At 44.8% G+C, this 259406-nt stretch overlaps 30 protein-coding genes and 3 long non-coding RNA genes across 46 annotated transcripts; 15 read left to right on the forward strand and 18 right to left on the reverse strand.

Moving 5' to 3' along the window:
* The first annotated feature begins 11419 nt into the window (after positions 1-11419).
* On the forward strand, positions 11420-61767 carry LOC108024828 (lachesin). 2 transcript variants are annotated; one of them, XM_017094959.3, is made up of 12 exons: positions 11420-11658; positions 12189-12526; positions 58588-59020; positions 59109-59227; positions 59332-59432; positions 59495-59601; positions 59660-59833; positions 59903-60031; positions 60386-60584; positions 60701-60849; positions 60957-61016; positions 61138-61767. In XM_017094959.3, exons 3-12 carry the CDS (start codon positions 58933-58935, stop codon positions 61254-61256), a joined length of 1245 nt encoding a protein of 414 aa, XP_016950448.1. In that variant the 5' UTR covers positions 11420-11658; positions 12189-12526; positions 58588-58932; the 3' UTR covers positions 61257-61767. The 2 variants fall into 2 exon arrangements, with proteins under 2 accessions (XP_016950448.1, XP_050745374.1); XM_050889417.1 differs by having other exon boundaries at positions 12198-12526.
* Positions 61659-63687, reverse strand: LOC108024300 (prolyl 4-hydroxylase subunit alpha-2). Its single transcript, XM_017094201.3, has 8 exons — positions 63527-63687; positions 63322-63470; positions 63111-63261; positions 62862-63055; positions 62296-62804; positions 62189-62242; positions 61917-62082; positions 61659-61844 (listed from the first exon to the last, which is right to left on the reverse strand). Exons 1-8 carry the CDS (start codon positions 63616-63618, stop codon positions 61786-61788), a joined length of 1374 nt encoding a protein of 457 aa, XP_016949690.1. The 5' UTR covers positions 63619-63687; the 3' UTR covers positions 61659-61785.
* Positions 63688-63900: 213 nt separating this feature from the next.
* On the reverse strand, positions 63901-99830 carry LOC108024492 (serine/threonine-protein kinase Doa). 9 transcript variants are annotated; one of them, XM_017094425.3, is made up of 13 exons: positions 99402-99830; positions 97905-98023; positions 97653-97748; positions 86307-86505; positions 67223-67298; positions 66459-66525; positions 66284-66397; positions 66123-66213; positions 65893-66063; positions 65663-65832; positions 65484-65597; positions 65204-65394; positions 63901-65140 (listed from the first exon to the last, which is right to left on the reverse strand). In XM_017094425.3, the coding sequence occupies exons 1-13, from the start codon at positions 99606-99608 to the stop codon at positions 65013-65015; spliced, it is 1743 nt and encodes a 580-aa protein (XP_016949914.1). In that variant the 5' UTR covers positions 99609-99830; the 3' UTR covers positions 63901-65012. The 9 variants fall into 9 exon arrangements, with proteins under 9 accessions (XP_016949914.1, XP_016949910.1, XP_016949909.1 ...); XM_017094421.3 differs by lacking the exons at positions 97653-97748; positions 97905-98023; positions 99402-99830 and adding exons at positions 92507-94391; positions 95575-95668 and having other exon boundaries at positions 65204-65412; XM_017094420.3 differs by lacking the exons at positions 86307-86505; positions 97653-97748; positions 97905-98023; positions 99402-99830 and adding exons at positions 68666-70486; positions 71541-72036; positions 73888-75834 and having other exon boundaries at positions 65204-65412.
* A 663-nt stretch (positions 99831-100493) lies between these two features.
* Positions 100494-123286, forward strand: LOC108024557 (progestin and adipoQ receptor family member 4). Of its 2 annotated transcripts, XM_017094540.3 has the most exons (7): positions 100494-100824; positions 101162-101939; positions 115696-115911; positions 118188-118291; positions 118350-118487; positions 118701-118841; positions 121768-123286. In XM_017094540.3, the coding sequence occupies exons 2-7, from the start codon at positions 101267-101269 to the stop codon at positions 121858-121860; spliced, it is 1365 nt and encodes a 454-aa protein (XP_016950029.1). In that variant the 5' UTR covers positions 100494-100824; positions 101162-101266; the 3' UTR covers positions 121861-123286. The 2 variants fall into 2 exon arrangements, 1 of the variants encoding a protein (XP_016950029.1); XR_007764748.1 differs by lacking the exons at positions 100494-100824; positions 101162-101939; positions 115696-115911; ... (1 more) ...; positions 118350-118487; positions 118701-118841 and adding an exon at positions 121585-121706.
* On the reverse strand, positions 102224-104708 carry LOC108024277 (neprilysin-4; the record flags this gene model as incomplete). Its single annotated transcript, XM_017094175.3, has 1 exon — positions 102224-104708. A coding segment is annotated over one exon (2208 nt), but the record flags the coding sequence as incomplete, so codon positions are not given.
* On the reverse strand, positions 105280-107523 carry LOC108024552 (neprilysin-4-like). Its single transcript, XM_017094533.3, has one exon. It carries the CDS (start codon positions 107521-107523, stop codon positions 105328-105330), a length of 2196 nt encoding a protein of 731 aa, XP_016950022.1. The 3' UTR covers positions 105280-105327.
* Positions 107573-109660, reverse strand: LOC108024553 (neprilysin-4-like). Its single transcript, XM_017094534.3, has one exon. It carries the CDS (start codon positions 109643-109645, stop codon positions 107573-107575), a length of 2073 nt encoding a protein of 690 aa, XP_016950023.1. The 5' UTR covers positions 109646-109660.
* On the forward strand, positions 110329-112692 carry LOC108024556 (endothelin-converting enzyme homolog). Its single transcript, XM_017094538.3, has one exon. It carries the CDS (start codon positions 110442-110444, stop codon positions 112458-112460), a length of 2019 nt encoding a protein of 672 aa, XP_016950027.1. The 5' UTR covers positions 110329-110441; the 3' UTR covers positions 112461-112692.
* On the reverse strand, positions 112815-114985 carry LOC108024554 (endothelin-converting enzyme 2). The gene has a single exon (XM_017094535.3). It carries the CDS (start codon positions 114983-114985, stop codon positions 112934-112936), a length of 2052 nt encoding a protein of 683 aa, XP_016950024.1. The 3' UTR covers positions 112815-112933.
* On the reverse strand, positions 115975-118364 carry LOC108024555 (neprilysin-1). Its single transcript, XM_017094537.3, has one exon. It carries the CDS (start codon positions 118079-118081, stop codon positions 116048-116050), a length of 2034 nt encoding a protein of 677 aa, XP_016950026.1. The 5' UTR covers positions 118082-118364; the 3' UTR covers positions 115975-116047.
* Positions 119262-121351, reverse strand: LOC108024278 (neprilysin-21-like). The gene has a single exon (XM_017094176.3). It carries the CDS (start codon positions 121349-121351, stop codon positions 119276-119278), a length of 2076 nt encoding a protein of 691 aa, XP_016949665.1. The 3' UTR covers positions 119262-119275.
* A 174-nt stretch (positions 123287-123460) lies between the features above and the next one.
* On the reverse strand, positions 123461-124737 carry LOC127011612 (uncharacterized). The gene has a single exon (XM_050889420.1). The coding sequence runs from the start codon at positions 124735-124737 to the stop codon at positions 124324-124326; it is 414 nt and encodes a 137-aa protein (XP_050745377.1). The 3' UTR covers positions 123461-124323.
* On the reverse strand, positions 123680-150998 carry LOC108024550 (dedicator of cytokinesis protein 3). Of its 2 annotated transcripts, XM_017094529.3 has the most exons (13): positions 150216-150998; positions 141243-141484; positions 141031-141179; positions 131090-131210; positions 130789-131026; positions 128953-130686; positions 128073-128893; positions 127901-128010; positions 127768-127785; positions 127415-127621; positions 127179-127353; positions 126901-127122; positions 123680-126834 (listed from the first exon to the last, which is right to left on the reverse strand). In XM_017094529.3, the coding sequence occupies exons 1-13, from the start codon at positions 150247-150249 to the stop codon at positions 124876-124878; spliced, it is 6030 nt and encodes a 2009-aa protein (XP_016950018.1). In that variant the 5' UTR covers positions 150250-150998; the 3' UTR covers positions 123680-124875. The 2 variants fall into 2 exon arrangements, with proteins under 2 accessions (XP_016950018.1, XP_016950019.1); XM_017094530.3 differs by lacking the exon at positions 127768-127785 and having other exon boundaries at positions 150216-150997.
* LOC127011614 (uncharacterized) lies at positions 131489-134147 on the forward strand. Its single transcript, XR_007764750.1, has 2 exons — positions 131489-132808; positions 132863-134147. It is a non-coding gene; the product is annotated as an uncharacterized LOC127011614 (long non-coding RNA).
* On the forward strand, positions 134750-140756 carry LOC108024551 (innexin inx3). Its single transcript, XM_017094531.3, has 6 exons — positions 134750-134845; positions 136900-137096; positions 138370-138578; positions 138906-139366; positions 139427-139580; positions 139645-140756. Exons 2-6 carry the CDS (start codon positions 136934-136936, stop codon positions 139843-139845), a joined length of 1188 nt encoding a protein of 395 aa, XP_016950020.1. The 5' UTR covers positions 134750-134845; positions 136900-136933; the 3' UTR covers positions 139846-140756.
* Positions 150999-151648: 650 nt separating the features above from the next.
* On the forward strand, positions 151649-164174 carry LOC108024636 (adenomatous polyposis coli protein). Its single transcript, XM_017094681.3, has 4 exons — positions 151649-151827; positions 155625-159539; positions 159815-159953; positions 160015-164174. The coding sequence occupies exons 2-4, from the start codon at positions 155677-155679 to the stop codon at positions 163291-163293; spliced, it is 7281 nt and encodes a 2426-aa protein (XP_016950170.1). The 5' UTR covers positions 151649-151827; positions 155625-155676; the 3' UTR covers positions 163294-164174.
* A 228-nt stretch (positions 164175-164402) lies between these two features.
* Positions 164403-173016, forward strand: LOC108024660 (actin nucleation-promoting factor WASL). 2 transcript variants are annotated; one of them, XM_017094722.3, is made up of 7 exons: positions 164403-164604; positions 165978-166153; positions 169909-170136; positions 170199-170825; positions 170893-171057; positions 171118-171321; positions 171687-173016. In XM_017094722.3, the coding sequence occupies exons 2-7, from the start codon at positions 166037-166039 to the stop codon at positions 171936-171938; spliced, it is 1593 nt and encodes a 530-aa protein (XP_016950211.1). In that variant the 5' UTR covers positions 164403-164604; positions 165978-166036; the 3' UTR covers positions 171939-173016. The 2 variants fall into 2 exon arrangements, with proteins under 2 accessions (XP_016950211.1, XP_016950213.1); XM_017094724.3 differs by lacking the exons at positions 164403-164604; positions 165978-166153 and adding an exon at positions 169779-169811.
* Positions 165825-167052, reverse strand: LOC127011613 (uncharacterized). The gene is made up of 2 exons (XR_007764749.1): positions 166895-167052; positions 165825-166453 (listed from the first exon to the last, which is right to left on the reverse strand). It is a non-coding gene; the product is annotated as an uncharacterized LOC127011613 (long non-coding RNA).
* LOC108024659 (uncharacterized) lies at positions 172925-177290 on the reverse strand. Its single transcript, XM_017094720.3, has 4 exons — positions 177001-177290; positions 176795-176941; positions 176523-176737; positions 172925-176460 (listed from the first exon to the last, which is right to left on the reverse strand). The coding sequence occupies exons 1-4, from the start codon at positions 177178-177180 to the stop codon at positions 173196-173198; spliced, it is 3807 nt and encodes a 1268-aa protein (XP_016950209.1). The 5' UTR covers positions 177181-177290; the 3' UTR covers positions 172925-173195.
* Positions 177291-178097: 807 nt separating this feature from the next.
* Positions 178098-180498, forward strand: LOC108024655 (DDB1- and CUL4-associated factor 10 homolog). The gene is made up of 3 exons (XM_017094714.3): positions 178098-178677; positions 178730-179099; positions 179162-180498. Exons 1-3 carry the CDS (start codon positions 178385-178387, stop codon positions 180365-180367), a joined length of 1869 nt encoding a protein of 622 aa, XP_016950203.1. The 5' UTR covers positions 178098-178384; the 3' UTR covers positions 180368-180498.
* LOC108024654 (pre-mRNA-processing factor 39) lies at positions 180481-185963 on the reverse strand. Its single transcript, XM_017094713.3, has 8 exons — positions 185902-185963; positions 185570-185661; positions 184479-185343; positions 184215-184417; positions 184027-184152; positions 182424-182698; positions 181065-182369; positions 180481-181006 (listed from the first exon to the last, which is right to left on the reverse strand). Exons 1-8 carry the CDS (start codon positions 185936-185938, stop codon positions 180703-180705), a joined length of 3207 nt encoding a protein of 1068 aa, XP_016950202.1. The 5' UTR covers positions 185939-185963; the 3' UTR covers positions 180481-180702.
* Positions 185964-186593: 630 nt separating this feature from the next.
* On the forward strand, positions 186594-190066 carry LOC108024780 (serendipity locus protein H-1). Its single transcript, XM_017094896.3, has 3 exons — positions 186594-187866; positions 187928-189141; positions 189350-190066. The coding sequence occupies exons 1-3, from the start codon at positions 186845-186847 to the stop codon at positions 189736-189738; spliced, it is 2625 nt and encodes an 874-aa protein (XP_016950385.1). The 5' UTR covers positions 186594-186844; the 3' UTR covers positions 189739-190066.
* A 9-nt stretch (positions 190067-190075) lies between these two features.
* On the reverse strand, positions 190076-190864 carry LOC108024481 (uncharacterized). Its single transcript, XM_017094401.2, has 3 exons — positions 190630-190864; positions 190406-190573; positions 190076-190328 (listed from the first exon to the last, which is right to left on the reverse strand). The coding sequence occupies exons 1-3, from the start codon at positions 190846-190848 to the stop codon at positions 190113-190115; spliced, it is 603 nt and encodes a 200-aa protein (XP_016949890.1). The 5' UTR covers positions 190849-190864; the 3' UTR covers positions 190076-190112.
* A 1432-nt stretch (positions 190865-192296) lies between these two features.
* LOC108024462 (uncharacterized) lies at positions 192297-193142 on the reverse strand. The gene is made up of 3 exons (XM_017094380.3): positions 192893-193142; positions 192672-192842; positions 192297-192603 (listed from the first exon to the last, which is right to left on the reverse strand). Exons 1-3 carry the CDS (start codon positions 193136-193138, stop codon positions 192427-192429), a joined length of 594 nt encoding a protein of 197 aa, XP_016949869.1. The 5' UTR covers positions 193139-193142; the 3' UTR covers positions 192297-192426.
* Positions 193143-193807: 665 nt separating this feature from the next.
* LOC108024301 (uncharacterized) lies at positions 193808-198728 on the reverse strand. Of its 2 annotated transcripts, XM_050889418.1 has the most exons (4): positions 198643-198728; positions 194435-194628; positions 194208-194378; positions 193808-194142 (listed from the first exon to the last, which is right to left on the reverse strand). In XM_050889418.1, the coding sequence occupies exons 2-4, from the start codon at positions 194507-194509 to the stop codon at positions 193966-193968; spliced, it is 423 nt and encodes a 140-aa protein (XP_050745375.1). In that variant the 5' UTR covers positions 194510-194628; positions 198643-198728; the 3' UTR covers positions 193808-193965. The 2 variants fall into 2 exon arrangements, with proteins under 2 accessions (XP_050745375.1, XP_016949691.1); XM_017094202.2 differs by lacking the exon at positions 198643-198728 and having other exon boundaries at positions 193809-194142; positions 194435-194682.
* A 7362-nt stretch (positions 198729-206090) lies between these two features.
* Positions 206091-207137, reverse strand: LOC108024447 (seminase). The gene has a single exon (XM_017094364.3). It carries the CDS (start codon positions 207071-207073, stop codon positions 206174-206176), a length of 900 nt encoding a protein of 299 aa, XP_016949853.1. The 5' UTR covers positions 207074-207137; the 3' UTR covers positions 206091-206173.
* On the reverse strand, positions 207132-208008 carry LOC108024448 (uncharacterized). Its single transcript, XM_017094365.3, has one exon. The coding sequence runs from the start codon at positions 207993-207995 to the stop codon at positions 207144-207146; it is 852 nt and encodes a 283-aa protein (XP_016949854.1). The 5' UTR covers positions 207996-208008; the 3' UTR covers positions 207132-207143.
* Positions 208009-208160: 152 nt separating this feature from the next.
* LOC127011615 (uncharacterized) lies at positions 208161-208534 on the forward strand. The gene is made up of 2 exons (XR_007764751.1): positions 208161-208231; positions 208496-208534. It is a non-coding gene; the product is annotated as an uncharacterized LOC127011615 (long non-coding RNA).
* A 21021-nt stretch (positions 208535-229555) lies between these two features.
* LOC108024424 (uncharacterized) lies at positions 229556-230806 on the forward strand. Its single transcript, XM_017094341.3, has one exon. The coding sequence runs from the start codon at positions 229575-229577 to the stop codon at positions 230673-230675; it is 1101 nt and encodes a 366-aa protein (XP_016949830.1). The 5' UTR covers positions 229556-229574; the 3' UTR covers positions 230676-230806.
* A 114-nt stretch (positions 230807-230920) lies between these two features.
* LOC108024383 (seminase) lies at positions 230921-233100 on the forward strand. The gene has a single exon (XM_017094287.3). It carries the CDS (start codon positions 230941-230943, stop codon positions 231856-231858), a length of 918 nt encoding a protein of 305 aa, XP_016949776.1. The 5' UTR covers positions 230921-230940; the 3' UTR covers positions 231859-233100.
* On the forward strand, positions 232366-233010 carry LOC108024302 (uncharacterized). Its single transcript, XM_017094204.1, has one exon. It carries the CDS (start codon positions 232366-232368, stop codon positions 233008-233010), a length of 645 nt encoding a protein of 214 aa, XP_016949693.1.
* A 3952-nt stretch (positions 233101-237052) lies between the features above and the next one.
* On the forward strand, positions 237053-240537 carry LOC108024844 (putative polypeptide N-acetylgalactosaminyltransferase 13). The gene is made up of 6 exons (XM_017094982.3): positions 237053-237184; positions 237246-237403; positions 237584-238091; positions 238220-238395; positions 238558-238737; positions 239277-240537. Exons 1-6 carry the CDS (start codon positions 237053-237055, stop codon positions 239689-239691), a joined length of 1569 nt encoding a protein of 522 aa, XP_016950471.3. The 3' UTR covers positions 239692-240537.
* A 4575-nt stretch (positions 240538-245112) lies between these two features.
* LOC108024851 (allatostatin-A receptor) lies at positions 245113-254028 on the forward strand. Its single transcript, XM_017094992.3, has 4 exons — positions 245113-246396; positions 249114-249392; positions 250033-250191; positions 253420-254028. Exons 1-4 carry the CDS (start codon positions 245848-245850, stop codon positions 253513-253515), a joined length of 1083 nt encoding a protein of 360 aa, XP_016950481.1. The 5' UTR covers positions 245113-245847; the 3' UTR covers positions 253516-254028.
* The last annotated feature ends 5378 nt before the right edge of the window (positions 254029-259406 follow it).

Genomic DNA, 259406 nt, shown 5'->3' on the forward strand with positions numbered 1-259406 from the left:
CCTGGTCGGCCCACTAATGAACACTCAATTACAATGATGTACTGCCCAACCAGCCGCGCCCCCTTTTCCAGCCAGCCAGCCAGCCGGGCAGGCAGACCGATAGATTCATTAACATTTGACCATGAAATGGCGGGGGCTTGGGCCTCCTCCTCCGGCGGCTGCTCCTGCATCTGGCCTTGTTTAATGAATCTCTATCGCGTTTTCGATGATGCGGCTGCTTTTGATGCGCTCTCTATACCCATTTCCCCTGCTTTCACCCACGTTGACAGCGTGTGCCAAAACATTTTTCATCATCGCTCCAGACTCGAGCGTAATTAGACTTAATTCGCTGACATTCGACAGAAACAGCCAGCAGTCAACAGTTTCAATGTTTCAGTGCTTCGGAGCTTCGATTTTGTTCCTGTTTATTGGGGGAGGATTTCAATTAGGGCCGAGCTTAATAGGAATTGTATTCGTTATTAGCTCATGGCTCGTTATGAACCGAATGATTTTATTCAATCTCGGCCCACACATTAGATTGTATTAATAAAGTGATTATCTCGCCTGGCGCTTGAGCATGGAAAAATCATTTGAATAAGTTTTCCCGCTCTGGCTGGGGAAAAGTTTGTTGGGTCAAACTATGCTAAGAGTTAAGAGCTTCGAGTGGGTAGGCAATTAATTAACCCCTTGTTAACAGGGGCTTGAAAATTTACATGTGTTTGATAGATTAGGCAGGGATAATTGGGCATTAGGCCTGAAGTAGCAAGGCGTGAATTTGATTATTCTCATGGAGATGTGACCTAATTGGATTGGATAAGCATCAGAGAACTTAAACGGGGTTAATCGCCATTTAATTAATATACTTAACCTTTGATTTGTGTGCATAGCAGTGGGTTAGCCGGCAAACCAGGGATTAAAGATTACTTAAGGCGAACATATGGATAAGATATTTAAGAACTTTCAAAAAATATATACATAGAATAACTATATATTTTTAAGAATATTAGATAAGAGACAATTATTACCAAGAAAAAAGTATATTTCATGTTTTTATCCTACTTTTATCATAAGAAAAATTATGAAATTGATAGAGTATATAGATATAAACGGATATAAATATTACCATAACACCAACCTTTTTTATTTTTATCCTCATTTCAACTTTAATTTCATATTTCTCAGCTAATTGAAACCTTTAAGCCACCTTCTTCAGTAAAAGCCAAGCTCCTAATATAAAAGCTCGGCGACCCTAACTGCCAGAAATTCATCTTGCCAATTTCCAGCTACGCCATCAAGTTTTCATTACCTCGTCACAGGTTATAACCCTCATATGCGTAATGGCGGCTCCATTTCACTCTGCACCGATTTTCCCCCTTTACGAGTATGATTTTCCTTCGCTGAATGACTGCAAACAAATTGTTTTTGTAATTTGACGTTTAATTCGCGTAATTAGTGCTCCGACATTTTTCTGCCCGTTTTCCTTCTTTTTTTTTTCTGTTAGCTGTTTTGTTTTGTGTGTTTCGCCGACCGTTTTCAACTTTCTTTTTTGCTGTTGTTGCTGTGGCTTTTGCTGTTGTATTGTTGTTGGCCTTAATTAAATTCATTGCCATATTTATGAAACTTTTTTCATTAAATTTTGCGTTTTCTTGAGAGCCGAATCGGCGGCGTAGGAGCCGTGGAAAAATATTTTGACCCCGCAGGCCACCCTTTGGCAGAGCCATTAACTCTCGAGCCCTCGGAGGCTGTCCATTGAGGACGGCTCTAAATATTTTTGCGGGTTTTTACGCATTTCGCTGACCTTTTCGCGCGAGAGGGGAGCGAGTGGTGTAACGGCGGCCATGGCGATGGACATTTCCTTTTTCGGCCAGGGAAAATGTTATAAAAATAAAAAATAAAATTTCTGACACCTAAATTGCTGTGACATATTTGATTTATGAGGCCACCTATTTGGCCCCCAGAAGTGCGCGGCGCCCGAACAACATAAAAGCATGGGCGCCGGAGGATGGACGATGGATAACCGAACCGAACTGAACCGAAAAGGGAGCTGCTGGGAAAAAATCCTGGTCGAGAAGGGACCAAAACCCTGAAAAAGGACAGGAAGTTGGGCGGGAGAGCAGGAAAGAAAGCACATAAAAAACACGAAAGGAAGTGGCACTAAAACAATTACAAAATAAAAACGATTACACGCCACTTCCGGCGACATAAAAATGGTGCAGGCGAAACGAACACGAAGACGAAGATGCTCGGCCAAAAAGGGTTTTTCGGCTAACACATATACGCCACACACACACACACACACACACTCTCCGTCGCATACGCACACAGCCATTTCATAGAAGAGGCCACTAAAAGACGTCGGCAATACAGGACCATAATCTTGGGTTAAAGACCATTAAGAATTTTTATTTTCAATTAAACCCGATTTGCCTTAATGCCCCACAAGGCCGAGAACGATGTCGCCAGCACAACAACAACTGGAGGACAAGGCATGGGCGGGACACCCCCTCCCCCCTTTTGACCCACCCAGCCCCTTTCAGCTGAAATTTATATGCGCCGCATAGTCTAAAAGGGTCGGCTGACTTTACGCGCTGCCCGAAGTGAGACCCCGCAAATCCCCCTTCTCAAACCCAACCCCCAATCCCCGCCAGCAATGCTCCCCCTGAAGGAGCTGAACAGTGGCCGGCAATAGGCAGCAATGGCAACAAGGCAGGACAATACAGCGAACCAGGGTGGGGGCACAATCGGGCGACTAAATTCAAATGCGATTTTGATGCCATTGCTGCTTTTCAATACGTAGCCTTTGGGATGGATGCCACTGATGGAAGGGATTGGGCTTGAGACCGGGATGGGGCTGGTGATTGGGAGAGGAATGGTGGTCGAAGCCGAGGCCGGCACTTGGATTCGAACTGGATTGGACTGGGTCAAAGGATGAGGGGCGGCAAAGCTCCATAAATGCGTCAAAGGAGAGCGAGAGGCTGAGGAGAGATGACCAAGCAGCTGGATTTCAGCCAGATTGTTAGAAATGTACATAGATACCAGAGAAAAAATACGTAAAATGTATCTAAAAGATAACGTTTAAAACAATTGGGAATATTTTTAGAATTACTTGTTAAGTAAAATCAATTTGATTTTTTTTATAATGCTAAGATATAGCATGGATATTTGTACTGACAGATCCAAAGATGTATACACTTTTAAAAGGCTTATGAAATTGTTTATCTTTGCATATTTAGTTAATAAAAAAATCTATAGTACTTCCTTTAAAAATGAGCAATGAAGTGAACTACCAACTTGGCAACTTCATAAGTTGATACTGTCATCTTTTGTGAACTGCATCTGCAGCATCTGCAGATGGCGGACTGCCGGACTGCGATTATCCCTCATCTGGCTTTCCGGTAATCGATTGCCGCCAACACTGGCGGGGCAGCCTATGCTGGCCTATAGGTGGGCTGCAAAGAAATCTCTGGCTGAGCCGAAAACCAAAGGACCAAATGGTTTTTGGAGAGGGCGGGGATAGGGGGGCAAGGATCTAGGAGCAGGGAGCAGCAGAGAAACACAAACTGAAAAACTGCAAAAGAAAAACACAAACAACTCGCAGCGCAACAAAAGTTTGCCGATATAAAAAGTGTGGACTTCTCGAGTGGCCGCCACCCGCCCATAGATGGTGGAATAAAATAGAATATACTTTTGGCTTAGCCGCTGGAGGATGACGAGGGGGCGTGGCAGCAGGGGGCGGCAGAAGGAACAGGAGCAGGAGCAGTTGTCCTGCCCTGGGCTCCGTTTCTCTGCTCAACTCAACTCGGTTCTGGTTTGGTGGTGGGGCAAAGTATATTTAAGTGCTTAAAGTAAAATGATGTCGTACGAACTCGAAACTAAAAACAAGTTAGTATGGTAACTTTTGGCCTAAGGCTAGGCACACACAAATATATCTGTATATATCTCTGTGTGTGCGTGTGTGTGTGTGGCGGAGTGTGTCTGCAATCCGCACAAAAAATCGTTGTAGCGTATCTATGCGCTCGCATCTTTGAGATAGTTTAGCGTGAAAATAAAGTAAAGTACGGTAAAATTGTTGGCAGTTGATTATTGAATCGCTTTAGGTCAAAGCTCAACGGCAGGCCCAGACCATGCCAGGCCAAAACCAATCCCGGGCAGACAACAAGGGCTCGAGGATTGGACGGACTGGAAATCGAGGGGTTCGGCGGGGCTCGGAGGGGTTTCGCAGGGGTTTGCAGGAGGGCAAACAAGTCAGCAACAGCAGAAACGGCAGCAACATGGCAGGCAGAGCAGAGATTAAAGCGTTTATTGATGCGCAGATTGCGCGCATTTTAGCCAGGAGGAACAGGATGTGGAGGAGCAGGGGCAGTAGCAGCGGGTGGAGTCCTGCCAGGATGCCCGAGTGGAGCTCCTTTATCCCTGTGTGCGTGTGGGTGGTTGTGTGCTGGGTGTGTGCTGGGTGTCTGCTGCTGAAATTGTCGGTGGCTCTGGCTGTCGCTTGTTGTTGCCGCTGCTTACGCTCAAATTGAAATAATTAAATTGATAAAATGTGGCAAAGATTAAGCGCCGCACTTTATTTGGCTTAAAGGCAGCCGAAAAAAGGAAGCACCCACTAAGCCAACTGTGGAGTGTTGATTAAATAAATAAACCGATAGCGCCGCAGGCAGTGCGTGGCCCCCCAGAATCCTCCTCCTCGGATACCTCCTCGGATAGCCTCCTCTCTGTGTGTGTGTGTGTGTAACAGGTAATATTATTTGTCTTTGGCATTATTTTCAAATCGCTTTTGTTTGCCACCTTCTGGCGGCCTCTTGGCCTCTTGGCCTCCAGCGAGATGGCAAACACTCGGCCTGGCCCAAAGTTTGAATTGTGCGGAGTAAATATTATTTGGAATTCAGCATGCAATATGGAAAGCAATTTCAATTATTTGCCCGGCCAATTCAGTTAATCCTTTTCGGCTGAAGGACCCTTCGGCGACTTCCGATTTCCGAGCACCCTCGACGCCCGGGCCCGGGACCGGGCCGCCTTTGAGCACATTTTAATCCATTTAATAAGTCCGAGTCGAGCCGTCTGGATTTAAATGCCTCATGCTGCCGCCGGGCATGTGGCTCCTGTTGCGGCTGCTCATTTTGTTGATTTGATTTGAATAAGTAAGTGGCGAACCCTTTCAGTTGTGTGTGCGCGCCTCTGTGCGTGTGTGTGCCCATCGGGGGTGTTAAATTTCATTTACCATTCGCATGCATTATGTGGCTTGATTAAGTTCTGTGACCACCGTGCACACTGAATAGTAATCGTTAATGAGGGAATAATTCTGCATTGGCAAACAGACAAATTAGTAAAGCCATCTCCCTGGTATCGATATCAATTTGCCCGTCATTCCCTTCAAGCCAAACCACATTGCGCATACGCCCTGTAATCAGCGCACATAAAACCAGTCTGGCTCTAAGGTTACTTGTTTGGGTGCGGTATAAACTCTAAACTGTAAGCCCTAATGACCAGAATCCATCACGATAATCAAGTTGCACAAAACAAAGCCAAGTGAATGTGGTTCGAAAAAGAAACGTTGCCTACATTTCAGCGTCAGCAATTGAAATAGTTAATCAATTCAATGCCGGGGGTGACAGGGCGGAGAGTCTGTGGGTGTGGGCCTTAAATTTGTTACGCCGACTTATCGAAATGCCAAAATCGTCATGTGTGGGGGGCGGGGCACATAAGCCATTTGATGACTTTTCACCAGGAGAGCGAATTAGGACGCGGGTGGCTGGGTAGCAGAAGGAGGATATAGCCGGTTCGACTGGCTTTCGACTGGGGAATCGACTGGGCCAGGTCCTAATGGCCTTAGCCATTTCCGGCACCCTAAAACGTTGCCCGCAAATTAGTTTTGGCCCACGCCGCCGCCGCCGCCACCGTCGCCGTGCGAACAATTGAAAAGCCCCAAAATCGAAAATCTTTTCAGCCCCGGAATTCGTAGCTTGGAGCCTGCAACGCATCGCACATCCTTCAGCGGCGCCGACTTGTCGGACCTGGTCCCGGCCAGCATCCTGCTCACACTTTAGAATTCATTAAACGGCCGCCTCATTAATGGAAATGGCCGATAACATTTGTGCCACGCTTCGATAAGCGGCGCAACCCAAAAATCCCATGGCCGTTGCCATTGTTCGAGGATCTCGGCCCAATATCTAGAAAGCGGTTCTCTCCTGCAGCTCCGTCTCCATAATTCAAAAAGCACAAGAACAAAAAACACGGCAACACGAGACCAGGCGGCCGACAATAACTTCAAAGACCGCAAGTAAATTAATGTTAATTTTATGCTAAGGCCGCCAGCGTCGATGGACCAAGCCGAGGGAAAATGCCAGGGAAAAAGCCGGGGAAAAAGGCTGGCAAAAATGAGGCCAGCACCGCAGCGGCCGCGCCAATCAACATCATCATCATCATCGAGGGCGGGAAAAATTGGGAAGACGGAAGCGGATTCTCGATTGGCATTTTGACACGAACGGCGAGCTGAGCTGAGCCCTCGACGGCGGATTAAGAGCATCAGGCATCTTGAAGCGGTGGCCGGCGAAAAAATTTTAAATTTATGCCAACTGCGGCACATAATTTAAAAATATCAATCAACTCGATAACGCAGATTTTCGTTGTGGCCCGAAGTGGCAGCAGGAAAGGAGCAGTCGTTGGCAAGCGACAAACAAACAAACAAGCTCGGCAAAAGAGCACAAAAGTCGTGAAAACTTGGTAAACAACGAGCACAAAATGGCAGTGGCATAAGGCCCAAAAAACGTTGCAGGAGCCTTTTAGCCATGGCTCGCAATCGAAGCTCTTGCTGCAGGAACTCCGGCTGGAGCGTGGATGTGCCAGCTGCAAAGTTGAGACATCCAGTGCCGGTTCAATTGCCACTATCCTTTGGCGTGGCCAAGTCTCGGCTTTTTTGTCTGCGGGAAGTGGAGAGGAATGGGGCATGGGAATGGGCCTGGGATTGGGACTGGGACTGGGGTATCGCCCCCCTGTTAATCCGGGAAGAGACGCCTCGCTTCGCCTCGCCTCGGCTGAAAGCCTGCCCGCCGCAGTTTAACCCTTCTCGAGCGGGCCATTCGATAATTTGGATACTTCGGCAAACTTCGATTGACCTTTTCACTTCATTCTCACAGGTCCAGATAAAGTTTGATTCGAGTTTTGAGATTGTAAGGCGGAAATATAATAAAGTTAAGAGCTTCGTGAAAATGAGAGTGTTTCGGTTTTTGGAGTATGGAATAAAAAGGAAAAGATGGAATTTTATTACTTTGTGGTAGACACTTAAAAATAAATAGTAAAACAGTAAGACAGATTTAATTATAAAATTAAAAAATATAAATACAAAAGTTAAGGTTTTTTAAATAAATGAAAAACAAATATTAATTTTGAGAACCTTTTAGTAATCAAAATTTAAAATTATAATTTATTTATAAATAGGATAAGATAAGATAAGAAAATAAATAATATTACAGTTCTGTTATTTTAAATGATATACGAGCAAAATGTATAACTTCAGAGATAAGTTTTTGGTATTTTCTTAGCAAGAAGATTAAAAAAGAAATTTGAAATCCCCACTTAAAAGTAAATTATTACCTAGGGATATTCTAAAATTATCCCCAACAGATCCTTGCCTATCCATGAAAAGGGCTTTTCTAAAACAATCAGCTGAGGGAAATCTCCGAGCGGATTCCCCTGAGCCAAGCCGAGGGTTAAGTGTATTACAGTTGTCTCTTTCGCTTTATATCTCCCCCTCACTTTTCCCGCACTTCCCTATTTTCCCCGTGTGTCCTAGCACTCATATAGCCATAATGCCAGAAATACTTATTCCCTGATATGCAACAAACGGGCAACAAACGACCGGCAACAATGGCAGAAAGCTAAGCCAAGGCCGGGGAAAAAGTGGTAAACAAGTGGAAAGCGCTGCCAGGTGCAGTTGCAGTTGCAATTGCAGTTGCAGTAGCAGTTGGAGCCACAACAGCAGTCAAAGGGCTCAAAGGGCGGGCGAAAAATAGCACTGGGAAAATGGTTGGAGAAAAAACAAGGAGCAAGAGCCTAAACACAGAAGTAGTCTTGAAACATTTCCCCGGCCTGCGGAAAGGCTGAAGGGATTCCTTTGCGGTGTCATTTGCAATTATGTGGCCAGGCCATGCATGCCAGTTTGATGAGCCCGATCCCTCCCAGCTGCGGCATTGGCCGTCTTTAACTGCATCCATTGTGCATTAACTGGGAGATAAAAGCCTTTCTATGTTGCATCCCTCGAGCCTCAAGCCAACAGCCGCCGGACGGGCTAATGGAAAATGGGAAAACTCCATTGGCGATCGACTACTGGATTCATTAGCCGATTACTGGCAACCGGACTCAAATATTTATTAAAGCCAGCAGCAGCCCCGAGTGTGACTGCAAAATTAACTCAATTTCCTTCTTCCTTTGTTCTAACGAAACTGAGAGATGATTTTCACTTCTTCCAAACGAAAGCAAAGCCCCAGAATTTTTCCATTTGGCCAAGACAAACACGAAAAACTGAGGGAAAACAGCCAGAAATATGAGAAATATGAAAATTGAGAATGCAAACACAATTTAAATGCTCGAAGCGAGAAGCGAATTGAGCTGAAAATTGATGAATTTTCATCTACAATGCTAGGATTTAGAAAGCAGCACTCTCTCTATAAAGAGCGGAGACTGGTAAATTTAATTAGTCCAAGGATGGGCATAAACAAAAATTCAATTCCCCGGATATAGACGAGAAATCGGTGCTCGACAGCAAATTAATTATACGCCACTTGTATTTAATTAGTTTATTGAATGGCCAGCACTTTGCAATCAATTGGAATATTTTCATGTGGCCTGCAGATGCAGCTGCGATAAATGTGGCAGTCAACACTTCAGCAACGGCTTAGGTCGGCACTCGCTTCCTTCTCGTCCTTTTGGCCAGCTCCTGATTTTGATTCCGATTCCGATTCGGGTTCTGCTGCTGCTGCTGCTTCTGCTTCTGCTCCTGGTCCTGGCCATTCAAACGTGCAATCTGAAATCGAAAAATCAAAACCCAAAACAAATTCAATGTCCCGAACGTGTGTCTGTCGTCCGTGGGTCTGTGTGTGTGGGTTTCTGCTGTCTGGCATGGGCTGGCACATCCTTGGGATGGGGCCACTCAGCAGGATAACGAATGGTGCCCGGCACAATGGGTAGAAAAGTGCAGTTTGCGGTTGAAAACCGGATATTTTCTTTTCGCCCTCGCCTTCGCAGGTAAACGCAGCAGCCGCAGCTGCAGGCTGACACAAACAGCAGGACCTGGACTGCAGATGCAGACGAAGATGTGGCTCTCAGGATCAAACGGAAGCCGTTTGAGGTGAGGAAATGGCTCCTCTTTGCCCCCGCCTAAGCAGCATAAACATCACTATCCGAGAGATACACCAGATCTACCAGATAGACCAGCAACAAACACAAACATTATTAATTAACATTCAGCCATAACAGGCTGTCCCCTGCAGAATCCGCCTAGATCTGTGTCCTGGAAAAGTTAATTGAATATCAAGCCAAAAGCGGCTGAGGAAGAGCAGGAAAATCACTGAAACCAGCTGAATGTGAAAAGATTATTAAACATCCAATCCGCTTTTCCCTCGCTTTTACTAACGAAGAGCTAACGACATAAACATCAACCGGCAGCCAATTAATGACAGCGAGCTACACAGCGTTTATCGTTTCACTTACAAGCCAATACAGCGGAAAACCCCCTGCATTTTCCACACCCTCGCTCGCTTTTCCCCCACCCACCCATTTTAGCCACCTGTGAGTGTGGCCCAAAGGGCAGACAATGAAAATCAACTAAGCAATTGGCAACTAAACGAGGCACACCAGCAGTCAGCTCTGCAAGCCAAAATGCCCAAGAAAGCGCAGTTGGCTCGTGTTTCCAATTAGCTGGCCATGACTGTGGCACAAATGTTAGCGGGGTGTTTAGGGGGGGAGGGGTGGGGTGGAAAGGCACACATGCACTGGCTGCAAAATGAAAATGAGAAACTGAGGAAAACAGAGAAATGAAAACTGAATTATTGCCCAGGGCGAAGCGAAGGGGGAAAATAAGGGGCTACAGCGCTTGGCTCTAACATAAATGTAATGCTTTTATTAGTTATCGATACCAACACATACACACCCATGGGTGCAGGTTTGAAGCACTGAAAGAAAAAATATAAACATAAAAATGTAATAAAAAAGTTTCTGATCGGGCTTAAATTGATATTATATTTGAACCCAAATTAAATTAAATTATTAATTTAATAAAAATAATATTTTCCTTTTAACATATTTTAATCAATTTGTATGCTTTAGCTTTTAAAAAAAATTAATTAAAGTTGATAAAGCCATCACATTTTCCTATTTAAAAAAAATCTTAGGAATTGTTTTATGATAACTACCCTAATTTCTTATACTTTAGATGTTTTTGTCAAGCGTATTCTTAAGATAAGAAATAAAAATGAAAAAAGTAACAATTTGAAAAAGTAAAATATGGTAAACAATAATTTATTTATATATCAAAACTTGTAACAATATGAATAATTCCGTTTAACATATAAAAGCAAAAAACTAGACGGTTTTCCTAAATAAACTCATTTTATTCATCTCTTTCTTAAGTAGAGATGGGTTGATTGGTTGGTTTTCCCAGTGTAAGACCAAGAAGACATGGGAAGCGTCTAACGTGTCTCGCGAGGGGAGGCGATCTAAGGAGGCGGTTCTCCGGCAGGAGCGCTGGTATCCGGCGCCAAAGATTTACCAAACATCCGTTGGAAAATAACCCACCTCCCCCCCCCCCCCACGATTTCAACTCCGGCAGCTGTTGTTGTTAGCCAAGTTTGTTGTTGGCAAACGCGATTGCAGCAAATCAGAAAATACTCGCACAAGTGCGAATGTGAATATTGATGCCACGGCATAAGTATGTATGGGCTACAATATATATATATGTTTGTATTTATATGGGTGTATTTAGACGTGTGTGGAGCTGTGTGTATAGTTGGCATTGCAAAACACAAACACAAAACTTCCATTCTGGTCGTGCTCCGCGAGTCGACTTTAGCCAGCCACTTGGCGCTACTTCGCCCACTTCAGCGCCACTCCACCCACTCAGCCCGCCCACTGGCACGCACACAGATACAAGGCTCACCGACACACACACACACAGAGCGCTCCTTGCTCGCTTACTTGCTACTTCCGCTTCCGAATCCGTTTTGTGTGCTGTCGCCGCAGAAATTTAACGAAGTCACACGTCGCCAATGCCAGTTCCTCTCGCTCTCTCGCCGGGCAAAAGCTCTCCGAGCCAGCATCCGAAGGATACGATGTGTCCTCGTCGTCAGCAGCCTCGTCGGCATCCTGTGTTCGGCATCCTGTCGTCTCGGCTCCAGATGGCAGCATCCTTTTTGTCGTCCTGTCCTCAGTTGCGAATTCAGTTTCGGAGCGTTCGGTAGTGCAAAAGCAGCTGAATTTCCCAAGCCATCTGACTAACATTCGTGTTCTAAACGTTGTTGTTTTGTTTTGGTTTTTAGTCGCCAAAATTTCGCGCGATTTTTCTGCTGCCAGTGTGTGTGTGTGTGCGTGCATTTATTTCGCACACTTTCGGCGACTCTGGGGCAACCCCAGGATCTGTCGTGACTCAGAATCAGACTCAGGCTTTTCCTCGGCATCCTGCGGAGCGTACGTATCTGTGGCTTCAACTCCGCCAGTGTGTGAATGGTGTGTCTCTGTGTTTGGCAAGCCGGCATATCCTTCTAAGCCCCCCCTTCCGCCACACACACACAGACACACACCATTGTTGTTGGCCACCATTGTAATTGCAGTCGGTGTGTGGCAGCGGCAACGCGGCGCATACTTGACATCTTCGCCGCCAAATTGTGCGATTTCTTCAACTCGTTCAGCTTCCCTTTTTCGGCTGCTTGAGCATCCGCTTCCTACTGGATTTTGTGGATGCTCTGGCTGCTCTGGCGGCTCCACTCCTTGTGACATTGGCGTGAAGACGTGAAGAGCCCTCGAAAAATGCGCTATTTCCACAATATATATATATATATTATTCGCAATCCATTTGCCTGCTGCCCTGGACGGGCAAACAAATTTTTGCAATTCAATTTCTATTGTGCATCGGCGATGCGAAATGTGCGCATCGTTTGCTGTCAATGCCAAAGTATTCCGCATAAAAATTGAAAATTGCATGCAAATTAAATAAATAGACATCCCAGGACCAAGGAGGAACAGCTGAGATAGACACTCAAGAAGGGCGCCGAACATATATATGTCATATCAGGAGCTGGAGCCCAGTACAAATATCGTGGCGAAAATGACAGTTGTGAGTTGTGGCTCAGATTTGGCTTCGCATGCGGGGCGCAATCAAAGCAAACGTCATTAGCACTCGCGACATCGCCTTCGATTGACAGCGCGAGGAAGCGGGTGGGGAAGGAGCAGGAGCTGGAGCACCAGGAGCAGCAGATCCTGCCGCAGGATTCAGCACGAACAACTTTACATTTGCATAACTTCGGTGCAGCGCCAGCGTTCAGATTCCGATTCACAGGTACGAGAAAAACTCCTTACCAAAGTCGATTTCCGTTTCAGCAGACCCTCCTCTGCAGACCCCCCACCCCCGAATCCCCTTCGCAACTTTGCTATCATTTCTATTTTCCTGTTTCTGTTTTTCATACCCGATATCTCTATCCCCGCCGCCCTGGAAAACCCCCTGCAAAAGGGTAAAATCGGAGAGTATTCAGCTCGTGCCCGTGGAGTTGGCCGTGGCAGAATCCATTGTGGTGCATTCGGAGGTGGTTGGGTTGGGTTTCGCGGGCTCAGGGGCCCAGCTTTGCCTTTCGGTCGGTCCTTGGGCGCCTCTGTATGCGATTAAAGAACAAACTGAGCTCGCTTAGCAGCGTTTAAGCGGCCTCAGCTTTTTAGGTCAGCTCCTCTTGATTTAATGATCCAATAAGGAGCTTGCGCGATGTACAAATTGAAACCTGTTGGAGTGACTCAAGTTCTTCCATAGCACCAATTAGAGAGATAATCTAATATCATTCGGTTTTGTTGGGGAGATCCTTTTATTTTTACTTAATGGGCATTGGCTTGATTATTCGTTATTAATAATATAATACCAGCATTAGCAAAAAATAATATCAACGTTTCTTATATGACTAGTGCTCGGATATATACTATAGTGTTTATATTTTAAATAGGACAACTTATTTGCGATGTAATAATAATTAAATGTTTTTTACGAGTTCACTTAAATTTCCAAAAATAAAATATTTTCTTTGGAAATTAAAATAAAAACTTTAGTTTGGCAATTAAACTCTTTTAACAGGTCACTTTATTAGGCAACCAAGTGCAATGATTCCCTTGGTGCCAGCAAATGCAAAAATCCTTGACCCAAATATATTTTGTCCCAAAATAACAAAGGCAAAAATATCTTTCTGATTTCAAATTGTCCACCTACAAACAAATATTTGAATTTTTAACAACTATAATTGATATTGAGTTTTTAAAAATAGTTTTATATAGTCTGCCAACCATCGTTTTGTAGAGATTGCTGGGTACTTGTTGGTCTAGCACTCTTGACAATAGCATCTCCGATTTGTTTTAGCTTTGCTCGTCTGCTCTTTGCTTTAGTATCAACTTTACGGCTGCTTCTGCTCCGGATTTCTCGGGGAGTCACCACCACTCCCACTCCACGCGGGCTCCATCATGGCCACGTTATCCAACTTTTAGTTATGGCTTTCGCTTTTCGCATAATGTCAGTTTTATTTGGTTTTGGTTTTCACTGACGGGGCACGATGGGCGGCGGCCAAGGTGGCTAAGGGATATTGAGGATGGGGGGGAACGTCCCGGCTCAAATCCATGCCAATGCCCCAGCTCCTAAGGCCCGAAGCCTCAAGCCCCTCGCCCGGTCATTCGGCACCCTTGCAAGATTTATTGTGCCTCATACACTCGTACACACGTACACATAACACCTTCTGCCAGGACCTTCGTCTACCCCGTACTATCCGTGCTCCCGTCACCCTTATGGGCCCCCGAGAGCCGCGCCTTGGGCTTCAGTTCTAGCCACCATATCCAGCTCCATTCCATCTCGGTCTCGTTCTTCATACATCTGCAGTCCCATAATCTCTACTATTTGCATCGCAGACTTTGCTTTGGATTTTCCTATGGCAATGGATTTAGTTATGGTTTTTCTTATTCTCCGGCTTTCCGCCTCCAGTCCCTGCTGTCCATCCGTCTCCTCTCCAGTTGCGCTTTTCCACTTCACACACACACACACAGAGTCGGACGTTTGTTTTTCCTGCTCCGCTCGGCACACAGACACTGAGCAAAAAAGGTTTGCCTAGTTATGGCCGAGAAAGAGATGGTAATAGAGAGGTGTGTGGTGAAGAGTGGGGAAGGGAAAGGGAAAGGGGTTGGTCGAAAGTCCTGCGGCTAACCGCAGCAAGCGTCCTAGATGTTGGCCCAGGGCGTCCAGGAATGCGGCTAATGAATAACCATAGTAATCCAAGCTGAAGCTGAAGCTGAGGCGATATGCAAATATGTAAGACAGATTAGCTGATTGTAAGTCCGCGGTGGCCAAAGTTATCGGGTGTAAAATAATATGCTTCGTAAAGAACTCCAAAGAGTTTTTATAATTTATTAAAATAAATATTTTTGCTGAACGGTCTTTATAGAAGTTTATTTTTGAGTTTTAAAAATAACTTACATTAATTTACATAAAAATAAATATAAGATATGATAATAAGCTTCATATAGGTTTAAGTTTTTAGAAGTTATACGAAGAACCATTTTTTTAGATATATTTTTAATGTATGTAATTGTTTTGGCTAATGTTTGAATATTTAATTTAGAATAGCTTTTATTGTGAACAAATTTCTGTCGAGTTAATGTTTAAAATTAGATTTTTGATTTTTATTTGTTGTTTGAATATTTATTTAAGAATAGTTTTTATGATTCTTAAAATAAACTTGCATGAGGTTATTTTTTCTTTCGGGTGGGTAAAAAAAATATTTTATATTCCTTCTTTATATAAGCTTGCCATATAATTTCTAAGCATAAGCTTTAGAATGGCCAAGAGCTCACACACTTATCGAAGATTTATTATGGAGTTAATAATTTAATGTGAGCCAAAGGTCGGAATCTTTCACCTAACCTTGCCAGACTCCGAATGCCAGTAATTTTCCAATCCCATCTTTTGTTATCGAATCTCTGCACTCTAAATTCCCAATGACTCCCACTTCCCAGGCTAATGAAATTTGCGGAATTTATTTCTCAGTTCTGACTTCATTATTATGTGAGTGCGGAGTGCGCATATAGAATGCCGGGCAATCCATAAAATTTGATCCCTGATCCATTCATTCCCGACTCGCACGCATGGCAGTGGCACCATTGCCGCCTTTACGCGCTGCGAGTCCTATATCCCATCGCAACCCATCACTGGCATGGCGACCGCAATAGCTCTTTCGCCGGGTTTATTCTTTTTGGCCCGGTGTAGTCGTAACTCGTTCGTTCGCTCAGATTTGGGGCTCCTTGAGGAAGCCGCACATGCGAGCGCTCACAGCTCACACTCACACACACACACACACGTGGAGAAAGGACTAACAGGATTTCCCATAAAACGGAAATGGCATTATCCTCGCACATATTGTTGTGCGGATTTTAGTTTTTATTACACCGAGCAGTGCGCGGCTGCTGTCCATAAGAAGCCTCACGGGCTCCGCCGCCCAAGGAGCAGCACAAGGATCTGGAGCAGCAGCAACTGCGGCAGCATAAATATCATTTGTGTCTGTTTGTGTGATACATCAAGGAGTGACCCATTAGCCTCCTCGCACCCTCTCCCTCCCCCATCCAGAACCCACTTACCGCTCACCTGGCGGTTGCAATTTATGGCCGTACCCCTGAAAACTTCACACACGCCGCTGAGGAAGGAGGATGCCGAGCAGGATTGCTCTACGCTAATAGGGTTCCGAGCCATTGTCTTTGGCCAGGCGGAGGTGTTGGGGCCAGGGTCGGGACCCGGGATCCGATCGCTTCCTACATTGCGGAAAAGATTTATAATACTGCTGGCCAAAACAACAAAGGCGTCAAATGGCCGCAGAGCCCCCACCATCCTACACTATAATAAAGAACATTTTCTTAAAGCCGAACAGTGTTTATAAATTAATTGATGAATGTTTCTATTCAAAATTAGCTTTCTTTAATTTTTTAAAGATTTTTTTCAACTTGCAAAATAAAAGAAATAAAGTTAGATTTTTGTTCCATATTAAATCATTTAATTTGGCAGAGTTTTTATAACTTCTAAGATAATTTAATCAATATTTTTTCTAAATTTTATAAAAAAATAAACAATGTTTCCTTTATAATAATTATATTTACATTTAAGATTTCAAGTAAACTCAACAATAAATTTACATTTCTTAAGAGAATTAGGGGAACACCACAGATTACATAAAGGGATTTAATCAATAACTTTATTATAAAACATTTACATTTAATATTAATAACTTATTTGTAAAAGCCTTTAATCTTTAATTTACTTTGCCCATTTAATGCTCTTAAATTAATTTAAAAATCTGAATGCATATTTTAGATTGTTTTGCGGTCTCCTTTGTGGGCTTTGCAAATGCTCTTCGAAGTTTTTCGGGCTTTCAAAACTACTTTTGACCACTGAGAAATGGTTTTTCCCTCAACTTGAACGAGTTGCACTAATCCTTTATACTTTTTTCTTTTTGGTAATTTTTCCTAAGTGTTTTTCCCCCGGCTACGGCAATCGCTCAAACAAAAACCAAAAACCCCAAGCAAAGCAAAGCAACCTAAACAAACACTTGAGGTGTGTAAAGTTAGCCAAGGCTGCGTTTTTGCTTGGCTTCGTTTTTGGCCCACATTATGTGTGTGCGGTGCGGTTGGAGATTTTGGCTTTCGGGGACTTTGGCTTCAGTTTCCAGCTTCCAGCTCCCAGCTTCGGACAAGAAAACTCCGCCCGCCGTCCGTCTGTCTGACCAGCCGTCTTTGTATCTGGCTTACTTTGCTTTTGTGCTTAATCACAACACGCACATTTACATATTGGTTTTGGCCAACTTGAGCAATCCTTTAAGATGCCCGTCCAACCCTTTTTTCCCCGTCGCTGCTTTATCTGCTCGCCTTTGTTGTTTCTGTGTGGTTCAAGTTCAGCACACCGCCGGGGGAGGGTGGTTGGCTTGGCGGTGGGTCAGGGGGGCTGGAAGGTCGGTGGGTCAGGCTTACGGTTAAGTAAACACTCAGCAAGAAGCATCCGCACACACTCGGCAGGCGGTCGCCTCCCTGGACAGCCGTTTGCGGCCAGGCATTGTTTTCACTTTCCACCGAAGACCACCTAGCACCACCCAGCCTCCCAGCCGCCCAGTGCCACCTCACAGCCCGCCCCTCAAACCACCCGCCCAATCGCCGACTGTCTCTGAGCCTGTCTGTTTGTCTGTCCAAGTGTCTGGTTGACGGGCGGCTGTCCTGTGCCTTGACTGCTTCATAAAACATACAACAAAATCTGAAATTGATGATGGCCAGTGATTGTGGAAAGTTGGCAGTCAGTTAAATTGGGTTCCTGCCTTTCCTTTTCGGCCTAAGAGGACAAATGTGATGGGCTGCTCGCCGGGATGGGCCTGGGTCGGTGGCGTTAATTGCTTTGTGAATGGTGTCCGCCTTGGCCGGAAAGTTAACATTTAACTTTAGTCTATTCGGGACTTTAATCTATTTATAATTGAGGAATGCATAAAGCATGTTAAAAACGAACTTACACAAATTCTACTTTGTTATGCGTCCTAATCGGGCTGGTCTTCAGAGTGGGAAGGACTTACTTCTGGGAGCGTTTTTCCGGGGCAGCCAAGGGTCGCCCAGCCATTGTTTTAAATGCCGGATCACAGTGGGGGGTTTATTTTCGGTGGGATGGCAGAGATGGGGGATGGCGTCCCGGTGAGGTGAAGGCGACTCACATAATTTGCATAACTAATTTGTGGAAACTTTGGGCATAGGAAGTTGTTGAAAGTTCCTGAAGGAGGAGCTGCCAGGAAGCCCGGGCCCATGGACCATGGGCCAGGAGCTGCTGCAGCAATTTCTTCATCTCCTCGGCTGCGGTTGCGCTGCAGAAAAGTGCTTAATTCTTTTAAATGAAAGTGGGTGGAGCCTCCAAAGAGCCCGGCCGGCGGGCAGGGCATTCGAAAAGCTGTCCTAATTGAATACATGAGAGCATAAGTTAGCAGTGTGGTACTTTGATATCAACTTTGATTGCTTTATGGCACTTGAGCGTACAATTTGGCTTAGTTGGCAGTTGGCTTGTTGTCCTGCTCGGGGCTCTAGATGCTCACAGGCTCCTGGCTCCTGGCTGCCGGCTGCTGGCTCCTCTTTTTGGCCATTTGGGGCCACCGAGCTGCGAGCTTGGCATTTTTGGCTGCCAGCTTGAATTTCAATTCGAGTTTGAATTCGAGCAGCTTGCTCGGCAATAAATGATGTTGATTAATGGGGGACTTTTGGCCCGGAAAGCATGCATAATTAAGCGCTGATTAGAGTCACATGGAGGCGAGATTGGCCAAGGAGTTTTCGGGCGGAGTATATTGCCTTCGGGCTGCAGCCGTTTAAGTGGAGTTCGTCATCAACTTTCTCGGTTTATTTTAAGTATTTTAAGTAGACAACCCAAGGGTTGGCATACCCTTGGCTCAGTTTATGAATTGAATTTGCCTTGTGGGTTAACCTTTTTCTTTGTTCTCCTTTTGGCAGACAAGAAATCCCACATATACGTACTGCCAGCCAACTCCATTCATCAAATTCGGTTTTAATAATTTATTTGACTCAATTTTTTTGGCCCTGTCTGGCGAAATTCTTTTGCGGTCATAACTCATTTGCAAATATGTGGCAGATGAAACATTCATGTACGACTGGGGAATTTAATTTTTCTTCAAATTCTCTGGCAAGACGGCTGGAATTCTTCGATCTCCGGGCCTGCCGCCTTTATTGCGAATCCAATTAGCATGGAAATCTAGGTCTCTGGGTCTCCGTCTAATGATGCCCTGCGAAATGAAATTTACCGCAGGCGCCCGAGCAAAACCATCGAGGAAAGGCAACCAGCAGCAGCAGCAGCAGCAGCATCAACGTGACCAAAGTCCAGTAAAGTGGGTTTTGGGATTGGGATTGGGCATGGGGTAGGGATCGGGGCTGGAGCCGGGGGCTTGAGGGTGAGGAGTGCCAAATGTTGGCACACTTTATGGCCGGACGCGCCACATGGCGTATACGTAAACGTAAACGAACGTAAGCACATATCCGTATGGGTAGCATTTTAACAAAGTGTTAAACTGAGAATTTTATCTGCTGTTCGGTAATTCACAGCTCTGGCCTCCAAGGAATACCCCCACGCCCACACAAAAAACACCGGCAACGAGCTAAACTAGCAAAAAAAAAAAAATTAGTAGTAGGAGTAGGAGTAAGGGAAAAAAGTGTTAATTTCAACGCTGCTCTCGGTGAGCTTAGTTAACATTACGTATACGTACGGTTGGCGAGTGCAGCACTCCACGCCGCTGCTTGCCGAGCTGCCCACTGACCTCAGCAATTACTCCACGCCTTTATTTTAATTACACGGCAAACAAAGGCAATGAAAAGTAAAAATGGCAATGGCAAGACAGACAGCCCAGGGAAATGGGGTTGGCAAGGGGTTTGGGGCCTGGGGGGTGGAAAATAAGACATCAGCAAGTAAGGCGAAGGACGCGAAGCCAGCAAAGCAGAACAGCGCCAAAAATTAGGATATAATCCCGGGGGCATAGTTTTAATTCCCAATACAAATATCACTACACGAAAGTACAACGTGCATAAATTTCAATGACGCTGCTGGTTGCTTGTGGATTGCGGGTAGTTGAATCTGCTCCGGCGTCCTTCGTCCTTGGTCCTCCAGCCTCCGTGCTCATCCTCTGACTCTGCTGCTGGCTCAGCGCTCCTGGCTGCTCTTTGCTCCTTGGCTGATGCTCCCTGTTCCCAGTTCCCTGCTGCCTGTTCCACTCCCCTGAACCTGCACATCCACCTACACCAACTGCCGCCGCCAGCAGGTTGCCCTCACAATTATACGCACAGTCACACACCCAGTCAGACGGTCGTGCACTGGCAGAAAAAGGGGGAGATACTGAATGGGCATTTTGACGCGTTTAAGAGCCATATAATTAAAGATTTCCCTTTGAATTGCAAAGATGGAGGTAACTCGATCAAGTTTTCTAGGATTGTATAATTTATATTTGCAATAATATATATAAATGCAATATTATGAAAAAAACATACATTCAAATTTTATTTAATTGACAATTCAAGCAGTAAAATGTAGGAAATACATTTTTGGATCATTATTTAAAAAAAATCAAGGCATTAGTTCAATGTATCGAGTTATATGTAGAACTTATGGGATAAATATAAAATTATGAGTTTTATTATTGATGTAAGAAATAAATCTTTCGAAACCTGCTTATATCACATATTTATTTTTTAAATAAGTTTCTTTGAGTTACATTTCCATTGGAATTTTATAAATATCCCAGAACCGTGATTGCCATTTTCCTACCACAGCTATTCCTGTTCCGAGACCCCTGTTTAATATTTTTAGCTGCTCTTTCCTGGCCGGACTCAGTCGCTGTCGAGCAATTATAATTGATTAGGCTTCATTAGCATGTCCACTTGATTTCGTGCCGTGTAGAGGGGCACAGAGGCAGACAGACAGTCGCCGAGGGAGCGGCGGAGGCCGATAACAACGCTCATTTAGTTGTATGCTCACCCAGTCAGCGAGCCAGTCAGTCAGTTAGTCAGTCAGTCAGTTAGTCAGCGAGTCAGTCAATTGAAGATGCTGGTTGGCTGGCCACCACCACAGATGCACAGACAGGGGGCCAGACACAGATACGAAACGCAGACAGGCAGCAGCACGGGCCTGACTTTGTGGCATTCCCGCTGGCTGCTCATTTAAATAAATAAAGAAATCTGGAGTAACTTCTTGAAATTCCAACACATTCCATATCATTACTGGAGGAGGCCACAAAAATTTCCTCAATGCTTAAATGTGGCAGGACCTCTCACCCCCTCCTCCCCTCACCAATACCCCACAACCACTCACACACACACACAGGGAGAAAGCAGTAACATCAACGTCAGCGCCGCAGTCGTAAAAAATTGTAACGGATGTTGCGGCCATGTATACACAGACACACACTCACTCGCACACACATGCAAGCGGAACAAAGTGGAAACGGGCAGGCGAGAGAGAGAAAGTTAGGAAAAGCTTTCTCTCGTAACTCTGGCAACTGCATTGTGTGCCTGCAACAACAGAAAAAGTGAATCGAATCCTCGGCTCTCGGTTGCCGCCGCCGCTGCAGTTGCTCCTGCTGCGGTTGTCCTGGTCGCTCCAGCTGCTCCTTGGACGCTGTTCTTGGAGGAGGAGGTCCTACGAAATGGGCTCTCGACATAGGGATAACCTAACCACGGCCACGAAAATGGGAACAGTGGCTGTAACTTGCCAGGATCCCTGGACCTTGGGGCGCATAGAGGGCTATTTTATTAGAAAGTTTACCCGAAAGTTAGTTTGCGAGTGAAACAGACCAGAATTGCGGCTGCCAAAATGCTTGAGGGCGGGGGCCTAATGACCCCCCTTTACAGAAGGGGGCGGGGCATTTTTTCCAAGGGGGGTTTCGGGCCAAATTGCTGAAGTTTGCTGCTGCAACTAACTGAATGATTGATTGTCATTGCTGGTTTATTCACATTTTCACATCGTTTGCATTTTCCACTAGCACTCTTACTTTTATTTTTATTCTATTTGCCCTTCACCCACTCCGGCACCACTTGATGATTCTACGCTTTCGCCCCGTGCGGTGTGGATAAGACTTGATAAGAAAACTTCACCTAATGATCGGAGTTTTCAAATGCTGTAAACTTCAACCTCTGCTGGGATTCAATTATTCACTAGCTTACTTGCTCATGTCTGAAACAAGTTTTTTTGAAACAAGTAAACCTATTGGGTTACCAAAGGAAGAAAGTATTCTAAGATAAATTATTTAAGTATTGGCTAGAAACTAAAACTAAACTACCTTAAATTTATTATCAAACCGTAAACATAATTCTCTTTGGATTTGTAATGTAAACATTTTTGAAGTACATTTACTCTGACAACTGGCTTATCGCCTAAGTCTTTTTTAAATAAGCTTCTTATGCCAACGTTAAAAGTATGAGCTTGTTTGCCTGACATTTTTAAGCCGACAGCTTTCGGTTTAAATTGCACGTTTCTCGCTTTAAGCCAAATCATCTATCAATTGAGGTCTCAATTATAAATTGGCCTTAATTAAATAGTGCAGGCTGTCAGCGCTTTCAAAAATTACCGCATAAATCTCGCCCACAATTATTATAATTTAATTTGAAGTGAGTGCAAAAGACATAAACTGTTTGGGTATGAAAATAAAACTCATATATATACTCTTATATGGCCATTACAAACCTTTCTGTGCCCCCAAAAAAGTAGTTGTGCTAAAAAGAAAAGCACGTTCTCCTCGTGCACATTTGAAATTCCCATAAGGGTTCTTTAGTGTTAAGATTTCCGTCATAGTTTCCCGGCATTTTCCGGAGTCCGGAGATTTCCAGGGCCGCCCCCCCGTCGTCAAGCTGGCTCCTCTAGCTCTCAGAAATGAATTACCCACTCGGATTAGGGCAACTTTTTATAATCGTAATAATAATAATAATAAGGCAGGCAGCGCCAATCTTCTTAGGTCTCGTAAAAAAAAGCCAAGCATGGCAAATCCTGACGGCTCCAGGCCTGGCCTGTGCCTGCCCTGGCCCAAATACCTCGATTAGCCGAACTAACCAATTCGGGGGTTAGTCCCGGCGTCTCCCTATATGGAAATAAGTCCCCCAATCGCACATATGTATGAACTCGAGTCCCCGAACTGCGGCCGCATTCAGCTCGTAAAGTGGAGTGGCGGCTGGCAAAGCGGCAAAAACGCAAGAAAAATGAAATCAAAAACAATAACTTGTCTCCTGACAGCATTCCACAAGAGCCAGGACACGCCACGCACATTTCTTTATTCCTTCGATTTTCCTCCTCCATTTTTTTGGCTGCGGCAAGCGAGACCCGCATTTTTCGCTTCTTTTCGCCGCCCCAACTGCGGCGGCTCCTTCGCCTGACATCTTCGTTTGCCACGCTGTGTGATGGCATTTTGTTGTCCTCGCGGGACACTGAGACAAAAAGTTATTCGATTTATTGGAGTTCGGTATTTATCGAATTTTTCCTAATTCGATTTGGGAGGTTATTCTTGTTTTTACTTACCCAGTGTGCAATAAAATATGATAACCATTTCAATTCGAATGTTATATTTTAATAGTTATACATTTTTTTATGGTTGTAATAGGTAAATATAAACTGTAAATTATTTGTCTTTCATACGTTTAAAAATTGCATTTTAGATGGAGTTTTTACAGTTTTTAACTCAAATTAAATTAACAAAAAAAAAAAGTGTTTTTCCTATCCTAACTTTGTGACTTTTAATAAAACTTTTATATTTATATATAAAAATATAATATAATGTATAAAACATTTTGCATTCTAAGCATAAAAACGAATGTAAGGCATTGCAATTCTTAAATAATATAAAAAAGTTACATTGTCATATTATTCAGTTAGGGTTTTTTACCTTTCTTATGTTTTTATAAATAAAATAAAGTAAAATTATCATATATTTTTTTAATTCTGAATACAAAGATTGGTTATACTTAGTGGCATATAAATAATTATCTTAAATTCTAGCTTGAAATATATTTAAATGTTGGAAGTATAATTTGTTTTGCTGAGTGTAGTTGTTGCTGCTCTTGTTGCTGCTGCCGCTTTCTTTAGAAAAATGTTATTACGTGCCGCTTGCGCCTGGCGCTGGCAACTTATGCAGTGCTGCTGCCTATGCCCAGACACGCTCGCCTCCCTCCGCCTCCCTCCGCCGCCCAGAAACCACCCGAAAGCCACCCAGAAATCACCCAGTAACCACCCACAAAGCCGCCAAGCTCCTCGCTTGATTGTGTTGTTATTCAGCTTTTGTGTTCTTGCCGTCGCCTCAGACGGTGAGTGTGTGCGGGGTGTGTGTGTGTGCGGAACTACACATTTTTTCGATACTCCGTCTTAATGTTATCGTTGTGCCAGGACTGCTCCTTCAGCTGCTCCTTCGCCTTTGTCGCAACAATTTTATTTGAAGCTGCCACTTTTTGTTGCTCTCGGCTGCTGCTTCATTTTTATACACAATTCCACTTTTTTATGGGCGTGGACGTGGGTGCACTTCCTCCTCCAAGTCCTCCTCCGAATCCGGCGAATCCTCCTTCGACTCCCTCTCGTCCTTCACGCTCCAGTCTCAATGGTATTAGGGGCTAATATTTGTAGACTTTTTCAGAGTTGATTGAGTGGCACGCACTGGCAAGCACATATGTCTGATGGGGAAAGTGGTTGTGGGCAGCGGGTTTTTCGGGTCCTTCATGGGTCCTTGTGTGCATAGCCTGCCTGCGGCTGGGACACCACCACCGCCAGCACCACCACCACTTGTCCCATGTCCACAGCGTTGTTTTCACAGCATTTGCTGTTTTTAGTTTTGCCAGATTTTTGAATTGATTACGATATCAATTATGTTTGCTTTTGGCCACCGACATTGTTTGCTTTGTTTGTGCGTGAAATTTCTGCGTCCACTGGGCCAGTGGACCAACCGGCTTCCCTTCGCCTCTCCCTCTCCCCCTCCCCTCTCCACCCCTCGTGCTGTGATTTGTGTTTATCCTAATAGAATAGAACCAGCTCGCGCTACGCTTCCTTTTTCGGTGCTGGCGTGGCGCGTTTGCGCTGCAAAGGACGCTCAATTTTGGTTTCCGTTCGCAGCGCCGGTTATTTGCGCCCGAAAGTATGCTTTGTCTTATGCCTGTACGGCTGTATTGCATTGTGCCAGCTCCTGTGGCAGCTCCTGTGCCTGCTCCTGATCCTGCTGCTGCCACTCCCCACTGCCGTTCGCCCCGCAATCCCGCCCATCGCCACTGCGTAACTCCGTTGATTTGGCTGCCACTGCCGCCGCCGTGCCCCGTCGCATTCCATTGCCGTATTGTTTTGTAAAATCGAGCGCACAGTTGGCGGAAACCCACGGACTACGTACTGGCGCCAGGCGGAAGGGATTCCGCTGTTGCACTCGCTATGCAGATACACTGGGCGAAAATCTAGGCTTTTTCATTGGTCAGAATTTGTAGGCCGACCTGTTGACCCCAGAGGCTGTATTAATAGATTTTAGATCCCTGTTTATGAATGTCAAGTTATCTGTCTGAGAAAATTAACCTGGAGTTTAATTTTGACGATTTGACAGATTAGTTTTCTGAATGGGATGTTAATTCTCAAACGATAAATCATTGGGTAAAGCGGACTAGCAACCAATTTCAACTTCTAGATAATAGTTTTCAGTCAGACAAAACTTAAACTAAGCCTTATGACAAAAGTTAACATGACATTGAGAAATCGACCTTTAGTTAAATCTATTGTCAACATTTATTTGCTTATAGTCTTAATTATATATAATTTATTTTTATTTCACTCAATTACTAGGAATAGCTGCCATTACGTTTAAATATCTACTTTCCAAATGACTTTATGTCTCGTGGAAAAAACCGAGTTTAGAGACTTAGCAAGAATAACTTTTTCCAGACAGCATAAGCATACTTATCTCACATAAGCTTTTTATGGTATTTCATAATCCCGTGCACTTAAATAAAAGTAGCTGCTAAACATACAAAAAATGTGTGTGTTTATTTGCATTTAAAGGAAAATTATAATTTTACAGGCAATACATTTTGAAAATTAATCGCAGTTAAAAGTTTAAGAATCTGTAAGATTTATATGTTTAATAATCTTGAGAAACAGTCCAATGTATTTGAATACCATATGTTTTTTATTTTTGTTTTATTTTAATGCATAATAAGTATTAATATAATAGGCATATATTTGTTTCAGTGCACTTGGATCTGATCGGTACTAAAGTTGTGGGGCTTTTTGGCGGCATGGTGAGTGGGGAGTGGGGAGGGGGCAATTACGCAGCACGGCCAGGCAATATTAAAGTTGTTGCTGTTGTTGGCGCTTTGTTGTTGCCGCCACCGCAGCGAAAATTTCAACTTTATTTTGAGCTATCTGCTGTCTGCAGTTATGCAAATATGAGAAATTGCATTTCACGCAGCCACCAGGCAAACAGCCGCGCGAGCGAAAGAGAGGGCTATGCCGTGGCAGAGCGAGACGGCGTCACAATAGAGGCAAAGAAACAAAAGTATATTGGAGTCGGTGCTGCTTTCATAGGATTCTGGTTCTGTTTCGGGCTCTGTGTCCTGGAATGGTTCAGTTCAGTTCGGTTCAGTTCTCTTCGGCACGGCTTGGGAATGGGGATGGGGTTGGGGATGGGGATGGGGATGGTTATCCCCCGGCAGTCGCGACCCAGACCCCAGCTCATCTGCTGCTGCTTGCTCACTCGTGTTCTTCTGCGGGAAAACATAGGCGGAAAAGTTTTCGCATTATTTGAAAATACAGCGCGTGCGATGCGATTTTCACTGCAAATTGCAGAAGAGTTTTGCCCCATGTTTTTGCATTGGCCTGCCAGCCGAATACCCCAGAAACCCAACCCTATATATATGGCCTGTCTCATTTTGTCCCATCCAATCCCAATCGTCTTTCTGGCTTGCTGTGTGGCTATTTCTTTCTTTTTTCTATATTTCTCTTTTTTTTTTTGCCCCCATTGCAGCCAGGAAGGGTTCCTCCGGCTGCTCCGGCTGCTCCGGCTGCTCTGGCTGTCCTGGCTCCTTCGTGCTCGGTCTTGTTAGGTATCATTGTGTAATGTCTGCTGGCTGCCGAGCATTTGCACATATTTTTCACAATTTAAAATAAACGAGAAGTAATTTAACTGCTCGCCAGCAGACTACTCGGCATGGACAGCATGCAATAGTTGCCACTCCTCAGGACCTCACCATCCCACCATCTCAGTATCCCCAAAAAGTAGAGCTCTGCTCTATAAAAGTTCAGGGGGGTGTAGCAGCCACCCACTCTGCTGGCAGTTGTGATGATTGCCGGAGGCAAGTTTTTGGGCAAGTTAACAAAAGAAAATGTGGTCCTGATGTGAGGACTTTGCAATTAGCCATTCTAATTTGATGCTTTCTACATATGCACGAGTGTGCCGGGCTGTTCATATGTCTATCTCCGTGTTCGGGGTAATTGAGGGAGTAAACGGCTCGAAGGATGCAGACTTTGGTCGCCGGCTAACCCCTGAAGTCAGTTATGTGCTTCCAAATTGGTTTCTTGCTGCAGAAGGCTTAGATTTAGGCGACTAGAAGTGTGGTTTTTTGCTCTGCCAGTCTGGGTTTTCGGGATTATTTAAGCTTCGGCCTCCTGAGCTTATGATATTTAAAGTGCTGGACGTCAGTTAAATGCAATTTGGAGTGCAAAATGCACAATAAGCCTCGAATGCATGTATAGGCAATTTCATTTCAATTGGCAGGCTGAGCATCTTAATTGCAATTCAATAAGTTTGATAAGCTTAATTTTTGTTTTAATTATTTCGTACATAAACAAGGCATCTTTCATTTGAAAGGTAGCCAAGCGAATTAAGTATAATTGGCTTGTACATTTATTTGCGGAATGGCATTATTTAACCTGCTTAATTTTCTTAAGAAATTTTCAGCAAATGATTTTGGGAATTAGCCAATTAATGTTGATTTAAAGCTATTGGTTTTGGCCTTCCTAAGATTTGTTTTACACAGAAAAAATGTTTTGGGTAAAATTTAACAAAGTAAAGAAAAGCTATTTTTTTATGGTAATTTTTTATGTATTTTATTGGTGCTAAAATCATTAGTTTGTTAGTCAAAAAGGCAATTCAATGGTAAATTGTGTCTTCAATATATTTGTGTGTACTTCAAGTAAGTTATATAATTTGTGTAAGAACCCCTGTACCTCATGATTGATCAAGTTATTTTTACCCCAGCTACCACCGAAATTTCCCCAAAAATGACTAAATTTAGTTTGGAGCTCAGTCCGTAAGTGCATAACTAGAAAATAATTGAAAGACCTTCATTAAAGCAACCCAGACGCTGGGAGTGGGAGCCAGTGGCTCCAGAAGATGCCGACGAGCATTTGTAATAAATTAGCTCGGCACGGAAGCAGTTTCTGTCATTGCCAGCTCGCCGTTTCCAGATCCTTTGCGGCAGGGACTCGGTCTCGAGCGGTTTCCAGTTGGCCCATTCAGATTGTCATTGTACTAATCACTCCTGGCTGCAAGGATACCCAGCGAGAGGAACTTAATTTCTAATTACGCGTGCTATTTGTCAGCGTTTTTTCGGTGTTTTTCCGCTGCGAATCGGAGATTCTCTACGGCTGAGTGGCGGAAATCTTGTGCCCGTTCGCATCAAACAGTCGGGGCATGCCTCATTTCCAATTAACAATAAATCCGTCGCAGTCGCAGTAGAGACGGCCAGAAAGATAGACAGAGAGAGGGAGAAATAATATAGAGCCCTGGCCAACTGAGCGTATGAGTAATTTAATTTTGCCACAGCTTGGCCTTTGCTGCTACAACTGGCCAGGAATACCAGAGAAAGCTAGAGATTGCAACCAGCCAGCTGGTGAAAGAGATGGATAGTGATAGATAGAGGGAGATGGGAGGATGGAGGAGGGAGAGCGAGCGAGACGGCGCAAGAAACTGCACAGTTTACGCAATTAAAATTGTTGCCAGCGAATTTTCCAGCATCGTTGCAGCTAGCACAAAAAAACAAAAAAAAAAAAAAGAAAGATGGAAGGGAAAGGCTCTAGCTGGAAAATAAAAAGGGGGAGGCCGCAGCCATGCCAGGGCAGGCTCTTCTGCCGCTGCCTCTTCTTCTGGCCCCTTATCCTGGGCGTTCGTGTCTTGGCCGCAGCCACTTCCTGAGACAGGATGCGGACGTCCTCGTCGTCGTCTTGGCAGCCCTTTTACTTTTCATTTGCAGGTAACTTGCGTTATAATTAAAAAATAGCAAAGCGCATTAGGCAACAAAAGGAAGGCAGACATGGGCGGGGTCGGTTAGGGGGGTTGGAGGGTCTCAAGGGTTCCGAAGGGGTCGCCAGGATGCCAAGGAGCATGCAGGCCAAGCGGGCGTGTCCCAAGTAAAAGGAGCCACATAAAATGCTTTGGCTAATAGCCATTTTTACTTACTTCACTGCCGCTTCTCACCTGGCCCGAAAATAGCAAAAAAAAAAAAAGGAGGAGAAAGGCCAAAAAGCCAAGTTTGTGTGTCCGACCGTCCAAACGTTTTCCCATCCGCTGGCAGGCGGAAAAGTTACGCTCGTCCACTCTGGGGAGGATGTGGGCGTGGCATGCGGCCGAGTGCCGGAGTGGAATTCATTCCGTGCGTGCAATTAAATGCGCCGTTACATTAACTTTTACAGGGTGTCTGCCCCAATGTCTCTGGGCCCCCCATTTCCCCTACTTTCACCCCCAGCCCCACTTTCTCCTACTTTCCCTGCTCGCATCCCAACTGTTTGCTCGTTGGCCTGTGATTCTGTGTGTTTGTGCGTTCCGTTGATTGTTGACTTGATTTGTTTTTGCTGCCTTTGACGGGGATCCCCAGCCCCGTGTTCCCTTCCATCACCCCGCAGCTAGGAAAACCCATCCCCCTGGCCATTGCTCCCCTGCTGCCCCATCGACCCCACTCAAAACAAATTGCCGCACTGGCCAAGGAAAACAAAAAATCAAGTCCGTGTGCTGCAAATGAAAGCGATTCGACTAAGCGATGCCATTTAGCTGGCCAGAATGAACATTCCATGGGAAAAATAGCAGTTCTGGGAGAGAAAAGTGACCTCCAAACAGTCGCATGTTTCATCTTTGTAACATTTTAAGCCTTAAATAAATTATTCATAACAATATGTACGTGCATTTTATAAAAAGGCAGTGTTGGTGGATTTTTACATAGCTGCACGCAGGTGTAAAAATCTCTGGAATTTACCTCCAAAAGAAATTCATTCCACATTTTTTTACTGCCAAAGCACAGCTAATTAACTTGTAAAATTAAGCTTGCAGCTAATTAAATACCTATAGTATCGTAAATTCGTATATTGTAAAATATATTTTTATTTTTTTAATAAACAGCTTACCTAAAAAACCTGGGAAGAATCAATTAAAATAAAATCTACTTTGTTTCTAGGCTTCTCTTTTCTTTCTCTTCAATTTAATTTAAACTTGAATGTTGGCCAACAGTAAAAGGAATGCAAAAATTTCCAGGAACTTGGCCAACTCGCCTCGTTTTACCCCTTTTCTGTTGCCCACCTACAGGGATAAAATCCAGCCGAATATACCCCACTCGTTTAATGGATGGCAAGTGTAAAAACAACAAATTGTTTTACTTACTTTTTGTTTTGCGCCAAGTTGCTCATTTGCTCCTGCTGCTCCCATTCCGACCCACTCCTAGTCACTCTAGGCAGGGAACTTTTGCCGGGCCAATAAATGACTGGGAAACTTGCGGGGCCACCAGGTAGGATAGGTACAGCTCCGGAATCCACGTCCAAGACGTCCGCAATCGTCCAACCACGTAAACAAATGTTAACTTTCCCGTTTGCTTCGCTTCACTCACTCCCTGTCTCCCCAGAGCTGCCTTTGTGTTTTTGGGAATTTTTTGATTTAGTGACTTTAATTTATGCTCTGCCCAGGTGCGCCAACTGTTGCCTCCTTGCCCCCAGCCCCCAGCTTCCAGCCACCACCTCCAAGGCACCCATTCCCAGCTGCGACTTTTACTAGCCAACCCCTCTACGGTGGCAGCCACTTCTTGGCCGCCGCCCCACTCGATAGAAGCGTCAACTTCAGCTCCGCTCGTTCGTTTTTCGTTTTCATTTTTAGTGGTGCGGAAAATTGATTTATTACTTGGAAAATAAAATGTGCTACGTGTCGCAGGCACACACACACACCCACAAACAGGGGGAAAGACAGCCAGGATATAGCCACACCTACGCAACGCCTCCGCTTCCATCTCGTTCGCCACTTCACTTCGCTCCAATCCAGCTCAGTTCACTCCATCTTTCCCGCTCTGGCTTTGCGGACTGGCCTCTGGAATTACGCGCATACATAAACGCCGACAGGCGGCGAACCCCTGACCCCCAAAACCCCACTTGGAGCGCCCTGAAAACCCCCCAAAAACCCTACTAACCCCCGCCTCTTGTCGCTGTGCACGTCTTGCTGTCAGTTTGTCTGTCAAATCACAAACGCGCCACAGTCGCAGACAAAGATATGGACAGGGCCATGCCGCAGCTGGCAGCAACCCCCTCTGGAAAAAGCCCTGCCCCGCCCCTGCACACCTTGCCATTGCCATGGCAGACATTTGATAAATCAATCAATCAATTCGCGTTTTTTTCTCCTCTTTACTTTGCTTTTTTTTGTGGCCCTTCGCTGGGCTATGTGTTATTTTTATTATTATATTTATTTTCCTTTTTTTATAATCTTAATTTGTCTTTCGCTCAACCGCGAATGCCATTCATTTTGTTTGTCCTGGCTGCCTGTTTGTTTACGTTGCCTGCTGTTTACGCATTTTGGATTTTGCATTCGGCGGCCTAACCCATCGGCCGTTCACATCTGTTGCCTACTTTCGGGGGCTTGGGATGTGTTTATGATCGGACTGTATGAACAAAGTTTCGAAATGGTAGCCAAAAGTTGGTCCTTCGCGCTCTCGATTCATAAGGCATCTACTTTGGAGAAACTTTGGCGACGAGTCTGTGATTTGTTTTGAAACCGATCGTCTTTGAGGTTGCCAAAAGTTTTGTTAATTGAAAGCTGAGGTTCCTTAAATTAAGGGTGTGAATATATTGGGGAGATGTTTTAGAGCAGTTTACTATTATAAATAACGATTGCTTGAACATATTTACAGGGGTTGTTTAATTACACTTTATTAAAATACATTAGATTTGTAAATATTGTGTTAACAGAAAATCCTGGCTGTTAACTGAAAGATGTGTTTGCTTGGTTAAGGATGTACAAATATTAAAAGGATATTTTAAAACAGTTTATTAATATAATTTACGTTTGTTTTAAAAAATTTAATTACAGTTTTTTTATAATATTTTAAGGCAATAAATATTGCAGGACAGCAAAAAACTTATTTCTGATTTTTTTAAAAACCGATCGTCGTTTTTACATAAATTAGCAGTATAATGATTTTAAGGATATATTTTTATTTGGCTATTGAAGGGGATAAAGCCCTTTAAAAGGATTTAAGGAAGATTTTTATATTATTTTTTTTTACAGATTATAATAGTATATTATTGATCCTAAAAGTTCTCATACCTAGCATCCTCATTAGTAATTAAAATATACCACCGACTACCCTTATCAAAGATAATGTCCCCGGTACAACCCCTAGAAATCTCGGTAGCTCTCCGCCAATATTTACTCAATATCACCATTAGAAACTTGCAGATAAACCACCCTGGCTCCGTTCCAGAGAACCCATTTTGGGGACAGCGAAAACTAATTTGTTGCCTTTGGAGATTTCATTAGAAAGCCCCTGGCAAAAATGTGAAATTCCGCCAAAGCCTCGGCAATCCTATTGTAAAGTGTAAACACAAAACCGCCGCAACCGAATTCTGTCAGTGCTTGTTACTGCTCTGCCACCGCCCACCGCCCCCTCGTAACCTTCGACCTCGAACCCAGGAATCGCCCCCGCCCCCGCCACCGCCCATCTCCGCCCAACTGTGTTATTGTTATTGAAGCTGGCATTTGAGTTTGGTTTGTTTTTGTGCGTTATAATATATTTGATTTGTTGTTGCCATTTGGCCACTTTTTTCGCTGCTTGCCGTTTCGGGTTTGACTTTTTGCCGGCTGGGTTTCGATCACCGGGCGCCCGTCCTTGTCATCCCTCTTGGGGCTGCTTGGCCCCCTCCCCCTGCCTGCACCCCCTTGCAAATCCCCCAATTCAGCCCGCCCACTGCCATTGTAATTGATGCCCTGTTGTTGTTCCTATATCGGGGCTGCTTTAGGCCGAACAAATTTCCTTTTTTTTTTTCGTTTTTCGATTTTGGCGGCACTCGGTTATGTTTGTTGTTCGGCTTTATGTTTTGGCATTTTCGCAATTATTTCTCGCACAAAATGTGGTTTTAGCAGTTTAATTGCTTTTGGCCCAAGTATGTGTCGATTCGCGTGCGTGTGTGCGTCTGTAGTTATTTTAGCAAATTTTCACAGCCTCAACATCAGCATCGATTTATATGCAGAGCACAAACGGCGGCCCTCGTCCTCGGCCCATCCGCAGCGCTGACCGCCAAGCAGCAGCTGGCGATTTTGCCACTGCCCTAGCTGTCCCACGGCAGCGCGGTAGCACTCGGGTCAGAAGTCATTTGGCACTTGTGGTTTCACAAGGGTACACTTTGATTCTATACTATCTACAACTAAAAATAGCTGATTTAAGACAGTGATTTTATACAGAAATATTTAGTTAAAATACTGAATCTGTAGATTAGATATTTAGGGGAAATTTAAAACTATAAAGGTAGAGGCGAGGATAGTTTAAAAATATATTCACATTTTGCAAGATTTCTTAAACTAAATTAAAAATGGAGTAGAAATAAGTTATAGCCAAGTGAACAGGTGAAGTGAGACCAACTCAATGCGGTGACTCTTAACTTAAAGCATATATTTTCAGTCAAACTTTCTTATGGATAAAGACCCACTCCTATATATTTATATTTATAATTTCATTGGACAAACAAAATTGGTTGATACCACGTTTTAATTTTTTTAATTTGAAATTAATTTACCTAATTCCATTGATAAATGCAGCATACATTTTCAACAAAAGCCACTTGCTATGCTCGAGGAGCATGCTTTGGTACATTTGGGCTTCCAAATTAAATTAGTTAAATTACAGGGTATCCCTGCTCCCTCAACCTGGCTGCTCCTGTAACCGCTGCCAGTTGGCAACACGCACTAATTGTGAGCGCAGTCGTTGTTGTCGCCGCTGTTGCTATTGCTGTTGTCCTGTTTCTGTTTCTGTTTGTGTGTTGTGTAGTGTTGCTGTTCCTGCCGCTGTCGCAATGGCCGTGTTGTTATTGTTTGCGGCTGAGCAATAAAACCTGAGCTATGTGGCCCGTTGTTCCTGTTCCGCTGCCGCTCGTCCTTCCCGCCCACCCGCTGACCTTCCCCTCCCGCCGCCGTTCCTTTCCCTTCCGCTGAATAGACGGCAGAAAGCCTGCGAATGTGAGTGTGAATATGTGTTTGCCATACGCGGCGTATGCGTGACATTAATTTAATTGCAATTTCACATGGGAATTGCCCAACAGTCGGCGGCGCTCGCCTGTGTGTGTGAGTGTGTGTTTGGTTTGCCTTGGTGTGGTGCAAGAAAAGTTATAAAAATCAGATTTATAAAATGTTAACTTTGATTTCATTTCTTATTTACGAGCCTGCGGTTAGACAGGCCAAATGGCGGTGGGAGGTGGGAGGTGGGCGGTGGTCGGTGGTCGGTGGGCGTAACGCGAGAAGCATGTTTGCCTTCGTCTGGCTTTGGTTTAGGTTTGGGTCTGGACTTGGATGGCTTGGTTTGGCTCTGTTGGGGTTAGCGGTTGATTCCCGGGATATAATACCCACATATAGTACATACAGATATGTGTGTGCTGAGTGGTTCGGATTACACGGGAGAGAACATGTGTGCACTTTGATGGCTGAGCAGCGCATTTAGCGAGCACATCCTGCGGCTGCCGTTTCACTTTAATGAGTTAATTATAACCAAAAGGCGTCGATTATGCTCAGTTATGCGCACACAAACTGTCGCCATTTCGCATGCTTCACTGGAGCAGAATGGGAATGTCTCATTCTAGCCCCCGACCACTATTTCCTCCCATCCGCCCCCAGAAACCCATCCCCATCCCCATCCCCTCCAGGAATGCCAAATCCTCCTGCTGTGTGTGACACAATGTCCTGAGACTGAGACGCTACAACGAGGTCTCCTTTTGGCATTATGATAATGACATGTTTGTTTGTGTGTTTGTCTGCCTGACAGGTGTAGAAGTGGGTGTGTTAGTGGGTGTTCCATATGGCTGGTTGGTGCTTGAGCGGCTCCTGGGCTTTCTTTAAGTCGCGCATTAACCAGTCCAAAACGTTTCCGTTTATTGAGTGCCTTAAACAACCGGCATCAGTGTCAATGTCTTCGGTTTCCACACTCTACACTCCGCACTCCGCCCTCCGCACTCCTGTAATTGGCAACTCTTCGGCGGGCTCAATTTTTAATTGGCAATTGGGCTTGGGCGCCAGGCGTACGTGTCGTATGCGTAATTTGGGGGCTTTCGGCGGCTTAGGCCAACTGGGGCGAGTGTCATTTGTGGCATGATTAATTGATGCTCATCAATGTGCTTAAACTCGATTTAGGTGGCATCAATCGCGAGGCCTGGGCCCTTGGCGGCTCCAAAAAGCAATTTTGTAGTGCAAATTTTAATTAATTTTGGACTAATCCTTTTGTAATATTCACAAATGAATACAAATTGTTATTAATTCTCAAGACCGGCATTAAGGGAAATCGGAATATCGCGAAATCCATCGCTGTGAAGATAGCCTTCCGCCTGCCATTGTTCCGCCCGCGCACTCGTAATTATTGAATTATGCAAATCACGGGAATCCGGAAAACTTTTCCGAAAGCTTTATTAAACAAACAAAGCAACAGCAACAGCAGCAAAAAAAATAATTGTATAAACGAGAAGCGTATAAATCAATATATCATAAATCACGATAACTGCTTGAATAACTAATAAATCACGGACGTGTGTGTTTCCTCTTTGCATTTAACCGAAACGAAACCCAAAACCAAAGCCAAAACCAAACCTAACCAGACCGAAACGAAGTCACTTATTAAATCAGAGGTATTTCCCAGATTTATAGTCATACCTCCTTTGCCTGGCCTGTTAAAATGCACTTAATTCATATAAATCTGCTTAGGCACCTCAATTAGTTTGGGAACCTTTTCGTGCGACGTAAATTCAATTTAAAATTCACCGCCCGAACAAGGAATCCTTGCAGGTTTTTAATTCATTTAAGCTAAAATGCATTTAATCTTCTTATTGCTACTGGCAAAGTAAGGCCAGGAAACGGCGAAAACGGAAAGGAGCCGAGGGTATTTATGCACTCAACCGGCCTGTCAAAATTTCCGACGAGTAATGAAGGCAAAATATTCTGGCGAATTAACCGAAATGAAATCAACTAATGAAAGTCATCTGAAATGCCATATCTCCGTGCCAGTACCGCCCTCTCAATATATATTTTGTCTCTGGTGGAATGTAAATTTAATAACCATTTGCCGTTGATTGCACACAGCTATCTGTGCATTTTGCATTTTCGTGTGTGTTTGCATGTCCATCGGACGACTAATGCAATTCACAATTTATGCTGGCCAACATTTACAGTCTAAGTGCAATTTACCAAAATTTATGATTGATAATGATGCTCGATTGTGTGTTAAAATTACCCAAACCATCCAGCTATCTATCATTCCGGCTTTATCCCCTGCCATCCATCTATTTGGGGAATCTCGGCATGTGTGGGCGGCAAAAGAAGCGTTATTTCGATATTACAAAATGCATTAAATACACCAAATTCCCACACAGCAACGTTTCGAGCTCAAATTATTCTTAGTTTGGTCATTATATGCCCCAATACACAGGCCGAAAGTTGATTGACTTGCATTGATTTGTGCTTACTGGGAATTGGGAATATTAAGTGTTTGTCAAGTGATTTTTTCAGGGGAGGAGTCGAAGGGCTTATGGTCGGTTTGCTGGCAAATTGAAATATAAATTACGCCTGTGGAATGCAAGCCACTTGGAATCCCTAAATCTTCTTTCTTATTTTTCTTTTTTTACATATTATAAACTTGTGGTTGAGTTCTCTAATAATCTGCATTAAAATATTTTCGTTTAGCAGGGGTCAGATTTTTGACCCATTTTCATGTTCCATTTTTTGGTAATTCCAAGAGACTTCAGAAGGGGACCTCAAAATCTACACTTCCAAGATCCGTAACTTGAGTTTTAGGGTCCCGATTTAGACGTGGGATACCTTTATGAACTCGTGGTTAAATTCTCTAATAGTCTGCATTAAAATATTTTCGTTTAGCAGAAATCAGATTTTTGACCCATTTTCATGTTCCATTTTTTGGTAATTCCAAGAGACTCCAGGATGGGACCTCAAAATCTACACTTCCAAGTTCCGTAACTTGAGTTTTAGGATCCGGATTTGCTCGTGGGATATCTCTTTAAATTTGTGGTTGAATTCTCTAATAATCTGCATTAAAATATTTTCGTTTAGCAGAGGTCAGATTTTTGACCCATTTTCATGTTCCATTTTTTGGTAATTCCAAGAGACTTCAGAAGGGGACCTCAAAATCTACACTTCCAAGATCCGTAACTTGAGTTTTAGGATCCCGATTTAGACGTGGGATACCTTTATGAACTCGTGGTTAAATTCTCTAATAATCTGTATTAAAATATTTTCGTTTAGCAGAAATCAGATTTTTGACCCATTTTCATGTTCCATTTTTTGGTAATTCCAAGAGACTCCAGGATGGGACCTCAAAATCTACACTTCCAAGTTCCGTAACTTGAGTTTTAGGATCCCGATTTGGACGTGGGATACCTCTATGAATTTGTGACTGAATTCTCTAATAATCTACATTTAAATTTTTGCGTTTGGGAGAGTTCAGGTTTTTAACCCATCTTCATCTTGCATTTTTCCGTAATTCCAAAGGACTTGAGAATGGGACCCCAAATCTGCAAATCTTCATTTACTGAATTTCAAATGGCTTTCGGAACTTAAACCCAAAGCTTCACTTCTGGATTCTATATATTGCAAATTCAAATTAAAAAGAAAAACTTTAATTTGCCTTGGCTTTCTTTAATTGTGCCAACGATTTTTCTCTCTTGCAATTCTTAAATTTTTGAGAATTATTTCAGACAAATGCCGGACAGTTTTAGATTGTCGCCTACGAATTTAAGTTTCGGCTGAATTTATGTTGCAGTTTCCTGCCATAAACTTGCTGGGACAAACAGCTCCGTTGTCGTTCGTTGCTGGCCCGTTTGTTCTTGGCTCAGTGGTGTGTTTTGTCTTTGGCTAGCTTTGAAATCCTTCTGCAATTCAACAAGGACGCACAGGCGCACGCACACAAGGACGTGGCGGTGGAAGGAGTGCACACATAAATGGCTGGCAACATTCTCGTAACATTATCAATGACAAATTTGATGAAATAATAATGATTTATTTGCCAAATTGCTCAAGTGTACAAATGTGTATAAATATGCGCATATATAGATACGCCTGAATAGATGTACGTGTGTTCGTGTATCTGTGTGGGCATATGCAAAGAATGAAGAGCCTGGATTTATCGCCATTGTTGTTATCCTGACTGCTATTATTGCCGTTGTTGTTGCTACATGGCATAATTGCTGTTTGACATGACATTAATATTTGAAGCCAAGTTTTTCGAGGCAAGCCCAAGGGACGTGGGGTGATTGCTTTGGCATCTGCTGCTGGGCTCATTACAAAAACATAATGCGATTCATTAATTGATTCAATTTATGCAAATATATATATGTGGGGCTCGAAACCATTACCAATACCATCGGTACTACCCCCTCGTGCCGCGGTAAACTTAAATGAAAGTCAGCGGGAGATGCGGCCAAAGTTGGCGAATTTTTAATTCATGTACCACGAGCTCATTAGAGCGTAAAGTTCATTTAACAATTGTCATGGATAATGGATAAGTCCGCCGCTCCTCGGAGCTCTCCTCCGCCTGCTTGCCAGTTCCCAGTTCCCAGATCCTGCGAATCCTGTCTGCCTGGGAACGAGGTGATGCGGTGCGGTGCGGTGCGAGGGAATTAAAAACTTTAATTGGCTGCGGCGCATGCTGCGTATGCTTGATATGCGATAGCTCTCGGCATATGCAAAAGGATTTGTTGCAGGGGCAGTGGCGGGGGGACAGGGATGGAAGGGCGGCAAATGGCGGCCCTGTTCGCAAAGTGGCAGCTGTCTGCTTTCCAGCCCAAACAGAACCAGTCCGAGAGCAGCAACCCACTTCAGCCCGACACAACCAACCGGCGAACCGAACCCAAACTGAAAGTGCCGCTAATGCGCTTAACTATTTGAAATATTTAACGTTGTGGAGGCGTGGCAGTGTGGCTTTGTTTGTTGGCTTGACTGTTGCACACACACTCAGTTACAGTGGGAATATTTCACTGCTTGCCACAGCATCAGATGGCGGCATACGTTGCGTATGAGTGACACTTTGATCACTTTATTTGACTGCTAATAAATGCGACGCTTATTAATTTCTCTGGGCCGCAAAGGGCACCGTCGCCCTCTGGGAATGTCAAACTTTTTGTCACATGTGCGAGGTGGGATTTGCTCACCCAACTCCCCCTTTCAATCACTTATATTCCGTCTCTTTTTTTTATGCAACATTATGCCACGTGGTTTGGGGCCTGAAATAATAAACTCTTGGCCAGTCGCCGGCTGTGTTTATTATCGCTAAAATGCACAATTAGTTGATGTTTTTGCGGTGCTAATGCCTTAATGCCACGCCCCCCCACACACACACACACACTCACATACCTGCAAAAGCAGCGATAAGTGACCAACTATAAGTACACACATATAGTGTATATAGTCCGTTTAGTATCCGGACATTATGCGAGCCCACTCTTCCACTCGGCTAGTTCATTGCTGTCGCTGCCTCTGTGCGGTCAGACAATGAGCGATAATTATGTAGTGTATTTATTATTTTAACCGCTAATTACATAAAATGCATATTAGTATGGAAATTATTTATAAATATGTTAGCCGAACGACATAAGTACATAGTTGCGAGGCCTCACACCACTCTCGCACTATGCCATGGCTTATAATCATTTTGCCCAATTCAGCAGGGCAGCTCTCATTATCGATTGCCGTGAACCACCCACTTTTTCACGCGATTATCATGCAAATTGTCCTGCTGATGAATGGCTGTAGGCCCCCAATTTAGATGTTTAGTTTTGTGTATGGACATTGTTCGCGGTGACTTTGGTCTGGTTAATCCTAGCTTTTGACAGCCGAAAAGGGGCGAATTGGTCGGTCGAAAACAAAGCTATTAATTGATGCACAATCAGAAAAAAAAGTTGGTTGCCAAAGCATTTCCACAGCTTAAATGTTTTGCTATACAAAGAATACAGCAAAATTCCCAGCTAATCCTAGGTAAAATAGAAGAGAGACATAGGCATTTATTTTATTTTCTATACCTATATATATGCTCTAAATGGGTAAAACCTTCTGTAGTTTAAATATATTGGTGCTTTGCTTTTTAAAAGTAGGAAAATACAATATACATTTTAGCTGATTCTGGTTAAATTTTCGTCACTAATCAAAATGATGAACTTATATTTTTGTTCATATTAATTTACCGAAAAATGCTTGAATAATATGATCAGAAATCCTGTAATTTTGCAATTATAATTAAAATCCAACGCTTATCTTGGTAAATAAAAACACATTTTTTGTTAGGTGTAGAATTTATTACAAGTTCACAACAACAAGGCTCATATATTGAAGCACTATTTTAATTAATGCAAAGTCCAACCACCACTTTTGATTGTTTTTAGACCAAATAGCAGCTAAATCCTTGGAGATCAGGAATGCGCATTTAATCCGGATAACAGACCGAATCCCTTGCCTCAATTCAAAAAGGCCACGGCTCTGACCACAGGTACGCGTATTAACCGGCCCAAGGTATTTCAAATCCCTCAAAGTTCTGCGGCGAATCCTTCAACTCACACAAAGGCAGACAAACAAACAAACAGACAGGCAAGCCCACACACAGATACACTCTAAAACGGGGAAGGGGAAAGGGATGAGGATGCGGATGGAGCTTGGGATAGGACAGTCAGCAGATTTTTGTTTACTTTCCGAAAACTAACGAGCAACGAAACTAAGACGCTCCATTTTCTTTACAGTTTATTATGAGCTTAACTTTCCATTAAAAAATATAAATCCCCATGAAGCGGAATGCAAGCCGTAGAAGCCGAAGACGCAGTTGAGCAAGAAGAAGGGCCGGGGAAAAAAGTAGAGAATCCCACGGCCCGGAAAACAAAGAACAAATAGAGGCAGAACGAATGCCGAATTTTGTGCCGAACCATTTGCTTGTAGTTTTTTAACGGCCAGGCGCAAAAAATGGGGCAAAAACGAACAGAAAAAGCATCGAAATAAAAAAAATAAAAATAGAAAATAAAACCATACACGAAACAAAAGTGAGCTCTAAGCTGGAAAGGGGGGGCGAAAAGAGCGTTCGGAGAAGAAAGCAAATGTGTATAAATTTCAACAAAATATCTTCCAACTTAATAAAAGTTTTGGGGTTTTTCTCTTGTTTTTCTTTCGCTCATCTGCTCGCTGCTGCTGTCTATGTATGTGTGTGTGTGTTCTTTGTTTTTTAGTTTGTTCGAAATACCTTTCAACTTTTGGCTAAATAATCTGCAAATTCATACATACAGAAGCTGATGTGCATTCAGCAGTATTATAGATACAGCCACATGGCAGATAAGCACTCACATACGTATGCAAATAGCAACAGTTTCCCCCCACCCCATGGAAAAACCCAGGAACCCCCGCCCCTGTCACACGCATCCCCTTATGAGCATGTGTACATTATCAATTCATGACGAAAGGATGGGAAAAAACTTCATTTTTACCGAAAAAAAAGAAGCCCCACCCGTAGGTCCTCGCCCGCCCCAAGTCCCTGGATGTCCCGAATGTCCTGCTAGGGCAGCAACAATGGACTCAGCTCGATGATGACGCCTCAGTTGCCACACTGAGCACCGAAATGGGCCACAGGATGTGCGGGAGACAGGGTCGAACCAGGATCGGTGTAAGCATGGGGATGCGGAGTACAGGACACTCACAACTCCCCAGATGAATGCTCCTGATGGGGCTGACATCCGAACCGAACTTAACCGAACTGAACTGAACTCAACCGAACCGAAGATGAGATGAGCGTGGCTGACTCGAGTTGAGTTGAAGTTGCCTTGACTTGGCAAACTTTACTCCCAACTTTGGCCATATTCCCTTTTCACCCGCCTCTCCCCACATTTTTTATTTTTTGGTTATTTTGCTTCTTGCCAGGATAATAAAAATTTGACATTAAATATGCAGGAGTCGAGCAAATGAGCCTGGCAGGAGGGCCCCCGGCTGACGGGCGGGCTTTAGTTTAATCAAATATCAAATTGAATTACCAAAGCCGCCAAACAAAATGTGTCAACAATGCGGCCGATTGCGGCAAATTTGTACAGGGCAAATACTTGGCCATATTGTTTGTTTGCCAGCCTGTTTGCCACGTGTGTTGTTCGCCGTTTTTCTCCCGGCCTTTTCATTGTTGTTTGCCGCTTCGCATCGGTTTGGTTTGGCTTGGACTCGCTTCGGTTTTCGAAAAAGACCTCGCATTGAATGGCGATGATTAAAATTGAATGGCTTTATTAACGGCAAATGTCCCGCGGCAATCGTTTGATTCAATTCCAATTTGGCTAAAGCGAATGTGAATGCAAATGCCGACAACGACAACCAAATTACAAATGAACAAACACCAAATGTTTGTCGAGAGCACACACATATCCACACCCAGGACTACCTATGCCATATCTGCACGTGTGAATACCAGTGGGTGGCGGTGGAGACTTGTTAATTTCAGTGGCAAAAGTTGCCACAGTAAGGCACAGGGAAAAGGAATAAAAATCTCACAAAATATGATGACCCTCGAGCCCCCGGAATCCGCCCAATCCGCCCCACTCCACTTCGCAGTAAGCGCCATAAAAATATGAGAAATATTAAAAGCCCGAACCGTGCGGATGACCAGAGTGCCAGGTGGAAGTGTCTATGTGCCGCCGAGGAGCATGCGAGTGGGTGGCGCCGGAGCGGAGCTGCCACAGTGGTCCTGCAGCCTGTTCCCCGTGCGGGCTCCCAGGGGATGCGGCACGTAAATCGTAAAAAAAGGTTCCCTGCGAATTGGTAATGGCCAACGGCACACAGCTCGGGGCCATACGTGTCTATGAGATTTCCCCGAAAATAAGTTTCCTTCGACGTGAGCGGGCGGTGTGTCGGTGTGTTTGGATTATGAAAATGGTTCTTAAAGCGATTGAAACGATCAAACATTGATGGCCGAAAATGATTCCGAATGATGAATGATTCGAAAATGTCTTGGCCGAGTTTTACTTTGCCAAGGGGAATGGGAAAATTAAATTGATCTAAAGTAAGTGGGGGTCAAAGGCTTATAAGAGGATTAAGGAATATAGTACTTGGGCCTAAGCCAATTTAAATGTTATGTTTGGGTAAATATTCATTTAAGGTGTATTTACATATTTATTAGACTTTCTGCTCATGAGTCGGGCGATAAATGTAAGTCGGAAATCCAGGGATGAAAAGATTACAGGTAATTGAATTACATTTTCTAGTTACTAAAAATCCTTAATAGTGAAGAATTGTACAAGTTACATTTAACTGGCTTCATAGTACACTAAGTAAAATAATATTTGCTACCTGGATTATCAAAAATAAAGAAAATATCTATAAATATCTATGTATCTATATTTTTTCTGTACACATGTATCTATCTATCTTTTTAACTACCTTTGTACCTAGCTATCTAACTATGTATCGATATATGTATGTATATATCTATCTATCTTTCTATCTTTCTATCTATCTATCTATCCATCTATCTATCTACCATTATTCCTGCCTAAATGTCTATCTATCTATCTACCTTTATACCTGCCTTACTATCTATCTATGTGTATACATATATTTATTTATCTACAATCTACCTATATTTCTATCTATATATATATCTATCTATCTATCCAGATATCTATATTTCTATCCAAGTATCTAACTATGTATCTATATTTTCATTTAAGTGAATTAGCTTATAATAACCTATAAATAACAGTCCAATATCTGGGCACTTTATATAAGTGTTCAGAGATTATCAGTCGAACTTCAGTTTCCCAAATGCAGGTAGGATACCTGGGGGATTATCGCATCTGGCCCATTAGACCTGTCCCGATTCTGCCGTCGCTGCATGAAGGCGAATCGACATCTGAATTGATAACAATCCGCTTTCACACGATTTGGAATCCGAGTCCTGCTGCTCTGGTCCTTCTATTTTCCGCTCTTCCGTCCACCTGCTGACTGATTTGGGTGTTTTGCATGGTTTTGGAGGGAATTTAGGTCCTATGTTTGACTGTGTGTGTGTGTGTGTGTTTGCGATGATGGACTGACCGACTGGTTGATTGCTGGATTGACAGACTGACAGAATGACGGACTGCAGCCCGCTCGCTTGTTAGGATGATAGCTCAAGCTTTTTGCTACGGCTTATGCACGTAAGTCGCTTATGGTCGCCCTCAGCTCATGCATATGTATGCATTGTTAACAGTGAAACAAACCAATTGTAACTGTGTCTGTCTGTGTGTAAAACGTATCTCCGGCTGCTTGTATCTGTGTGTGCTACTGTTGTTGATATGACCATAAATTTGTAGCGCTGCTTCATTGCCAACTTCTCTGGCTCGTGTATGGCAGAGTGTAGGTTGTTTATTTTTGTGCAAAACTTTCGAAGGGAAAACTCGCAATGGCCAGATGACAGATACGACGGGGGTGGTGTAAGGGGGGGCAACCAGAGTCAGGGGGCCAAAGGATATGGCCAGAGTCTGCAGCAGCAACTCACAAAAATATCAAGTGTTGTTTTTGACGGCTGCATATTGACTTAACTGTAAAAATAACAGCAAGACGGAGTCTCCAGGACACACAGCAGACAGATGAGCAAGATGAAAAAGATGAGTTTGGGGCCGGGTGGGCGGTCCAGGGCCATGTCCTTGTCCGTGGCGCGTGCTGCAAGTGTTTGGATTGAGTTGTTAGGCAACTGATTTGATTTACTGAATAATAAAAAAACCAACCAAAACATTCACACACACTGACTGACAGGACGGCCAGCACACACACACACACACTCACGAGGATGTTCGGGGCTCGCAGGATACTGGTGGCAGGACTGACAGACTGGGCCATAAACAGTCATAGACACTTGGACATGGCCCGAGCACGAATGGCAAGTTTATCAACTACAATAAGAAAATGTGACAGCCAAAGGAGAGTGAAATAAAACTTTTCCTCTTGCCTTTCTTCTTCTCCCCTCTTTCACTCCAACACACAGACAAATTTGCTGTTGTTGTATTGGCATTGCAAGTTCCATAAAAAATGCAAAATACATTTGAGCAATGAGCAACAACAAAACCAGAAAAGTGGCAACACAAAAGGAATGAGGGGAAAACCAATTGCAGGCAAGAAAACGATGAAAAAATTCTGATACAATTTGCAGGAAAAATAAAGAAATAAATAAGAAAAATCGCTTTCTTCTCATGAAATACTGAGCGCTCCACACAGACGCACACACACACACTGACATACAAACGCCATACAAATCACATAGATACATATACATACGTACATTGATTCCAGCGAATTCGCATTGCGAATTCTCAGTTCAATTGCGGCAAAAGTTAAAGCGGATATCCTTTGGCAGCCAGGACATCATCGAGCACTACTCCAGACTGATTTGAGTGCGATTTATGGACAAGTTTCGGCTCTTTTCTGGGGAACGGAAATTTTACGAACAGGAACTGAAACTCCAATCTATCAAAGTCTTAAGTGGCGAAGAATTTGACGATTTCAAGTTCTCAAGTTTGAATCATTTTCTATGAAATCCAGGGAAGACCAATCTTTAAAACAGATTTAACGAAAAACAACCAAATGAAATATTTTGCTCTGTGATTTAAACACGTTTCACACATATCTGAAATACTTCACTGCCAGTTCATTGAATACTAAAAATTCTCGTTAAATTTGCATCGAAATAAACAAAAACGAAACAATCAACATGGTGAGTGAAACGAATATTCCATTTAAACTTCTCACAGCAACACACAGCCGAAGATATATAAGCCAATATTTACATAGATAAATTATCTCGAGTGAAAGTTTCCTTTTCACGCAGCAGAGGCCATAAAAATTGTTTGCATAAGTCCGATTTCCTGATCGGTAAATTTATTATTTATGATTATTATTTGGGCCAGGGCAAAAAGCATACATCTTTCACCATTCATTGATCACCTTCCTGGGGCGCCTGACAAATCCTGCAGGCCGAGTTTTGTAAATTGGAGTGGTGAAACACAAAAAGGAGAACAATGCAAATAATAATCATAAATATAAGGAGAAATATTTCACATTGTGGTGCAGCAGCACTCTCGCAATCACTCTGCTGAATATGTAGGGGCCATAAAATATGGCCAAAAATGACGTATGCGTAGCATAAACCAAAGGCAAATGAACAATTGGATATAAATAAGCGACATATCCCACCCAGACATGTGCATGTACACTCGCAAAAAAAAAAAAGAAGGTTGATGCAAAGCGACGCGGATGTAAGTGAAGCTGATAAAAATGCAACAGCAGCGCCGAAAAATTAACAGTAACAGCAGCGCAGGACAATGGCCAAAATGAAACAGAAAGCGGAGAAAGCTGCCAGCCAGGGGCTTCCCAAAAAAAGAGAGAGTGGAGGCGAGGGCCATGTAAAAGCCTTTCAATGCACGCTGCATACTTTTAGGCGATGCGTGTTATGCGACGCCCGCGGCCTCAATGTGTGTGTGTGTGAGCCTAGAAAACGCGATAAAAGCAATGCATAAAATACAGCGGCGAAAAAAACAACACACAGATACACACACCCACAGGCGCAAAAAGTGAACGAGCGAAGAAAATTGGGTGAAACAGCGGCGGGATGACAGCGGAAACGACAATAGACATGGGGGGAATTTTGGAATTTTAAATACCTGGTATTTAGAAAGGGTTTCCGCTTCCCTAGGCGAGGGATTTTGAAACATCATATCGTAACTCCAAAAAAATCTTTACCTAAAAGTTGATAGCTTGTACAGGTGTACAAAAAATGTACTGAATTCGCCACTTAATTTGGTTCTCAATCATAATTCTCAAAAGCTGGCCAAAAAATACATCTCCCAGATTGCTTCGCTGCTGGCATATTTACTTTAAAGCGGGCCTCAGTTGTTTTCCAAATTGTTGGTCATTTTAAGTTGCCTCGACTGCAAATGCATAATTCATTCGAAACGAAAAAAGTTAAGCACCAAATGGCTTGAATGCCTGCGAGATGCTTTTAAAATATATCACTCATACGCACTGTTGCCGCAGCTTACATTTTCAGGCAATTTGTTTATTTACACCACATTTTACCCTAGTGATTGTGGGCTTTTCTTTTATATTAACTAATAAAACATATAAACTATATTTCTCTTTATAGATAGATATATTGAGATACAATAAACCAATATAAGTTACTGCCAGATTTCTAGTTCCCTTGACCTTAAGAGGACCGAAAACCTGTTGAGACTCTCAGAAAACTCGGAATATATCCCTTATGATGCCATTCTGTAGTTAAAATAACATTATTCTAATGGATTGACTTAGCAGATTCACTTTGACCGCCGGATATACCCCTTAAGCCCGCGAATAATGGGTGCAAAAAAAGAAATGGCAACTATGAAATGAGTGGCAAAGGAGGCAGCACGTCCGAGCGATGGGCTTGAGAGCCCGGCTCTGGCTGTGTGGGTAAATGCGTGTACATATACGACTGCGTTGGTCTGGGTGTTCGTGTGCCTGTATAGAAAGCGCGCTGGCGACGTGCATATGCTTGAATGCGCGTATTCGCACTTGCCGGCGAGCGAATGAAAAAAATATAAAATGCCAACCAAATGCACAGCAAACCCAAACACACACATGGGTCCGGTCCGTGTATGCAGCTGCATATGTATGTGTGTGCGGATGCATGGTGAAAAACGAGTGCAAGTGGAAAAATAAAACATTTTTGCAATTAATTGCGCTCAATTTAAAATGTTGCAAAATTAATTCAAGAGTCATGCCAAATACACAGGCGCAGTCATTTATGCAAACAGAGACAGCCGCAGGGGGTGGGAAGGGGGAGGGGGTGCAGTGGGAAAATGGAAAATCCAAAGGGGGTGGCAAAAGTGGGGTGAGGGGGCTGATCACAGCTGAAAGGCTGCTCAAGCGACCAGACAAATGCACAGTTGAAACGGACACACACGGAAGGACATGGCTTCGCCTCCTCGCATGTGGAGAAGGCTGTGAGAAAGGAGAGAGAGCAGTGAAAGCGGATCAGGATGCAGAGGAAGGCTCGCCAGCAGGACCAGGAAAAGGAACCCGAACGGGAGCAGGAGCAGGAGCACACAAATGTGGCGTTGATGAGCAGACGCCAGAAGGGGCTAGGTGCCGGACAAACGATTCCAAGACACAGGACACAGACTCCCACACACACACCCCCACACACACACCCCCACACACACACACTAGCCCACACACGCAGGGGAGCTCAGGAGCCAAGCAAACAGCAAAAGGAAAACGACAAGGAGGCGAACGAGAGCCACTGCAATAAAAATAACAAAGCGACCGGGAAAGTGGGGGAGATGGGAAAGTGGGGGCGGGGAGCTAGGAAAAGCGAGTTGCAGACGGATAGAAAGCCAAAACCAAATGAGCAGCAGCACATGCACTACGAAAAAGGACCTATGGGATTTCAAACGACAAAGTGCAAGCTATCTGCAAGATGATTCGCTATTTCAGCCAAGAAAGTGGCGGGGAAATTTAAAAATAACCTTCGTTTATGGCTAAACAGCATGTTGGATGAAAAGGATTTGCTATAAATAACCATAGATAGAAGGATTTCATAAAAGTAAAGAAGTCCATATTAATTTTCCTTAAGCTCTGACTAACTGAACTTCAATTTTTTTTATTCACGGAATATACATTTTTCGGTTCTACTTATAAATACATAAAAAATAAAGCTGTGGGTTTTTTTTAAATAAATAAATTAGTTACAATTGTAATTTATGTTTTTATTTTTTTCCAAATCTTGATACATTTTTTCGAGTGTACCAAGGCCAACACACACGCACACTGCTGCATGTGTGCGGTGCAACATGGCAAGATTGTGGACTCAAATGGATTTCCATGTTGTCATTGTCGCCGGCGAAGGAGTTGCAGGGGCAGGGGCAGGAGCAGGGGCAGCCGCAGCAGCAGACGAAGAAGCAATTCAAGTTGCCGTCACGGAAGTTGCCTGTTGAAATTAAGCCAACAGCAATTATGGCAACAAATGCGGCTAGCAGCGCCGATTATGCGTCCCCTTCCGCTTCTTCTGCAATTCTAGAAATTTTTCTAAAGACGTTCAGCCTTGCCTTGGTGGCTCAGCCAATTATACATACGATTCCGCAGAGGTTTTAACGGGGAGAACTTAAAGACGAAAACTAGAACTGCAGCACTTAACATTTAAACATATAATTTAAATAAAAAAATGTATATATTTAGCATGGGTATATATATGTTTTAATAAAAATAACAATTTAAAGCTGTCAGTCCATTAAAATCGAAAGAAAGCAACAACCAAAAGCCATTCAAAAATCACTTCTCCAAAGTCGGAATTAAATTCAGCCATTTACCATTCGATGCGATGCGATGCGATCGCAACCTGTCCGTCGTGTCAATCCCGTAGCTCAGCTTTTCAATTACAATCAAATTTGTCAAATGATTGAGCAATCACGACTATTAGATAAGAGATAACACCCAGCAGAGAGCGAGCAAACACAGCGGCAGTCGGGAAAACTGCCAGCGAGCAAAAGGGAAAACAAAACCCAGGGACAACCGGCGAACCAGAACGAGGGTGTAACAATCATATGCATGTGTGTATGTGCGCTATCTTATCGCTTCCGCTTCCGGTTTTCAGCTTCGAGCTACCAACTCTGGACACATGCAAAAAAAAAGGAGAAAAATCAAGGGGAGGTACAGAAAGAGCAACACTTGTGCCCAGTTCAATGGAGTTATCGTCGAGCGCAGTGCGTTTTACAAAGCTGCCCCCGAGCGATTCCCCAAATATACTATATATACACGCGACTTTTTTCCTCGATTCCCTTTTTTCCTTCTTGGGGTAACGAAGTTTTCCCAGCTTGGATGCGAGTGTCTCACTGTGGGCAAATAAATGCCAAGCGCTACGTAAACCAAATAAAGTCGAAGGCACGCACAGCCCCACACACCCACACCACCCACACCCACACAATCGCACTCAACCGCACACACATGCCGGCACGCACACACATTTAACAGTAACAGACGTTGGCAATGAACGCAGCAGCGCCAGGAAGTAGGCAACAGCCTTTTAGTCCTTTAGTTGCTCAATTTCAGTTTCACACTTCCGACGAGCAGGAAGACCCCAGGACACCCGAGCACTCACAATCGCACAGCGCCTGTCACGAAAATAACGCACCAGGCAAATTCGCTTCCTGTGGTTGTCAAAATTCAGAGCTGCTAGTCCCTAAAATCATTGTAAAGAGAAAGGGCTTAAACCTAAAATACCTAGTAATTCAATTTGTGCTAACACATTGAAAACTCTTTCATTTTTAACTTAATAATTATTATAAAGCAGTTAATTGTTTCACTAAGGAACTTCATTTGTATATATATATATTTATGTCATTCTTATGAAGACTCTTTCTAAACTTACGCGTATAAAAAAAACTTGCACACATAAAAAAACATTTAAAAACCTTGGGTATTTTAATTTTTCTTTTCAATTTAAAAAAAAATCTGTAGAATATATGTTTTATATATATGTTTAATGTATAGTAAAATCTCCATTAATTTAAACTTTTTGTATACAGATCACTTTCTATCTTAGCATGTAATCTTGATAATAAAATTGTAATATATTTTGAATTTATACCTAGAAATTTCTTATAATGTGAATGGTTTCAACCTTATAATTCACTTTTAAAACCAATGGCTTTATTCCCCCGAGAACTATTACCATGTCCACCGCTGTTGCGTCTGAGACAGACACATATGCACATGGGTAAGACAGCGGAGTCCCCGTCTTGTCAGCGTCTCTTCGCCGGGTCCTTCATTTGGTCCTGGCCTGGGCCACTGCCACTGCCTCTTCTACTCCGTTGTCCTGCTCATCTTCTCCGCCATTCCTGAGCCGCTGCAGGCGTAAAAACGTGCGGCGTACAATTTACACAACGAAGCGAGTAGCAGGAGGAGCAGCTGGAGGGGCAGAAGGAGCACCAGCAGGACATGGGCGGCGGCACCAGGACGCGGGCGAAGGAGGCGTCGCAAAAAGACATGCAACAACAATTAAACTTTCAAAGACGTCTCTGCTGCCGCCGCCGCCCGACACGGGAAAAGTAAACCGAGCAAAAGTTGTTAACGGGGCATAAAAAATGAACAAGGAGGGAGAGCGAGTAAGGCAGCAGGGAAAAAAAACGTGCAAACAGATGGGAGGATGAGTGGTAAGAGCTCGGGAAGATGGCCAAAAGGAGGGGCCAAGTGGCAGTGGCAGCAGCAGCAGCAGCAGCAGCAGCCTGCAGTCGTGCGGGAAAAAGGAAAAGGCACGCGCAGCCAAGATGGAAAATTGGGGGCCGGGAAAATGGGGGGCGTTCCAGCAGACAGCGGCAAATTCGCATGCAAATTGTGCGCGAAAAAAGAAGTCCAAAAATAAAAAAAAAGAAGCGGGAGCCACCAAAATGAAAGGGGGAAACGAGCGAACATGAGCTGGCAAAACCCCGAGTTTAGAGTTGGAAATAACGAAAGACCAGGCCAAGAAAAACTTTTGGCCCCCCCAAAAGACGGGGTACATGCTACTCATGTGTGAGTTTCAACATAAATGTAAACAATAAAATTGTAGAAAATTGTTGAATAAATAGGGTTGGCTAGGGGGGGAGGGGCACCAGGCAAACTGCCGGCGGAAAAGCTTTTTCTTGTCATCATTTCACGACTCTGCAGCCGCACACACATTTCCACCGCTTTTCCCCCCTTTTTCAGCCAGATTTTCCAGCTACGTAGGTGTGAGACAACGGCAATTATCGCAATTGTCCCCAGCACTCATTCACTTACTCAAAACAGAAACAGAAGCAGCAGGCCAAGTCGGAGCAGCCTAAGCCATCAGCATTTGCTCATTCATTCCGGGTGGGGGAGTGGGCACGTCCTGGGAGGAGGACTCCGGGGGTACTGCCAGTGCCCCATTCATTCGACTTACGCATTGTTCCTGCTCTGACGCCTTGCTGGCTTTTGTTGCTGAGCTGTGTTTACATTTACACTGCTGGCAGAAGGCAGCAGGCAGCAGGAGGCAGGCGGCAGGCAGAGGCATCATTTCCATTTTCCCTGCCACTTGGCAGTTGGCAGTCGGTAGTCCTTCTGGCTTAGAGGGCCACCCATTTATGGCCGAGCGCCATCCCCTCGCAGGCCATAAAAACCCGCTGTTGCCTACTTTGCGGCGCATTTAGTTAAATTGTTTATTTGTCTGCTGCAAGCTTTTCAGTTTGTTCACAATCAATTAAAAGTCAAGCGGCAATGTTTAATTAAGCTAAAAGAAGCGCCGACAACTGCAGCCATTTTCCATTTGCAGTGGTTTTAATTAGTGTCGCGCCCTCTTAGCCAAAACCCCCCCACCACCCCCCTATCCATTGGAAAGCCACCCACTTATCCTTGACTTGGCCCAAATTGAGTTATTAGATGCTCATTATCGGCCATTCCCGCTTCTTCTACCACTTTCCCCGCTCTTTTTTCTGTTTTTTTGCCCAGCTGCAGTCGAAAGCCGCTGACATGGAATATAAATTTGCAATGCCCTATCGCTTGCCACCCGAAATCCCCTTAGAAGTCGCCAATAATTGGCTACTAATGGTGGCACATAAAAACTTTTACCGACTGCAATAAAAAATCCCATTGACAAAACTTTTCAGCCAACTACAACAAATAAAAAAGCTGCAAAGAAACAACAGCAACTGCAGGGTGCAAACGTAAAAAAAAAAAAATGTGGGGAGGTGGCATAAAAACAGAATCAATTAACATTTTCATTTTGCGATTTTCCGCTTCAACTTTGCAGCACAAATTATTGCATTTTGTCATCTTTGTTGCTGTTGCTGCAGCAGCGGCCAATACAAATGGCTCGAAAGTGCATAATAGATGTTTGTTTGCGGCCAAATGAGTGCGCCCGGAATGCTAATTGTAATTTGATTGCATGCTGTTTGCCAAAACGGGGGGATTTCACGCTTTAATGTCACCTCAAGGAGGATTAATTACGCAAGTGCTTGTCAAATGTATTACAACTCTGATAAAATGCAATGGCTTGCATATACTTTAATCTACACTTAAATGTGGTGAAATAACAGCGATTTACAGGGAAATCAGAAGGGGTCTGAAATCACTTATAAAGGTGGCTAAAAGTATGCAGCGAAATAAAGATACTTAGGTCGTAGAAACAAATCCATGGAGCTCCTTGGATTAAAATATATTGCAGTACGAGTATACTCTTTAATATGTTTCATTATAGGAGCTAAATACCTTATAAAGATGTCTTATAGAGTATTAATATAAGTTTTAAAATCAGCGATAAAGGTGTCTAAAATTATGCAACAAAATAAAGTTGCAAAGACATCCAGAACAAATCCATCAGCCTGGCGGTTTTGAAATATATTGTTGGATACTGAAATTTAATTATCTATAAAGAAGATATGTATTCTAAGTGTTAAAGGTATACAGTAAAAAAAATGAATATTCTTTCGTACATAAAAAATACTGTTGCATACTTCAAGTTACCTTATACCTATACCCTACAATAGTTTTTATGCTTTTATAATACCTTACAGCCGGGATTAATTGCTGCCTTAACAGAATTAAATGATTTTTATATTAAGTTTCGTCACAATTGGCTGCTTTACAGTATTGCTGCGCCGCTTTTTGCACCTGTTAATTATAATCTCTTTGAGCGTAGCAGTGCAATGCGGCAGGTGAGCTGAGGTAAACTGGGTAAACCGACTGGCGTGTAAGGCCAATTCGCAGCCTTTGTTCTTGTTTTTTGTGCCGGCTGTGCCGGCGTTGTTATTGTTATTCGATGGCACTTACAAATGCGAGTGAAATTCATTGGCCCCCCCGCAATGCAAACCAGGCCCACCTGGCACTCGCACCTGGCAGTCGCACCTGCAAAGTGGCAGAGTGGCAGAATGGAGGATGCTGAATGGAGAATGCCGCACTCCACCTGCCACGCGCATTATTGCAAACAATTTGCCCTGTTTGTGCCACCGGACAAATGACAAAAAGGACAAATGGCACAAAATATTTTGCCAGCGACCTGGTGCAGGCAATCGGAAATGTTGCCAAAGTTGTGCAGCCAGCGCACAGTCACACAGATACTCATGTGCCCCGCAGGCCGGCACTCACACTCACATATAGAGAGAGAGTCAGAAAAGGACGCCGGATATGCACAATGTATGCACTGAGGCGAAGCTTTGGCGGCTTAGCCCCCAAATCCTCCCCGAAAGGCCCCGCATCCGCCAGCCTCCACCACTTGAGTGTCCTGCGCTGCCTTTGCGCCTGCAGTGTTTGTTTTAATTTAAATAAATGAGCTTAAGCGCACTCACAGCTCGTGATCCTTTAAGGCTCTACGCCCGCTCCTTATTTTATTTGTCCTTCGGAATCGCGTTGTCCTTGTCGACGCCGCTGTCTCCCCCTCGCTCCGCTCCTTTTCTTGTCCTTATTTAGCTGAGCTGGCTCTCCGGACGACGGGCTATTGCCAGGATATGCAAGTGCTAAGCATTTTTAAGTCAAATTGCTTTGCCGAACATTCTGCCATTTGCCTGCACGACTGACCCGGCCAGCAGTAGTTCACCCGGCCCACTGTCCTCGCTCCCCCACTGGCATTTTCCCCCGGCTTTTCCGCTTTTCCACTGCTTTCGCGACGCGTTGCTGACGTCGTCATCGCTCTCCAGTTCAAGTGTTTGCTGTTGTTCTTGTTGCACTGACTTTTGTTTGGCAGAAGGTCCTCTTAATTTGGCCAGCAGTTTGGCATCATTATGCACGAGTGCAAGGCATCGCATTAAATTAATTTATTGCATTTTTTATACTTTTATTTATTTTTAAACTCTTTCTTTTGTTTGTTCAAAACTCTTTGTGTTTAGCCTGCGACCACGCAAAAAATGGCAACCTAATTTATAAATACACACATAATATTTGCTTTATTTTAATATTTTTATAGGCAAACAATTATTGGCAAGCTCAACAAACTCGTGGTCATGACACCTTAATTTAAGCGCCATTTTCTACTTTTTTTGTGAAGCGGAATTATGAAGCCAATTATAAATATTTATTTATTTTGGAGCAAATAGCTTCTGCCTTTCAATGGTATTTTTTTTAGATAAATATGTTAAGCCTTTGAAAATAAAGCACTAAGAGTTTATGAATAAATGAATAAACAATATGTTTAATTTGGATTTAAAAAATGCTAAACTAAAAAAAGTTAAGAAATTGCTAGCGATAAATATTATAAAATCGATTATAAGGCTTTTCGAATGTAAATACAATCAAAAATAAATGAAAAAATTATAAAAATTTGAAATATTATTGTAGTATGGTCAACAAATAAGAAATATAACTAAAAACTATAAATAAAATTGTGGTTTTAGAACACTTGTAAAATGTTGTTGACTTTCTCTAAAAATGTATGCTATGTTGTTGAGATGTAGAGTATTGAGTCCTTCGAATTTTGCTAAACTAAACATCCTTTGGCGCTGCAGCCGTTGTTGTTGCAATGGCTCTTGTTTTTGTTATTCACGCTGCTGCTGTTTTAGTTGTTGTTGCTGGCAGAGGAGAACTTCAAAAGGCTTTTCCGCTGTGTTAGTTCGCTTTGCTGTCGCCTTTTGCTCCTTTCACTTGCTCCGCCGACCTCGCGCTGCCACTTGTCGAGTTTCTCTTTCTTCGCTGCCCCGCCCACTTACACACTTTTCCGCCCACCCGCCCCCCTTTCCCCTCGTGGCAAACCCCCTTCCCTTTGGCCAGGCCTGAAGTTTACCTTTGCTGCAACTGCGCTGATTTGCAGTTTCTTCTTTTCATTTGATGGGCGCAGCTTTTTGTCATGCCTTTCTAGCCCATTCATTCTTCTTCGCCCCGCTCAGTTTTCCCAACTTGCGCTCTTTGGCGCCCGCCCCTGTTTACACAGCAAATTTATTTATTTTCGCACTGTGGGACGCTCTTAAATATTCCGTCTTTTGAGTGCCAATGCAAATGTTGTCTGCAGGGCGGGCAATCAGCGGAATGGGTGGTGGGAAAAAAGGAGTAAGGGCTTCTTGGCCAAGAGCAGCGGAAATCACTTGAAATAACGCCCGAAGATTAACTGGGAATTTGCCGGGAATCAAGGTAAACATATGATACGGGGGCTGGGGCAGCCGTAAAAGAAGCCATTCAGTCGGAAGAGGCTCCTTTGAACACCTCTAATTAACTGTGAAGCCTAGGCAGCACATTCCAAAGTATGAATATCAAAGAAATTAGGCTTTCTTATTAAACAAATAAACACGATATGTAGGCAAAAGATGTTAGGGCAATACATACAGATGAAGTCAAAAGTATCTATGATATATAATTTAAAAAGATAAAAAGCTTATAAGCTTGTGAATCATTCCTAATAGCCTGTTATTTCAGTATGTAAAACTCTTTGATTTGTTGACTGCTTTTAAATTGATTTTTCCATTAAAATTTAAATAAAATAAATGCCTACTATTCCCCTTAATATACCAATAAATTATTGTGAAATACTTTTAAAGGTACCAATTTATGCCCAATTTAAAAAGTATATACATGCATTTGAATGCATATGAATTACTTTCATAATAATCCTTTTTGACCATTTTATTGACTTTAAAAAGGAAAAGGAAGTGCTGACATGTGCTTTTATTTATTCAAAATAAAATTAAGCAGAAAAGGAAGTTAATAAAACAAGATATGCATCCTGCTGTGTATATGTATAAATACCATTTAGATAACAAGTGTCGATAAGAAATAGCTGTGGTTCCATTACAATACCATTAATACAATTGGCTGGGGAAACAATTAAATTTAATAACCGTAAGTTAATCCACTTAGCAGGCAAGCAGATTGATTCCCCACACTTTGCATCCCCCAACGACACTCACCAGCCGGCGAAGTTTCGCCTCCCCGCTGCAAGCTCGAGTGCATCCCACGCCAAGTAAACTTCCCGCCCAGCAACATTCTGAAACTCTAATTTAATAAGTAAATCACATTTCCGCCTTTTGAATGTCACCGTCACCATGCCACAGCTCCGAGGGAGTTGGGGAGCTGGGAGGCGGAACCCGGAACTGCTGGTTCTCCCGGGGCATCGCATTGACACCTCGTCAGAAGTTGGCAAGACATCGCCCCGGCGACTTGCTAACTGGTTTAGTGCAAATTCACTATTAGGAGAGCGCTCAATTTCACACTGGAATTAAATTACAGCGCATGCCGATGCGCCAGGTGGGCGTTGAACGCCCCCGACCGACTTGGTGGGGGCGTGGGAGATCAGAGCTTGTGGCTAGGGGGTCTCAACGCTACGGCAAATGAGCGAACACCTCGTTAGTTTGTGCGCCTCGAAACTTTTTTAATATTTACATTCATATTTTGCACCTTTCGCCTTTTTAACCGCCTTTTCACGCCCTTTCCAAAATCGCGGGGCCTTCTTTTATTGCAACTTCTGCAGCCTGCAGCCTGCATCCTGCAGCATCGCGACTGCTGGATGGTCCAAGGATGCTGCCGAGCCATAAATTTTTGTTTGTGTTGAAAATTGCATTTGCCTTTTACTTTGTGTCGGGGCTGAGCCAGGGATTCCGAATTGGTGGCCAAGGGGGTGGTGCACTGAAAAAAACAGCTCCTTATGCATGGGCATCATCTTTTGTATTTATTAAAAACCATCAAAACCACCATTCATGATTCAAAAAAAGAATAGAAACGTAAAAATTACTACTACTATATAACAATAAGTCGATTTTTTAATGAATAAATCATTAATAAGGATGTTTTTACAATGAAGACTAGGCAATTAGAAACTATACTAAGTGGAAAGTAGCATACAGATTTTAAAATATAAATATTAGGAACATAAATTTTGCTTTTTGTAAAATAAAGATTCAATACAGATAGTTATTTTAAAATATTTAAGTTAATAGTTCGTGTAAAATTAATATTTTAAAAAATTGTCTTTTTAAGTTAATTATAACTTTAACTCGTTTTAAATTTTCTAAAACCTCTTTTAACAAAACACTATTTTTTTGTTAGATTCACTTCCGTTTCGCCCAGTGTACTGCAAAGCTGTGTTGGTGAGATTGAGCTGGCCCGGCAGCCATATTGGATGCCCCTAAAAGCAGGCAACGTCAAATTTGTTGCAACGCTTGATAATCAAGTTAGCGCTGCGCCCATCATAGCATCCAACCCACCCCCCTTTTGGCCCTCTACCACCCAAACTCCCGCCCCCCCCTCGTTGCAGACCAACCCCCCTTTTAGTGCACTCAAATTGAACAGCCTTTTGTGCCCGATTCCTCGCCTTTTTTTGCGCTCCATCGCGATATAAATTTAAACCGATGATTCCGCTTCGGACGGGGATTGTGATTCTGATTCAGATTCTGATGTTTTGCTCGCATTTCTTGTTTACTTGCAGATGTCAATGGGCGTGGCAGTGGGACGCGAGGCGAGCCAGCTGAAAATCAAAGCCCAATTGGCACAAACACGCGGTAAATAGAATTCGCAATCGGAATCGGAATTGAAATAGGAATTCGCATTCAAATTCAAATGCAAATAGAAAATAGAAATTGCCACGAGACCCCCACAGAAATATACAGAACAAAAAAAATCGAAAAAAAGCCAGCAACTAAAATACCCATAAAATAATAGGAAAACAACGAGTGCCAGGAAAAACAGCTGCTGCAGCAAATAAAAGAACCGCAACAGCGGCAACAACAGCAATAACAACTCCACCGGCAGCAGCAACAACATCGACAACAAAATGGAGAAGCTGCTGCAATCGACGCTGTTTGTCATCCTGATAATGGCCACAAAATGCGGCAGTGGCTCGACCCAGAACCAGCATCACGGTAAGTGGGCGGCCGGAGGGGGCTTTAATTGCGAGCGGGGGCTACGGCTGCAACATCACTACATATCCGATGGCCATTCCTTTCGCAGAGAGCAACTCCCAGCTGGATCCCGATCCGGAGTTCATCGGGTTCATCAACAATGTCACATATCCGGCAGGACGCGAGGCCATCTTGGCCTGCTCGGTGCGGAATCTGGGCAAGAATAAGGTGAGCTCTGGGAATTCCGACAGGAAGAGAGGTTCAAGAACTTTTAAGCTTTAAAAAGGGATGGTTTTATAAATACCATATATTATATAATTCGGTTTTTGCAGGTTGGCTGGCTAAGAGCCTCCGATCAGACGGTACTGGCTCTACAAGGTAGAGTGGTCACCCACAATGCGAGAATCAGTGTGATGCACCAGGATATGCACACGTAGGTTAAAGAAAGGAGTTAATAGGAATTTTCAAACTTAAGTATATACTACCCCTCCTTAGCTGGAAACTGAAGATCAGCAAACTGCGAGAAAGTGATCGAGGCTGCTATATGTGCCAAATAAACACGAGTCCCATGAAGAAACAAGTGGGCTGCATCGATGTGCAGGGTATTTTACCATAATATGTGACAAAAACCTTAAATAATAATAATCATTTCCTGAATAGTTCCCCCCGATATCATAAATGAAGAGTCATCCGCTGACCTGGCCGTTCAGGAGGGCGAGGACGCCACGCTCACCTGCAAGGCCACGGGGAATCCCCAGCCCAGAGTCATCTGGCGCAGGGAAGACGGCGAAATGATTCTCATTCGCAAGCCAGGCAGTCGAGAGCTCATGAAAGGTAAGTAAGCTAAATATTTAACTGGATTTAAATATAATATAATTATATTTTTTAATTATCTTTCCAAAGTGGAATCCTACAATGGATCCTCACTGAGGCTACTTCGCCTGGAGAGGCGTCAGATGGGCGCCTACTTATGTATAGCCTCAAACGATGTTCCACCTGCTGTCAGCAAACGAGTTTCGCTGAGTGTACAATGTGAGTTACATGATATATTTAATAAGTTTGGTTAATACATCTAGCTTTTATAACATTTGATTAAGACAACAGAAAACAAAAACTTGTTCCAAATTTCAATACAATTAGTATTTTTACAAAGCAATATTGCTGTTTCCTAACTATTAAAACTCTTTTAACTGTTCAGAAATTTCAACCCCCAAGTTCTGTTTAAATATTCGCCAAGAAATCAATTTAAAAGTCAGTGCCCTGCACAATTGCACAATTCCATGAGAATAAGAATAATAAATGTATTTATTTGTGATTTCCCCCGCCATGAAATCGATGAAATCCGACCACTCACTCACTCGACTCACTAACGATTCCACTCCGCAGTTGCTCCCATGGTAAGGGCCCCCAGCCAGCTGCTGGGCACACCCCTGGGATCCGATGTGCAGCTGGAATGCCAGGTGGAGGCCTCCCCCTCGCCCGTCTCCTACTGGCTGAAGGGGGCGCGGACGTCCAACGGATTCGCCAGCGTCTCCACGGCCAGCCTGGAGTCCGGCTCGCCGGGTCCCGAAATGCTGCTCGACGGGTAAGTTCGGGGAATTCCGTACGCCAGACATCAGTGATACATATCCATCTCGAAACCATTCCATTCCATGTCCTTCGTTGGCTGGCCTTTCCGCTCTGGACCCATATCCAATGCAGGCCCAAGTACGGGATAACGGAGCGGCGCGATGGCTATCGGGGCGTCATGCTGCTGGTGGTGCGTTCCTTCTCGCCCTCCGACGTGGGCACCTATCACTGCGTCAGCACAAACTCGCTGGGCCGTGCCGAGGGCACATTGCGGTTATACGGTGCGTATACGCAATCTCAGCTCCGCCATCTCTCGTTCACTGGCTTTAATTTGTTTTGTTTGCCTGTGTTTCTTTTTTCTTCCCGGGCGTGTGGTTTTGTATTGCAGAAATCAAGCTTCATCCGGGAGCCTCCGCCAGCAACGATGATCATCTGAACTACATCGGAGGTGAGTTTTGAGGGGACGAAGTCTTTTCCCACAAAGAAATTTAATATTTAAATATTAAATACAGCATTTTGGATCAATAGATTTATAACTTTAACGTTAATTTGTTGAATTATAAATGCAGGTCTCGAGGAGGCGGCTCGGAATGGGGCCAGTAGCAATCATCAGACGACGTGGCAGCCCCTGCTCGCCTTGCTGATGCTGCTGTGGATGAGGCATACACTGAGAGAAGGGGGAGCGTGATATCAAAACTGAGAGAAGAAGAGCCGGCAATCAAGTATTCCTACAGATTCCCTCGGACACCGACATCGACATCTCTCTCACTCCTTCGCCTGCGTTCTTGTTGTTCGTTTCCGTTTCCGGTTCCGTCTGCCCCCCCCATCTTCACATCATCAACTTATCGGTCCCCGGCCGCCCACGCACACATATACATATTGCCGGAGGCGCCTCCCGCTGCCTCAGATATCATTTGCATACGTATCAGGAAAGGCGTTGTTCTCACCCGCTGAAAACCCCAAAACCTTTCCCTCATCCCCATCCCAAGCTCCCGCTCCCTAATGAAACTAAAGAGGATATCAAAAGTGGACAATTGGCTGCCAAAACCCTACCATTTCCCCCCAGCCCCAAATAATGTTACATTGCATATAAATTAAATATGAATACTATAAAATAGTGCATAAAATTTATTATCATAATATAAATAACGACAAAATTATTGAATAAATTATCGCAAAAGTGGACAAAAAAAAACGAATGGAACAGTGCTTTTTCTTTACTTCCGACAGGGTTTCCTACGCCACTGGCCTGACCCACTGATCCATTTTCTGGCCACTATTTTCCGGATGGCAAAAGTAAGTGGTAAATGGAGGAAAAGTGAATCGATGAGCGTCCTTAATGACTTACCCCACTGCGTTCCAAGGAGCACGGGACAAGTGGCCTGCAAACTTCGAATGTCACAGTTCCCGGCGTTGTCAGTGTTGTGCCAAACCAAGGCCGATCCACGACTGGGTTTCAAGCCAAAGCCCAGGTCCGGAAAAGAGGCGCGGCCACCCATCTGAACGTCACCTAGCTGGTTAAGGGAATAACAAACATTAATTATTTATGTTTTGTTAAAGAAGTCATTACTCTCTGTTTTTGGATATTAGTATATTTTTAAGATACACATAATAACTTACATAAAACTGCACGGTGGCTGTGCGATATCCTGGTATAAAGGGTTCAACGAATTCCTAGAAAATAACTATCTATAAATTATATACTGCTGATTAGGTTATAAACTCACATTCGGCTGCTTGCAGTCCCAGTGGATAAAATCCTGACCTCCAATGCCAAAGTTGGAGACTAATAGTGGCTTGCTTGCTGCCAAATCGAGTCCTGTCATATCCTCAATCCTTTGGTGAATTCGCGCTACATGAGCAGACGCATTCATCGGCACTTCAGCCTCAACGCTAGAGCTATCTGCCTGCCTATGCTCTAATCTGGATTTTGATAGGTTTATTAGATCTTGCTGCTCTTTCAGAGCTATAACATCATGGAAGAGGCCAACAAAAGGTTCAAAGTTGAGTTGCTCTAACTTGAAAGGAGCCAGGTGGAGAAATGGTGAACCTTCTGTAAAGTATCGACAACGGAGGGTAGAAGTTCTTGGTATAAGGTTTTTTCCCCGACAATTGTCCATATGGACAAACATGTGATGCAAATTATCGTTCAAATGTTTGGCCAGGCTGGTACTGTCATCCTTGGATGCCCACTCTATTGACTTCTTGAAGGCATCTTGACTGGCTGGCAAGTCATCTGCAAGAAACCAAAAGTATTATATATTAGCCTAGTTTAGCTTTTAACAAGACTTACGCATGGAAAGCAATGTTAGCCCTAGTTTCTCATAGATCTGAGAGCGACCCGTTTGGAGTAACCTATGTACAGGATCCAATCGATCTTCATACTGATCCAGGGAAATTCTCAGCCACTTGATGGCCTGTTTGCCTTTTTGCTGATCCTCTAGATGAGTGCCCAGAGCAAGGCAATCTGCAGCACTTAACCTGGAGCTTTTTTGAGATGGAAACTAATTTATTTGAGTGCTACATTTTTTGTAAAACTCACTTGTACTGTTTGTCTGACAATTTTCCATTGGCCATTTCGCTTTCATTCAGGCCGTAAACGCCCTGAAAGCGCAACAATCCGGTTGCAGCCATTTTCAGATCCAGTGCTGTAATACCTGTTAAATCTCGGTTTACAAACTTTTGAAGAGGATCTGTTAAAAAAAACATTTTACTTCTTAATTTTATTGTTAAGTTATTTCATTTCTAAAAACCTGTAACCTCCTGACGAGCAAACTCCAGCAACTTAGGAGCTTCGGAGTACATTCGTCGCATGAGTGGAAAACTTATGAGGGGATTGGCCACATACGTGGTAGGATCAGTCGATCCTAGAGCTCTCCTCGTCTTCCATTCTTTCTGGAAACTATAATAATGGCTCAAAATGTAATAAATCCAAAAGTCCATAAGCAAATCACCTACATCCTCATGGTGTTTATTTTAGCCTGCAGTTCTTTCGCATACTGGCGCATATATCCTATAAGTTCGTCCTCTATCTGCACCAGGGATGCCATTTCCCGCGTGGATGTGGCATAGTACTTAGTTTCCAAGGCGGTTGTCACTCCGATAAGAAAAACCGACCAGCAAAGATTCATCTTGAAAACTGAATGTGAATATCGCAGAGAGCTACCATAAAATTTAATTTGTTCAGGTTTTTTTAGCGGGGAATTGAAGTCAGTCTGGTGTGCAAATAAGATATCTTCAATAGTAACAAAAGTATACAACTTAACCTTCTATCCATATCCCACAAGTTGGCTTATGGATCCCCATTTTCTCTATTAAAAAGTCTCGAAACATATTTTTTATTTAAGATTTATTTCAATTTTTAATAACTTGACAATATTGTTTTTTTTTTATCTTATATGCTGGTTGATCGGGTTAAATTGCAAATAATGTAATTTATAATTAATATTTATGTAATATTAAACTAACTCACAATCATTTGAATTAAGTATGTATAGTATATTCATATATACTCTAGGGTTCATGTGGGTGGTGTGCAGCAATGTGTAAATGGGTTGATCTTTCGAAATTCGATAAAAAACGAAAAGCGAACAAAACATGCCGGCGATAGGATCTACACACTTGAAAACGTATGCTAAGAGAGATGACTCTGGGCTGCTACTGAATTTACACAAAATGCGCTGCTGCGATCGCTGAAGTGTACACAGGGCGGCATAACAATTGCTCTTTACATTTACAACCATCCGTACATTCGTGGGCGGCGTACATAATGGCTTGCATTAGCTTACAGTTCACGCTCTCGAAATGGTGTATTAATTACAAATTAGTCGGCTCCCATTGCGGTGACAGGTGTACGCCAGTGCGCATATGGGGATGCATTCCAACTAGCGCCCTAAGGCGACTTTCTTATTTTACAACTACGTTTGTATCTTCCAAATTAATCGGTTTTGCAGTCGGTTTAATTTGCCTCCTCTACCTCGGGGGAGGGGTGTTGGTGTGCACAACGCAAGACATTTACAATTAGGTTCCAGTGGTTCCGGGGAGGATGCCACGCACTATCAATATTATACACGATTTGGTTATCATTACAGAACAAAACACTGTTTGGCGGGTATGGTACAATGCACAAGCGCAAGCGTAGCGCTACACAGCTCTTAATGGATGCACAGCAACAGGTGCACGCAATAGTTAGGAAACAATAGATCAAAATATGGATCAATGGATTTTTGTATAATAAAACAACTATACAAGTCAAGTTCAAAAAATTTAGAATAAAAAGACTTTAGCACTTAAAGTAGGTGTGGTTTTCTTGGCCGTAGTAGTTGCTGGTCTACTCTACGAGGCTGGTGTAAGACGTTGCTGGACGACTGCTTTGAGTGTATGTTTGCATGAGTGAGTGCTTGATTAGCGCTGCCTGTCAACAATAACCAAATCGCTGTAATTCTCATCTGGAGAGGCTGTGTGATCGCTCGCGGCTGCTGCTGCCGGACGAGAGGGGCTGCTTGTTGCTCACTTCACCCACCCGATGGTGCGGTGGCAGCCTGTCGAAGAACGGATGACGCAGGGCTTCACCTGAAAAAGAAAATAAGAATAATTAGCACGGTTATCCATCTCAATTAAATGATGCCACCTTACCTAACGTGATGCGGGACGAGGGTTCGTACTCCAGCATCTTCTTGATCAGACTGAAGAGCTCACAGTGGTCCTCGCTGTCGCTCAGCTGGCACAGGAACAACGGCTTGCAGTGATCGCGGACGTAGCGACCCGCACTGGACTTCTCATCCCAATCCAACTTACCATGATAGAAGTACTTTGTTTTGGTTTTGCTATAAAGAGTATGATTGCTACACGTTAAACGATTTCGGTGAAGGGAACTGCGCCTTGGGAAATAAAAGCATGAGCTGCATTGTATTACCGTGCCATGCGATATGGTATTTGTCCCAAGATTCGCTCCATCATGGCCAGATGTTCGCGGTTGTCGTGCGTTTGGAAGAGCGTGATACCCAGATACAGTTCGAACAAGATGCACCTGTTGCGGGCGGAATTTCGTCAATTATTATGTGCATACGTGATATGGGCAATTGCAAAGCTTACCCAATGGACCAAACATCACACGGCTGTGACCAGCCCAGCTCCAGTATGACCTCGGGCGCGCGGTAGTGTCGCGTCGAGACAATTGTGCTGTGGTGCTCGTGGTCGAAGGTGGCCGACCCAAAGTCGATCAGGCGGACGTCCGTATTCTTGACGCGGCGCACCTCGCGGTTCTATAAATTGGAGATATATTAATATGGAATTCTTTGATCATAGACAGCTGCTGTACTCACAATCTTATGATTATAGTGAGATGTGTAATCTGAATCGACGAAGAGTATGTTCTCCGGCTTGAGATCTGTGTGCGTTAAACGATTGTCATGTAAAAATTTCACAGAGTAGCATAATTGATAGGCCATGTGGCGCACTTGGTCCAGCGGATAAGGCTCATAGTTGTTCTCACGCTGTAAATGATACATATTATTCTCTATAAAAATTTATTAATAAACAAACTGTAACTTACCAAAAAATCGAAAACACTAAGCCCCAACATTTCAAAAACTATACACATGTGTCCATGATAATCAAACCAGTCTATCATTTTCACGCACAAACTGCAAAGGTAAGGGACATTTTTCATTAATATTGAAATCGAAGAGGGAGTAAATATGTTTCCAAACTTACTGATCGCAATGCGGATCCTTTTGGGCAATCTTTTCCAAGGCATTTATCTCCAGCTTGGCAGCTTCGCGGTACTTCTCCACGTTCTTAATAATCTTCAAGGCCATGCAGTAATCACTAGAGTCAACAAAGAAACGTTTTAGAAAGATTCAAGTAATTGAAAAGCAGGGAAACTCACCGCTCCATGTCTTTGACCTTGACCACACGTCCGAAAGTTCCCTCGCCCAGTGTGGCCATGATCTTATCTGAAATTCGGGAAAAGGATCGAGAGTTGTAGTAGGGTTTCGGACAAGTCCTTGAGGAGTGTTAAACGTTAGCTGTCTGTTTTATTTTTCTTGTTCTAAAGCTAAACCTATGGCTGTAACTAAATATTTGATGAGGGCTGGGCGGAATACTAAATTTCGACTCTAAGCTGAGTGTGTTTTGTACGGAAAGAGTTTGTATTTTCAATATTATTTCGTTAATTATGCGACAAAGTTCGTGTTCGTTTTATATAGTAGGTGTGTGTGAAAACTTCCCAGTCGAATATTTCGTGGTAAAGGGAAATTTTGTTTTGCCGGTAAAAGTTAAACTTAGAGCCATCAAAGACAAATTTCGGAAGTTGAAAAGATTTTCGCGAAACTGACGAATATTGTGTGAAAATTTTCAATTGTTGTTTTGTCCTTCTTTTTTTTTGTAGTCGTTCAAAATTGTCTTAATTTCCCGATTGCACGCGACGCGATTTTGGTCTTGCTGTGAGATAATTAAGAAATAATAATGAAAACTTGGAAATATTTTAAACTAAAAGAGAGTTACAAGAAGAGGAGAGAGTAGTGTGACTGTGTGGCTTATGCCTCTCATTATTTTGTCTTTCTTTTTTTAAGTAATTTCTTTTTTGTAAGTTTTCTGATTGTTGTCTAAACATAAGTATGGAAAAATTAAAAACCAAAAATTGTCACGAACATCTGTGATGGAGAATGTCTCCGGTGTGGTAAATTAAGTGACCATCAGCATCATCTTGAATGACGGGCTTTGCTGTCTGTTCGAGCAATCGTTCGGATCGGGTCGGATCGGATCGGATCGGATTGGAGCGGAGCGGATTGGAGCGATCGACGACGTGGGGTGGTCGTTGCAGAGGTGGCCCATGTTGCAGGTCGTTTTGGAGGTGGCGTTGTTTGCGGCGGGTGGCGACGATTGCGATTGCGTGGCGGGTGGTGCATTCGATCCGTTGAAAGAAGGCAGTAGTGGAGTAGGTAGCAGATGGGTGGCGAGCGAAACGGCGAGCGGAGAATTTGGGGGGCGTGGTCGATTGCGATGGTTGTCGATGGCAGTTGTTGTTTACAGACGTACACATAAGGTGCGTGTGTGCGTGTGTGGTAAAGTATGTAATTTGAAAGAGAGAAAAAGAAACAAAAAAGAAAGAGAAAAAAGAAACAAAAATTTATATATATATTTCCCACGGGTTCGCAGGTTGCAGGGGGGCGCCATCATCATCATCGGGTGGCAGATCAGTGGGTCAAGCAAAAGCACATCATCCGAACGATCCGATCCCACGTTGGCACCAAGACGCAATCGCATTCCGTTTATAAGTCAGCCGCAGACATCCCGTAAACCAACCAACATCATCATCATTTCATCATCCCCATCAAGTTGTGTATGTACATCATCATCATCAACCCATCATCATCATCATCATCATTGTGATTTTCATCATCATATTCAGAAAAAACACGAGAAAAATACGTTTCGTTTGTTCGATAAGAAAATTAGTTCGGACAAATTTTTGAGATTTGTGTTTACAAAAATGGTTAATATCAAAACATGTACAAACAATATATCATATAAAATGGCAAATAGGTATATATCGAAAATGGTATATATAGCGATTTATATATATGTTCATATATATATATAGATAGGAAATGCACCAATAGCTGTGCTCTTGTTTCTTGGTCAATAAAAAAAAACAACAAACCATTAAACGCCTTTGCTTAGTATTAACATTAGTAGCTCTTTTTGTAATAAAAGTAAAATGGTAAAAGAACAAATAAAGTAGTTGTTCGTTGTATGAGTCAAAGGTCAGGTATATATCTTACATTTTCTCCTAGTTTTAGGGTCAAAATCGCATGCAAAAAGCGCAGGCAGGATCAACATTGTATCAGTTAGTCAACATGGAATACAATCCGCAGTGCTGTTAGCTTTTTCTGTAGTAGGTCGACTGTCTGGGGGAGAAGATTTGGAGGAAAGGGGTCTTGAGATATATGGGGGGTTAGGTTTTTGGGTGGGTGGGCAGCGGGTCCATGGACAGTTGCAGTTAGAAGAGGCGGCGCCAACAAAGCTCAAGCTGCTAACGAATCATCCATCCATCCCCCGGATGGATGGTCTGGGAGGTGGCTAATTGCTTACAAAGGTCGAGAGTGTCTTTGGAATGCGTGACCTGTTGAACAGGGCCGACGAGGTGGCGCTCTTGGCCAACTGGTAGTGATCGTGCTGCTGCAGGTACGAGGACGAAGACTGCTGATAGTGCTGCTGCTGGTAGCCATCCAGTCCAGATCGCGGGGGATACAAGGAGCTGCCGCCCAGGGCATTGGACCTCCTGCTACTGCTCCCGCTGTACGAGTCGTGGAGGTAGCTCGATCCCGAGCCTGTGCCCGTTCCCGATCCCGGCTTGTAGCGATCGAACTCGCTGAGCACGGCGGCGGTACGTGAACTGGCGCCCTGATACCGCTGCTGCTGACGCCGGGCATCAGCTGCCGCCAGACGCGCCCCGATCCCGCCAAAGGCCAGTGCCCCCGAGCTGGAGGAGTGCATCAGCTGGCTGCTGGGCTTGTACTTGGCGAGGTCATTGTTGTTGCGATCTGAGTGGGGCAGAAAGCGGCTCTTGGTGGCGGTGGTGTTGGTGCCGGAGGAGAGTGCCGTCGCTGCTGCCGTTGTGTGGTTGTTAGATAGAGCAGAAGTGCTAGTGGATGAGGTGGTGGCTGTGTTGGAGGAGGGGGAAGTAATTGTGTTGATAGTGGAGGTAGTGGTGCTGCCATTGACAGACGGGAGCTGTGTCTGTGGGGTTGTGTCGTCTGCCGTGTGGGTTAGTTGCACACCGGGCGCAGCCGAATCGGTCTCGGTTTCTGTCTCCGCCTCATCGGAGGAGCTGCTGCCCGAGGTGCTCTCGGAGGAGCCACTGCCTTCTCTAGTTACTTTTTTGCTGCGCGACTTCTTCTTGGGCGCCTCCTGCGGCGGTTCTACGGCGGCTACTGCTGCTGATGAAGATGCTGCTGCAGTTGCTGCTGCAGTGGCCGCTGCTGCGGCTGCCTCCTTGGCCAATTTGGCCTCCTGTTCGAGAGCAGCTGCCTCCGCTTCGGCCGCCGCCACTGCCGCTTCAGTCTTCTTGGCCTCCTCGGCCGCCTCCTCCATGCGCTTGACGCGATCCCTGAGCTCTCGACGTTTGCGCATGCGCTCCTCAAACTTTTTGGCCTCCAGGAACTGGTTGTCTTCCCGTAGGAGCATCAAAATGGCTGCATTGTCTTCCGAGGAGCGATCGTCGGCCAGAATTTCGCGCTCTTCGGCAGTCAGTTCCGGTGGTGGCTGCTCCTTGCGTCGATGGGCAAAGCGGTTTCTCGAGTTCAACGGGCGATCTTCGGCAGGTGCTGCTCCAGCATTCCTACTGCTGTCTTGGATCTCGGCGGCTAGCAGGCTTTCCACTGTCTTGGTCCTGCCATAAGCCCTTGTGGAGCGGGGAGAGAGAGCCTCTTCCTCGCCGGCTCTTCGGCCGTAGCGACTGGACGGATAACCCGATGCGCCCCCTAGACGCAGGGCATCATGGTAGTCATATCGATGGCCATAGTCCACTGGATAATTCTCGTCCAGCAATCGATTGTTGCTGGTCAGATAGCCACTGTCATTGGACTCGGCCATATAGCGTTGCCTCTGAGCTCGAGTTCGGTACGGAGTGCGCTCCTTGCGATCCGAAGCATTGAAGGAACTGGAGGACAACTTCGACTTGGCCAGCTGGTGGGAGGTGGCCGAGCGGAGCAGTCCGCCACTGCCGCTGGCGCCGTAGTCATCCGGCTCCAGCGTCTTGTCGCGATCCTCCTCATGCCGCCGCCTTCCGGCCGCTCGCTCCAAGATGTCCGAGTATTTGTTCTCCAGCCGGGAAATAGCCGACTGCTTGCCTCCCGCGGAAGTCGCCGAGGTGGTGGGCGTTCTGTCTTTGTCCAAGAGCAGATCTCTTCGCTGAAGAACCAGACGATTTGAAGGGAGTGGGGATTGAGGAGATTAAGATTCAGTTTCGGATTCACAGGTTTAATGGAGAAGGAAAGTGCTCCAAAGCGGCGCTCGTGTGAAACCAACGGTCACGGGCGTAAAACTTTTTACGCTCCACGAAAGAAGAAGGCCCAGAGACCGAGACTCAAGACCCAGACCTAGACTTAGACCCCATTTAAATGGCCTTTTCGGCAATGACTAATTATGGGGTGCTATTGGGCCTTTTCATTTCGCACAATTTCACTGCCATTAAAGGTGGCTTTCTCCAAGTATTTTCTGTTTCTGTTTTTTCAGAGAGAGGTTAGAGGTGGCTGCGGGGATACCCTTTATTTTTATTTAGAATGCCTAGCGAAATCTAAACAAAAAAGTCGACGGCGCGACGACCTTCAAAGTTTATATATATAGAGCGGCAGAAAATCGTGAAAATCATGAATAGCTCTATACACATCTGTGTGGCGTACTGAGAGATACAAATATAGCGGAATAGAGAAGGAAAGCGCCGAGATGTTGGAATCGAAAATAAATTCGAAAACGTAAACGCACACGGCAAGAATGAAGCTGAAGATATAGAATCGGGCGGACATATAGAAGCGCTATAAAACGCGCCCGTGTGGGCCCCCAATATAATATCTGCACATATATCTATCCATCTATCTATCTGTGTAGGAAGAAACTTTCTATAGGCGCGTAGTATGTGGCAATAGGGGTAGCCTTAGTGCAATACTGCTCCGCTCACATATATATGTGTCTATAAAGACCCCTTTAATTGCGCATATTTCCTCGTAAGACCGTCAGACATGTCACACATTTAGGGCAGTCACTCTTTCGCTGACTCATGGCCGACAGGTGAGGTGATTTCTTCTGCTGTTTTCCAAAATGAAATGCCCAGGCTGTGAGTCACGGCTCCCGGTTTTGGGATCTCGATCTGCGAAGGTCTGGAGGTCTGGGTGTCTGGGTCGCTTAAGTGGTTTGCACACCGCTCGCTTTTGGTTCACTTTCCCAACGATTTCGCGCAGATACTAACATCGTCTAGGTCGCGGTCACGCCTCCCGCCGCCCAAGCCTCGTATCAGTGGCTTGTAGTAACCACCCACGGGACTCAGGTGGGTGCGCAGCCTGTCCAGGGCGTTGGCCGTGGTGGAGCTCTTCTGGTAGCGACCCATCAGGGCTGCAGTGCTGGTGCTGCCGCTCCCGCTGCTGCTGGGATGGTAGCCCAATCCCGTAGTGCTACCGGCGAGTCCTCCGCTCGCATAGTATCGTCTATGGCGATCGGCCATCTCGCGTTCCTTGTCCCGTTCCCTGTCCCTATCCCGTTCCCGTTCCCGTTCTCGTTCCCTCTCCCTTTCTCCGTCCGGATGCCGCCGGCTGGTCGAAGATTTGTCCGAGCTGCGGCGACGTTTGCTCTGCAACTTCTGGGACTGACTACTGGAGCCACTCTTTCCCTTGCTATTGCTGTTGTTATTATTATTGCTGTCATTCGTTGGTGTGGAATCTTTGGGATCCTCGGCTATGGCCGCCGCACTTGAAAGAGATGCCCAACAAAACAATCAGTTCTGGTGAGGATTATAGAAGGCTTTCGCGTTTCTTTGTCGGTCTGGATGCGTTCTATCCACGCGGTTCGCGACGAACGACGGACGGGACGCGCTGCCACGACACGGACCAAACTTTAACTGAGGAAAATTGGGGAAAATTTTTCGGAAAATTCGTGCGACGACGAATGAAAGAGGCGGGCAGATGCGAAGACCGAAGTAGATGAAGGAAATAATGATGCGGCGGCCGCGGCGGCGGCGGCGGCAACGGCGGCGGTAGCCAGAAAATATTGAGGAATCGTTTTTATTTTTGTGAAAAGTGTGAAAATATTGCGCACTTGCCAGAGGGAGAGGTGGATAGAGAGAGGAGAACACCCCAACACCCCAATAACATACGTAGACGAGTGGGTGGTGTATAGAATGGATGGCTAGTAGATTGGATGCGATTCGGAATGCTTCTTTTGTCCGCCAGCTGGGCGATTTACAAGCGCGCACGCGAAGAACACGCTTCATCGCAATGCATTTCACTTTGTAACCCGTACAATTACACTTCCGTCAGGTTAGCAGCAAAACCGGGAAATGATCGAAAGTCTTCGCAGAAAAGCCTTGAACTCTTGCCGACAAAAAAATAAAAACAACAAAACAACCAGTCAACAAGAAGAACAATAAAATTGCTGCTGGTTGAGCGGGGAAAAGAAATAAAAAAGAACAAAGCGAAAAGCATTTTACGTTTTAATATAAACGTGCTCGCACATATAAATAATAAAGGAGCAATTGCATTTAAACAAAGAGCAGCGAAGAAGAGCGATCGCATACTCTATAGACTCATGCGTAATGAGGAAGAAGAATTCGGCAGACATTCTACATCAAGTTGAAGACTAGAGAATTTATTTGGTATTCCCCGAAGACAGCTGAAGAGCGGGATTTAAGGAATCTGCTGTTGGCTAAAGAGAATCACTTGTAGAATCGCTCGGAGAATGCAGAAGACCCAGCTGTGAAAGCTCTTTGGGGGCAGAACTCAAGCTTTTTTATGGCCAAAACCAAAGTTTTGGCCGAACATATTGAACTTTTGTTAGCCTTATAAAATACTTATATTTTCTGACAAACATTTCGGGGTTTTCTGGAACTGCTGGCAGACACAAATACTCAACGATTTCCAATCTTGACCAACTATCCTCCATTTCACTTTCAAGTTATTAATCAACCAGGCTATTATTGCCCCTTTAGCTTGACAATTAGAGGTATCCAAGGCAAATAAGACTGATTTGAGAGCCGATTTTAAGCTCTGTTTGATTTATGACTGGCAATCACAAGTGATAAATCACATTTCGACTGCGGGCACTCTCTTTTCTCCCTCCCCCTCTGGCAATTATTCACGATTTATGGCCACGAGATTTTCACACTTTTCGAGGGATCGTTGCACTACTCTGCTGGAAGTTCAGGTGCGAGTTCAACGCGATTAAAAACGCACTTGCACTCGAGCCCGTCCGTTTACATAATTGGCCCTCTTCTTCGCGATGGCCCAAAGAGATGCGAGTTCGGGGGGGAAATGCAATATATGCGAGACGAATAAAATGATCCGATCGCGAGATACTTTCGACCACGGAGTGACGACGCGCTGCAACTAAACTCGCAATTACGCGATGACCACTCTGCTTAAATCAACGCAGAGAATGAAAATCGCGAGGAAAAGCAGAGGAAAATAAGAGGGAAAACGGAAAGGCAGAGTGAGCGAGTTTTGACCGAGTTTTTCGTTTGACGAAAGGCGACGAAAGTAAGGGAAGGCACGCAAAATTAAAAATAAATTATAAAATCTTTTGCTTGATTTCTTTGCATCGATTACCGATTGCGTTGTTGCTGCTGCTGTTGATGTTGCTGCTGTTGCTGCTGATGTTGCTGCTGCTGCTGCTGATGTTGCTGCTGTTTATTATCAGGTCGTTCGCTCGGATTGCGTCGAAATCGCTGCAGCAGACTGTTGCAGCTTTCGGAGAGCAGCTGCGTGACGCTGGCGGCGGTGGCGCTCCTCATGTACCGCCTCTGAGGACGTGGTTGTTGCTGCTGCTGCTGTACCGCCTCCGCATCAGCTGCTTTTCCATTTTCACCAACTGCCGCCGCGGTGGGCAAAATCTTTTCGCTTTTTTCGCGATGAAAACGATTCAGAAACGTTGCCATTTCTTGGCTTTTTCGTATCTCGGAAATCCTCTTTCGCGTGGGTATCGCCCCCAGAGACGATGACGACAATCGTATCCAATACTTAACGCCTCAGAGGGGCTGGTTGCTGGCCGTCTGAATTTTCCGAGTTTTTGGCGGACACGGATCGTGCTCTTCCGACTTGGTCTATTTCATTAATTGTACTGATTTCTGGTATTTGTTGGGAGCATGGTTTTGTTGTAGACAAATAAAATAGAAATGTATTTATTGTACGTTCTCGGAGTGAAGATTCTAGTATAGACAGAGCGTATTTATGTGTAAAAATAATTGAAATTGTAAGAGATTCGGCAGCTTCGACGGAAATAGACACACACCATCGCCGCCCCCGTCGCTATGGCGACACTTTCGATTTGAAGTGCGATTGAAACTGCATTTCAGAACCCCATTTCACACGCACTTAGAGCCATCCAATTTGTTTGTCCTTCGATATGATTCGAATATTTCGTTTCCAATTTCCCAGGCGACTAGCCACCGAGCGTTCTTCCTTCACCGATCGCCAATTGCCCGAGCATTGGTCTCGAAGGAAAACAAAACCGAAATCAGCGCAACATGAACGAAAGCGCACGCCACAAATACTAATTATAAAGATTGAAAATATCGGCGATGTCGAGAACCCCGAGGAGCACACCCAGAGCACGGCCGTAAGATCCGCGGGAGAGCTGAACTGAGTGTGCGCTATTATTGTTTGCTGCCACCAAAGGAAGCCAAAGAACCCCAACAGCCAAAGATCAGGTACGAATGTATACCCTAACCCAGGGGGTCACTTCTTATAACAGCAGATATGAGGTCAAACATGATCGAAAATAACCCATCAATCATAATATTTGGTTTAAGGATGGGTTGTTGGGCAAGTTCTCTTGGGGATAAGGGCATTCGGTAGTCGGGTGGTTCAGTCGGTTCGGTCTTCTAGAGAGCGCGAGAGCAGGTCGTGAGTATTACAATATTTTTAGACTTTCGATGCTGCTGAACGCGCTCCGTGTTGTTTAGTGTTTTTTAATTATTAAAACAATTACATTGGGGTCGCAGTTTGGCAATAAATTAGTGTTAAACGGAATGCTTTGCCTGGAAGCAGTTAACGAAATAAATATCCAAAAAATTATTTGAGCGCTGAAATCAAGTAAACAAACATAAATTAAGTAGCAGCCAGAGGAGAGACTATTTTTAGAGACCTCTTCCGAGACTGAGGAAATTGACATTGAATTTCCCGCAGTCTTTGGTCGATTGTGCAATGTTGTCGATGTCGACAAGTGCAAGAGCCTGCCAAGAGGCCAAGAGATCGGTGTAGACGCCAAGGGGAGCGAGATTCTAAGGTTGGAGGTAAGCAATAAATGTGCTTCTGCTCTTGGGCACAACGCTTCACACTTGAAACGCCACCCAAAGTACAGGAAGTACAAACTTGGGGGCCAAAAAAAAAAAGAAGAAATTAGCAAGCAAAGGCCTTTTGGAGCCCAACGATGAGTCAGCCGGCTATTTTTGGGGAAAACTTTCTTTGGAAGCGGTAGCATGTTAGTGGGCATTTTTCTTTTCTTTCTTTTTTTTTTTTTTTTCAACAAACACATGTGCAGCACGAACACAAGACAGAAATAAGTTTGAGGAATAGAATCTACCTCGATGAAATGCAGTCCCAATGCGGACTTGGACATCTCATTCTGCTGCTGCTGCTGCTGTTGATGTGGTTGGTGTAGCTGCTGGCTTGAGTGATTGAATATGACAGAATTGCTTTGTTGCAGCTGCGATTGCTGCTGCTGTTGTGGTTGCTGCGGTTGCATGTTCGATGACGATGACGCCGGCGACGCGTAAAACAATTGCGTATTTGTATTTGGATCGTATTGAAGCCCGGCGGCACCGCCTCCGCCGCCGCCTCCTCCTCCTGCTCCACCACCTCCAGCGGAAGCATTCAGAAACTGCGTATGCGGATGCGGTTGCTGCTGTTGATGTTGTTGCTGCTGCTGCTGGTACTTGACCGGCTGCATCTGATTCGGCTTGGGATAGGCATACGGATCGAAGGTCTGCAGCGGCTTGCGCTCTGGCTGCTTGGGCACATTATAGTAATTCCTACTCATCATGCCCAGCCCAAAGCTGGAATGCTGCTGGGGGTGTAGCTGCTGCTGCTGCTGATGTTGCTGGTGGAACTGCAGGGCCGTCGGCCGTTGGGCGGAGCTGAAGGAGGCAGAGTGCGTCAGCGGGGCCCCAGCGGTGCGGGGATAGCCAATCTTGGACTGCTGCTGGGGCGCCTGGTAGCCATACATTTGGGGCATCATGCCAGGCGGCTGCTGCTGCATTGGCTGGCCAAACTTGTTCTCCTTGTTGGTGTTCTTCTGCAGGAACATGGCCAGTCCCGATTTGGGCGCCTGCTTTGGGACATGCGAGGAGGAGTACGACTGCTGCAGCTTGTGGGGCAGGTGTGCCTGCTGCTGCTGCTGCTGCTGCTGCTGATGGGCAGGCATGTGTTGCTGCTGCATGAAGGGATCACTGGCTCCATTCATGGCCGAGCAGGCAAAACTATTCCAGTTCAGGAAGGGTCGCTTGTGCTGGGGATACTGTTGCTGCTGCTGCTGCTGCTGCTCCTGATGTGATTGCTGCTGGTGATGTTGTTGCTGTTGCTGCAGCAATCGCTGGTAGCCACCCATGGGCAACTGTGAGGTAGAATTGGATTTCCCTATGGGATAGCAAATCCTTTGTTGCTGCTGCTGTTGTTGCTGCAGCAACGGCTTCTGCGTATCGTAAAGCTGAACTGGCACGGGGATCTGAGATTCACCCGCGTACTTGCTGGTGCTGCTGCTCGTGGGGCCTTCGACTGCCGCCTTCGGGTCTTTGTGCTCACCCGTCGTCAGCGACTGCGACATGATTGCATTATTATTGATGTTACTAGTGCTGCCGCTGTTGTTGTTGTTGCTGCTGCCGCTGGTCTTCAACTTTAGCATGTCGTTCAGGCATTTTTCTAGCTTGTTGTCAACATCTTTCTGGCGCTTTGTGGCCGCTGACGACGATGACGATGTTGGCACCTCCAAGTTGGCAGTCGCTCCTCCTGTGCCACTTTGTTGCTGCTGCTGCAGCTGATCGCTGGTTGTTGTGGTTGGCGATGTTCCTGTGGCCGCCGTGGTTGTTGCTGTGGTGGGTGCAATGTGGAACGATGAGGTAAACTTGGAGAGCTGCGGCAGATGGGTGGTGCAACAGTTGGTCACCGTAAAGCTGCTAGTGCTTATCGTGCTGTTGCTCTTCTCCGACTTGCGTTCCAGAGAAGCGGAATCCCCGGGACCGACTTCCTCGATGGGCGCCACTTGTTGGGGTTTTTGAAGTGGCTGTTGATGTTGCAGCTGCTGGGGATTGTTGTTTTCCTGCGGCCGACGGAAGAAGGCGGCGGCACAGCGTGGCGAGGGGACACAGGAACTACTGGAGCTCTTCAAAACGCCACTGGGTTTACTGGCCGTCGATGGAGGAGCAGCAGCAGCAGCCACTGGCAGTGCCACTTTAAGAGGCTCTTTGGGTGGAGGTTCCTTCCGTGGTTGTGTCATGAGTATCGCAGAGTTCGAGGTGCTCCTGCTCAAGGAGGGAAGATTCTTCATATAGCAGGGTATGTGAGTACGACTGGAGGTCCGGAGCAGAGGAGCTCCCATGGGTTGACCACCACCCGGCACATGGGTCATGGACATGCTCTTCGGTAGCACCTGTTGGCTGGGATTGGGCTGCTGTTTGACCGGCACTCTGCTCACAAAATTCGTTGCAGCTGACGGAGATTGCTCGTTGCAGATCAGCTTGTAGAGATCATCCTTGGTGACCGCCTGGCGCACCTTCAAATCCAGATGCGACAGTGAGGCATTCTTCTGCAGCTTGTGGGGATGATGCTGAGCCACCTGCGAAGATTGCTGAGGACGCTGTAACTCCTTCTGCGCTGCCTCCGCCACCGTGGGATCAAATATAGCCAGCTTCTTGGCCGTCTTGGCATCCACTTTAAACGGCTGCCCGGCATCACCCAACTGGGCGCCACAAATCTTCTCGTAGTTCCAAAAAGTTCGCTTTGGTGTCTGCCGCTTTTGGGAACTCGTAAGATTCTCGCTCCAGAATTCGTTCATCAACTGTTTGTTTAGGGACAGATTGGAGCCACTTTGCAATCCATTCTTAGAGGGCAGCGGACGCATTGGAGTTGGCGTACTTAATGGCATATTCGAGCTGGAAATGCTGCGCTGCAGTTTGGGTTCCCCTCCGGATTGTGAAAATATAGAGGGATAGGCCATACGTGGAGCAGGCCCCCGACTGCTGGGATTCTGGGCAAAGTTTATAGACGAGGACTTGGACAAGCCCGAGGATATGACCGGCATTCCTGCTCCTGGTGCAGTCTTCGTCACCGACTGCTGTGAATTTGACTTGGTCAGCGGCTGCTGCTGGCGCTTGATCCTGTCGTAGAGATCTTCGCACTCCTGGAACTCCTGGTGCAGCTTCCTGTCCAGCTCACTGTAGTCGGGCAGGCTCTTCAGATACTTGTTCATCATCTCGATCTCGGCATCGTAGAAATTCGCATCCAGCTTGGCGCTGTTCGTGGCTGCCGCTGACTTCTCCTCCAGCTCCTGTTGCTGTTGTAGTAACTTATCCAGGCTGATTTCATTGGCGGGTGGAGGAGCAGCGGAAGGCACAGCAGAAGCGGGTTTGCTGGCATTCTTTGGAGCACGACATGGTACTGGCGGTGGTGGAGACGACGAAGGTGAACTGCAGGAGGACAGCGATATACTCGATGCCGGACTCGAGGCAATGGTGGCCATTAAACGGGAGGGCAAGGCCGCTGCCGAGGCGCTGCTGATCGTTCCCGTGGCTGCATTGTAGGCCAGCGGATGATGCTTTCTTGGTAGCGGAGGCGTAGACTTTGGACTCGCCGGCAGCAGCGGTGGACGACTCTTCCGAATGGCCAGTGGTGAGGAGATCGGTGAGCGCACGGCGCACTTGCTCTCCGGTATGCTGGACGACAACACCGAGGCGAACTGCGGTGAGACCACCTGGAAGAACTGCTGGCCACTGCTGACCGGCGGAGGCGTCGGTTTCTGCATGGCTGGTTGGGATTCCTCTTTAGTTCTTAGATTCGATGACTGGGCGGCGACGGCGGAGGAGGAAACCGCTGGGGGCACTGTAATTGCTGGCTTGCCGGCATCTTCACTCATCTATAGGAAACAATCGCGCACTGTGGAACCGTTTGGGCTCTATGAATTAGATATCCGATTTCAGATGAATCCGTTGATTCAGCTTCAGCGTTTATCGCGGTTTTTGATATGATATGTGTGTGTGCGTTTATACATGTTTTTAATTGAATCTGTTATAGGAACTTTGCACTTCCTGTTTAAACTAAAACCTAGGAGCAACTCTAATGTGTAAGTGTGTTCCTAACCTATCGAGGTAAATTCTATAAAACAGATTTCGAACAGAACACAGAAGGAGGGAGACACCAAACACCAGACGAACTAAGGACACCACAGGGCGATCACCAACACGACGACGACCAACCTGCAGATACTGCTCCGGTATCTTACTGTTCTTCGGCACAACGATCTTCTTAATGATGATGATCTTGTCGCCCTCGATCTTGGTAATGGTGATGGGAACGCCGGGCATGGGACGTTGCGGCTTTACGGGCACAGGTTGCTTGGGCGCATTGCGGATCACTTGAGGTCCGGTGAGGATGCCACCAGGACTTGGCTTAGCAGCTGGAGGAGCAGGCTTGGGTTTCGGTTTCTGGGCAGGCACATGTTCCTTGTGGTCGCTGCGCACAATGGAAAAGTGGTACAGTGGCTTATCGTCGTCCAGAATGCTCTTCTGCGGCACTGTTTTCTTTTCCACTCTCCGGAGAACGACTCCCAGCATGGGTGACTCCTTGGGCTTGATGGTTATCGACCCACTGGGCGCTGTCACCCGCTTTAGGCTTACGCCCAGATTGGTGCCCACCGGGGGAGGTGTCTTGGTGCGGTGCACCATTTTTCCGCTGGGTATCTCACGATAACCATCATCCATTCTCCGCCGACGATGGTCCTCTTCTAGTTGCTCTTGAATCTTTGGATCGGGATTGGTATGTAGCGATGGCTCGGGCGCCACCAAAGGCGAGGGACCAGGAAACAGTGAGGTGAGGCTGCTCCGCCGTCGGTTCATCACATTGGGCGCCGAAACCGTCTTGGTGAGTGGAAATTTAGTTGCCTGAGGAGGAGCTGCTGCCACGGGCGGTGGTTCCACGCCGGTGGCACTCGAGGTACTGCCTCGTCGACTGGCTGCCTTACTGGGCTGCCTTGAAGCCGAGGCACTGACGCTGGCCGAGTCCAGGCTGCTCATGCTGGCTGAGCTCTGGAGGCGATCGGGAGCAGCGCTCCTTTCGTGATTTCGCTCGGGCGAAATGGATCTCTCGCGGGTGCGATTATGGGAACGGGCATCACGAGCAGCGCGCTGCATGCGCAGCAGCTCAATAGAGTCGGCTATGTGGGAGGTGCTCTTCTGGGGCGGCGAGTCGTCCCTGGACGAGGCCTTGGGCTGGGATACGCTGAGCAGGTGCATCTCCATGGCGTCGTCAATGTTGCTGGGCAGCGAGGCAATGCGTTCCCTAGGTCCTGAATTGGAGGGCAGAGAACCTTTGGCCAGATCCTCTTCCTCTTCCTCCTCCTCGTCTTCATCCTCATCCTCCTCATCCCGTGCTTGATCTCTGACTCGCTGCTCCTCCTCCTCTTGCTTTCGGCGCTTCTCACTCTCCATCACCCGCTGCAGCTGGGCCTGCACCTCGAGGGCAGCACGTGCTCTGGCCTTCGACTCGGCCTCGCGGGCCTGTCGCAACTGTTCCTGGGCAATGGCCCGAGCTTCCGCCTCCGCCTGCGACCGAGCTCGTGCCTCAGCTTCGGCGGCGGCTGCTGCCCGGAGAGAGGCCAAATCCGTGGCCGTCATTTGCTTTATGCTCAGGCGACGTTCCGTGTTGAGGATCAACTCCACCTGGGTGCTTCCGCCCGCTGGCTTCTGTGCCGTTAGATCCGGACAGCCGAGGGCGATCATTTCACTGAGTTCGTTGGACATTCCGTGGGCTGGGGGATGTGGTGATCTCTCTCCAAAACCTTGTCAGTTTTCTATCTTTCTGGATCCCAAGGGAAAAAAAAAGTACTCGATTATCTAATATTGCACTGGCGTTTCCCTCGAATTGCGTTGGGTTCGACTAGCTGGGCGAGACTCGCGAGGCTGTCAACGCTGGCCCCAAAGGAAACCTGCGCCAAATCGGATCAGTTCGTATTCAGTTCTATTCGGAACGTATCAGATCGGATCGGAACAATCGATCGCACGCTCAATGTCAATGTCTCATTGGCATTTTGGCAAATGCCCGACGACTTGACTTACTAATTACCAAGTACCAATGGTCGGTCGTCATTCGACCAAAGACTTTTTCTTTTGGCGCCCATATACATCCGACACAGCATATGTATATAGCACCCCCAATTTGTTTTGGTATATAGAGCACAGGGCACATACAAATTACAAATCGTAAACAGCAATGAGCTCATTGATCGCGGCGCCGCCTCACCGAATAGAAGAAGAAAACCCCTGTGCCCCTTTGCGATTCTAGCCAAAAGACCTGCACCTTGCCCCAGATATATTGCGATGTGAAAATATATATGAGAGTATCCCTGGAGAGATCGTTTTGGCCGATGTGTGATATCTCGGTGGGGTTCATTGGGCATCTCTGCGCCCCTGTCTTTCTGTGTTCCGTTCGAAATCTGTTTTTATTTTTAACGAATAGACGACGACGCACGTAAATTGGCGCAGCCGGGCGGTTATACCTAGTACACAGTACGTGTGACGCTAGTGCCGGCGGTACAGTGAAACCTCGGCCAGCCATGCTAATTAAAATCACGCGCCTAATGTATCCAAGATACATCTCTGATCTTCAATAATCCCACATTCGAGTTGATTGCTTTTTTAATTCACTTTTAGTTTTCCATTAGTTTTGTGATCTTTGATTGATCTCCGGCTTAGCTTTCACTGTACCGAAAGAAAACGCACACACAGACGTATACAAGATGGAAAAACCTAAGGGGGAAAAGTTTTCCACCCCAGTTGACTTTTATTTTGGTTCGCATCATATGGCCAAAAATTGTATCATGTACAAGTTTGTATCTTGGATTTTCGCTATAAGTTTGTTGTGGCAACTAAATATAAATGCAAGCCTTACGAAAATAGCTTTCGAAAATTATAGAAAACGCCAGCTAAGCGGAAAGTGGAGGATAGAGGATGGAGGGCAGCAGCGGCGCAGATCAACATGATGATGATGTGGCAGCCTGATGAATAATCCCCGCCGATCTGTGGCGCACAGATATATATGTACGAAACTGTATAGTTATAGTTTGTATCTATGTGGCACACACACGCACACTAACGGACACACACGTGTGTGCTCCATTTGTTAGTTTTGAGTTTTTGTTTTGATTTGCTTGGCCGCTGCGTTGTCTTCTTCTCCTTCAGCTCGGAGTACACAGAAAAAATATACCATCACTTTTGAATGGTAACCAAAAAGTATTCATAAAATATATTTTTTAACCTCCAGTTAGGGTTTGGTTAGCTTAACAGCTTCTATGCAATTAAGGCACTCTTTTATAAGAATGAGTTTCTATGATACGATATGCCAATTTCTTTCTGTGCACTCGAGTGTGTGACTGTTGCATTACCCTCCTCTATCCATCCGCTGCTTCTATTAAAAGTATCTTTCGCTCAGCTAATTGCAAACTTGATGGAAAAGTGCAAAGTTCACTATCAGCATTTTGGACGTTTCACAGCTGCTCATCTGATCCCATATTTTATATTATTCCAAATTATTTACTCGCCGCCGTTGGCGGGGGGTCAATAAAACAGTTTGGCTCTGGTATCTTGCATCGTGTTTTGTTTAAACAAAGTATGCCGAAGAATATCGCGCACTTTTTATTCAACACTTTTTGTGTTTTGTTTGATGTTTTTTTTTCGTTTTGGGACCGCTGCTACTGTTTTATTTTTAAAACACTTAAATGTTCTTTTAGGTTTTGGGTTGTTTTTTGTTTTTTTCGGCTGATTATGTCACGGTGCCCAGCAATTGTTTGTGGGATTGCGTTTCTTTCCACCTTCTCGGCACGGACCAAAATGCGTTTCTATATTACACATACGCCCAGTATGTACCTCTAAATATTGTGTTCTATTCGATTATTTGGTGTTCCTGAGACAAAAAAAAAAATACCAAAAACACAAAACGCACACACACTAGATATTATCGGGTAAACAAAGTGCGCGAAAGGAGACGACGACGGTCGATGTAAAGATCGGTGGAACTGTGGGGATTCGGGGTTTAAGGGAAGGCAGGGGGATCCCCGTACCGCTTACACGACGAAGACGAGGCGACGACAATATATAGTTTATATGGCAGCAGTGGCGGCGACACACAGCCAACAAACGAAGATTTCAATCTGTTTCGGTTTCCTCGATTTTGAAAATTCTCAGCCGAAAAGTGTTCGCGGCAGAGCAGAGCGCAGACTTTTCAGCGGCGCGTGTATTTATAATTTTCCAATGGTTTTTCGAGCAAATGGCAAACACAAACGGCCCAAGAACAAGATGTTTTCCCTCGGATGAAGCTGCGCGCGCATCTCCGAGAAGGCACCATCAGCTGTGCGCCGTGGTCTAGAGGAGGAACATGCGCACAGCATGGAGAGGAATCCCCAAGGCGTCGCTCTCGGGAACCGATGAATATATATACGAATGCATATATACAGGGGAGTACAGACAGGGAGCGTGAGCCCCGTGTAAATTCGGTGTATATAGCGGCGGTCAAAATAATAGCATTGCCAATAGATCATACCATAATTTCCAGATATAACTTTTTAATTGAGGGAAATTCTGGGAATACGGAAAGGAAAGGCATTTGATTTGAGTCAATCAGGAAAAACCGGCTGGCCAGTCTAAGCAAATAAATATTTCACAAAATAAAACAAAATGTAGTTCAAAACATTAAGCAAACCTAAAAAAAAAGCTATTAGTAACATAAGTTTACAAAGCAGTGCTATTATTTTGGTACAACATGTATGATTCTGTAGAGGATTAAAGAGCGGAAGGGCCAACCACACAAGATACTCGCCGACAATCTCAGAATCTGAATTACAGAGTGACTCACTAGATAGTCGTCATTGTGGTCCACAAAGTACTCCTCGACGATCCAATTGTCGCCGGCATACTTGTCCACGGGCATGTCGCAGAGGGCCACCAGATCGAAGTGGTTGCGCTGCCGCTTGAGCATCAGGCAGCGGGTTATGGCCACGCTCTCGCCATCGCCGGGGAATCCCTCCTCCTCCACCGGCTGCTCCTGCTGCCCGTCCAGCTGCTTTTCCAGGCCACAGCCATTGCGGATGATGAGCTGCTGCTCCAATTGCCTAAAATACTGAATCTTGGCGGCTCGAAACGATGACGCGCAGTGGAATTCTATGCGAGTTACTCAGCCCACTTAATTGGCGGCGACATGGGCAACTGGCAAAGCTGGCGAGGAGCAGCCGCAGCAGCAGCAGCAGCAGTATCTCATCTCATCAGATCGCAGAGCAGAAAGGAAAACTCTGGCCGCCGTCAACGAGTTAATGTCAAATGATCAATTGAACGAAAATAACTAGAACAGCGGGTTGTGTTGGGCACACGGGGGAACACTATAAAGAACCACCAACAGTGGATGGGAACTATAAAGATCTCGTTTAATTAAGAGTTGTTTTTCATACGCGAAGATTGCATAGAAATTGCTTAATTTTCACTTGTATATGGCCAAGGTTTCGCTTAACTGCTCTATATAAATTCCTTTTTACAGCTGATGAATAATATCTCTTTGTCTCTTTTAATTCTAGGCTTCCAGAATAATAAATATTCTTCCGCCACTTACTTTATAGCTTAATAATTCTATGTAATTACTGTGTCAAGTGTTTTTAATATTCCGAGTTCATGGGTGATTCATTAGGCGGGTTATCATGCCTAATTCAATTGTCAGTCTCTGAATTACAAACAAAATATTGATTTCTTAACGTAACAACTACATTTCCCCATGCTCTAATTAAGTTTTCCGTATTTCAACACTTTTCAAAGGCCTTGCTCAACCGAGTTACCTTATTATAAGCACTATCTTATCAGCGACAACATACAACTCATGCTGCCGAGTTCTCAAGTGCCCTGCCCCCTTGAAGCCCTGGGAGACAATCATTTCCATATTCAGTTGCACTCGCATTCCGGATTGCACTGATTACAGTGAATTCCCCATGTAATCACTGTACCACACAAGACCAAGAACCAGAGCAATGTGACACATCTAATGACAAATTTAGCTCAACGCCGCATAGATAAGAAAGGAGAGAGCAATCGAACGATGGTGATAGCGCGCTGATCACTTGACTGATCCACTTGAATTGTAATCAAGAATAGGGGGTACAACATGCACACACGATTGGGTTAGTGGGTGGGTGAGTTCCGTCGATAAGAAGGCAAGGGGACACGCTTACTAGATAATCGCTGTCGTGGTCGGCAAAGTACTCAACGACTATCCAGTCCTCGGTGTAGGGCATGAACCGCAGCGCACAGCTGGCCAGGATCAGGTCGCGACAGTGATCCACGACCGGTGGCGCTGGCAGGTCACGCATCTTGATGTAGCACGGCACTCGGGAGCTCTCGAAGTGCTCGGCCACCTGCTGCGACCTCTCGAGATACCGCTTGAAGAACAGCATGGTTTGGGGCACTGTTAGCACTAGCACTACTGATCAATCGAGCGGCACAGCTTTTGGCAATGCACAGGGTTGGAAACGCAGGCGGTGGTTGGTTAACTGAAAGCGGTCGTATATACAAAGTATCTGTATCTGCAGTATGTATCTGTTTCTGTCCGCACTAGTTTGTTCTTTTACCATTTTGTTTTGCTTATAGCTTTCGGTTTTTAGTTCTTAGTTTGCGATTTTCTTTTTTTTTTTTAGGTTTTCCTTTGCATTTCTTTTTTTTTTCGTTGCCCTGCCTACAATTTTCACTTGTTTGCTATGTGTGGTGTATTATAAAATGAAAAGTTTTTACCTTAGCCTGCGACTGGCGGTTGTTGCGTCCGCTGTCGCGCTCGTCCTTGGCGCGATCGCGATGCCGGCGACGGGAGCTCGAGTGGGAGGTCTCGTCCCTGTAGCGATACTTGTGCTGCCGCCGACTGGCGGCCGGGGATTTGCGATGCGAGCGCTTCGAGCGCTCCTTGCGTCGGCGGGATGAGATGCTGTCATCGAAACTGCAAAAAGAAAGGTGTTCTCGGTTAGTTGGTTCTCGGCGGAATATTACCTAATAACCAGATGAATGGCCGTCCTTGGAGCAACGCCCAGCGCGTATGGACAACATGGAAAGCTACTTAGGCTACCCCGATATTCAGATACTCAGCTACTTAGCAGTTAAGCCGCTCCACGCTTGCCTTGCCGCCGGATTCTTAAGCCAGGCGAGCGACCGGCAAGCCAGTGAGTGCGAGACGTGTGTTGGCGAATCGGTTTTGCGTTACCAATCAAGTTAATCAACTCGGCCGGATGGCTACCTCAGCCGCTGGCTATCTATTTGGCTGGCTGGCTGGCAGCGGCCCACCTTTACCCCAGGCCAAATGTCTTTGAGAGTACTTCATGGTGCGAGGAATGACACAATGTAAGACGGTGGCTGTCAGAGCTTTGAAGTGAACCCAGCAGTACAGCTAGAGCAGCACCCTAGACTCCGATCGAGGCCAGAAACTGTGTCAATAACATCGGTAGCTCATGTTCGTGCTCATGTTACATCCACTCACCACACCCACCCCGAGAAGCCAAGAAGTCGAGAGATCCCCCAGTGCGGGTGGGCAGAGATCTTGGCATGAATCAGCTGATTGCGCCAGAGATAACTGACCTATGCAGTGCTCAAGCTCAAGATACTACCCAGCAAAGCCAAATCCAACTCCCAAATCCAAGAAGTCAAACAGACACATATGCTAATAAGGCGAAACCAGCTCTCATTGAGCGATTACGAAAATTTTTGTCGGTTGCCTGTGCTCACACAACTCGCCCACGTGGCCCCCACCAAAAAGCCTCTAAATTTGGGCACAAATTATGAGAAACACAGAACCGAACTGAAGCTGAAAGTGACTTTGGCTACAAGTACACTCGTTCGTTAGTTCCGATCTGCATCTATGTGCTTATATACGCTATGTACATGACAAAAGCTCAACGCCTGCGCAGCCGCCAAGAAAACTACTTGAGCGCACATGCTCGGCTGCAGAGAGATCCGTAGGCTGGAAGACTCTTGGCCAAGAAACGAACTGAATTGAACCGATCCGTGATCTCTCCGACTGGCGTCTGTCGCGGAAAAGCCGCTTACGGCCTTGCGGCAGTTAATTAACAAAAAAAAAAAACGAAGGAATATGGTAGCCAGCAAGCTCTTTCGGCTTTTTGATTTATGATTAATGACGCGCTGCGTGCAAATTAGAACAGCTTTTATGGCCAACTGTAATTGGATATTAATGATTCGTCGATTCAGATACAGATTCAGATCCAGAATCCGAATCCGATTTCGAATTCGCCAAGCCAGAAGGAGTGGGAGGGGTAGGAGGGTAGGAAGCGAATGGCAAAGCAAGTTCATAATAGATGCCCAATTTGGACTGGAGCATTTCAGATCGGCGTTGTGTAAGGTAATTGGCTTAATATTTCACTCAAGGCAAGCCGAACGAACAGGTCGAAAGCTTGACTAATAAAAACCAAAGGCCTCATAAAATATTATCTTTGACCTAAAAGAACACGAGCAATGGGGTTCAACGCGACTACCGCAAACATAAGTTAAGGTGAATGTACACAAAGGGTTTGGCCGATTTCAAACGGGGAAAGCTCCGATATGGTCGGGGGCCCAAGATAAGATATCATAAGAAATAGTTACCTAAAATAATATACCGCGGTATATGGTAGCTGTGTTCTGGAACTGATTATCTTTCGGGTTGATCTGGGGGTAATCATAGGAATTCGAGCGTTTTATTGCCCAGCGCGGTAATAACTTATGACAGTCTGTGGGAAAGCAGATAAGATATGGGTGCTAGGCAAGCCGAATACAAAGTTGCCTGCCCTGAAGGGGTTACAAGAGGCTATTCAACGTGAATTCTGCTGATAATTTCAAGGATTGAAATATCTTTTATTCTAAGCCGCCGCATACATGAGGTAACTTAACAATCGCGCCCATATTTATAGAGTTCCTCATTCACTCCGGATTGCCCTTGAGGATTTTGCCAGCTCAGGCGCACCGCGGGGTTCTACATTGTTACTTTTCTCTGTTGGCCTCGACTTTTCGCAGGCACACAGATGAGGCAACAGCCATGTTTTATGGCCAGGCCAATCCCATTTCTGGCCTTATCATTCCCCACATGTGGATACCGCTTCCTCAAGTGATTGCGTCGACCTTGACCGATTCTTGCTGCCAACTTGGATTTTATGCAAGTGCGCAGGCAAGGAATGCCGCCATTAATCACATATAAACACCATTGTCTCTTGGCCAACTTCCCTAATGGCCTGCAATTTGTACGAATCATGTTCACCACCTCTTTGCACCTCCGAGATGATCAAGAATCTGCGACAGCAATTAGCGTTAAGATCCAGCCACTCAGATTAGCACGAACACAATCCGCTAAGAACAATAACCCACTGCGGGTCTGCAGTTCTCTTGCCATTTGGAGAACGAGAATACGAAATAGTTTCTTATAAGCGCTGGCTAGTGTTATTGAATTATGAAATTAATCATTCGAAAACCAGTTTTTTTTCATGATTTACATAGAGCAGCAGCTGAGACACTTTAAACCCACCAACCAGAGCTGCCTGCACCGCCAACCGCCGACAAACATTTGTTGCGGCTCGGGAGATTTTTCTTCGTTTTGTTGTATTTAGCGTTTTTTTTTGTGCTGACCCTGAATTTGCCATAAATATATTAAGCAAAGCGTAGCGCACATATGCGATCTGCCCTCCGCCCCCTCTGCCGAGACCCTCTACACATTACACAAATATAAATATAATAAAAAAAGCGTTAACAATTGGATTTCAATTTTCGCTTCCAATGAACTGCAGAAGTTATGCGTCATTTCGAATTTATGCGCTTACACACCAAAAATACCCGAAAAGCGGTTGAATAGCCCAAGATATGCTAGGGATGATGGTTCAAGGTTCGTGAACTATTTATGACAGGCCAACAGCTCAACAAATATTCAAACTTTGTGATAGACAGTTCATCAGATGAGATAAAATCGAAAAATTTCCAAACAAATTTATTGGATCAATAACCGCAAGACTTATGGCCACATGTTTATGTCAATAGACCAAGGTAAACTTTCTTGGTTCATGAACTACTTATTGTTTGGTATTGACGAGGGGTTTAAGGTTGGAGAGTTCAAGTATTTGTCATTTCGTTTTGTAAATAAAAGCTAAGTTTAAAGTATTTTTCCGGAAATAGTCAGTTCCCATATTAAATCTCAATTTACCCATCACTTAAAGTTGACTTCTCGAGACTCTCTATAAGGAATAATTGTGATTTTAAATTCATTAACTTGGCATGTTTATTTAAACAAGATGGGTATTTACCCATCTATCTTTTCTTCCTATTTATTTTTGTGACACTTCAGAACCCAAAAAGATCCAAGCCCCAGCCCTGGCGCGCAGAACTTGAATATGATTAAAAATATATATGGCATAAGTTTGCTTTTGTTTGCCTGCCTGCTCATTGATTAAGGCAGAAGCCTGTAGTACTGCTACTCATATATCTTTGTCTTCAAGTGGAACATAATGAGAAACCGGAATTTTCGGTTTGTCCCCTAGGTCTTTGGGTAACCATGGGGCAGTGGGGGTCGGCTGAAATGCAAATGAGTGTCGCGAGCCTTAAATGACAAAAGAGGTGCCGTTACACATATTGCCGAGTATAACTGATGAAAGTCAGAAATTATGAACAAAGAATGAGTAAGTGGCCAAGTATGTGAGCAGCCCAAACACAGCTGCGGCATTATGCAAATCCATTTGGGTGGCAGATCTCGAAATGGGGGTGCAGAGGAGCACAGGGCCAGGTGAGGTGACTCCCTGGCCAACTGCAAGGTCATTGGTTGCGTCTGCGCAAACAGCAAGCAGACTTGGTGAAGACATCAATAAGCACTTCAGACAGTTAGTGAAATGAGCACTGCAAATAATGGAGAGGCCTTTGTGCGTCAGTTAAAGAGGAGCAGCTGGAGGAGCAGTTAAGTCCGCTGGAGGAGGAAGTGGCATGCCACGTCGGGTTCAAGCAGCCAGCCAGTGTCGGGGTCTCGGACAGGGTCTGAGTCAGTTTGATCCGCCGAGAGATCGCCCGGTTCAATGAACGTAATGAAATTTTGCACTCAGATCTCCGCCGACTGCCCCTGCCGGCTGACACTCGGATTTGCTCCATCCATCCAGCTCAAACGGACCGAGCCGGCCATTACTGTTAACGAAAACAAACAACAGTTAAGCGAATTCAACAACAAGCCAAATTAAATATGCCAAAATGCGATGTCCCCCTGCCTAACAGCCCGCTCCCAAACTTACAGGCAGACACAACAATGCGAAAAAGGAAGCGCTGAAAATGTTTGTGCAATTTAAAAATCAATTCTAGAAGATCTCCCAACAATGCATTGTTTTATTTTATTTATTTTGTAATTTATGCCAGTTTGCACTGCGTCTGGGTGCGAGTTTTGTATTTGTTTTTTGCGTTTTTTGTGCGTAGTCAATCACCTTTCGGCTGACTCTTTATAGGAAGTCAATAAAATACATTAAAAACAGCAAGTTTAATTTATCGCCGAGCGTTGCATCCATTATTCACTTTTGTTTTCAGATCATTTGTGTTGCCTTTTTTCGATTAGGCCTGCCTTGCGCTGTCGGAAATCGATCGAGAACTGTAAGCTCAAGATCTAAGCTTTGTTGTCAGCTTTTAGTTGGCCCCCTCAGCTGCCGGCGGTAGCAGCATCGATTATGATCGTATATGGGTCTGCGTGGACAGGTCCGGTTTGTTCCGATCGTGATAAACGTCAGATAAATGAACCCAGACGAAAAACACAGTAGCAAACCAAATACAAAACGAAAAACCAAATTAAAGCCCAAAAGGCATAGTCGAGATCTTGGGGCCCCGCCCTTTTGGACAAAACAAAAAAGTGCCTAGGTGCGGAAGCCGACAGTGACAGAGTGAGGATTCCATTTGCTCAGCTGCATATATAATTAATATAAAATATTTTTGGGGGTAGCTCTATTTCCAACAAGAAACTCACCGATGAAATTGGCAGTTCATAAAGGCCCATTCACTATAAATTATCATCATATACCTATTCAACGCAAAAGTTTACCTACTTATAAAACCCTTATTCTCAAAATAAATACCTTAGTAACAAAATATATCGAAAATAATGTTCTTTTCGATCCCAATTTGTTTTGCTAATTGTAAACTAAACAAAAACCTTTTAAATAAATTTGAATAATTTGAAGTGAAATAAAATCTTAGCGCATTAAAACTTAATGACGATGGGAAACGAGATGATAGGAAATGTTTATTTCATAAAGCGTAAACGTCACAGAATCCCCGTTTTTATTTGATCGCGTGATTATAATGTGTTAATTGATCAGAACCTGGATTTCATCGAAATCTAGATATCAGCTGCTCCCATCGAACGATCACTTTGGAAAGCACATATAACATATAACATGGGAAATTGCCCAACGAGGTTGAACCTCTTGGGCAACCTTAAGTCAACAAAGCGACAGAAAAGGGGTTGAGAGTCGGCCGAATCGCTCAACCAAATGAAGTATGCCCCATACTTGAGTGTAGAACGCTAAAAGCCCGGCGCTTAGGTTGCCTAATGAGCCGGACGGAGCTCACCATTTGGACACCGCAACTCGCGGCTCAGCTCATAAGTAGGGGCGGTGTGCTTGACCAAATTTGGCAGAGAGATCTTGAACCGAATCGTAGCGGCACAACGCCAACAATAACAAATATTATATATAAGATACGACAAATAAAAAAAATCAAAATAAAAACAGAAAACAAACATCGTCGAGAACGAGATTGACTTGGGTTTGAGCTCAAGCTGGAGAAGAAACAATGAGGAGAAGGAGGAGGTGGTGGCTTTAAATGAAGTGCGGACAGAACGCTTAGTCAGCAAGCTGTGCCGCCGCCACTCAAGGCTACATAGCTCCAGTTTTCTGATTGAGATTCAGAGACGTATTCGAGTTTCCGCATGCTGAAGAGACACTCACTTATACTCACACGTCGTGGACCCCAAGTGCTCGGACCGTCGACGCGGCTGTTGCTTCTGGTGATTGTTGTTGCCATCCGCTGCTGGCAGCAGCACGCGGTCAGGGTAGAGCGGCTTGGGAGCCCACGAAGCTGCGGCCACATAGATGTCCGTCCGGGGCGTGGGCGGCGGCGAGGGCAGCGGATCCGGCGTTCCTGCCGCATAGCTGTAGTAGCCATCCTCCGGTTCATCCACCACGGATAGGCGGTGCTTGGTCCTAGCCTGGCCAGGCTCATCGCTGTACAGATACTCGTGCATGGATCGCGCGTACTTGCTGTTCTTCCTCCGCTGCTGTGCAGGTGTTAGCTGACTAGTGGTCTTGCTCCGGAGCAGCTCGCATTCATCCGGCGACGCTCTTATCCAGGAGCTGGCAGGCACATACTGCCGCTGCTGGTGGGTCTGCACTAGTTTCGAAAAGTCCACATAGAGCGACTCATCAGTGGACGGCTTGCGCTGGAACTCATCATCCTCATCACGGTGCACTTTGCCGTCCAGTTCGCCATCGTCATCTTCATCGTGGGGAGTGGTGGGCGCACCCACGGAACTGTAGAAACTGTAGTTGCTCGAGGACTGCGAGTAGGAGCGATTGCGTCCGTAGAACTCCTCCTCGAAGGGCAGCCCTTGGGGGAACTTGTTCGAGAAGGCCTTCTTGAGGCGCGGAGAGTCGTGCGAGTCACTGGAGCCCGTCGAGGAGCCAGCTCCCTCTCCGCTGTTGTGGGTGCACCCGTTGCTGCGCTGCTTGAGACTGAGCTTGGGCGTGGCCGGCAGCTGGCGGCGCTGGGCCAGAGGAGTGGCCTTTCCGGCTCCTCCACCTCCTCCTCCGTTGGTGAGATCATTGGTTGCCACCTGCCTGCGCGGTGGCAGCGGTGGCTGCGGTGCCGGGTAGTTCTTGCTGGAGCGCTGTCCCAAGCGTGCCGGGCAATTCTCCTTGGCAGCCATTCGTCCCGCCTGATGAGTGCGCTTCTGGCTGTTTGGTGTGCCCAGCGGTTGCAGAGATGATACTGATCCCGATGGTTGATACTGTTTTCTGGCAGTGCTAGGCGTGCTCACCGGGCGGGCAGCCTGAGTGGGTGGAGGTGGAGCCCTCGCCTTGCAGTGGCGTGTGGGCGCCGCGTTGGAGGAGCAGGTGCTTTCGATGCGACGGATCAGCTTGGGTGTCAATGGCTTCACGCTGTGGCCACCACTCACCAATCTCTGCGGCTGGTGGGGATGCAGATCGGGCTGCAGCTTGTGACGGTTGCTGCTGCAATAGCTGCTCCTCCAGGGCTGCTGGCGGACAAACTGGCTGCCACCGGTCACACCCTGCTGATGGATCGAGGAACTGGATGAGGCTGTCGAAGTGGACGATGATCCCGCAGCTCCCGGATTGTTGTTTCTCCCAGGCACTGATTTCACCATCGGTCTGTTGGCTCCATTGGTGCTCAAGGGCTGGGCAGCTGCTGCTCCCACTTGAACCATGTTGCTGCTGGGGTTGTTGTTGCTGCTGGTGCTGCTACTGTTGCTGTTGCTGCCGTTGTTGCCGTAGCCACAACTGCCGCGCGGCACTCGAAAGGAGCTGTATGGCCGAAAGCCATTTCCATACTGTTGACCAACAACTGGCATTTTGTTAGCTTTTTATTATGATTTTTATTTCGTTGTTAAATAGACTCGCTCGTTGGTTAATTATTCGTAATTGCTGATGTTGCTGCGGGGCAATGATGTTTTATGTTTTTTTTTTCTCTTTTGCTACTAGTGATCTTGTTTAGAATTGGCGTTTGAAATTTAAACCGCTGAACGTTTACTTTAAACGCGTGCACTTTGAAGATCGCTTATCTTAAGCTTTATCTTTATCATTTGTATATCGCTGGCTGTTTGGGAATTTGAGTTGAATTTTATTGCCTCAATTTCAATGCTGTGCACACACTTGGCCTGTCGCGAACGAACTACTACTATAAAAACTACAGCGCCCAGTCGGCCAGATTCCGTGGAAATACCTTGGCCCAGCCTTTGCCTTTGGTTTCAATAATTTATCGAGCATACACGCTTTTCTTTTGTCTATTCGGCTGGTTGAAACGCGTGTAATTAACACGTTCTCGATGGCTTATGAGCTGCCCACCCATCACCCATCCACCCACAAAAACCCTCTGCATTTGTGCGACTTCTTGCTGGCCCTATTTCGCTTTTGTTTTAGCCACTTTTGGCCTGTCAGCACGGAGCAGGGCCACAATTGAATTAGCTACTAAAATAGCCCTGAACCTTGACTGCGATTTAGCCTATGGCAAATCCAATTGGCCTCCAGTTACCAAGTTACCGGCTGTGGATGCCACTGGCAAGTTCATTGATAAGACCCCCAAAAACGGCAAACACGTTGAGGAGGCTTTATGCAATTCGCAGAGCGAGGAAAATGCATTGGTATTTGGTTGTTGGTAGGTAGAAAGTGTCTGCGCATGCGCTGCTGAGCTCAAAGACCCGGCTGCGAACAGGTCCTCCTCCGACCAGTTTTCACAATTTTTACTTTTTTAACCTGATTCGAAAAGGAAACGCAAGTCTTGGGGGCTCTCAAAACGGCCAAACGGGTCAACAGCAGCCGCGCCGCTGAGATCCAACTTGTTGTGACGCGCTATGAGTAATATAATCGGAAATAAGTGCAAAATCCCTTGGCCAATATAAACACAATCGGCACGTCCGGTTCCTCCCAGTCATCCGTTTGGTGCAACCCGTCTTTGATAAGTCGTAGGCGTTGTAGTCGTCATAGTCGGAGGCTATCTTATCTCGGTTTAGTTAACCCGTGTTGGCTAAGGTTTGTTCCCCCATTGGCCAGTGATTTTCCCCTGTTCTTCCAAAGCTCTACGGAGCACACAGCATTGAAACTTCTGGGAATAATTGAGGAGGTGTTTTCGAATCGAATGGAAATTCCGTAGGCGAATTAATATTTTTGGCCAGTATGCATAAACAAATCGCGGGTAACGCACACAAATCACACGAGGCTCAGAGCCACAAACAATGCATTTCTTAACAAATTATAGACAATAAATAAGACGGTTTTCGTACATTTCTTTCAAAAAACACTGTGTAAAGGCGGTTGCACGGCGGCGACGGCGACGAGCGAAGAAGCCAGCACCTCCATTCGCTTTCGAGTTGTCGTTGCGACTGAGCAATCGAGCGACAAGTTGGTAGCGAACAAGTGTCGGTTGTACCGCCGCTGCCTCAGCTGTGCCGCTCCGCCTCCTCCGCTCGGCCGCCTCTACCGCTCGACTTCGCTGCTCGCATTTCCAGTTTACAGATCGGAGGAATCGAAAACCCCCCGATTTCGAGCCAGCGAATTCGCCGCACCATGCGTGCATCCAATTGATGGCTTGTAATTTAAATAAAAAATGATTGAAATTGAAAATAATCAAACGAAATGAGCGGCAATAAAACAAGAGGATAGCGGAAATGCGAGCAATACTACATACATTTAAGAATAGTATTCCTTATCGTAAGGCTTGATGTTCATATTTGGGCTGTGCGATTTTTTCGGCACACTTCCGCGTTGCAAGATGTCACCAACTTTTGAGTAATGAGCCGGGACAGGTCGATTAATCTGCTGTTTTGCTGTGGTTCATGAACACTTAGCCAACGTGTTTTATGGCATATGCAAAAGGTTAATAAACAATGACAGCACCCCAGTGGCGGGCATGAAAACGTCACTTTATCGACAAAGAAAGCGCTGGCCACTAGTGGCGTATAAATTACAAAATGCGACTCTGATTAAGCCAACTCCCCAAGAAGCAGCAGCAGAAAGCTGATGCTGCAACTACCTAAAAAGGCCACGCCAAGTGTATTAAACAATAATAAATGCGACAACGTCGCGCCTCGAGTTATCCGTTGTTTTGAGTAATATGCAAATACGCTTTAAATACGCAGGCGCATAAATTAAGGCAAGGAAATGCAGCGGGACAGCCCGCCAGGATCAGCGATCACAGTCAGATCCAACGCCCACGTCCACCGGCCTCCCGAAGGGGGTCAGCACAAAGAAATCGCTGAGTCCGCATTAATTTACAGTAAGCCGACTGAGGATGAGGATGACTCTTCACTTGACAGGAACCAGCGCAGATTTCACCTGCCCATATATGGCCGAATGTCAATTTGTCTCTCCAGCCTGCTCCTGCGCTCGAGCGGCACCTCTTTATGGGGGCCATGGACCATAAAAGACACGACTGTTTACAAGCCATTCAAAGAAAGCGAGTCCCGAGGAGCGCAGATGCGTGGGCAGGACACTCTGGTTGCCAGCCATCTCCGACAGCTGGGGAAATACCCGTGGATCAGTAGGCAGAGCCAGTTTACATGGACAAGACTTGAGTCTCCTTTCTCTCGAAAGGTTTCCCACCGGTGAAGAAAGGTGTGATGTCATGGCTCCTTCCTCTATTTGCAACTCAGGTAAAACATACTTCCTATTTAAAAAGAAACGTGTGAATACATATTTTCAGACTTTTTTAAAGATCATTAGCATAAGCATAGATTATGAAGATTTTATTCTCCAGGTTTACAGTTCAAAGTCCTACTTTGGACTATTTGGTTCACCTTTCCATTAAGGTGCCTTCAATTTAAACTTCGTTATAATTTTTAAATCACTTTCCCCCGACAAGTCGAAAGTAAAATTTGCATGGAATTGATTTCTGCTACCAAGACTAATTACTAATGTTCATGCAAAAAAGATTTTATACGGTTTTAAAATCATTATTGTTACACAATACTCGAAGCCCTTGATTTAAAACGTTGGCAGTTACTTTCTGTACATTGCGACATTTAGAGTATTTGTTAACACGCAATAAGAAAAATTTCGCAAAATGCCATGAACAATTTTTTTATCAATTCCCAAATAAAATATTATGCGAGGGCTAATAAAATGTTTTGTCTAAAACCAATAACTTTTAAGGGAAGTATGTAAAAACAGGAGCAATTTGTATATAGATATTTGCAACGTCTTATGAGACCTTTGCAGTGGAATCAACAAAAGGTTAACATAATGAAAATCATTAAAACAAAATTCACATAATTAACCCTTTCTGGCTCTCATGGAATCGATTATCCCAACTGGGCCGCCTTGATAGGGCCTGCCAAATTTACGACCCATCCGAGTTACTTACGTGGGCTCCTTGGATATCTGGGCCTTCTTGGCATCGAGCTCGTGTCGCCTTCGCTTGGCCGCCGATCTGGTGTGATGTGTGTTGGTGATGCGCGGCCTGTGGTCAAATATTGGAAACAATGAGTACTAGTTGGTAGTGGGCATTGGGGTAGTGAGTAATGGCGATCCCTCGTGCGGCTCGAAGAAGAGCAGCCCGAGAATATGGCATCGAATATGGGAGAATGCTGTGCACACATATGTGGGGCGAACTTACGGCGATGGGGCCTCAGCTAGGGGTGGCGAATGATCGGCAGTATCGTGTCGTCGGCGCTTGTCTCGTGTGCCCGCCGAGGAGCGATCCCTTGAGTGGTGGAGTCGCCGTGTTCTGGGCATCTGAAAAAGTGGTATACACACAACGTCAGTGGGATTGATGATAGGCCAGCTAATAGGACACCTATAAGATATACCCATGGGCCGTATGGACTGTTACACAGGTATAATATACACAGATATATGTACTTGTGAACTGTAAGGCAACGGGTGGTGTGAGCACTGGGAACAGCCCACCGCCGCCCCCTGCCCCATTCAGCTGTTCCCACCAAAGAGGTGAGTACAGTACGGAATACAGCTGGCACGCACACACACACACACACACACAGGCTCACACACGCGGGCGCCTAACCAAATTGCAATACCTCGCCTTGGTATGGGTGCCGAGGAAAAACAGACCACAAATAAAAATTAAAAAAGAGAGACAAAAACAAACAGCAAACTAACTTTCGCGTTTTAATTAGCCAACCATTAGCCCATCTACCTTGCAACTTGCTGCTGATTTTTTTCACGAGCGCGAAAATTGATTTTTGTTGTATGCGCTCCGCTGGCTTTGCTTTGGTATTGTTGTTGCTGCTGCTGCTGCTGCTTGGCCAAAGCGTCGCTGTCGCTGCCGTGGTGCTGTTGTTGCAATCCGCGCAGCTGCCGCTGCCAATTTGCTTTTGCAATGGGTTGCCCTTTAGGTCCTTACGTTTACTTGGCGCTGTAAACACTTCCTGGCCTTTTTGCACACTCCAAATAGTAATGTGCGTTTGCGTTGAAAATCGTGTTTTTTTCCCACAATTCACGTCACTTGGTATTTTATTCACCACGTCTGAGCGACAGTGTTGGGTAAGTTCAGGCTCGGTAGTGTTGTGAAGCAGAGAGGCGAAAAAGGGGTTGCCGAGCACGCGGCAGCATTTCAACACGAGAGGTTTCTGTTGAGCTTATACTTTTCAGTTTTTAACTTAATCTGTTATGACAAATCGAACAAAGCTAACAATAAATCCTAAAAATGACGAATTAAATGTGGTCCATTTGAAAAATGTAATTGTTTTAGATAGTTTAAAACAATCGGAATATTTTATCGTAAAAGAAAGTAATAAAATAAGAAATTTGTAAGTTTTAAAAATATTTGCATCGAACATAAAAGTCAGATTTAAATTAGAACTAGTAAACAAACAAGAAGATGGTATATTTAATTTGGTTGGAAGAGCAGGCAACACAATAGTATAGTTTAAATATGTGTGACAATTGTGCAATCATGAATGGCGACAACCCTGGCCACGCGGCGTGCCGCCTCATCAGCTGTTCACACGGACGCTCACGTCTGCGTGTGTATGGGAGCCTCGCAATCCCATGGACAGGTAGCATTATTTGGATATCTTGTTTTCATTTCGTTTGCCCACTATCTTCGCGCGAGCATTTTCATATCTTGTTTTTGGCTTTTCAGCTGACTTACCTCTGCGTTGGCGCTCCGCTGCGCAATACTCGCGGGGGGCGTGGCCAGGGGCGGCGCTGGCAGGGCCAAAAACGGCGAACGGGGCAAATACAAGCGCTGCCACAGGCCGCTCAAGAGCTGCGTTAGCGATTGCCAGGAGAAATTCGCTTTCGCTTGCTGCACGTCGCCGCTTTGCATGAGTTTGTCCTTAATCGAGGGCAGTAGCATGGATTTTGTACTCCTCTTAATATCTGAGCCTGCGATCTGCGTATGCTTTCTGTTTGTTTTCACCTCGCGTCACTTTTTGGCGCCTTTTTACGCTTGCTGCGTTTTTCTCATCTGCAGCAGCTACGCGGCTGTCTCTCTACCGCATGGCGTTGGCCATTTGGGTTGGCTGCTTTTTTAAGGAGCCTGAAATGCAGCTAATGCAATTAATACGCGGGAAAATGCAACGGATTAAATTGAAAAAAATTAGCTATACCTCACAGTGTGGCCAGTTGCGCTGAAAGGGATTACGCTGCTTTGCTTAAATGTATCCAGGTATTTTCGTGGCTGCCGGAACGGTCACTCCTTAGCGGTATTTTATGTACATATTGATATGGTCACACCTACCCTAACATTCTGTTAAAAGAGGGTTGCCACCCAGCTGAAACGGTTATGTTATTTTTGGCGCCAAAATTAAAATGTTAGCTAAGGCGAATAGTAATTAAAAAATAATAAAGTAACTCAACAGTCTTTAGAAGAAGAAAAGTTGAATCTGAATAACCTTTCCAGAAAACTAACTAATTTGCTGAAAAGTGACTAAACGTAAATGCACTTTTATTCAACAGGGATGCCACCTAACTAAAACGGTTAAGGCAGTTAAGCTCTTAAAATTCAAATTTAAAACTTCAAAGGACTAACCTAAAATGTAAATTGATGTGTTGAAACGTTTTTAACCATATTTTTCCAACCGTTTAACAGCTCGAAAACAGCTGCGTGCCGCGTGTTTTCCACTGCGCCTGCGCTGCTTTGGCGCCCAATAAAAATACGGGTTCCAATTCATTCAATTGCATAACAATACGCGAGGGAAAATAAGGGTATCGTTATCGTGTGCCCACGCTCAGTCAGAAATTGACGTGCCTGCTCCAACGGTCGTGTGTGCGCTCGGATCGCCCCCGTCGCTGCTTCCCGCGTTTTGTGGCTGAGGAAAAAGTCCAACTGTCTGTGGATAACCACCATTTCATCCGCCAAAAAACAGAGCCCCGCAAGCAATGGCCCATCGAATGGCCAAATAATTGATGGATAAAATAGTATGCCCCGCCCACGTAACAGGAGCCAATCGAGTGGAGAACACTGCTCATCATAGCATCGCTCCCGGACTCTAGGCGGCCCCCAGGGAAAATCCTTAATCCCTATAGGAGCATTCGGTATCCAAGAATCTCGTGCGCGTCCCATGGCAGAAGTGAGTATTTTTATTGATTTTTTCCCGGGCCCGGGAGCTGGTGCTTGTGGCCTAATCCGAGACTCGCGTGATTCGCATGGAATATTCAATTACACACACACTCGCACACCCAGGCAGACACCTACACTTTGGCAAATGGCGCAGGCCTTTTTGGGTCACGAGGCTGCTGTGCGAGTGTGTGTGTGTGTTGACATTGTCCTGGTCTCGTTTTCATTTTCCGTTTCCTTTTCGCTTTCGCACGTGCTTTTTTTGGCCACTGGCACATACGTAACACATCGCATATTGGCCCGCCGCATTGAGAAGATCCATAATTCATGACGTTGGCTTTCGCTTTCAGCTGGGAAGCTAGGGAAGCTAGGCAACCGGAAACGGAAACGGCACCGCAACGGCAACCGGAAGTGAAACTTCGAGCCAGCAAAACGATCGAAGGCATTAGCCAGGCATGGACACCGCTGCCGCCGCCGCCGCTGCAGTCGCTGTTGACCTGAAACCCGATCAGCAGCTCCTCGGCAGCTCCAGCTCCAACTGCAGCTCCACAAAGTCAAGGATCTCCGGAGGAGGAGGAACCACCACTGGATGCAACTGTCTGGGCAGCACTGTGGAGACCATGTCGCTGACGCCGCCACCCACGCCGCCATCGCGCGCCTCTGATAACCACAACGAACCAGGTGTTCCAGGTGCCCAGGTCGACAGCCATCCCCTGAATGGCCTGAAAGCCAAGGAGCATACCGAAGCTGCTGCAACAGCATCGACGGAACCCGCTCAGTCGGACATGCCCGCCACTTCATCCACGTCTTCCGCCAAAGCTTCCACCAAGCCAACGTCTGCCTTGCTGGGATCGGTATCCGGATCGGGAGCGGTAACTGCATCAGTACTCCCAGCGACGGAGCATCCAGCAGCAGCAGCCTCGACCGTGCCCACCAGTAGCAGCAGCAGCAGTTCCGCATCCGGATCTGGAGAGAACGTGGTGCAGCTGCTGCCCTGGCAGGATATGCCCACGTATCTGCAGTTCAATCCCTACGTGCTTCGCGGATACAGACCTCTGCAGACCTTCAAGGGCTGCCTGCTCAGCCTGTTCTACTGGCACAACGAGACCATCAACATACTGACTCACGGTGAGTGCCACCTGCTCCTTTGTTGCCCATGCCCATCCTCTTCCTCCGCCGCCCACCTGTCACCATCGCGGGCTCACTATCGACCCATCCGCGCCTCGTTGCTCGTAACAATCACGGTCAAAGCCAAGTGGAGGCACACGTAAATAGATTAGGTCGGCATTTCTAATGAACCTTGACTGAGGTTGGCGCGGGCATGCATAAGAAAGTGGCCAACCAAAGATAGCATTCACCCCCAAAGGGCACATGGGTATTTCTTGACGATTCCTCATTAGTTTGAACTGTGATTTTACGTTTTTAGAGATTTATTTTTGGACTAATACCGAATAGCTTTCGGATTAAATATTCTGACGGCGAGTTAGGACTCTTTAAAAGACAACCTACGTCAGCCTTGACTGAGGAATAATTGATTCATTTTAGTTATTTATGGCAGGAAATCAAAAGTAGATAGACTTTCAAAGTCATTACTATCTCAAGAAAAATAGAAATACAGTGTTATGGGTGCACATGTTAATGCTGTAAAAAAACTGTTAACCACATTGTATCATAAAAATATTCACCCGCCTAGTACAGTAGGCACTTCTCCGAGGGATTCATGGCGGATCCAGCTGGACAGTGGAACTCCTTAGAAAACTCATCAAAGTTCGATAGAGATCCAATAACTCGGAACTTGCCTGGCATGTGCTGATCGGTCGACACCTGAAGGGCCTTCACACTTGGGTGTGCATCGTTGCACCAGATCTGGGCGAAGCTGATGAAGAACAGCTGCTTGGCGGTGTACCTCAGATTGGGCAGCGTCTCCTTGGCCAGATCCTTCTCCACTTGGGACTCGTACCACTTCCGGTAGGCAGTGTAGGCCAGCCGCATTCCGCCATTGTCCGCTATGTTCTCCGACTGCGCAGTCGACTCCTTGAGCTGGATACCATCGTACACATACCTTCCGTACTGCTTCGTAAAGCATTCCCGGCGTTTCTGGAAGTTGTTGCTGGACCTTTCGTCCCACCAATCGTTGGAGTTTCCCTTGGCATCGAACTTCCTTCCGCTGTCGTCGAACCCGTGGATTAACTCGTGTCCAATCAGCGATGCCAAGGTGCCGAACATAACCGCATTGGGGTAGACATCCGACCAAATGTAGAAGGGCTGCAGCAGGGCCACCGGAACCTTGATAGTGTTCTCTATCAGGATGTTGGCTGGAGTGTAACTAAGCTGGGAGCCCGCCTCAAATGGTTTCGCTGGTTTGTGGAGCATCTCCCGCATTTGTTTTGCGCCAAGCAGACTCGTTTGTCGCACATTCTCCACGTAGTCGGAGCTCTGCAGATTGAGGTCGGCGAACTCTTCGGTGAAGTTATCCTCGGCGTAGTTGTTGACCTCCAGGGTCATGGCCTGCAGCTTGGCAATGGCCAGATTCCGAGTGGGTCTTTCAATCCAATCCAGGGCCTGACTGGATCGCAGGGTTTCGTTGAAGCTGGACTTTAGTTGACGCCACATATTCTCGATTTCTCTGGAGGATTTCTCGTTGTTGTAGCGGCGATAGAACATGTTGTCCAGGTTCTTGGCGAAGAACTTCTTGGTGAGATCCACACAGGCCTGTTTCTGCTTCTCCGGCTTGTCGGAGGGCGTCTCAACGAATTCCCAGATAAGGCGGAAGAATATATAGTTGGCAATTGTGTGCTTGGGCGTACGCTTGATGACTTCTACCAGATTTCGCTGATAAAGCTTGTTGTACTCGTAGATCTCTTCGGAAATTGCCTCTCCCATGCTCACGCTCAGCAATCTCTTGATGTCCAAGGTGGGGGAGTACCGCTGGTGGACCTCATCCACGGTCAGCAGCTCGGTCAGCTCACTCAGGTCTAGGCCCTCGCTCTCGTTCACCAATCCTTGTGCCAGATCCACCTCGAAGTCCATCAGCTCCTTGGCTGTTTTCTTCGCCAGATCCGCTTTCACTCCCAAAGATCGCTGCAGGGTGCGCTGGATATTAGCACGGTACTTCTGGCGGTAGATGGCCGTTGAGTTGTCCACGTACATGGAACGCGCCTCGAGCGGGAAGTCCTGCTGGCCCAGGTAAATCCGGTTCCGTTGGTTGCTGGCCAGGTCCTTGTTCACCTCAATGCCAATCACAGGTGTTATTCCATATCGGTAGGCCATGCGAGCGGTGGTCCCCAGCCAGTCGAAGTCGTCCTCCTTCCAGGCGGATCCCTCGAGCACCGGCATCGTTCCGAATTCGGCTATCAGTTGCTTCAACTTCTGGCTGTACGTCGAGTTGAGCTCCTTGATCCGCAGACACGATTCGTAGAAGTGCTTCACCTGAATGTCTTCCGGCGTGTCGTGGCTGTCGTGACCCGCGTTGAGCATCTTCAGGATCTTCCGGTTGAGGCCGTTGGTCAGGGTCTCGAAAACTCCCGTCATGACCACCTGCATGCTGAAAGCGGAGTTGATGCGCTCATAGTTGCCACAGGCGAAGGAGTAGAAGTCGCTGCACGGATCCGCCTTTTGGTCCATGAAGCTCTCAATCTCCGCAGCCTTGGCCTGCCGCAGCAGCTCCTTCATGTACGGGGTGTCCTGGTTGAGATCATCCTCGCTGGCGGGGGCTGCTACGGCCAGGCCACCGAGGATGTGACCGAAAATGCAAATACCGAGCAACTGCATCACGTTGTATTCCGTTCTAATTCGACCGATCGACTGTCGGGCCTCAGCAGATCTGATGAGTTCATCGCCATCCGGCTGCAGCCCGGCCGCTCCTCTATTCTCGGAAAACAAAAGACGACCCTGGGGTTATCGCGGGCTCTCGGATCCACCGCTCCGCTCAGAAACACACTGCAAATCAATTTCTCTCTGATGATCGCAAATTGCTTTCCCATTATTCTATTATCTTCTACATTTTGCCTATGCCTAATCAACTTAATCTTCTAAGAGATAGAAGTTACTCCCAGAAACGTGATCGAGACACTGTTTGTTGTGTTAGACTAACTATTATAAATATTTTGCTGGCAGAAATTCTATACTTTCTAACTCACGTGATTGCATAAAGTAATTAATGTCAAGGTAGTTGATTACTCTGCCATGACTTCCAGTTGCAAAGTGCCTATTAAAGCAACTCGTACAAAACCCGAAGCACAGTTGAGTAACTGGCATAATAAACCCCATAATATATGATGCTAAAAACCGTTGGCTTTCATTTGTACAAAAATATAGCTGCTATAAAAACTATTTTTATTATCAAACGAGGTCTTAATATACACAGTTTTCGTGCTGATTTCAGTCGAATGATATAGTATATAGCATAAAATATGTTCATATATACGCATTTTTAGTAAAGCTTAAAAGATAGATGTTATTACCAACTAAAAAAGTATTCGAATTTCATAAAGCAATTGCAAAATGGGTATAGCATCTAGTAGAGGATGCACTTCTTACTGGGATTCATGGGGGAGCCGGCTGGACAGTTGAACTCTTTAGAGAACGGAGCAAAGTTCGCCAATGTTCCAATGACGCGGACATTTCCGGGCATATGCGTATCGGAGGCTACCTGCATAATCCGGTACTTGGGGGCCAAGTCGTTACACCAGGACTGAGCAAAGCTGATGAAGAACAGCTGATTCGGGTGGTATTTCAGATTAGGAATGATCTCCTTGGCCAGATCCTTGCCGAGTTGGGAGTCGTACCACTTCCGGTAGGCGGTGTAGGCCAGCCGCATTCCCCCATTATCCGCAATGTTCTCCGACTGCGCAGTGGCCTCCTTGAGCTGCTTACCATCGTACACATACCTTCCGTACTGCTTCGTGAAGCATTCTCGGCCCTTCTCAAAGTTGCTGTCAGACTTTTCGTCCCACCAATCATTGTGATCACCCTTGGCATTGTAGGATCGCCCGCTCTCGTCGAAGCCGTGGATTAACTCATGTCCAATCATCGGTGCCAAGGTGCCGAACATTACCGCACTGGGGTAGACATGCGACGAAATATAAAAGGGTTGCAGCATCATCACTGGCAGCTTGATGGCGTTCTCCGACTGCATGTAGACCGGTGTAGAACTGATTTCTTCGCCACCATCCATTGATGTTGCCGGCTTGTGAAGCATTTCCCGCTTTTGACGTGCGCGCAGGACTTTAATTTGTATTACATTTTCTACAAAGTCAAAGCTCTGCAGATTGAGACCCGAAAACTCGTTGGTAAAGTTCTCCCCGACGTAGTTGCTTATCTCAAATGTCATGGCCTCCAACTTGGCAATGGCCAGATTCCGAGTAGGTCGCTCAATCCAATCTAGTGATGAACTGGAGCGTAGGGTGTCATTGAAGGTCGACTTAAGTAGCTGCCACATTTTGTAGATTTCTATAGAGTGCTTCTCATTGTTGTAGCGACGGTAGTACAAGTTGTCCAGGTTCTTGAAGAAGAACTCTTTGGTAGACTGCAGACAAGACGCTTTTTGCTTCTTTGGCGTTTCGTCAGGAATCCGTATAACATCCCAGATTAGGCGGAGAAATATATAGTTGGCTAACGTGCGTTTGGGCGTACGTTTGATGACCTCAACCAGATTTTGCTGATAGCGTTTGTTGTATTCATAGATCGGCTCCGAAATGGGTCCACCCATGCTGATAAATACCAATCGCTTGATGTCCAAAGTGGGGGCATACCGTTTATGTATTTCATCGACTGTCAGCAGCTCGCTTAATTCAACGATGTCTTGGATGTCCATATCGTCCACCATTCCTTGGGCCAGTTCTACCTCGAAGTCGACTAGCTCCTTCGCTGTCTGCTTGGCCAGTTCCACATTCAAGGCCAGGAACCGCCGTAGAACCTCTTGAATATTATCTCGAATGGACTCTCGGTACATGAGCGTTGAGTTGTCTATGTACAAGGACCGCGAAGCGAGGAGGAAGTTCTGTTCCCCCACGACGATCACGTTTCCCTGGTTGCTGACCAGGTCCTTTAAAACCTCCGCCGCGAAGATGGCTTTCACACCGTAACGGTGGGATATGCGAGCGGTGGTTCCCACCCAGTCAAAGTCCTCCTCCTTCCAGGAGGAACCCTCGAGCACCGGCATCGTTCCAAACTCGGCGATAAGCTTCCTCATCTTTGCGATGTAGGTGGAGTTGAGTTCCTTGATCCGCATGCAGGACTGGTAGAAGTGCTTCACCTGAGTGTCTTCCGGAGTATCTCGGCTATCTTGAGCCGTGTTGAGTATCTCTTGGATTTTGCGATCATAACCTTTGGCTAGAGTAATAAACATTCCCGTCTGGATTTCATCTACGTCGTCAGCTGAATTGATTCGGTCATAGTTGCCACACGAGAATGTATAGAAGTCGCTGCACGGATCTGCCTTTTGGTCCATGAAGCTCTCAATCTCGGCGGCCTTGGCTTGTCGCAGCAGCTCCGTGATGTACGGGGTGTCCTGGTTAAGATCCTCCTTGGTGGTAGGCGCTCCCCACACACAGACACTCAACACGTGGCCTATAAGGCATATATTATACAAGACTCGCATTGCCCTGTGCCTCGATTCAATTTCAAAACCAGACTGATTATTCCAAATTTGCTCTTCTGCTCCCAAAAAACTAAAAGCATTACACGCCGTTATCGCAGGCTGTCCGTTCATGTATTTTATTTTAAACAAATGTATAAGTCTTATAAAATGACTCAACACTCTAATAGAGAACGCACTTCTCCAAAGGATTCATGGCGGATCCGGAAGGGCAGTTAAACTCCCTGGAAAACTCATCGAAGTTCGATAGAGGTCCAATAACTCGAAATTTTCCGGGCATGTGCTGATCGGTTAATACTTGGAGGGTCTTCACCTTTGGATGTACGTCGTTGCACCAGATCTGGGCAAAGCTGATGAAGAACAGCTGCTTGGCGGTGTACCTCAGATTGGGCAGCGTCTCCTTGGCCAGATCCTTCTCCACTTGGGACTCGTACCACTTCCGGTAGGCGGTGTAGGCCAGCCGCATCCCTCCATTGTCCGCTATGTTCTCCGCCTGCGAAGTGGACTCTTTGAGCAGGTTTCCATCATACTTGTACCTTCCGTACTGCTTCGTGAAGCATTCCCGTCGTTTCAGGAAGTTGCTACTGGACCTTTCATCCCACCAATCGTGGGAGTTTCCTTTGGCATCGAACTTCCTTCCGTTGTCGTCGAATCCATGGATCAACTCATGTGCAATTAGGTAGGCCAATGTACCGAACATAACCGCATTGGGGTAGACATCCGACCAAAGGTAGAAGGGCTGGAGCAGGGCCACCGGAATTTTAATGGTGTTCTCTATCAGGATGTTGGCTGGAGAGTAACTAAGCTTGGAGCCCGCCTCAACTGGCTTGGCGGGCTGGTAAAGCGTCTCCCTCTTTCGTTTAGCAGCAAGGAGGTTGGTCCGTCGCACATTCTCCACGTAGTCGGAGCTCTGCAGATGGAGGTCGGCAAACTCTTCGGTGAAGTTATCCTCGGCATAGTTGTTGACCTCCAGGGTCATGGCCTGCAGCTTGGCAATGGCCAGATTCCGAGTGGGTCTTTCAATCCAATCCAGGGCCTGACTGGATCGCAGGGTGTCGTTGAAGCTGGACTTTATTTGGCGCCACATGTTCTCGATTTCTCTGGAGGATTTCTCGTTGTTGTAGCGGCGATAGAACATGTTGTCCAGGTTTTTGGCGAAGAACTTCTTGGTGAGATCCACACAGGCCTGTTTCTGCTTCTCCGGCCTGTCGGAGGGCTTCTCAACGAATTCATAAATAAGGCGGTAGAATATATAGTTGGCCACGGTGGGTTTTGGGGTGCGCTCGATGACTTCTACCAGGTTTTGCTGATAGCGTTTATTGTACTCGTAGATCTCTTCGGAAATTGTCTCTCCCATGCTCACACTTAACAACCTCTTGATGTCCAAGGTGGGCGAATACCTTTCTTGGATCTCGGCGACAGTTAGTAGTTCGGCCAAATCACTGAGTCCTTCGCCTGGAGATGAAAGTCCTTCTGCCAGTTCCACCTCAAAGTCGAAAAGCTCCTTAGCCGTTTCTTTTGCCAGCTCCTTTTCGACGGCCAAAAATCTCTCTAGGATATTTTCGATTACACCAAGGTACTTCTCGCGGTAGATAAGTGTTTCGTTGTTTAGATACATGGATCGCTTTTCGAGCGGGAACTCCTGCTGAACTATGTAGACTCGATTCCTTTGGTTGTTGACAATGTCTTTGAATACTTCCGCACCTACGATGACTATTTCTTCATATTGATGGGCAATGCGTGCGGTGGTCTCCAGCCAGTCAAAGTCCTCCTCCTCCCAGGACGATCCCTCGAGCACCGGCATCGATCCGAATTCGGCAATGAGGCTCTTCAGCTTTTCGGTGTATGTGGAGTTGAGCTCCTTAATCCGCAGGCAGGACTCGTAGAAGTATTTGACCTGAATATCCTCCGAACTATCGTGGATTTCATAAGTGTTGAGCATCTTTATGACCTTTCGGTCGAAGCCGTTGTTCAGATTTTGGAATATTCCTGTCGTAAACACCTGCATGCTCAATGCCGAGTTGATTCTAGCATAGTTACCGCACGAAAAGGAATAGAAGTCATGGCATGGATCGGCCTTTTGGTCCATGAAGCTCTCAATCTCGGCAGTCTTCGCCTGTCGTAGGAGCTCCTTGATGTAGGGTGTGTCCTGGGTGAGGTCATCTTTGATGCCGGGGGCCGCTGAGGTCAAGGCAATCAGCACTTGGCCAGTAATGAAAATGTATAACAATCGCATTCTATTCTGCTTCGGTTGGATTTACAAATTTGACTAAGCTAATCACTTTATTTGGTGCCTAAAAGTTGTGAACGAGATCGTTCTTATCCAGACTCTCAGCATAGTGATGACAACTTAATCGTTATAAACTAGGTAATATACAAAATAAGCTAGAAAAAATTAAAAAAAAAACCCAAATTAAATTAACAATTATTTTTAACGATTTAAAAATCTTTATCGTATAGTGTGATGCTAAGGTATTACATGACTTGGCTTCTAGCCACTCAAATGGAATGTCAATACTAATTTCTAGCTTTATTAAGTGCCGTAAGCATTCCTATCAATCATCGAACTATAACGTGAGCTGTGTTCCAATCACGCACTCTCCTCTAACTTGTGGTAGGATTGTGTAAGCTCCGAGAGAGCGGGTGATAAGGAAGAGCTCTGTCTTCGCTTCCACTCTGCTTTACACTTACAATATATTTTAAAAAGTTAGTGCAAGCCCTTGATTTTTTATAATTATACACATTTTTAATTAGTTTTTTTAAATATACTTATTATCATTTTTGAGATTTAGATTTAAAAAAATTCCAAAAAAATATTAGTTTCCTTTTTTTAGCATAATTATTGATCTAGAATTGTTAAGATTGTGGAAGCGATTGAAAGCCTAGTTCAAGTTACAAAGTACTATTTATAAAATATGTTATCCTAAGCTCAGTTTTGGACAGTGTAATTTATCTCAATCTCAGTGGCAGAGAGTGGGTGCGGAAGTGCGTCTCGCTGAGCTGCCCGTTCAGTCGCGCTCGTAGCGTTCGCCATGGAGAACTTTGGTATCGCATCGACTTCACTGACGCTCCTACTGCTCCAGCTGGTGGGGAGTGGTCGAGGCCACCTGCTGCCCGGTCAGCCGGCCATTGACCTGCGCATCCAGGCCCAGGAGCAGCTGATCTCGCAGAACAACGACAGCCTCTATGTCCAGCGACTGATGAGACTTTCCAAGTCCGCCGAGATGCGCAGCTATATGCAAACGAGTGTGGAGGCCTGCGACAATTTCTACGACTACAGCTGCGGAAACTGGCCGCAGATCAATCCGGCCATCGAAGCCTATCCCAGGGAGACCAACTTGGAGCAGCTGCTGGTCAAGGCATATCGCCACAAGCAACAGCGATTGATGGAGCAGCCGGCGGATGAGGAAACGGATGAGGTGGCCGTGCTCCGGCTTAAAGAGCTGTACACGAGTTGCCTTCTCTACCGCCAAACTCCAGAGGATCTCTATCGTCGGGGTCTGCAGGAGATTGTGGCCGAATTCGGACGCATGCCTGTCTTGGGTCAGGATTGGCCAGCCGAGGAGTTCGATTGGCAAGACACCGTGGCCAGGATCAAGCGAAAGTACGGCTTTGATATTCTTCTGCTCTTCCAGTTGTCTGGGGATCGCATCTACGTGGGTCAGCCCAAGCAGATTCTACCGGAGCCCTACCGACAGGATGTGGCGAATGGGATAGCTCTACATCTGGAGCGGCACTTGGGCGTGAAGCCCGAACTGGCCAGGACAACGGCCAGGGAAATCACTGATTTCGAGCAAATGATTGCCACCATTATGGTGAATCGTAGAGTTGGTGTGATGTCCCAAATACACACTCCAAATCCAAATGACTCGTTTTACAATGATATCGTCGTTAACATCACCCAGTATGCGGAAACTGTCCTCGAACGGGGACTGGAAGCGAATGAGACTCTCTATGAGCATGTTCCCAAATATCTGACAGACTTAATTGATGTGATAAACTCAACAAATTCCGACGTCCTGGCCAACTATATCTTCCACGAGCTACTGAAGAACTTTTACTATGAGAGGACGGGCTCTCCTGTGGAGCAGTGTGTCAACCGGGTGAGAGATCTTTTTCCCGAGCTCCTGGACAACATGGTATTTAAGCAGTATGGAAACGAAGATATACTAAGTGATATAGAGTTCCTGTGGCAGCAGATAAAGCTGAGTTTTCTAGGGGTTCTTGAAAACTCTACTGCTGACTGGCTGGTTCCGGAGACGCGGGAGCAACTCCAGGAGCAGCTGAATGCCACAAGTCTGGTAATCAATGGATATGCTGATGTGAACTTCACCCAGCGCTATGGGGATCTGCAACTCCAGCCAAGGGATTATCTTCACAACCTGAGAAACATCTTCAACCATGAGAGATTTAGTGTGAAGTTGAAGACGCAGACCTCTGCCTCCTATGATCCTTTGGGGAACCGAGTACTGCTGCCTGTGGCCTTGCTCCAGCCGAACTTCCTGTGGTCCCGATATTATCCGCGAGCCGTTCGGTATGGTAGTCTGGGCACCCTGCTGGCCCACCAGTTGGCCCACAGCCTAGAAGACGCCTCCAAGTGGGATGGCAAATCCTTTGCCGAGTATGCCAAGCGGAAGGCCTGCTTCAAGGAGCAATATGGAAGGCTGCGTCTCAATGGTCACTATTTGCCGGAGAGCGATCTGCAGGCGGAGAATATAGCCGATAATCTGGCCATACAGGTGGCCTACCATGCCTACAGGAGGTTTCTGGGAGAGCTGAACCCATCATTCTTGGGCTCCGAATCACTGCCGCATCTAAATCTCAGCTCAAGGAGACTGTTCTTCCTCAGCTTCAGTCAACTTTACTGCAATGATGGCAACGATGTTTTCCGCGAGAAGCAATCCCTACTCCAGGTGCGAACTCCACATGCCCTCCGGGTGCTGGGAGCACTGTTCAACTTCAAAGCTTTTAAGAGGGACTTTAACTGCGGCAGCGGGAGCAGGATGACCACTCCAGAGAAGTGCCAACTCTTTGCCGTCAACCTGGACTAAGAAACACTCTATACCAATATTAATTAATTACCAAAATAATAAAAATATTCATGGAAATATTGCGAAATGTTAAAAAGTTTGAGTTGCCCTTTTTTAATGGCAATTAAGTTATTTTAAATTACACAATTTCTTTGACCATGAAAAATGGAAAACAATTTTAATCAAGTCAGTTTAAAATAAATCAAATGTTGTAGAGGGCGATGGAATGCTTCTACAAATTCTCACTGATAAAGCTTTTTGTTGACATTTTTTGACACATTTATTTCACAGCATTTTGTATATATAAAATGCCAGAAAATAATACGCAAATTACCAAAATTTTCGTATGAAACTTCCCAAAACACAGAGATGGAATTCCTTTTGATTGAAGATAACTTTACTGAGGTTTGGCTAAATAAACTTCATTTAAATTGACAAGACTAAACCCAATCAAATCAAGCTATAATAGTTAAACAATGATTACATTTCCCCGTTCAGTAGATGGCACACTTGTACTCCGGGTCCATGGGCGCCGACTGGGAGCAGTTGAAGACCCAGGAGAACTCCTGGAAATTGGACAGTGGTCCGATCACCCGGTACTTGCTGGGTGCATGGCTATCGGACTGGGCAAACGAGGACATGAAAAGTGACTGGACATCGTCGCACCACATCTGGGCGTATCCAACGAAGAAAAGCTGGCGATTGTCGAAGGGCAGGCCCTCCATGGTCTCCCGTTGAAGCACTTCCTCCGATTGCTGACCCAGCCAGAGCTCGTAGGCGGCATAGGCCAACTTGAGGCCTCCATTGTCGGCTAGGTTCTCCGACTGCTCCCTGGTCTCCGGCAGCTCTGATCCTGCATACTTGAACTGGTGATACTGGGCCTGGAAGCACTTGCGCCGCTCCTCGAACTCATATCGCGACTTGTAGTCCCACCATGGAGCCAGGCTGCCAGAGGCATCGTGCTTTATTCCATCGTCGTCGAAGCCGTGGAGCATCTCGTGGGCAAGGAGGTAGCCCAGAGTGGCGTACTTCAAGGCCTCAGGATACTGGTCACCCCAGAGGTATCGTGGCTGCAACAGGGCCACCGGAATCGTGACATTATTCTCCAGAAGACTGTATGTGGGGGTGAAGGCGAGCGTGTCAGTTGCATCCAGGGAGCGAGGGGGCTCCCTTATCCTTGCCACCAATCGCTTGCCCCTTTCGATTTCCAGCTGCTGGACATTCGGTACGTAATTGAGTCGATCGATGGACACCGCGCCGAAAAGGTCTTCGAAGTTCTCCGAGTCGTAGGAATTGATGTTCAGCTGCATTTGGTCCAGCTTCTCAATGGCCAACTGCCTTGTGGCATTCGATATCCAGTCTAGCTTGTCACCCCTCAGTTGCTGCCGGAAAATCCCCTTAATCTGCCCCCAGATTTTGTAAACCTCCGCCTCTGCGTCCGGATTGCGAAACCTCTGGTAAACCGCGTGCTCGGCCAGCTGGCCAAAGTACTTCTTGGTTTTATCCGTGCACCACTTGGCCATCTCGTTGGGTTCAGCGTCCAGCAGGAAGTCCTCAACCAGTTTCCACATGATATAGTTGGATTGTGTGGCTATCGGTGTGCTACGCATTGTGTCGATAACATTATCCAGGTAACTCTCATCATAGAGGTACAGGCTCTCCGGGATATTCTCCTCGCCGAGGATTAAGCTGAGAAACTCGGTAAAGTTAAGATGGTCACTGTACTTCTGTTGAAGATCGTCCAGCGTATAAAGGGATAGTGAATCTTCGCGAGAATCTCCACTCGAGACCACGGACGTAAGGGTTTTCTCGAGTTCGTTGAGCTGCTCAACCATTTGTTTCGCCACGGAGGGACTTAGACCAAAATAATCCTGGAGATCCTTGGAAGTTTTGGCTGCCTCGAGAACACCAAAAAGGACTGGGCTTTTCAGCTTGATGTCTGGTAGCCCTAAGTATGCCCGGTTTATGGATGTATTTCGAACATCCTGCATAATATCTAGGCCCAAGATGATCTGTTTGCCGTACTTATGGTGGATTTTGGCTACCGTTCTCCACCAACTGAAATCTGAAGAGTTCCACTGGCGACCAACCAAGGCCGGAAAGTCGCCGTACTCCCGGATGACGTTCTCCAAGGCCAGCTTGAAGTGCACATCATCGCGATGAACCAGGGTGCATGACAAAAAGAAACGCTGCATTTTCTTCTCCAGCTCAGATTGGAGGTCGTTGGAACGCAGCAGGCGCTGGAGGCGTCGGTCGAATCCCTTCGACATGAGTTGAAATGTGTCGGTTATCAGGCTGCCGAGTAGCTGGGCGGGATTATGTCGATGCCAGTTGCCGCAGGCATGGGTGTAGAAGTCATCGCATGGCGCCACCTCTGGCTTCATCATGGTCTTAATATCAGCCACTTTTGATTGCACTATGATTTTCCTGGCGTACTCCGAGGTCAAGTCGTCGGCAAAGGGATTGTCCGCATCTGATGGTTTGGCCAAAATGGGAATCGTTGCCACTAACACAAGGCAAAGCCACAAATACCGACTTGCCATCATCTCGCGCTTAGTTCAACTAATTTTCAATTGCTCCCGATCGGTGACGGCCACCTTATCAGCGGGTTTTGTTTATAAAATGCCCAGAGAGCTGGGTAGGTCAACCTCTTATCTGCCCAGACACCGGCTCTTATACAGCTTATGCCACTGACTCTTATAACACTTGTGCTCCAAACAAATCCGATTAAATCTGTACTGGGTTTTTGAAAACTTTATCTAATCCAAAAACCTCTGAATTGACTACTTAACTGCACTTTTGATCGTTGATTAATATGTTCGATTAGAAAGCTGTATATGTACTGATATCTTTGAGCTTAAGATACAAGGCTTAAAAAACAATAATCAAGATTGTCCATGGGGATTTATAATCTCTCATCCCACTTTCTTAGATATATATTTATAAATTGACTTATCTATAGAAGGTCAACTAAACATATTTATGCCTTTCTTGTTGAGTAAGCTAAACAAAATCAAGCAACCTTATAATAATATATACCAATTATAAGACTATTGAATGGGTCTAATTATGTACTAGAAACAGAGTTCAGTTGATCTAGATACGTTTATCTAAAAGTTCTCTTAGTTATATTCTAGGCTTTAAGAGCTACTCTCAATCTTGAGTGAAGTCCCACAGTTATTCATTGCATACATTGCATTAACCTCATAATTCCAAGAGATCCACCTCTTTAATCTTGTTACCCTTACCATTTCAGCCATACCCATTTTCTACATCCTGGCCATCGTGCCCGGCCTGATGCCCTGGGATAGTGGCTACAAGTTTCTGTCCTTCTGCCACGTCTTCGGGTCGGTGGCTCCCTGGTGCGGCAGCTTCGTCTACCACCTGTTCATGAACATCGAGAAGGGCGAGAACGTCTACTACACGCTGCTCAAGCTGGACATGGTCGGCATCTGGGTGAGCCAGAGCTTCGGTGAGTACGATCGCGATGATTATGTATACTGTCTATGTGTGTGTCCCAATGAAAAGCAAGTGCTGCCTGTATGCGGAACTATTTATTAGACATATATATACGCCATGTGCGTAATCTCTGAGATACAAGGGAAATCTCAATACATTGAACATTTGTGTGGGGGATTCATACGCGTCGTGTTACTACACTGGAAGGCCTCGGCGAAGGCCGGTGAATTAGTCATCATGGCAAACACTCGGGACTCATTCGGCGGATGCACACTGTAGAGGACGGAGGCTAGTCTGCCCACCCACGTATCCGAGCACATGGACTGCGCCAAGCCGAGGTAGAAGAGCTGCTTCGGCGGCTGGGACAAGTTGGGTAGTTTCTCCGCTTCCTGGCTGTTCAATTGCTTCAACCACTTGCTAAATGCCGATTGAGCAATGCGAATGCCCACATTGTCTGCTATGTTCTCACCCTGCGATTCAAACTTTGGCAACGAAGTGCCGTCGTACTCCATCTCCCCAAACTGTTCGGCCAGACATTTCTTATTCAATTCGAAGCTCAGTTTGGTCTGCCTGCTCCAGGTGTCGTTTAGGTTGCCCCTGCTGTCGAAGAGTCGGCTTACGTCGTCGAATGCATGGGCCATCTCGTGACCAAGGATGAAACCCAGAGTGCCGTACTTGAGGGCAGCCGGATAAACGTCGTCCCAGAGATAGCGATGCTGCATAAAGCTGGTGGGCAGCACCACCAGATTGGTTTCCGTCACGTAGAATGGAGATCCGATCACACCTTTATAGTAGTTCGTGATCCTGGATTCCCGCATCAGATCCTTGCGGAGATTTTTGCCCTGCACTTCCAACAATCGCTGAACATTGCCGTAGTAGTCGGCGGAGCTGACCACCAGTTCGCCATACTGCTCCTCGAAGTCTACAGCCTGATCGCCGGCTATTTCAAAGGACATCGCCTTGAGCTTTTCCAGCATCTCCTTACGCGTGGCTTCCTCCAGCCATTTAAGATCGGGCGAGCTCAGAATCTCCTGGAACGAGGTCTTCAGTTCCGCCCAAAGACTCCTCAACTCGTTGGCTATGTGGGGACTTTGCTGCTGCAGTGAATGAAACACCATGTGGTCCACCACATCGGGAAATAGACTTGTGATCTTCTCCGCACAGATCGCCTCCTGGCGACCCTCACTCTGATCGATCTCAAAGTCCTCTAGAAGACTGGACAGCATATAGTTGGCCAGCACATGTTTGGGGGTGCTCAACAGGATCTTGTTCACCTGGAAAAGGTAGTTGGGCACTGACTCGTAGACCGGCAGATTGTAATCGTGACCCAACCAGATGTTCACAAAGCGAGTCAGGTTTAGAATCGGTCCGTAGGTGTCGCTCATGTTGGGCAACAGGGTCAGGTGACTCTTCAGGCGCGGATCACGATCTGTTCCTGGTTCGAGAACCTTGCGGAATAGTTTCGTTTCCAAATCGAATACCTTCCAAGCAGCTTCATCAGCTCGGTCCTCCGGCACGCCCAGTAAAGTCATGAGGCTCTTCCTAAGCACTGTATACCTGTCGAACGGACTGCTGTCACTCAGGTCGTCCCTCTGACCCAGGTACAGGCGATTGATCTGGGAGTTGGCGAAATCCGGAGCCACTTGGACACCCAGAAGAGTCCTCTTTCCGTAGCGTCGCAGTAGCCGGGCCATCATCTCGAGAGCATCGAATCCGGTCTGATCCCAATCCTTTCCCTGCATAACAGGCATGCCACCGAACTCCCTCAAGACACTCAGTACATGGGAGCGCTGCTTCATCCGCAAGGCCGTTGTGTTCAGGCAGGATTCGTAGAAGTACTTAACCCTCACCTCCATGGGGCGATCTGTGCTGATTCGGGGCTCCTTTAGCAGCTGCCTAACCCGACGTAGGTAGTTGTCGAACAGCAGCCGTGCCATATTGGTATCCTTCTTCTGGGTGGCAGCGTTAATCACTGCAAAGTTGCCACAGGCGTGTTTGTAGAAATCATCACAGGGAGCCACATTGGTGTCCATAAAAGAGCGTATCTCCGCCGACTTGGCGATCCGCATGATCTCTTGACCCAGCGGCGTGGTTAGCTCCTTGAAAACGCCGCCCATCGAACCTTGGATGACCAAGGCGATTAGAAAGATTAGGCAAGCGGAAGCTGTGAGATGTCGCTCCATCGCGTTCGAGCTTTGATTTCCGACTGGGGAGCCGCATTATCGGTGGCCAGACTACGTGTGCTAACTATCTCTTCCGCTCTCCGTTTATTTTGTTTGTTTCTTTCAGGTGCTCTGCCCCTGGTGACGGCCACCACTCTGTGCTTCCCACCCGTGCTCAAGTGGCTGATCATTGTCTCCTACTGTGTGCTCTCGCTGTGGGGCCTCTATAAGGTAAGTTTCGGGATCTACTTGATGATCTTTATAATCCTGGTAATATTCCTGGTAACAGGCTCTAACTGCCAGCTCACCCTGGCAGCGTCGCTTGTGCTTCGCCCTGCCCTTCGCCATGCGCTCCATCCTGACCTTCCTGCGCATCCGTGGAATGGTGGGCGGCAGCCATATGGCCCTTTCCCATGTCTACCTGCAGGTGCGTATGTCCGGGCTTTCCAATTGACTAACTGCTATTTTCTATAACTAAACGTTTTTGGCTGGCCTCTCTCGGTGCGCATAGGTTGAAGTTGTAAGTCACATTTTCATACATATGAACATTCGAGTTTATGGACAGAGCCGCGGACATTTCACACACAATCCCACTGCCGTAGGAGATCTTCTAATCTTCTGACTCAACCCTCTGTTTTAGGACGGCGTCTCCATACTGGGCGGTGCCATCGGAGCGATGCGAATCCCAGAGAAGTGGTTCCCCGGAGTGGTGGACTTCTATCTGAACTCCCACAACATAATGCACGTACTGGTCGTGGTGGCAGTTTACTCCATGCACAAGGTGGGTTCAAGAAATATGAATACCTAAATAAAATAATGATAGTTGTTTTAAGTTTTTTAATATTTAAATAGAAATGGTTAGTTTCAGTTCTTGCAATCAGTTCCTGAACTAAAAAGGGGTTTAGCAATTCAACTTACTTAACTGAGCTGACGAAATTTAAAAGAAGTTCTCTCATCATTAAAAAGCCCATGACTAACAACATTTTTTTAAAATGTGCATTCAAAACGATATGGACTGTGAATTGGTCAGTTTTATGACCTCGTGAACAATTTGCCAAAGTAATTTCCTTCCGGTTTCTTGAAAAAAAAAAAAACGATTATATATTTTGTTTTACTTCCTATCTGATACACCAAACTCGGCAAATGACTCATTTTTGTAAGCCAACTTATTTGTTAAAGTGATTTTGAAAACACTTTTTTATTAAGTACACTTTTCTAGTACAGTATGCACTTCTCTGAGGGATTCATGGCGGATCCGGCTGGGCAGTTAAACTCCTTGGAAAACTCATCGAAGTTCGAAAGAGGTCCAATCACGCGAAATTTTCCAGGCACGTGCTGATCGATTGATACTTGAAGGGCCCTTAATTTGGGATGTACATCGTTGCACCAGATCTGGGCAAAGCTGATGAAGAACAGCTGCTTGGCGGTGTACCTCAGATTGGGCAGCGTCTCCTTGGCCAGATCCTTCTCCACTTGGGACTCGTACCACTTCCGGTAGGCGGTGTAGGCCAGCTGTATTCCCCCATTGTCCGCTATGTTCTCCGACTGCGCAGTCGACTCCTTGAGCTGGATACCATCGTATACATACCTTCCGTACTGCTTCGTGAAGCATTCCCGTCGTTTCAGGAAGTTGCTACTGGATCTTTCATCCCACCAATCTTTGGAGTTTCCTTTGGCATCAAACTCCTTTCCACTGTCGTCGAACCCGTGGATTAACTCGTGTCCAATCAGCGATGCCAAGGTGCCGAACACAACCGCTTTGGGGTAGACATCCGACCAAAGGTAGAAGGGCTGGAGCAGGGCCACCGGAATCTTCATTGAGTTTTCCAACAGGATAGCTGAGGGGCTGTAACTCAGCTGGGAGCCCGCATCGAAGGGCTTGGCCGGCTTGTGGAGCATCTCTCGCTTCTGTCTTGCCCCTAGACGTCTGAATCGACGCACATTCTCTATGAGGTCGAGGCTTTGAAGAGTAAGATCCGCAAACTTTTCAGTGAAGTTGTAATCGGCATAATGGTTGATCTCCAGAGTCATGGCCTCCAACTTGGCGATGGCCAGTTGACGAGTGGGTCTCTCGATCCAATCCAGCGATGGACTGGAGCGCAGAGCTTCGCTAAAGGTATACTTTAGTTGTTGCCACATGTTCTCGATTTCTTTGGAGGATTTCTCGCTGTTGTAATGACGGTAGATCATGTTGTCCAGGTTCTTGGCAAAGAACTTTTTGGTGAGAGTTACGCAGACCTTCTTTTGCCTCTCCGGCTCCTCGGTAGGCGCCTCTACAAAGTCCCAGATAAGGCGAAAGAATATATAGTTGGCTACAGTGCGCTTGGGCGTACGCTTGAGAACTTTGATTAAATTTTCCTGATATTGTTTGTTGAACTCATAGATTTGGTCAGAAACTCTCTGACCCAAACTTACAAATATCAATTGATCGATGTCCAAGGTGGGGGCATACCTCTTTTGCATTTCAGCAACAGTAAGTAATTCTGGGGAATTTTGAAGTCCTTGGCGTGAAGTAGAAAGTCCTTGGGCTAGGTCCACCTCGAAGTCGAGCAGCTCCCTGGCCGTTTGTTTTGCTAGCTTAGAATCCACGCCCAAAGATCGCTGCAATTTTTGCTGGATATTAAATAGATAATTCTGACGATAGATTGCCGTGGCCTTGTCCACGTACATGGAAAGCGGACCAAGCGGAAACCTTTGCGGCTCTATGTAGATGCAATTCCTTAGGTTATTCGCGTAGTCTTTGTTCACTTGCACTTTGAGGAGTGAGCTTATTCCGTATTGGTGGGCAATGCCAGCGGTGGTTTCCAGCCAGTCGAAGTCCTCCTCCTTCCAGGAGGAACCCTCGAGCACTGGCATCGTTCCAAACTCGGCTATAAGCGCCTTCATCTTTTCGGTGTAGGTGGAGCTGCGCTCCACGTTCCGCAGGCAGGACTCGAAGAAGAACTTAACCTGTTTATCCTCGGGAGTTTCTTGGGGATCAGGCGCCATTTGAAGTGTCTTTAGGATCTTGCGATCAAGGCCCTTGGCAAGAGTTTTAAACAGTTCAGTCGAGGGCACGCCCAAGGCTGAGGCTGGATTGATCCGAGCATAGTTGCCACACGAAAAGGCATAGAAATCGGTACATGGATTGACCTCCTTATCCATGAAGCTCTCAATCTCGGCAGTCTTCGCCTGACGCAGTAGTTCTCTGATGTAGGGTGTGTCCTGGTGGAGTTCATCTTCGGTGGTGGAGGCTGCCGCCATATAAAGTGCACAATAAACATGGAAAAGAAAAATATTAAGGACGACCATCACACTGTTTTTCGTTTGAGTTCCAATTACTAACTGCCTTAAAAAAATTGTATTTCATAAACAACTTTATCGCAAGTTATTTTCTTGGTAAACATAAAATATTTTCGACTAACAGCTGTACTTATCTGAATTATAAAAAAGCTCGAGCAACAAACTACAAAATTTTGAAAATAAATTTTATAAGAATTAGTCACACAAATATGTCTCACAAATAAAAATTTTTGATTGTGCGTACGCTTTTTAGTCAAGAAGCCTACGAAATGAAAGTTTCATTCATGAAAATTTGTATTTAATGGATTTGTAGGGCTTACTTAAAAAATTTTGTAAGGGGACTTATATTTATACTTATAATATTGTAAGCTTAATGGACAGTAAAAGTTTAAATAGTAAAATGCTGGTTCCTTTTTGTGCTTTAGGCCACCATCAAGGACTTCGAGTGGATGTCGACGCAGACCTGCCACACGGCCGCCAATGTCACCGAGCAGGCTCTGGGTCACGTGGAGCTATGACCCGCTTATTGGCTGCTGCCGCTGGTGCTGCTGCCCTTGCCCTGGATAATCCTGGCCAGGCGGCGTGCCCGGACGCACCTGATCCGCGCCCTGATCGCTCCCATCGCCTGGCGGCGGAGGCGAGCCCAAATACCCGGATGAGACTAGATCTGAGGCGATGGCGATGGCGATGGCGATAACGGTGGCATTGGCTATGACGAACGCTACTTGAATATACCGTGTATAAGAGAGCGCCGATGCTGTTGCATGAACAATATACATATGTATATCTAATTGTAGGTATAGGCCATACATATATGAACTGTATGTGTGTATTTACATATAGTACATACTTCGACTGTGGTATTAAGCATTAAGGTTATATAATTACTGAGACGAGACGGACGACAGGATGGCAGGATGTCAGGATGGTTCGGAACCAAGTCTTCGGATTTTCACGCTAAACTCTTGAGTATACAGTTTCGATGTGGCCGGTGGAATGGCTAACAATGAGTAATGAGTAATGAATAATGTATATTGGGTAATTGTAACGATGATTTGAATGATGTTGATACACGTGTACCTCATTGTGCTTACGACAACACATCTTATTTTCAAATACTCGTACGTATAACTTTGTACCTCGTCGAAAATTCTACAATAAGAACACCTATAAGCTAATCTCTTCCTAGTTGAACTTTTTAGATATGCAAATTGTTAATTTTGGCAAGCTAGTGGTAGTGTAAGCCTAGTTAAAACTCCAATCTGTGCATAGTTGTGAACGAATCGCGAAACACGAAACTCAGTTGGCAGTAGTTAGAAAAAACCCCGTATTCAAGTTGGACAAGTGTGAAAAACCAATACAATCTTCTGGCTAAGTCGCTACTGCAACGAATCACGAACATGCATACGTAGCAGAGTTCGATGTGAATTGGGTTTATATCATTTATGTCAATTGATTGCGCAACATTAACCTCAAGTAATTATTGAGCTCCCCGAGTATTGAATATTATTAGAAACACCGCAATATTTATGTATTACGAGATTACGAGTACGAGTACCCCCTAGGTGTTAAGCATTATTAGGGCAGGGTATACACATACAACCGAAAACCAACCTAACTATACGATAGAAGTCTTTCGGACGTCGGTCTATTTTAATCCTAGCAATGCGAACAATTATGAGTAAAGCGTTTTAGTAGTGTCAATAATTTACACCACCCCCTGCCCTCGAACGAATGAGAGAGAGCGAGAGCAAATCTAACAAGTGAAACGTAAGCTAACAAACGAATTCAGACAAACCAACAAAGCAATAATTATAGGCAGACTCAATGCTTTATGTTTAAAGTTGCTGCTAGAAATAAGTGACAATTATACGAGTAATGTAAAATGATTTTCTGAGAAGGTTAATAAACATTAAAAGTGTATTTAATGAGCAAATGAAAGCACTTGTAACGTCTTTTCGTTTGAATTTGGGAATCCCCTTGGAGTTGTTCCCGCCAGGTGGCGTTTAGTACTGCCTTGCCGTCAGGTGGCGTTTGCTTACGAATGCTCCATCCCTGCGAAAAACAGGCTGGCAGCTCTGGTCAGTCAAACCCCCAAATTTGAAATATCATTAAACATAATTTTATGTTTTTATACTTTATTAAATTCTTTAGTAAATTCTTATATTCTCGCCATGCATTTTTATAGACAATATGTTTCATAATTTCCTTTCGTAATTATCAATGTTTATTCGACTTGTTGACTAGTTGTATTTTATGATTAGTTTTCAGTTTTTAAATACGAGTTTAACGCTTTTGATTGATGCGCGTTTCAAAGTGTATTCAGATACATACATGTATGAAGACTCTATATAAATATGTTTATTTTAAAAAATTTACAAAAATGGAAAACTTATTTGATTCGTTATGAAGCTAGTAGCACTTTAAAATTCCTAATTGCTTTTCGCATATATATATGTCGTACTCATGTGTATATATGTCAATTTTTGTGTATAGGGCTATGTTCGTTTTGTTAAAGTAAAAACTGCATTGCACATTTTGTCGGTGTCCTGCTTGGTTTTCAGTGTATATAATTTGCGTAGTTCGTTTTTGATTAGAGTTCTGTATTTTGGTTTTAGTATTTGATATTCTCGTTCTTTATAAAAATGTATTCATCTTTATTCTCTTAAATAAATATTCTTCTTAGTAACTTTAGCGACAATTCCCCGTATAAATATAAATGTAAATATAAAATATAAAATTAATATTTAAAACTTATAAAATTGTATAGCAACCTATCATTACAACATTTGTTTATATTGCGCTTTGGACTTGCAGCAAAAATTTGGCACCAAAAATAATTAGAGTAAAAGAGAGTGGGGGTTCTATGGAGCATTTCTAATAACATAGGTAAACAATAAGGTTAAATAACTAAGCGAAATTCAATCTCACTCTCTGTGGGTCGCAACGGCGCCCTCACTTGGACTATATAGATATATCTTTCAGCGCTGCGCGTAGGAGAAATCCGTCTGAGCATGTGCATCCTGGCTGCCTTGGGGGACATGGTAGATGGGGCTTAGCTGGTGGTGATGATGCTGGCAGCCGGAAACCCGTTCCACCTGAAAGCCATCGGACTGCCGCTCCAGGGTGGAGAACCTCGAGGAGAGCAGCCTGGGAGCAAGCTGCTCCTGCTGATCGTGCACCACCGAGAAACTCAGTCCACAGGAGCAGTGCTCGATGTGCGGCTGTGGGGTGGTCAATCCCGGCATGGCATGCACTTGGGCCTGCTCTGTGATGATTGTGGGCGGTGGCGAAGGCGAGGACAGACAGTCCTGACAATAGTGAGGTGTGGTCGGCATCTGATGATGATGGAACTGACTGACAGGCGGTGGAGGAGGCGGTGGTGGCGGCGTCATGGAGTGGGTGGACGAACTGGACTCCGTGGATTCCGAAGCCGTATCCGTGGCCGTGCTGTCCGACGTCGATGTGGATGAGGATGGCTTGTGTGGCTGATGGGGCTGATCGGGTGGATGATGGCAGCGACATATTGTAACTCAAAAAGTGCCGCCATCGTGCTGATGACTAGATGAGGATGAGGCGATTGCTGATGCCGGTAGTGGTTGTGGTGCCTCAACAGCAACAGCAGGCGGCGGCGGTGGAAGAGTAGCTAGCCCCAGGCCGTTGACCTGGTGCTGCAGCAAGCTATAACCATCGCCATCTCCATTCTGCTGCTGCTGATTATGGTGACTGTTTGTGGAATGATTCTGATTCTGACTGTGATTGAATTGTGTGGTGTGCGCTTGTGTGCTGGGATGCGGTGAGTGGGCCTCATCGTCCGCAATGCTGACCCCGTTGCTCGACACGGCCAACGACTTGGGCGGAATGGGCGGCGGTGGCACTGGGAAATCCTCCACATCGAACGAACTGGTCGAACTCTCCCGTTGTGTGATGTTCATCGAAGCGGTGGCATTGTAGTCCAAGCTACCATTACTGCTGATGCGACAGTGGTCCCGGTGCTGCACTGTGATGGCCGAAATCGATGAGGAGTCCTCGCTCAGGTTGTTGAGATTCATGTGGTTCAGTTCCCTGGAGCTGGTCGTCGAGATGCCCGAGTCCCGGAAGTCATTGGGCGCAAAGCAGATGCTCAGGTGTCCTCCGCTTCCGTCCTGAAAGTTCGGTGGCAGCGAGTGCGGCTGCTGATCGGCCTCCGGATCGTCGTAGCTAATGTCCACCACAGAGTACTTCTGGCCGTGCTGTTGCTGCTGCTGTGAGTGACGACGGCCCACCGAATCGGCGGTGCCAAAGTCATTGAATATCATGGGATTTGAGGCTCTCTTATCGGGCGTAATGCCCCTTGGGGGCAACGGCGGTGCGTTGGGGGAATTCACTGTAGGCTGTCTCTTGGGTGGAACTTCTGGGCTATCAATGGAACCATTGCCCATAAAGTTCTGCGAGCGTGGGCGATTCGGTACTGGTGGAGCTGCTCCCTCCTCCAGAGGAATACTGAGGCTCTCTTTGCTCAACGTTTGATAGGAGCTGAGAGGATCGACCGGCCGTAGAGTGTCTCCCGGTCTCGTGTAGATCTCGTCCAGATCATATACGTAGTTTGAGTGGGAGTTGGCATTCAGGCTGGTGGTAGCTGTTGTCTGAGCCATTCGCTGCTCCGTGGGCAGCGGTGGCAGCGGAGTGTTTACAATGCTCTCCGAATGCTGCCGTTTCAGCCTGCCCATGCCGGATAAACTCTGCTTCAGCTGGGAGAAGCGTTCCAGAAGGCGATTGTGCAGGGGCTGAACACCACTGGGGGCCAACTGACCATGCAGCTCTAGGGCCTGCTCCAGGATCTGAATCTGCTCTAGGATCAGCACCTTCAGCCTTTGCACATTCGCCTGCTGGCCGGCACCCTGAGGCGATTTGAGGAACTGCTCGGAGAAGAAGGCCTCCTGATACTTGCTTATGCCGCCCATGACATTGGCATCGATTGTGCCCTGCAGACGCATCGAGAAGGGATTGATGTTCCTCTTTGGATCACGTTTGTATTGCACAATCAGCTCGGACAGTTCCTTGCCAGCATTGCTGATAGTCTCGCAGGCGAACTCCACCGGCGTTAGCTCCTGCATTGTCTTGTGTTTCACCTCGTACCAGCGTAGAATTCCCGGCAGAGGACTAGCAATCTCGAGGATGGTGCGCTCTATCCACAAAGATTTAAATTCGTTGTCCTTGTCAACCGTTCCCTTGTACATGGGACGATCGTAGATAAACTTGGTCACGTCATTGACCTCATAGAAACGGGCGATCTTCTCCGGCACCGGAACCATTGCGGTCTTCAAGGCCTGTGCATCGCCAACGGGTCTCACATTGCTGATCTGTATGTACTGATCCGGAGCATTTAGAATGGCATTGTCCGGCGGACTGTTGTTGCCCAGGATCTGGGCACTGGGAAACTCCGTTTGCAGACGCTGAGTGAAGGCTCCAATTCGCTCATACTCCAGTCCACGATAGACAAATTGCTTGTTCTTTAGATAGAAGAGGATAGGTATGAGTAAGATATGCAGGAAAGATTTATAAAGTAAATAATCTACCCGCACAAAAAGTGGCAATCCCATGCCATAGAATCCCACACGGAAGTATTCCGGCTCTGGTCGCAATTGAGTTAAGATATTCTGGAAGAACTTGGCCTCCTGAATGAGTATTTCACTTAATTTGTTGTAGTCAAAGCGACGTGTTTCGTAGAGTTGAGCTAGTTCCTTGCACAACGGAATGCCTTTCTCCCAGCACTTTCCCTTGTCAAAGTATTTCAGGATCTGCAAGATATAAAACTTTATACACATTCTTTAAGAGACTGGGGATTGTGTGTAACCTCATGATAAAGTCTCTCTTTACGCTGCCATTCTGGTTGACCACTGTTGTCGAAGGGAGCAAAGCTCTGGGTCTCCCGGTCCCAGCTCAGCATGGAGGCATATAGTTTTAGAGTGAACCCAGCCTCTGTATAGTTCTCCGCCTGCAGATGCAGATTGTGCAACTTGTAGATGTATCTAAGGGGTACAAAATAACATTAGAAAGAAGAAAATGTTTTGGAATATAGAATTTACATACCTCAAGTACATCTCCTTCCGATTGATTTCATTTTTGTAGAAATTCAGTAGGTTTACGGTGCAGGTCATCCGTTTATCCCTATTTTCCTCGCCCTGCATGACGCTTCGATAGTCCAAGAGACGCTCTAAAAGCCGGGTGACCGAGGCTATGAAGGCAATGCCAGCCTCCTTCCAATTGGGATTCTCCACTTGAACTTTCTCCAGCAAACTGATGGCACAGAAAAAATACATTTACTCAAGGTCTTAAACAGTCGAAAAGGGATAAGAAAATTCAACAACAAAAAGAAACTAATAGAGTCTAGCGGAGAAACTACACTTAAGGCAAAAGGAAAAATTGCACTGAGTTAAACTTACACCAAGCTGAGATGTTCCCTTTTTATGGATGGCGATTGCAATGAGTGTGAAGTGAGTCATATATTTACAGACATTTACAAACATTTATGTACAATTTTGTTGTTTTAATTTGCAATAAAGCAAGGAAACTTACATGGTGCTGAAGAGCTCCCTGTACTCGTCGTCACCCTTGTTCTCGCTGATGAGCAGATCCAGCTTGTCAATCAGTTCGCTCTCCACCAGGCGGAACGAACCGCGGGCAGCCTGCTCAAGAACATTTTTACATTAATAGCCCATAGTTATAGGTAGGCATAACGATAACCAACCTGCTCGCACTGCATCATGTCGTAAAAGACCGTGAGAGTGGCCTTCCGCAGAGCGGGCTCTGGCACCAGGGTGACCTCCAGGAATGGACCCACCATCGAGGGAATAAAGTGCAGCTTTTGCTCGCCCAGCTGCGACCACATGCTGAGTATCTGGAAGCCCATGAGCACCCGCATGTCGCCATTCGAATGCAGTATCTTCAGTCGTTTGGGCTCCCTATATTGCTCCAGCTGCAGGGAGGGCTGGGTCAGGAAGGCCACAGCCAGACTAAAGTAGTTCCACCACAGCTGCGAATCGAAGGCCTGCGGTCCCAGGAATCTGTAGACCAGCGGCTTGGCGAACTCCTCCAGCGACATGCGCAGCACATCGTTCGCGGCCAGCTTCATTACCAGCCAATCGTTGGGGAACACATGCCAGTCCTGGGTCAACAGCTCCCCGTACACCAGCAGGGATTTGCTGAGGAACTCCTTCAAATCGCGCGGGTCTTTGTTGGGACTCAGCTCGTCCCAGTAGCGCTTGTAATGGGTCTCGTCGAGCAGCTGCAATAAACCCAGAAGACAGGAGACCAACTGCGGCAGCACTGCATTGGATCCCTCCATTATAATGCTTATAGTTCGGATGAGGATGCCCAGAATGTTCTTGCACAGCGAGTCCAGGTCGTGCTGCAGTGTGTTGGTCACCTTGTCGCGCTGCTCCTTCTGCAAGTCATGGAGTTGGCTAAGAATCTCTGAAAGAATCTCCGCACACAGACGCAGTTCGTCGCGGCGACCCAGATGCATGCGCAGGTGCTTGCAGGCCACAGATAGAACCACAGTGCGGGAATCTAAAATGAGATGAAGGTATAAGCTAAATGGGTTACAACATTTAGGAAATGACTCATACCATCCTCATGGAATAGTTCCCCCGAGACCAAATCCTTGACAGCATGTAATTTCGCCTGAATTAGTCGAATGGGCGCTCCCCTGGGAATGGCGTCCAGCATATTCCTCGCCAGCATGCCCAATTCAGGAGCCGGTAGCGTGTCCTTCAGTTGCTCCAGCACCACTCCGGTGGAATTGAGCAGCGCCTCTTGGGTGGGTATAATGACATCGTACGAGGGCACAGCCAGCATTCCATTGAGGGCCGTAAAAAGGGAGTGCAGGTCCCGCCGGAATGAATCCTCATACTGGCCACCTGTGGCCCTGGCAAACAGTTTCCTCGACTGAATTAACAACTTGAAAATGTACTCCAGGGAACCGAAACATTTCTGAAAGGGATCGGGGTGCTCCGCCTTGGTCATGAACACGGCCATGTGCTCCACCGAGGTGATGAGTCCTTTGTAGACCAAAGCAGCCGCAAAATGATTCTCGATATACTCGTTCATGACCGGTCGAAAGTGTTGGAACTTGTTGCTCTGCAACAGACTAAAGATGCTCACGAGGACGTGGAAGACCAGGCCCGAGTGCTGGGTGCTGTTGCCCTCCTCATTGGAGAACATGGCAAACAGAGCGTCCAGCACATCCTGCAGGAACTTGACCAGCTCTTCGTCGTTCAGTCGCAGGACTCCCGTCAGCGAATCCTGGATGGTTTCGGGATATGTGCGCCACTGCAGCAGCGAGAGGAGGTCTGCATTCTGGGTGAGTTTTGTGGAGCACAGCAGGGATCGCAGGACGAACAGCTCCTTGGAGCTGCGACTGAAGCAACCACCACAATCCATCTTAGCCTGTGCATCCCGCGGTCTGCACTGCAACCTAAGGTAATTGGAAGCCTGGAGCTTGGCAGGATCCTCGCACTTGTATACAAACAACTCGTGCTGACCATCGCCCAGTGTGGCTCCTCCAGTGTCCATGAGCCTGGCAAAGCTGAAGGCGAACAGCTTGGGTTCTGTCTTATCCCTCGTGGAACAGTGCCTGAACTCAAATCTCACATGGGCCGTGGCAAACTTGTCGATGGGCACACTGAGCCGCAGCATTTCGTTCCAACTGGGAGCATTCTGATGGTACAGGATCATGGATCGGTACTGCGGCTGGGAGTCCATACCGGAGGCGCCCCAGAGGCAATCGGTCAAGACATTGCCCGTAACATCGAGCACCACAACCGTGACGAGGATATTCTTCCCCGTATTCTTTCCACCGCGCTCGAACTCTCCGCGCTCCAGAGTCAGGAAGAGATCATTGCGTACATCTCCGGGCATAATGACATCCGGGAAACCCATCTTTCTGGTAATGGTGGAGCCCTGGAAGAGCAAGGGCTGCTCCTGTTTTGCCTGACCCAATCCACCATGCAGGAGTTTCAGGGACACAACAATACCCTGGGTTCCCTGACTCGTCTGGATGGGCGAGTACTTTCCACTCGACTTCTTGATAATCAGCTCGGGCAGCAGATGGAAGTCCTTCTCCTCGCTCTGGTACAGCTTGAAGTTGTACTCCCGCTCATCGGAGGATTGCTCCAGACTATTATCGAAATGGGCAATGTCGCCCAGGGAAAGAACACCCACACCAAACGGACGACGGAAGGTGGGTCCATGGCCTAGGGTTCCACTTTTCTCGATCTTCTTGATGGAATCCGACTGAATGATCTTGCCCACGCGCATCACCACGGCCACCAGGTGGAGATCCTCGTTGAGATCCCCGGCTCCTTTAGATATAATACAATTTTTAGGAAATATTTTATGGTGATTCATCTATCTATCATCAATATTATCTATTGTAAGTGTTGTTATATAAAGATATCACTTACCCAGATCCGTAAACACCGTGCAGTTGCTGTGCAACCTTTCGATGTAATTGGAGAAACCATCTTTGGAGATCTTGACCAGAAACCTTTCCGAGAGCGGTCGCATGTGACTTCCGTCGTAGAGGAAGAAGTAGACCTCTGCATCATCGCCACCTATTCGGTGGCCAAAGTCCCGCATGCAAAAGTATAGATGGTGGGTGAGGATCTTCCGCTGCGTCTTACGCCTCAAAGTTCCCCGACTCTATAAGATATCAAAACCCAAATGTTTATAATAATACTGTAGACATTCTATTATTATTCATACCGATGAGGCCTTGGCGTTATCAGCACTGCTCACGTGCACGTTGTAGAGCTTGACAATGCCAATGCCATGTGGATCCACCGCCAAAGGTCCCTCTCTGGGCACCAAGTCCAGACCGAGTTTGCTGCAAAGATCGAAAAGTATTTGCTGGTTGATTGATAGTGATGCATATTATGGGAAAGGAAACACCCAGCTAAAACAACTTGGCCACTTTGTCACGTTCCGATACGAAAGACACACATTTCAATTAATGGATCGTGGGAGCGGGTGCTCGAGGGGAACCCTTCGCATGCAGTCCAGTTGGTTGTTCTGGAAAACCATCAGAGCTTTAGGGAAATTGACGCATTCGTAATTAATTGTCGCCTGACGGAGTCGTGCGGAGCGCCGAGAATTAAATACAAATTTGGTCAGTCATCATGGGCGATCATCATTAATCACCACGTATCCCATAAATAGAACAGAACGCCAAGGGAATGGAGATTTATTTTGGGCATTTTCAAGAGGTCTGGAGAGTGGTATTGAAGATCTAATGAGATGAAATGTTGAGGATAAAACTAATTTTGATTGATTTTATAAAACATTAAATTGTCGTTTACTAAAACTTTTAATATTCTATAAGAAGTTCCATATGAACATATAAAATATCATTGCCAATGTTGCCCCTCAAGTAACCCGATTCCGAGAAACCCGTACCACTCATGCAAATCAAAGTGAATCAGTGCCAAGGCAGGCAGAGAACCTGTCACGACTCCGCTCAACTTTCGGAAAGTAGCTGAAATCTAGAAATCAATCGACTTCTATCGACAAAGATCGCATCTAAATGGATTGGGTCGATCATTAACTTCACACTATCTATGGCCGGTACGTGCCTGCTGCTTCGTACGCCGGCTACCGATTGGAATTTACATGATGATTATGATGCTGCGATGATGATGATCAGCGGCCACGGATCTTGGACACACATCGCATGGCCCGCATGACGCATAAATTTCGGCTGCTTACAGCCCGTTCCAGCCAAGTCGGATGAGGTACACAAAAAACTACACAGCTAATGGGTTCACGGCATTCCGGTGGCGCATGCGAGAAGAAGAAAGGTTCAGGAGGAGTGGAGAGAGGGGAGAGGAGGGCCAGAGTTGGCCAGAGTTTGGGGCCAGGTTCATAGCCAGGTTGGCCAGCAACGTCCAACGTCATCAGCAATATGTTGCCCGACGTCGCGACGTCGTTGATGCTGCTACCTCGGCTACGCTGGGCCTTCTACCTGGCTTACGCAGAGAGAGCCAGGCATCTTTTACAATACCACCTCCAGAACAAGCCGAAGAAGCCGTTTTGCTGTTAACGAGGCCTAAACGGCTTCGCTCTGGCCCAGGCTCAGGCTCAGGTGAAATTCTCAGAGAGTGCGGGCGCAAGAGAATCTCCATTTTGGAACCGGAACCAGTAGAGAAGTGGTTTTGCTAGAGAAACCCAAGTGTTCTCCCAGTGTCTCTGGGGAATGTTCAGCTCTCTCTCGCCCTCTCTGTCTCTCTCGCCACACAGAAATATATAATAAATAAATCTGTGTGGGGTTTGAGCCACCTCTGTTACGCCGGGAGCTCTGGCCTGGCTCTGAGTTGACGTGACCAAATGAAGCACTGCGACTCGAAAATGTATCTCATGGATACAAATATGAGAGGAGCGCGTGCGCGGCTGCCTGGGACCCGTCGCAACCAAACGGTAGCCATGCTGGTAATGAACACTTTAAGTCGTTTTTAATTAAGTGCCTGACCCAAAGCTCAACAGGTGAAAGGCAACGCATTGGTATCCCCAAAAAAAACCAAGTCCAGAGATGCCCTGCTTATCTGAACAAATTCTTTTTTAATTAAGCCTCGCCTAAAGTGTTGGAAATCTATGAAGATATGACACAACAGAAGAGAACGAGGAGAACGAGGCGAGAAGACGCAACAAGATGGAGGGCCCAGACGATACAGAAAAATTTAATTATTTACACTTCGATAAGCAGAGCTGTCAACCACAAACAAAAGCAGCGCGTTCGATGGCATTGTATCTATGGGTCTCGCCTCGCCAGCAACCCAGATACACGGCATATCACAATCACACATGCCATATATTTCGTATTTAATGTCTTTATAAAAGGTGTAGCTCGCAGATACATTTCTGGCGAGAGGCCACAGGCCACAGGCAACCAACCAACCATCCAGCCGGGCTTCGGGAAAAAGGTAACAGACATCAGGAACCGACAATAAACAAACAGTGCAACGCGCAGTCAAGCCAAGTGGAGCGCAGAGGTTCAGGACATGGAAACAGCAGCAGCTATAGCTGCTACAGCAGCAGCAGCAGCCATTTCGAAATGCCATTTCATTATGGCCAAGACCGAGGAACAGCCAAAGCCAGCGCGAGCTGAGTCATTCCGCCGGCGAAGGAGATGCAGGTTTTGTTAGGGGGGCGGTTGGTATCTGGGGGACCTCGGGGACCTGGAACCCGAGAGGAATGCCTGGCAACAAGTTTGGCGTTGCTTGTCTAGCTCTCAGCATGCAAATGGATCTTCATTTCGGACCCCATATACCATGGTATGTGTGCCTGCCAGCGATCAGCGACGACACATTTAACCCTGGAATACACGAATAGTTCCTCGGACCCACTTGGCGGACACTTCAGAGCGGCGTCTGTGCTGCCAGGGGATTCGCTGGACATGGAAGCAGCGATAAATTAAGCAGGCAGGACAGGCAGAACAGGCGCGGAATTAATTGGAATACGTTTTTATAATGAGGCCCGGCTCAAAGGGGCACAATCAAGGTACTTGGGGCACCACCTCATTAATTTCATTTACTTGGGTTTGCATCTAAAAAGCCATAAATTTTGAGGTGACTAAAAGAAAGTATGGGCAGAGCCAGATGGGTGGGAATAGGGATTGGGCAAGAAATTTATTTATGAGTTTAAGGTTTAAGTGATAGCTTATATATTTATGTAATATCCTTTAATATGAAAAAATCAAATGGCTAAATAGTTGTTTCCATTTTTAATGCTTTTTAACGAAATTTTCAATAAAACAAACGTTTTTTTCAAATATTTTATTATTTTTGATAGGTTGTAACTATAGTTTTGTATATTCCCAGCTGAGCTCAGGGAAACCTGTAAGAAACACTCGTTGTTACCTATTTTTGGATGCATCTTTTGTTCCTCAACTGTTTTATGTGATGTTCCAGTTCTGGCTCATTGTGTTTCAAACTCATTGTTCAGCCCGAATGACTCCCACTGAGGCCACCTTAATCTTAAGTCCAGATCTAGCTGATAGAGTTGTAGAAGACAATAAAAATGCCCCCTCCCAACGCGGGTCACCTAACTAATCAATGGTTTTACAGATTTTCAATCCAGATGCTTAGGCCGCGCACTCAAGGCGCTTCAAGATCCAGGGAAAATCAGAGATTCGGAGTGGAACTACCTAAGCGACCTGAGGTTGGGCTGGGTGGCTACCACTCTTCCTCCACAGGTAACACACCCCGGGTCTCACATCAGCCCAGGTAAAAGGTAATGCGCGAATGCAGCTCGAGTGTGGTTTCGAACTGTGAGCGGGAACCAGCTGGGATCGCTGGTTCCGCCGGAGAGGAGAGGGCAAACCACCCAGATCGCCCAGAGAGACCCTCTCTCGAGGCTCGGGAACTCGGTGTGGTTTGCAGCTCGTTCGGCTCGGCTCTGGCAATCTGGTGTTAGTAGGTTTTTGAACGCCGCTGAGAGCAGCTGCACATTTTCGAGATACGGATACGGGTATGCATGGATGGGAACTTTCCCAGTGTCTGGAGGCTCAGTCTCTGGAAATCACAACTCAGCACCACTGAGCAACCACCAAGCTGCACGCACACCACCGCAGAATGCAGTTACGAGTGCAACTGCAGCTCCACAGCTGGGTTTGTCTGGGTGCTGCTCGAGTGGTTGTGCCAGTGTTTGTACTTGTGTATAATAGAAATCTTCAGTCTCTGCAACAAAGTTATAAATAACAAGAAAACAACATATAACAAGAAAGCAGCACAAAAACCAGCCAGAAATAATAAATACAAGCAGCGACGAAACGAGTTTCCGAAGTGTCAAAGTGGCAGCAATAAATTTAAATGCGAGCGGAGAGCCCTGAGCTCTGAGCTCTATAAAAAAAAAACACAGTACCATACTTCGCATCCAGCAGGAGCAAAAGAATCACTTAAGTGTGCGAAGGGGTCGTCGCAGTTCGGTTCTGGCCAACTGGCAGGTTGCTCTGTTGCCAATGTTGGTAGCAACACCTCAAGGAAAAAAAGCGGAAAAAAATCCACCAAGGAAAACGACACAAAATGAGAGAGAACAGTGGCAACAACCGATCGGATCCGATCGCGGCCGCCCCGCTCCCAAAAAGAAAATACCTTAAAACCAGTTTCTTTTTGGTCTTTTTTCGAAAAAAGAAAAAAATTGTATTGAAAAAAGGCAAGAATTGAAGTTGGGTCGAAATGAAGTGCTCTCCGCGTATCTGTGTGTGTGGTGTTCGGTGTGCTGTTCGCCTGTGTGCGTGGTAAGATTGAATGTTCAGTGCAGAAGCTGATGCATTTAAAAGGAGTAGCTGCCGTTGCGCAGATACAGATACTTTGCGACTTTAATTGCCGCTCGCATGCGTGCGACAGAGACGACTCTATGTGCTAGTGCGTATGCTGGTGTGCGCCCGTCTCGCTCTCGGAGTTACGGATTTCGACTCCGACTCGGTTTCGGAGTTATACGATCTGTCGTGCCGAAATGAAATACAGCCAAAACACACACATAAACCACACAATGGCCCGAAACAAAAAAATTTGCATATAAACAAAAGAGCCAAGAAGAAAGCAAACCAGAACCTGATCCATGGCCAGCCGAAAAATCCGAATCGAAATCCAAAAAGCACCGACATAAAGAAAAAAAAAAGAAAAAAAGTGGAAAAAGAAAACAAAACCCCATGATAAATTCGGGCTCTTTTTTCGGTTATACGGGGGACAAAGTGAAATTTATGCGTGGGTTGACAAAAAGCTGTACCGGTTCTGAGAGACCAAGTTCTTGAGATGAACTTGCTAGCCCTACCTATGTGTGTAGCACTTTTGGGGGACCGTAGGAGGTTCGTCGCGGGAAGGGGCATTCAACCTGGGCTCCGGCTTAGCGCAGATTAGATTAGATTGCACAACATACCATTTCAGAGAGACGGCGAGAGCTATGCCAGCGATGTTCCCAACAAACAATTCCGGCACTGCCCAAGCACTTACTTAATTGTAAGTGCGGCTTGTCGACGATAACGCCGAGAGCCCCGGACCCAGAACCAGGCAAATGGAAATGGGATGGGTAGTACTAGTACTGGCACTCAAATGGGGCGTGGAGAGGAGGCATGTTCGTATGTAGCGGGATGGTGAAATAATTTGGAATATGTCATGTCTGTCCTAGATAACGCACAAGGCAAACACAGCCCACAATCAAGTATGGAAAAGAACGAAAATAACGATGGCAGTGCACTTAGAACATCCCACATCTGAGTCCCAAAGAGCAAGTCCTTTTATATCTTATAACTCCTCAAAGTAACACCATACAGATGGTAATCAATCAACCAATTAAAAAGGGTTCAAAGAAGGCTTCTAGAAGTGATTCCTTTGGGAATCGGTTTTTTATCTGAAGTTATAGGTCTGATTATAAGCTAAGATTGCGGAAGGATTGTCATAATGTGTTATAAGATTGCCTTTAGATGCTATACACTTTAGTTTTGTTGTATAACTTTGGCTTTCTCTTAATTTTCCTCAGTGTACTCATGCTCATTTCATTATCGTTCCCTTTTCCCATTGCAGTTAGCTTCGTTGCAGCAGCACACCAACCATCAACATGGCGGTCTTTGGCATGGTCTCGGCTGTGTCCGGCTTCATCAAGATACGCTATCTGCTGGACAAGGCGGTCATCGACAACATGGTCTTCCGGTGCCACTACAGGATCACGACCGCCATTCTGTTCACCTGTTGCATCATCGTCACCGCAAACAATCTGATCGGTAAGTTAGCACCTCCCACGCATCGTGAGTGCACCGAAAAATTAGTGCATCCATGCCAGTGATTAGCACCCAGGCTTAGCCCAGTTAGCTAGTTTGCCTTTGCAATTGCAGCATGGCTGCTAATGCAGCACTAAAATCCAAGAAACCCGATTCGACCCATTTGAAATGGAACTCTTCGAAACGGAGGGACAAAAACAACAAACTCGTGCAAAGCTTTCACAAATTGGCCGCAACACTTTCATCAGATTTCAGGCTAATCCCATTGCTCGAATGACTCATTCTTCGGTCGCCACGGTTGGTGGCCTGTGCTTCGCCTGGAATTGGCGTGAAAATCAATGTATCTGGTTCAAGCTGGGCTCAGTGAAGTGTCTTGCATAATGATACTTGTAATAAATATGATTTTACATTCCCACGCACTTTAAAGCGGGCTTCGACGAGAAGATTGTTACACTGGAAACAATGATTAGGCTGTTTAAAGATTGCTTAACCAAATCTTAGCTTGATGAACTGAAAGGGGTTGATAAGAATGTGTCCCTGACAGAACCATTAACCTTTAAAATAATCAAAAACCTAGTATCATATATAGAATTGGTTCTAATGATTTGTTATGAATTTCAATTCAGAGTTCTTTAAAAACTAATATTCGTGAATAGCAATTCATAAAATAGTTGTTATCCTAAAGTTCCTCACTTTAATACCAATTTTATGGGACTTCAATCTCTGATCTAGGCACCGCCCAGCTTCAAGCCAAATATTTGTGCATTAAAAGAAGTGCTCTAAAAGTGAACAACTGACAAAACCACAGTCAAATATTGACGGTTGGTTCTGGGAATTCCCCATCCACCACCGCCCCGCACCACCAGCGTCTGCAGCTCCATTTGTATCCACTTTGTTTGCCCAAAAGCAGGGGAGCGAGGCGGAGGAGTCGGAGTTAATGTTCAAGTTGGGGCGCACCCAAAAAAAGAAGAAAAAGGCTCTCTCTCCGTCTGTCCGCCCGAATGTTGTTGCAGGTCTACCTAGGCACGTCTGCAACCGTAATAAATGTAACCGTAGCATGGTCGTAACCGCACCCACTGCGGCGTCGACAAATTGGGGACCGTGGCGTGGATCTGGGCACCCATGGAGATTGCGATTGCCCTAATGGCACTTGACGTTGACGAACGGCTTGCGAGGTTTCTGGCCTCTGGAATGCGCGTGCACTTCTCTCAGTCCCAATTACAGCGAGGTCGAATGCATATATCTAAAAGAATTATCTTTATCTTTGCGATTGCAGGCGATCCCATAAGTTGCATCAACGACGGCTCCATACCGATGCACGTGATCAACACCTTCTGCTGGATCACCTACACGTTTACGATACCTGGCCAACAGCATCGGCAGATCGGAACGGACGTGGCCTCGCCGGGCTTGGGCAACGAATATGGCCAAGAGAAGCGCTATCACAGCTACTACCAATGGGTGCCATTCGTGCTATTTTTCCAGGTGAGTGATAGTGGCAAGAGAAGAATACAAGAACTACTACTAAGATTAAAAACTTTTAAATGATTTATAGAGATTATATCTAAAATTAATTCACACTACTTTATGTTTATCCCCCAAGCTAAACATCTTAGATACGATTTCTCAATTTACATGATTATTATGAAAAATCTTGCTTTTGGAAAAGTTCCATTAGGTCTGTAGATAAAGTGAACTTAATTGAAGACTTAATCTGTCTGGAGCCTATCTCTTATGGTTCACTTAAATCTTGTGTTTTAATTTAGCGTAATTCCCACTTCCGAGCCAACACTAATCTGTGAATTATTCCAGGGCCTCATGTTCTACGTGCCCCATTGGATTTGGAAGAACATGGAGGACGGCAAGATCCGCATGATCACCGATGGACTGCGTGGAATGGTCAGTGTGCCGGATGATTATCGGCGGGATCGTCAGGACAGGATCCTCAAGTACTTCGTGAACAGTCTGAACACTCACAATGGCTACTCCTTTGCCTACTTCATCTGCGAACTGCTTAACTTTGTCAATGTGATTGTGAATATCTTTATGGTGGATAAGTTTCTGGGCGGTGCTTTCATGTCCTACGGCACGGATGTGCTCAAGTTCTCGAACATGGATCAGGAGAAGCGCTTCGACCCCATGATCGAGATCTTCCCCCGACTAACCAAGTGCACGTTCCGCAAGTTCGGTCCCAGCGGATCGATCCAGAAGCACGACACCCTCTGCGTGCTGGCATTGAACATTCTCAACGAGAAGATCTACATCTTCCTGTGGTGAGTACTTTGGCATGACTCTTTCTTCAGGGAGATCTTTAACATATGCTATCCTTAAAGGTTCTGGTTCATCATCTTGGCCACCATCTCCGGCGTGGCTGTGCTGTACTCACTGGTGGTTATCATGATGCCCACCACCCGGGAGACCATCATCAAGCGCTCTTATCGCTCAGGACAACGCAAGGAGATCGCCGGATTGGTCAGGCGTTTGGAGGTATGCCCCACTATAGATATTCCTAGGAAAATGTATTTAAATGGGTTTCTTGTATCCCCCACAGATTGGTGACTTCCTGATCTTGCACTTCCTTAGCCAGAACCTCAGCACAAGATCGTACAGCGACATGCTGCAGCAGCTTTGCGGCCTCCTCGGCGCCTCCCGAACCCCATCGGCCCCTTCGACCCTGGAAATGAACCCCATCAGCCATCCCATTTACCCGCCCGTGGAGAGCTTCGGCGGCGGCAAGGAGACGGAGACATGAGCCAGTTCATCGGGATTGGCTTCCAAGCAAACAACAATGATTTCAATGATTTCTCAATAATATTTGTAGGGGGGACGAGAGGAGATAGAGAGAGGAGTTGTGTGTCATGAGGTTAGGCATTTCCATTTCTACCATTAAGACTGCGAGAGAACGAATCAACAATTGCACTTTCGGAGAATCCAACTCAATAATATTCTATGCGAAATATATTTAGCAAAATTATAAGGAAACAATCTTTGAATTCGGTCCTAGGCGAGAGAAAGACAGGTGCAGTTCGTCATTGACACGAGGTGAGCCACAGAGTGAGACATTGCGGTAGAAGATACAATAAACAGAAAAAAATATTAAACAAAAAAAAAAACAATAAAAAATAAATAATGAAAAGAGGGACACAGGCAGACCGTGCAATTTGTAGGTTGAAGATTGAACGAGAGGATATCCCATCTGACGATTTTGCTACTTGGTATCGTAGTTAGGTCGTTGACAATGATGCGCCATTTTAAATATAAACTTAAGTTTAACAGCTAGCTCGATAGTTCGGATGATCGATGATCTATGATCTATGATCGATCGATCCAATATTGAAGAATACCTATGCAGCTATACATATGTCTGCTTATCGCTCACGCACGCTCACGAAACGTTGATCTATATAAAAATTGTAGTAATCGAATGATACGAGTACGACGAGGAATATGATTATGAATATTTAAACGAGTATACACAATGCTCTCGCTATTTTTGTCCTAACATTTAGTCTACAGATATATCGTAATTTTAAGCAATTTTGTTTATAACAAAATTATTGTGATTATTGCTAGAAAAGAACACATTTTACATAAAGCAAAAGAGAACCCAAGCTATCTAAGTTCAAAGTTGTAATAAATATTCTATATACAATTTCAGCTAAACCCTGGACTTATCAGTTTGGCGGGAAACGATTGTGGTAGTTTTAAACACGAAGGTTGGGTTTCACATTGTTCTGACAAGAGGTTTGAATTACAACGCATTCAGTGGGAATATTTGTAAACAAAGGAAAACCTTGAGAACCACTCGAAGTTTGCTTGGCATTTTATCAATGAAGTGTTTCTATTTTGAGTGGATTGTAATTCCGGTCTTTAAAAAGGGGTATATTATTATAATGCTATTGAGTTGCTTTGTATAATTTGTTATATATCAACTTACCGATTGCCCCAATCTATCTTCGAAACCACAACCATCTGAAGCTCCAGTGTTTGGTCCTGAGTCATGGTGGCACTCAAGAGCTCCCGTCGACTTTCCAATATGGAAAACATAACTTTGCGCAGGGTTTGAAACTTGTAAGTTTCGCGATCCTAAAAATAATAATTAGGATCTTTTACATTTATTCTTATATAGTTTATACCAAATACACTTACCACATAGAGGCGCTTCCAGATCTCAGACCATTCTCGCAGGACCTGTGTGCATTCGGCGACCACGGGATCGATTTTGGACAGGTCCTTGATGTGTATGTAGGTTTTGGGGAAGAGACCCACTGTCCTCGATTTTCGGGGACAGGAGCCGCGATACCAGTGCTTGCACTCCTCCACAATGTCCACGGAGTCGCCGACGTCCAGTGGCAAACCAAACCGGACATCGCCATGCCAGTTGTGGATGGCTGTTGGGGAGGAAAAAAAAAGGAAAATGTAAGTGAAAATGGGAGCAGGAAAAGCCAGAGTCTTACAAGCGGTTGGATTACAACCAGTTGCGTTGCCACTTCTTGGCCATGACATTGCCGCCGCACAGTATGGACGGCGTGGCAATTAAAGTGCCCCCATGAGTGGCCACTTGAGCATGCCACGAGTGGCCCGGCAACAATAAATACTTCAACTATAAATAGGCAAATGGCTATGCTATGAAAGGAAAGGAAAATTTATGCATTCGAACGTATTTTTATGGAGCCATGCGAACGCACATATGAACGTATGAAAATGGGGGTGTCCCTCTTTGTCGAGAACACGGAACAATGAGCCGGCAATCGAACACTTTGGCTCGTGGATGATGCCCCATGGATCCCCACCTATCCAAGTGGCAGCTGACTCCGGCTCCGAGACTCGAGCTGGAGCCACCTTGCCGGGCTGAGAAAGCTGCTGGATGTATCCGCAACGCTGGATATGGTGGCCATGGCAACGATTACACTGCCAACATTGGCGTTCGTCTTTGGTCAAAGCCTATATAATAGAAAATTCGTATCTTTTGGATTGGCAAAAAACAAAACATTTTAATTATCAAATTCTCAAAATACTAGCTTAACTCATATTTGGTTTTACCATACATTGAATGACCCCAAAAGTCATTTCTAGATTCCATAACTTCAGATATTGTATCCCAATTTAGACGTGGAATACGTCTATGAATTTGTATTATCAATCTGCATTAAAATTGTTGTTTTTGACGAGGGTCAAAATTTTAACCCATTTTCATGTTCGGGCTTTCAGTATTTTCAATGAATATTAATATCAGACCCCAAAAATGAACTTCCAGATTCCATAACTTCAGATATTGGATCCCGACTTAGACGTGGGATACCTCTATGAGTTTGTATTAAAATTCCCTATTAAGCTGCATTAAAATTGTTGTTTTTGACGAGGGTCAAAATTTTAACCCATTTTCATGTTCGGGTTTTTAGTATTTTCAATGAATATCAATATCAGACCCCAAAAATGAACTTCCAGATTCCATAACTTCAGTTATTGTAAACCGATTTATACGTGGGATACCTCTATGAGTTTGTATAAAAATTCCCCATCAATCTGCATTAAAATTGTTGTTTTTGACGAGGGTCAAAATTTTAACCCATTTTCATGTTCGGGTTTTTAGTATTTTCAATGAATATCAATATCAGACCCCAAAAATGAACTTCCAGATTCCATAACTTCAGTTATTGTAAACCGATTTATACGTGAGATACCTCTATGAGCTTGTATTAAAATTCCCTATCAATCTGCATTAAAATTGTTGTCTTAAACGATGGTCAAAATTTTAACCCATTTTCATGTTCGGGTTTTCAGTATTTTCAATGAACCCCAAAAATGAACTTCCAGATTCCATAACTTAAAAATTCCAACTAAACTGCACTTCTAGATTTCAATGAACCAAGGTAATATATTTAGGTATGCTTCATCCATGCCTGATTTATAGCTACTGATTTGTAATATATTCTGAGAGCTACAAGCAAATACAATGTATTTTGCCTGGCATTTCCCCCATCATCTCATCGTATCTAATGCTGCTTGATCAAAATTCTGTCCAGGTCATGTCCGATTTTTCGCCGTGTATCAATTACAAATGCAAGGCACACTCTTTAGTCTGGGAGGCGCCGCAAGACGAGGAGCCCGGCCTTCTGCCAGGGTGGTGCTGATGTTGATGGTGGTGTTTCCACTACTCTTGGCGGAGGTGGTGTCTGTGGGGCTGACTGGATGTGGATGTGGATGTAGATGTGAATGTGATTGTGATTGTGATTGTGGATGTGAATGTGGGCTCCCTTGTTGAAAGACAAACGGGCGAGCACGGCATGAGCATATCAACGAAAGGAGCTAATAAAACGCACGCCCAGACAGACAGGGGGATTTTGGGGAAGGCGGGGAGATGTAAAATGAAATGCTTCAGTGCCATGAAAATGGGCAAACTGCTTCCTGTTGTTGCTACTGTGGATGTTGCTGCTGTAGCTGTAGCTGTTGCTGTTGCTGTTGCTGTTGCTGTTGCTACTGTAGACGTTGCTGCTGTGAGTGCTTTATGGCTGCTGTTGCCTTTGCCAGAGCCTCTTCTTTTTCATTTCAGCTATACCATCCATCCATCCATCCATCCATCCATTCGACTCAAACTGCCAGCCGCCTCTAACTGGCTTCAATTTGCGCTGCTCGTCGCGAATGCGGCAGCCTGATTTAAATGAATTCTGGAGATGCTAAATAGCAAGTATTTTATAATTTAAAATGCCAGTTGAAGACCTCGCATCGCTCCTTTCCGTTCTTGGCACTTCAACTGGCGCGCAGGCAAACACTCCAGCAAATGAGCACACACACCCACACTTTCGCACTCGGAAAATATAACCGTGGGTTAAAGTTACAAAGGGACTTAAGGAAGAAATAATTATGGAAAGAAAGCTTAAAAAGTCAACTGAAATACTGTTTAAAGCCATATTATTATATTGATTACAACCGCTTTCTTAATGACATGCTAAAGTTTTTGTTTTGTCAACAAACTTAACTAAAACATTGCATTTCAATACGAGTCAAGAATTAAGAAATCGATCTTCAATGCCTTAAGCAGGAAAATGATTAATCATCAGGAATTTTTTGCTGAGTGTACGTTCTCACACATCCCGGATTCCGCAGCAGGCAAAGTGCCAGCCAAGCGTTTGCACTATTTAGGTCAGTCACATTAGGCAGGCGTCGGCCTGGCAAGCAGCTAAAACTCAAAGCCACCAGGAAAAACCCCTACAATACACTCACAAAAAAGGGGCTCTAAAAAAGCTTCCGATATTCCAAGAATGAAAGATTAAATTAAAGAAGTGTAGCTACTTCAGGACTTCTTTTCTCAAGATCAAATTAATTTTAACTTTAAAACTTATGAAACCAACCCATTATGTTATAAGCTCTTTAAAATATATTGTTAAAAATTTAAATAACTTTCCCAAACCAAAATTTTGATGAAGAAATACTTCTTATGTACAGCACTTCCTAAAAATTGAACTACGAAATACATTCTCTACCCCCACTTTAAATTCTGAAACGCTTCCTAAAAGGGTTATTAAATTTCGCATCCCGAGTAGATATTTACCCCTTCTCTCGGTGCCTGAATAATTTTAATGAGCATTTAGCTGGCTTAGGGAAATTTAATACTAAATTTCATAAAGTTCACTTGAAGTGCCACTGGAAATTGGCAGGATCATCGCCGTAGGGCTGAGGCCATAATTGCTTTTACGATGAATGCAATATCCCAAAAGGCTTGGCTTACATCACTCTTTTTGTTTGCCGGGGCACAAAGGCCAGGCCGAAAGGGGGAAAAGCTGGGGGCAGATATTAAAGAAGGAGCGGAACAGAGAACACAATGCTCACTCCAACAAGTCCGCAATGTCAACAAACGTATTTAAATAAAAAAGTCGTTAAGGCAAGTGCATGGCTGGCAAATGGAAAAGGGGGAGCGAAAGGAAAAGGGGGGTCGCTAGGCGGAAAATAATTTTAAATTAAATGAAGGAGCACTGCCTGCTGCACTAGTTGCTGTGTGACTCAAACCGCCGCAGAAGCTCGACTGCAAATGGATTAAATGAGCTTGCCCACAAAGGGGGGAGCCCATCTTCACACTTGACCCCCCCTTGGCGCATCCCCGGCCGCATCCGCCGCCCCTGCACTTAAGTGCCACTGGGGAGGCTTAAGAATTTAATTAATTAATTGTGTTATAACCAACAATATGAGGTCGCCGACAAAGTGGAACTGCGAACTCGCCGGCTGCGGAAAGGGAAACCGCCAGAATGTGGGTCAAGTGGTTTTTGGGTTGGCCTAAAACCACTAAAATTAACTGGGAATCGGTTAGGGTTATTGCTTCTCCGGAACAGGAAAAATAAACTAATTATCCCATGACACTAGTAGGGGCAGGTTTCGAATGACAGTATTTTATACTCCAGGTAAACCATAAATAATATAAATATAAAGCAATCTCACAACTAACTCGCAGTTGAACGGATATAGTTCAGTTATCGCACTTGTTTTTCTACAAATGTTTTTCAGTGTAAAAATCTCTCTGTCCAGCAAAAAATGCATAATAAATTAAGTGAATGTTATTTTAACCCTATATTGTCAAATTTCACACTATTAACCACTTTATATTCATTCAATTACACTTGATATCTATACGATACCATTTAGGTTGATAATAAAGATAGTACCATCGAAGCGATAGGACAAAATTTAAAGGTGTTAAACTAAAACAAAGACTACCAAATAAACAATGAAATTATGAAAAAAAAGACATTTTTACCGAATAGAAATATTAAAAAAGCTATAAAAACTTTAAATGCTTTCAAAGTACTTTTAATGATTTTCTTAAAGTGCCTTATATAAACTGACTATCATTTTAATACCTCTTTCAAAAGGTTAAGAGCGCTTTGTTCTAGTTCAGAGAAAGGTTTTGCTGTGGAGGGCTTACAACCTTTTTAAATGCTCTACTTTGCTCGGCGGAATCGGTGGAAACCTGTCCGTAGGAGGAAGCATGACCCACATGTCAATCAGATGTCATTACCACAGGCATTGTGTGAATAATAGAGTTGCTTGAAGTCTGGATGCTGGCACACTTGCTCCATTCAGAGAGCAAACTCCGGGCTGAACAAAGCCGATCCTCCGCCATTGTCAAGTGGATTTTATTGCAATTGTGAGTTAGTGCCATCGGTTGGATAAAATGTAAAGGGGTATAATGTGGATTTGCATACGTATATGCCAGCGATTACGTGTTGTTGGGGCTCTGCGAAATATTTGCTTATTATATGCATTTTGTATCTCTCGACGCGGCTGGCATTGCTGTAATTAAATGCATTTCCATATATGCCACTCAATTGAGTGCTTGTTTGTTTTTTGTTGCTGTTTGCACTTTGCATTCGCTTGTAAATGAGTATCTAGAATCCACAGGGTGCTGTCAGATTGTTTGCTCATTTTCGGAAATATGCGCTTAAAAGCCTCTCGGCCAAACCAATCAATAAACAGCAACTGTTTTCCCTCAATTTGTGGTGCACTGCCGGAAGAACCGATTAACTATCTCTATTGGTGTATTTGCTCTTGCAGTATTTAAACACTTTTGGGGTCCCTCTCCCCCTATCGAGGCTAACTTCCTATTTGGGGGGGGGAGTTACGTATCAGTACCTTCGCCTAGACAAACGCCACATTTTCATAAATCAGTCACCCGTCCATCCGGCAATGTGACCGATAATGCGCCCAAATGCGAGACTCGCTGATAAATTTCGAGTGTGCGTGCGCTTGGGTTGTTAATCATACGCCGCGTGTCCCCCCACAAATGGCAATTCATAAATAAATCGTTAAAGACGAATTATGGAAGTACAACTCAAATGGTCGGGTGTTTCATACGCACAACTCGAATCGGAAAAGAGGGAAAAAAAGTGCCGCCGCCCAGCATATTAAACAATGGAAATGAATCAATTTTATGCGCACTCATGTGTTCGCCTGTGCGTTCTGAAGGAAGGAAGCGCTGCACAAATTTGTGCTCGCGGCTCCGCTGGCCAAATGCATAAAATGAATATTAAATTAAAGTTGAAACTGAAATTGCCGCAGCGGCACAGAGCGGAATTCACTGGAAAAGGGCAGAAGAGACAGACAGCCAGGCAGTCGGAAAGTCGGAACGGCAACTTCCGGTGCCGCAGGCCGGGCCTTCCTTTTTTTCCCGCTCTTCCCTCCTCCAGATTCATTTGGGCTTTGGTTTTTTGGAAAAAAGTTGCGTAAACTTTCAGATGTTAAATCTAAGTTTGCAACTCCCGAACGGAGTGACCCGCATGCTGGCCGAGCCCAGATTTACGAGGGTTGCTCCGCAAAATTGTCACCATTGTGCACTCGACTCACTGCGCAATTGAGGGCAATAACTACGGTGGGACCTCTGCAAACTGAACTGTTGCCAATTCATATTTATGAAACCTAAAAGGAAATTCATTCTTACATCACAACGAAGTTTGGGTAGCAACTACAGTGGGAATTCTGCAAGTTGAAAGTTAAACGGACAGATTTTTTTAATTGAGTGTTGGCTGAGCTGCGGCAGAGCTCCGGCAGAAAACTTTTTTATCCCACGGGCAGCAAATTCATATTTAATGTCGAATTAGTCTTACTATATATTAATTATAATACATCAACAGACAAAATATTCCACCCTGTGTGTGCTGTAAGAGCGGCGGCAGGGCCTCGGCAGAAAACATTTTTTCCCAAGGGTTGCCCGCGTTTCTTCTGCCAGCAATCAATGCTTTAAGCTAAATGGTCAGATAAATTCAACAGGGTATTAATCAATTTTTTTTTCTGGGACATGTGGTGGTTTCAAGTTATCGACGTTTGACTGTATATACTTGATATACGGCACAATAATTACTTATAGGGGTTAAAGCGAAAAAGGAGACCGTCGCAGACAAAGAGTGCGATGGTAATGAAGTCATTGCCCAGCAGTTGCAGTTGCGCCCAGCACGTGGCGCCGAGAGCCAGATGAAAGGAGAGTGCAGTGGCGTGGAGTGGAGTGGGCCAAGAACTGGCAACTGGGACCAAAAGCGACCCAAGGGGGAGGAACCGGCGGTGGGCATTGTGCAAGGTTAGGGCGTTGGCTTGACAGCGCCTCGGTCTCGACCGCTAATGATGTTGGCTCAGCCCGGATGGCTGGACTGCTCGACAACTGACTGATTGATTTGTGTAAACTCTGACCGCTCTCATGTCAATCTTTGCCGGGTTAAATGTGGAGCAAGTGTCAGCGAGCAGCAGCAAATGGCTGTCTCCGCCAGCGATGGGGAACTGGAGCACTTGGGCACAACAGCGAAGCCATAATAAAGAATATTTGAGTGGCATAATCGAATTTTAGATACCCTTAAACTAGGGGGTCATGTACAAATATTTAAAAAACTATTTTATTTTTACTGCTATTACAATTTTAGACAACGATATCTTTGAGAAATACATATATTTTGGTTTGTGTTTAAAATTCTTCCACTCCTTCTCATAACATATCACATTATATTAGTATATTTTACTATATTTTTGAATCGTATTTTTTAGCTTTATATGATAAGAAACCTTTTCCCCTTCAGAGCATCCCATAAACAATGGAAATTGGCGCTTATCTGGGCGGAAAACCATTCAAGCGGCACAATGAATAAAACTTGGCACAGAGTCTGCCGCCGAAGATGCTGTTCGTAGTGCATACATATACGTTGGAGTATCTTCAATCTTTTATTTTATTTTATTTTTTACTTTACGTTGTTGACTACCGCCCTGCCCTGTCCCCTCAGTAATTTGTTAAGCGTTGCCATTGAAGCGAGAAGGGTGACGAACACGGAGATAATGTGAACATCCATCCAGCACCACAAGCCGCACAAAGAATGCTCAAGATCTACTTGCAGTATTGTACTATTGTTCGCATGTGTGTTATCAAAACACGCAACGTGATTTTCTACGCCGGTTACTCAGTGGTAAGCGCTGAAATATAGACTTTATAAAGAGCAATTGCACAGGTAAAAAATGCTGAGTATTAAGGTGTTTTTTAAAAAGCAGATATAACCATTTCTTCTTTAAAAATATGTAGATAATATGATTATAATCCCTATGAAAGGTATTTCAAAAAATTCCCAAGAAGATAATCTACAATGCGAATGCCATATATCCTAAGCAAAGAGTTTTAATTATATGAATTATTATATATGCAATTTCTTTTTCAAATTTCTATTAGGGTTTTATAAAGAAATAATACAATTAATGGTATACAAGTACAAAACTTTCAATTTAAAATTATTTTTAACGGTAGAAATAAGTTTCCTATATGCATATTTTTCATGAACTTTAATTAAATTAAATTATCATTAAGTTTTAATGGAAAAATAATAAAAGGACAGTTGTCGTATTACTAAGTATATAATTTTAATTAAATTAAAATTATTTCTCAGTTCTATCAATCAATATACTTCAAACTTAAGTTTTTTATAAAATAAAAATTAAATTAAACAGTTTTCGTATAAGTATTTATAAAATTTTAATTTAAATAAAATTATTTCTGAGTTATAAAATCAATATTTTCGGAGAAATCGGTTTGAAAAAAAGGGTTTGAGACCCCAACAAGTAATTTTACTTTCGTAAACCTTTTGGAAAGCAAAAGTAAAACAGTAAACTGGGTAAAAAGTGCTTTTCCCTGCAAAAACATTTATTTTTTTTAGGTGTGTAATTACGAAAGCATTTAAATTGGCAACACCTGGGCTGGGAGAATTGGCAACGCGACAGAAAACAGAAAAACAGTGCGGGAAAACTGTGCGCGGGGAAAACTGTGTGTATAAACACATCAAATCGCAGCACGGCAGCACGGGGCAGCAACAACAAACAGGAAAATCTTTTTGAGATACACGACGATGGGTGGGAGAAGGGGGAGGGCCGGGCTGGGGGATGATGATGCTACAAACAGTTTGTGTACAAAAATAAGTAGAAAAATCGCTTTTCCTCCCCGAGCGAAAAGTGCGGGGGTGGTTATCCGGTGTTTCGCGGAAAAAAGCGTGAATCGCCGCAAAAGGCAACAATAAAAACAAAGGCCACGCACGTGACGCCCAGCGGGGGGCGGTGGGTGGTTGGGTCGGGCTGGAAAAGTGGGTGGTACACTTCCTTTCATTTACTCACCGACTCCGTATTTATTGTTCGAAGGTATCCACATTTTGTCGCTTTTGCCTGCGGTGCCTCGAGTTGTAGCCGAAAAAATCCAACTTAGCCGGCCACTCCCTGCATTTATAATTTATAAGCGATTCTTTGTTGCTTTTCGGCAGAGGAAGCACCCTTTTCTCTTATTGGCAAAGATTTGCATTGATTATTATTGCCTATGCAGATTTATTCGCACAAACACACACATGCACAAATTCACATTGGACAAAACTTTCGCTTTTGTTGTTGCCTCTATCTCGCTCTCGCCCGCTCTCTCCCTTCCACTTTATCTTGTTTAATAACGCTACACTACAGACAACAACAACAACAACAACAGCACTTGCACTTGACTTGTCCACATTGTTGTTGCCGCTGGAAGTCTGGAAAGATCGCGGTTCCAATTGGTAATGATTACCGCTAGGTGGACGAATAGGAAGTGGCTGATTGGGACTGGGAAGTCTGGAAGTGGTTGCTTTGGCTTTTGTTGCTTTTTTCACGGACCCGCGCACACACCAACAAGAAAATCAATACGAATTTCGGACTCCCAATTGGGTTTGCACTCTGCAATGCCAGTTGCTTGACTTTTGACTGCCTTAATTGCTGTTACTTATTGCGCGGCATTTGCAACGTTTTTTGTTGTATTTTTTATGGGTTTTTGCGTTGTATTTTTTCGCGTTTTTCGCAGCGCAGCTTCCCGGGCGCTGCAACAACAAAACTCGTCCGCCGCGCACAGCTGATTTCGAAAAACAAAATTCGGTTTGGTTTTGTCCGTACGGCTCAATAGGACCGCAGGTGCGTTGGGGCGGTAATCCTGAAATGGCTTCTGAGCTTTTCCTGGTATTTCTTGTGCAGCAGAATATGGTCACACCGGAATTACCACCAAACTTAAATAAATTATTGAATATTTTTAGCCTTAAACGCATGTATTTAGCACTAAGAACTATAAAATTTTTTAAATTATTAAAATTAATCTTGATGGCTTTTTTGAGCGTATGGGTTGAAACTCCACTTATCTACGTGTAAATTTAAACTAGACCTTAAAATTTAAACTTAAACAACATAATAATTAAATGGTTAAAAACTACTTTTGTGCTTATTTACAGAACAATGCTAAAAAAGATCGAAATGTAACTGAAGTAACATTTTTTTCGCTTTAAAGTTAATATAAGTTTAAAGATGTTTTTTCATCAATTACTCACAGCCTTCCTATGTTACTGATATGTTATCTTAAAGTAGAGTTAAAGTAGGAGTTTTTTTTGTTCGTTTAAACTTATTTTACCTTCTAAAGTTATAATTTAAACAAATAAATATATAAAATATCGAATCAATATTATCGATATATTGTTATTTTTATACACCTTTCCCATCACTAACTATAAGAAGATTTTTCGAAAATCCATTAACGGTCACACAGTCGTCGCGGTTGGTCGCAATTTTGTTGATGATAAGCGGACTCTGGGTTCGGGCGCGTTTCGTATTTGTTTTGTCGCGAAATGAACTAAGAACTCAAATAGTAGCAATATCTCCGGGCAAAGACAAACAAAGTGATAAGCCGCGCAATGTGTCAGCTGCTGGAGAAACAGTTTTAGTCAAGGTACGCCAAAAAGAGTGGAGAATCTTCGGAGTGTGTGTGGGAGTATAGTCGCTGCCTCTTCCAATTGGAATTGTTCTTTTTTGGCCTGACAATAAAACGCAGAATGTTTACTCAATAAATGTGTACCTTATAATGGGGAAATCAGTGTGTGTGTGTGTAGGCCTGGAAGACCAAAGTGATAAAACTGTGTGTGCAAACTGCAAATTCCTGTTTTCCTGCCGATTCCTTTTACAGGAAAAATCAATAAAGGTCCCAATCAGAATGCGACTGCGCCCGAGTGTGGGTGTGCTGTGTGCTCGTGTGTGTGCGTGCTCCTTTATCAGTGGGAAAACGCACTGTGTTTTGTGTTTCTGTTGTTTCCGTTGTTGCTGCCTTCCAACAGCTGCAACGGTGATTGTGGCACGCCTAATTGATAACTATTTTCGACCACTTCCAGTGCCCATTTCCAATTTCACCGCGGGCATAATTAATCACCGCATTGAGGAAAATAGCATAATATCGGCACGCTCGATTGTTTTACACGGCTACGAGCATTGCAAACAGCAAACAGCGGAGTGAAACAACACAATTCCACACCGAATGCGCTCGTATTTAGTTTCCCTTTTACTTTTCCACAATTTACATAATCATCATCTCGCGGCGGCAGAGACACCAAAGCAACAAAAACACGTTCATTAAACCAGCTCATAAATGCCCATACGAAAATCACAAGTACACATCGACATAAATTTTAAGTAGTTTGTAGGTTTGTAGTTTTTATTATTTAATATTTTCGCGCACATTTCCCTGTGCGCCTCTGTTTAATGGCTCTGGGTTCCAGCATCACCATCCATTGGCTTTTCCACCCTCCATCCCCCTGTAAATCATCAGTTCCTCTTTCTTTGATAATTCTGCCGCGAATATTTGGTATGCAAAATGTGTGCCAAGCCAAAAGCCGCACAGTGGGTGGAATGCGCAGAATGGGGGTTAAATTGTTGATTTACTTGAGGGGTTCCAATTGAAGGTCTAAATGTATTTAATTTTTGCCTGAACCGTTCCAGGGGTTGATGGCAGAAAACCTACCCCCAAAAGGTAAAATAGATGAATGTCCGAAAAAAATTGGTTCATTCGTTCGAATAGGAGTCGGTGTTGAACCTCACTCTTTCCTGTAGTTACACCAACTTAGGCTACGATAGAAAGAATTTTTGTTGTAAATATATCAAATACAAATTAAAATCATAGTTAAATCATACACTCTATAAGGTATGGCGAAAGATTAACATTTTATTATCAAAATAAGGCCCAGATCCATTAGGTTCTATAAATACAAAACAACAGACTACCAAAAATGGTATTGATCACATCTTGATTTAATTATTCAAGTTATTAAACACCTTTAAAAAAGTTTGTCATCAAATATTTTGATTATTTGGCGGGAAGTTTCCCTTCTCCTATCAAAAAATTGATTTCCTATGTCCAAAAAAGTCTTGTCCTAAACTTTTAACTCGAAATGGTATGCGTCAAACCTCAAATGATACACACTTATTATTGAAAAGCCTTTATCTCCGCAAATTGAAAACAAAATTCGCTGACTAAAAATAAATATTTTTGACTGTTACTGCCACTGACTCACTTTCTAATCCATTAAAATACAAACAATAGTTATTTATTATAATTTTTTTTAAGCGTGGGCAGCGAACTCATTTTAATTTCTTTCGCTTCGTCCTCAATTGTTTCCATTGTGCCCGGGCTGAGGGGTCCCCTACATATGTGCCTGGCTGCCCGGTTAATGACACGAGGAGTCGTCTCTGGGGGACGGCGGAGCTCTTCGGCTAGACAAGTGACGCATATTTTCGCATTCTTGGCGGCCCTCTCGCCGGCACATGCATATGTAGTATCTCTATATGGCGGGCTGATTTGTCTAATTCGCGGATCGTTGATTCATCGAACTGCGGCTGCCCGTCTTCAGAATTCTTGGCATCGAAATCACAGATATTGCCGGGTGTTAATCGGCGGTCGAGTGGAGCCGCAGGGCCTTATCGAGCGACTGATATGGCTAGTTATAAGTGCTTACATTTGGGTTAAGGCCCAGGCAAACAATCGACGATGAATGATGAATGATTGGCCACTGCGGGCCGGTCCGGCATTCCATTCGAATGGACGCGATGGATGCATTTCCGCTGTTACACAAGCGATTTGCATTTCACAGCCACTCAAATTGCGGTTGCCACTTTTCGAGCTTTTTCCCTCTCCATAAGTTGGTCGCAATTAAAATTTGATTAATTTGCCAATTGGAGCTTGAAGGAATTGACTTGTGCGGAGCGAGAACTGGTACACGACCCGGGTCATTCCCAATCCCAAACCACTTGAAATCTTTGAGTGGGACTGGGTACACCGGAGAAATAAAAGTACCCTTTTTATACCACAGAAAGGGGAAAATCTTTTTGAAATATTAACACATTAGTCAGATATATCAATATAACCATATAAAGATTGTATTAAAAAAAGATCTCATACCAAAAACAGAATAGTATCTCCCTTAAAGCATTTTATTATGTACATATTGTTCATTTGGTAGGTGACTTTAATAACCTAATGATTTAAATATTTTCTCAAGATATTTCTGAATTCTGAGGCCTAATTTCTCCCTGTGCACTTACATATTTATGTACCTACATCTACGTCTGTCCATGCTCAATTTTACGCTACAATAACAACTAAAAAGAAGTGCTGCACCAAATTGCATTTGCACATAATTCAACGGCAGCTCAAATGAGAAATGTGTCTTCTGCTCGGTGTGTGTGGAGTGTGTGTAGCAACAACAACGGCAGTATAATATATCTGCTGGAAACGCATCTGTATCTTTTTCATGCACTGGAAATTCCGCTAACTTTCTAAAAGATGCAGCTCGAGCTAATCATGATAATGATTTAGCTGCTTGTTTGCTATTGTTGTTGGCACCACCTGAAAGTTGGGCCGATGATTAAGTTACACCGCGTTAGAGCCAGACAATCTAGAGGTTCTTCACAATAAACCGAATTCTTTTTGGGAAACCACTTGGGAAAGTATATCTTAACAAGTAGCCAGTGAACTTGAGAACCTAAGAAGTGAATTATTGAATCAATCAACCATTTTCATTCATTAGGGTTCGTAAAACAAGAACTTGAAACCTGAGATCATTCCTTTACATTTTGCTAAGTGACTTCACCCCTGCGAGATAACATTTATCGTATCAGGATTATTATATCACAGAGCTGACATACACAGTTGCCATCGATCATAAAACGAGTCATATGATCGTGATGGGTTAAGTTTAGGCGCTGTATGGACAAGTGTTTAACTAAAAATACGAATATCCTGGTCATAAGGTTCCATTCTCAAGAAAAACTGGGCACTGAAATATCATTATAACAGTTCCACAATGTCGAAAGGTTTTAGAAACTGCAATATATGAACTTATACTTAACCTTAAGATATATTTTATGTTCAACCCACTCCTACACAGTGGGAAAGTTGTTTCTCATCTTCAGTGACTAGTTGAATTTCCTTTTGGAAGCTCCTCAACCTAGCCTCCACCTTATCCGGCTGCATTGCCGAGCACTGCCCACACTGGATACGTGATATATGTACCTATCCCATGCAGCTAGGCGATTCGTCTCTATTTCAGTTTGGCTCGGCGGATTATTACAGGGTTTGGCGGGCAGAGTGTTGGAGCGTCTATAATTAGCCCACGCCCTGGTCCGGCACTAAATTTATAGCAATTTATAAAGTCTCAATTGCGCCGCCTCTCACTTCGGTTTTACCCCATCTTCTTGCAGGCCATGGAGCATTGACTCGGACCTGTGAGAATCCCAGTCCCCGATCCCCACCATGTTGGAGCCAACGCTGACGCCCGATCTGGAGGAGGGCATCGCCGGGCTGAGCCTAGACGATGTGGATGTGGACTCGGTGCCGGATCGCAAGCCCCACTTCCTCGACTACGATGCAGTGCCGCCGCCGGACTATGAGGATGGCTTTGGGGCAAGTTCCGGGGAGCAGCTCAAGATGGACAAGAAGTACGAGCGCGATGGCGAAGTCAGTGATTACGAGTTGGCCGCCAGTGGCTACACAAAGAAGGAGTTCACTCAGGACGACAACACGCTGCACTTCACCCAAAGCGGAGCTGGTCTGGGATCTGGAGCCGTGGGCAAGAAGCCGACGGCCAAGCACTTTCTGGACGAGAATCCCATTCCGCCGGACTATATGCTGGCCCAGGAGCTGCGGGAGATGAGGGAGCATCGCAGCCTGGACAGGAACTTTGAGCGGCAGTCGGCTCAGCAGCAGCAGCTGGAGGAACTGCCACCGAGGAATGGAAGTGGCTCCCCGGCCAGCGCAGGTCGTCCCTCGCGCAGCAAAGAACCATCTTACACCCTCTCCAGATTCCTGGATGGAGATTCGCCTGCTCCTGCTCCCAGGTTGCCCAAGGGAGCGGCCTGGACGACCAGCTTTGACGAGCGCTACACCTCATCGGCCGTGGAAGCCACCTTGGGCTCCAAGGTGGAGTGTGTCTACTCTCTGCTCTCCATGCTCGGCTCAAATGATCCCCTCGAAATGGCCAAAAAGTTCTTGGAGCTATCGGGAAATGCTCAAAGCTGCGCCACCCTGCGACGCTCTGGCTGCATGCCGCTCCTGGTCCAGATGATGCACGCCCCGGACAACGATCAGGAGGTGAGGAAGTGCGCCGGGCAGGCCCTGCACAATGTGGTGCACAGTCACCCGGATGAGAAGTCGGGCAGGCGGGAGGCCAAGGTGCTGCGCCTGCTGGATCAGATCGTCGACTACTGCTCCTTCCTGAAGACGCTGCTCCAGAGTGGCGGCGAGGCCATTGCCGATGACTCTGATCGTCATCCGCTGGCCGCCATCTCGTCGCTGATGAAGGTCAGCTTTGACGAGGAGCACCGGCACGCCATGTGCGAACTGGGAGCGCTGCACGCGATTCCCAACCTGGTGCATCTGGATCATGCTGTCCACGGACCCAAGCCGGAGGATCAGTGCTGCAATTCGCTGCGGAGATACGCCTTGATGGCCCTTACCAATCTGACCTTCGGGGATGAGAACAACAAGGCGTTGTTGTGCGGGCAGAAGCAGTTTATGGAGGCCCTGGTGGCCCAATTGGACTCTGCGCCGGACGATCTGCTCCAGGTGACGGCCAGCGTGCTGCGCAATCTCTCCTGGCGGGCGGACAGCAACATGAAGGCTGTGCTCAACGAGATTGGAACTGTGACGGCGCTAGCCTTGGCGGCCATGCGGAATAAGAGTGAAAACACGCTGAAGGCCATACTCTCGGCCCTGTGGAATCTCTCGGCGCACTGCAGCACCAATAAAGCGGAGTTCTGTGCTGTGGACGGAGCGCTGGCATTCCTTGTGGGGATGCTCAGCTACGAGGGTCCCAGCAAAACGCTAAAGATCATCGAGAATGCAGGTGGCATTCTGCGGAACGTGTCCAGCCACATTGCGGTGTGCGAACCGTATCGGCAGATCCTGCGCCAGCACAACTGCCTGGCCATTCTGCTGCAGCAGCTGAAATCCGAAAGCCTGACGGTGGTCAGTAACTCCTGTGGAACCCTGTGGAATCTGTCGGCTCGTTCGCCCGAGGATCAGAAGTTCCTGTGGGACAATGGGGCCGTGCCCATGCTGCGTTCGCTAATCCACTCCAAGCACGCCATGATCTCAGAGGGCAGCTCTTCGGCTCTGAAGAATCTATTGAACTTCCGACCGGCTGTCCAAAATCATCACCAGCTAGATCCCATTGCCCGCTCGATGGGTCTGAAGGCATTGCCCACTTTGGAGGCGCGCAAGGCCAAGGCACTGCAGCAGGAGCTGGGTGAGCGGCACACGGCGGAGACGTGCGAAAATCTGGACACGGGTGGAAAACCAAGCAAGGAACGGGCTTCCAGTTCATCCAGACGTCATCCGGCTGTGCCGCGTTTAACCCGCTCGGCAATGCTTACGAAGAGTGAGAGCAGGGATTCAGTTTACTCGGCCAAATCGGACTGTGCCTATGATCACCTAATCCGCTCCGCCTCAGCTTCGGATGCCCATCGCAAGGTGAAGCCCAAGATGACGGACTTTGATCTGGAAATGGAACAAGATACAGAGGCCACTGAGGAGCAGCCCATTGACTACTCTGTGAAGTACAGTGAGAATGCCACCAAGACCTCGACATATCAGGAAACGGACCTCGATCAGCCCACGGACTTTAGCCTTCGCTATGCGGAGAACCAACTTGAATCCGACATGGACATATCAGGATCGGCGGGGGCCCAAAAGAGTACCATAACACCGCCTGCTGAGACGGCTCCCGTGAAATCCGAGGGCCAAGAGATCCTGCTGATTCTGGACGACAGTGTTAAATGCTATCAGACCGAAGATACTCCTTATGTTATATCCAATGCAGCTTCCGTCACGGATCTTAGGGTCACTGCTAAAGCGGAAGCGGATGTGAAACCGGAAGCCAGGGAGGTGGCTTCCAAGGAGGGAGCTCCCAAAAAGCTGCCCAAGCTGTCGCAATGCGGCTCTGGTTCATATACCCCAGAGAAACCCATCAATTATTGCGAGGAGGGAACTCCTGGCTACTTTAGTCGCTACGATTCGCTGAGCAGTCTGGATGAGTCCGGAAAAGCCAACCAGGCTTCGGTGGGTGCTGAAGCAGAAATCAAACCCAAGTCGGAGAAACAAGAGGAGCTGGAATCCCAGCCAGCAGAGCAGGTGCTGGCTAAACCTTCTACGCAGGCCAATTCAGCTTTGGAAACCCCTCTAATGTTTTCGAGACGCAGCTCTATGGATTCTCTGGTCCACGATCCGGATGTGGACGTGGCCAACTGCGATGATAAGAGCTCTGTGGTGAGTGACTTTAGTCGCCTGGCCAGTGGGGTGATCTCCCCATCGGAGATCCCAGATTCGCCCACGCAGAGTATGCCGCAATCTCCAAGGCGCAACAGTGTGGCTGGATCAGGACCGAATGTGGACTCTCCACCAGCTGTAATCCCCGCCAGCCTGCAGCCACTGCGCAGCGTTTTCGAGGATGACCTCAGCAGCTTCAATGTGGAGCATACTCCGGCTCAATTCTCAACGGCCACCAGTTTGAGTAACCTCAGCATAGCGGACGATGAAAAGGCTCCAGCGAGTGTGGCCGAAGAGGACAACGAGGATGAGCTCCTCTTGGCCAACTGCATCAACATGGGCATGCAACGGAAGCCCGCTGAGGTTGTGAAATCCGCAGCTGTGGTCCCCGAAGTGGACGTGGCTGAGGAGACCATTCGTAGCTACTGCACCGAGGATACGCCAGCCTTGCTCTCCAAGGTGGCCAGTAACACCAATCTTTCGGCCATCTCCATGAGCTCTAATGACCCCAAGGAGGTAACCACTTCTGGTCAGGCACACATTTACGCGCATCAGCTATCCGACGATGTGTCCTCGAATGCCTCTGACTGCGGTGGAGCAGCGGGTAACCTCCTGCAGCAGTGCATCCGTGATGGCATGAAGAAACCCCTAACTGAAGCAGCTGTGGATCCCATAGCCATGCTTCGACGTGGTGGAAACCAATTGCCCGGCTACCTGCCCTCCGCCGATGAGATGAACAAGTTCTTGGTGGAGGACAGTCCTTGCAACTTCTCTGTGGTCTCTGGCCTTTCAAATCTAACCGTGGGTTCTAGTCTCGTTGGACCAGCTGTGGAGCTTAAGGAAACCGTATCGTGAGTAGTGATCTCAAAAGATCTTTGAATTTCTTTTATAAAATCATAAAGCAAGCTGTAAAAAAAACCGATGATTCGTAATTTTACTTAGAATTCCTGAATGAAAGATATAGTAGGCTCTGCTTTGATATCAAATCAAATCATCAAATTAATATTCATATTATCAAAAAATATACCTGAATAATGTTTTGCTTTAATATTAAATGGTGGTTCAAGTGAGAGAAGATGATATAAATAAAAGATAAATTGTTCTAATCCCTATCAATTCCCAACAGATCCAACGTGAATCCCAAGCCAGGATCGGATTCAAAGCCCGAAAGGCAGGAGCAAGTCCGAAGACCGCCGCATTGGCAAGACGATTCGCTGAGTTCTCTATCCATTGACTCGGAGGATGACACCAATCTACTGAGTCAGGTAATCTTTGAGCTTAAACCCAAATTAAACCCATTTTAAATGACATCCCTAATTTTTCTAGGCTATTGCCGCTGGTTGCAATAGACCGAAATCGAATCTTGGCTTCAGCTCGAACGGCAAGCGCTCCAGCTCGCTAAGCTCCTCGCAGCCCATAGCCATCAATGCGGCCACCTCGGCCGGCTCCTTGAATTCGGCGATGACAGTCCGCAAGAGCCAGCAGCAGCAGGAATCCTACAGTTCCGTGGATTCCAGCGACTCCAATGATAACCAATCAAAGTCGCTGTTTGAGCTGTGCATCCTCAAGGGCATGTACAAGTCCAAGGAGCCCGGTGCCAGGGCTCAACAGTTGCAGGAGCAGCCCATTGTAGGAGCACCCTCCGCCCAGTCGAATCCCAATCTTAAGCAATTCGACTCGTTGCCGGTTCAGCTGCCATCGGGTGGACAGCCCAAGCGTCAGCGTCATCACCACCATCACCATCATCACCGGGAGCGGGAGAGAGAGCGCAAGGACGAGAAACTGCTGCAGGAGTGCATCAATACGGGCATCTCGAAGAAGATCAACGCCGTGCCAAAAAACGTCCTGGCTACGTCTGCGGCTGCATTGGAACCGTGTCACCCAATGGCAGCTACTACATCAGCAAGTGCCCACAGCACAGCAGCTCCAGACGTAGAGCAGAAAGCGCACGCCACCAGCAATCCGCACCAGCCGCCGTCCCCGAGCAGCCCCATCCTCCCGAATCCTATCGACACCATCGCCACCGTCACCGACACAGCAAGAAGTCCAGTAGCTCCAGATCAAGGGAGCGGGAGCGCGAGTCAGAACGATCTCGAGACCGCTATTGGGTCTAAGGACCTGGACTCGGAAGATCGCTCCAGCGATGAATCGAATCAGTCCTTCATCATGGAGACCATGGTCAGGTTGGACAGTGCTCCCAACGAAACATGCATTTCTGGGGCAAGCGAGAAGCACAAGGATCCCGACCTGATGCTTAAGTCCGTCGAGCGGTTGACCATGGAGTTTGTCACCTCGGCGGAACAGTTGCGCAGCAGTAGCAACAATCACAGCAGCAGCAACAGCCACAAGAACACCAGCAGCAACAACACGTGGAACGAGCACACCTGTCCCAATGATGTGAGCTTCCCCAGCGTGAGCCAAACGGCTCCGCTTTTGGCTTCCCTAAGCCTGGATGAAGATGTCACACAGGCAAAATCGTTGCATCAGCTGGCCGAGGTCACACCCACGAATGAACAGCAGCCAGCGTCTCTAGAAGGCGAAACGGATACCCTGGTTAATGGACAACCTGACAGCTACTCCGGATCATCGGGAGGGCTCAACTTCCAGTTGGGCGGGCAGGTTCAGAACGCTGGTGTCCGATTGGAGCCACAAAGGCTGCTCTTCAACGGAACCAGTGCCTCCATGATGACCAACTCGACAATGATTGCATTTGAGGCACGTGCTCTGGCGGAAAATCTTCTCCAGCCCGCTGCTACCGATGAGGATAACACCGAGATGACCTTCAGTATGAACAGTTTGGATCTGGATAACGTGCGTCCACCATCGGGTATGGAATCGCTCAACAGCTGCTACCAGGAGCACTCCCAGCCGAGCTCGCTGCGCCAGCAGTTGCCCAGCAAGAGTCCCAGATTTGCGAGGAAAATTTTTCCCGCCAATTTGGTGGCTAGACGCGCCTTGGGCCACCTGGCGGGCAGTGCGGAGAGCGTGAACTCCAGCTGCAATCTGCTGGACAACATCAAGCCGCCCTCGTTGATGGACGAGCTGCTAGACTCCATGATCAGTGTGGATAGTATACAGTCGGAGGTGGCCGATGGCGAGCAGGATTGCAGCATGGCCACCACTATTTCGGTGTCCAACTACGAGACGGCTGCATGCGATGACCAAACGCTGACGGTCCTCCAAAGTTGCTTCGATGAAGATGAGGATGCCACGATGAACGACTACAGCTCGGCGGAATCCACGCCCAAACATGGATCCACTCCATCGCCCAATCGGCGTTCGCTCACCCCGAAACAGAAGCGACGTCTCACCAAAGATCGCTACAAGACCTACACCATAGCCACCAGCTGTGAGATGGAGGCCCTGGAGGCCAATGAAACGCTGCAGATCGAGATTGTGGAGACGCCCGTTCCTGTGGCCACGCCCTCGCCGCGTGCTAATGGCCGGAGGAGGGGCAGTGCAGAGCGGTACAAGACCCAGTTGATTGAGTGTCCTCGGGCTTTGATTCAACCCCAACCCGATGATTGCCCTAGCGAACAGCTGTCCTCCATTCGAGCAATGATGCAGCAGTTTACGTACATCACCGACATCAATATTGGACAAGGTCGGGAGACGTGCGAGGTGGCTGACCCTCCAGAAGAGGCGGGCGAATCCCCAGAGTGCGATCAAAACTCGGAGACGGAGTCATGCGATGGCCAGGAGCCCGCGCAGCTGCCTCCTCCCCCGCCAATTGTGGAAATTAAGTCCTCTGTTGCCAAACCCACAACTCTGGAACCTGCCACGGCCGTAAAATTGGTTCGTGGTCGCAAGAAGCCAGCGTACGTATCACCCTACAGCATGCAGAGTCAACGCAGTGGAGGCAGTGCCGCATCGGCCAAGAAGAAAACCCTTTCTCCCACGATTGCCAAACGCAGTGTGGTCCCTGGTGGAGCAGGGGCAAGGCTACCAGCGAAGAAGAAGCCAACGCCGCCACCGGAACCCACTCCCCCTCGCTTGGAGCGACAGGGAACCTTTGTCAAGGACGAGCCCACGAACTCCAATGTTCAGGTGCCCGTGGTGGAGGCAAAGCCAGCTCAGCAAACCAGTCCCGGTCATCGCGCCTCGAAGCTGCCGACAAAGAAAACCACAACGGGCGGTGACTCACCATCGAAAGCTGGCTCTCCCAAGAGGATTGGCGTGGCGCCAGCACGCCGAGTGACGCCCCAGAGGGCCAATACTAGTCTGCGATTAGCAGGGGCCAAGTCCCCGGCTGCATCGCGAGTGGCTTCCGCCCGGGTGTCGTGCACCACGCCTCCATCCCGCAGCAATTCCAATCTAAATGGCAGCAGTGCAGCCGCCGCAGCGGCGGCCAAGATCAATCAGGCCCAGAGCCGGATTGCCAATATCTGGAAGAGAGTGGACGAGGCCAAGACCAAGCAATCGTCAGCCAACCTGAAGTCGCAGAAAACCAAATCTTCCAATACGCTCAACGGAAATGCAGCCAAGCCGACGCTCCTGCGCAGCTCGACTTTTGATAACAGTCCCAATCCAGCAGCAGCAGCAGCTGGGGGAGGAGGAGCAGTAGCAGTCAAGTCAAAGTTGCCGGTGGTGGGAGCCCGGAAGTAAAGGGAACTTTAGTCAGGAGAGCAATGTTTCCGCTTACCTTACATAATCACAAATTAGCCAGGTTTAAGAGATTCTCGGAGTGGAGTCTGGACTGAGAGGACTGTATTTGACACGCATTTTTTAGGAACGGAACACGCACAGGTCCACATCCACAAGCAGAGCTAAAGTCAGAGTTAAAATCAAAGAGTTTTTAGGATAGGAGGCAATATACATACTTATACTATGTAACCGACATACTACTCTCCTTTTACTTTATACACGTAGTCCCTAAAACCTTTGTAAGCAACCAGTCTAGCATAGAGTTAGCGCAAACTCCTAGTAACTTCAAACTAATCCAAGTCACAGTCAGATGGGGGGCCACCGAGCTCCCGATCGTGTGTAGCCAAATGTATTGCATATATACACTAGATCAGGCCTTTCAACATGTGTACAATATACGCGATTTGACACATTAATATTAAACTCGGTCTCCAAAACTGGGTTAATTAGGAAGGGTTTACCAAGTCCAATATGTATTCTGATTATACTTTTACACTTAGTTAGAGGGCTTTTCCCGGAACTGGGGAGATACTTGAATTGCACATCTGTTTTTCGAAACGGACCTGAATTGGGATTATTTTCTAAGTTTAATATGCCCCTGGCTTCCTTATGCAAACACCAAATATCTGAAGAGAGAGAAAAATCACCTTTTGTAGTCACAGCTTTTTAAGTATTCTTTTATATGATTTAGCTACTTAAGGGTAATCGTTTTAGAAAACAGCTTTTGTATTAAGCCAATCATTTGCGTTTTAGTTTTTACCGATCCAATGCGATTATTAACCATTTTTAATATTAATAAATCGAAATATGCTTTTTGTCAATAAAAAATTATATGAAATTTATTCTGGATTGTATTATTTGCGTCGATTCATGAGATCTTTGAAAATATTTAATTTAAGAGGACCTAGATTTGAAACGGTTATTGGGATGGACCTGTTGTGAGGGCTGTGTCTCCGCTGTGCTAGCAAAGACACCCACCAACCATTTCAGCGTTACCGTTTGTAAGATTTTCGGTATTTTCCATTTGTGTTTTGGTATGTTTGCGAATATACCGAAAGCAACCCAGGGATATTCGATAAAGAATAGCTGAGTGCCAAATAAACAAACTAGCAGTACGTCCGCGAAAAGGCGAATCTTCCCGGAGAAAACAACGAGCTCGCTTTCTAACACCATGCTGTCGATGACGCGGACGCGCGCACAGTAGAGCCTCCCCGTCAAAGAACCCGGAGACCGCAGGGCCAGAAACTACAGGCAGCGTGCAGAGATTTTCTGGTGTGTGTTGTGTGGGAAAAAAAGAAACGCAAAGAAAAGAGTGAAAAAGTGCACGAAAATAAGGCAAAAAATCAATGGGTGACCCCCCCCAGCCTGGGAAACTCAAGTCGCAAGCCCCGAGCGCCCCCCGAGACCTTGAGACCCCGTCGTCGGACCCACACCCTGGCCATCCACACGGCCACATATGTACTTTCCACCAGCAGCAGCGTCTATTTACATTTTCACCCCACCTGGCGCAGCGGACAGGTGTTGTCACAGTCCTGCGATTTGCGAGTGGAAATGGAGTGGCCAGGGCCAAGGGCCGCATGTTGGGTAACCCAGACCAGTGTGCATGTATCACAGAAACATGCGCAAACCTAATCAGTGCCTTTCGCCAAAGATAAGGGCTCTTTTTCGAAGAGTCGCTGCTGCTGGTCTTGCCCACACACTCGAACGCAGCTGGCTGGCTGACTGTTTCCGATTTCCAGCTCTCTGGGGAACCGTGACTCAGACCAGCCGATACGATCCGCTCGCGGCCCCATCATAACCAGCTACATCGTCATAGCCAACGGCAGGTCTCTCGCTCGCTCGCGCTCTTGGCCGTAATTCGGGTTGAAAAACCATTCGAAACCCCAAAGACAATACGGCCCATCGGTTCGAAACCCCAGAAATTCCAGGGCGAAATACAGTTGTGGATCTTTCCCCCAGACAGTGGCACCTCCATAACTCAAACGCCCTGTAGATCGACTCTTCATTCGCCATACACTGTGAAAAACAAAAGTTCAAACAATGACATTAATCGTTCAAGTTTGACTTAAATAACTCAGTAAAAACTGTAATAGAGATCTATAGATTTCAATATAAACTATAGATCGAACAATAACATTATTTATCTGGGTTACTCAACAAGTTTTCGCTTTAAAACAATCCAATACAACCCAAATTCCATAACTCAAACCCTGAATTACTCAATACACTGTCGAAATATTAAGTTCCAAGACAAGATAACTCTAAATTTCCGAAACCCAGTTAGATTTATAGGATCTTATAATCCATAGATCGAACAATAACATAACTCATCGAAGGGTTATACACGTTTTGGATCCAAAATTTCGATCCAAAACAACCCAATTTCCATAACTCAAACCCTAAATTACTCAACGCACTGTCGAAATATGTGGTTCCAAGACTCGTTACCTCGATAACTCCAAATTTCCAAGCCCCAGTTCGGTTTATAGGAGTTCGACTGTAATTTTGAGTGGCTTTATTGTTATCATCCTTCTTTTTTCGGGGTCGCCTGTGTATTGTGATATTAAATTAATACATTTAGCTTTTGTTCATTTGCGTATTGTTTTCGCCATACAATAACGAGCGTGTTGTGTCGCACTGTGCAGGGAAACCAGCCCAGATCCCCAGATCCAGCTCCAGACCCAGATCCATCGACTCCGGCCAGATGAGCAGCGGTATGAGGTCGCAGGACGGTCCGCGGGCGAAGGTCAATGCCGCCAGCACGCTGCTCACCCAGGAGGAGAACGAGGCCGTCTTCAGGCTGCTGGGCAAGAAGTGTCAGGTGAGTGCTGGTGATGCATAATCACTTCCCCCCAACGGGGTCCGATTAATAATTAGGCAATGACACGAGTGTAATTCCTTCTCCCCCGCCGCATAAATCCCAGAGCTTGATGAAGCACTTCCTGCGGCTCAAGTGGCGTCGCCCATCATGTGCGAATATTATGCGCCGCTTCGCAGAACCTCGGTAACCCTATATCATCCATCGGTCGACAGCTGCTGCTGGCTTGTTTACCCAATTTCACTTAGCATAATCTAATGGTTTCTGGTTCCAGTCGGTGATAAGGAGCGGGAACCTAAAGAACTTTTAAAATTCGGAAAAGAATGTTTATAGAAATATTATAATGAAATGCACTTTGAAAACTAAAAGGTTCCTAACTATTTTGCAACTGGGATTCTCTCCGCCTTTAATCTTAAAGTAAAGAACTATTTATTTTTATAGCTGGGAAGTCTAGTTGACTCAATGCAGATAGCCATTAAAATTAATGAGCATACTGCTCTTCAAAAAAACAAACATGAATCATTATTACAAAGCTGTTCTATTGGCCTTATAGATAAAAGAAAATAAACCAATTTTCATGCAGAACCATAAAGCAATGAATAATATATTATTATCGTCTCAATGTATCTTTTTCTTCAATGCATTACCTTGTAATTTCCCCTGAATCCCTATTACAAGTAAATACAGATTTTCCTGCGCTGCTAGAACCATTCGTTAGACTTTGCTGGCATTACTAATATTTACCTATCATTGCTAGTACTCTATCAGCAACTGGCTCAAACGCAATTGTTTGCACTTCTTGATTAGTTTTTTATACTTTTTACTCCATTTTCCCGCACTTTATTGGTGTGCCAAGGCGAATTCTGGTGCAAAATGAAAGAGAAACCTGAGCCTTTGGGTTCTGCGCCTCATTGGGTCGCCGCGATAAGTCGCTTGTTATTTGGGGCCCTGCCTTATCTTATCAATCCATCCGCCCGATGCGAATCACCGGCCAATGCCAAGTGCGATAAGAATGCCCTGAAACTGGCGTGGAAACTCGGAATGTGACCATTAACGGCGGCCGTTATTCGGATAATTATGGTGTGCACAACATGGGAAAATCGCTCATTTCGACTCGCAATTCACGCTTTGCTAATTCGCAACTTTCCATTGACAAAACGCATTTCCAAATGCATTTGAACCCGGCCAAAGTAAGGCAGCTAACCGCCGCTTAAGGTAGTTAGCCCCTCCATGTTCATGCAGAAAAAACCCACTCACTTAGGACCATTTTTAATATTTTTCCTCATAGTTTATTGACCACAATTACTACTTATAGAGTCTCTGTTTTAATGGTATTATCAAGGGATCTTGAAATGCCCCACTCTCTGAGATAAGTAAAAGATTACCTAAGACCAAGCCTTAAAAAGTCTATACATAGTGTACTGAGAAATACTGCTTATAGGGTCACTATTTTGTTGGAATGTAATTCCAATCTATAAACTATATGCATAATCCCAAATGTTTTGGAAATGCCTTTCTTTCTGAAATAAAGAAAAAGATTACCTGCTATTTTTTAAGAGCAGGCTGTATCATACCATCAATCACCGTACTATATCTGGTTTTCCGCGTATCGTATACTCCCTGCCTTTTGTAGGGGATGACATAGTGTCACATTCATCGTGTGATAACACTCAAAGCTCCAGCTTAGTAAACCCGATGTTGTTATTGTGGTTTGCCAGTCGTTTGTCGCAACATTTGCTCGCATTTATTTGTATACACTTATTTAACGCATTTTTCTGCACAAGCCGGACTTTCTAATGTTTGCATTTTGCCAGATCCAAAGCTGATAGCTGAATAATTAGTTGATTTTGATTACTTTCCAGAGAAAAAAAGAATTTCCCAACAACGGAAGTGGCAAAGTGTTAGGCTGACTCATTGTATACACAAGTTTGTTAAAAATCTAGAAATAGCATTGGCATTCTTTAAATATATTGCGAATTAAGTGGTGGCTATAGATAGCTAGATAAATGCTTATTTATAAGGTGACATAATGAAGAGACCACAGGGCGTATGGGTATTTTTACCGCTTGGCCCATTTGGGTTTATTTAAACCGCTAAGACCCCTGGCCCATCCCCTTAACCCCTCTGAGGCCCCCCTTTAACCCGCTTTTTGCTGGCCAACGTTCGGTGGCAATGACCACTTTTTGTTGCCGCTGGTTTTCCATCGATTTTAATGCTTTTCAAAAGAAACAGCAGCTTGTACGTAGAAGGCAAGACATCATTTTACAATGCTACTTATGTGTGTCCACACTCGAACGCGGCGAGTAAAAATCCGAAGCTAAGCATCCAATAAAAATTCAAATGTTCACAAATTCGCACTTGCCAGATATTCAGATACAAGTTGTGAGCCGTGCGCCGTGCGAATGTGTGTGGGCTGGAAAGCATCCACATCCACATAGAGCTTTATAAAATCCACTGGATCGTCAATGTCTCTTTCTCTTTTATTTGAGCCAAAGGTCAGCTGCAAACGCTTCTGCATGGCCATTGCCCATCCACCCATCTACCCATCCATCCATCCGTCCATGCGTCCATCTCTAATGTCCATTAATTGATAATGTTGGATTACTGTTCGGCTGTTCAGCTGTTCGGCTGCAGTGTTTCAATTACCAGCACGTAACGCTTTTTGGATCAACGCCATCAATTAGTAAAGAGGGTCAGTCTCTGGCCTCGGTCAAATGCCAAATGTTAGGGCCACAAATCACACACTCACTTTTATCGGCCTTTAAAGAGCACGAGTAATTTCCGTGTCCTTGCTGGGGAAATGTGCACGAAATTAAGAACGCTTTGCCTTGACTTTTTTGGCGGCAAAGCTTATTTTATATTATACTTTTGGCAAGTGTCCTCATGCGGCAATTCTATGGCATCCTGCACTTTTCCATCTGTCGCCAGTGTTTCCTGTCTGGGTCATAAACGACGTCTTCCATCGCAAAAGGGGCACACGGGAAACAATTCTTCATCAATAAGAACTTCTTTTGTATCCGAGTTTTATATCATACTTGTACATAATCAAGAAGGAACTGTTCTTGATAAAGGAACCCAATATTAAGTTAGGAAATAGTATATTTCTGTTTTTTCTGTATATATAATAGACTCAATTTAATAAAGGAATATCTAAAACAAATAACATTTAATGAAAATATTTGAGTTCCTTATAAATGCAGCCATTATCAAGATGGAACTTTTCTAGACAAACACTCTTGAAAGTGAACTTTGAAAATACCCTTTGTTATAGAACAGATCTTGTAATATACTCCGTTTTTCCCTGTGCACATTATGTGTTTCCGTTGCACTTCAGCAGTATTTGCACCGATCGGCGGAGAGGTCTCCACTAGACTAATGTCCAGCGACTAGACTTACGCCCTCCATCAACCGGAGCTACGTGCTCCCCATCTTAAGCGGCGGCAGTGGCCATCCAGCCAACTCCCGGCTGCAGTTGCTGCAAGAGCTGGCCAGGGCAGGCTAATCGGTATTCAAAAGAGTCAACACTCAGTGGGGGCCATCGACTCGGCCTGGCCAGAAACTAGCGAAACCGAAAGTCAGATGAGTTTTTCAGCTCGAGCGCGACAGTTCATTGAGTTCGCTGCGGATTGATAGTTGCATTCAAATGAGGCGCAAACTGAAGGTGTTGGAAGGCTTTTGTTCGGCCGCATTAGATAATCGCCCGGGGGCCTTTCTATCGATGGTCATAACGCAATCTTTTGTGCTTGCTCCACTTTCAGACGCTGAACACCGCCGTGGTGCAGATCTACAAGACGGAGGGCAGTGCCCATGCCCACTGGAAGAAGCGGCACACGGGAGTCGTCTGCTTTGTGAAGGACAGCGCCATACGATCCTACTTCATGCGAGCCTACTGCCTGATCAAGAACGAGCTGATCTGGGAGCACGAGATCTACGATGGCATGCAGGTGGTCAAGTCGAGGCCCTTCCTCCTAACCTTCGAGGGCAGTGTAAGTATTTCTGTCAATCCCTTTTTAAGAAGAGTATCCTTTACTTTATAAATACTTTTCAGGATGGTCATGTGGGTCTGAACTTTGTCTCCGAGGAGGAGTGCGACTCTTTCTTCCGCATTGTGGACGCCACCATCGAGACGCGCAACCGGAAGCGGCAGGAGAAGCGCAACCGGCAGAAGAGCCAGCAGGCGCCCAATGCTCCACTGCCTGCGGTGCAGCGGGAGCCGGCCAGGCCACCGCCCATGCAGGGCGGTTTCTCCGCCACGGATGGCGTTCAGTTGCGCAACAACAAGATCAACTCGGTGACACTGACGCCGGCGCCAGCGCAGTCGAAGAACTTCCTGTCCAGCAGCTTTGGCATGGGCAACCAGGCGAAGGACAAGAAGCGCAAGGTGACCAAGGCGGACATCAGCCAGCCGACGAACTTCGTGCACATCAGCCACGTGGGCTGGGATGCGGACAAGGGATTCGATCTGACGGGCAACGAGAACGACCAGGTGCTGAACGAGTTCTTCCTCAAGGCCGGTGTCTCCGAGTCGGAACTGAAGGATAGGGACACACGCGCCTTCATCTACGACTTTATACAGAGCAACAATGTGTTGGCCTCTGTGAAGCAGGATAGCGTGGAATCCCCGACAGAAACAACGCCTCCCATGCCGCCACCGGTGCCAACCCGTCATCCTTCTGTGAGTGCTCTCCTGAAGTTATTAAGCATTACAGAAATTATTCCTCCTTTTCATCTAATCCAATCAGAATGGCAACCAAAGAACTGCACCTCCGCCGCCGGCGAGACAGCCACCGCCGCCAGTGCCCGTCACTGTGCCGGGCGCCTCGCGAGCTCCTCCACCACCTAGCAGGCCACCACCCATCAGCTCCGCACCACCACCGCCGCCGCCAGTCAGTGCGCCCGTCGTAGCGGTAAGTCTCTAATCTTGTGCCGATTAAAATGGACAACCAATAATTGCTTTTCCATGGCAGCCCCCACCACCACCGCCGCCACCACCAGCAGCCGCGGCGGTGCCACCACCACCGCCCCCGCCCATGCCAGTGGGAGAGATCCCCGTCATCACGACCACGCACGCACCCAATCAAGCAGCCCGGCCAGCAGCTCCCGCCGCTCCAGCGGCTCCAGATCCACGCAATGCACTCATGGACGCCATACGCAAGGGAACCCAACTGAAGGTGAGTGAACGGGCGGTTGATTGGTTCGTAGTGATTAACACTCACTTTATTACTACATTTCATTTAACAAAAACGAATAGGTGTTTTAATAGAAATTGTTTAATAATGATAAGTACTAAAAATAATACAAATAATTATTTTAATTTATAGTTAACTAATATAGGACTAATACAATGAAAGTTATCATAATTAATTTGGCATTCTTATAAAAATCGGAAACAATTAAAATATAAATTGATATGACATCTAAAGCACAGATCTTTTAGATGGTTATTATTATTATTTGAATACTTCAGTGATTTTTTTTGTTTTAAAAATGCATAATACTAACTCTAAAATTATTTTTATGTGACTTCTCCCAACAGAAAGTGGACACTGCTGCCCTCAGCACTGGCAGTGGCGATTCTCGCAGCGATCTGATGAAGGACATCCGCCAGGGCACCGTCTTGAAGCCGGCCAAGGAGCGAGAGCTGGGAAGCCAGCGGAACAGCGAAAACGGAGGCGGTACCGACGCCCTGGCTGATGCACTGCGCCGGGCGCTGGCAGCACGTGGCAACGCCATACACTCGGACGAGGACGAGACCGAGTCGTCGGACAACGAGGGCGAGTGGGACTAAGGGAGCTACGGATGACACGATGCGATATGGGGGCAGGCAGACACTATTCCAAATATAAGCAATAATTTAATTCGTGCTTTGGCATTTTGGTTTATCGTTGGATAAATCCCTGTAAATACTGTTAGTGAATTTTCATACCTCTTTAATTTAATTGTATGAGTTTAACAAACGCGAAAAGTACTAAAGGATAATCACAAATTAAGAACGTTTTATCAGCATTTGCCCGCTTTCGTTTGTTCCGAATCACATTTGCATGCATATCCATAAAGCTGCTCAATTAAATATGAACGATCATAATGATATAAATATATGTTCAGACTACTGTGCCAAAAACTTGAGAACACCAAAATGTAAAACGAGTTTGTGAAAACCTAGAAATTCACCTTGTCTGCGAACTGAAAAACTGTAAACTGAGCGATAGAAATTTATTATAGTGAATATATTTTATAAATCTATAACAAATGGAAAGGATCAAAGGAAATATAAACTGTGACTACGACGCTTAATGGAGCCACAGTTGAGAATTATTCAAATACAATATTTAAACTAATAGATTTGCCCGCAATTAACCATATACTAAATTTACAAGTTTGCTCAGTAATAATTCACTACTTGTTGAAATAATAATTAACTAATGTAATACGTGTGGCTAAACCAATCAAATAGGCGATGTATCCAATTCATCTCGACCACCAGGCTTCCTCGGGATCAGATGGGTCCGCTAGGGCCGTCTAGTACATCCAGTTACGCCCAATCGATTAATGACCTAGTAACTCATAAGTATTTTCTTTTTAGTTCGAGTGCATTTAATGCAAACTTGTAGTCATTTTTCTTCTGTGTGTTTGTATTTAAATCAAGATTACGTATTTGTATGTTTTTTCGTGACATTTTCGAAACAACTAAACCCAATAAGCTTGTCAGAGCGAGAAATTTATGTGGATCAGATTTTGGATTAATATGTACGCATGTCTAAAGAGTTTTGTGCGATTTATGTATTTCAATACATATTACTTACATATGCTAATATATAAGCCATTAATTTATGTAATAAAGTTGTGTATATCTAACTTAAAACTAATGCTATCCGTAAAAAGTTTATTCGCAATCCATGGTATAAATTATAAGCTCGGGCTGTTGTCGCTCCGATTCTGCGCAATTACCAAAGCATGATTTACCATTCCTTACGTATTTACAATTTTGAACTGAGGAAAAACATGCAATCGTATATTGGGTATGGCCCTATCAGCTAACCGTAGTCTATTGATTTACGTTTTCCTGAGCCCCGAGCGCATCATCTTGCAGTTCGCGCTCGATGTTGGCATTATTATTGTTCTCGGCGATTTCGTTGATATTGGAGTCGTCGTTGGCCTGGCAGCGGAGTGGCCGCTGCTCCTCTTGATTCAGGTCCTGCTGCTGCTCATTTATGCGATTCTCAGTCTCCTCAATCGGCCCGGCCGAGGGTCCCGGTGGCATCTCCTCCAGTAAGGCCGGCTGCTCCTCGAGGAACAGTAGCTGCCCATCTTCCACAGGAGCCTGTTGCTGCTCCGAGAGCTCATGGTTGAGCACATTCTGCTGCTCCTCGTCGCATGTGTAATTAATTTCTATGTTAGCTGCATCGCACGTGGGCATGGCCTGTGCTTCACTGTCTTTGGGAGCATTAAGGGAAACTGTTACCAGAGAGTCTACATGGCCTGGTTTTTTGGGGGATTCCGAGGGTTCATGAGACAAGTGTGAATGACTGGGTTCAGCGGTGCGGTTCTCAGGTATATCGATTCCAAGGTTACGCGGTGTAGAGCTTCCACTTGGTAGGGATTCATTTTCGTTACCGACGGGTGGATCATCAATAAGCAAAGGAGCACAAGGGTATTGATTCTCAGCAGGAGAAGCTGACTCTTCTTCAAGATTAGAGCCACCGTTTGCTATGGAGACATCTTCAACAGCAAGGTTGGAGGATTGAAGTTCGGCGCCAAGGTGGGAAGTATCCTCATCGTTTGCTGCAGTTAGAGGAATTTCATGGTCAGGTACCAAAACTGCAAGAGACTGTCTTCCATCTTCAAGGATGGAGGGCGCATCCACCAAAGGCTGGGTCTCTATAGCCGTGAGCGGTTCAGCTTCGAGATTTCCGTGGAATTGATTGACCGCTTCAGAAGGTATGTCTTTTGCAGAAGGCGATGGACTTTCCTGTGTACCGGATCGATGCTCATCTGCTAAAGATTTGCTTTCGCTGGCAAGGGGCGAAGGGTTTTCAAAGTTCGAAGCATAACCTCCAACTTCTTCCGAAGCGGCTTGACTGCAGATATTGGTTATGACCAAGCTAAATCCAGGGGCCTGTGGCTTTTGCGGAGTTTGCGGTGGAGTTTCTTCGGCTGGCAATGCAACTAAAGCCTCTGTGTCCATTCTCACTGGTTCCACTTGTAATCTGTGTGAAGTCTCCTCCGGCTCCTGCTCGCCTTGGGGTTCCAAAGGTGGCAGCTCGATTTCACGATAGATGCGCACTTCTTCGTCCTCCTCTATAGCTTCCTCGGCTTCGTCGGCCGATGATGCACTGTCCTCGTTTCCATCGTCGTCGCCGCCATCGCCCTTATTTAGTCCGTTACAAAGCATGGGCTCTGACTCAGAAATATCCAAGTCCTTCTCCTGTTTTATATTTAAGTTATTTAGATCTAAACTTTTAATGTAGGCATCTTCCTCCTCCATCTTGTCGTTGTGATTAATCTCTTCGGTGTTGTCTTGTTGCTCCTCTGGCTCCTCGTCCCCATAGCCCCGATTTCGCGGCTCCGGCTTGATGGAAACATTCGGAATCATGTTAGCTGCCGACTCGCCACTCACCACAGCTACGATCTGCGGCAGATGAGTCTGCTGCGGAGGCGAAGGCACCTTCCGTTGAGCTCCTCCAGTGCTTTTGCGTGCAGTGGACTTTACGGGCGTAACCTTCGGCGGGAACTTCTTTTTCAGCTGCTCGTCCGCCTGAGGTTCATCGGCAGTGGCTTCTTGGGCCCTCTCCAAGGGCATTGCCTCTTCTGCCATATCCACGCCACTGGCCACATGTGAGATCTGCATCATACGATCAAGCTCCATGCGATTGGGCTTAACATCTTCCTGCGGAAGGGCCATATCGTCATCATCTCCCTCGCGTTGTTGGTTTTCATTGAAATTGCTCTCGAACTGCGTCATGGGAATAGTGGTCATGACAGTGGCCTCGGGAGGATAATCGACGGGTTCTTGTTTGATTCTAACCGCGGGCTGCTGATCCTGAGATTCTGTTCGACAGTTTTCTGCCTCCGCCGGTGCCTCCTTCTCCCGTTCCTTGTGCTTCCGTTTCTTTTTCTTTTTGATGCTTCTGCCAGATGCCTGGCCCGCCTCATCCAGTTCATCTATAAGCGAAGAGTTCAACTTTCCGTGATTCTTCGTTATTTTAAGCTTAAGCTTCAAAGGCTCCTGCTTCACGCCCATCTGCTTGTCATAGGCATCATCCTCAGGCTCCTGTTTGACCGATACACTAGGCACATCGTCACTGGCAGAGGCTGTAACAGTAGCTTCAGCGGATTGCCGTTCCAGGGCCTCCTCTGTTTGTGCTTCCTCTTCACTGTCATCGTTTGCCGCCCGGAAATCGTCTTCAAAACCAGGTGGTTCATCCGGCTCGGGTTCGCTCTCGGCCTGCTCTGGCGCTGGTCCCGTGTCATTAATATGCACCTCCGGCTCATGCTTGATGCTGACCAGGGTGCTCATCGTGTTCTTGAGCAACTGGTCCATTCGCTTTAAGTAGCTCTTGGACGAAACCCTTTCGCTATTTCTGCTTTTGGTGGCACCCAGTCGATTTTCTCCAGCCGAAGCCCGCAGCAGAGGTGATGACAGGCGCTCCAGGACTACAACCGGAAGCATGCCCTCATCTATCACGAAATCCGGCGGCACAGTGGTGGCCGGGGGAAGGCCCAGCAGCTCTTCCTCTACCTCATTCGTGATGCGCATCTGGGCCTCATTGGTCACCGTCTCGGGCATGATGTGCTTCGAGTGATTGAGATAAATCTTCGCGCAGGTTGGGGCATGGCGCATGTAGGCCGCTTCGGTGTTTAGGGCGCGACTGCAGCCGCCACACTTGCGTTTGCGGATGGCACAGCGGTGAGTGTTGTAGAAGAAGTTCGTGACGAAGGTCTTCTTGCACAGCGGACACTCCCGGTCCAGGACGAGCAGCTGGACGGGCGTGGGCGGTGTGTGCTCGCGCATGTGGCGCGCAAAGGCATAGGCATTGGCAACGCTGGTATCGCACACGGGACACTTGTAGGGCGTCTTCGAGAGCTTGTGCCACAGCTGATGGGCTCGTATGTCGCTCTGGTTGTGGTGCGTCTGGTTGCAGGCGTTGCACATGTAGCGGGGTATAGAGGGCACATGCACCAGACTCTTGTGCTCGTCGGCCAGCTCCTTGCTGAGGAACTTCTCCCCGCAAACGCTGCAAATGGACTTGCGGCCTACTTTTTTCCATGCACCCTTGAGGCTGCTCTCCGATTCAGCGGGCTCCTCTTTGCTGGAGTTGGAAAAAGAAGCGTGTTAACTAAAAGGAACCTTATCAAGGCTTATTATAGTTACATTTCAGGCTCTGTTTTGGGCTGTAAGTGCGCCGTTTGTGCAGGCTGCAGCTTCTGCTTCTTGTGCCACACAAATGGCTCCTTCTTGACCGGCTGCTTGGGAATAAGGTTACTCCTTGGCCAAGTCGTATCGTCACCCTTACGCTTCCTGCCGCGTTTGGCAGCTGCTCCAGAAATGTGCGATTCCTCCTTAACCATGGGCCTAAAATCCATGAGCTGTGGTGGGGGTAAAATAATGTCATTAACTTCAATAAATATATATAGGTTACAAACCTTTGCAGGCTCTATTTGCTTCAGTCCCAGCAGGTTTCTAGTTTGCTTATTGGTGGCATAGCACATTTCCCGAAACTCATAAAAATCATTGATTTTATCCACGCACTGGCTGCACATTGTCTGTGGCATTTTGTCGTCCACGGACACCTGCAAAGGGAAAGGGCGTTGGTTCACCTGGGCAAGGATTAACTTGAGTAGCCACTCACCGTGAAGCCCACCAGTTCGTAGATCTTCTGGGACATTCTGGGCTCGTCCAGGTCGATAGGTTCGCCCTCATTTGGCAGCAGTATGTTCACTTTTTGGGGATTGTCAATGCCGCACAGCCGACAGATCTTGCAGAGATTCGCCTTGAGGGCCGCGTCGATCTTGAAAGCGAACCGTTCCATCTTGGCCGGATCCCAGGGGCTTGTCTTAAAAGGCTTTTATCAACGGCTATTCGGCATGGCTAATTGTTTTATCTCAGGTTGAACTTGCATTTTGTTTATTCCACTTTACCTTCTCAACACTGCGAGAAGTGTTGGAAAAAATCAATGGGACATCGATAGCATCGATGCTTTTATATCGAATTACGGTAAATATTTACTGGTTTTATTTGATGTTTTCCAAAAAAAAATTGGTTAAAAAAATTGAAAAATTAAAAAAAATGTAAACATAATTAATTTGTTTGTAACCAGTCAGGATTTAATGTTACTATTGAAAACAAATACTCAACTTTAAAAGCTATAATCTTTCTCTCCAAAGGATCAAAAAATTTTAAAAGATAACAACTCATGTTGATAAAAAAATGATCTTCCGTTTCCTTTGTTTATAGCTAAACTTATAATAGTTATTTAAATAATTTAATTTTAAAACAAATTTAAACAAGACCAGACGTGCCTATTATAGATCTTTTATGTTTTATAACTTATAACTTAAAAAGCTTATGCTTTTATTTTCTTCATCCTAAAAAAATATGTGCAACGGTGCACAATTTAATAACACAAAAATAATAATAATAACATCCATTGATTTGCTTTAAAGTGTTTTTATAGTGCTGTTTAAATGTATATAAGATAAATGTCTGAGATAATTGACAAACTTTTTAAATTCGCCCTCTTACAGTCGCAATTAAATGGGTTTTCTAACTAAAATAAACGATTTACAGGAAATTAATTGGTTTGTATTAGTATTAGTATATATAAATAGTATGATTAAATGTTTTTTATTGTAAAAATCCGTTTATCATTTGACAATCGTAGAGTGGCGCTAAAAACATCGATTGCATTTCACCCACAGTGTCTTGTGTCAAATAAGCAATATTTTATCGGAAGGAGAGAGATCCCTCTACCTTTAAAATACTTAAAACTTGATAAATTAACCATTGCATTGCTATATCGATGGCAAAATGATATGGCTTAAACGAATCACGTTCAGTTGTAAAAAGAAATCGGCTATATTGCATCCCTCGTTTTAGAATAAACACAAGAAGGAAGGCCACGGGGAATTTGCATCGCGGTGTTTGAGAAATCGCGAACAGGCCAACACACCCACACCCACACACTGCACCAGGCTTTCCGGGGATCCCAGGCGACGGTCAGGAGGATCCACACGATGGAGCGTTACTTGAGCCGCCGCGAAAGTGGCTTCCACATCCACCGGAGCGACGACAACTTCGTGATGCAGCGGATATACAGCTCGATGAACATGTTCAATAGCTACCACGCCAACTGCAAGCCCACGGAGGCGGGTCGCACGGGGGCCATCTTCAACCTGGAGTTCAATGCCGATGGCAACGTGGTGGTGGCCGCCACGGAGAGGAAGTGCGTCCTCGTCTTCGATGCCATCACACAGAAGGAGATCTTCAAGGTCCCGGACGCCCACACGGATAGTGTGAATTGCATTAAGTAAGTGTAGGTTGCATTTCCGCTGGCAAAACAATCCTAATCCCCGCTGCAGATTCTTCGACGAGCGCCTCTTCGCCACGGGCTCCGACGACTTCACGGTGGCCCTCTGGGATCTGCGAAACATGAAGCAGAAGCTGCGCGTCCTCCATGGCCACTCCAATTGGGTGAAGAACATCGAGTACTCCTCCAAGGACAAGCTGCTCGTCAGCTCCGGCTTCGACGGCAGCATCTTCACCTGGGACATCAACTCGCAGACGGAGCAGGGCCTGATCTCGCAGAGAGTTTTCCATGCCAGCGGACTGATGCGTTGTCGGATTTCGCCCACGGGCGACAAGCTGGTGCTATGCACAAGCGGCGGCTACATCATGATTATCCACCACCTTGACCTTACCACACTGCACAAGGATCTCTGCGGATTTAGGGTAAGGAAATCACCTTTCTGTGGGCTTTTACCCCAAACTTATAAAACCATTTGATTTTCCAGCCCGGTATCTACCGCCTGATGCAGTTGGGCGAGCAGTACATCCCGCAGGCCGCCAAGTACGACCATGTGTTCTCCAAGCGCCAGAAGAAGAACCGCGTGGAGTTGGTCACCGACTTCCCGGAGAACAACGACGCCGAGATGATCATGGCCTTGCAGATTCACCCGCACTGTCGCTGCATGCTGACAAGGAACGTCAGCTGCGACGAGCAGAGCGAGTGGACCTGCATCCACGACATCAACGAAGAGCCGATGCGCAGCGACGACGAGCAGGAGGAGGTGGAGCCGCAGCCCAAAAGAAAGCGCTCCACAACGGTCGCCAACCGCAACGCGTTGAATGAACCCGCACAAGACCAGGATACGGATGGACTGCCGCCCAGACAGCCACGCAGGCCCATGCGCATGGGGACTGTTCAGGTGTTCCACCTGGACAACGCAGGAGCTGGGCGGGTGGCTGCTGGCACCGCCTCGGCGTCGTCGCGTACGGATACCTTTATACCCGACATCTGGGCGGCGGAGGTGACGGTCCAGGAGCGGGCCATTCGCCAGAACAGGGCGCGGAACTCCAACAACCATGTGAGCGGCTACAACTTTGTGTACGCCATCAGCAGCGGAGTGCTGCCGCTGCGACCCTCGGTGGCCAGTCGTCTGATGGTCAACAGCAGCAGTCCCCGCCTGCTGACCACACCACCGCCGACCGAGGGCAATCAGAGCAGCAGCAGCTCCAGTAGCAGTAGTTCCAGCAGCAGTAGCTCCAGCAGCAGCAGCTCCAGCACCAACAGTGACACCACAGTCCGGTTAGAGATCGGCCAGCGGCTGCGCCTGCGTCCCTTCATGCCGGCGGCGGCGACGTCCAAGGAGAATGGCCACTCCATACTGGTGAATGCCAAGAAGCTGCTCTACTATGCCGCCGAGACGAACACCAAGCCTGGCTTCATCAAGGAGCCGGGATTCTCGGCGGACGGTCGCATCGTCTGCTCGCCCTACGGCAACGGAGTGCGACTCCTGGGCTACAGCGACGATTGCTGCGACTATCCCAGATGCCAGGCGTTTGAGGAGGTGAAACGCGAGCCGCGGCAACTAGTCGAGCTGGCCAAGATCACCGAGCACCAGGACGTCGTGCTGTGCGCCAAGTTCAGCCCCAGGGAGCCGCTCCTCGTGACCGGCTGCAACGGCGGCGAGGTAACCTGGTATAGACCCAATCTTTAGACTGCAGTTGAGCCGTACGAAGAGCGCTCACTGTCAAACTGTAAATTTTATTTTCTATTTAAGCATACTTCGACTTATGTCAAGCATATATTGGCGAAATACAAGCAACGCGATTATGGTGGACCGATTAAGCAGATATCATTTATTTCACGCAATATGGGGAGGCTTTTGTATGGGCGCACTCAAAGTATCGTACATATCCATATGTATAATTAGGAATTGATACAAAAATACAATTAGACGTCTATAACTTAACAGAGCAGCAAGGCAAAACTAAACAAGTTGGGGGGCGTCTTAGAGCTACAGGGGTAGTGAGCCGGATGTGGGCTAGGATCCTAGTAGTAACTGCCATAGCCACTCCATTGGCCGTAGTTGTAGCCGCCACTACTACTGCCACCGGCTCCGTAGCCCCACTGATTGTAGTACGAGTCGTAGGACGCCTGCTGCTGCGGCGCTTGCGGATAGGCACCTCCTGCGGCATTCTGCTGGCCGTAGTAGGCATTGGCCGCTCCGTAGTTGTAGCCTGCGGCTGCTGCTGCCGATCCACCATTGTTGTAGGCTGTCGCCGAGGACGATCCGGAGGCGGGAGCACCTTCTTTGCCACCTGCTGAGGAGCTTTTGCGACTGGGACTGCTATCACTGCAAGAACAGAAATTAGTAAGGCATAAAGAATGATACTATGACTGAGTAATCCTACCCCTTCTTTTGCGCTTCGTTGGCTTTGGCCAGTGCCTGCTGCAGGGCGCGCTGGGCATCTTGCAGACCCTTGGCAGTGCTGCCAAAGTCCTCGAGGAACTCGACCTTGCGCTGGGCAAACAGGACCTTCTGATCGGCTTCGATGTCCGCACGGGCCATGAACTTATCCATGATCTGAACCACCTCCTGCTCATCCACCTTGTCGCGCTGCAAGCACAAATCGATCATTTGCAGGGCCACTCGAGTGTTGGCCGGATCACGTTCCAGCGCTTGCTGCAGGGCGGCCACCCCAGCATCGAGATCATTGCAAATTTTGTTGAGGAAACGGGCATACTTGATGGCCAGACTGCCGGCAATGCCCTTGTTCTTTGTACTCTCTATGTAGTGCTTGTACAGCTCGCGACACTTGTCCAGCGCTCCCCGACGTCGCTCGACATTTATCCGGCGATAGGCGAGCTGCAGGAGGTTGGGACAGCGCTGCTCGATGCGCTGCAATATCTCGGCGGCGGCATCAAAATTCAGCTGGCACTCCTCGAAGGCGGCCCACATCAGGTGCAAACTGGGCTTGTCCGGATGATGGATGCGACAGGCGCGGCGGTAAACATCGCGTGTAATATCAATGACACCGCTCTGGTCTTCCAAAGACTCCAGATAGCGCAACATTTTCAGCCAGAACTCGTCGTACAGAGCACAGGCGATCAGGCATCTTTCAAAGAGCACCAGGACTCGTTGGCGATCGCCCTTTTCGATTTCAAAGTCTAGGTAGTCCTTCCAGTTCTTGAGCTGTGCTCGTTCGAGGGGTTTCACATGGAAGTATGGACGCTTGATACCCTCCTCGAAGGACCAGCGAGCGGTGACTGCGTTCACAGTCACCTTGTGGATCTTGCGGCGAGCCGATATTGCCCTGTCCTTAATGCTGGCCACCTCCTCGTCGTTCAGCGTGCTAAGATCACTGAAATCGATCTGAAGCGCCGCCTTTGGAGCTGCAGGCGGTGACTCGCTTTCGGTCAGATCGGTAGTACTATCTGATTCATCGACATGAGTTTCACTAGTATCTTTTGGTGACTTACCAGCACCGCCACCGCCGCCAGATTCGCGCTTCTCCTTGGACTCCTTATCCTTCTCCTTCTCCTTGTCCTTATCCTTGTCTTTGTCCTTGGTGCTGCTGCTACTGTCGCGTCGATGTTTGGATGAGGACTTGGAGGACTTGCTCTGCTGGCGCTCGTGGAAATCTTTGCGCAGACGGACCAGCTCCTCGTTGTCAATGGTGCTGGTAATAGCATGCTGATTGATCACATCCTGGAAACTGTGGGACATGTATTTTTACAAGCATGTTCTCGAGAGGATTAGATTAACTTACTTGTCAAAGTGGCCATTGTAGCCTTGGGTGGGTATGGCCAGTAGCCTGTCGTAGATCTGGACCACGCGATTGTAGCGCTTCGACTCGTTCTCCCAGCGAATGTAGGCATCCCAGAGCTTGTCCGAACGGAACTCCAGGCCACACGCCGCCACCGCTCGCTCGTACTGGGCACGGATGAACTGCTCATCCTCTCCATGGTGCGCCTTGACGTGCATCAGGTAGTGGATCCACAGATCCACCGACAGGGGTATCGCCTCTAGGCCGCGCTCAAACACCTAGGATTTGTTCATTTTCGTATGTTCGGTACAAGTTTTGGGTTTTTTGTTTGATTTTCATTTATTGTTGATCGATCGCAGAAGAGAAATATAAGAATATTCATGGTTTATCAGAAAGTTTTCAACATTTAAGTGCTCAGAGACTTAAGGGCTATCGTTTTGATGTGAATGGTGTTCGAGCTTAAGGGCTAACTTAGCGACTTTACAAATACACGGAATACATAACACACAGGTTGTAGTTTGATTTCATTTTTTAGGCACACACTTTCAGTGTTCGATTTACAAGAAACTTCACAGAGAGACTTAAAAATTTCATTAAAACGCCATTTGTACTTACGACTGTACGAGATGCGAGAGCTCACTATTTAGATCGTGTTGAAGAAGGATGGAGGTAACGTAACTGAAGAGGTAACTGGTGATACAAACGTACGAAGATCAGAGAGTAGACGGATCGGATCGAAGGTCGACTAAACGAATCAGTCGCTTTCGGGTTCAGGTCGGTCTGGGGTTCAAGGGGTCAACTGAGCTGAGCTGAGCTGCGTTGAGCTAAACTGGGCTGGGGTTACAACGTGAGTTGTGCGACACAGGGTGAATTATACTAAAAACGTCCATTGTTGTGTCGTGAAGATAAATTACAACATTTGAGGGGAAAAGATCACCAAAAATACGTGCTTAGGTGAATAATAGGTGGTACCCGATATTACGTATCCATCAAGTCAACTTGATGACACTAAAAAATGCCCTCGCCAGGTATTTCAAGAAGTGTGAATGGTGAGTGAGGCACTAAGGTTATGAAACCGAAACGAAAACTCTTTTAATTTAGTGGAAAGCCACATTAAAAAGCATTATAGTGTTCTATATTATAAAATCAATGCGATATAAATTAATATCATATTACCAATTATTCTCTTTAAAGTCTCAATTAAACCACGTTCTTCCATTGAATAAATTCCAAAAACCTTAACCTTTGTAATGTGGTTTCCCACCTAAAAATACTTTCAATATCTTTTAAATTCCGTACCAAAACCAGTTTCAGTTTCATTTCCATTAGTAAATATTTGACACAGACAAGCCCTATGAGGAAACACGACCCTGACTGGAGGCTAACTAGTCGTCTCATCGCTAAAGTTTTGTATTGTCTTTAGAATTTGGTGTTTTTTTTTTTTGTAGATGTTGCATTTATTGAATGTAGTAGTTTTTATTAGGTCATAATAAATTGCATTTAACAACAAATATATGAATATCAATTGTAATCGTAATTGTAAGCGTAGTACAAGAAATTGCGAAAGATATTTAATTGCACGACCAAATGTATGGAAGGTACTCACCTTGTAGCAGTTGGCCTTGATGCCCTTGCGCTTCTCGTAGTCGGCGTACTTGCGCCAGTAGCCATAGCAGTAGGGATAGTGGGACAGGAATGTGTCGTAGGCCTCGCGAGCAGCCTCCGCATCGGACTGTTAGAAAGTTGAAAGGCATTTGTAATAAGATTAAAGGGGTATATGGTTTACAGACCAACCTCACTGTCCACATATTGTAGTAAGTACGTCCAGCCGGTAAAGTCGGTGGCATCCTCTTTGACAGCCCTCCAGTATTTGTCTAGGTCCGGCAGCTTTTTGCGCTCCTTCTCCTTCTCATTATCTTTCTCTTTGTTTTTCTCCGACTCCTTATCTTTATCCTTATCGCGCTCTTTTTCCTTCTTCTTGTCTTTGGTCTGGGAATCTGTGCGTTTCAATGTTGGGTCAGTTCTTTATAAAATAGATAAATAAATGTTACTACATACCATCAACCTTGACTTTTTTCTCCAAGGGCTGTGCATCGTTGCTCTCTGATGTGGGACTTCCCGGATTGTATTGCTCTTCAGACTTTTCTTTTGTGCTCGTTTCAGCGCAGATCGCTTCCTTATCTTCAGTGCCCTTATCGGTTTCTTTCTCCGCCTTGCGCTTTACTGAAGCCTTGGGCTCGCTGGCGGTGTTGTTGTTGTTATGGGTGGGCAGCTCATCTTCGGAGATTACCTCGGCATCCGCTGGCAACTCAGCTCGCTGCGGGGCCGGCAGCTCTTCGTCCGACACTTCCTCGGCATCGTTGATCTCCGGCTTGCTGGGCGGAGGAAGTTCATCCTCGGATATTATCTCTGTGTTGACAATGGTGGCATTGCTCGTGTCCGCCTCATCGGCCAGATCCTCGGCTATTGCATGGTGTGAGCTAGAGTCCTCGGACGAATTTAGTTTTTCTGCCTGTGGCTGCAGGACCTCTACATTGTACTCAAAGTCTGCCTTCTTGGCATTGTCACTCTCATCGTTTCCACCTACGGAGGGCAAACTATTGGCATTGTCGCCGGCCATGGAAGCCAAAAGTGTATCCACGCCAGCCTGTCCACGACTCTCCTTGATGTCATCGCTAGTCTCTGAATGCTGCTCTGCCACTGTGCCAAACGGAAAGGACGAGCTCTTCTCGTCTACGCCGCCAGTTTCAGCGGGCGTTAGCATCTCCACGTCGTCGTCCAGTTGATGCTGTGTCTCCTCGAACTGGGGCTCCAAAGCGGGTGCCTCCTCGGTGGCCGCCGCAGCAAAGGGCTCGTCCTCATCCAGGACCATGATCACTGGCTGCGGTGCCTGCTCTTCGTGTTCCTCCTCGTGGTCACTTAGCTGAAAGGATAATGCGGGTTTAGATTGGGCTACTGGTAGACACTAATATGAGTTAGGGGTTAAGTTGCCATCAGTTGGCCCTTGCAGGTAATCCCTTGCTCCTCCGGAAAGGAGTATCATGTGCGGATGGAACAGCGCCACACCCGCACTGGACATTGCAATCGTTTACATCATTGGCGGGAGGTCCAAAAGGCATATGGTTACCATGTACGTGGGCTGTACTGACCTGCGCGTTCCGCTTGGATGTGCGTCGGGTGCTTCTCGTCGGTAGCGATGCAGCCGGGGATGCGGCCTTGCGACCAGAACGTGTGCGGCGACCTGGAAAACGGCAATTAACTACCTTAGTTAATCCATGCGGTTTACATAAACTGTACGCGCGGTGTTATGGCTTTGCGGCCTCGTGATGATCTCGTTTTTTTTCCGACTGCTCTTCTAGCCTTCTCGAAGCGACTGGCAATGTCAAGTACCAAAGTGGACTCAGAAGAACTGAATTACTAATCACCGGGCACTGCGTTTCGGTCGAACGAATCCATTTATTTGTCAATTTTTGGACTTTACCTGGACTTTCCATCACAACGTTTTCCTCTGACGCCATATTAATTAGAGCTGGCCAGCCTCCGATGGCACTATCGATAATATCAGTGGGTGGAAGGCAGCTTACATCGTTGTTTGTGTACTTTCACTGTCTTTTGAAGTAATTGAAGAATACCCTCAATCTTTAATTTATTTCATTAATTTTTAATGTTATTTATTAATATTTAGTTTAGGTTTGTAGTAAATAGCAAAAATATCGATGGCGTCGATGATTTTTCATTCTATCGATTCCCTTTTGTATCGACTAGCCGAGTATTTCGGTTTTTGGCTTTAAAAAAGCTAGATATTGCTAACCAAAATAATTGAAGAAAATATAAACACGAATACTATTAAGATTATATAAAGGAAATCAATGCAAACATTTTTATAATGCTATATTTATCATAAGTCATTATTAATATATGTATAACATTTGCAAACCTAGAACCATTACAAGGCCCATAAAAACTTTTAAAGTTTGTCTTCCAACATTTTAAATGAAATGTTTATTTTTAAATAGTATACCAATATATTTTTGTAGCATAAATTTACACCTTAAATAAAAGTTATTTCACATTTAATTTTCAGAGACTCCAATCTAGCTATAAATCCGCCAACCGCCCTGCCCTTTTAGCGGGACTGCCACTCGTGCGCGTCTTCCAACACTGTTCTCAAAATGGCGACTCGAGAATTGTAAGCGTGACAAAAACAACAAAGCCAAGGCGCATTTCACAATAATTAAATGTTTTTCGATCAATTGCGGCGCGTTTAACCCATCTAAAGCGATCGCGATGCGTGATCCGTGGACCCAGTGACCGGACCCGACGACCAGTGACTGTGAAGCGCCAGCGGCGCGGCCAACAAAGACAAAATACGGCGAGCGAAAACGCCGACCGCATAACCTGTACGTGTACGCAAGGCAAGGCGAATGGAGGGCGGCAAGGGCAGCGGGAAGCGGATGAAGGAGGAGGCGCCAAGCAAGAAGTTGCCGCCTAAAATCTACGGCGGCGATGCGGGCACCCCCACGAAGGCGGCCCACGACGAGATCCTCAGCTCGCTGCTGCGGATCAACAACTTCGATTCCATATCGAGCATCAAGGACGAGTCGCTGGACATCGATCTGTCGGCCTGCGTGACCATCAGTTCCGCCAGCCTGGTCAACGGCAATAGTCTCTCCTCGACGGACTTTTGGCGCGTTCTGGACGAGAGCGCCCAGAACAACACCGAGCTGAATCTCTCCTCGGACGTCTGCCGCGATGATCTGGCGGCCACCGGCTCCTCGGCCGTGCCCAGCAGCTTGGCCAGTGATAACCACTCAAGCTCCGAGTTTAGTGTGACATTCCTGCGACCCGAACCGCCGAATGCCTTCACCAACTCGCCGTTCAAGAAGACCTCCTCCAGCGGCACCTCCACGCCCGTGAAGCTATCGCCCGAGCAGCTCCATCAGCAGCATCCCCTCCAAATGCCCCAGGCTCAGTTGCTTCAACGCAAGCCCAAGCTGCCGGCGGCAACGGCGGTGCGCCTGAAGGTCTTCAAGGAGGAGCCGCCCGAGGAGAAGCATCCGCCAGATCAAGTCGTCACCAAAGTGGAGGTGTGCGATCCCGAGTTTCAGCCACCCTCGTTCTACATGTTCCAGCAGGCCAAGTCGGCGGAGGCAGTTGCGGTGGCAGATGCGGTCAGTATGCCCCCGCCAGCAGCTTCAGAGGCCAAGCCATTCGAGGTGGATCCGGCTCCGCTGCACAAGTGCCTCGACTGCAACGGGCTGCTGCTGGAGACGCCTGACGCGGTGGCCAAGCACGAGGCGGCTGCCCATCGTCTGAGGCTCACCTACCGCTGCAATGAGTGCCAGCGTGAGTTCGAGGTGCTGGCCGGCTTGAAGAAGCACCTAAAGACGCATCGAACCGAGGGGCGCAAAGACACCTGGAAGAAGTGTCCCGATTGCGGAAAGTGGTAAGTTTTATAAAAAATCTGAAAACGGGCACAACCAATAAACTTTCTATCCACTTTTTAGCCTCAAACTGGGCAGCATGTGGATGCACCGAAAGATTCACAGCGATAACAAGAAGTACCAGTGCGACATCTGCGGCCAGAAGTTTGTGCAAAAAATAAACCTAACGCACCACGCACGGATTCATTCATCGGAGAAGCCGTACGAGTGCCCCGAGTGTCAGAAGCGATTCCAGGAGCGCTCCCATTTGCAGCGTCACCAAAAGTACCATGCGCAAACGCGTTCCTATCGCTGCGAGAAGTGCGGCAAGATGTACAAGACGGAGCGCTGCCTGAAGGTCCACAACCTGGTGCATCTGGAGCAGCGACCCTTCGCTTGCACTGTCTGCGACAAGAGCTTCATCAGCAACTCGAAGCTCAAGCAGCACTCCAATATACACACCGGCATGCGGCCCTTCAAGTGCAACTACTGTCCCCGTGACTTTACCAACTTCCCCAACTGGCTGAAGCACACGAGACGTCGGCACAAGGTGGACCACAAGACGGGCGAACACCTCGAGAACATTCCCTCCTACTGCTCAAAGAAGTCTACCACCAGCAAGGCCCAAAAGGCAGCCGCAGCAGCAGCAGCAGCAGCGGCGGCGGCAGCGACTACTGCAGCCGCGAGTCCCAGCGATCTTGCCGCATCAAGTGAACTGAAAGTCAAGCCCAATCTTACGCCTGCACCTGCGCCGGCTCCCGCAAAGCAAGCTCGGAAAAAGAAGCAGCCGCAACAGGCCACACTTGCCGCATTGGGTATCACTCTGCCGGCGGGAACTGCCCTGCAGCAGGTGCATCCCGTGCCACCAACGCAATCGCATCAGCAGGAGTTGTCCACTGTATTGGTACCTCTGCCTCCTCCAGCACCTAAGCAGACCAAAGTCAAGCGCGAGCGCAAGCAGCTAGCGCCCAAGCAATTGCAACAAAAGCCACAGCTCCTTCAGCAAGCTCCGGTGCAACAATCCAGTCTGGAACCCATTGCTGCAGTGCCGCAAATCAAAAAGGAGCCAGCGCAGAACCAGGGACCGTTCCTTGATTTGCACGGTCTCAGCCTGACCTCCGCCGAAGAGCTGATCATGGAGCAGGCCCTGGAGATGGAGGAATGTGGCCTCTACGATGCACCTAATGCGAGCACGGAAATGGGGACGTCGGACAACGCCATCTCAGATTCGGCCGCTGCCCTGCACTTCCAGATAAAAAATGAACTGCCGGACGAGCTGTTACCAGACGATGATTTCAGTAAGTTGCAATTTCAAATGCCATTTATACTGATTAAAGATCTGTGGTCTGACATGTTAAAATCTTATCTGATTATCAAAAAGATACAACAAATTTTTAATTACAACTTCTAAATAATCATTCAAGGCTACTTTATATAAATATAAGTTATTTTCAATAATTAAAAGTTCATAGAAACTAATTTTAACGTATGGTTTTATATTTACAGTGCCTTGCAAGCCCAGCGACCGCCTAGCTTGCCCCTCACTGGAGTCCTCGCCGTTCTCCTCGCCCGCCTCTATGGAGCTGACCGCCGTTTCCTCTGCATCCAGTGCCGCCACATCGGCCCAGGCATTACCCGTGCGATCTGGAAACTACTACCTGCCCGCCTTTACGCTGAACGCGCATGGCAAGCTGAGTAGTACCGGCAACGCGATGCAGTCTGTGTCGACGAGTTTGAATCAGACACCATCTGTGTCCATGGTAAACGTGCCGCTGTTGGTGCGATCAAATCAGATGCTCCCATCGGTAGACACGCTACTCTTCACCAACCAGACCGGCGGCAGTCGATTCTTTGCGGGAAAATCGGCGACAGCGGCGACGCCGCATCTGACATGATCGGTGGGCGGCGTCGTCTGCTGCCCGCCAACGTGAACGCCTCAACGATCTCCTGTGTCTTAGTTAAATAGCAGTGTCCACAATGTTGCGCACGCGCAATTGGGCGGTCGCTGACCGCTGGCAATCGTTTAAAAGAATTCGGATTTTAGTCCCTAGGTAATTAAGAGTATGACGCTACATTTGTTTAAGTAATTGACCTAAGCTGATTTCTGCATAGTCCGTAAGTGTATTTCAGTGTATATATTAACGTTTATATAGAGACATATTTGTAAATCTTTAATTTGTACGCTTCACACCAATAATAAATTTCGTACATATTTTAGTAAAATGGCAATACTTGATTTATTGAAAAGTATTCACACGGTGAAAGCCCGCTAAGCTAAGGGCAAAGATTTCTTTGCTCCTCCTGATTTTGTCGTCCGAATTTTCACAGCGTCGCCCTGTACTTCGAAGCAAATGCAAGTTGGTCTTTCCTTATCAGAGGAATCGAAAGCTCTGAACACCACGTGGGCTTTGTAGCGTCCTTCGGGAAAAGAGCCCGTGGCGCTGGCGGTCAGTCTCAGCACAAAGGTCTGGTGCACAAATTGAGTCTGCAATGATAAGAATTTAGGAGGTTTTTATAATTGTAATGTGATGAAGTTATATTGTTTTAGGGACTTATACCAACCCCGGCATTCAGGCATTTATCCTTGACGTCATTTAAAATATACTGCGTCCAGTACTTGAACCAGTACTGATTTTTGTCGTACATAACCGTGCAGAAATCCTTAACAGTGATTGACAATACTGTAGGCATCCAGGTGCCTCTGTCCAGGCGCAGAATGTTCATGGTAACCTGGCAGAGATACAGGATATTTTGGCCTTTTCAATTAGGGGAGTTAGCCTAATCACCTGAATGCGATCCGACTGCTGAATGTCCCATATCGAAGTTGCGTTTCCGCTTACGGTTATACCGTCAGCATCCATGGAGGTTGACAAATTTGAGAAGTTAATCATTCCGTTGACGTCAAGTGTTCCGGGATCAGGATCTTGACAACTGATAAATATTTCCTCATCCAGAACCAATAGCTCATACAATTCACCAATTGTGTGGCTAGCGAGGGTCAGCATTGCTAGTAGTAATACTTCCAGATCCATTATATCCTCGAATTGAAACGCGGTGTTGGCTTTGAAAGCCCATATATACCTTTCAAAGCCACGCAATGGTTGTGTTAATTATATTTATTATCCTCTACTTACCCCAGTTTTTCAGTGTACGTTTCTGGCCTCTTAATGGGTATAATTAAAAATGATACATATCCTTATAATTAATACTTATTATTAACCTTGCATTTCGTATATAGAACAGAAAAGTACACTGAGTAAACCCGCCTGTAACTTCTTTCTATTTCTTAAAAACACTTGTTTTATATTTTAAGTTTTTTTCTTAATACGATAATTTATTCGCTTTTAATTTATTATTTTAATTATCAAACACAATAATTATTCTTTCAAAGTCTATCATGTAAATTGGTTGATCAGTGTGTTGAGATTTTTATAAAGTGTGTATCTTATACTTATACTTATTTATTTTATTGTACGTAAACTTTTAGATTTAATTTTTTATTACTTAAGGAAAAGGGTAATTTTTTTTTATTGCTTAAGCTTCTACAAGATGGATTGTCAAGCATAGGGAGGTATTAGTGGTTACTTCTGATTTAATCACATTAAATATTTCTCCTTGTACCTCAAAGCAAATTCGAGTTGGTCGCTCCGTTCCGGAGGAGTCGAAAGCTCTAAATATTATTCTGGCTTTGTAGCGACCATTGGAGGTCAGACTCAGCACAAAAGTCTCATATACCAAGAAATATGTCGTGTCAGGAGTTATAGGCATTCATTGTTGCTTTGACGACGTGGTGATTACCTGTACACGATCCTTCTGATGAATGTCCCACACCAGAGTCGTGCTTTCGCTAACGGTTATACCGTCGGAATCCATGGAGGTTGTAAGATTTGAGAACTCCTTTAGGCCATTTAAGTCAAGTGTGCTTGGATCAGGATCATCACAACTGCTGAAAATGTCTTCATCCAACACCGAAAGCTCTTACTTAACTGCCTTTGCAAGGCCTGTGATGGAGAGAACCAACGGAAGGATCATTTCGAAATCCATTATATCTACAAATCGTAGCGCCTTCGTTGCTGTTAAATCTTATATATACCTTCAGCAATTACACAATGCTCTTGATAATTATAGTAATTTGTTTTTACTTAACCTATAATCAGAAAATGCTCCTATTAATTGAAGTAATTAGTCATTACTTGTCCCAGTTTTTTAGTGTACACTCCCAGCCTTTTATTATTAATAATTAAATAGCTGGATTTTTAATCATTAGAGTAATAATTATTCCTTTTCCTGTGAAGTGCAGGTAAGCTCATGGTTAATAACCTCTATAAGGACTTTGACTTCAGAATCTCTATAAGGTAAAAACAATGTTATGGTTTTAACGACGCAAATAAAAAATGTTGAAGGAGTTAAATGTGTAACATTTTAAAATATTAAGTAAAGCAGGTAGTCGCCATGGTTTTTACATTTACTTTATTTATTAATGGTAAATGGTCAAAATACAAAGACCTTTGGATTATTGTTGAGCTTGTGCATGTTGGACGTTTGGCAAAAAATATAAATGTATTATAATTAAGCTATTACTATTATTTCGTAACTTTAAATATGTCGCCCAATATTTCGTAGCAAATACGAGTTGGCCTCTCCACTCCGTAGGAATCGAAAGCTCGGAAGGCTATGTTGGCTTTGTAGTGACCTTCACGAAGTGGTCCCGAGATTGAAGACGTCAATTTTACCAAATATGTGTTCAAAATTATTTTAGTCTACAATGAAATTATTTGAAATTTAATATAAGAAGAAAGATATGTACACTTCGACCATTTAAACTTACCCCAGGGCTATTAATACATTTATCCTGGATATCGTTAGAAATGTGTTGCGTCCATACTTTATACCATAACTGCTTTTTTTCGTACATCACCTTACAGAAATCGTTACTAAACAATGAGAACATTGTCGGCTTCCAGGTGCCTCGCTCCAAGTAAAGAAGGTTTACAGAGAACTGGGAAATATGGGGGTTATCAGAGATCTAGTAGTTGAGGGAATAGTTACCGTTACGCGATCCTCCAGTTCGATGTCCCACACCATAGTCGTGTTTCCGCTTACAGTGACACCATCAGAATCCATGGAAGTAGAGAACTCTGACATGTCCAGAAGGCCATGTATATCCAGTGTGCCGGGACCAGCACCAGGACAACTGCTGAATATATCCTCATCCACCACCACAAGTTCGTAGTCTGCCCCATTTGCATGGCTTAAGAAGGAGAGGACCGCCAGAAGAATCAGCTGAAGTTCCATTATATCTGAGTAATGCAGCCTAGTGGTTTTTGTTTAGACTAACGCTCTTTATATACCTTGCATCAGCACGCAATGATATTATCTAGATTGCAGGCTAATTGCATATTATTTAAAGCTGCTAATTATTTACAATTATCTAATTAACAGTTGCATAAAAACAGCCATACAATATTAATAAAATTAGTATCTATCTTAATTTATTTTAAATTTTACAATAAATTTCTAATAGATAGAAATTACATTTTAAAATAACATGTGTTTGAAGTACTTGTGGGTCATATTTCAATTCTCCTCTTTCTACGCTATTATCCTTTAGGAATCGGGTTTTTTAGACCCCTAAGAATTGTTTTTATACTCTATATATACTTACTTTTTCTATATGCCTGAATATAACCTTAGTCGTCAAGTTAAGAGGTTTATCGTATTCGTCGCATAAAAAATATTTGTATATTCCTTTTCAGGTTCTCAAATCGTTTTGTCCGTGTCCGTCTGTCTGTCCGTATGAACGCTAATATCTTAGAAACGGAATTCTAGATATCCTTGCGTAGCGTAAACGCCCGAAAACCGCACAAGTTCGTGCTTCCCACATTTTCCAATATTTTTTCCAATTAAATTTTATTTCTTATTTATTTTTATACTGCATATAGTAATAAAATGGTTAGTGACGTCATAACCAGTAGATAAAAGTGTAATGTGTAAAATATAAAAATGTAAAGTAGACATCTAAACAAAGGAATATTTATTTTGAAATTGGTTAAGAGAGTTAAAAATTTTTGTAAAACGGTATAGCCAAAAAATAAAGAAATATTATAATAAGGGTAATATTATTACTTCTTGACTTTAAAGACATCGCCCAATATTTCAAAGCATATGCGAGTTGGCCTCTCTCTCCCGTGGATATCGAAAGCTTGGAACATAACATTGGCCTTATAGCGACCTAGACGAAGTGGTCCCGTGGTTGAAGCTGTTAAACTAAGCATGTATGTCTCCAACATTATTTTTGCCTGAAGAAAAGTAAGTTATTATTAGATGAATCTCAAAGATATACAGCTCCAATGTCTAAACCTACCCCAGGAACGTTGACACATTTATCCTTAATGTCGTTTGTAATATGTCGGGTCCAAATTTTATACCATATCTGATTTTTATCGTACATGAACTTACAGAAATCCTTTGAAACCAAAGAGAATACTGTCGGCATCCAGGAACCACGATCGAAATAGAGAAGCTTTATAGACAGCTGCGAAATATACGGGTTATTAAAGCGCCACTTTGTAATGCTGAAGCCTTAGTTACCTGTACGAGATCAGACAATTCGATGTCCCATACCAAAGTTGTGTTTCCGCTTACAGTGACGCCATCAGAATCCATACTAGCCGAGAATTCAGAGAGGTCCAAAAAGCCATTTATGTCCAGTGTGCCGGGAGCAGCATCCTGACAAGTGCTGAATATTTCCTCATCCACCACCACAAGTTCGTACTCTGTTCCATCTACGTGGCATAAGAGGGAGAGGACCGCTAGCAGAATTATCTTCCGTTCCATTATATCGGTGTATGGTCGATTTTGTTCAGAATAAAAGCTTTATATATACGGTGCACCAGCACGCTATGCACCGCTAATAATAATAATTAACTTCCCCCTAACATAGTTTTCTTGACTGCATTTCTAATCGCATAATTAATTGCATATATATTCTATTTTTTTATTATGTAAGTGCTAGGAATTGCATATATTATTATTTGAATAATTTTTTAAATAGCAAGATAGCTACATATGTATGTTAGAACAATTTCTTTCGCACAACGTTATTACCTTCACAACCTAATCATTTAATCTTTCTCTCTTTTATGTTTTCTTGAAAAAAGTTTATTTTTTAAATTGGTTATTCTATTCTACTAAAGGAATGGTTCAAAATGCATACTGCAGTACCCTAAGGGTTGGTCCTCATACTCCAGTTCTTTTTGTTTTTACTGTGAGCGACACTCAAATGAATGTATATCAAAGTCAGATGAAGCTTTAAACGGTTGCTTTTGAGGCTTTAGTTTTGGGGTGGGGTTTTGATATATTCCACGCGTGCATTTAAAAGGGCGGTGAGCTAAGGGAGTTTTTATTTTTTGGGGTGTGAACTTTGTTTTTATTTTACTTATTATTATTATTATTTTACCTCAGTTCTATTCAAAAACACTTCAAAATAAATTCTGAATTTCTTGGCTCTAATCTAAAACGTTATAGCACCCTTGGCCCTGCCCCAAGACATCATTGAAGACTTTTAGATGTATGTATTGCCTCGATTATATTATGAGGCATATTGAAGAAAATGTGAAATGGGAGCATTTTACGTAAATGATTTGGGTATCGAGTAATCAAATTTAGGTGCACGAATTGATTTCTGTCATGTGTTATGACTACTTTTTGGAGTAGTAAAGCGTTTCGATTTGGATCCCTGCAACTGGCGAACCTTTATGATGACACATAAACCGTTTGCTTGAAACGTGGCAAAACCCTTTCGATTTCGAAATGTCTGACTCCAAGTCCACCACGTATCCATATCCTGCGCACCCGTAAAAGGGACCACACACAACGTTTGCTGACAATGTCGCGACAACAAAAATGACAGCATAATAATAATAAAAGGGAATAAAGCGCACAGTCCACAGCCCACTTACATCCAAAGGGGGGGATTCTTGGAAAGCCCCACCGGCAGCAACAAAAACAAATAGAGCAACAGCGATAAATATCGAAGGGCATAAATAAACCTGTGTTTGGCTGCGTGGGAGAAAGGACAGGAGCAGACTGCGGCTAATCAGGTAGCTTTGACTTTGTGCCAAAATAGGTATCTTTATACTTTTAAAAATCAAAATTTAAACCTTTAGCTAAATAAAATATTTTTAAAAGTCACTAACCATGTTAATTTTAAAAGTCTTAGGCCGCCAAACTATATTTATATATTTGAACTTATTTTTTCATTATTCCAGTTATTTTCTTGAGTATAAAGCTCGAAGGACCAAATATTTCAATGTTATTTAGGATTCAGTCTAAAATTATTGGGTTGTGGTCACTAATGTAATTATCCTTAACATTTCCTTTGGGCTTTGTCTGCTTATCATTTAATATCTTAAGAAATCTTAACCATAATGCTCAAAGAAACAAACAGAACTCCTTTGCCTAAAATATCCATAAACACCTTTTTAGGTGTAAGCACTACTCTTTTCCTTTCTTATATATTTCTTGGGCCCCCTTACCCGCTGGCGCCCAAGGGCGCTCCTGGTCGCAGCGAAAGAGTTACGCGCTGCAACAACAATGGGAGGAGCCGCTCGTTGGCGGCAAAAGTGAAGATGCCTGGCGTCGGTTTGTCGACGCTTGGCGCGTTTTGTAAATATTTACACATGTAGCAGTTACCTGTGATTGTGATTGTAGCGCCGTTGTGCGGGCATGTGGGTGTGTGTTCCCGGGGATGTGTGTCTATAAATACGCACACACGGCCGCGTAGCCTCACAATATATGTGCGAGTGCTTAAATATTTGACGCTTGCCTTTCTAAAAGAAAACATTGCCTGCTTTCGGGGGCTGTCATTTATTACTGTCTGCCGATATTTTAATTAAGTTTATAATGCCAGCTGCCTTCGTGAGGAGGCAGGCAACAGACAAGTGGGCGTGGTGCCGCCCATTAAGCCGACATCTTGCCCCACGCCCACCTCCCCCTCAGTGCTGAAAATCAAAGGCAACGGAAAGCAATAACACAAGTGGCACGTGACTTGTTTACCAAATAGAATTGTTTGTCCTTATGGCTTAAATGTCGCAGTGCACATGCAAAAATATATACACACAGATTCCTGATCAAAATCTGCCATCATGGGTTGTACAGCTGTGCCTACTGCAATAGAATTTTGGGTTAATATTTGGGAAAGTGAGATTTCAAATAAGTTAAAACCATTTAAGACGGCAGGTTTAGTTGAAAATAATAAGTTTCTGAATAAAATTGTTAATTTTATTCCAAAGTTTTTTTAAGGTTAAATACTACCGTTAATATAAAAAAGTGTCTGCTACCCATAGCATACATGTTTTGTTTTAGTATAAAAAAATATATAATAAAAATAAATATAAAATATATTTTATTTAAAGTTATAGGACCATTTGTCATATGTAAATTAGTTAATATGGTAAAAATAATATTAAATAATATTTTTAAAATATATCTATATTTAATTCCTAATTGTCTGAAAATTGTCTGGTAATAGATTATCATAAAATAATTATAGGGAATCATGTTTTCAAGCTCCTTCTATTTTAACCGCAGGTATAAGAATGGAAGAACAGAAAGTGTTTTCGCAAATATGGAAATTGATACGGGAACATGGCTGGCACTGCCGGTGGTGCTGCTATTGGTACGTGAGGGGGCGTGGGTCAATCAGCAGGAGCCACAGCAACAATAATGACACCAAATCCCAGTACAATGGGTCTGAGAGCGCCTTTCGGCGATCCTGGTAACCGAAAAACAAGCGGGGCCATTAAAAAAAACACATACCCCTATTGAATGCGAGCAAAAATAGCCACAAAAGCCGTCGAGAGGGCAGGTCTGCAGCGGACATAACGAACAATTGCAAAATTTCGTTTCACATTGTTTATTAATTGATTTTCTGTGTAGGAGTACAGGTCGAACCTCCGTCTGAGCCTCAGCTTTAATGTTTGTATCTTTTGTGTGACCTGCGGTTGTCACGTCAGCCTGTGGGTGTGCTACAAATTTTTGTTTTCGTCCTTCAAGGATACAACTGGTACTTATGTATATATATGTCGCCCTACTCGGAGATGCCGTCTTTCTTTCTATCCATCTTATTTTTTTGTTTGCATAAATCAATTTATCAATTTCAAAGTTTCCGCGCTACTTGGCTTGTTGCTGGCGCTGTCGCACTGGCGAGTTTGTAAACGCTTGTCAGAGTGTTTTGCTTTCTGCCACGCTCGGGAAAATGCAAATGCAAATTCAAGTGCAGTTTGCCGCGAAACGCATAAAATACGATTCGAGAACCGGAAGGCAGGCGGCGGAAATGAAACGAGACAGACGGCTTTCGACTGGCAACGCAATCTGACTGCTCCTCGAGCAGCGACTGCGAGACCAACTTCATTTGTCATTTTGTCACATTAACGCAATGGAAATGCAATATGCTAATGTCAAATTTTATGAATGAGCATGAAAATATTTGACATAGCTGCTTAACTTAATATTCAAGTTTTTACTGAAGGAATGGAGGGCCATTAATGGATTACAAATACTAGAAATGAGCCATTTAGATATAACTATTTTTGCTGTTTATATTGAATCATATTTTCAGGGTTTTCAATGTACTTTGAAGAGATTAAAAGAGAAGTGAAGTAATGCTCAAATATGAGAAAGTAAATCTAAAATTTATGAAACTCAAAGTAAGCTGTCCAATAATTTTCCACCTACACAGTGTCTACCTAGCTCGTTTATTATTCACCCTTTTCCCAATTTTCTATGAGCTCCCTTACCACAACTCTTCCTCTTCCAGCCCGCATCCGTTTCCGCCTCGCTGCCACGCCCACACAATTAACGATTCATATGGCACGCATTTAAGTTTTGCATTCCAAGTGAGCCGCAAATCTTCTGCCACGCTTCCTTGAGCTCTCAAAAAGCCAAAAACTCAAAGTCAACTTGAAAGTCTAAGATTGGTCTATGTGTGTGTGTGTGGGGTGTGGAACAAAAATCAGATTTTCATTAACCCACACAAATGGAGAGAGCGGGAAACTGGTAGATTTTCCTCGGCCTGGCAACCGAAAAGTTTTTGAAGGACGACATTTCTATTCATTAGTCGCATCTATAATCACACACACTGAGTTTGGGCATTGATTTGGTGTCGTTGTCTCTCCATTGCCGCCATTTTGTTGCCAAAAAGACGCACGCTTTATTAGCCTGATGAAAAGTTAACTAAACTTTGGTTTTTCTGGGCCACACTTGGCACAGTCCCCCACATTCCAATTCCCAGATCTCAGAGCCCAGAGCCCAGAGCTTGAGTACCCAAGTTCATTCTGTTTTGTTGGGTTTGCACTTGACTTGTATGGGGGTGGGTGCATGTGAGTTCGTGGAAGGGTCTATCTCTGCTCTCCTCTAAAATATCAATAAATTCAATTAAAACTATTTTAAAGGGGGCTAAAAGCCAGTGGCCTGGTCCAGACCCACATCTCCACCTCATCAGCCGGCAGCTAAATGCGAAGCTTCCATTTGCCAAATGAACTTGCCAGTGCACACTGAACGGAATTTGGAAATCTATGGATAGTTGTTTAGAAGAAAAATATTTTTCTAAGTGTAAAAAAATTTTAAATTTTCCCTACTTGTGTTGTACTTAAATTGTTTTGTATTTAAATTGTGCAACCTATAGTCAACTTAATTTAAGCCTAATAAATATTTTTTCGTTAGAATTGTAACAGTGATTAAAAAGTATTAATATATTATTAATTTTTTATCTTGTTTGATTACAAGATTTTTTTTTAATCCATACATATGTCTCCTTTCTAAACTTGCCAACTTTATACAAAAGAAAACCTCAAATATCAGTTCACATGAGTCCTTTTTGTGTGCCACAGGTTTCCTCATAACATTTCCTGGTATATTACATTAGCTTTACGATTTCAGAGCCTAGTTAACATAATGTAAGACCAAAAACCCCTGCTAACGGGGCGGTGTTCGAAAATGGAAGGGGAAATTGAGGGGTGGTTTTGATGTTACTGAAATGTTTGGCCTCTGTTCTGTTAACAACAACTACTGTTTGCCATACTAAACATGATATGTTAAGCTTTATCCTGTTAAAATTCGCTGTTGGCTTTCGTTTGCAGAGTTGAAAATGTTCTACTGTTAAGTGTCCTTTGAGTCCGTTTATTTGCTGAAATTTTTGAAGGTCTTTTAGCAAAAATTAAGGGTTGATGGAACTAAAAGAAATCAAAAAAGGTCAATGAACTTGAATATTTTTATTATGAAACAAATGAAAAAAGATATTTTAAAAGAAATATTAAATTCCTTCTTTAATTAAAATTATTTTTTCAGTTTATTTTATGTAAATGAAATTAAAATTTTTTTATTTTACCTTAAATTATTTAAAACAATATTATATGTTTCATTTTAATTTAAATCAAAATGAATTTTTATTTTTTATTTTAAATGTATAAGTATTGAAGAATATTTTTAATTTTATTTTAAATTAGTTTTCGTGATGTTATAGAATCTTATTCCTAATAGCACTTTAAAGAATTGCTTTTCTAAATGACTACCTTTGCTCCTGGTGCAGTTCCGCCCGAGTACTCCCGCCTGGGATTCCGGGAGCCATCCGATCTCCGGCCCTGCTGCACTCACTCAAAATTATTAAATGCCATAATTCGTTGGCGGAACTTTTGAATGTTCGGCGGTAATTACAGACACGCGCTGTGCCCTCGCCATAAAAATAAACAAATGCCGTCAGGAGTGGCGCACATTTCATTTTCATTTTCGTTTTCAGATACAAATGACAGTCATTAGCTGGGAATTACTTTTCGTTCGCAGTCGCCGTTTTCCTGGCAATTTTAAAGTGATTGCTGCGCTACGGCAAAGGGATTTGAAATTGTAAGTATTTTCTATATGAAAGCGAATCAAATTACTTGCAATGCGCTTAATTTGCCGCACAATGCACGAATTGCACGAAAAATACAAGAAAAGGGGGGCCAACGGTAGATAAAAGTACAAGAATTTGGTAAAAGGAAAAAAAGGCTGGGAAATCAAGATAGGAATTCGGGCGAAAACGAAAGCAAACTTGCCAAAAGAGAGAAATTGCTTTGGCATAACTAGGGGAAGTGCATAAAAATGACGGAGATTGTACACTTGTACACTTGTATTTGCAATTGAGCGCACAAAAGTTTTCATAAATTGCATCAATTTGAAGTTGAACAGAGGACTGGGGGATGGGGATGGGGATGGGGATGGGGATTTTCTTGTCTCCCTTGGCATGCCAAAGGTAAGGACTCGTCGATGTTGATTCCCTTTTCCTCTTCAGCTGTCTCCTGGAAGGAATGACAGGGGAAGGGACTACTCTCACCCACACATCCTGTTGCGTCCCGACTTCCACAAAGCGGCATATTATTTTTTATGATTTGATTTCCCTTTTTATACCACGCAAATGAACTCTAAAAACGCCGCTGATTGTGTATTGAGTTACTGAGACCGACTGGCGGCGCATTAATGGAATGTGGAATCATGTTTACAACCTGATTGAACTCATCAGCAGGGCACCACTGCACTTCTATCTCCATCTGAGCCGCATCTTCACTTCCTCTTCGGGGGAGTTTCCTCTGGAAGATTTGCCCTCCATCCCTCCCCTGCACGTGTGCCCGGAGTTTAACTTTAATTGATTGCATTAGTATTCAATTACGTCTTGTTCTGCCTGCCCATCGCTATATCATTCTTTTATGCGCCATTAATAATCTGATTAATGCGGCACAAATGCTAGTTGGGACCGAGATGATTGTCTCGAGGCCCTTGGCCGCTAAGTCATCATTTTTACATATAATTTCCAATTATCATAATAAGCTTTGAGGGCAAAAAGAAGAAGCTGTCCCAATGGATCCCAGAGATGCAGTAATAAGCTGAGAAAAGAATAGGACAGTTCAGACCACGCAGGTGCCCAGATCAATTAGCCATTTATCACATTAAGTCTGTGTAGTTCTTTCTAAATAAAATTAATAGCTTTTATAAAAAATACATTTTCTAATAACTTTATTCGGTTTTTACTAAACTTATATAACAATATATTTTATATAACAAAACTGATATATTTCGATATTCTAAAATACATCCCTTAGGTATTTATTTTCAATGTATAAATTAATTCCTTTAATTTTAATTTGTAAAATCAATCGCCCTGGGAGACACCTTCCACGGTTGCTCAAGCTCAATTAGTTTTTGCCTTTCGCCCAATTATATTTCCAAGCCACGTTAACTGATTCAATTTAGACGTCTGGCGACGCCAAAGGCTGACCTTGCCCAAAGGCCAACAAATCAATTTGGGCATTTTGCTACTTGGCCTTGGGCATTGGGTTAATTTGATTGATTGTCCCGGGGGTTAAACATATTCGAACCTTGTGTCGCGCAGATACCCGATTTTCCAATTATCATATCGTTTTTATGGCACTTTCTAGGCCTACGAGCTGGGAAATTATCACTTGCCTAATAAATTAAAACGTTTTATTTACGATTTGTGTCTGCTCCGCAGCTGCTTAAATATAAATAACGCTCATTATGCGCTGCTCAACTAAATATGTATGCCCCCGCCCACAGAGACACATGTGGCATACAGACAAAGACACAGGGACAGTGGTGCTGCCACACGGGTGTGGCACGTACCCACACACCGGAAAACTTGGCGGTGCGTTCGGCTCAGCGGTAAAGTGGTGCTCTGCCGGGGCTCCAAGAAAAATGTACTCCTAAATCTATGAAAAGTCAACGGGCGACGTGGTTGGCACCGGTGGCACGTGGCTGCCCCTTGGCACGTGGTCTTGCTCTTCGTCCTGCCCGGCGACATCCAAAAAACCTTCTCGAAATGTACTCCGGCCTAGCACTTAGACCGTAAGTGGAGTCGGCAAAATATGCAGAGTCATTTACATACACGAAAAGTCATACGAGTGCACCAGGAATATTTTTGTTTGGTTTTTAAACGTTGCATATATTTTAATATTGCCTAAAATACTTATAAAATTATTTAAGATTGTAGTTAATTTTATCTTAGATTTATTTTTAACTGATTATAACATTTAAGTTCACTAGAAAAATTTTTTTTGCTCTACACTGAACGTGACATTTTTATCTTATTGTTAAAAAGTTTTCTTTTGGGAGCCTAAAAATTAACAAAAAATTGGTAAGATAGCAATACTCCCATATTAACTTGGTATTGTATAATAATAATAATATTGATAAATTTTAGTTATTTAATTTTTTTTAAATAAATTTTCATATGGTAAAGATATTTATTGAAATTCGTGAACCACACCTCCGTTTTCAAGCAACTCATTTTCATAATTTAATTTGTGATGTTCTTAAAAATCAAAATATTTCCTAGTTAAGCAAATGATATTAAAATAAATTATAATACGACGGTAATTATTTTAATTATATTATTATTTGGATTATATACTAATTAAAATTGAAGTAGATATTGTATCTTTTTCGAGTGCATCTTCGAACTTTGTTGTCAGTTTCCTATGCCAGTAGGGAAATTCAGGGAAATGACATCCAGCGCTGCCAATTAATAACACATTAAACCGGAATCCTGCGGTCGGCCTGTCAATTCCGCGCTTCGACTCAGATCAAGTGTCCTGCCGCACAAATTGCATATCCTTTTCACCGGCACCGGACGGTCCTTCGGTCCCTTCTCGGCCGGCTCAATCGTAGTCCGCTTAGATTGCCTCCGCTGCTAATTAGGCGATTTGCTTGACTTGCACTCAATTAGTGGGCCCGACCTGCAATTAGCCGGGGGGATTTTAAATTGGCTCTCAGCCCCGCAATCGGGTTCAATTCATTTGCTCATTTGTCATTGCGGGCCAGGTGTAAAAGCTTTAAAATTCAGTGCAAATCGCATAAAAGTTTAACAACGCCGAAGCGAAAGGTAAACAGACTTGAGGAAAATTGCCGGCAATTACATTATTATTTGCATTTAGGGAGTTTTCCCCGCCGACAACGACGACTGTTGTTGTGCGTTTGGCGGGGAATGCTTGGAGGGTCAGGCTCCTAAGTGCTTATGGCCAGGAAGTTGAAGGTGGAGGTTGGGCCAGAGCTAGTGGGCGCCGTTTCCTTATTGCGAAAAATCTTTGAGCGCGTCCGAGGATATTATAGCCATTGCCGGCATCCCTCTGGAGTGTGTTTTTGTGTTGTTTTGGGCGGGGATCGAGGTGGTCTTTGGACCTTGGACCTCGAACCTTTCCTATTCATCATTTTTCGACCGTAGTTTCCGTTTCCGGGCGGAAGGAGGTGTGAATGTGGCGGCGGGCGTGGATAGGGATCCCCTTTGGGGCGCGGCCTGGCTTAAACTTTTCATAAACCTTAAGTGGAAAACTTTTATTTTATACCTATCACAAGGTCCCCAAACACTTTTGTTGCCGCCGCGGCTGCTGTTTATGCCACCTATTTTGATTCAGTCAGTGCGACCCGCTCGGAAATTGAACAATGTGTAGGCTCACCGAAGTGGTCGCCGATGTTGAGGGCCAAAGTCACGTAAGGCAAAAGTTTCTCGAAATCATTTTAACGCCTTTTGAATTTTTTCTGAAAAGTTTTACCGCCTTTTTTCTCGCCTCTTTCCGTTTCCGTTTTTTGCGCTGGCGACAATCGCCTGAAAGTAGGCAATAAAAATTGTCAAACAATAAATATTTGCGGTAGGTCAGCGGGTCGCTGGAGAAAAGGGGGCGGTAAAGTGGGTGAAGTGGTGCCTAAAGTGGTTGGGGCAGGGCCGCATTAACAACCCCGCCCCTGCTCGAAGCCCCAGAGGGAAACAATTTTTTAGTCAAATGGCATATATTTGTTTTATTGTTTTTATTATCACACGAGTGTGGCAGTTTTTTCTGACATTTTTGTGCTTTCTGCTTCAATATTATCCCATGTTGCACTAATACCGTCGCCGGCAGTTGAATCCTTTGTTTTATTTTATTTTATAAAAACATGCTGTTCGTTTTTCTTTAATATTAATTTCTATGTACATAAATTTAGTTGTTCGCGTTGATGTTGCCGGCAAAATTTTCGACAGGCTTCGCCGCATTTAAATGTCAAATGGTGGGGGCGTGGCCAGGGAAAAGTCATATTAGAGTTAGGTATAGAGCATGTTGGTAATATTGATGCGCTTTAAATGGAGCTAATTGTGTTTTTAATAAATAAACTTCACCTATTTTTTTTTATAAATTTGTTATCCATTATTTTTAACATCTTATAGTAACAATTTTCAACAAATGCCATGAAGCGTATTGTTAGAGTCGTTGAGGGTAAGCCTTTCATATCTTTCATTATTCCCCTTGGGTTTTTTAAATGTTTAATTTATTTATGCATGTTGCTTTTTAAATTTATTTTGTTGCTGTCGCTGATAGTGGTGTTGGCTGTGGGTGGTGGACGGTGGGTTGGGGCTTCGGTTCGTCCTTGCCGCGCACTGGACATGTGCATATTTCATGACAAAATTGCATATTTTAGCGCAGAGCCAAAGCCAAAAGCCAGCGACGGATCCATGGCCGCCGGCACAGCTTCGGGGATTTTTCTGCTTTTTTCCTGGTTTTTCATCTGCCCCGCCCACCAATGGTGTAAATTTCAAGCCAAGTGTAACACCTTTTTCCTGTCATGATGTTTTTAGAGGGTTTGGCAGAGTCGTTTGTGTCTGTTTTCGTTTTGTTCTTATTTTTTTAAAACATTTTTGTCAATTGTTTTTTCGCTCAAATTTACATACATCATAGTCATTGGAGTTCAGGGCATTTTGATGGGAGCAGTTAACTTTTTTAAGCCGCAAATTGAAAGAAAATAAAATGTTAAAAAAACATCACCATGGCTTGTGTTCTTGGTGTGCCTCTGATTTTGTTTGGTGGCGACTTCCAATTTTGCCAGCGACCATCAGAAGGAGGCATCCCTTTTATTTTTCGCCGATTTTTGTTCCGCCTCACTTTCGCCTCTTTATTCAAAATGTTTGTTTAGTGAGATTGATTTGATTTGGGCAGCACTCGAACATGGAGCAGCGACAATAAATGTATTTGCCATCTCTTGTTTTTGGCGCTATCGTAAAAAAAATATTTTTTAAAATAAAGTAAGCAAAACTCAGGCGAATAAAAATTGTTCCTAAAAATAAATGGAATAGGACATACTAAAGATAAAGCTTTTCCTTAAGAATTGGATTTGATGTTTTTCATAAAGCATTAAAAGATTTCAAACATAAATATTTGTATGTTCTTAAAAATTTACATTTAATCTAGTGATAATTATTTCCTAACAGATATATATTTTTTAAATATTTATATTCATTTTAAATAGACACATTTATTAGTTTGTGTAGCGCTCAATCAATCGCCGCAGTTGAGTCCTGGCCTTGAAAACATCCGCATAGAGCTCTCCATTGACAGCTCTATCGGAGCAGTGCTGTCCGTAGATGTCCACCCCGCACACCCGATCCCCATGCAGGAGCAGATCCCCCTTGGCCGTCTGGCAGTCCACCAATCGATTGGAGTTGAGGGCGCACAACATGGTCCTGGTGATGAAGGCGTTCTCGTCCTGGGAATAGCTCCTCTTGCAGTTCCTATTGGCGATGAGTTTGGTGCGCAGGAAACGCAGATGCTTGGCTGACATGTACATGGTGACATTGTCACTCCTCCGGAGTGGAGTGTCACACAGTTCAATCGGCTGGACGAATGCATCCTGCAGCGGAGCCTTGAGCACCAGCAGGGCCAAGTCATCAAGGGGCTCGAGAATTATATTCGCCACCGAATAAATGCGACTCCGACTGGCCTGTAGTTTATAGAAATGAGCTTGGGGCTTACGCGGGGTCCTGGGAAAGCAATGGGCAGAGGTCAGGACCAGACGACTGGAGATTAGCGCCCCGCTGCAGATGACTTTTTTCTCATAAAGAACTCTCATCAGAAAGTGCTTGACCTTTGGCTTAACGGTTGTGATTTGTCCACTGGTAAGTAAATTTTCTATTTCAGCGGGAATAATCTCCAGGCTGTTGGGTTCCCTGGTGCTTGCTCTTGGACCTCTGGCAGATATTTTTGGTGCTCTATGATAGGGATAGGGCACTATATACTCGAGGACACGCACTATCTGAAAGGCCTGCCCATTCTCAGGTATTTCACCCACATTCATTTGTGGCGGGGGCTCCGAGGATCCCATAATCTCAGAGATCCCTTGGGTTATTACTAGTATTGTAAATAGGTTTTTCAGCTGCATAATATCCGCTAAACTAAACCAGTTTTATCCAATCTCGATAATATTTATACAAGATTTCAATTTCCACACTTTAACCATTAAGTTGCCGTATCAAATCGCTGAGCATGGGCTGCAGCTTAGCAAGGTTTATGTACAGATCACCATTGGTTGTATTGACAAAACAACGGAATCCATAGATATTCAGGCCACACAATTGGTGGTCTATGAGTAAGGAGTCTCCCGGGGAAGTGGCGCATTTCTCGGGTTTTGGCGAGTTCAAGGCACACATCATATTGGGAGTTACGAAAACCGAATCATCTTCCAAAAAAGTGGTTTTGCAGGCCCGGTTTGAGATTATTTGAGTTCTCCGACGGGCGTAAAAACTGAGGTCAGGACTGGCCATTACCATGGAGGCATTAATGCCCAAGGGAAGGTCCCCATGGCAAGGGTTAATTGGTTGGTTTTCCGAAGGGCTCTTCAAATGGAGCAGGCTAAGCTCAGGACACCAATCGGGTTTCACTACACTATCCACTTTGAAAGCTCTGCCGCCTTGCAGAATAATCTCTGTTTGACTTGGTGCTTCTTTTAAAAAGCAAGTGCTCGAGGTGATGACCACACTGGGAGCCACCAGGGCTGCACTGCATCGTATGGCCTTTCCCACCTTTAGCTTGGCTATGAAGCTGAACTCCTTGGATTGCAGTCTAAGCCTTCGGATCTCATTTCGATATTCTAACTCCTCCCTGCTGATACGCTTGTATTCGTTGATGATGCGAACTATTTTATGATTTTTGGGCAACTCCGGCGGGGGTATTCCTGCAGCAGGATTTATCACATTCACCCGACAATCCTTGCAGAGGGTTCCTCTTCCACTTCCACTTCCAATTGCCCCTTCGAAGAGCTGACAAAAGCAAAGCGCTGAAACACAAACAAGCAGCGAATGCATCTCCAATCGACTGATGACCAGCAGCTGACTTTTATTTATGGGCGAATGGAATTCGAGGCGCCTGTCAAAGCAACAAACGTCGCTTCGATCCACATGGCGTATGCGTAATCAAAATGTTTTGCCTGGTAAATGGCAAACATAAACAGTTGACGGCTGTCAGTAGTTGGCAGTTGTTGCGTGTTGACAATGTGTCAGGTCTAATGACCAAACAGCCGGCGGACACACAAGCATTTGAGGTGCGGCGCGATAGCCTTTGAATCTGCGATGAAGGGTTTAGAAAATACTAAATAAAAAATGTAGATATTTTTTCAAAAATGTATTTACAAAAAAATCGGAATTTATTCTCATAGGTATACCAAAATCAAGTCTCGAAAAATACATCCTAAATGTCTTAAGCGGATTTAGGAATACAAGTGAACTATCACCCTGGAGAAAATCAAATCGAATTCGCGTTCTGGGCGTCTTTTGTGCAATTTGAAAATTGTTTTTGTGCATTTCAGCAAATTAAGAAGAATGGCAGCCGCTTCGGCTGGACCTTTGCTCATTTACTGAATTTATGGGCGGCGCTTAAACTGAATTGACAATCAATAGTCTCTGGGAGGACGAGGACTGGGGGACCGGAGGACTCGCAGGACCCGTAGGATGGCAGAGCTCATAAACAATGCGGCCAATTTACATGCCCAGGGATCGACCGCATGTGTGTGTGTGACTATCACAGTGGCACCATGAAAAGGACCTTGTGTTGCTTTTATTGTTGTCGTTGGAAATGAAAAATTGTCCCTTTGTTGCATATAAAAACAATGGGCCGAAGAACTTGAAATCAATTTCAAACGTTTTAGGCAAAGCCAATTGATTTATTTGCTGTGCGTTTTTCTCTCTTTTTCCCTCTGGTTTTCGCTTTTGTGTGGGTGTTTTTGGTATTTGAGGACCATGAGCCCATTGTTTTGCATTACTTTTGCCTTGAATAAGGCCCTGGGAGCTTTACTCTTGCCCAGGTCCTTGAAATGTGGCACCATTTTGCCAACTTAAAGCTCAAAACAATTAACACTGAGTGCCGAAAGTCAAGGGCTTCGTTCGCTGTTTTTCGCTTTACACTTGATAAACTTTTTATTGCTTCCAAACAATTTAAAATCGAGAGCGAATGGTTCTTGGTCGCCGGCTCCCTGAATTACAATAATGCTCCGGTTGGTTTGGTTTGGGTTCAGTTTGTTGATGGCTTTGGCCAATTGGCAAGACAAACGGCTGCAGCTGCTCGGGATGGAAGTGATGTGGATGTGGCTGTGGCTGTGGCGTGGGGCAGTGACAGCATTCGAATTCGAATTGGTAATTGAATAAAAACAACGAGTGCAAGTACGTAAGTGAGCTGGCCAAACAAGTTGCAGATGGACTCTGAGGGACGGTGTCTTATGTGCTTCCCAGGCCTTGGTGGTTAAGGATGCACGGGTAGGAAAAAGGGATCAAATTATACCTTTATTTATCATTCAATCATCTTAAATTTATCTTATACGAAAGAGTCGAAATGAGCATTAACATCTATAGGCCTTCAGTTGGTCACCTGTCTTGGGAAAGCTGATATATAAGACAACTTCTCTCATACAAACCGCTGCCTTTTTATCACAAATTTTTCCCAGTGCCTGATTGTCCGCTTCCTGACACATATCGCAATGCAATGGAGCATGAAATAAATGAAGAGGCCGCCGTTTGGAGGCGACTGGAGAAGTAGTCCTTGCGGCGGTTTCCTCCAACCAAAACAAATGCCACTCGAAGCCAGGCAAACGCCCACGATGCCTCGATGCCACGATGCCACTGATGGTCTTTGGACATTTTACGCCTTTTACACAGTTGACTGCATAAATTCATGGCCGGGATATGGTTACGCATTTTAAACAACGCTCGTCGGCTAAATCCGGAATCGAGACAAGTGGCTCCTGATATGGAATGGATATGGAGATGGCAAGGACCTTTGTTTCTTGGAAATGAAAAGTAACTTGCCAAACATCGGCACATCTCCGCTTGATACTCACCAAATGGGGTTGGTTGGTTACAAATAGCTGCTGCAGCTTAAAGCTGATTTAACGAGAGTTGGCTGCTTCTTTTCGGGGCTCGGCTCCACTTGTTGCCCCTGTTTTGGTCTCGAAAAAGGGCAGGACCAAGTTTTCTTTTCGCCCCCCGAAGCATTGCTCATTATTGCGAAATGTTCGGGGCTAAGCTTTAGTTTCAAGTTTGATTTGTTTACACATGAGTTTTTGGCGAGACCGACGGGAGATTGTTTTGCTGCCAGCTAACAAGTTGCGAATTAAGCTAAAATGTGTATTTTGGCAAGAGTGCAGAGTGGTGTCTGTGTGTGTGTGTGAGTGGAGGGCGCTTGGCAAGGACTTTGGTATACAAATACATGCATGTAAACGAGCATAAAAACCGCACAGTCAAACGCACTAACAAGCAGGAGCAGCAGCAGTAATCAGTGTGGCAGCAACAAAAGTGAAAAACCAACAGCACACTTGCAGCATGCAGCATGCGGCACATGCAGCAGGAGGAAATTGCATGCACAGAAGTTGAAACAATAGCTGCAGGTCTGGACCGGGCCAGGCTAGCAGCTCATCACCGAGCTAGCCATCATCCCGCTGATACCCATCATCCCCCTCATACCCATCATACCCATCATCCCCATCATTATCATCATCAGCAGCAGGAAAGCAAAGCAAAAGCAAAAGCATCAGCAGCTTGCTGCGGGCGGAACACCTCCCCCAAAAGGCTATTGACCCAATTTCTGGGCAAACAATGGACCAGCTGAAAAGAAATCACAAAAGCATGGCCAAATCTCGGGACCGAGCCAAAAACCACTTGACAATCCCAGCCAGATCTGCTGGTGCTGCTGGCACAGAGAAAAAAAAGGAATCCGATTTATCTTACTCTAATCCGGCAATCCGAGAGTTGATGGTCATTTAAGTCGGAGCTTAGTAAAGTCAGGATATTATTTTGCAGATTTCAAAGAAAGAACCCGTAAGTGTACAATAAAATATATTTTATTAATTTTTAATAATATATGCATCTTAAAATATTTTAGGAAACTTTCAAACATTTTTAAAAATATAAGTAATATCAAAATAATTTGGAAGGTGGGTTCATAATAATACCTGACAATTTTCTTACATTTAATGCTCTTTGAAAAGTTGTACTATAAAATGGTTGCTAAATATTTGAATGCAATTATTTGGTATTTTTTTCATACCTCCTTTTCCTAGCAGTGCATCCCGGTTGTCTGGACGGGGCGTTGTGCCAAATGTTTTGGCTATGAGCAATGTGTTTACCAGTGTCCACAACTTTCCCGCGACGCCCGCTGATTTCCGCTTTCCCGCTTTCGAGACGACGGCGACAAAACAAGTGAAAGTTTATTACATCTCCGCCATTCAGAAAGCCAGCCAACCAGCCACCCAGCCAGCCGGCCAACCCAATGAAACCAGGAAAATCAATAAAATGCAATTGCATGGCAAATGACCCATATAACCCCGGGCCCCCCAAAAACCCAAAGCCCCAACCCCAACCCAAACTGGAACTCTCGAACCACGGGAGCAGATCAGGCCAGTTCATGGCCTCGTCCTGCGGCAAGGAGCAGTCGTCGAAGGACGAGGGGCCCTGCGGCTGAGCGTAATTGTGCCAAATTATAAATTATTTCGAATTTACCAGGGCGCAAACGATGCTCCAAGGCGCCGGTTGCCTTTGCCTGCAATTAATTTTGTGCAGCGCCAATTGAATGGCGAATGGCGAACGGAGAGTAATCGGTTGGCGGTCTTGGTCTTCCTTCTCCACCAGGAGTGGGAGAAGGAGGAGCAGGAGGAGGAGGCAGTGCCTCCTTCGAGGGCAAAGGCTAAGCGCATAATTTAAATTTCTAATTAACAGTCAAATAAATTGTGCCGGCTGCCAGCGTCGTGGCAATTGAGCCGTGCCAAGTGATTTTATGGCCAAAATGCTCATTAAGTTAACGGCAATTTGCAGCCGCAGACAAATGCAGGTGGATGGCTGGTGGAAGGTGGGCTTGCAGCTGGCTTACCTGCAGCTTACTTAAAGGGTTCATTGCAAATTGATTCGAGGGTTGGCCGGTTAATGAATAGTGACTATTAGCAGAACGAGCACTGATCCCGGCTCAAGGGCCGTGCGATTAGTTGGCTCTGACCACTTGGCGTATGTGCGATATTTGAAGGATGTTTGCTTCGACGAATGAACTAGCTTTAATCACACTTGCAAAAATATTATCAGCACAAACATGTCTGATAACTTTTTAAAAATTAAAAATGTTATTAAGAAAATAAGGAATTTATTGTGATAAAAATATTGATAATAATATGTATGGCTATAATTATTACTATGGCAAAAAACTTAAAAATTAGTGTTATAGAAATATAAAAAAATATAATTTGAATGTATATGATTTTTTAAGTTCAGTACAACACAATTAATTTATTTTCTAAAATTAAGGTCGATAGTTTAATGGATTATCCATACCCTTTTTTAAAACCCTTAAGATTATTTGAAATTAATATTGTCAAACATTTCTAAAGCTAATAAGTATTACTCATTGGTATATATAGATTTTAATAGATTTTAATCCTATTCAATGGTCCTTTGATTACTTTCATTTTGCATGCAGATTTCTTTGGCATTAAGGCTAGTTATTTTTTTTTGCGGCAGTAAGGGTTTAATGAATGGCGACTATTAGCTGAAGCGGCTCCGATCCTTTGATTCAATGGGCCTTTGATTAGGCTGCCCCCTGCAACACTGCGTATGTGCGATGTTTGCCAAATCAAATTGTCAAAGAAGCGTGTGCAGCACTCAACCAGAAGCGTGTGCATCGAACGAAATTGAATTTCTTATCATCACAGTAGTGCTAGAGTTTTTTCTTTCTCTTTGTCGCCGGCTATATATCTTTGGCACCGGCTGTTCGCTCGGCGAAAAACATTCAATTAGTTTGATTTACACTTTTCAAAAACGTTGGATGGATGGATGGATGCCGATGACGATGACGATGGCGATGCCATTGCCATTGCCGGTGGGCGTCTTGTTGCCAAAAGCTGCCTGTGTGCTTGTGCTCCGGCTCCCTTTGTGCGACTGTTGGCGTTTCCGTTTCCGCTGTTTAACAAGCGACTTTTGGCAACAACAACACAAACAACTGGGTGGTGGGGGCAGGAGGCGGAGGAGGATCAGATCAGGAGCAGTGCCAAAACCGTGTACCCTCTTGCGTGCCAAAAAAGAGCCAGGGGTTCAGCTCGAGCTCGAGCTCCAGCTGGAGCTTTCCATTTCCATTGCCAGCCAGTTTTCCGCCGGCCGTGGAGCGGAAACAGTTTTCAGGGACCCCTTCTCGCCCCCCTCCTCCTACAATATTAGTTTGGGGCGGCTGCAAAACGCTTCCGGCAGCCAAAATGCCAAGAGTGGCTGCTGTTGTTGTCGCCCGGCCAGGGCCATTCGATGATTTTTCAATTTGCATTTGACACACAGAGGCAATGTCAAAGAGCAAATTGAAATGGCACAAGTCTGCTGGAACTTATAATCATATGCAGCGCACAGCCTTGAGAGTTCCGTCTGCCGAATGAGAATCACAATCAGAATGAGAATCTGAATCAGAATCTGAATCAGCACCAGGCTTTGACTTTGTGCCCATCTCTCGTTGGCTTGGCTTTCAATTAGGTAATTGAGAGGCGTTGGCTGCACCATGTTTAAGGTTCTAACCTCCGCCGTCCAGGTGTCCGGCAGTCCAGGGGACCAGCAGTCCAGCAGCCCAGCAGTCCAGGTGACCATGTAAGTGTAAGTGGGCCATTTGACAGGGCCAAAGTTAAATTCGAATATTAAATGCAAGCCCAGGGGGAGCAGAAAGGCAGCAGGGTGTTCGGTTCGGCATGTCAACTTCATTTGTTGAATGACATAAGTTATCAACGAAATTGCTGGAGAACTGACCCCGAGCAAATTGCGTTGGCGCCCCTTTTAACTTTATCTGGCAGTCGGTAAGCCCCATGCAGAACCCTCACTTTGTTGCAGCCAATTCGTTCCATTTCATTTCACTTACACACCCTCATGCAGCCACTGCGAGAAAAACTTGGGGCCTGCATTAGTAGGTCCCAGTATACAAAAGAGAACGCGAATTCTTCAGAACAAGACAAAAGAATTTGGACAATTTAAACGTATTTATTAGTTGTATACCATTTCCAAACTCTTGATTGCAAACTTAAACGCGAATTCTTCAGAACAAGATGATCTTATGTATGCTACACTGAAATGTGTGATAAATTATATAATGTAGGACTAAAGAATTATTTATAAATAACATAAGACCGCAAATTCTTTCGAAAGAAAAGACAAATATATACAAAAATTTAAACATTTATATTAATTGCCGAAAAAAGAATCGTGGCATTCTCTTTCCTTTTCTCCCAGTGCACCCACGCACACTTACGCTTACATGCCAATAATCTGCACGTCAGTCCCTGGTTGTATGCAATTGTGTGTTTGTCTTCATTTCAATCTTTTGCCACTTAACAAATGCTCACCCAAGCGCCCCGGGAAGCGGGAAGTTGCCCCAGAAACCCAGGGAAAGCAAGGCAGGGGGAATGTAGCTACTGCTACTGCATAAGTTTAATTTTATTATTCGAAAACAATGCAACAAGCAAGGACATTCCGCACAAGAGGCAGCTGGCAGCAATATGGCAATTTGTTCAAAGGATTTAGAGCTGCATTTAGAAGCCAATAAAGGCAAGTTAGCAGGCAAATTGTGTGGGTGAAAGTAGCGAACAATCAGCAGTTGGCGCTCAACGACTCAAGTGGATGCAGGATCGAATTTATACACACAAACATATTGGCTTAGCACACATGTGGGGACTTTTAAACAAAGAAAATTGCAGAGGGGGATTTTTGACAGGCTTTAGAAAAATGCAGCCATCACGAATTTTAATAAATCATTTATTGAAGTTTGCATTTATATATTGAAATTGAATCAAAATCATAACTTTTTTTGACAAATAAAATCAACGAAATTTCTACTAAAATGTCAATGAAATTGTTTGGAAAATAAATAAGAAAATAGGTTGTTTAAATAATCTAAAACCAGCATGATGATGGTACTCAAACAGAGTTATTTAATTAAAAATTAAGCTAGGAATTATTTAGGGTAAAGGGATCATAGATTCAGTTGTTTTCAAAAGATATATTTTTATTTATTCCCCAATGGTACAAAACTGTTTTAACTGAAATATTTGATTTAAAATGATGCTGACGATGTGGATACCTAAAGCCCCTTTAATCAGGTCCTTGGGCGAGCAGATCTCCCTGCGGTGTCAGTGGCCAGTGGCAACTCTGCTGGGAGTCTCGCTTCCTTCGTCCGTAATTTGCCATAAAATAAGCATAAATTGGATCAATTTACGAAAAGCTCTCTTACAAATGCACAGCGAGCAGTGGGCCCACAATAAGAACGCTGCCATATATAGTTACAGTTGCAGTTACAAGGGGGCAGCAACCATCTAGCAGATACCATCTAGCAGATACCATCCACCATCTACAGTTGACAATCCCATGACCATCCCATCCTGCCCAGAGCTCCATGTCAAACGAAGGAGGCTGGGTCCTGGGGTAATGGTTGCCCTGCTGACAGCCCTGTGGTTTCTGTCACGCGCATTGAATCTGAAGCTGATTCTGGAGCCGAAGCCGATGCCTCGGTTGCATTTCACTTGATGTCCTCTCCCACTTGTCGTCATCGCTGTCAGTGCCGTCGAGGCGGAGTCCTGGGAGTCCCGAGCAAGTCCTCCGAGTTGTCCTGGGCCGTCCGAGGAGTCTCCGTCATCCGGCTGCTTAATGTCAACTCTTGGCGTTTTGTCTTAGCAGCCACATAAAAAAATTGAATTTATGATAGGGACTTTGGGTGTTTTTCGCATTGTGCTGGCCACGCAGATTTTGCACCGATAGCTTTTGGCCTGGCTCAGCAACTCGATTCCTTAGTAATGCTGCTCCTCGCCTGCTCCGCCGGCTGCCAGCGGATCTCATTTCAGCTCCCTAACGGAAATCAACTGACCGAACTGGCGAATTGCAAATTTCAAGTGAATTTCGCACTTTTCAATCTAAAATTTCATTAATTTCAGCGATGCACTTACACTGCAAATTAGAGAGTATTTTCTCATTTAAATTTAATTTGGATTTAGTTCAACTTTTTTATCTGAACCACAGAGGGAATAAATTTACGATATGGCATATCAAAGATTTTCTATAGTTAATATTTAACATATTGTGTCTATAAAATTTGTTTCCTTTCATATTCGAGTTCTTAACAAAACATGACTAACTTAGAAACTAAATGGTCAATAAAATTATTGCCAAATACCTTTTTTTTAATATTTTATTTTAATAAAAAGTAAAGAAAATGTTCTTAGAAAAATGCAATCTTTTATAAGATTATGAATGATTCTCTAAGAGATTCGTATCTAAACATGGTTACTAAGACCAGAGTACCACTTACCTATATGTCTCATTGTTTTTCCGTGAATATTTTTGTTTAAATACTTACCTAGTACCTTTTTTTTCCCAGTGCACTGGCTCCATTCACGAAATGCTTCCTTTACTGCTGCTGACCAAACACTCAGTCAGCGGGCTCATTATTTTTAGTAACTGCCTTGCTGCATGTTTATAATGCGGCTGCACATTTGGTTTTTAGTAATTCTGGATTTGGCTGATATTAGCCTGGCTGCGGTGGTCCCCACGTGTATTTCTATATTTTTCCCCGAAAATATATATATGTGCTTTTGGTTTTTAGAGGGGGGGCTGGAGCGTAACTACACATTTGCTCCATGTTTGCCGCCGCTGTGCTGCCTGGGCCCAGGGAATACTTTAATGATGTTGTTTTCTTCGAATTTCAGTTTATTTATGCAGTCATGTGTGCCGCGGCTTGTTTACCAGGCATTGCATTATATAATTTCAGTTTGCAAAATCAACATGTGGCAATGGCTGCTGTTGGTCATGCTGCCTTCTGGCTCACATGGCGTATATGGCGTACATGCGGCTTTGGGCCACACTCTGTATGGCTGGCCGTATCGTTATTGGGTTGGTTCCCAGTTTTTAGTATTCAGTTTCCAGCTTTCGGATCCCAGTTACCCAGTGTTTGCGCACTCGGAGCTGGCACACACACACCCACACAAAAAGCCGGAGTCGCCCCCGTGTGCGAAATATAAATGAATTTGTTCAGTCGAAGCGCGTTGAGTTCTTGGTGCCATTCAAATTGGTCCCGCCCCCCATTTCCAGTGCCATTTCAGCGCCCCCCTCTGCACCTGACACACAAGGCAAGGCAGCCACCGAAAATTTCATATTCATAATTTAATTAAATTAACATTTTGTTGAATTATGTACTTACATGACTGTGGCACAAAATATGGTTTAGGCATGGCACGGCATGTCATGTGTACGGCCCAGGGGATTTACGTCTTTGCCTGGTTCCCCAGCCCGCGGAATTTCACCCATATTGAATTGCCTCCGAGTAGCCAGGCAAAATATTCCCATGTATTTGTTTGGGATGAGTGCAGCAGACCAGAAAACCCACATAAAAGTGGGTTACGCAGAAGAATGGGGAAATAAGTGATAGTAGATGAAAGCTAGGGCCCTTGGAAACCGATTAAAAACGAAATGAATATAATATGATGTTTAAATACTTCATTAATAATGAATAACAACTAACTTAATCAATGTACTGCGATGTACATTTAATGCTGTAAATACTAATACTTTTATTACTTTCTATACAAGTGACATGTCATAGGTGACTTTTGGTATTCGATAAAATGTGTTTTTTTTTAAGATTTTACATCAAAAATTCTCTAATTTAGTCAAAAGAATAAAACTTGATATTTATAGACTGAATATGTTCATCCTTTTAAAAGGACACAGCTTAGATGTCTGTAACAGTGCCAAAAAACAAGCAGCAACATCCGGAGACAAGTGTTTAAATTACATACGACATTGTTCGAATTTGTTTATCTTTCGATTTTTTCGCCAGCTTTGTGTCATTGAAGGCGCTTTTGGCAACGAGACTGAGACCGAGACAGGCCAAATCGAACTCATACTCACCTGACCATTGTCCTGCAAGGCAAGGATACTCGGGAGATCGAAAGGATGGGGTGGAATGGACTGGGATGGGATGTGTCACTTGTAGCAATTTGAAGTTTACAGGGTCACTGGGGACCTCGTTGGGGACCTCGTTGCCCATAAAGGATGGCAAAAACTTAAAGACAATGGCAGGCAGGCGGACGTAACAAAAACGTAATCTACTCAGCAACTTACTTTGCTTATACTACACGGATGGGGATCTGAAATCAGTGTTTGCGGATGTGGAAGTGGCTATGGATGGGGCTGGCGGTCTCCCTGGGTTATTGTCTTGGGCAGCTTCTTCTCTCCTCTTCGATTCGAGGACGACATACGACAAGTTTTTCGAATAAAACCAATACAAGACGCTGGCGACACACTTAAGTATGAACAAATAACAAACTAAATAAAATGCCAAAGACACCAGCCCGAGGGGGCTTTGAATTGGCCCGGCCAGCAACAATAACAGTTTGGGGAAGGTCTTAGCCGGGCTATATCTGTATATACCAACCCATATATATTTATATATGAAAATCTGCTTTAGCTTTGTGGAAAAAAAAATTGTATTTAATTTTTGGTTTTGTTTTCCCTGCTTGCGGACTGTGTTTTTATTTTTGCATACAGCATCAAAGTTTTTGCTGCTTGAAAATGTGAAGCAGATAAAAATAATGGAAAAGTTTTGCTCACTTTTTGTGAGGAAAGTAAGAAAGTGAGAAAGTGGATGATGGTTTCCCCTGCCAGTCCATATAGAGAGCAATATGCTACTGTTCGGCTTGGATTCCCCGACTTTTTGGCCTGCAAGTGGCAGCGTCTTACGGTGGCAACTACTTAAAGTTCAACTTTGGCTTAAGCACTCGCTGCAGGCTGCAATGCCTCGTTGGGGGGTGTGACACCTTTTTGCAGCGGTAACAAGGCCACTTTATTTATTACCCTACCCGGTTTCTTTGTTTCCACTCCGGTGCTTAGCCCTGAATCACGGCTTTTTATTGCCCACGCTGCCTGCCCTACTAAGCTGCAGAGTCCTTAGATAATAATCCGGCTTTCCCTAGCCTCGCCTAATAATAAGTGACAAAGGTGCTTGGCTTAGTTCAGCTAATCGGATCGGAGGTTCATTGAGTGCATTCGAACCAATTAAATGCTCACATGCTGATGATGAACCGATTCTATAAGTTCGCTATAAAGGAGAGTGCAATGCCAGCGAGCTGGGAATCGCGTGAATTGGGATAATCCGCGGGTTTCCGAAGGGGGTACAGCATTTGCAACACCTAGGAGTAGTCTCACCTGGCTGAGAGTGCACCTGTGTGCGGTGCTGTGTCGGTGTGAGCCACAATGGCAACTAATCAGCTTTTTGTGCAACACGCGCGAGTGTTGCCCAAGGTGGTAATGGAATGATTCGGCTCTGGATTTGCCTGCCAGACTACACTTAAGAAAAGGTATAATCCAAAGGAAACTATTTTGACAGCATGGTATTATAGCAAATATTACAGAGTTATATCAAAATAACTCTAACGTTTATTAACAAAATTCCTAACAAATTAGTTATTATGTGTCTGCTCTTTTTTTCTTAAATAAATATATAATCAAAAAAAATATAGTTTACAAGTGCTGTATTATTATTTTTCGGCACAACTTTTGAAATTCTATTCTGGAAACAAAAAAAAATAATATCATTTAATATTTCTTATGTAGATAGGATGGTATTTTAACTAATGATATTTTTCTGAAATAAAAATGTATAACTATTTAAAATTTAAAAGTCCTTAGACTTCAATCTCGTTCTAGAAGTGTAAACTTACTCTTTTGGTAATATAATTTTCGAAAACTCCTGACTCTTTGAGGCCTCAATCTTCTCCGTGTGCACCTGCAACTTTTCAGTTGTTTCACTTTGGGGAGCTGAATTTCACTCGAAAGAGGCAAGGCAGTGAACCGTGTGGGTAGTACCCCTCAGGAGCACCACCCCCCACTGATTGCACCACCCACGGCACCACCCACTGCACCAGCACTCGTGGCTGTGATTTATTTACCGTTGAAATTATCTTGTTTTGCGGTTTGATGCATCGCATTGCCAAAGTAACTTTATTTTGCACTCGAAACCTTTTTGCACTGCACCGCGCAGAGATAAAAATTTACGTTTCGGCTTTCATTTTCTTTTTGTGTGTTCTTTTTTTTGAGTTTTCTGAACGTTTTTTTTTTTTTTTTTTTTTTTCGTTAGCCCACGCTCCTCACTTTGTGTTGCTAACTTTTCAACTAACGTCGACTTGGGTGAAAATTGACTTTGCAGGGATCCTGGGATACGGATACCGGGAATACAGGGGACTCCCCCGCTCTGCTAGGCGTTCTTTTAGTGCATAAAACTTTTGTGTTAGACTATCAATATTTGCGCCTGTGAGGGCGGACTGTTTATCTAGCTGCAGTTTGAAGTTTGTGTGCATGCTGCGGTCGAGCTGGGGATTCCGGCTTCTAGATGGGTTGCGATGGCGAAAACGCAACACTTTAGTTTAATTGGTAACCAGGCGAGCTGTGTACATTTTTAAGTAAGAGTTAATATTTAAGGGCTTCAGTTCGGTTCGGCTTGCTCTGCTAATTTGACACTTGAATCGGAAAGTTTCCGTGGACAGCGAGAGTTTTGGAGATTCCGGCTTACTGGTCAGGCCGCATACACGAAAATGCCATATCAAAGCCGACCACACGCGTCACAATCACACACTCCCAGGGGGGCGGGGGAGAGTGTGTGTTTTTCCAACCCCCCACCCCCCCCGCTTCGGCACACACACCCAGGCAAATGAGTGTGACACCGTGTGTTTATCATGCTTAAATAGCTTACACAATTATAATAATCCCCACTGCCACTAAACGCAGACAATGTCCATGGAAAACACACACAATTTTCGGTCCAGCACAATGGGACAATTGAAAATCAATTGTCAAATTAAGTTATTGAATAAATAATAATTAAAAATGACTATCTTGTTTTTAGTGGATTTAAATTTTGCATTTCAATTACATTTTTATTCGACGTCTGTTGGCCTTACAAACTTCAATTGCTTAATGCAGCCCATGGTGGCCTGGCAGCCGTTTGTTTGTCCAACTATTTTTGTTTGCAATTTATTTGAAAATTGAATATAAATTATTTACTAAAAAAGCGGCAGCCGAGGCAGGGGGACAAGTGAGAGAGTGGCCAACAAAGGCGGAACATGGCTCTGTAATTTTAATTAAAACAAACAAACGAGCACACAGGATGGCGAGAACTACACGGATCGGTACTTAGATATTGAATACATGCATATATGTAGGAGCCATGCCGCAGGTCCTGGCCGATTATATTCTAGTTGTATCGTTCAACTTTTGCCCATAACTGTTGGCCGGGTCGGCTCACGGGGGTTGGGGGTATGATTTGTTTGTTTGTTTGCTGTAGCTGTCATTATAAATTTCATTTCAGCCAGAACGGAAGTGTCTGTGTGTCTGCGCGCTTGGGTTTACCAATTTTAATGAGGTGATATCGGAACTTTCAGCGGGTGCCATGCGAACCCACTCTAATTGGCAAAACAAAAAGAGTGTGTGCATTGTGAATCAATGATGGAATTGAACACATCGGACCTTTAAGCAGAGCCCTTTGTGCGCCGCAATTTAACCGCATTGACCATTGATTGAGTTACAGGTTGTCGGGCAGCCGAACTATGCATATATGCTGAACGACGATGAGTGCTGGACGGCCAATGGTATTTGCACATTAGTCCAAATTCAATAATAATGGCAAATGCAAAACAGAAACTAATTGCAATTTGCATGCAGTTTCGCCAAACAGTAATTCAAATGCCATCTGTTTATTGAGTTACTTCGTAATTACAATGGCACACCGATATTGTTCGAGTTTTTGGTCCCTACCTGGGGGTCTTCGTCCTGAGAATGCCGAACTGTGCGGTCATTAAAGAATACAGTCTTGTTTTCTTAGTATATGTTAGATTTTAAAGGGATTTCCTCAATTTAAAATGGTCAAAAATGGTTAAAAGTTTTGTAGCTTAAAACAAAAACTATACTAGTTTATCTTTTTAATGGTAAAATATGATAATTGTTAAAATAAATATTTTATTTTTAATTTTTAAACGCCATCTGTGGAGTAAAAAGTTCAATTGCTCTAGCAAACCGATTCGAAGGCCAAAGGCAGGCCATTCTTGCTCAGGTCCCCGAAAACTTGCCCATGGATTATGGCCCAACTATTGGCCTGACCAGTAATATCATAAATTCATTACCCGCAAGGCAGCTGGCCACGCCCCCCGTCCTAGCCGCAGTAATGAGCTTTCACATTTTCACATTTCAGCAGAGCAGCTCATCATCAGCCTGCCTGTTGGCCGGCCTGCCCTCCTGCCACGCCCCCATTACCGGGAATGACTATTGAAAAACGGTTGACCAAAAATGACGCGCAAATGTTGGCAACATTAAATTAAAGCGTCCGTAAACTGGCTCAAACCGCACGCGAAAATTTATGCATATAAATCAGGCAACGTGGCCCGCTCGCTGATTGACGTGTGCCCGTCAAACTACTGCTAATTTGTCGGGGGGCGAGTTTAGGACACCGCCACCCACCCACCTCTTTAAAAAAACGTATAGAAAAAATGGGGGAAACAACCAAAACAAGGCAAACGCGGCCAAGCCAAACCAAAGCAAACAACAACAGCGGCCCAGCAGCTGGAGCAACTGAGTGTGCGAGTGTGCGAAATGTGCCGAAATTCCATCAAAGCGACGTTTTACGGATAAAACATTTGCATATTTTGATTGGACACGCCCAGTTGTGTGTGCACAGTGGGCGCAGCGGGCAAACAATGGGACGACGGCGCTTTTGGGGACGGTTTGGCTCGGCCCGGCATGCAGCTAACAAACTGCGACGTGCGCTAGGCTCGGGCGGCAGCAAGAGCACTGAAAAAAATATAGTATTTAAAATAAATATATATAATATTAATACCACTTCATATTCCAAGATACTTATCTGGCGACACAATACAAAATATATTAAATTCTATGGCCTAATTTGAGCAATAATAACATATGTAGCATAAATAGAATATTGTATAAAAGTAGAATAATGTATAACAACAGGATCAACCACGTCATACTTAATACAATAATTTTGATTGTTTAGTTTAAAAATATTTTGGTCAGGGTATAAGTAATTAGACATAATGTAAGGCATATTTACTCTAAACGTTTTTAATCTTAAAAAAAATATTTTATAATAAAACCGAAATGTTAGGATTATGTAAGATTTTTTTTAAGTGAGGAGGTAGCACCATCAGCAACACAATGGCGGCAACTATGGCCGCGATAAGGGAATCGGGAATCGGTTGTGGTGATCCGGGGATTCGGGAACTGGGGTCTCCCGACTGGACACGCCCACTGGACGAAGGGGGCGGAGCGGTCAACTCCCTGACTGGTCTATCATGCGGCTGACGTGACGTGATGCGGCAGCGATTTTTACACTTTGCACTTTTTTTCACAGCCCAATACCCAGGGCATTTTAAAATATAAGAGGTAGATAAGCTCTGCAAGGTACCTAAAAAATAGTTTTTAAATTTAAAATGCAACCTCATGACAAAAAAAACCGTTTTTGTTGAACATAAGCAATTGTATAAATTTTTTCAAGATAATAAAACACAAATAAAGAAAAAGTTATCTTTTTATTTTAATATAATTTTTATGGATAATCAAAGTTAGTAGTCTCTTCTTTTTGGTAAACTTATTATATGTTTTTATAATAATTATTATTTAGCTTTTTGATTATAATAACTTATATAGATTGAAAAATTACTTTCATAAAGATCCCATTTTAAGTCTACATTAATGTGTTATTATATTAATTCACATTGGTCTAGACCTAGTCTGATTTATTTTCACATTCATGGCTCTATAAATGTTATTTCATATACCATAAAAAATGGGAATATTAAACGATTAGCTTTAAACTATCATGTTTACGCAGCCCTTCCTCGTCGATTACTTGAATGATTTCCAGCATTTACGGCTTCCGATTTCGCCGGTCAGTGGCTCTTTGCTTTACTTTTGTTTTAAGCGCGCTTTTTAGTTGAGCTCCCGCTTTTTTTCGTGGCATTTTGGCGTCGTCATCCGTCGCTGTCGTCGTCGTGGGCAATAAATCTTCATTTTCGCTATTAAAATGTTGTAATATTTTCGCTTGTTTTTTAACGCGCTGCCGATTGTCCTTGTCGTTCTGCTGGCCAAAAATATATTTTTGGAGTTTTGGTTTAAGGACCGCACAGTCGAAGCCGTAAATAAAAAATAGAGAATAAAAATTGAATTGCTGCCTTAGTTTTTTATCCGCCCGATTTTTATTTTATTTAGGGGTGCCGCTTAGATTTTGTGTGCTTCTAAACGGATTTATGGCCGTTCGTAATTGATCTTTTGAGCGAAATTGCCCCGACGATAAGCTTTCCGATGGCAACTCGACTTTAATGCGAACCCATCTGAAAACGGGCGACTGCTGATGTCATTGCTGACGCATTGCGTATACGCAGCGTGGCGCTGCCATTAGTATGTGGTCTTTTCAGAAGGGATTCGTCGCCGTTGGTTCGGCGAATGTAAAATGCATGCTGCTATCGTGCTGCGTCGACCCTTATTGCATTAAAATATTTGACACAATTGCAGCTTTATGGCAATTTGCAAATTGCACTGCCACCCGTGGAGTTTCGCTTTTGGCTTCGGGTTCGACTTTGTCAGGTGCACACAAGCTCGCATTGTGTCAGCTGTGTCATTTTGAATAATTTCCGAGTGCGTGACAACATATTTTTTCCATCGCCTCGCATGCAAGTCAATCAATTTGGTTGGCGAGAAATAAATTGATAAGTATTCATACTTTACGGGTTTTTATGAATGCATTTATATGGCACAGTTTTAAAGTTTTTGTGCTAATAAATTGAATGAATTCCTATTAACGACTGAAGCCGTGAAATAAATTCACCAAAATTCGATTCACAGCCGAACCGAGGGGGGTCATAAATCAAACTGTCTAAAATGGCATACATAAATTTTCATACTGGAAAAGGCATTTGCGATGAAATTAACACGCTGCGGCCCAGGACAACGTATCGTTGGCTGTGATTAATGCAACGCGGCGTATGCGTAACGTTTCGCTAGCTGTCTTTATTAATGGACGCTGATTTGCACATAAAGCACAGCACATACGTATGAGCCGGGCGATAAAATGTGGCCGGGGGAGGAGATTTAAGGAGCAGGAGCAGGAGCTGGAGCAGGAGCGGGAGCAGCAGCGGGAGCAGGAGCCTACAAGGTGCTGGGATTAAACTAGATAGCTCGGGAGCAGCTCCCCTGGCTGCTTTCGGCTGTGGCTTCTTGGCTGGAGGAGCAGCCAGCCAGCCCGAGCTGCCTGGGCATTGTTGTACAGTCATTAAGGTGTAAATTATACCACTAATTAGCCATTAAGTAGCAAACGGCAGGAGGCAGCGTTTAAGCACGTACCTGCCAAAGCTAAACGAGTTCTGCGTGCTGTGAGGGACCTAGAACTATATAGAAGCAATAAAATTTAATGAGCATATTAAATGGGAGAGTGAAAGGTAAGTTGTAACAGATACATATCGAGTTTAAAGGCGCCTCCACCAGGCTTATCCATCTGCTCGTCTTTAATCCCTTGCCAGTAACGCTGCCTGTATACACATATCGAGCTGCAGAACAACAAAGCAAGTGCGAGAAAAACAGCTGAAATAGTTTGAAAAAATATTGAATTCTTGAGACATAAACAAAGTGAGGGGGAGCGAGCCATGGAGCTATGGCTATAGAACTCCGGACTCTGCAGACTATTGAAGCAGAAAATCGAAAATTTATACAAATATGTTGAAAGCGCAGGGGAGGGCGGACGGGGAAGGAGCAGCAGTGGAAACCGGGAAAATAGAGCAGCGCTTTGGCGTTCGGGAAATGTGCAGCGGCGGCGGCAACAAAAGGAGCAGTAGTCCTTGTCTATGGCCAATGTGTTCCTGGCTGTGTGTGTTTGCCATGGCTAAATTTGCATTTATTTTCTGAGGGTATGTTCAAATGTGCAACGAACTGTGCTTGAGTAGAAGACAGGCGGAGAAGAAGAGCCAGTGCAATCAAAGACGAAGAACTGAGATCGCTCCTTCGTCCTGCTCCACTTTTTTCGCCCAGTTCAGCCGCCGGCAGTTCGTGTCCATTGCTTCGTTTGGCTCCCTTGTGCTCCCTTTTGCCGTGTCCATCTCGAAAACAGCACAAGACAAATGTACTCGCACAGCTGACCCTGCAGCCAAATCCAAATCCCGGCCAGAGATCCATCTGAGTTGTGCAGATCCACATTCACATTCGCATCCACCGAGTCGGCAACTGCCTTTGATTGCTTTTAAAGTGTTCTCTGCTCGAAATTGAATTTGCCATTAGTCGTTGGCAACTTGTAAATTCAAATAAGCTCAACCCTCCAGGATCCTCGTCGCCCACTGTTCCTGTGTTTTTCATTGCGTCATGCTGCATAATGAGCTGCAAAATCTTTGCTCGGCTTACATGGCGTGTGAGTGACATTTAATTTGCCGTCGACAGCGTTCGCATAAAACTTAAACAGCGCCCTGTTGGAAATCTACCCTTAAAGTAGTTAAATAATTGGGGCTTAGTTTTGATGGAAAGGTTAGAGTTGCCCTGTAGAATAGAAGAGCGTATTGATTTTTATGTAATGTTAAACAAGAAATGCGGAAAAATGGAACATGAAAATGGGCTAAAATTTTTAGTCTCGTGTAAAGAAATATTTTAATGTACATGATTAGAGAGTTCAATAACAAATTCAAAAAGATATCTTACATCAAAATCAGTCAGCAATTCCTCAAGTTATAGAATTAAGAAGTGCAGTTTTGGAGTCCTGTACTGAATGCCCCTGGAAAGTGCTAAAAAATCGAACATGAAAATTGGTGAAATTTTTGAACCTCTCGAAAAATAAATATTTTAATGTAGATGATAGAGAATTCAATTCCAAATTCAATGAGGTATCCCACATCAAAATCGGTGTACAAAACCTCAAGTTATAGAGTTAAGAAGTGAATTTTTGTGGTTCGGTACTGAAAGCCCCTGGAAATGCTAAAAAGTCGAACATGAAAATGGGTGAAATTATTGACCCTCTCGAAAAAGAAATATTTTAATGTGGATGATTAAAGATTTCAATTAGAAATTCAACGAGGTATCCCACATTAAAATCGGTGCACAAAACCTCAAGTTATAGAATTAAGAAGTGTAGTTTCGGGGTCCGGTACTGAATGGCCCTGGAAATGCTGAAAAATCGAACATGAAAATGGGTGAAATTTTTGACCCTCTCGAAAAATAAATATTTTAATGTAGATCATTAGGGAATTCAATTACAAATTCAATGAGGTATCTTACATAAAAATCGGTACACAATACCTCAAGTTATAGAGTTAAGAAGTGCAGTTTTGGAGTCCGGTATTAAAAGCTCCTGGAACTGGGTAAAAATAGAACAAGAAAGTTGGTTGAATTTTTTACCCTCGCCTATAAGAAATATATTAATGTAGATATTTAGAGTACCTAATTACAAATTAAATTAAATATCCCATAACAAAATCGGTTAATAATAACTCAAGCTGTAGAATAAAGAAGTTCCATTTTGGGGTCCGGTACTAAAAATACCCTTGAAATAAAGAAAACTCGAACATGAGAATGGGTTAAAAAGCTCATAAAATGCGGAAAAATCGAACATGAAAATGGGTTTAATTTTTGACCCTTATTAGAGAATTGGCCGACAAATATATAGAAGTATCTCAAGTTATGAATTGATTACCTCAAAACTGTTTAAAGCAACTCCTAAAAAAGTTAAAATTTATTAACTACTTCCTTTATTCAAACAAAACCCAGAAACTTAATAAGAGGGGATTACGTTTAGACCATCCTTAATCAAATTGCGACCCGTCTTTTGTTTCAGATTTGGCGCTCAGCCAATGGAGATTATTTATTGGATGGCAGGCAGCTCGTAGCAGCACTAAAATCCGGAAGCCAACCGGATCTCCAGCACGCGTTTTACAGCTAATAATAAATGACCCGAGGTTTCTTGTCGTCGGCCACGTTTTTCAGCCGGGCACGTACGCATAAATTTCGACAAGGCCGTTGGATATCCTTTTTTTTGTTGCCCGAGCCAGGTGGGCTGAACCCCCTCCCGATGCCAGCCTTCGTCCTTTAGTCCCCTGGCGTTGGCCCATAAACATAATGACCAGCTATTACGGCCGGTCGGCTCGGCTTACAGGGCAGCAGAAAACACATGTTTGTCAGTCAAGTTATGTGCCAAGTGTAACATATTTTAAATAATTGATGAGCGAACCCGACCCGGCAGCCGTTCCTGGCTCCTGGTTTCTCTTCCTGCGGAAATCCAGAACCCGCCCGCCCCGCACTATGTATTTGCATGGAAAAGCCTTTGGCTGGCCATCAATTAGACGCACTGCCTGCCGACATGGCTGTCACTTTTTGCTGTCGACGCCAGAGATTCAAGAGGAGCGTCGGCTGGAAATGCCTTTGGCTCATCCGTTTTCTTGCCGCAGGCGGTGCATACATTACAAACACTTCAATTTCCGTCTGCCAGTCAGACGGTCCACTTCAGAAGTGGAAGCCATGGCCGAAGCCAAAGCCAAGGCCTGATTCTGATTCTGAATCAGTTCTTTTCGCCCAACCCCATCCCCCGAGCCCCGAGCCAGACAACTGTAATCAAAGCAAATTAATTATCTATGTCCTCCGTTGTACGCCGCCTTTTTTCCCAGCCATCTCGCTTATATACTCGTACCTTTCAAGCCTTTCATGTCCGGTACAATGTCGTCTGGCGTTGTCAGGACGCTCCACTCGGTCCACTCGGCTGTCTGCCTCGATGGCAGGCGGCAAAAGGCAAGAGTTAAATGACGGCCATTGATGCCTGGTTTATAATTCAATGTGCAGCCGCACTCCAGAGCACATACTCATCGTCGAAATACCAGCAATATCACCAATTCCCTCAAAGAAAGTCTGGAAAAAAGTGCAAATGCCAAAACAATGACAGACACGGCAAATAAAGGACCTTCTCGGAATTATAGGAGAGAGAAGTGCGAGATGAGTCTGCCGATTGGCTTTCGTCTAAATTTTTAATTAATATTTCGAAGGGTGCACTTGGAAAAATAACTATAAAGGAAAATATTACAGAAAATATACTTCTTCTAATTTTAGTAAATATTTATAAATCTAAATTTTGTATATTTTGGTCAAAAAATAATTGAAAAAGTAATAAACATTAATAGAAGGAATTTTTTGTTAACGAAAATAAAATATATTAGATTTTATATTATTATAACCTAAGTATTCTGCACAACCTTTTTTAAAGTGAATAATTTTTTATGCTTAAAGTGAATCTAATGAAGTAAGTTGACGAAATCCCCTTTACCATGGTGAAACCCCATCATTTCCCCAGCTTACCGCCAGTTTTGTTTCAAAATGCGTCTCCCAATCACATGCATTTTGCTCATCGTGGGGCTGGACTATAGTGCTTCCATGTGGATAAAGAGATACGTTGAAAACTACCATCGTCCTACGTACCGCAATCGTGCCCACAGCTCCAGTAAACACGTGGACTACAATCGAGAGGCTCTCGAGAATCGGGGCAAATCGAGAACTTTAGAAACCCGCACCAGGACTCCTTTTGATGCCGCAAAGGACGTGTCGTACTACGTAAATGTCTTGAACGAGGGATCTGTGATCTGTGCAGGCGCTCTGATCTCTCACAGGATGGTCATCACATCGACGCACTGCTTCTTTGCCACGGGAGTAGATGCGACTTACGAGTTTACTGCGAAGAAAATGACCATACTGACTGCCATTGATTTCGCGCCGAATACGGAACCCCACCAGGTCAAGGCCTTCTTCATGCCGGTGAACCGGGATAAGCACTTCATCAACCATGTGGCCCTGCTCGCCCTGGCCGAGAAGCTCGATAGGACGAAATATCGGTATATTCCCCTGAATCGCCGTAAACCCAAAATGGGTGATGACGTTAAGATGGCCTTTTTGGGACCACCTACTTATAAGGTCACTCTTTACAACACCCGGGTTTTCGACCACGATCGTTGCCATGTCCACTACGGTCTCAAGGACTTATTCCATGTGTCCACCTTCGAGCCGGACTTCTTCTGTGTGAGGAACAAGAAGCACTCGATTAAGAGCACCTGCAGCACCCGACCCGGAGATCCCTTACTGGTGGATAACAAGCTGGTGGGGGTTAATATATATGGAGAGCACTGCGACGAGGACGATGACACCACCAACATGGACATATACCTACCGATCAGGGTAGTAATACCATTCATCCAGATGGCCACGGACGCACTGAGGGCTTTCACTGGCTCGGGTCCCTATAATACCTCTTTGAAGGGTCCGCTTTCACCTCTGCTCCAGTCCTTGGCCGATAGAGAACCCAATATTTATGTTGGCGCCCATGTTCCCCAAATTCCCTTCGACAGTGCCCTCAATGGTGGAACCCCTGATGATGACAGGGCCTCAATTGAGCACCATGTTGAACAAGCTCCCGAATATTATTAGTTCTGTTGAAAACACAACTAAGGATATGGGCTTGATTTGATAAGGATAATTTCTGAGAGACATAGGGAACATATTTGTATTCTTCTTAGCTACAAAAATAAAAGTTTGTTTAAATAAATGGTAGAAGTTAATATTTTTGTTTTCATTACAAATATACCGTAATTGGCATTGAAAATCAATTGTAGGCGTCTCAAATAGATTATGTAACTTTATCGCAAATTGAAAAATATTATATAGACAGTACCAGCGGATTTCTTCAGCCAACATGCTACGTCCACTCTGGATTTTAGGATTTGTAATCCTGGAACTTGTAGTCCTAGGAAATAGGTCGGTATCAGGCCAAATACATTACCATCGCTATATGTTGGGCGGCTATAAGGCGCAGCACAATCCAAAAACCCAAATGGACTACAAGAGAACTCATCATGCGAAAAATGATGCTGAGGCGGTACCAGGTGCTTCAAATGGTAGTGTACATTTTGGCACCTCCAAGGAGCCCGTGGTGAGGTTGACTAAGTCGGGAAAGAAGGTGCTGCTCCATGAGCTAATGGTTCGTATCTATCAACACAACAAGTACATCTGCATGGGAACTGTGATTTCCGAGAAGCTTGTGATTACCGCATCCACCTGTTTCGACGACCATAGCCCTGATGTGGTCTCGATGAAGATGTACGACGATGAGATCCTCGATGGGTTCAGGTATCCCCTGAACAAGACCTTTCTGAAGGGTGCGGATCCTCTGCTGGTCGCCATCAAACTACCCAATTCCCCCCACAACTCCAGTGTAATGGGCGACACAGTGAAGCTCTGCGACATGGAACTGCAAAACTACAGCCCCGTTGAGTTGCCCCTTTGGATTCGAAGTCGCCACAGTATTCACTCGCAGATAACGTACATAAAGCCCATCGAGGAGTGCCGGCATCGCCTGAAGGATCCCAAGGGAGTGGTGGCCACCGGCACTATGATCTGTGTGAAGAATATGAAGTATACTGCCCTATGCCAGCACGCCGTTGGGAATCCCCTCATTCACCACGAAGAGATATGTGGCATCAACGTGGCGGGTCATAACTGCCCCGCCTTCACAGGAGTCGATCTTTATATTAGGGTCTACGACGCCCTGGACTTCTCTGTAAGAGGCATGGAAATCATTAAGGACTCCCATATCGAAGATACAATATTGTAATTATAAAATAAAAACAATACAGTTGCTATAAAAATTCGGTAAAATATTTAAATACCGTAATAAATCCATTAAGAGTCGGAATCGGTTTCATTTTCTCATTAAAAGTCAAGTGAAATATGAGAACAAGTCAGTTTAACACATAGATTGCCATGATTAAGGTGGGCATATTCTTGCTTTTGGCCTTACTAAGCTTTAGTGCAGTCGAATCAGGAACAAAACATCTGAAGATGCATTATAAGAATGGTGACTGGCGTCCACACTTCGGCTACAGACCCAGTCACTACGGAAACAGTCACGGTTGAGTCCATCAGTACCTTTAAGATTTAATACAAGGCGGTTTACTATATAAAAGATGTAAATACCGTTTAAAATTTATAATAAAGGAAGCCCCTTATCATTCCTCAAATCGGTTCCATTACCTTTGAAAATAGGCGAGTCAAATCTCAGGCATTCAAAAGGCCTCTTTTCATTCCTTTAAATTTAGTTTTGTTATTGATCGGTTTAAAAATGGTTAGATTTTTTCTGGCTTTACTAGGTTTTAGCCACGTCACACTTTTGCTGGCTAAACTGCCTTTGGAGGAATACCTGGTGCGTCTGATGGGTAATGGCAAGCTCATCTGCAGCGGAATCATAGTGAATCGGCGACAGGTTTTAACCGCTGGTTATTGCAGGCCAGAGCGGTACACAGAGAACATAACTCTGGAACTTCCCGAGGGCTCTACAAACACTGTCGCAGGGAGCACTGTGTCCAAAGATTACACAGCTGAAGATGCCAGTGATTTGCTAGTTCTACTTCATTTGAGCAAAGAACTGGGGGAAAAGTTTGGGGATCCGCCGCCCATTTGCCAGAATCGACCGCCGATAAACGAGGAATTGCAGTACTGGAGCTGGAATGGAACCATTCTGCAGAAGAAATCCACTCCGCAGTCCTCGCTTTTGGATTGCAGGCGTGAAATCAAGGATCCCGATGGTGTGGTCATCGGCAATGATACCGTTTGCCTGAGAAACAAGCAGGTCTCCGAGGGTTGTGTGAGGAGCTTTGGCATTCCCTTTGTGTGGCGCAACACCTTCTGTGGCATCAACATTCTGGGACATAATTGCCAAGTTGCCAGCAAGGCGGATATATTTGTGCGACTGCGGAAGACCAATTGATTTAAGAAATTTAAGTACCATTTGTTACTTTCCCATATTAAAATGCTGGTGCTAAAAATGACCTAATAAAATTATAAGTCCCCATTGTAACTAACAAGTGTCATTTCTACTTTTTAGATCTGTTTGAAGTGGTCAAATATTATCATAATCGCCTTAGTTATTGTTCAAACTTGTTTCTTTTAAATTAAACGATTCCTGAAACCAAGTTCATACCTACGAAGATCAAATAAAAACAATTTTGTGTGTGCCACAAATATGACATTAAATTGTTCTGCCTCATTTCCGTTCGGCTGGCTGAGGTTCAATCAAATTAATGAAAAATTGCTGCTGCCGCCGCCGTTGCCGCTGCCAAATCAAAGTTGCCCCAAAACGAAGGGCCATTAAACGCGCAGACGCTTAGCAATATTTGCCGGGGAAAAGTCCTGTGGCTCAGTGTCATTGAAAAAAAAGGAGAAAAAAAACGAAACCCAGCTGAATGAATGAGAAGAAACTGTACAAACACTGAGATGAAGTGGCAGTGGCAGGAAAAAAGTACCTTTTGTATTGCAGCGATAATGTCATCAACTAAAGTACTCCGTCGGGCATAGTGAAAACTTCTAGTCAATCGCCATAAAGCAGCATATAATGTGGCGCGGAGGCTGGGACTTGGGAGCTCTGAAACTCACAGATACAGCGGATGTTGACAGGCGCATACAAACTGTGTAAACATCATTAAAATGGTTTTTCCTCTAAGGCCCTCGCTTCACCCCCACGAAATCGAAATGGAAAATCATTGAAATTATATTTCTGTCCATGTGTTTCCTTTTCCTTTTTTTAGATTTTCCTTTTTGATCTTCGTGCTGCGATTTGTCGCCCCTTGCTTGGGAACGAGGTCCTTGCAAATTAGCCACATATCACTTTATGGAAAAAGCACTTTGGTAAATTAAACTAAATAATTCAAGGGCGCGGCCGCAGTTCATAAAAAGGGGGCGGGGCATAACAAACAAATTTGCGCCTCGCCGGCTTTTCCTTTGTTTTTGCGAATATTTTCAACTGACACTCACGCACTCATAAGCGAATATGTTTGGCTGCAGCTGGATGTGGAAATGTTTGACAAGAAAAATGCGGTCTTCTGCTCGAGGGAGAACTCAAACAATGCTGGGCGCAAAAGTAATACCATACACAAAAAAAAAACATAAAATAAATTAAAATTTTTGATTAAATAACCTTTTTATAACTTTCTTAATTGTGAATAATTTAATAAGTAAATTGTAAAAAAATGTATCTTATTTCTATGTGCCTTTATTCTACATTTCAAAAAAGCCGATTATTTTATAACTCTAAAATATGTTATCAATTTTTTTAAGTGAATTTATTGAATATAAGTCGGGGAAAGTAGGGTTACAAATATTATTTGAAAAGGCATAAATATTTTAAAGTTTTTATTAAAGTATACAAAATGTCGTAGGATTCAAATACCAATATTTTTAAACTTTGAATAAACTTAACAACATGTTCTTTAAGTAATATTACATTCCAATCCCAGATACTATTACCCTTGATGTTGTTATAATTTTGTTCAGTGCATAAAAACGCATTTATATGTGTGCGCACGTCCTTGAACCTCGTCTCTGCGTCTCTGGGTGTCTGTGAGGGTGTGCGTAAAATTTTACGATAATACGCAACAATTTCGAAATGAGTGCACCCTGCTAAGCGGCCTGGTCTGCTGCTGCCGAGCATTTCGAGTGCAAAGAAAGCAATTTCCTCAACATTCTTTATGGCCAACAGGAGCCGGCGGAAAGAGAGAACGAGAGGGGGAGGCAGGGGCACTCCTAGCTGGTTTTTTGTTATTATTTTCAAAGTTCCCTAAGCCGGCTGCTAATAAAATTTTAGAAGCCTGTGTTGGGCTATTAACATTATCATAACGCACACAGCCAGAGACAGCCATGTGTGTGAGTGGCCTTATAGCACACCCACTCACCCACACACCCACCCACTCGCTGGGTGACACACATTTACATGCCACTTAGGCATTGTCGCCCATTCCTTTGACTGGCGTTGCGTATACGCCGCGTGGTGCGTGCGCCTTATAATTCATTTATTGGCATAATTTCGTTTTATTTTTATTTGTTTTACGGCTTTAGCGATTGCCTTTGATAGGAGAGGAAAAGAAAAGACGTGGAAGTTGCGCAGAAAAAACGGCAAATTGAAAAGGAACATATTGAATATCGAATTTGGTTTCCTTGGCCGCCCTTGAATTTGAGCGCCTCAATTAATTGCTAAGCTGCACACGCGACCCGGCATACAATTAGGCAACCCAGGTGGGGCGTCCTGGGGATATCCCATCCAGTGCATTCATTACAAAGCACTTTAATTCTGCCCCCCTCCCCCGCCTGAGCGCATAGATCACGCCCGGCTTAATAAATTCCCACGCCAACGGCAACCGAAAACAAAAGAATCCTTGGACGTCGCTGCCACTCAGTGGGGGCGTATGTCTTACCTGGCACCAGCTGGAATTGCAGCTCCGGCTCCGGCTCCGGCTCTGTCTGCACACTTGTCTGGTCGGTTGGGACGTGACTGGAAAAATGCATTTCCGCTGCACGTAAAAACCGGGGAAAAGTTAGCACAAATACACGGCAAACCCGAGAGCGAAGAGGAAAACGAGAGGCACGTAAGTCAATCAGCAAGTGAACAGCAGCCACAGGACCTAGGACCAGGGACCAAGGACTGCCAACAACTAAGTATAACCCTAATGCAATGCGGAAGTCACACTCCAATTTGGCCCAGGCATGGCGCCTGATTTTGTTGCTAACTGAATGAGTTACTTCCGCTTTGCCTAACAATTTTAAATAAAATCACATCACACAAGCAGGGGTTTCCTCCTTCCTCGGCCAGCAGCAAACTCGGACGCTAACCAATATGGACAATGGTGTCTGTGGATGAACCATATACATTTTTCCCTTTTTTTTTCTCCTCTTCCCATGGATATATGGTGGATATAGGATGTGCCTGGTAACCGACGCGACGCTGGCCTTTGAAATATTTATGGCAGCAACAAAGGGCCATAAAAAGGCAATGCCAATATGCGAGCGAACCACTGAGTCTCGCTGGCCATTTGGTAGCCAATTTAATTCACTCCGGCGCTGAAATCCCCCGGGCAGCCTCGATTTATTTGCACTGAACTGATTGACATAGGAAATAGTCTATATTTGCAAGTCCATCATATTATTATGTTGCCCAGCAATTATGTTTGCCAGGCGATGGCGAAGGGGGAATACACAAATCAGCAGTAATGAGTGGGTGGAAAATTGTGCAAATCATTACACTCAATTAATTGCTTGCGAAAAATATGAATTGCAAAATATTTCCACGCTTGTACACACACGTATACATATAGGCACGAAGTAAATAATGCAATTATAATGCAAAAATAATTTAAACAAATGAGGCCGCTTGGCATTCCCCATGGCGAACGTTGAATTCCAATTATTTAATAAACGCTGTTTTTGCTATTTGGCCAAATAGTTTCAGCCATATCAATAACATTCAATCACAATCCACTGGATAAAAACTTGTGAATGTTTGATAGAAAATTGCGCCAAGGGCTATGAATGAAATATCATCGATAACATGTGGCTCACCTGTTCGTTTCCCTTAACACCTTGAACCCCTTAACCCCCGAAAACCTGACAGCTCATGGGTAATAGATAGTTTCGTTTGCTGCAATTAACACCTTTGCGCGCTGCACACAAATATTTGCCAGACTTATCGAGCATTTATCAACGACAAGTGTGACAGAAAGCGATGATATGGTGGGGTTTCGATCGAGTCACGGCCCGGGGCATTCGATACAATATCTCTCAGTCTGCATGTGACGACACAGAGAGCTCTTGAAAATCAAATACAGACATCGGAAAAGTAATAATATGAAAGGCGGCCGAACAGAAGACATAATTCGGAGCGTGAAGTCGCAATCTCGGCGATTTAGTTTCGCTTTTCGGCCCGACTTGTGACCACTGGGAACGCCATGCGGAAACCACATCGGAATCACTTTATACTCCTCATGTCTGCCAGTGGAAAATGTTGTCGGCCTCGCCGTTTGATTTTCTATATAATTGCCTTTTTGATCTGTCAGTTGATTTTGGTCTACCAATTTATACGCTTTGAGAGATATAAGGATGTACCCGCGATCGAAGTGAGTTAATTGGTTGGATTTTAATAAATTATCTCTTAACTCAATTAAGTGTTCTTCTCAGCCCTTACATCATGCAATCGACAGTGGGGAACACTTTATGGATTGGCGTGAATTTATCTCCCATACACCGCTAAGATCTGAGAATTTTTACCAGTATAATCTTCCCTTAAGTGATATTTTGGGAGTAATACGTAACCTGCCTTCAACAAGGTATTATGGGTAAGAAAACATATAAGAAATTGTTGCTTTAAAATATTCTTTCTAAACAATATCATCTTTTTTAAGAGATTTATTGATAAAATATTTTTAAGTCAATAGAAATATAATCCTCTCCTTGTTATCTCAGATGCTTTTGTCTTATAATAATTGTTGTTAATCATTACTATTATTGTTTTTTAGCTGCATGACCCGTCCTTTTAACCTTCCGCCCCCTTTGACATCCAAAGTGAGTGTGGTGATCAGCTTCCACAACGAGGCGCGTTCGATGCTGCTGCGAGATCACCCGGGGCTCATCTTCCGCAGAAACCAGAAGCGCATGGGCCTGATTTGGTCGCGCAACAGGGGCGCCTTCCTGGCCAGTGGGCACTATGTGCTCTTCCTGGACAGCCACTGCGAGGTGAACGAGGAGTGGCTGGAGCCCCTGCTGGAGCGACTGGATATGAACCCTCATCTAGCAGTTAGCCCCCTACTTGACCCCATTGACCCGACCACCCTGAGTTACAGGAAAGGAAACGAGTTGCTGAAGGGCGGCTTCGACTGGTCCCTGCACTTTCACTGGCTGAAGAGGCAGCTGGCCATCCAGGAGCTGCCCGAGCTGCCCTACAAAAGTCCAGCCTTCGCTGGCGGAGTCCTGATGATGTCACGCGATTGGTTCCTCAAGTTAGGCAGCTTCAATTCGTATCTGAAGGTGGGAAGTAAACCTAATTAGCCAGTGACAAGTGGTCTAATTGCTTAGGTCGAAGTCCGAGAAGCTGGCTCTTCTCTGTCACATTTCCCAGCGCATTCCTCTTTCTATTTTGCTGTATCCCCTGGCAGATCTGGGGCGGCGAGTCCATCGAGCTGGCCATTAAATTGTGGCTTTGCGGCGGACAAATTGAGATCGTGCCCTGCAGCCGAATCGGACACATCTTCCGGCGGCGCCACGCCTTCGACTTCCCACCGCAATCCGACCAGGACCAGCAGTTGAGCCCGGCCCAGGAAACCTATCTGCAGTGAGTGCTTCAAAGTGCGAGGCTCAGAGGTCGGGGATTAGGTGTGAAATGGCCGCTCCGCACCGCCTCTGGTATTTTTCAATTTATTTCAGCACAGCGTCCGTTTAATATAAACATTCCAATCGCATGCTGATTGGACTGCTCCCCATTCCTCTGTTCCAGCAACTCGAAAATCATAGCCGAGTCCTGGCTGGACGAGTATAAAAATATGTTCTACGCACTGAGGCCGGTGGCCAGGCGAATTCCACTGGATCACACCTACTACGAGCTGCAGAGGCTGCGGAGGGAGCGCCAGTGCCAGCCCTTCGAATGGTATCTGCGGCATGTCAATCCCGAACTAAGGTCAGTGCACTGGAAAAGATATTATAGAAAATAAAATAATAATAATGGAAATATCTACCCTGGCAAGCACTTAAAAGATTATCTACTTAGAGAATATGACTCAAAACGATTGAGAAGATATTTAAAACTTTAGAAGATATTGACAGATGATATGTGGTCTATTTTAGATATATGTAGCTTATCTAAAAAATTATCTACCCTAACAATTATAGAGAATATATATTATCATGGAATTTTTAATTTTTTATATCCATAAAATATTTTTTATAAGTGGAGATTTTTGACAGATGATAAGATATATATTTTATTAAAATACACAATATTTACCACAATGTCTAGGGAAAAGCTTTATATAAATAAATATAAATCAAATTCCAAATTTTCAAAAATATTATATTTATGAGAAATTTAACTCTACATTTTTTTTTGGTAAATAACAATATTAAACTTTTTGCAAATTAATGAAGATTTTTTTCTGTGTCTTCAGTTATCTGAGTTATTATTAAATTAAAAATAACCAATCCTGGCATATTTTGCAGGCTGCACTTTGACGAACTGTCGGCGACGGGAACGCTGCGGAATGAGGATCGGTGTCTGCATGCCAGACACAAGGACTCGGACTCGGACACGGACTCGCAGCTGATCCTGGCGAGCTGCTACCTCAGCGACGTCACCCAGTGGAGCATGTTGCGCAGCACTGGACAATTGAGCACTCAGCGGGAGCTGTGCCTGGGCGTGGGATTAAGGATGCAGCTTACCCTGCAGCCGTGTGACAGGAATGGGACGACGGCGAAGGGCCAGCAATGGCGGCGCCTCGGAACCCATCTCCTCCATGCCGAGACGCACCTGTGCCTGGATAATCCGCTCAAGGACCGACTGGAGATGAGCACCTGCCGCTCGCATGCGGTATCGCAGTCCTTTCAATTTGCATTGGAAATGGAGGGGCAGACATAAACACGGGCTAATGATACTCGATTACCCGTTTCGATTTGATTTGATTCGTAGTACCCCAAAACTCTGATACTGATTCGATGAACCTGAGCCTCTTAGTTCAGCCTCCTGGTGGAGTGTTTGTGTGCGTTTGGGTTAAATCTCTGGCCATGCAGGTAAATCAAAATGCTGACATGTTGTGCTAATCTCTGTGAAACATTTCCGCTGCCGCAGCAGCCTGGCCATAGATTGCAGAGGCGGCGGTAAATTATGGCGCCATAGATACAAGGAAAGGTGCTTCCAACTCCCAGATCCTGGCTTCTTTTTTTCCTCGATTTTTTTGCGCAGCCTTTGTTGCCGGAGTCCGACTATCAAGACTCGCAGCGCTTCCTGTCGCATCCGTCACACGAGACAGGATACAATGGTTCCTGGGGGCGGCGGAGGCGGCGTGTAGGGAAATGGGGGCGTGGCCAGATAAAAGCCAACGACGCCGCGCGTATTGTGCGGCTTGTTTAGGCGCTCCCTGTCATCAGTCAGCGAACAAAAGCTTCCCTTCGGCGGCACGGAGTCAGAGACAGAGGCGGAGGCAGAGACAGCGCCGGAGTCGGAGTCGCAAATGTAATTGAGTTGATGACAATGCCACTGACTGCCCGGCTCGCGCTTCCGGCAATTTTGATGGCCTCCGGATGCCGGCGACAAAAAGCGGCGACACCGGAAACAAGACCAAATAAAACAGCGAACATCAGCCAGCGCCAGTGGCAAGGCAGAAGTTCAGGGCTGCTATCCGCGGCAAATTCCGCAGTGCAGTTGTTGCAACTTAAGATTTGTTTTGTTTTCACCATTCTTGCGGTAATAAAGCGTAAAAGTTAATTTTGTATCTCAACAATGGCAACAAGTGTGTCCACCGGGCTGACACCGAGAGTCCGTCGACTGCAATATTTCCCTCACAATGGCCGCGTGCAGCTGCGCGTAAAAATCGCATTTTTCACGGAACTTAATGAAAACAAAAAATAAAAAAACAAAAAGTTGCAAAAAAGAATGAGAGCCTTAGGAAGTCTAACAAGTTGCTGGTGCCTTGGCATCGGGTTTGGCCCTTCTAGTTTTCCGGAAAGTTATGGCCGCATCCGCCCGCGACATTTTATTGTCCTGCTGCACCTGCAAATGCAAGTAACAATAAAGCCCCAGCCACTCGGTAATAAAACGGCGAAGCACTAGAAAATTTAATTTTCCATAAACTTTGTCCAGGTAACGCAGGCAGGTCACTCCAAATTGCCGCTGGGGGGCCCTCTTTAAGAATCCATCGTCATTTGGCTAAAATGCTGCCAGTCCTTGACTTGGATTCGCCAAATTTGTATTGCCTTTTGAGAAAAAGAGCTGGATTGGTTGATTTCGAAAAAGCTGCACCATCATCCACAGAACTGAAGAACTGGGCTCAAGGACGGACCTTAATTATGAGCGGTACCATCCAACCATCCAAGCATCCACCCAACCAACCGACCAGCCATGCAAAACTTGATTATTCATTTGAAGACTCATTTTATTATCTGCATAAATCTTTGCCGAAGCCAGCAGGCCACAACTTTCTGTTTACTTTGTTGGGGGAGGCCGAGAGCTCTAAGGTCCGAAAGGAAAAAAGACAAAATGGAATCCATCATTCACTGGCGTGGCCGCATTTAAAACATCTTGATTAAAAAACTAAAAAAGGGGGCCTGGGCAGAGCTAGAAGAATGGCGCTCGGTGAAATGGTAAAATGAAAGCCAAATGCAAACTCAGCGCATTCTAAGTGCGCCAGTGGAAAAACAAAAAAAGCATAGGAAATTCGCGGAAAAAGAAGAAGAAAAAAAAAACAAAATGAGCGAAGGCTAAAAAACTTATAAGCCGCGAGCGTAGAGCCAAGTTGCGGAATAACCGCTGCTGGGCAGCGTTTAAAAAGGGATTTCAAAATTAACGTCCATCAGGCGGGCTGGAGAAAAATAAAAAAAAAACCTGGGAAAAGAAAAAGAAAAGTCAATTTGAATGATTAAATAGCGAAAGCTGTGTGTAAAAGTTGTGTCGCCGGGCCGCCATCGACCCCAAAAACCCAACCATTTCCAATCCAAATCCCGGCCGTGGCGCCCACCAAAAAACAGAGAAAAAAGCGATTAGTGTGGTCTTTTGTGTGGCTTAAGCATCGCCATGGCCAACGCTTCCTTTTTTCGGGGCTCTCTCAGGCGGATTTACATTTATTAATTCCCCCGGCAGCTGCCGAAAAAAGGGTCAGGTTTCTGGCCGGGTTATGTATGCGAGTAAATAAAAACATGTGAACGTTAGCGTCGAAAGCGATAATCCATCATTTTTGTCACAGGTTGACTTTGGCGCTCGAACAGTGGTTGAATGTTTTCGAAATCCGCTTTAAAAACGCATAATATGAGCGCCACACTGGAAGAAAACGTAGAAAACCTAATCACTTTATTGCCAATTTAAATATTATTGCCTCCGTATTATTTTATTAAATTTAATTAGAAAGTTAGGGAGTACATATAACTTAAGTCGTTACATATAATTTAATATTTATTTAAAATGTTTATCAAATTCAATCGAATTTAAGCAATTAAATATGTTTTAATATTTAATCTAAATATAATAATATTTATATATATACAATATCACTTTTTTGCCAGTGTATCAATTGACTGCTTTGATTGATCTGCCAGTAAAATCACTCAGTTTTAATCTACTTATTTTAAGTAGCACTCTACCACTGTAGTTTCTTCCACCGACGCCCAAAAGTTCGTGTCCCTGGCAGAGACTTGAAATCCCTATCGCATGATTATGCCAAAAATGAACCAATCCATTGCAGCACACCGAAAAGGTTGAGCTCAGTGTCCCAGCAAGATGGGTGCTTCAATGCCAATCCCAAACCCAGTGCCGAGCCCGGATGCCCGTGAGTGGGTGTTGTGTGTGCCGCGCGGATTATCAAGCCGGCAGCCCAGAGGAGCACCCAAACAATTTTGACGCAATGAAATGATTTTGATGAAAAATTAAAAAGCATTTCAATCACGTCGAAAGTTTTCTGACATCACACAAAAATTGTTGCTCTCGCCGTGGAAAAGGGAAAATGCAGGGCTGGTGGAAATTTCAAGTGGGTGTGTTGTGCGGCTGATGTGAAGGTCCCCTCCGCAAACTCCCATGTCTGACAGTCATTTATTTATATGCTAATTTAAGTGGGCGCCTGGAATAATGCTTTCCATTTTAGTTAAAGCGCAGCAGAAGTTGTGGTTCAAGGTGATGTGATGGCTATTCATCAGAGGGGTTGGGGGACTTACATGGTTTATATAATCGTTAAATTTTTGGGAATTCGTTTTAAATAAATACCAGCACAATAACTATCGGCATTTTCAATTAAATTTTTATTAGTTACATTGTTACATTGTGAGCTAATACTCAGCTAAATGAATTCCAACACATAATCAATAATTATTCATTAGTAGTACCTATAATTGAAAAAAATGTTAACGAAAACCATAGACTAATTGTTTAAAATATGAAAACTAAAATCCAAGAATAAATAGATTATTATTAATATTCATTTGATATTATCCATCTTATATTTGTTCATTATCTTCTAAGACGTTTCCGTTTATTTTCTTAGCACTTCCGGATTATTTTTTTAGCCAGCCGCAAGGTATGCAATGAAATTAAAAGAATGACCCTTACTTAAATTTTTAAATAGTAATTGCTAAATGAATTCCAATTTAACTAAATTTTAATGCAAACAAGAAAGTTACTAAACGAATTGTTTGAAATATGGAAACTAAAATCAAATCTGATTATTATTAATATTCATTTGACATTATCCATCTTATATTTGCTCATTATCTTCTAAGACGTTTCCGTTTATTTTCCTGGCACTTCCGGTTTATTTTGTTAGCCAGCCGCAAAGTATGCAACGAAATTCAAAGAGTGGGCAAGATGGCCGCCCAGGGCTTTCGGCCCCATTTCAAGCCATTTACCGCCTTTGTTGGCCATTTAAATGGGCAATGAAGCTGCATTAAGAATTAAAGACTTCATTAAATCCGCAGTACTGCACATTAAACAAACATAATTCCGCCTTTTGCCTTTCACTGTTTGCTCTGGCCATTGTCGTCCTGGCCATGCCTTCGTTTATTTTTTTTAGCCACCGCCGCTGTTGTTGTTCATGGTGCTTAATTCGCATTTAATCTCATCAGGTTGGCGACGTCCTCGTCAGGGGTGCAGTGAGCCGTGGCCCCACATCAGCCAATCAGCCCCATCGCTCCCATCAGCCCGAAATGCGGGGTGACAGGTCAGCCCGCCGCAGATTTGATGGGGGCCACAGCTGCCGCTGACGCAGGCGCCGGCAGCGCCGGCGACGTCGGCCTCTGCAGGTGACAGGTGAGTATTGCGCTGGCAGCGGCAATAAAAAGCATGTAAATGAAGCTTTGGCCTAGGCCAAGACCCTGAGCTCGGCTACCTGCCGGCTGCGGTTATATAATGTTGTGACAAGTCCTCCCCGGCGACCAAAAGGTGTTAACCCAGTGGATCTGATCTCTGGCGTACACGGATCGAAAACGGTTCGCTGAAGAGCAAGGATTGGCAGGGGAAATAGTTAATTCGATCATTAAATATTTAGAATTCTTATTTTTCAACCTGTTGTTGAGTCATGTTATATATTTTATATTATTACATATATTATATTATTACATAATCAACATAAAAAAACATTAAGTCATACAACTATGACTTTTTTGGTGTGTTCATCGCATGTCGGGCTGCTCTTGCTAACAACAAGCTAAGCAATATAATAAAAACATTATCATACAGTTTAATTTTTCCCAGTGTAAGTCTGAGGGGCGTGAGCATGGACGCGTGCTGCCTTTTTGTTGTTTTTTTTTTATTTAATGCCCCCTCTGCCGGCAGTTAATCAGAGAAATTAAGCAAAGTACTAAGCGCGGCAGAGCTTGGAACGCCAGCTGTGCAGACGAGACGCAGGACTAGCGGCGGCACGAGGCTGACGACATCCAGCCAGGACATCCAGCTGTGCAGGACAATGGAAGCCAGCGGGACCAAGAGCCAAGGCAGACCCAGACCCAGACCCAGAACAAGTAGTGATTGCCCCAACAATTGCTGGGGCATTGGGTAGCCCATTCAACTGGGCCACCAGTTGGAGCAGCAAGAGCAAACATTCCAGTCAGCTGATGGGGAAAGGAGGAGTGGCTGCCGGGGGAGGAGGTGATGGAGCAGCTGGCGAAGGAGGAGGAGGAGGAGGTAACCCCGCTCACACGCACAAAATCCAACGCCGCTGGTTGTTTCTATTGTTGCCATTATTCTCGCTGGGATGGCTGGCGTCGCTGCCGGCGTTTAGCCACCGCCGCCGCTGCCATCGCCGCCGAGGCATCGACGTGCTCCTCAACAAGCCCAGCCAGCAATCAGTTGGGCGCTGGATACGAACGCGTGCAGTGTGGACTTTCAAATTGGCCAAAAACGCTAGAATCGAGAAAAATATACACAGTTCCCTGGCGAAACAAACGCTTATTTTTTCGGCTATAGCTGCGGTTATATGGCCACAAAATTTATGCCATTCCGTTTGTCAATAAAAAATAACCAAACAAAAAACCCAGAAACCGAGAAACGCAAACAGAAACCGAAACGAAGTGAACGGAGGAGCGTAAAGAAAGACATCATATTGAATTTATGGTGTAGGTGCAGCAACGAGGTCCTTGCGAGGATGGAATATCCTGGTCTGCTCCTTGTCGTAAGGGTGTGACACGGCACAGTTTGGCTGCGTCGGCGCCGATTTGGACGTGTCCTTCGGACCTTTGAACTCTGCTCCCCCGGATGTCCTTTTATTGTTGTCTTACCTGGCTACCCTACTACAATTACCCTTATCGTGCCAAAGGACCAAATTGCTTTTGCCACCCAACAATTCCGGTTCGCTTCGGTTCCACACGGCGTATGCATTACGGGTTTTCGACGGTTTCGCCAGCGCCCTCGTATTGCTCATGATAATTGAATTTTTGTGGCGGCTGCCTGGTGGAAATCTCCTAATTGGAAATTTGTTATTCGAGTTCAATGAACTGTGAACGGGTAAAAATAAATATCCCCAAATTGTTGGAAAATTGAAAATGTCCCTGACAATCAAGTGAAGTAACCAATAAAGTGATCTAAGTACAAGGAACAAAGATGGATACCATGGACAATGCTACTTTGCTGGGGAAGATTAGCCTAAATGCTTCCAGAAACGATGAGAATATTACCTCTTTCTTCACGGATGAAGAGTGGCTGGCCATTAATGGCACTTTGCCCTGGATAGTGGCGTTCTTCTTCGGGGCCATTGCCATTACGGGCTTCTTCGGGAACCTGCTGGTCATCCTGGTGGTGGTGTTCAACAAGAACATGCGCTCCACCACCAACCTGATGATCGTGAACCTGGCCGCCGCCGACCTGATGTTCGTGGTCCTCTGCATTCCCTTCACGGCCACCGACTATATGGTGTACTACTGGCCATATGGCCGGTTCTGGTGCCGCAGTGTCCAGTACTTGATAGTGGTGACTGCCTTCGCCTCCATCTACACGCTGGTGCTGATGTCCATCGATCGCTTCCTGGCCGTGGTGCATCCCATCCGCTCGCGGATGATGAGGACGGAGAACATCACCCTGATTGCCATCGTGACCCTGTGGATCGTGGTGCTGGTCGTCTCCATGCCGGTCTTCTTCACACACGATGTGATGGTAAGTGGGAGTCGGTTTTGCTGGCTGCTGTTGTGGGAGGAGGTTGGGTGGGAGGCCTGCTGTGCCTTAATCTGCTGCGAAGAACACGGAGCAGGCAAATTTATTGCTTTCCATCATCGTCACCTCGTTAGATTCCTCGCGCTGCACGTCAATGCCTGGCCGCCTCTTGGTTATAGATAGATACAGATTTAAATGGCTCGTAATACAGAAGGTGGAAGATCCAAGACTGATCCTGCCTGATACAAATCATTTGCTTTTACTATATGCCCCCTATTAAAGTTTCCCCCTTTCATCTTGTTTTCTCTGCCTGTGTGTTTATATTAAAAATTTTGCAGCAGCGGCGCCCGATTTGTTTTTGTTACTAATTTGCTATTTTGAATTCATAAATTTTTAATTATAGACCAGATAGCCAGCGAGAAACACTTGCCAACTGGCGGTGTCTTTATCCGCCCCCTCGGATTTTCCTTTTTCCCAGCTCCATGCACATTTGCTTTTTCAATTTCAACTGTTGATTCAAAAAGCACGTAAATCATGGGCAGTCGTAAGTCGTAACAAGTGGTCATTATGGAAACTTTGCACTTGCGAACTTCGGGCGCACACTGCGTATGATAAATGTGCTCGCGGGTGGCGACCTTGAAGAGCTCCTTCTGGACTTTGAGCTCTTATGATCGATGCGAAAAGTGCGAAAAGTGCGAGAAGCGATTTAATTGCGGAATAATAGGCAGAGATATGCATTGTTTGTATAAGGTCAGAAAATCAGCGGGCGATATTGAATATAAAGGGGTTTTCAAGTTGGTGGGTAAAACAAAGGCTAGGAAATTTACATTGGTCTTAATTGGGCATTTCAGTAGTTTTTTTTTGTGTCTATACAGTTTATTAAATATTATTTTAGACCAAAGAAAATGGTAATATTTTTTTAACAGTATAAATTGTTTGTAAAACAGGAAGACATATTAAAAAAAATGTATAAAATATAGTCATACTTTCTTAGCTCTTATATATTTTTATAGCTTTTATTTTTCATTGAATAATATAAAATAGGTATTTAAGAAAGGGGTTTAATGTTGATATGGGTGACATTATTGGACTTACAAAATAAACACTTTAATTATATATTTTGCATTACACTAAATATCATATTTCACCATTATACATATCAACTACGAACAATTACGGCCCGTAAAAGGGTTATTTTCCTGTTGACGTCACCGATTTTCCCTGGGGCATTTTCCCACAGATTTTCCACCGCCAAAGCAGCGAATGCCGCATGGCACACGACCAACTTTTTATGTGTGCCACAGACTGTTCTCTTTTCCTCTGCCGAAAGCAAAAGAGTCGCGGTTAATTAAACGAATCATCCCATCGATGAGCTACTTTATCTGTGAGATGCCGATGGCCCACAGTTGCGCCGGCTGTTGTTATTGTAACCTAATATTTTATTAAACGGCATTTCACGCTTCGTTATATACTTTTTTCACTCCCATTCGGTTTTGTTAGCCCTGTTTACGTTGGGGAAAATTTGCGGGAGGAGGAGGAGGAGACACAGGGTTCCAATGGGTCGCATTATTGTTTGTTTATGTGTTTGCTTTGCTTTGTCTAAGGATTAAGCTGGAAAAATACAGGCCAAATTGAATGCTCATATGTGTGCTTTGCTTTGTTATCTGGCCGTGCGTATGCAAATACAAAGGAGCAGGCGATAAAAAGGCATAATTAAGTCATGTTTGATCAACATGTTAATTAACAGTTTGCTATTAATTATTTCCATATTACACTTCGCCCAGCCGCATTGCACATGTACCGCGAATGAGGGCCCCCTCTCTCTCCCCCCGTGAGCGTGTGCCATTATCTTTTTATTAGAAATCGATAGGTAATAATCATAAAGGCTCACATATGTCCGACTGCGTAACTAGATATGCGATCTCCAAATTCCAGGTCATGGCATTGATTGACAGCTGTTTGATTGTGCTTTTCTCTCGCAACCAAACGAGACGAGGGAAAGGCCTTAATGGCTTGTCAAGTCTATTAAGTCTCTGGGCTTGCCATCCTCTTCGGATGGCGGAAAACAAGCGAACCAAATTAACCCATAAATCAGCGGAGGGTCTACTCCACTGGCCTTGGCCACTTGACGCTGCACAGATTCCGATTGTCGAACTTTACACTCAATCCTCTCGTTCAGTGTAACGAAAACAAGGGCAGCGTAATAAACAAACATTTTTGTAAGCATTCTGCCCGCGTATTAACGGCAAAGATTTTTTAAATACGATTTTCCACACGCATTAATCGATGGCCAGGGCGCGGTAAAGAGGCGCAGATTGTAAACAAAATGTAAACAAAAGGCTGCAAATATTTTTACGATAGGCCAGCCAGTTTATGACCCTCCTAAGCGTCAGCACACCAGTCTCGTCTAGCCCAAACCCGAAATATACACCCCCATCCCCATCCCCATGCCAAATCCAAAACTCCGGCAGAACAATTTGTCAGCCGAGTGTCAGCGACAGAGGAACAAAGTGAGATTGCGAGTTAGTTGTCGACGGACCGAACTATTCGTATGACAGTTTAGTTTTATTTACGATGTCTGGCTTTTGGCTGTTGGCCGTTGGCCGTTTGACGTTGCTCGGCTGCCATGCAACTGTCACCGGCAACATGACGTATGCGCACTGTTCGATTCCCCCTCTGATTTCTACCGCTTCAATGCTCTCTACCATTGATTTCCGCAGGAGGACACCGATGCCAAGAAGAACATCACCTACGGCATGTGCACGTTCGCCACGAACGACTTCCTGGGCCCGAAGACCTACCAGGTCACCTTCTTCGTCAGCTCGTACTTGCTGCCCCTGATGATCATCAGCGGGCTGTACATGCGGATGATCATGCGGCTGTGGCACCAGGGAACCGGGGTCCGCATGTCCAAGGAGTCGCAGCGTGGTCGCAAGCGGGTCACCCGCCTCGTCGTCGTCGTGGTCATCGCCTTCGCCTCGCTCTGGCTGCCCGTGCAGGTGAGTCTAGGGATTAGGGGTCATATAAGATCATAATAGAAATCATAGAGGTATATACTTGTTTTTGGCCAGCAGTGGTTATTAGGAACATTTTTTCTTTGATTAAATATTTAAAATAAGACTAATAAACTGTTTTGAAACTAAAATACCATAAATCTATCAAAAAATGTTTTTGTAAAATTTTACTGTATTAAAATAAACATTTCTTTTTTTTTTAGAAACATTCTATATCTCTATAATATTTTTGTTTATTTTTAAAAACTTATTTCGCAGAAATCTTTTCTGCATTACACATTAAATCTGTGTTGCCTTCAAAAAGTATTTTTCCAAAATTGTTTAACTACATTTTGCTAGTCATCATTCGACTTCGGAATATATATACAATGATTTATTAAAAAATCATTATTTGTTTGACTATAAAGTTAGGAAAACCATTTATGTTAAATGAAATTTAGCTTAGAAACGAATGTTTATTATGTTATTATAATTTTTTATCCCTTTAGACTGATGCGAAGTCATAGTTCATTGCTTATTTTCTAAATAATTTAAGACCCTAACAACATTAATCTTTACTTTATGTATGGTATACTTTGTTACCTTTATAAATATTCCCAAATATTATATGGCCCATTTTCCACAGCTCATCCTGCTGTTCAAGACTCTGGGAGTCATCGAGACGAACACCCTCACCAAACTCATCATCCAGGTCACCGCCCAGACACTGGCCTACAGCAGCTCCTGCATCAATCCGCTCCTGTACGCCTTCCTCTCCGAGAATTTCCGGAAGGCCTTCTACAAGGTGAGTGGCTGGGGGCCAAGTATGCGGATGAAGGGTCCTCCAACGGGCGACAGCTGAGTGCTGGGTCAATATATCGATGATTCGACTGCCGGTGGATATGCCTACTTTCAGAGCCATTGTTTTCGCCTGCATTTCGTTTGGTTGCCAACTTTTATTTGTCATAATTTTCAAGTGAGCCATCACATTGATTTATTGACTGACAAACAAGAAAAGCGATTGCCCCATATGTGATGTGATTTCATAAGCATTCCCCGTCCATTCCTAATGAGATTTTAAACGAGCCCATGTTTTGATTTCGAATCAAAAGCCAAAAATTCAAAATGCAATTAAATAATTTACCATAATATTGGGGCAGAAGAAAAGCAAAGAGAATTCATCTCGCAGAGAATTCTGCGCGTGTTTGCCCATAACATTTTCGATGGGCAACGCTTTTAATGAGTTAAGTGCGAAAAACGCGCATACGCCGAAGCATCAAAATTTATATTTACGATATAAATACAAAGAATTTACAGAATAATCTCAGCCGAGCCGCGTCAAATGGGATCATCATCATGGACCGACCGTCCATCTTCATTTCTCTATTTATAAGGCCGGCAAAGCAGGGCAAAACAATCCGACGTTTCGCAGCTGCTGGGCATTTACACAAAAGAGCACTCTTTCCCCCCGTTTTTATATAAGAAATATTTTCCATTATTGGTTGGATATGCCATGTGTGTGTGTGGGGAAATCTTTTGTCTTGTCAATTTAATGAAGTGCATCGGAGTAGTTTACGAGGCGGCAAGCCATTCGCATGCATTCCACAATTTTCCATGAAATTGCACAGTAATTGGGCCTTAAAGTGCAAACGATGCCGTTTCGGCGGGGGGCTTCGTCTATTTAAAGATGGGCCCAAATTAGCAACGCACTGAGACAATGGGAAATTACAGGCCTTACATTCTTTTCGGCTCGGTCTTTTTATAGCTTTCCACAGCTTTCCCCGGCTTTCCCCCAGCTTTCCCCCGCTGTAAATTCATTGACATCCGTTGACGTTCCGCCCCCCAAGTAAAAAACCAGAGAAAAAAGTGAAAACAGACGGCTGACAGGCTGCCCGCAGTTTTTGGAGTCGCGGCCGGCGAGGCTCATTCCAATTCAACTCACTTTCGGGACGCATTAATTCGTTTGGTCAGCGGCCATTTGCATAAATACAAAAACCTTGCGGGTGGGCAAATCACTGGACAGCCACGCCCACCGCCCCCCGAGAGGGGGTGGCGTTTTCCATTTACTTACTTTTAATTACTTTGGGGACAAACAGACACAAACTCGGGGCTCAAGAAGAACACAGCGGTACTCATCGATCGGCTAGCCCTACTTTCACCGCAGAGCGAAACATTTCCTTTCAATCATTTTGCGGCTTAATTTTAATATTTTAATTTGTTTTCCCGCTGCGGTGCGTGTTTTCCCGCCAAGGCTTTTGGCACTTTGCATATAAATTGTGTTCCTGCTGCTGGACTCGCGATGCCGATGCTGGCCTGGTTTGCCTTTCGCTAATTGATGTGTTTGTCAAGTCATTAAATTAGATTAATTACGTTAATTAAATTGCTCAGCCGCTGTTTGTATTGCCGGTTTTTTGCTATTGTTTTGCGCCACGAGCGTGTTCGGAATGCTATTTTTTGTTAATACCCGGAAGCGGATAGGAATTCCACGCGGTCGGGCATATGTCAATCTGATTAATTGGCCCTGTGACGGGCCCTTCCATTGGACGGGTATTTATTCATGAGCCAAACTGTTCGATTTCTCCCCTGCTTTCTCCCCTTTTCACCGCCTGCCCAATGACCAAAAACAATAGAGCCTGCAGTCCAAGAGGCTTGAAAGGTGGACAACGACGAACCAGGATGTGAGTTCTGAGAAAACTACCTATTAAACATAACTGTAAGGCGGAGTAAATATTGGTTTTGTATTTTTCCACTGAAATATTCTATTCAAATCAAACATTTTCTATTAAAAAAAACTTACTAAGCCAATATTTTTCATACTGAATCTATGTATTTTCTTATCCAATTTTAGAACATTTTATTTTTTGAAGACAATTTTAGCAATGTTACTTTTATTGGTATTTGAAATTAATATAAAATTCTAAAGTTTAAATTTTATTTTAATATATTTTTTCACTATTCATTTTTGTAAAGCAGTTTAGTATTCAGAATTATTTGGGTGCTGTTTTAATGTAGAATTTATTAAACATACTATACATTTATTTTAAACTGTTACATTTGTTTTACAAATTTAGTACCTTTTAAAAGCTTGCGACTTAATTCTTGGCTGAACTCTTTATTAAAATGTTTGCTCAGTTTTTTCCCATCCATATTTGGATTAAACGTAAATGTAAGCAAATCAAATATTACTTGAAAAATGTATTGTTTATTTGCTGAATTTGTGCATGTTTTTTCTAGACTCTAGAGCAGTTTATGGATGATAAAAACCACTGTTTTTATACGGGCACTTTTTAGTAGTACCTGATGTATTTGCATTTGTGTTATGGGTAAATACGTGGCAAATTTGCAGTTAAATGCCTGCTTTAAAAGCATTTCGCTGTTGTCCATTTGGCGTAATCGAATAATGAGCAGGGGGCATGGACAATGCGAAGTGCACAGCGCACCTAGGAAGCCAAGGACCTCAACTGCCGGCGGTTCAAAGGCCCTAATTCATTTCCCCAGAGCTTTCCCGGCTTTCCCAGCTGCTCTATTGTTGTTCCTGTTGTTGCTGTTGCTCCTGTGACGAGGCACTAATCAACAATTTCAGGCAGTTCAATCAAAGCGCAAATTCATAAATCATTTATATGCAAACTCCTCGCACTCCTCACTCAATCGGTGGGGATTCCTGCGGACGTCCCAGTTCCCAGCTTGGTTGCCTGGCAACTGGGCTGCCTGTCTGCCGGCATTTCAACACCTCAAACCACTTTAATAATTGAATATTGAATCAAATCTAATCATTCAAATGCAAAGCGACGGCAACAATCGCAGCCAGAGGCCTTGACAAGGGAATAGCCTTCGCCCCATGGCCAGAAGGGGGGTTTGGAAAGCCCCATTACCAGTGACTGTGCATCAAAACAGATCATTAATCAAATATTTTGGCCAAAACAGCGAATGGCCTTCACCGGGCCGTCAGTACTTTATGTGTATTTTCATTTAAGCATTAAATCTGGACAATTTTCCATCATTTTTCTCAGTCCCTCGCCTTTTGTTCCCGCAGGCCATTAACTGCTCGTCGCGATATCAGAACTACACATCTGATTTGCCGCCGCCGCGCAAGACGTCCTGTGCCAGGACCTCCACCACAGGACTCTAGGGATAATTTCCTCAAGGAAGGAGCACCCATATGATTAACCGACAGGCAGACCATTTGGCAAGGCCTCCAACTCGAGCGAATCTCCGAGGGCAGGACGAAAGTCCTTTACAGGGAACCACAGGACCAAAGGACCAAAAGAACTGCAAGCGATCACTGCAACAAAGTGATGCCCTTCGAATGGCTAGATTTAAGTGTATAGAAAGTAACTTGTATATAGAAAGTAGATTTATAACCTAGCCTTAGCTGATTGTCTATTAATATTGTATAACATAAGGCAAGCACTTTATAAAGTTTTTGCATCGCCTAGAAAATATAGGTGCTTATTGGAAATAAGTTCACAGTTGCTGTAAAACCATAATATTTTCACTGTTAGTGCACTTTTAAAAAGTATTATTACCTGTTTCGTGGGCAAAGCTGGTCGGAACAAGCTACCCTTGGTGTAAGCCACATTGTTGACCATGTTACCGCGGCTTGTTATTTGTGTAAACCATTAAAGAATCAACGAACACCAGAGCAGCACACCACCACGCGTATTTGATTTGTTCTGAGTGGAGTTAACAAAACAGTCAGTTGTCAGCCGGCGGCTCAGGGGCAAGTTGGCCAAACTATTGCCACAACCATAAATGTATGCAAATTCGGCTGGCGGCGCTTAAATGGGCATTTAGTGGGGCGCGAAACATGAAATCGAAATACTTGTCGAATTTTCGCGATGCCATCTACAGATGGAAAATGGCTGGCTGCCTTTTGTGCATTGGGAAAATCACTCACATTCATTTGTTACCAAATTTACTCTTGGCCTTGACTCACCGGAAACGGATTTTAACCTTCAAGATCTTGAATCTTTAAGTCAAAAACTGGCTAGATGTGAAATAAAAAACATTGAAATTCAGTAAAACATTTTAATTCATATCATCCTAATATTTCCAAATTATAGCTATATCTTTTGCATAATCTTTCGCTTTCTGGAAGGATATACCTTGTTAGACTCGTAATAAAATCCTTATTTTATTTGCACTTAAAGCGAAAAATGTTGTTCACAATTACAAAATTAAAAGTTTGATACATTTTAAATTTCTTATCCCTTTGATCCCTTAATAAAATACCTAATAAAGGGACAAATAATAACCCAAAAATGAGTGACTACTGAAATACAATCTTCCATTTTGGAACCAAAAAAAGGATAAGTATGTAGCTCCTAGCTTGTAAGCTGCTGTGAATAGTTTCCCTGGCTCGTTTCGATTTCCACCCAAGGGTTCTTTCAGCAAACCACTGATGATTGGGGATGGCTGCCCCTTAACCCTCGATAAGCTGCGAACGCCCCCGGCTGACGTCACTAAATGACATGAGTGGCACTCCGCGTAGAGGTCCTGCGAGCTCCTGACTTTGGCAGCTTAAGATGCTGATTGCATTTCGCTCTCCGCCGGCGACTGACCGGAATTAATTATGCGGTGTCCATCTTGCGGAGCCAGAGGTGGATACGTCTATGTACCCATGTACACCCGTGGAACCAGGCCAGGCAGGCGTAGGAGCATTGGCTCCGGTTTTCCGCACTGCCGGGCCCCCGCACTTTTGCATAATTTATTCAATTTTAATAAGCGGCCCCGCCTAGCGTTGAGGCGTTGCTTTTTACACCAGGTAATGGCGGAGGCAGGGGCACAGGTAACGTAATTAATGCGTATCAGTCGCTGACAGGTTCCTCTTCGGCGCGTTGCCAATGTAATCAAAATTTCAAATGAGCTCCGAGGAGCCAGGGCCCAGGTGCAGGTGGTGTCTTTGCAAATGAGGCGGGAAAATCAATGGATCGATTCGAGAGCTCGCAGCTGGGAGAAGAGCCCCGGGAAGTCGGCAAAGAAAAGCCAGGCAACTAAGTATTGGCGCCATAAAAGTGAACGCCTCGCTGGCCAAACTTTTGTTTGCCTTTCTTTTGCTGCACTCGAGAAAACAAACATAACATGGGTTTGCCAATAAAGAAAAGAGTTGAGCTCTTGAAACAGCTTTTATTAGCAAATTTAAGTACTGGAAATGCAATATAGAAGAGCTGGATTTTAATATTTATGATTCTATAATATAATAGTACTAACTTTTCCTTCTTATTTTGAGAACATTTTTAGCTCAACTAGATTTTAAGAACCAATTTAGCTCGATTCCAGCTTATTGAGAACATTTTGTACTCAACAAAATAGTCTTGCTTTTTTCAAGAACATTTCCTCTTATAAGAATATATTTATATTTGTAAAGCCTAACAACAATTTAATAAAATATTTTAAAATTAAAAATGAATTAAATGAATTTTATTTCCTAAGAAATTTTGAAAAACTCTTTAAATTCTAATAATTGCGGAATATAAGAAACCTTATTTTTTTACAGCCATTATTATTCTTAATTCGTTAAAAGAATATTTTTTTTTTTATTCCGAATTAATTTTAGTCCTTTTCCAACTTTGTTTTTTGTACAATTTTTATTGAACTCTTTGTTAAAAACTATCTAAACCATTTTGACAGGATAAGAGAGTATCCTTTTTGTAACTATTTTTCCTAAGTGTTTCTTGGATACCCGTTAGCCCGAAGGATAAGTCACTTCGCCACCGAGCAAATAGCCAAACAATAACGGCAAAGCCGAGCAGCACAGCAACAAAAACAGGAGCAACAACAAGGACTGCTTATGCTGCTGACATTATCACAATAACAATAATCATAACGGTGAGTGTAACAGTTGTCGCAGCCAGCCGCTCTCTCTGCCTCTCCCTTCCCCCAGCCAGTATTAAGAAATTGCGGCATATCCTGCAGCTTACCGTTACGTGGGCGTGTGTGCGGAACGCTGGAACTGGGACTGTTACACACTGACCTAGTCAAGGGGCCGAGAGAGCGAGAGCGGCTTAAGAGAAGGCTGGCCTGCGCTGGCAAAGAGAACCACTCCGAAAAGTGGTGAGTTCGGCGTTAACAGCAGCAGAGAGGACAGGGAACGCCTGGCATCGAAACACCGCCCGCGTAGCCTGCTTTTGGGCATTCGCCTGGCTCCCTCCGAGAGCGTAGGTCACGGCGGCCCGCCGCTCGGCTGCTCAGCGGCGCCCACCTGCTCGGCGGTCATTCACATGCTGCTAGTCCGCTGGGGCGGCGGGGAGGGGTGGGGTGTGCCTCCACGGCTGCTTGGCCAAATGAAGCGTAACCAAATGCTGATAGCCCAAATGTTGCAGTTTATGGCCAAGGCATTGGCCAAATCGCCTCTTGGCGTGCGCCATAATGGCGACAATGGCCACATTGTCTTCCCCACCGAGTGTGTGTGTGTGTGTGTGTGGGCGCGTCAGAGCGGGCGGCGCCACCCACTACCTCTTGCTCGATTGCATAATGCGGTCGCGCCAAAACAGAAAAACAACTTTGAACAGCTTTGCAGTTCATTTCGGTGTGCGCCGAGCGCCCTGCTGCAACTTCCCTTCGCATTTCTCCTACTCTCTTCCTTTGCTTTCTTTTCCGCCGGCTTTTTGTCGTTTCGCGTTGAACTGGCAAATTTCCGGCAAGCTTTGCATGCACACAAAAGCCGTCTTCCGTCCCCGTCGCACGCACGCACTCGCCACGCTCACCCACACACACTCGAAACGAAAGTTTATCTGTCAATTTCGGCACACACACAAGCGCATGTAGGCGGCAAAACGGTAACGCACTGAACGGATTTCGATACCCTACAGGGATAGGGATCCAGGGATCCCGAGTTGCAGGTAGGACACATCCATGTCAAACCCCAAAGCTGCACTTCTAAGTTATATAACTTTAGTTATTGTATACTGATTTTGATGTGGGGTACCTCTATGAATTTGTGGTTGAATTCTCTAGTAATCTACTACTAAATATTTCTTTTTGGCGTGGGTCAAATTTTTACCCCATTTTCATGTTAGAATTTTCTTTACTTTCAAGGGCTTTTAATACTGGACCCCAAAACTGCCTTTCTAAATTCCATAACTTAAGTTCTTGTGAACCGATTTTGATGTGGGATACCTCATTCAATTTGTGATTGAATTCTCTAATGATCTGCATTAAAATATTTCCTTTTCGCGAAGGTCAAAATTTTACCCCATTTTTATGTTAGATTTTTCCGCATTTTCAGGGGATTTCAGTACTAGACCCTATATCTACACTTCTAGGTTCCATAACTTAAGTAATTGTACACCGATTTTTATGTGAGATACCTCATTCAATTTGTAGTTGAATTATCTAATAATCTACATTTAAATATTTCTATTTGGCGTGGGTCAAAATTTTACCCCATTTTCATGTTCGAATTTTCCGTAAACCCAGTTGCTTTTAGAATGGGGTCCCAAAACTGCACTTCTAACTTCCATAACTCGGATAATCTGACTCCGATTTAGAAGTGGCATACCTTTTTGAGCTTGGGATTGAATTCTCTAATAATCTTCATTTAAATATTTATATTTGGCGTGGGTCAAAATTTTACCCCATTTTCATGTTAGATTTTTCCGCACTTTCAGGGGCTTTCAGTTCCAGACCCTAAAATTGAACTTCTAGACTCCATAACTTGAGTTATTGTACACCGATTTTGATGTGGGATACCTCTTTAAATTTCTGGATGAATTCTCTAGCGATATACATTAAAATATTTCTATTTGGCGAGGGTCAAAATTTTACCCCCCATTTTCATGTTAGATTTTTCCGCATTTTCAGGGGATTTCAGTACTAGACCCTATATCTACACTTCTAGGTTCCATAACTTAAGTAATTGTACACCGATTTTTATGTGAGATACCTCATTCAATTTGTAGTTGAATTATCTAATAATCTACATTTAAATATTTCTATTTGGCGTGGGTCAAAATTTTACCCCATTTTCATGTTCGAATTTTCCGTAAACCCAGTTGCTTTTAGAATGGGGTCCCAAAACTGCACTTCTAACTTCCATAACTCGGATAATCTGACTCCGATTTAGAAGTGGCATACCTTTTTGAGCTTGGGATTGAATTCTCTAATAATCTTCATTTAAATATTTATATTTGGCGTGGGTCAAAATTTTACCCCATTTTCATGTTAGATTTTTCCGCACTTTCAGGGGCTTTCAGTTCCAGACCCTAAAATTGAACTTCTAGACTCCATAACTTGAGTTATTGTACACCGATTTTGATGTGGGATACCTCTTTAAATTTCTGGATGAATTCTCTAGCGATATACATTAAAATATTTCTATTTGGCGAGGGTCAAAATTTTACCCCCCATTTTCATGTTAGATTTTTCCGCATTTTCAGGGGTTTTCAGTACGAGACCCTATATCTACACTTCTAGATTCCATAACTTGAGTTATTGTACACCGATTCTTATGTTGGATACCTCTATGAATTTGTGGTTGAATTCTCTAGTAATCTTCATTTAAATATTTCTATTTGGCGTGGGTCAAAATCCCCCCATTTTCATGTTAGATTTTTCCGCATTTTCAAGGCCTCTTAGTACTGGACCACAAAACTGCACTTCTAAATTCTATAACTTGAGCTATTGCTTACCTATTTTGATGTGGGATACCTCATTTAATTTGTGGTTAAATTCTCTAATCACTTTCATTTAAATATTTCTAATTGGCCAGGGTCAAAATTTTAGACCATTTTCATGTTAGATTTTTCCGTATTTCAAGGAGGTATTAATACCGGACTCCAAAACTTCTCTTATAAATACTATAACTTGAGTTATTGTATACTGATTTTGATGAAGTATACCTTTATAAACTCTTGGTTGAATTGTCTAATCTACGTTAAAATATTTTTTTTAGTAGGTGTTCGAAATTTTACCCATTTTCATGTTAACTTTGTCCGAATTTTACGGGCTCTCAGTACCGGAACCCAAAATTGCACATTTAATTTCTATAACTTGAGTTAGGATCCCGATGTACTATCTTTT

The sequence above is a fragment of the Drosophila biarmipes genome, chromosome 3R (assembly GCF_025231255.1).
Source record: "Drosophila biarmipes strain raj3 chromosome 3R, RU_DBia_V1.1, whole genome shotgun sequence".
NCBI classification, from domain to species: Eukaryota; Metazoa; Arthropoda; class Insecta; order Diptera; family Drosophilidae; genus Drosophila; species Drosophila biarmipes.

Bases quoted from the DNA above. Each gene is read 5' to 3' on its own strand.
- LOC108024828 (XM_017094959.3), top strand. From the start codon at position 58,933: ATGGAGAAGCTGCTGCAATCGACGCTGTTTGTCATCCTGATAATGGCC. The intron at 59,021-59,108 runs GTAAGTGGGCGG...TTCCTTTCGCAG, and splicing joins GACCCAGAACCAGCATCACG to AGAGCAACTCCCAGCTGGAT. The intron at 59,834-59,902 runs GTAAGTAAGCTA...ATCTTTCCAAAG, and splicing joins CAGTCGAGAGCTCATGAAAG to TGGAATCCTACAATGGATCC.
- LOC108024300 (XM_017094201.3), bottom strand. From the start codon at position 63,618: ATGGCATCCCTGGTGCAGATAGAGGACGAACTTATAGGATATATGCGC. The intron at 63,056-63,110 runs GTGAGTTTTACA...ATCTCAAAAAAG, and splicing joins TTGTCAGACAAACAGTACAA to CTCCAGGTTAAGTGCTGCAG. The intron at 62,243-62,295 runs GTGAGTTTATAA...GTTATTTTCTAG, and splicing joins GGGACTGCAAGCAGCCGAAT to GAATTCGTTGAACCCTTTAT.
- LOC108024492 (XM_017094426.3), bottom strand. From the start codon at position 81,287: ATGTCCAACGAACTCAGTGAAATGATCGCCCTCGGCTGTCCGGATCTA. The intron at 79,406-79,745 runs GTTGGTCGTCGT...TGTTTCCTATAG, and splicing joins TACCGGAGCAGTATCTGCAG to ATGAGTGAAGATGCCGGCAA. The intron at 66,398-66,458 runs GTGAGTTTCCCT...TGTTGACTCTAG, and splicing joins AAGGTCAAAGACATGGAGCG to TGATTACTGCATGGCCTTGA.
- LOC108024557 (XM_017094540.3), top strand. From the start codon at position 101,267: ATGGACACCGCTGCCGCCGCCGCCGCTGCAGTCGCTGTTGACCTGAAA. The intron at 101,940-115,695 runs GTGAGTGCCACC...TTACCATTTCAG, and splicing joins CATCAACATACTGACTCACG to CCATACCCATTTTCTACATC. The intron at 118,488-118,700 runs GTGCGTATGTCC...CCTCTGTTTTAG, and splicing joins TTTCCCATGTCTACCTGCAG to GACGGCGTCTCCATACTGGG.
- LOC108024552 (XM_017094533.3), bottom strand. From the start codon at position 107,523: ATGAACGGACAGCCTGCGATAACGGCGTGTAATGCTTTTAGTTTTTTG.
- LOC108024553 (XM_017094534.3), bottom strand. From the start codon at position 109,645: ATGCGATTGTTATACATTTTCATTACTGGCCAAGTGCTGATTGCCTTG.
- LOC108024556 (XM_017094538.3), top strand. From the start codon at position 110,442: ATGGAGAACTTTGGTATCGCATCGACTTCACTGACGCTCCTACTGCTC.
- LOC108024554 (XM_017094535.3), bottom strand. From the start codon at position 114,985: ATGATGGCAAGTCGGTATTTGTGGCTTTGCCTTGTGTTAGTGGCAACG.
- LOC108024555 (XM_017094537.3), bottom strand. From the start codon at position 118,081: ATGGAGCGACATCTCACAGCTTCCGCTTGCCTAATCTTTCTAATCGCC.
- LOC108024278 (XM_017094176.3), bottom strand. From the start codon at position 121,351: ATGGTCGTCCTTAATATTTTTCTTTTCCATGTTTATTGTGCACTTTAT.
- LOC127011612 (XM_050889420.1), bottom strand. From the start codon at position 124,737: ATGACGCCGCCACCACCGCCTCCTCCACCGCCTGTCAGTCAGTTCCAT.
- LOC108024551 (XM_017094531.3), top strand. From the start codon at position 136,934: ATGGCGGTCTTTGGCATGGTCTCGGCTGTGTCCGGCTTCATCAAGATA. The intron at 138,579-138,905 runs GTGAGTGATAGT...GAATTATTCCAG, and splicing joins CATTCGTGCTATTTTTCCAG to GGCCTCATGTTCTACGTGCC. The intron at 139,367-139,426 runs GTGAGTACTTTG...CTATCCTTAAAG, and splicing joins AAGATCTACATCTTCCTGTG to GTTCTGGTTCATCATCTTGG.
- LOC108024550 (XM_017094529.3), bottom strand. From the start codon at position 150,249: ATGTGGATACCTTCGAACAATAAATACGGAGTCG. The intron at 141,180-141,242 runs GTAAGTGTATTT...TATTATTTTTAG, and splicing joins TCTGGAAGCGCCTCTATGTG to GATCGCGAAACTTACAAGTT. The intron at 128,894-128,952 runs GTATGAGTCATT...ATCTCATTTTAG, and splicing joins GGAACTATTCCATGAGGATG to ATTCCCGCACTGTGGTTCTA.
- LOC108024636 (XM_017094681.3), top strand. From the start codon at position 155,677: ATGTTGGAGCCAACGCTGACGCCCGATCTGGAGGAGGGCATCGCCGGG. The intron at 159,540-159,814 runs GTGAGTAGTGAT...AATTCCCAACAG, and splicing joins GAGCTTAAGGAAACCGTATC to ATCCAACGTGAATCCCAAGC. The intron at 159,954-160,014 runs GTAATCTTTGAG...TAATTTTTCTAG, and splicing joins ACACCAATCTACTGAGTCAG to GCTATTGCCGCTGGTTGCAA.
- LOC108024660 (XM_017094722.3), top strand. From the start codon at position 166,037: ATGAGCAGCGGTATGAGGTCGCAGGACGGTCCGCGGGCGAAGGTCAAT. The intron at 166,154-169,908 runs GTGAGTGCTGGT...CTCCACTTTCAG, and splicing joins TGCTGGGCAAGAAGTGTCAG to ACGCTGAACACCGCCGTGGT. The intron at 171,058-171,117 runs GTAAGTCTCTAA...TTTCCATGGCAG, and splicing joins TCAGTGCGCCCGTCGTAGCG to CCCCCACCACCACCGCCGCC.
- LOC108024659 (XM_017094720.3), bottom strand. From the start codon at position 177,180: ATGGAACGGTTCGCTTTCAAGATCGACGCGGCCCTCAAGGCGAATCTC. The intron at 176,942-177,000 runs GTGAGTGGCTAC...TTCCCTTTGCAG, and splicing joins ACGAACTGGTGGGCTTCACG to GTGTCCGTGGACGACAAAAT. The intron at 176,461-176,522 runs GTAACTATAATA...TTCCAACTCCAG, and splicing joins CCCAAAACAGAGCCTGAAAT to CAAAGAGGAGCCCGCTGAAT.
- LOC108024655 (XM_017094714.3), top strand. From the start codon at position 178,385: ATGGAGCGTTACTTGAGCCGCCGCGAAAGTGGCTTCCACATCCACCGG. The intron at 178,678-178,729 runs GTAAGTGTAGGT...TCCCCGCTGCAG, and splicing joins GATAGTGTGAATTGCATTAA to ATTCTTCGACGAGCGCCTCT. The intron at 179,100-179,161 runs GTAAGGAAATCA...TTGATTTTCCAG, and splicing joins AGGATCTCTGCGGATTTAGG to CCCGGTATCTACCGCCTGAT.
- LOC108024654 (XM_017094713.3), bottom strand. From the start codon at position 185,938: ATGGCGTCAGAGGAAAACGTTGTGATGGAAAGTCCAG. The intron at 184,418-184,478 runs GTATGTAGTAAC...TGAAACGCACAG, and splicing joins GAAAAAAGTCAAGGTTGATG to ATTCCCAGACCAAAGACAAG. The intron at 181,007-181,064 runs GTAGGATTACTC...CTGTTCTTGCAG, and splicing joins AACGAAGCGCAAAAGAAGGG to TGATAGCAGTCCCAGTCGCA.
- LOC108024780 (XM_017094896.3), top strand. From the start codon at position 186,845: ATGGAGGGCGGCAAGGGCAGCGGGAAGCGGATGAAGGAGGAGGCGCCA. The intron at 187,867-187,927 runs GTAAGTTTTATA...TCCACTTTTTAG, and splicing joins TGTCCCGATTGCGGAAAGTG to CCTCAAACTGGGCAGCATGT. The intron at 189,142-189,349 runs GTAAGTTGCAAT...TTATATTTACAG, and splicing joins GTTACCAGACGATGATTTCA to TGCCTTGCAAGCCCAGCGAC.
- LOC108024481 (XM_017094401.2), bottom strand. From the start codon at position 190,848: ATGCTGACCCTCGCTAGCCACACAATTGGTGAATTGTATGAGCTATTG. The intron at 190,574-190,629 runs GTGATTAGGCTA...TATCTCTGCCAG, and splicing joins AGCAGTCGGATCGCATTCAG to GTTACCATGAACATTCTGCG. The intron at 190,329-190,405 runs GTTGGTATAAGT...TTATCATTGCAG, and splicing joins ATAAATGCCTGAATGCCGGG to ACTCAATTTGTGCACCAGAC.
- LOC108024462 (XM_017094380.3), bottom strand. From the start codon at position 193,138: ATGGAACTTCAGCTGATTCTTCTGGCGGTCCTCTCCTTCTTAAGCCAT. The intron at 192,843-192,892 runs GTAACTATTCCC...CATATTTCCCAG, and splicing joins AACTGGAGGATCGCGTAACG to TTCTCTGTAAACCTTCTTTA. The intron at 192,604-192,671 runs GTAAGTTTAAAT...ATTTCATTGTAG, and splicing joins AATGTATTAATAGCCCTGGG to ACTAAAATAATTTTGAACAC.
- LOC108024301 (XM_017094202.2), bottom strand. From the start codon at position 194,680: ATGGAACGGAAGATAATTCTGCTAGCGGTCCTCTCCCTCTTATGCCAC. The intron at 194,379-194,434 runs GTAACTAAGGCT...TATATTTCGCAG, and splicing joins AATTGTCTGATCTCGTACAG to CTGTCTATAAAGCTTCTCTA. The intron at 194,143-194,207 runs GTAGGTTTAGAC...ACTTTTCTTCAG, and splicing joins AATGTGTCAACGTTCCTGGG to GCAAAAATAATGTTGGAGAC.
- LOC108024447 (XM_017094364.3), bottom strand. From the start codon at position 207,073: ATGCAGCTGAAAAACCTATTTACAATACTAGTAATAACCCAAGGGATC.
- LOC108024448 (XM_017094365.3), bottom strand. From the start codon at position 207,995: ATGCATTCGCTGCTTGTTTGTGTTTCAGCGCTTTGCTTTTGTCAGCTC.
- LOC108024424 (XM_017094341.3), top strand. From the start codon at position 229,575: ATGCGTCTCCCAATCACATGCATTTTGCTCATCGTGGGGCTGGACTAT.
- LOC108024383 (XM_017094287.3), top strand. From the start codon at position 230,941: ATGCTACGTCCACTCTGGATTTTAGGATTTGTAATCCTGGAACTTGTA.
- LOC108024302 (XM_017094204.1), top strand. From the start codon at position 232,366: ATGGTTAGATTTTTTCTGGCTTTACTAGGTTTTAGCCACGTCACACTT.
- LOC108024844 (XM_017094982.3), top strand. From the start codon at position 237,053: ATGTCTGCCAGTGGAAAATGTTGTCGGCCTCGCCGTTTGATTTTCTAT. The intron at 237,185-237,245 runs GTGAGTTAATTG...TGTTCTTCTCAG, and splicing joins AGGATGTACCCGCGATCGAA to CCCTTACATCATGCAATCGA. The intron at 238,396-238,557 runs GTGAGTGCTTCA...CCTCTGTTCCAG, and splicing joins GCCCAGGAAACCTATCTGCA to CAACTCGAAAATCATAGCCG.
- LOC108024851 (XM_017094992.3), top strand. From the start codon at position 245,848: ATGGATACCATGGACAATGCTACTTTGCTGGGGAAGATTAGCCTAAAT. The intron at 249,393-250,032 runs GTGAGTCTAGGG...CATTTTCCACAG, and splicing joins CGCTCTGGCTGCCCGTGCAG to CTCATCCTGCTGTTCAAGAC. The intron at 250,192-253,419 runs GTGAGTGGCTGG...TTGTTCCCGCAG, and splicing joins TCCGGAAGGCCTTCTACAAG to GCCATTAACTGCTCGTCGCG.